Below are 288,358 nucleotides of genomic sequence, written 5' to 3'. Positions count from 1 at the left end.
ATGCCATCCAGTCTCCTTTCTCAGGGCCACTGCACTTGCTGTTACCCTTCCCTTTAGGTTTTTGTCACTTTGCCAGACCAGCCATCCCTGACGACCATATGGTGTAGCCACCGGATTCCCTACACTGCATTCTCCAGCCACTAGACTCCAACTTAGATTTTTTTATAACTCTTGACAAAATATGTATCTATATAGTTTGTGTCTCTCCCTCATATGGACTGTAAACTCAGCGTGGGTGTGATTAGTCTTTTTCTTTTCTTTCGTTACTGCATTTCCAACACCCAGAGCAACTTGGCATAGAGCAGATATTGAAATATTTATTGAATTAATGGAGTCTGTCAACAGAAGGCTGAATTCCACAAGTGCATACTAGATGTTCCCATTGGGTTTTTTTCTGTGTGTTTTTAAAAAATTATTTTATTGAAGTATAGTTGATTTACAATGTTGTGTTAATTTCTGGTGTACAGCAAAGTGATTCAGATATCTATATCCATATCTATATCTATTCTTTTTCATACTCTTTTCCATTATGGTTTATCATAGGATATTGGTTATAGTTCCCTGTGCTATACAGTAGGACCTTGTTGCTTATCAATTCTCTATATAATATTTTGCATCTGCTCATCCCACACTCCCAATCCATCCTCCCCCTCCCCTGCCCCCTTGGTGACCACAAGTCTGTGCTCTATGTCTGTGAGTCTGTTTCTGTTCTGTAGATATGTTCATTTGTGTCGTATTTTAGATTCCACCTATAAGTGATATCATATGGTATTTGTCTTTCTCTGTCTGACTTACTTCACTTAGTATGATCATCTCTAAGTCCATCCATGTTGCTGCAAATGGCATTATTTCATTCTTTTTTATGGCTGAGTAGTAGTTCATTGTATATATGTACCACATCTTCTTTATCCATTCGTCTGTCGATGGACACTTAGGTTGTTTCCACGTCTTGGCTATTGTGAATAGAGCTGCAGTGAACATAGGGGTTAGATACTCCCCTTGCTAACACTTACCTATAACATAGCATCTGATGTGTTAAGAGAAGCACCTCATTAGAAATTTCTGGTAAACTACTTCTGGTAAATTGTAATTGCAAAAAAAAAAAAAGCCTAGTCTTAACAAATCCAAAATCTACAACATCTTGGTAACCATGCTGCTTCACTGAGTTCTAGCAAATGAAAAAGCTCTGAGGTTTGGGCTTAGGTTAACGAGTGATCTGGGCATCATTTTTCAAAACAGCTCTAATCTTCAGAATTCACTCAAGCAATCATATAACAAAATTCCTTAAACAACTATCTATATACCAACACCGTGCTCTGGGCATGGAAAAATGGAAGGTTGTTCCTACCCTCAAGGGCCTTACAGGCTGTTAAATAAAAAGAAAAAGCAGGTCAGCCTGCAACTAAAAATGCGTGTGTCAAGTGCTTTGTGGGGTAGGGGGAGCACAAAAGAGGGGCAGCTAACCCAGGAAACAGTCTGCAGAGGAGGCCAGGCTGGGGCTGGATTAGGTGGATTTCATGTAAATGGAAAAGACGGGACGGGGTGTCCTAGGCAGAGACGACTGCGGCCTCAAGCATGCAGTGCTGGGGGAGTTTGGGAAACTCCAAGTACTTCTGTGTGGCTGGTACACAGGTATCTTCTGAGAGGTGATGAACATGAGGATGGAGGTGTAGGCAGAGCCTAGATTACGAAATAGAAGGAGACACAAGACACATGTACGATGGTCATTCTGATCGGGGCACATTGTGACAGAAAGGGGACCTGTAGGGAGGAGGGGGTCAGACAATGCATACATGTTGTCGTATTAAAGTTTATATTTAATTCCGGGTGTTGTTTAATAGTACTTTCTCTAAAAAAGCTCTCAAGTATTATACAGTAAGTGTAAGAATAAATAATACTTTGGTTCTGATCACACATCAGTTTTGATTAATTGAATTGATAAGTTCATTACAGACGGAAAGTTACACACTTCTGTTTTATTTGTATCAGGTAAAGTTAATGGTACAATTTGTGATTTTTAAGATTTCGAAAGTATTTCCTTTTCTCTTTGAGAGTTCCTATTTCTGAGTCTGTACTCCTGTTTCAAGGCACTTAAATCATTTTGTCAGCTCAAGAAGGCCCTCCCACTGTCTGAGGGCAAGCAGCCTTGAACTACAACTGCAAGATTTTTAGAGAAAATTCCCAGCCTTTGGAGCAGGCGCGGCAATCTCTCATGTTCTACCAACTAGTTGATGGTTAGTGGCTGCCCGGGTTCTGTGCCGGGCACTCAGAATCGTGCCAAGATCATGAGTGATGTCTGCACGGGCAGGAGACGGCCAGTGGTGGCATGTGTCTCTAAGTGTTACCACCCCTGCTGAGGAGAATATACTCTGACAATTCAATCTGGTGGCAGTGCTAAGAAATCAGACCACTATTTTTAGCCTTCTCTCTAAAGCCTTTGAACCCTCGAAATTTTCTGAACCACGTTGACTTTTAAACTCTTTGAACCATAAGAGACATAGGGACATGAAGTAACTTGCCCAAGGTCATCCAGCTGGTAGTTGGTAGATCCATGATATAAAAGCAATCTGTTTGACTCCAAAGATCATGTCCCTCTCTTCTTTTCTTTTTTTATATTATGGATCTACCAACTATGAGCTGGGTGACATTGGGCAAGTTACTTCATGTCTCTGAACCACAATTTCCACATCCATAAAATGGAGAAATTAATATCAGCCTGATAAGAATGTTGTACCTACCTCATCGGTTTCATCACATACCATCATTCTCTCAGTATGCTCTAGGTTGGCAAACTACTGCCTTTAGGCCAGATTGAGCCCTGTTTTTGTAAAATAAAGTTTTATGGGAATACAAAAAAAAAAAAAGGGAGACACAGGGACTGAGTTTTGACACATGAATGCAATTCATGGCCATAAGCTCTCGCTCTTGACCTTCTTTTGGCTGCTAGACAGGTTACCAATGTCTACCAAACACCCACCTGGTGTAACTGGCTGTGGAGTAGTCAACTAATAATGCTCCTGCTTCCATATGATATCGGGTAGGGTATTTTCAAATGCTTTTTTTTTTTTTTTGCAGTATGCGGGCCTCTCATCTCCCGTTGCGGAGCACAGGCTCTGGACGTGCAGGCTCAGCGGCCATGGCTTACAGGCCATGGCTCACAGGTCCAGCCGCTCCGCGGCATGTGGGATCTTCCCGGACCGGGGCACGAACCCGTGTCCCCTGCATCGGCAGGCGGACCCCCAACCACTGCGCTACCAGGGAAGTCCCTCAAATGCTTATTGATACGATAGTTGGACACCAAAACTATGAGTTTTGCTTAGATGAAAAGATAAAGTTTAAATAAGAAGGGGCATGGCAGATAAGAAATTAGAACAGTTAAAAAAAAAGAAATATAATTGACATATAACATTATTTTCAGGTGTATAACATAATGATTCAGCCTAAGTATAACTGCAAAATGATAATCACAATAAGTCTAATTAACATCCTTATGGAAATAGAAAGAATAAAATCAGGGTTATGTGCACGGGAGCTACAGAGTTCTAACTTGGAATTTTTGCCTGACAAAGGTCTAGCTTGCTTCCTACTAATTGCTTGCTAAAGTTAATTTGCAATCCTCAAACTGAAAGTCAGGGAGTAGTAGAGGAAAACTAGCTCTTTTAACTAGTGTATCCAAATATCTCAGCAACTTACCATGAAGTCAAAAACTGATTGGTGTGCAGCTCTCTCCAAACAGTGACTTGGGGACCTACCCTCCTTCTAGCCCTTGCCCGGGGCCAGGTTTTACATATGACTCCCAAGACCAACGTGCCTGTCTGTACCCAGCTAGCACAGCAGGAGAGACACACAGATTCTCGTGCGGCAAGTTTTATGGGCCAGACGTGGCCGTGGCATTCACAGATGTTCCACTGGCAAAGACTTGGTCATGAAGCCAAAGCAAACGAAGGATGATGGTGCCCTGGAGGTAAAGGAAACAAGCTGGTGAAGAACTTCCTTATTTCTCAAACAAAACGTCATACCACAGACCTGCTTTCACTGTAAGGTGCCTATGGGCTGGTGCCTATTTACCAAAGGGCCTTCGTTTTTATTTTTAAAAAATGTTTTTGGCGGCCCCGCCCCCAGCGTGGCGGGTGGAGCCCGGGTTCTCGCGGAGCCAGAACTCCGGGCTGGGCGTCCATTCCCGCCAGCGGCGCTCGAGGGGAGGGTGGAGCGACCTCACGCCGCCCTTGGCAGCCCCGCCCTGAGGACGGAGGCGGGAGAGCGACCCCGCCTGCGCCAAGTCCACGGCACCCATGGCGTCTTCTCTCAGGGTCTCTTAATAGCAAGTGGCCTCCTGCAGGGCCAGTTAGCATGACATCTGTGGTTGACCTGGATCTGGGATGGGCCAGCGCTTTGGCTTGGCTTTCTGGGATTGACCATGCCTGGCGGAGTGGACGCAGACAGGAGGTCGGTCTCCTGCGGACACGCTGGGGCTTCAGCTTCTGGGAACCGCTGGGCCCCGTCCAAGCAGACAGGACCCCAGTGTCTTCAGGACCTGCCGTGAGGTGCCGCCATGAGAGTGGAAGGTGAGGAAAAAATGGGGAGAAGCTTCCTGTATGTGGCTGACGGGTGAGGGGGGTCCGTTTTCAGAGGAGCCCACAGAGGAAGGGCTTGATGTGGAAAAGTGTGGATTTCAGGTAGTTCTGTGTGTGGTGTAGACAGTTTCCAGTGTCTCTCTTTGGTATGTGGTATCTAGTTTACTTGGTATCATTTTTTTTTTTTTTTTTTGCGGTACGCGGGCCTCTCACTGTTGTGGCCTTTCCCGTTGCGGAGCACAGGCTCCGGACGCGCAGGCTCAGCGGCCATGGCTCACGGGCCCAGCCGCTCCGCGGCACGTGGGATCTTCCCGGACCGGGGCACGAACCCGTGTCCCCTGCATCGGCAGGCGGACTCTCAACCACTGCGTCACCAGGGAAGCCCTGGTATCATTAAAAAAAAAAAAAATTTGTTTATTCGGCTGCACCCGGTCTTAGTTGTGGCAGGTGGGCTCCTTAGTTGCGGCATGCCAACTCTTAGTTGCGGCATGCACGTGGGATCTAGTTTCCTGACCAGGGATCGAACCCCGGCCCCCTGCATTGGGAGAGCGGAGTCTTACCCACTGCACCAGCAGGGAAGTCCCCGGCATCATTTTTTTTTTTTTTTTTTCTTTTTGCGGTATGCGGGCCTCTCACTGTTGTGGCCTCTCCCGTTGCGGAGCACAGGCTCCGGATGCGCAGGCCCAGCGGCCATGGCTCACGGGCCCAGCCGCTCCGCGGCATATGGGATCCTCCCAGACCGGGGCACGAACCCGTATCCCCTGCATCGGCAGGCGGACTCTTAACCACTGCGCCACCAGGGAGGCCCCGGCATCATTTTTTGAAGGGACTTTCCACAGTGAATGTCCTTGGCAGCTTTGTCATAAATTGACAACATCCACATCCATCTGGTTTTTTTCTGGGCTCTCTGTTCTGTTCCTCTGGTGCCTGTTTTTGTGCCCATTCCACACTGTTTTGGTTCCTGTAGCTTCCTAGTGTAGTTTGAAGTCTGGGACTGGGTTGACTCCAGCTGTGCTCTCTTTTCTTAGGATTGCTTTGCTATTTGGGGTCTGTTTTGGTTTCACACAAATGATAGGGTTGTTTGTTTTGTTTCTGTGAAAAATGCCATTTTAATTGTGTTAGAGATTGAATTGAATGTGTATACTGCTTTGGTTGCATGAACGTTTTAACAATATTCTTCCAATGCCTGATCACAGAATATTTCTTATTTCAGTTTCTTTATGAGTGTCTTACAGTTTGCATTGTGCAGGTGTTTCACATCATTGTTTAAATGTACACCTGGGTATTTTGTTCTTTTCAATGCAGTTGTGAATGGGACTGTTTTCTGAATTTTTCTGTTACTTCTGGTTCCTTCTTAGTATATAGAAACGCAACTGATTTTTGTGTATTGCTTTCGTATCATGCAACTTTACTCAATTCATGTATTCTACCTTTTGGTGATTTGATGTGGAAAATTGTAATTAAAAAATCCCATTGTTTCTACTGTATCCCAGTTCATCCACAACACCCAAGACATAGTGACTACTAGTATTATTAAGAGGTACCGTGGAAATATTATATGTGGATTCCTACAAGAGTAATTAGCTTAACCATTTGGGGTGAACTGAATCTGTGTAGGACTTGGTCCCTGTCATGAAGTTTGATGTCTTACCTACTTTTCTGGCCTGGTATTGACATGTTTGTTTTCAAAAGTTATTTAATTACTAATAATTTCAAACGTATAGAAAACTTGCTGTAGAAGTACAATGTACTCTTTATCTGTAAGTTCAGATTCCCTGGTCATCATTAATTTACCACCTATGCCAATTTAAATGACACCTTCCATTGTGTTTTACCCCCAAAAAGGGACACTCTCCCAGGGAACACCCACATAACCCCAAATGAGAAATCATTATGGTTTTCACCTTCTAATCCAAGCCACAGGCCCACTTCCATTTTTACCACCTGCCCCAGAGCATGAAAATGTCTTTTTCCATTCTGATCCAATTTTCTCTTCCTGGAAGTGTTCTTGAGACTTTCCCTCATTTTCACAACCTTGATGTGTTTAAAGCATACAAGATGAGTATGATCTGGGTGACCTTTTCTGTATGGCTTCTTTCCCTCAGGATGTTTTCCATGTTCATGCATGTTGTAACATGTATCAGTACTTCATTCACATTTTCCATGGTGATTAAATTTATCGAGCATAACATTTACCATGTAAACCATTTAATGTATATAGCTCTATGACATTTACTACTTAACATTGTTGTACAAATATCGTCACCATCCATCTCTTGTACTTTTTCATTTTTTCCCAGTGAAACTGCATCCATTAAACACTGACTCTCTTCAACCCTTGTCAACCACATTCTACCTTCTGTCTCTGAGTTTCACCTCTCTGGAGGATACCTCATAGAAGTGGAATCATTAATAGTCATCCTTTTGTGACCAGGTTATTTCACTTAGCATAATGACTTTAAGGCTCATACATGTTGTAGCATGTCTGACTTTCCATAGTTTTTAGGGCTGAATAATATCCCTTTGTGTATATATCACATTTTGTTTATTGATTCATCTGTCCATGGACACTTGGGTTGCTTCCACCTTTCAGCCAGTGTGAGAAATGCTGCTGTGAATATGGGTGTACAAACATCTATTTCACTCCCTACTTTCAAAACTTTTGGGTACATTCCCCTGAAGTGGAATTGATGATCATATGTTAATTTATGTTTAAGTTTTTGATGAACTGCCATACTGTTTTGCATAGCTGCTGCACCATTTTACTCTATTTCTGTGTATGTGGAGTAATATGGAAGTGTATAGATCTGCCCTCTTTTGCTTATTCCATTCACCCACTGATGGCTATTCAAATTGTGTCTACCATTGGGCCAATGTCAACCATGCTGCTATGAATATTTGTGTACGAGTTTTTGTTTGAACACCTGTTTTCAGTTCTTTGTGGCACATATCTAGGAATGGAGTTCTTGAGCAAACTGTAATTATATTTTTATCTTTTTGAGGAAATGCCAAACTACTGTACATATTGTCTGTACCATTTTACATTTCCACAAGCAATGTGCAAGGGATCCAATTTCTCTACATTGTTACCAGCATTTTTATTTTTATTTTATTTATTTATTTATTTATTTTTGTTTTTGCGGTACGCGGGCCTCTCACTGTTGTGGCCACTCCCGTTGCGGAGCACAGGCTCCGGACGCGCAGGCTCAGCGGCCATGGCTCACGGGCCCAGCCGCTCCGCGGCATGTGGGATCTTCCCAGACCGGGGCACGAACCCGTATCCCCTGCATCGGCAGGCGGACTCTCAACCACTGCGCCACCAGGGAAGCCCTATTTGTTTGTTTTTGATTATAACCATTTATCGTAGGTGAATACAATACACACTGTGGTTTTAATTTGCATTTCCCTCACAACATGAAAGAAATATACCTAAGACAGTTTTATTAGAATCTCAAACCCCAGGATACTGCTCAGTAGACATAGCTGTTGTATAACCAAAAACTATTAATGTTCCCCTTAAATAAATTTTAAAAACCATTAAGCACAAAAAAGTAGAAATAAAAAAATAAAAAATATTTTTAAATTCAAAGAAAATTTGAAGGGAAAAAAGCCCATAATTCCACTCTATATTTTAATATATTTGCAATATTTTACTTACATTTGTAATTTTAAAAAGAATATTTGTAATTTTTTACTTGTTTTATAAAAAATGTTTGTAATTTTTTACTTAGGTAATTTTCAGATTTATGTATAACAGTTATAATTATTTAAAACAGCTATATCATTTCATGGAACTGATATTATTTATGTAATTTCTTTTTTTGGATATTAATTTGATTTGATTCTAAGCCTTCTTCCTCCACCTTTATAAATAAGGCTGCAGTGAGCAAATTCTAACAGATAATATTTTCATCACTTAAATTGTTTTCTTATAATTATGCAGTTGCATTATTGTATAAATAATTCTGAAGTGAACACATTTCAGCAGATAGTTTTTTCTTCTATTGTATTATTTCCTTGGAATAAATATCAATCAGTTACATTACTGGATTCAATAGTATGAATATTTTAATAATTCTGGATGCATTTTTTTGTTGTGTTGCTTTTCCAGATGTTTATACTAATTTTTTAAAAAAATTTTATTGGAGTATAGTTGATTTACAATGTTGTATTAGTTTCAGGTGCACAGCAAACTGAATCTGTTATACGTATATATATATCCACTCTTTTTTTTGGATTCTTTTCCCATATCAGCCATTGCAGAGTATTGTGTAGAGTTTCCTGTGCTATACAGAAGGTTCTTATTAGTTATCTATTTTATATATAGTAGTGTCTATATGTCAATGCTAATCTCCCAATTTATCCCTCCCCGCCCTTATCTCCTGGTAACCATAAGTTTGTTTTCTACACCTGTGACTCTACTGTTTTGTAAATAAGTTCACTTGTACCCTCTTTTTTTTAGATTCATAAGCGATATCATATGATATTTGTCCTTGTGTGTCTGTCTTTCTGTGTCACTCAGAATGACAGTCTCTAGGTTGATCCATGTTGCTGCAAATGGCATTATTTTGTTCTTTTCTGTTGCTGAGTAATATTCCATTGTATATATGTACCACATCTTCTTTATCCATTACTCTGTCAGTGGGCATTTAGGTTGCTTCCATGTCCTGGCTATTGTAAATAGTGCTGCAGTGAACATTGGGGTGCATGTATCTTTTTGAATTATGGTTTTCTGCAGGTATATGCTCAGGAGTGGGATTGCTGGGTCATTTGGTAGTTTTATTTGTAGTTTTTTAAGGACCTCCATACTGTTCTGCACAGTGGCTGTATCAATTTACATTCCCACCAACAGTGCAAGAGGATTCCTTTTTCTCCACACCCTCTCCAGCATTTATTGTTTGTAGATTTTTTGATGATGCCCGTTCTGACCGGTGTGAGGTGATACCTTATTATAGTTTTGATGTGCATTTCTGTAATAATTAGTGATGTTGAGCATCTTTTCATGTGCTTTTTGGCCATCTGTATATACTAATTTTCAATGCTGTTAACTTTACCCTCTTATTCCAGTCTCACCAGCATTTGTAAAACGTTTCCTGAAACTAACTTACTAGCTGTAAAATGGTATTGGGTTGGCCAAAAATTTCGTTCAGTTTTAAGTGAAATTAAAAGAGACAGTTTTCATTTTCACCAAGAATTTTATTGAACAATGGCTTCACTAACTGAAGAAACTTTTTGGCCAACCCAATATTTTAGAGTTGTTTTCTAAGATGAACATTTTTTCACTGTTTGCATCTTTAAAATGCTTGATGTTTTCTTTATAAATCTGAAAGAGCTGTTTATCTGGTAGAGACATTTATCTTTGTTTATTGGTTTTGCTGCAATTTCTTTTCCTCTCTACTGTCTTGTGATTGTAGGTTGCCCATACCCCACTCCTTGTAGACACAAGTGCTTTTGTCTACACAAGCTGTTTCTATTTCCCTTTGTTTTTTGTTCTGTTTTTTGTTTTGGCTGTGCTGGGTCTTCATTGCTGTGCACGGGCTTTCTCTAGTTGCAGAGAGTGGTGGCTACTCTTCATTGCAGTGTGCGTGCTTATTGCGGTGGCTTCTCTTGTTGGGGAGCACGGGCTCTAGGCTCACAGTCTTCAGTAGTTGCGGTGCATGGGCTCAGTAGTTGTGGCACATGGGCTTAGTTGCTCTGCAGCCTGTGGGATCTTCCTGGACCAGGGATCGAACCCGTGTCCCCTGCATTGGCAGGTGGATTCTCAACCACTGCGCCACCAGTGAAGTCCCTGTATTTCCCTTTGTGATGTTTCACTCTAAAATTCGTAACCGCAGAAATCCATGTATAGTGGGATCTGTTTGAGACTTTGTGTTTTGTCCCATTGGTTTGTGTATTTATCTCTGTGTCAACTCTGCACAATAGGTAGTTGAAAGATATTCTAGAGATGGGGAGATGACGTGTGTGATGAAAGGAGAGATCAACCACTTAATTTTCTGCATATAATTTTGGTTTTAGGTTGACTTAAATCTCTCAAATAATGGCTGAGTATGGGTGTAAGTGCCTGTGTGTGGGTATGTCTGTGTCAGAAAGAGGGAGAGGTGAGGAAGGACAAACAAGGTGGTGATAAATTGCGGTGGTTGGGCTAGAACTAGCAAGCTGGTAAATTGTTTGGGGTTCATGCAATAATTAGCCCACGTTTCTCTATTGAGTTTGTGGATTCCAAGCAGCTTCTGAATTGTCAGACTTGATAGAGCATTAACTTTGCGTTTGATTATTAATATCTGATTTAAACAAGGCTTCCAAATGAGTCATTCATGGCAATGAACTAAATTCAGGTTCTCATATTTTCCCTGAAACCAATCAAGCAAACAACCTAGAAAGGTATGCAGATTAAGGACATGCAAAAATGCTATCAGGAAAGTAGCAGGGTGATGTTTAATACAATAATTTTGTTTTTCAGGAAGACATGGGATAAATGGCTGTTTGAATAAACACTGCAATAATTGTGTGCAGAATTCATATTTTCTTAGGCTGAAAGGCAAAAAAAGAATTACTTCAAGTGCAAAGAAATTGATGGTTCATTTATGAGAATGCATTGAGAAGTAGAATTATAACTGCCTGAGGCTTATTTAAATTTATAATGAAGGCAATTCAGAAGGAAAGCAGTGTAGACCTGATCTACCCAATGTTGTGATCTTAAGACTCTCCAGATTTCTTGATAATATAAAACATGATTGTAGCAGAATTAGTGAAAGTGTATGGAATCTGGACAGAATCCAGAATTTAGTGCAGTCCAGGGAAAAAGAATTCTTTTGTGTGGTGAATATATAGAGGCATGATATAAACTAACCTTCACCTATTTATTCTGGTTCATGGTCTGGTCATGTCCCCTGCCAAAGCTTTTCTGGGAAGCTGTAAGGAGAAAATGATTTGTTGGCCTAGCTTCTGACTTGACTACCTTCCTCTCTGCGGGGGATCACTTTACATTTCCTTAATTGCAGGGACAGCTTGTATGGCTGGTAGTTTGAATTGAGAAATGGATTTTAATGAACGACAGTTTCTTCTGCTCAGCTGGAATTGAAGTAGTCCTCGACTAAATTAACAGTCATGGTCAAAGCTAAGATGACAGCTGTATCACAGAAAGGGAAAGGTTAGGGTTTATTTTGTGTGCTAAATTAGGATCATGCTCTTAAAATAATGGGTTTTGCAACTTCACACTTTTGAGTTACTTTGCTATTCTTTTTAAGGTACCAAATGGCTCCTTCAAGGTAGTTTTGGAACCTTCAGATGTCAGGACAGGGATAGCAACCTGGCTGTGAATCATTCATTATTAATCAGATAGTAATTTATATTCATCATGTGATTTAGAGTACATAGTCTTAAGTTTTTCTTCATCATGACCAAATGCAATAGGTCATTAACATTATTCCTCTTGAACATCTAAGGATACGAAGGCAGTTAAAGGTTAAGCCGGGCTTCCCTGGTGGCGCGGTGGTTGAGAGTCCGCCTGCCGATGCAGGGGACATGGGTTCGTGCCCCGGTCCGGGAAGATCCCACATGCTGCGGAGCGGCTGGGCCCGTGAGCCATGGCCGCTGAGCCTGCACGTCCAGAGCCTGTGCTCCACAATGGGAGAGACCACAACAGTGAGAGTCCCACATACCGCAAAAAAAAAAAAAAAAAAAAAAATTAAGGCATGTGGACCAACAGAATAAAAATCATATTCCCTAGCATTTAACAAGTAGTGTAGTTTCTACTACTTCTATGTGCTTCACAAACCTTTCTTCAGGCATTTTGAAAGCACTTTTTATTAGGCATTATGCAAATTAAAATTATTAGTATTAAGTTTGTTTTCATTTTTAGTTCATTACTTCCTAGGGAACAATATTGCCCAATGCTTTTCCAGAAAACTCTTAACGATGTGTTTTAAATGCATTCCTACTCATTTATCATTTTGATAAATAGACTTAGATTTAATGTTTTATATGGTTTAGTCTCTTTAAAAGCCATGTAGCAGTTTTGCAATAGAAAGTGGAAATGTGACTTAAGTTTAAAATGTGTCACCTTTCTGAAGGCTTGGATGAAACAAAATGAAAGAAAAATCTAGTGAGAATAACATTTATGGTGTTCCATAAGACCCTTAAGCTACCTTCACGCCTTTTCATTCCCTTTCTTTTTGCTCCTCTGATCGATTTCCACTGACATACCTTCAGATATGGTGATCCTGTCTTCCATTTGATCGAGACTGCTGTTGAATCTCTCTCTTGAATTCTTCAGTTCAGTTATTGTGTTCTTCAGTGCTCTGATTTCTGTTTGGTACCTTTTTTTTTTGCGGCATGCGGGCCTCTCACTGCTGTGGCCTCTCCCGTTGCGGAGCACAGGCTCCGGACGCGCAGGCTCAGCGGCCATGACTCACGGGCCCAGCCGCTCCGCGGCATGTGGGATCTTCCCGGACCGGGGCACGAACCCATGTGCCCTGCATCGGCAGGCGGACTCTCAACCACTGTGCCACCAGGGAAGCCCTGTTTGGTCCCTTTTAATATCTTCTGTTTCTTTGTTAAAATTCTCACTTTGTTCATGCTCTCCTGACTTCAGTAGCAGCATCATGACTGTTACTTTGAATGCTCTGTCAGATACATCACTTATCTCCCTTTCATTAAGATCAGTTTCTGGAGGCTTATTCTTCTGTTGGGAACATATTCTCCTGTTTCTTCACTTTCCTTTTCTCTCTGTGTTGGTTTCTTCACATTAAACAAAACCGTCTGCTCTCGCAGTCTTGGTAGTCTGCCCTCATGTAGGTGTTGAACTTCTCCAATCAGCCCAGCCCAACCTCCTGGTTACATCTTACACCTTTGTATTTGTCCAAGCTGCTGTCTTTATTTTTAATGGCTCCCGGAAGAATAGGATGTAGCAAGACTCATCAGTGTCCCAGAGGCATGAGAGATGCCCACATACCCATTCAGGCCCTTGGAGGACTTCAAATTGCCTGCCTCTTAAGCTTCCCAATCAGGCTAATTGGAAGCTGGAGCTTCAAGCAGCAGCTGGATATTTCAGGAGGTTAAATATGTGGTTTAGACCATATCAGGGAGAAACTAGGAACTGGGTATTTTTGTCTACTCACTCTGTGCTAAGCTAGAGGGAGTAGCTGCTGGGAGTGCTTATTTATTGGGAAGGGAATAAAAAAGCATCTCATGTGCTGGAAATGTTTTTGTATCTTTATCTGGGTGATGATTAAGTAAATATAAAAAGATGTAACCTTTCATTGAGTTAAACATTTAACATTCTTTACTGAATGTATTCACACCTCAATGAAAAGGGGAAGTATTTGCTCTGGTTTATTCTATAATTCTAGAATAAAGTCAATAAGTCAAGTTGAGAACAGTGAAAAGAACAAAGGAAGGGAAGACCCATAAGTCATATTCCAGCTGTCTTCAAACAGTTGAAAGATGTTATTTGAAAAAAGGATTTGTCTTATTTTATGTGTTTTTAAATTTTTTATTTAATTATAGTTATTTACAGTGTTGTGTTAGTTTCAGGTGGACAGTAAAATGACTCAGTTATACATACGTATATATTTTTTCTGATTCTTTTTCCTCATACATTGTTACAAAATATTGAGTATAGTTCCCTGTGCTATACAGTAGGTCCTTGTTGTTTATCTATTTTATATACAATAGTGTATATATGTTAATCCCAAACTCCTGATTTATCCCCCCCTCCCCTTTCCCCTTTGGTAACCATAAGTTTGTTTTCTATATCTGTGGGTCTATTACTATTTTGTATATAAGTTCATTTGTATCATTTTTTTTAGATTCCACATATAAGCAGTATCTTATGGTATTTGTCTTTGTCTGACTTACTTCACTTAACATGATAATCTGTAGGTCCATCCATTTTGGACCTGAATAAATGACATTATTTCATTCTTTTTTATGGCTGAGTAATATTTCATTGTATATATATGTACATACCACATCTTTTTTTTTTTTTTTTCTTTTTGTGGTATGTGGGCCTCTCACTGTTGTGGCCTCTCCCGTTGCGGAGCACAGGCTCCGGATGCGCAGGCCCAGCGGCCATGGCTCACAGGCCCAGCCGCTCCGCGGCATATGGGATCCTCCCAGACCGGGGCACGAACCCGTATCCCCTGCATCGGCAGGCGGACTCTTAACCACTTGCGCCACCAGGGAGGCCCCATACCACATCTTTATCCATTCCTCTGTAGATGGACATTTAGGTTGCTTCCATGTCCCAGTTATTGTAAATAGTGTTGCAGTGAACATTGGGTTGCATGTATCTTTTTTAAATTATGTTTTTCCCTGGATATATGCCCAGGAGTGGGATTGCAGGATCATATGGTAGCTCTATTTTTAGCTTTTTAAGGAACCTTCATACTTCTCCATGATGGCTGCACCAATTTACATTTCCACCAACAGTGTAGGAGGGTTCCTTTCTCTCCACACCCTCTCCAGCATTTATTATTTGTAGACATTTTCATTATGGCTATTCTGACTGGTGTGAAGTGATACCTCATTGTAGTTTTGATTTGCATTTCTTTAGCAATTAGCCATGTTGAACAACATTTTATGTGCTGTTTTGGCCATCTGTATATCTTTGGAGAAACGTGTATTTAGATCTTCTGCCCATTTTTTGATTGGTTTTTTTTTTTTATTGAGTTGTATGAGATGTTTGTATAGTTTGGAGAATAATCCCTTGTTGGTTGCATCAGTTGCAAATATTTTCTCCCATTCTGTAGGTTGTCTTTTCATTTTGCTTATGGTTTCTTTTGCTGTGCAAAAGCTTTTAAGTTTAATTAGGTCCCATATGTTTATTTTTGTTTTTATTTCCATTAATCCAGGATCCAGAACCAAAAAGATATTGCTGTGATTTATGTGAAAGAGTGTTCTGCCTGTTTTCCTCTAAGGAGTTTTGTAGTATCCCTTCTTAAATTTAGGTCTTTAATCCATTTTGAGTTTATTTTTGTATATGGTGTTAAAGAATGTTCTCCTTTCATACTTTTACACGTAGCTGACCATTTTACCAGCACCACTTACTGAAGAGATTATCTTTTCTCTATTGTATATTCTTGCCTCCTTTGTTGTAGATTAACTGACCATAAGTAAGTACATGGTTTTATCTCTGGGCTTTCTATCCTGTTCCATTGATCTGTGTGTCTGTTTTTGTGGTAGTAGTGCACTGTTTTGATGACTGTAGCTTTGTAATATAGTCTGAAGTCAGGGAGCCTGATTCCTCCAGCTCTGTTTTTCTTTCTCAAGATTGCTTTTTCTATTAGGGGTCTTTTGTGTTTCCATACAAATTTTTAAATTATTTGTTCTAGTTCTGTTGAAAGTGCCATTGGTAATTTGATAATGATTGCATTGAATTTGTAGATTCCCTTGGGTAGTATAGTCATTTTGACAATGCAGGGAGAAAAAGCCTGCCTACAAATCTATTTGTGTCATCTTTGATTTCTTTCATCAGCATCTTATAGTTTTCAGAGTACAGGTCTTTTGCCTCCTTAGGTAAGTTTATTCCTAGGTATTTTATTCTCTTTGATGTGATGGTAAATAGGATTGTTTCCTTAATTTCTCTTTCTGATTTTTTTTTATTGTTAGTATATAGAAATGCAACAAATTTCTGTGTACAGTAAGTCCCCTACATACGAACGAGTTCCATTCCAAGAGCTCGTTCATAAGTCCAATTTGTTCCTAAGTCCAACAAAGTTAGCCTAGGTACCCAACTAAGACAATCGGCTACACGGTACTGTACTGTAATAGGTTTATAATACTTTTGACACAAATAATACATAAAATACAACAAACACAAAAAATAAAGAAAACATTTTTAATCTTACAGTACAGTACCTTGAAAAGTACAGTAGTCCAGTACAACAGCTGGCATACAGGGCCTGGCCTCAAGTCAACAGGAAAGAAGGGTTACTGACTGGAGGAGGGAGAGGAGGTGGGAGATATTAGAGCTGAAGGATTGTCAGCAATAGGAGATGGAGGGCAGGCTGCAATTTCGCTCATGCCTGATGTTAATGGCACAGGTTCTGGTTCCTTGCTGGATTCAAGTCTACCTATCCTCTTGGAAAAATGATCCAGTGATGTCTGGGCAGTAGCTCTTTTTTGCTCGTCATAGGTGACACGGTAGCACTGGATTGCATTCTGAGTGGCTGCTGCAACCTTTGTGTACCATTCTACGTTCAGGTCCTGTGCCTCAAAAACTAACAGTGTCTCCTCAAATAAAGAAAATCCCCGTGGCATTTCCTGCATTGTGAATCTCTTTGGTTCTTCAGTTACTTCTTCTTCCTCTTGTCTCTCTTCGTCCTTACTCTGGGCCTCCAATTCCATCAGGTCTTCATTAGTAAGCTCCTCGTGCTGCACAGCAAGGAGTTCAGTGTTATAAGAATGAGTGATGTCTACCATCTTTTCACCTTGCTCCACTGTCTCAATTATTTTCACTTTTGTTTCCATTGTTATTGCTTGGTGCTTCTTAGCAGTACTAGCTACATCACCGCTGCTTTTATGCTTGCTTCCAGACATCCTGAGCTTGAAATAAACATACTGTACTGCTTTACTCTATACAGTACTGTACAATAAAGTACACAAATGCACAACCACTTGTAGAGGATGCACGCACGTGACAGTGTACGCCAGACATGTGAACTAACTTATGTGATTGGATATGCGAATGCAGGTTTGCATCTTTGAAAGTTCGCAACTTGAAGGTTCGTATGTAGGGGACTTACTGTATTAATTTTGTATTCTCTAACTTTACTGAATTCATTGATGGGCTCTAGTAGTTTTCTGGTAGAGTCTTTAGAATTTTCCATGTATAGCATCATGTCATCTGCAAACAGTGACAGTTTTACTTCTTTTCCAATTTAGAGTCCTTTTGTTTCTTTTTTTTCTCTGATGCGGATAGGACTTCCAAAACTATGTTGAATAAAAGTGGCGAGAGTGGACATTCTTGTCTTTTTCCTGATCTTAAAGGAAATGCCTTCAGTTTTTCCCGTTGAGGATGATGTTAGCTGTGGGTTTGTTATATATGGCCTTTATTATGTTGAGGTAGGTTCCCTCTATGCCCACTTTCTGGAGAGTTTTTATCATATACAGATGTTGAATTTTGTCAAAAGCTTTTCCTGTGTCTGTTGAGATGATCATATGGTTTTTGTTCTTCAGTTTGTTTATGTGTTGTATCACACTGATTAATTTGCGGATATTGAAAAATCCTTGCATCCTTGGGATAGATCTCGTTTGATCATGGTGTGTGTTCCTTTAAATGTATTGTTGCATTCGGTTTGCTAGTATTTGTTGAGGATGTTTGTGTCTATGTTCATCAGTGGTATTGGCCCGTAATTTTCTTTTTCTGTGGTATCTTTGTCTGGTTTTGGTATCAATGTGATGGTGGCCTCATAGAATGAATTTGGGAGTGTTCCCTTCTCTGAAATTTTTTGGAGTAGTTTCAGGACAGGTGTTGTTAAATCTTCTCTAACTGGTAGAATTCACCTGTGAAGCCATCGGTCCTGGGCTTTTGTTGGTTGGGAGTTTTTAAGTCACAGATTCAATTTTCAGTACTTGTAATTGGTCTGTTCATATTTTCTATTTCCTCCTGATTCAGTATGGGGAGATTGTACCTTTCTAAGAATTTGTTCATTTCTTCTAGTTTGTCCACTTTATTGGTATATAGTTGCTTTTAGTAGTCTCTTATGTAATGTTTCATTATGTGGATGCCCAGTAATCCTCTTAGTTACCTCATTGAAAATTTAGCTAGCCAAATTCACAAGCTGCAATGAAACTTCCTGGTAATTTTATATGAGTAAGAGCCAAGTGAACAGAGATGGTAATGGAATCAACTATATAGGCTTTGAGGGTAAAAAAATGTCCTTACAATCTCTAATAACAATTGAGAAATTTAACTTAAGTTATGCACAGTAACTTTACAGCAGAGAAGACTCTTGCTTTGCCTTATCAAATATTAGTACCTTATGCTGCATGATCACCAAAGGATGCACGTAACTCCCCTTTCATAGTGAGGATGTATTTTTCTATGGGAACCATTTTATCAAAATGCCTCCTGAGAGTATTGAGAAAAGACCTTAAATGCTAACAGTTTAGGTTTTAAGAAAGGTCCAAAGAGTGAAAAAGTATTAAAAGCAGAATGAATATCTCAGGTCAGATTACAGTTATCTTGTCATAGAAAAAGCTGCTGAAAGAAATAAGTGACATGATTTGAAAGTATGTCAGTAGCTTTCTGAAGATAGAGTAAAGAATAATGGGCAGATCCCAAAAAAAGAAAAAGAAAGAAAGACCTGGAATCATTTTATTCCAGGACAGTTATTTTGGTTGATGATCCTTATAATAAAAAATTAAAATTTTGAGACACTGTAGACAGAGATGATCACCTGCACGATTAGGGATTATAGCTTCTAAAAAGATTTTCGTGTTTAAAAAGCACAGCAGCAACTACTGACAGCAGGAAAGAAAAAAGAAGACTTTAGCAGATAGAGCAGGAAGTTCATGCTCAGTTGTTCTGAATTTTGACAGAAGCAACCCATGGGGACTATGTAGAGCTACAAGATGGGATATTATCTTTGAATTTATGAGTAAGAGATAAGAGGTGAGAGCGTGTATTAGAAAAAAATATATATTTTTTGGGGTGGTTACAGGTACAAAGAAATGAAAACTGCAGTGCAGGATAAAAAGAACAAGTGTTTTATAGAGAGGAGTTCCACTACGTATTGAATGTCAAGGTAAGGTTTGTCTTTAACAATCACATATTAAATAATTTTAGAATGGTAATATTGAACTTTAAAGGGAAAAAAAGAAATGGAGAGAAAAATAAAGATGTGAAAGGAATAACATCCACAGTTAATTTTTCTGGCATTGTTACAATCTTTAGTAAGCATGCATAAAGTGTATTTGGTTTTGAAAAATGAACAACATATCCACAGAATGGCAAAAATATTGCAAATCATATATCTGATAAGGGACGTGTGTCCAGAATATATAAAGAATTCTTACAACTCAACAATAAAAAGATAAATAACTCAATTAACAAATAGGCACAGAATTTGAATAGATATTTCTCTGAAGAGGGTATGCAAATCATTAATGGTCACATGAAGAGATGTTTCAAGATCATTATGATTAGGGAAATGAAGATGAAAACCATAATGAGAAACCAGTTCAAACCCACCAGGATTGCTATAATTTTAAAAACAGACAATAACAAGTATTAATGAAAATATCTGGAAATTGAACTCCTCTTACATTGCTGGCGGGGTTGTAAAATGGTGCAGCCACTTTGGAAAACAGCTTGGCAGTTCCTCAAAATGTTAAATATAAAGTTGCCATGTGGGCTTCCCTGGTGGCGCAGTGGTTGAGAGTCCACTTGCCGATGCAGGGGACATGGGTTCGTGCCCCGGTCCGAGAAGATCCCACGTGCCGCAGAGCGGCTGGGCCCATGAGCCATGGCTGCTGAGCCTGTGTGTCCGGAGCCTATGCTCCGCAACGGGAGAGGCCACAACAGTGAGAGGCCCATATATGGCAAAAAAAAAAAAAAAAAGTTGCCATGTGACCCAGAAATTCCACTCCTAGGTATATACCCAAGAGAAATGAAAACAGTTTCTACACAAAAATTTGTACACAAATGTTCACAGCAGTATTATGCCTAATAGCAAGAAGTAGAATACCCTAAATGTCTGTCAGCTGATGAATGGATAAATAAAATGAGCTGTATCCATTCAATGGAGTATTCATGCGACATAAAAAGGAATGAATTACTGATGCGCGTTGTAATGTGGATGAACCTTGAAAACATTATGCTAAGTAATAGAAACCAGCCACAAAAGGCCACATATTGTATGATTTCATTTAAGTGAAATATCCAGAGTAGGTAAATTCATAGACAGAAAGTAGATTAGTGGTTGCCAGGGGCTGGAGAAATGGGAAATGGGGAAAGACTGCTAACGGGTATGGAGTTTCTTTTCGGGGTGATGAAAATGTTCTAAAATTAGATACTGGTGATGCTTGCACAACTTTATGAATATACTAAAAACCATGCATTTTATATTTACTTGAAAAGTGTGAATTTTATGGTACATAAAATATGTCAAGAAAGCTGTTATAAAAATTGATAACAATTAAATTCAGATTACAAACACAGTATTTCTAAAGAAATGGTGCTGTTAGGTTTCTAGATTCATAGATCACCTTTGCCTTCTCTTTTACTATTATGAATAACTATACTACCTTTGTCTAGTTGACTGAATCATGGAAGTGAAGTGATACTCTTCCATCTGACCAAGCTAACCTTGGTTTTGCTTTCATTCATTTATTTATGTCCCATTCATTAAAAATTAGGAAGGAAAATGTTCTACTTATTTGTTGAGATAAAGGAGACATATTTCCTATTTTTCTATTTTAATTACTGTCTTTCTTTGTGTGTTCCTATGAATCTCAAATCTTCCCTCCTCCCCCGCCTAGAACATACGATTAAAGAAAATGATTGGCTAGAGGTGGAATGGTGAAAGCATCTAGTATTATCCTGCTATTTTTACAAAACTTTTTTCACATTTAACCCTGGTTGTCTACTCCATGTGTACATTTTTATATGCCATATAATTTCAGTTGCTTCAATTAATGTTGTATTAGGAATGCTTTTCCTTGTTTGGGCATAAATTTCCCGATGATTGCAATAGGCAGAATAATCACTACCTTCTCCTCTACTATGTCCATATCCCAATCCTGGACCCTGTGAATGTGTCGCCTTATGTGGCAAAAGGGACTTTGCAAATGTGGTTAGGTTAGGCATCTTGAGATGGGGAGATTGTCCTGGAATATCCTGGATTATCCAGATGGGTCTGATATAATTACCATAGTCCTTTAAGGGAAAGAAGGAGGCGGGAGAATCTGAGGAGATATGACCTTGGAAGCAGAGATCAGAGTGAGCCAGGGGACTAAGAACAAGGAATTTGGGCTACCTCTAAAAGATGGAAAAGGCAAGGAAACAGATTCTCTTCTAGAACCTTCTACCAATCCATTTTGGATGTCTGACTTCAGAATTGAAGATAATAAATATATGTTGTTTTTAAGCCACTCAGTGTGTGGTCATTTGTCACAGTTACGATCCGGATCTAACACAATCATCATTTAAAATTGTTGCCTGCTGTTGTCACAGTGGACCATAGCTTCCCAAATCATTTCCTTGTTTTGAAAGAGCAAGCATTCGGAAACAGCAATGACGTCAGTCTAGCCAGATCTGCATGAGGAGGTTTGGTCTGTGCAGACAGAGTGGTCTGTCCACTGCCACCATTTCTTCTCTCTGAGGGATGCTTAATAGTGAAGAGGACCACAGAGCACCTGGCCCCATTGCCATGAGAAACACTTCACTGCAGTCTCGGGTAGCATAACTCAGGTAATGTGCAGCTGGACAGTCATGGGCCCTGAGTACAGAAACCATATTTTCTGAACCCAAAGTTGAAAGACAGACTATTGAAAGCTGGGCCTGTAGGAAACTTGGAACCTGTGGCTCTCAGACATATGGCTCAGTGAGTGATGGTGTATGGTCTCTTTAGTTGGTGGATAATAACGTAAGCATTGCAGAGGGCAGAGCTCCTTCTTTTGTGCCTTCTTAATTAATTACCATGAGACAACGCCAAACAATTTCTTGTTGAAACACTGGACGTTTCCATTTTGTCTTTTGAAGTTGGCCTGAGTTCCAACAGATGGAAGGGCAACAGGGCAGCAGCATTTGCAATGGATGACCATGGAGAGAGACATAAACAGAAGCAGAGGACAGTGATTAAGTTCCCAACCGTGGAAAGCACAAAGCTTCCTAGAATTCAACATTTATAGGGGTAAAAAAAATTCATGAGGCAAATGCTCCATTAAAGTCCATAAACTTATGGGCAGATAGGGTAGGTTAGGCCACATGAGCTATAAACTGTGATGGTGGTGTACACTGTCCAATTAAACTTAGTCCATCTGACATAGGTGGTGGTCTAGATCATTGTTAGTAGGCAGCACGGTGGAAGTGGCAATTAGGGAAAATGGCAATTCATTCACATGAATGACTTAATTAGTATTATTTGCACAAAGAGCCATTTTCAAACGCTTGTTTTCTTCTTTTCATTTTCTGAGTTCTTTTGCACCGGGAATCAGAATCACTATTTTCTGTCAGTTGAAGCTCCATTTTCCATCCAAATCATCATCCCTGCCATTGTGCATGGCAAAGTCCTGAGTTCCCCCAACATTTGCCCTGCATCATCACCCAAGGGCTGAGGTTCCTGACACTTTATTTTCGTGATTCCGTGCTCTGCCCAGCACTTCTTCCATTCCCTGCACTGAATGTTCTGCCCAGTGAAACTTGTGCTAAGAGGCTTTGACTTGCTTTCCACACGCCTGGGTGGATGGGGATATCAAGGGACATTGAGACTAAAGGACAGGAGAGGGCCCAGTAAACATGTTCTCTGAAGTTCAGGAGTTCGCCCAGGGCATGGCCGTGGGAGCAGCCAGCCCCAGAATAGGCAGTAAGAGGATGTGTGGTCTGTAGAGAAGTGGAAAACAAAACTGGCTCAAAGGTGTTTGGCTTTCTGTTATCACCATGGAAGAGCAATTGTAAACAACGCCATTGGCAAAATAGCCCTCTCCCCCGAAGTCTTTTATTGGTCTAAGTTCTAAACAATTGCTGTCGTTTACTGGTGAGTTTCAATGATATGTATGTATGCTTCAAATAAGAAAATATTAGCGTCTTCCTTTCCAATAAGCATTGGATTCTACATAGAAGTGAATTTGGAGAACACTCAGTTTTGTAATCGCCCCAGGCACACGTGGGCTCAACTACGCGTTTTTTTTTTTTTGGCTTTAACAATATATTTATTTATTTAACATTAAACCATAATTTTAACATAAAAACTCTGTGGGTTCAGAGGCTCAGTTGTGTCATCAGGGACACACTTTTTCTCTGTCTTTCTTTTTTTTTTTTTTTTTTATTATTATTATTTTTTAATTTTACAAATTTAATCAGTTATACATATACATATGTTCCCATATTCCCTCCCTTTTGCGTCTCCCTCCCACCCTCCCTATCCCACCCCTCCAGGCAGTCACAAAGCACCGAGCTGATCTCCCCGTGCTATGCGGCTGCTTCCCACTAGCTATCTACCCTACGTTTGGTAGTGTATACATGTCCATGCCGCTCTTTCATTTCGTCACAGCTTACCCTTCCCCCTCCCCATATCCTCGTCCATGCTCTAGTAGGTCTGTGTCTTTATTCCTGTCTTACTCCTATGTTCTTGATGACATTTTTTTTCTTAAATTCCATATATATGTGTCAGCATACAGTATTTGTCTTTCTCTTTCTGACTTACTTCACTCTGTATGACAGACGCGTTTGTTTTCAGAGTAAGTTTGTCGTCATTCAGAAGTTTGGGGGCTCATCTGTTGCGTAATTTATGTGTCCAAACCCTATGGTATAACATATTCCTGTGTTTAAACAATGAATTAAAATAAAGAATGATAGTACAGTGATTATAAAGACAAAGACAAAGAAGTTGAATGCTTCAATCTGTCATTCTGTGTGACCACTTGGGGATTTAATTTTGTTTAAAATTTCTTGACTGTGGGCACATTAGAAAGCTGTTAGGGGACTTCCCTGGTGGTGCAGTGGTTAAGAATCTGCCTGCCATTGCAGGGGACACGGGTTCGAGCTCTGGTCTGGGAAGATCCCCCATGCTGTGGAGCAACTAAGCCCATGCGCCACGACTGCTGAGCCCGCGTGCTACAACTACTGAAGCCCGTGCGCCTAGAGCCCGTGCTCTGCAACAAGAGAAGCGAATACAATGAGAAGCCCATGCACCGCAGCGAAGAGTAGCCCCTGCTCGCTGCATCTAGAGAAAGCCCGCACGCAGCATCAAAGACCCAATGCAGCCAAAAATAAATAAATAAATAAATTTACTTAAAAAAACAACAACAGAAAGCTGTTAGAATCTATCCCAAAGAAACAAATATATGGACAGTATTCCAATGTCTGGAATTTATTGTGAAAAATATTTTAATTTATTTTTGTTATTTTAATTTTTCTAGCTTTATTGATATGTAATTTATGTATATCACTGTATGAGTTTAAGGTGTACAATGTGTTGATTTGGTATATTTACATAGGCAAAATGATTAACCTTAGGGTTAGCTAACACGTCCATCACATCACACATTTATTTTTTGTGGTGAGAACACTTAAGATCTACTCTCTTAGCAATTTACAAGTATATATTGGGATGGCCAAAAAGTTCGTTCGGGTTTTTCAGTAAGCTGTAACGGAAAAACCTGAATGTACTTTTTGGCTAGCCCAATAATATAGTATTATTGACTATAACCACCATGCTGTACATTAGATCCTCAGAACTTATTCATTATAACTGGAAATTTGTACCCTTTGACTAACATCTCTCTATAAAAAGGATTTTTAAAGTCTCTGTCAAACTTACTGTCTTTAAGACTTTTTCTAACTATTTGTGTATCTGTTGATTTATGTGAAATAAAATTTTTGCAATTAAAATCAATAAAATGTACTTTGATCACCTATAAGCATAGATAGGTTGACAAACCTAGCTAGGCTATCTACTGCATGAATATGCAGAAAGATTAGTTTTTTAAATTGAAGTATAGTTGTTGTATAATATTATACAAGTTACAGGTGTACAATATAGTGATTCACAATTATTAGAGTTTATAATCCACTTATAGTTATTATAAAATATTGGCTATATCCCCTGTACTGTACAATATATCCTTATAGCTTGTTTTATACATAATAGTTTATACTTCTTAATCCCCTACCCCTATATTGCCCCTCCTCACTTACTTCTCCCCGCTGGGAACCACTAGTTTGTTATCTATACCTGTGAGTCTGCTTCTTTTTTGTTATATTCACTAGTTTGTTGTATTTTTTAGATTCCACGTATAGGTGATATACAGTATTTGTCTTTCTGTGTCTGACTTAATTCACTTAGCATAATACCCTCTAGGTCCATTCATGTTGCTGCAAATGGCAAAATCTTGTTCCTTTTTATGGCTGAGGTGTATACATATACCATATATGTATATACCACATTTTCTTTATCCATTCATCTGTTGGTGGACACTTAGGTTGCTTCCATATCTATGGCAAGTATAATGCTGCTATAAACATCGGGGTGCATGTATTAGTGTTTTTGATTAGAGTTTTTGTTCCTTTTGGATATATACCTTGGAGTGGAATTGCTGGGTCATATGTAGTTCTATTTTTGTTTTTTTTTGAGAAACCTCCATACTGTTTTCCATAGCTTCTGCACCAATTTACATTTCCACCAACAGTGTACAAGGGGTCCCTTTTCAACACATCCTGGCCAACATTTGTTATTTGTGTTCTTTTTGATGATAACCCTTCTGACAGGTGTGAGGTGATATCTCGTGGTTTTGATTTGCATTTCCCTGATGATTAGTGATGTTGAGCATATTTTCATGTGCCTGTTGGCCATCTGCATTTCCTCTTTGGGAAAATGTCTATTCAGTTCTGCCTATTTTTTAATTGGGTTGTTTGTTTTTCTGATGTTGAGTTGTATGAGCTGTTTATATATGTTGGATATTAACCCCTTATTGGTCATGTTATTTGCAAATATTTTCTCCCATTCAGTAGGTTGTCTTTTGGTTTTGTCGATGGTTTCCTTTGCTGTGCAAAAGTTTTTTAAGTTTAATTAGGTCCCATTTGTTTATTTTTGCTTTTATTTCCTTTGCTTTAGGAGACAGATCCAAAAATATAGTGCTATGATTTATGTCATGAATTTTATGGTTTCCAGTCTTACATTTAGGTCTTTAATCTCTTTTGAGTTTATTTTTCTATATGGTGTTAGAAAACATTCTAAATTCATTCTTTTACATGTAGCTGTCCAGTTTTCCCAGCACCACTTATTGAAGAGACTGTCTTTTTTGCATTTTATATTCTTGCCTCCTTTGTCATAGATTAATTGACCCTAAGTGCGAGGGTTTATTTCTGGGCTCTCTATTCTGTTCCATTGATCTATGTGTCTGTTTTTGTGCCAGTACCATACTGGTTTGATTACTGTAGCTTTGTAGTATAGTCTGAAGTTAGGGAGCTAATTCCTCCAGCTCTGTTCTTCTTTCTCAATATTGTTTTGACTATTAGAGGTCTTTTATGTTTTTATACAAATTAAAAAATTTTTATTCTAGTTCTGTGGGAAATGCCCTGGTATTTTGATAGGTATTGCATTGAATCTGTAGATTGCTTTGGAAATTATGGACACTTTAACAAAATTAGTTCTTTCAATCCAAGAGCATGGTATATCTTTCCATCTGTTCTTCAATTTCTTTCATCAATGTCTTATAGTTTTCAGAGTACAGGTCTTTTACCTCCTTAGGTAGGTTTATTCCCAAGTATTTTATTCTTTTTAATGTGATGGTAAAAGAGATTCTTTCTGTAATTTCTTTTTCTGATAGTTCATTGCTAGGGTATAGAAATGCAACATATTTATGTGTATTAATTTTATATCCTTCAACTTTATGGAATTCATTGATGAGCTCTAGTAGTTTTCTGGTGGTGTCTTTAGGATTTTCTATGTATAGTGTCATGTAATCTACAAACAGTGACAGCTTTATTTCTTCCTTTCCAATTTGGATTCCTTTTATTTCTTTTTCTTCTCTGATTGATGTGGCTAGGACTTTCAATACTATGTTGAATAAAAGTGGTGAGAGTGGACATCTTTGTCTTGTTCCTGACCTTGGAGGGAATGCTTTCAGCTTTTCACCATTGAGTATGATGTCAGCTGTGGTTTGTCGTACATGACCGTTATCTTGTTGAGATAGTTTCCCTCTATACCCACTTTCTGGAGAGTTTTTTTTTTTTTTATCATAAATGGATGTTGAATTTTGGCAAAAGCTTTTTCTGCATCTATTGAGAAGATCATGTGGTTTTTATTCTTCAATTTGTTAATATGGTGTCACTGATTGATTTGCGGATATTGAAAAATCCTTGCATCCCACTTGATCTTGATTGTGGTGTATGATCCTTTTAATGTATTGCTGGATTTGGTTTGCTGATATTTTGTTGAGGATTTTTGCATCTTATTCATCAGTGATAATTGGCCTGTAATTTTCTTTTTCTGTGGCATCTTTGTCTGGTTTTGGTATCAAGGTGATGGTGGCCTCATACAGTGAGTTTGGAACTGTTCCTTCCTCTGCAGTTTTTTGGAATAGTTTCAGAAGGATAGGTGATAACTCTTCTCTCAGTGTTTGGTAGAATTCACCTGTGAAACTATCTAGTCCTGGTGTTTTGTTTGTTGGGAGTTTTAAAATTACTGATTCAATTTCAGTACTTGTAATTGGTCTGTTCATATTTTCTATTTCTTCCTGGTTCAGTCTTGGCACATTATACCTTTCTAAGCATTTGTTCATTTCTTCTAGGTTGTCCATTTTATTGGCTTATAGCTGTTCATAGTAGTCTCTTACTATCCTTTGTATTTCTGTGGTGTTGGTTGTAACTTCTCTGTTTTCATTTCTGATTTTATTGATTCAGGGCCTCTCCCTTTTTACTTGATGAATCTGGATAAAGGTTTATCAATTTTATTTATCTTTTCAAAGAACCAGCTTTTAGTTTCATTGATCTTTTCTATTATTCTTTTAGTCTCTATTTCATTTATTTCTGCTGTGATTTAGAAAAAAATCAGTTTTGATGAAGTCATTTAGACTTTAAAATAGAAACCAAGGGCTTCCCTGGTGGTGCAGTGGTTAAGAATATGCCTACCAATGCAGGGGACACAGGTTCAAGCCCTGGTCCGGGAGGATTGCACATGCCGCCGAGCAACTAAGCTTGTGCACTGCAACTACTGAGCCCGCACATCTAGAGCCCATGCTCCACAACAAGAGAAGCCACTGCAGTGAGAAGCCTACTCACTGCAATTCACTGTAATGAAAAGTAGCCCCCGCTTGCTGCAACTCGAGAGAGCCCATGCGCAGCAACAAAGACCCAATGCAGCCCAAAATAAAATAAATAAATAAATTTATTTAAAAAATAAAATAGAAAACGTAATGTTATTTGTTATTTATTATGCAGGTTGAACAGTATGTGCATATCAGTTTTCCTGTGTTTTTCAAGATAAAAGTATAAATCCAATTTAAAAGTATTAATCCTTTACTTTTCCCTTTTTTTTTTTTTTTTTTTTTTTTTTTTGCTGTACGCGGGCCTCTCACTGCTGTGGCCTCTCCCGTTGCGGAGCACAGGCTCCGGACACACAGGCTCCGCGGCCATGGCTCGCGGGCCCAGCCGCTCCGCGGCATGTGGGATCCTCCGGGATCGGGGCACGAACCCGTGTCCCCTGCATCGGCAGGCGGACTCTCAACCACTGCGCCACCATGGAAGCCCTTCCCTTTTTTGTATTATTGTATTTACTTAAATTTGTATTAGCAATGTTTTTCTGGTTTGAGCATATATAGAGAGTTAAAGAAGTTTTTCACTGTTTTTTCCCCTCTGGCTATTATTATTATTTGTTTCTTTACAAGGATATTATTAAAAATAATTTCATCATGTTGGGGATGTATTGAAAAATTATGCTGTTAGTGTCAAATATGCTAGTTATGCTTCTGCTACAAGACGCAGCATCTGAAATTCTAGTGACAAAGGGATGAGAGGAAGAACAGTATTATAAGAAAGAGAAAAGTAGGAGAGGACAAATCATCACTCTATTATTTCCAGAGCCCCCATTTTGATGAGAGATTGCATGCCTATGTGAATATAAGAGGTTTACTTTTAGGACCAGTATGATTTGAAAAGCAAGGAGATGGTCCCCCTTTCTCCCACTTGTTGGTCACCACATGGCATTCCTCAGGTTGGAAAGAAAGCTTTTAATTCCACATTTAGAGATATAAGGCCTAAAAATACAGATACCATTTATTCCTTCAACAAATATTTTGACTACCTATTATGTGCTAATGTTCTCATCACTGAGATCCAATAATGAACCAAACAAAGCCCCGCCCTTCTAGAACTTATATTCTTGTAGGAGAGATAGACAATGTAAAAACTAAACAAGAAATAATGTAGTAAGTTAAAATGGGATAGGCTTCATAAAGAAAAATAGAGTAGGGAAGAGGATAGGAAGTGTGGGCAAGAATATATATTTTTTCAATACCTTTTAGTGAAGTATAATTTATATACAGTAAAATGCAAAAATTTTCAGTGAACAGCCTGAGAATTTTATATACATATATATATATGACCACTGTAAATATATATGTATACACATATATACGACATCCATCAAATCAAGCTATAGAACAGTTCCACTATCCTAGAAAATTCTCGTGTGCCCCTTTCTAGCCAGAGCGCACTTGCCCGGATGCTACTACTATTCTGATTTCTAAGAGTATGGATTAGTATTGATTAATCTTGAACTCCATGTAAATGAAATCTTACAGTATGTACTTTTTTAAATTCCTGGCTTATTTCAATCATAATAGATAATGCTTTGGGGATTTATTCATTTTCTAACATATGTGCATTGGTTGTTCTTTTTACTGCTGAGTAATATTCCATTGTGTGAATATACCATAATTGGTTTATACATTCTCTTGTTAATGGACAATTGAATTGTTTCCAGTTTTGATTTATTATGAACAAAACCTTAATGAGCAGTTTTTGACAAGTCCTTCAGTGACACATATAGTTGTTTCTCTTGAATATATACCAAAGTGTAAAATTCCTGGGTCATGGGGTAGCTCTATGTTTAACTTTCTAGAAATTGCAAAGTAAATTTTTTTGAAGAGATTGTGCCATTTTAAATTCTCATCAACCATATTATTCCACCCCTCCCTACCAAATCTGCTGGGATCACATTGACTTCCAAGGTTAATTAAGGGAGAACTGACATCTTAATGATACTGAGGCTTCCATTCCATGAAACTTGTATGTTTCTTCATTTATTAAGTCTTCTTTAATTTATTTAGGCAATATTTTGTAGTTTTGAGGTCTTACACATATTTTATTAAATTGATTCAAAAGTATTTAATGTAATTTGATGCTATTATAAATGGTAACTTTTAAAAGTTAAATTTTCTGATTGTTTGTTGCAGGTATATAGAGATATAACTGATTTTTGTGTGTTGACCCTGTATCCCACAATCATGTCAAACTCAATTGGTTCTAACAATTTGTTGATTTCTTTGAATTTCTCTGTACAAAACCATGTTATCTGTAAATAAAAGTTTTAATTCTTTATTTCCAATTGTTATGCCTTTTATCTCTGTTTTGTGCCTTAATGCAGTTGCTAGACCCATGAGTACAATACAGAATAACAGTGGTAAGAGTGGACATCATTGTTTTCACAGCCTTGGAGGAAAGCATTCATATAGTCCATTATTAAGAATAATAGTAGCAGAGAGGCTGCCTAAAATCATAATAAGGTCACAGAAACCCCAAAACACACCACCAGATGCGGTCCTGCCCACTAGAAAGACAAGATCCAGCCTCATCCACCAGAACAAAGGCACCAGTCCCCTCCACCAGGAAGCCTAAACAACCCACTGAACCAACCTTAGCCACTGGGGGCAGACACCAAAAACAACGGGAACTACGAACCTGCAGCCTGTGAAAAGGAGACCCCAAACACAGTAAGATAAGCAAAACAAAAAGACAGAAAAACACGCAGCAGATGAAGGAGCAAGGTAAAAACCCACCAGACCTAACAAATGAAGAGGAAATAGGCAGACTACCTGAAAAAGAGTTCAGAATAATGATAGCAAAGATGATCCAAAAACTTGGAAATAGAATGGAGAAAATACAAGAAACGTTTAACAAGGACCTAGAAGAACTAAAGAGCAAACAAACAATGATGAACCACACAATAAATGAAATTAAAAATACTCTAGAAGGAATCAATAGCAGAGTTACTGAGGCAGAAGAATGGAGAAAATACCTGGAAGATAAAACAGTGGAAATAACTAACACAGAGCAGAATAAAGAAAAAAGAATGAAAAGAATTGAGGACAGTCTCAGAGACCTCTGGGACAGCATTAAACACACCACCATTCGAATTATAGGGGTCCCAGAAAAGAAGAGAAAAAGAAAGGGACTGAGAAAATATTTGAAGAGATTATAGCTGAAAACTTTTCTAATATGGAAAAGGAAATAGTCAAGTCTAGGAAGTGCAGAGAGTCCCATACAGGATAAATCCAAGGAGAAACACATATTAATCAAACTACCAAAAATTAAATACAAAGAAAACATATTAAAAGCAGCAAGGGAAAAACAACAAATAACACACAAGGGAATCCCATTAGGTTAACAGCTGATCTTTCAGCAGAAACTCTGCAAGCCAGAACGGAGTGGCAGGACATACTTAAAGTGATGAAAGGGAAAAACCTACAACCAAGATTACTCTACCCAGCAAGGATCTCATTCAGATTCGACAGAGAAATTAAAACCTTTACAGACAAGCAAAAGCTAAGAGAATTCAGTACCACCAAACCAGCTCTACAACAAATGCCAAAGGAACTTCTCTAGGCAGGAAACACAAGAGAAGGAAATCACCTACAATAACAAACTCAAAACAATTCAGAAAATGGTAATAGGAACATACATATTGATAATTACCTTACATGTAAATGGATTAATGCTCCAACCAAAAGACATAGACTGGCTGAATGGATCCCAAAACAAGACCCATATATATGCTGTCTACAAGAGACCCACTTCAGACCTACGGACACATACAGACTGAAAGTGAGGGGATGGAAAAAGATATTCCATGCAAATGGAAATAAAAAGAAATCTGGAGTAGCAATTCTCATATCATACAAAATAGATTTTAAAATAAAGACTATTACAAGAGACAAAGAAGGACACTACATAATGATCAAGGGATCAATCCAAGAAGGAGATATAACAATTGTAAATATTTATGCACCCAACATAGGAGCACCTCAATACATGAGGCAAGTGCTGACAGCCATAAAAGGGGAAACTGACAGTAACACAATCATAGTAGGGGACTTTAACACCCCACTTTCACCAATGGACAGATGATCCAAAGTGAAAATAAATAAGGAAACACAAGCTTTAAATGATACATTAAACAAGATGGACTTAATTGATATTTTCAGGACATTCCATCCAAAAACAGCAGATTACAGTTTCTTCTCAAGTGCTGATGGAACATTCTCCAGGATAGATCATATCTTGGGTCACAAATCAAGCCTTGATAAATTTAAGAAAATTGAAATCATAGCAAGTATCTTTTTCGACCACAACACTATGAGACTAGATATCAACTGCAGGAAAAAATTGGTAAAAAATAGAAACACATGGCTAAACAATACACTACTAAATAACCAAGAGATCACTGAAGAAATCAAAGAGGAAATCAAAAAATACCTAGAAACAAATGATGATGAAAACACGATGACCCAAAACCTATGGGATGCAGCAAAAGTAGTTCTAAGAGTGAAGTTTATAGCAATACAATCCTACCTCAAGAAACAAGAAACATCTCAAATAAACAACCTAAGCTTACACCTAAAGAAATTAGAGAAAGAAGACCAAAAAACCCCCAAAGTTATCAGAAGGAAAGAAATCACAAAGATCAGATCAGAAATAAATGAAAAAGAAACAAAGCAAACAATAGCAAAGATCAATAAAACTAAAAGCTTGTTCTTTGATGAGATAAACAAAATTGATAAACCATTAGCCAGACTCATCAAGAAAAAAAGGGAGAAGACTCAAATCAATACAATTAGAAATGAAAAAGGAGAAGTAACAACTGACACTGCAGAAATAGAAAGGATCATGAGAGATTGCTACAAGCAACAATATGCCAATAAAATGGACAACCTGGAAGGAATGGACAAATTCTTTAAAAAGCACAACCTTCTGAGACTGAACCAGGAAGAAATAGAAAATATAAACAGACCAATCACAAGCACTGAAATTGAGACTGTGATTAAAAATCTTCCAGCAAACAAAAGCCCAGGACCAGATGGCTTCACAGGCAAATTCTATCAAACATTTAGAGAAGAGCTAACGCGTATCCTCAAACTCTTCCGAAATATAGCAAAGGGAGGAACACTCTGAAACTCATTCTGCGAGGCCACCATCACCCTGATACCAAAACCAGAGTAAGATGTCACAAAGAAAGAAAACTACAGTCCAATATCACTGATGAACAGAGATGCAAAAATCCTCAACACAATACTAGCAAACAGAATCCAACAGCACATTAAAAGGATAATACAGCGTGAACAAGTGGGGTTTATCCCAGCAATGCAAGGATTCTTCAATATATGCCAATCAATCAATGTGATAAGCCATATTAACAAATTGAAGGAGAAAAACCATATGATCACCTCAATAGATGCAGAAAAAGCTTTCAACAAAATTCAACACTCATTTATGATAAAAGCCCTCCAGAAAGTAGGCATAGAGGGAACTTACCTCAACATAGTAAAGGCCATATATGACAAACCCACAGTCAACATCGTTCCCAATGTTGAAAAACTGAAACCATTTCCACTAAGATCAGGAACAAGACAAGGTTGTCCACTCTCACTACTATTATTCAACATAGTTTTGGAAGTTTTAGCCACAGCATTCAGAGAAGAGAAAGAAATAAAAAGAATCCAAATTAGAAAAGAAGAAGTAAAACTGTCACTGTTTGCAGATGACATGGTACTATACATAGAGAATCCTAAAGATGCTACCAGAAAACTACTAATCAATGAATTTGGTAAAGTAGCAGGATACAAAATTAATGCACAGAAATGTCTTGCATTCCTATATACTAATGATGAAAAATCTGAAAGAGAAATTAAGGAAACACTCCCATTTACCACTGCAACAAAAAGAATAAACTACCTAGGAATAAACCTACCAAAGGAGACAAAAGACCTGTATGCAGAAAACTATAAGACACTGATGAAAGAAATTAAAGATGATACAAACAGATGGAGAGATATAGCATGTTCTTGGATTGGAAGAATCAACATTATGAAAATGACTATACTACCCAAAGCAATCTGCAGAATTGATGCAATCGCTGTCAAACTACCAATGGCATTTTCGCAGAACTAGAGCAAAAACTTTCACAATTTGTATGGAAACACAAAAGACTCCAAGTAGCCAAAACAATCTTGAGAAGGAAAAACGGAGCTGGAGGAATCAGGCTCCCGGACTTCAGACTATACTACAAAGCTACAGTAATCAAGACAGTATGTTACTGGCACAAAAACAGAAATATAGATCAATGGAACAGGATAGAAAGCCCAGAGATAAACCCACGCACATATGGTCACCTTATTTTTGATAAAGGAGGCAAAAATATACAATGGAGAAAAGACAGCCTCTTCAATAAGTAGTGCTGGGAAAACTGGACAGCTACATGTAAAAGAATGATATTAGAACACTCCCTAACACCATACACAAAAATGAACTCAAAATGGATTAAAGACCTAAATTTAAGGCCAGACATTCTAAAACTCTTAGAGGAAAACATAGGCAGAACACTCTATGACATAAATCACAGCAAGATCCTTTTTGACCCACCTCGTAGAGAAATGGAAATAAAAACAAAAATAAAGAAATGGGACCTAATGAAACTTAAAAGCTTGTGCACAGCAAAGGAAACCATAAATAAGACGAAAAGGCAACCCTCAGAATGGGAGAAAATATTTGCAAATGAAACAACTGACAAAGGATTAATCTCCAAATTATACAAGCAGCTCATGCAGCTCAATATCAAAAAAACAAACAACCCAATCCAAAAATGGTCAGAAGATCTAAACAGACATTTCTCCAAAGAAGATATACAGATTGCCAACAAACATATGAAAGGATGCTCTACATCACTAATCATTAGAGAAATGCAAATCAAAAGTACAATGAGGTATCACCTCACACCAATCAGAATGACCATCATCAAAAAGTCTACAAACAGTTAATGCTGGAGAGGGTGTGGAGAAAAGGGAACCCTCTTGTACTGTTGGTGGGAATGTAAATGGATACAGCCACTATGGAGAACAATATGTAGATTCCTTAAAAAAGTAAAAATAGAACTACCATACGACCCAGCAATCCCACTACTGGGCATATATGCTGAGAAAACCATAATTCAAAAAGAGTCATGTACCACAATGTTCATTGCAGCTGTATTTACAATAGCCAGGACATGGAAGCAACCTAAGTGTCCATCGACAGATGAATGGATAAAGAAGATGTGGCTCATATATACAATGGAATATTACTCAGCCTTAAGAAGAAATGAAATTGAGTATTTGTAGAGAGGTGGATGGACCTAGAGTCTGTCATACAGAGTGAAGTAAGTCAGAAAGAGAAAAAACAAATACTGTATGCTAACACATATGTATGGAATCTAAAAATAAAAAAAGGTTCTGAAGAACCTAGGGGCAGGAGAGGAATAAAGACGCAGAGGTAGAGAATGGACTTGAGGCCATGGGGAGGGGGAAGGGTAAGCTGCGACAAAGTGAGAGAGTGGAGTGGACATATATACACTACCAAATGTAAAATAGATAGCTAATGGGAAGCAGCCGCATAGCACAGGGAGATCAGCTTGATGCTTTGTGACCACCTAGAGGGGTGGGATAGGGAGGGTGGGAGGGAGATGCAAGAGGGAGGAGATATGGGTACATATGTATATGTATAGCTGATTCACTTTGTTGTAAAGCAGAAACTAACACAATGTTGAAAAGCAATTATACTCCAATAAAGATATTAAAAGAAATAAAATAATAATAGTAGCTACGAGTTTTTAATAAGACACGTTTTTATCAAATTGAGAAAATTCCCTTCTCTTACGGGGTTGCTGGTGGTTTTTATCTATGACCTTGCTATTTTTTTTTTTTTTTTTTTTTTGTGGTATGCAGGCCTCTCACTGTTGTGGCCTCTCCCGTTGAGGAGCACAGGCTCCGGATGCGCAGGCTCAGCGGCCATAGCTCACGGGCCTAGCCGCTCCGCGGCATGTGGTATCTTCCCAGATCGGGGCACGAACCCGTGTCCCCTGCATCAGCAGGCGGACTCTCAACCACTGCACCACCAGGGAAGCCTGACCTTGCTATTTTTATCTATGATCCAGTATTGACTTTTATCAAGGCCTTTTTCTTTATATACTGAATTAATTGCATATTTTTGCTCCATAAATCTGTTAATGTAGTGAATTACACATTTATTTGCTTTTTGAATGTTAAGCCAATTTTGAATCCTGGAATAAACCTCACTTGTTATTGTAGTACTATCGTTTTTATGTATTGCTAAATTTGATATGCTTATATTTTATTAAGGATTTTCGTGTTTACATTTACAAGGAATATTAGTCTGTAGTTTTCTTGTGATGTCATTTTTAGGTTTTGGTATCAGTGTTATAGTGAGTATATAATATGAATTGGGAAATATTCTTTCTTCCTTGTGAACTGAAAGAAATTTTGTATTATTGTAATTACCTCTTCCTAAGTTCAGTAGCATTCACCAGTGAATTCTGGGCCTGGTATTTTCTTTCCAGGAAGGTTTTTTAATTAGGCATTCATTTTCTTTAACAGATGTATTACTCTTTAATTTCTATTTCTTCTTGTGCTACTTTTACAAAGTTGTATTTTTGAAGGAATTTGTTCATTTCTAGGGAATTTCTCAAATTTATAGAGAAAAAGTTTTTCATAATGTCCTTTTATGTCAGAGATCCAGAGTGATGTCCTTGTGTTCATTCCTGATATTTTTCTTTCTAGGGTTTATAAATTTTGCTAATCTTTCAAAGGGCCAACTTTTGCTTCATTGATTTTCTCTAAAAATTTTTTTTTGTATTTTAGGAGTTTCTTCTTTTATCTACTGTTTCCTCCTGCAGTGTTTTTGGTTTTATTTTCCTGGTCTGTTTTCTAGCTTTTTCAGGTGGAAGCTTCCTAGATCATTGACTTTGAATATTTCATTTCTAATAAACACATTTAAGTTATGTAACTTTTTTCCACACACTAATTTTGTTCCATCCTATGGATTTTGATATGTCATATTTTTATTATTATCTAGTCTGAAACATTTTCTAATTTCCACTGTGATTTCTTCTTTGATCCACGGCTTATTAAAAAGTATGCTGCACCATTTAAAAATATTCAGGGGATTTTCTAGTTACTTTATTATTATTATTATTGAGTTCTGGTTTAATTTATTGGAATCAGAGAACATAGTCTTATAATTTCAGTCTTTTGAAACTTATCAGGAAACTCCTTTGAAAAAGCATATTATCTATTTTGTTAACTGTTCTCATGCACTTGCAAAGAATGCGTATTCTCCAGTTTTTGGATGCAGTATTCTGTTGACTAGCTTGAGTTAGTTAATAGTGTTGTTCAAACCTTCTACATCCTTGCTTGTTTTTTCATCTGTTTATTCTATCAATTACTAGGATGTGTGTTAAAATACTCAACTATGTTTATAAATGTTTGTGTTTCTTCTTTTACTTCTATCATTTTTCACCATGTTATTATGTACATGTAGACTTAGGATAGTTTTGTCTTTCTGATGAATCAATCTATTTATCCTAATGAAATATCCTCTTGATCTGTGTCTTGAAGTTTACTTTTTCTGATATTAATATAGGCACAATAGCTTTCTTATGATTGGTGTATACAAGGAATTTTTTCCCATCCTTTTACTATGGACCTATCTTATGTTTAAATTGTATCTGTTGTAGTCAGCAATGACTGGACTTTGTTATTTATCTAGTTTAACTATTTCTTACTTTAATTAGAACATTTAGTCCATTTACATTTAACTACTGATATAGTTATGCCATCTTCTTACTTGTTTTCTATTTATCCCACTTGCCCTTTGTTCCTTTTTTCCCGTCTTCTTTTAGATTAATCTAGTAGTTTCTAGTATTACATTTTATATCTTCTATTGGCTTTCAGCGATACCTCTTTGAATTATTTTAGGGGTTACACAGACGTTATAAAATGCAAGCTTTACAAACTGAACATATCAAAATCCATCTGGAATACCACTTACTAGACAACGTAAGAAACCTTTGCAAACTATAATTTAACTTACTCCCCTTTGTGACTTTTATGGAATTATTGTCGTATATTTGATTTTGCACATGTTAAAAATCCCACACTACCTTATAGTTATGGTTGTTTTAAAGACGTTAAAGAAAAAATTTTGAAGCATTAAAAATAATTTTACATCTTTACTTACATATTTACCTTTTCTGATGCTCTTCATTCCTTCTAGGCTTTTATTCAGGATCATTTCTCTTCAACCCAAAGGACTTCTTTTGTATTTCTTATAGTGCAGGTGATGAATTCTCTCAGACTTTGTTTGCTTGAAAATTTGCTTATTTTGGCTACAGTCTTGAAGGACCTTTTCACTGAGTCTAACAATCTAAGTTGACAGTTTTCTTTTTCTTTTGGCATGTTAAAATGTCATTCCTTTGTCTTCTAGTTTACATTGTTTTTGAATAGAAGTTGTTTTCTGAAATATAAAGTATCCTTTTAATCTGGATATTATTAAAGTTTTCTCTCTAAGTTTGGTTTTCTCTCTAGTATGGTTTTCAGCAGTTTGGCAATTATATGCATAGGTGTAATGTTCTTTCTTTGTCAAACAATTTTTGTTTGGGGATCTGAGATTCTTGAATCTATAGGTTGATGTCTTCCTTCACTTTTGAAAAACTCTCTGCTATTATCTCTTCACATGTAGCTCTGCCTTGTAATTTTCTCTGTTCTCTTCCTGGGACTCAAGTTACATATCATTCCATAATTCTCTAAAGATCTGTTCGTGTTTTCACTTTTTTTCCCCGTTGTGCTTTAGATTAGATAATTTCCATTGACCTGTTCAAGAACATTTATTCTTTCTTTTGCTGTATCAAGTTTGTTATTAAGCCTTCCCAGTGAATTTTTCATTTTAGATACTATATTTTTTGTTATAGGATTTCTATCTGACTCCTTTTTAAGGCTTTTCATCTTATAATGGAAATTTCCTCTCATTTTGTGCACCACTTCTTTAAAGTTCTTTAGCATATTCGTGATAGTTCTCTTAAAATCCTTGTCTCTAATTCTAACATCTGGGTCATCTGGGGACCTGCTTCTAGTGATCATTTTTTTTCTGTTGATTTAAAGTCACGTTTTCCAGCTTCCCTTCATATCTGTAACTTTCAATTGCATATCATTATGTGACAAAAGAGCATTAGAGATTGAAGTAGAGAATAATTTTTTTCCAGAAAAGCCTTACCCTTTAGGGTTAGAGGTTGATTTCTTTTCTCAGCAGTAAGTGAGCAGGGTCAGGATTGCATTGCTGCTTTACTTACTTTCAGTTTATTTCTGGTGCCAGTTGTTTTGAGAATGAGATCAGAACTTTAGAATCTATTAACAGACTGCTCTCTGCCTTCCAGCCGCATTTTCATCTTCCCCAAGGTGCTGTTTACTCAGCATTATTGCTGAGGCGGGCAGGGACAGCTAGTTCTGTATCTGGAGATCCTCTAAATTCTGTTCCACTAGACCAGCCAATGTAATCCTAGCTTCACTCACCTCTCGACTACCCCTGTATCTCTACTACGAGTCTGAGGATGAGTGTTTCTTCAGTTCTTTTTTCATACTATATTGTTTACAAATTTATAAAGTCTGATATTTGCATTTCATGTTTTGTTCTGACTTAAAACCAGCTAGAAAACAAACTTACAGTTACCAGGGAATAAGGGGGGGAGGGATAAATTGGGAGGTTGGGATTGACATACACACAGCTATATATATAAAATAGATAACTTATAAGAACCTACTGTATAGCACAGGGAACTCTACTCAGTACTCTATAATGGCCTATATGGGAAAAGAATCTAAAAAACGAGTGGATATATATATGTGTATGTATAACTGATTCACTTTGCTGTACACCTGAAACTAACACAACATTGCAAATCAACTATACTGCAATAAAAAATTTTAAAAAAAGAGTACTTGCATAGTGAGGATGTTTAGAAAATGCTCACACCACCACCTGTGTTATTGGATGCATAATTGTATTAACAAAAGAAGCTTACCTGGCTACTTTCTAATCATATTTTGAAGTGATATTAAAGAGATGTCTACACATTTTTGGGGTGTGTGTGTATGAGGGTGTCTCTGTATGAGATTAGCATTTGAGTCATTGGACACAGTGAAGCAGATTGCCCTCCCCGATGCAGGTGACCAGCGCAGGTGAGCATCTGCCAATCCACTGAGGGCCTAAACAGAGCAAGAGGCAGAGGAAGGTTGGAATCACCATCCCTCTGCCTGACTGCTTAAGCTGAGAGTGGAGGGTCTTCTCCTCCCTTGGACGGGGAATTACATCTTCAGCTCTTCTGGTTCTCAGGTCTTTGGGCTTGGACTGACCTATAGCACGAGCTTTCCTGAGTTTCCAGCTGGCAGATGGCCGACTGTGGGACTTGCCATCTTCCATAATCACGTGAGCCATTTCCTCATAAGGAAATCTATCTATATACGTACATATCTTTATCTATCTATCTACCTACCTATATCTATCTATCTATCTATCTACCTACCTACCTCTATCTATCTATCTATCTATGTATCTACCTACATCTATCTATCTATCTATCTATGTCTTATTGGTTCTCTTTCTCTGGATAACCCTGACTAATGCATGGTAATTACATGTATTAGTACTAATACATGGTAACCAATAACTGGTAATGAGAAGGTCCTAGAGTTACCATAGTGGAAGTGACCGAGGTAAGATGCCTGAAAAAATCAATAGAGAAGAGGTGTTCAAGGCAAATGAGAGGGAAGAGAATGGTCCAGGTGCAGCAGCGAGGGGCAAAGAGGACAGTTAGCCCATCTGTACGTCCAGTGGGTCAAGAGTGAGAGGTTGAGTCACAGTGGCCACCACCTGGAAGAGCTGGAGAAGATGCAACGTCCTCAGGGGGAAGGCAGGTTTGGGGTTCGGAGCAAGAATGGACTAGAGTCAGTTCTCCTCTATCACTTGTTCTGAAATGGGAATTTGTTCAGCACAGTTGACATATTCGGGAACCATTTGAGTCTAAGGTGAATGTTGCATTTGCTTAGATGCAATTTCATCTGTGAGCAATTCTAAGTGAAACTCAGAATTGCTCGCCAGGCTGACTGGAGCACCTCAGGCAGACACGAAGTACACACTCTCCAGCCTCCACCAGGGCCTCGGTTTCCCACATGTGTTAGGATCCGCCCTCACGTTAGGTGTTACAAATTCCCTCTGGTTTCAGAGGGCCCTTCTCCCACTGCCTCATGAGCACCGACGAGCTGCAGCCCGTCGACATCCACTTCCACAGGCACCTGGAAGTTTTGTTCAAGGTAAAATGCCACGTTCATTGGAACGTAGATGTCTTTCTTCACCATTTCACAGGTGTCAAGTTGTGCTACTGTTTTTATTTGATTCCTGTGTTTTTCTAATATGTCACTGACAAAGTTCTTGAATGTTTTGCCCCCATGCTGTTTTCCCCATAAGCTGTGTGGTTTTTATAGGGCAGTTGTTTTGGTTTGTTTGTTTGTTTTTTATTTATTTTTGGCTGCGTCGGGTCTTCGTTGTGGTATGCAGGCTTCTCACTGCGGTGGCCTCTTCCCGTTGTGGAGCACGGTCTCTAGGCGCATGGGCTTCAGTAGTTGTGGCACGTGGGCTCAGTAGTTGTGGCTCGCGGGCTCTAGAGCACAGGCTCAGTAGTTGTGGTGCACGGGCTCAGTTGCTCCGCGGCATGTGGGATCTTCCCAGACCAGGGCTCGAACCTGTGTCCCCTTCATTGGCAGGTGGGTTCCCAGCTACTGCCCTGCCAGGGAAGCCCTATAGGGTGGTTTTAAATAGCACAGTGATTTTTGTTGCATTACTGCAGTCCTGTGTTTAGAGATAGGCTGCCGTTGAGTGGATTTTGCTGATGAATGGACCGTACGCTCCAAAGAACATCATGGAAGGGTTTTGAGGAGACAAGGACGTGCAGAAGGAGAGAACAGTAAAGGGATTATGAGAATGCAGGGTGTAAAGTGTGACCTGGGAGTCTGGAGCTGCTTGGGGATTAAACAAGAGACAAAGAGTACAGTGGGATTAGCGCTCCAGCCTGTGAGCCAGGCTGTGAGTGCTGAAGTTGGCAGGGGGGTGGGGGAGGTCGGGGGCGGGGGTGACTTTCTGGGCCCCTGTTCTTTCTGCCAAAGGAAGTAAGGAAGTGAGGAGGTGAGGGGGTCAGGGCGGGTGGGACCTCTCTGGGCACAAGGGGCTCCCTGAGAGAATCAGTACTTGAGTTTGAGAAAGTTCAAGATACAAATGAGATAATACTCATTATTATATCTGTTCGAATAGTAGGAGGGGATTTAAAAGTAGGAAAAGTCAAGGCCTGAAAAATTGGGTGGAGTGGAGAAACTTATTCCGGTGCAAGAGGGAGAACGTAACAAAAAGAGGAGGTTGGAGACACACATAAAGAAAAATGATTTCACAGCCTTCCCGGTTTTGCCTCAGTTTATTTTCAGTGTCTGAGCAGGAATTGTGATGAGGACTTGGTATCATTTCTGTCAAAACTGTCAGGTACTTTATGAAATGGCTTGAGAAGGGAGAATAACTTTTTGAATAGAAAACATTCTTATTTTATTTAAAAAATAAAGTTAATGTTCTTCCAATAGAAAAGGGGGTGAAGTGCTGAAAGTAAAAGAAGAAAAAAAAATCTCATTCTCCACCAAGGAGTAGAAGCATGTCTAATATTTTAGCGTATTTTCCTTTGAATATTTTCAATATTCCCTCTTTAATGTGAGGGGACCCCAAACTAAAAGCATGTACTAAAAGCAATAGTGCATATTCTAATTCTAATTATTTTTAATACGCTGCTTTCTGATTTTAAAAACATTCATCTCAACATAAAAGTCATGACATATAGAAAAGTATGACAGAAAATTGAGTGCTAAGAACTCCATCACTCAGAGGTTTATGTATTTTCTGGAAGGTTATTTTACTTACAGTTTAATTTCACAATATCCCGTGCATGGCATGGTTATCCCAGGTCTATTTATAAGTTCTACATCCGTGATTTTCAAACTGTAGTCAGTGGGCCACCTGCATGCACAACTCCTGTGAGCTTGCTGAAATGCTGATTCTTGGGCCAGGATCCAGGACCACTTAGTTGGGATCTCCAGGGGGTGGGCCCAGGAGTTAGCATTTTACAACCTCTTCAGCTGTTTCTTACAGTAAAGTTTGGAAATATGATCTAGGTGGGGGACAATATAAAGAGAAACTTGGGTATAAATATCTGGTTGTTAGCCTCTTCCAGTTAAAACTGAACCACTGGAGTTATATTCAAGGGTGATAACACCAAAGTTTGTTAAGCTATGATGTGCCAGGTATTTGACATATGAAACCCCAATTTTCCCAGGACTCTGAGTACAAATTGAATCCCATTAAAGATCTTATTTCATGAATTTGTGCCCTTACCAGCATAACAGAGTTCAGCCCTTCTCCGACCTTCCCAGTCAGGTCTGGAAGCCTGTGTTGTGTGTCCTCCGTGCCCTGGAAGCACTCACTCATTGATGGTGCTTTAGTAATTCCACTGCTATTTCTCTAATTTACTATTTCTCTTGCCTGGCCAGTTTCACTGGTACCTGCATGCCTTAGGATTCTGCGGAGAAACAGAACAGGATAGGATGTATGCACGTGTGTATCAAAAGAGATTTATTATTATAAGGCCTTGGCTCTCCCGATTAGGGAGCTGGCAAGTCCCAAGATCTATACGGTGAGTCAGCGAGCTGGATGCCCAGGGGAGCTAATGGCGTAGCTCCAGTCTGAGACCGAAGGTCTGAGAACCAGGAGAACCGATGGTGTATTTCTAGTCTAAAGGCTGGCAGACCCGAGACCCAGCAAGAGCTGATGTTTCAGTTTGACCCAAAGGCAGAAAAAAGCTGATGTCTTTGTTTTAGTAAGGAGGAATTCTCTCTTCCTTGGGAGAGGGTCAACCTTTTTGTTCTATTTCAGGCCTTCGACTGATTGGAGGAGGCCCACCCACACTAGAGAGAACAATCTGCTTTACTCAGCCTACTAATTAATTTTATTATTTAAAAAAAATTTATTTTATATTGAAGTATAGTTGATTAACAATGTTGTGTCCGTTTCAGGTGTACAACACAGTGATTCAGTTTTACATATACAAGTATCTATTTTTCAGATTCTTTTCCTATTTAGGTTATTACAGAATATCAAGCAGAGTTTCCTTTGCTATACAGTAGGTCCTTGTTGGTTGTCTACATATCAATCCCAAACTCCCAATGTATCCCTCCCCCACCCCCTTCCCCCAGTAACCATAAGTTCATTCTCTATGTCTGTGAGTCTGTTTCTGTTTTGTAAATAAGTTCATTTGTATCTTTTTTTTTTGATTCCACATATAAGCAGTATCATATGGTGTTTTCTTTGTCTGACTTACTTCACTTAGTATGATAATCTCCAGGTCCATCCATGTTGCTGCAAATGGCATTACTTCATTCTTTTTAATGTGAACCTACCAATTTAAATGTTCATCTCATCAAAAACATCCTCACAGAAACATCCAGAATGATGTTTGACCAAATATGTGGGCACCACGTGGCCCAGTCAAGTTGACACATAATTAACCATCAGGCTGTGTCTTTCTTATTCAATCCAGATGGTGCATGTGGTATTATATGAATAAGTTAAATAGTTTTTGTATTACAGCCTAATTATTAGAGATCACATATTGTTATGTACTAAAATGCTAATTCAGGGTTTTAAAATAAAACTACACTTTCACAAGCTAAATTTAAATATCAATACAATAATTCAGTCTAATATGAAAGGAGAGGCATTGCAGTTGGGAATATATTCTGATCCTTAAATTATTTTACTTTTTTTAATGGAAAACATTATCTTTGCCTATTCTTTTATTATTTGCTTGTGTTATTTCATTTATATGGGTTTCTTGAAAATAGCATATTCATTCATTTTTGTTAACAAATATTTACTGAGGTCTTTCCTATATGTAGTCACTGTAAGCACTAGAGAAACTCCTGTGACAGGCATGGAATTGCAGACCAATTGGGAAACACATATTAAACAAATCATTACATAAGTAACTTCTAGTAACGCTTGTGGTCTGAAAGAAAAATGCAGGATGTGACATATAATGGGGCCTCTGTCCTAGAAATGAGGGTTTATGAAGTTGTGGAAATTTCCTCAAGCTGAGGCCATAAAGGATGATCTAGAGTTAGCTTCATATTGGATGGAAATAAAGCTATTTCAGCAGAGGAAACAGAACGTGCAAAGCTTCTGAGGTAAGAAAGAGCTCAGAGCATTTGGACTAAGAGAAATCTAAGGTGGTGAAAGCCAAGAGGAGTCCATGTAGACTCATGCAGGCTTTGTTGAGGGTTTGGGATGTTTTCTTTCTTTCTTTTTTTTTAAAATTAATTTTTATTGGAGTACAGTTGCTTTACAATGTTGTGTTAGTTTCTGCTGTAAAGCAAAGTGAATCAGTTATATATATACATATATCCAATCTTTTTTAGATTTCCTTCCCATTTAGGTCACCACAGATCGTTGATCAGGGTTCCCTGGGCTAAACAGCAGGTTCTCCTTAGTTATCTATGTTATATATGGTAATGTGTATATGTCAATCCTAATCTCCCAATTTATCCCCCCACCTTTCCCCCCTTGTTAACCATAAGTTTGTTCTCTATATCTGTGACTCTATTGCTGCTTTGCCAATAAGTTCATCTGTAACATTGTCCTAGATTCCACATATAAGTGATATTATATATTTGCTTTTCTCTTGCTGACCTACTTTATTCTGTATGACAATCTCTAGGTCCATCCACGTCTCTGCAAATGGCACTATTTCATTCCTTTTTATGGCTGAGTAATATTCCATCGTATATATGTACCACCTCTTTTTTATCCATTCCTCCGTCGATGGACACTTAGGTTGCTTCCATGTCCTGGCTACTATAAATAGTGCTGCTTGGGATGTTTTCTTAAAACACATGGGAAGCCTCTAAAGGGTTTTAGGCAGATGCTGTGATTGGATGTGCAGTTGAGAAGATCACTCTGGATGCTCCCTGGAGGTTGGACTAGGGAGAGGGGGGAGTGGCAGGAAGGAGATGCTTTGGGAGCCATGGAAGAAGGGAAGGTAGGATGATGGCTGGACGCAGGGCGGTGGTGCTGACGGGCAGCAGTGGATACTTTCAAGGGAGTCTGAAGACACAGACTTGACAGACTTGGATGTGGATGAAGGAGAAGGAGGAATCAAAAATGGCTGCCCATTTTCTAGGATCACTATCGGAGTGGATGATTGTGCCCTTTATTGGGAGAGGGCCCACTGGAGGGATAGCAACTTAAGGGGGAAGATTTTGAGCTCGCTCTGGACTTCGGATGTCAGTGGGATCGCCAAGTGTAGTAACATCAAGTAGACAGTTTGGAGGGAGGGAGGAGGGTCTAGGCTACTGGTGTAGAAATGCTTTGGTTTTGACCCGATCTGCGCAGATGAATTTTCCAGAATGAAAAATACTGCTTGCAGACCTCCACTTACTTTTCTGCCCAGCTGGGTCTATGGTGATTCCAGTCTCCAAATGGATTTTGGAAGAGAGGAACCGCTGGCACTGGAGTAGGGGTTGCAGCAGAGGTGAAGAAAGGCCAAGAGTATTCTGAGTATATCAAAAGGGCACTCAGGCAGAAGAGTAGCAGCTGCCCACTGCCCTCCGCAGAGCAGAGCTTCTGTCATCAAACCTGGCAAATGATCCTAAGGCAGAAATAAAGAATCTTTCCTTATTCCATTCAGTAGGTCAGGCTCCTTTGGTTGCAATTCCATTGGACTTATATTAAGTAGAAATGATCTCCAGTACTAGATTTCTCTGGTGGTTTTGGTTTTTATTTTCTTCTGTTTTTGTGTGGCAAATTTTAAGGGGAGTTTGGAAAGCTAGGTCAGAGGTGGCTAGATAGATATCATTTTTAACCAGTAGTCAAAGTTCTTCTTTTCTTTTTTTTTAATTTTGATTTTTTAAAAATTTTATTCATGTATAGTTGATGTACAGTGTTATATTAATTTCTGCTGTACAGCAAAGTGACTCAGTTATACATACATATTTTTTCATATTCTTTTCCATTATGGTTTATCACAGGATACTGAATATAGTTCCCTGTGCTATACAGTAGGACTTTGTTGTTTATCTATCTTATTTTCTGATTAAACAAAATAATTTCATATTTAGTTGATTCTGTATAACGGTATCACCACTGTCTTGTTTGGGGCATATTCTTTTTTTTTAATTGAATAAAAGATTCAATTAAATTTTATAGTGCTTTGCAATTTTCAAAAGTTTCACACACATGATTTCATATAATCCCATAATAACTCTTTTTTCCCCCTACACCTATATTGCCACTCCCAGTTTCCCTCTCCCCACTGGCAACCACTGGTTTGTTCTCTGTATCTATGAGTCTGCCTCTTACTTGTTTTATTCACTAGTTTGTTGTATTTTTTTAGATTCCACATATAAGCAATATCATACAGTATTTTTCTTTCTCTGCCTGACTTATTTCATTTAGCATAATGCCCTCCAAGCCCATCCACGTTGCTGCAAATGGCAAAATTTCATTCCTTTTTATGACTGAGTAGTATTCCATTGTGTATGTGTATATGTACGTGTATATATATATATACCACAACTTCTTTATCCATTCATCTGTTGATGGACACTTAGGTTTCTTCCACACCTTGGCAATTGTAAATTATGCCACTATGAAAACTGGAGTGCATGTACTTTTTCAAATTAGGGCATATTCTTTTGAATCTAATCAGAAATATATGAAAATGATACTATGTTTTAAGTAATTTCCCCAAATTTTTAAAGACAGAAAATGAAAGGTAATACTTAGAACTCAACAAACTGTTCAGTTTTTTAAATTTCTAGTTTAATGGATCAATGTTTAGCATGAATAAGATGTTCCGTTTTATCCCATTGGATAATTTAGAACCCAGAATAAAAAGTATAATAGTAAAATAATGGACTATTGTGTTTTCTTCAAATCAGGGAATTTGGTGTTATGTTTAGGTCTTGGTATTTATAGAGCAGCAAAAGAATTCTATCCCTACCTAAGGAATAATTATTATTGTTATTATTACTATCATTATTATTATTTTATTTTTTAAAAATAATTCGTTTTATTTACATTTGGCTGCATCGGGTCTTAGTTGTGGCACACAGGATCTTCGTTGAAGCATGCGAGCTCTCTGTTGTGGTGCGTGGGATTCTCTCTAGTTGTGGTGTGCAGATTTTCTCTTCTCTGGTTGTGGCGAGTGGGCTTCAGGGCACGTGGGCTCTGTAGTCTGTGGCACGCAGACTCTAGTTGACGTGCGCGAGCTCAGTAGTTGTGGCGCACAGGCTTAGTTGCCTTGCGTCACGTGGGACCTTAGTTCCCTGACCAGGGATGGAACCTGCGTCCCCTGCATTGTAAGGAGGATTCTTTACCACTGGACCACCAGGGAAGTCCCTATTACTATTATTATTATTTAGGCACTTTTTCTTTCCTACATATCAAGAGTACTGAGCGTAGCTTTCAACCTAATTCATAATTAGTGTCTAATTCAGTTGGTTGGGAGATTGCAAAAGATGGCATAGGCTGAAATGAATCAGGGTTTCCTGAACAAAAACATAGCAGACATAGTACTTGATTCATTTTTCTTATTTCCCTGTACTCTTTGTTTTAAAACTCTTGAAAAATATATGTAATTATACCATGTAAAGTATTTTGGGGCATCAACAGAACATAAGCACTATTTGGTGAAACATCAAGTTAAGTCTTTTCGTACAAACATAAAGCCATCTTTTATAGTTTTAATCTTTCTCTCTCTCTTCCTTTCTTTCTTTCTTCCTTTTTTCCTCCCTTCCTCCCTTCTTTCCTTCCTTTCTTCCTTCTTTCCTTTCTCTTCCCTCCCTTCCTATTAACTGCTAGGCACAGAGCATTTTGTCTAAATGTATGGAGAGTATGTAGCTGTCTACAGCATGATGTTGGCCTTAAAGGACTTAACTTCTTGTCTTCAAGAACAGATGTATGTGCACCTAATAAAACAGGGTGAACTAAGAGGTGGAGTGAGCTGGATGTGCATTAAATGGGGAAGGAGCCACGCCCTGCATTCTAAATGGAAAAACTGGGTTCATGGTTTTGTCAGGGCCGGGAGCAGGAAAACTGGCAAGATGGAAAGAGCTCTTTAAAATCACCTGAGTGACTGGATCAAGGGATTTGCTAACAAAATTCACAATTTGGCACTAAAAATGAGGATTTAAAAAAAAATAAATTTATTTATTTTTTAAAATTTATTTTTGGCTGCATTGGGTCTTTGTTGCTGCGCGCGGGCTTTCTCTAGCTGCGGAGAGCGGGGTCTGCTCTTCGTTGAGTAGCACGGGCTCTAGGCGCACGGGCTTCAGTAGTTGGGGTGCGTGGGCTCAGTAGTTGTGGTGCATGGGATTAGTTGCTCCGCGGCATGTGGGATCTTCCCGGACCAGGGATTGAACTGTGTCCCCTGCTTTGGCAGGCGGATTCTTAACCACTGTGCCACTGGGGAAGTCCCCAAAATGAGGATTTTTATGACTGAAAAATTTTATGAGTAAAATCAGAAGCCATTAAAAGCAACATTTAGACCCAAATGACTTAACTCAGGGCCAGAATGCCTTTGTGGATCACAGTTGCTAATGTGAATTGTACTCAGAGGTGAATCTGGAGCCAGCACAGACGGAGGCCCAGTTGTTTCTTCTATAAAACCAGTTCCTCTAAGTGAACCAGCTGCTGTGCTCTGAGCCTCCTAACATTTTGAGCTGTTTTCAAGTGTAGCTGCGAATAGGGAGAATTCAGTCTTGGCAATGGTTCACTCAGCACTGTTAGGGATTCAAGGTAAAAATGTTGTCTGGGCAAACGAGCTTGGGAAACATTGAGTAAAACAAAGTTAAGCAAGGTTTTCTACGGCAGAGCCTCTCTAAGATTTTAACACCCTTATTTGGATTGTGAACTTGCAACAATATTTCCCAAGTTTATTTGTCCAGCGAACCCTTTTTCCTAGAGCATCTTCTAAGAGTTGTGTTCCACAAAATATGCTTTGGGAAACATTTCATTGGACTAATCTTTGACTATAGACTATAGCTGGGGTAACCATATAATTTACAATATTCTCCAAAGTGGGAGTCTTTGAGAGTAGGCAGGGAATTATTGGTAATTATGTTTGACAGCAAGCATAAACTGGGACTGCCTTGGGCAAACCAGGATGTATGATCCTCCTGGATCATAGCTAATAGGGCATGTTGCAGTGGCAAATATTACCCTCTGGACATTGCATCATAAAAGCAACAGAACATAAATAGGTTGGGTCAGTTCACATCCTCTGAGAAGCAGGTCTCAGGGTGAGCTTAGATATGCCAGAGATTTATTGGGTGACCCTCCAGGAAAGGATGAAGAGGGAGGGAGGGAGGAGGAGGGAAGAGTTTCAGGCTGTGATTCAGGTCTGATCCCTGTGAAAGGACAGAGGAAGAAAGGGAAGGAGGGAGGGGGAAGGATTGGGTAGGAGGAGCCTCAGATCGTAACACAGTACTGAAAAAGACTTGATCACACGGATGGCTCCCAAAGCAAAAGGTGCGTGTTGAAGAATCCCCACCTCGGGCAGGAATGGGCCAGCTCTGGTGCCCTCGCTGTGGGAACCAGACAGGGGAAGCTTAGCTTCAGCAAAGATACCATGCCAGGTCCCAAGGGTGGCAGCTAGATGCTCCCTTCAGTAGGTTCTCTTGAAGGGGATATGAAAGGCTCATCTCTGTGGCCACCACCTAGGTTAACTTTCCAAACATCGAATACTGAATTACCATTATAACCATTTCAGTTCTATCATTTTGTCCAAGGACGATATCCAAGGACCTTGGCCCTTGGCCCAGGTCCCCACAGCCCTGTAGAAGAGGGTGACATTTCTTCATAATTGGGAAATCCCTTAGCTATTGAAAGACCCCTATCCCAAATGGGCCTTCATTGGAGAAGCTTCTAGATGATGCCAGAAGATGCAATTCATCAGGAGAAATACGTTTATGAGTAGGTGGGGGGATTCCACCCTGGGCTTACTTGCAGTCTTGTTTCCAATGAAATGCCATCACAGTAGATGTGCTGCATTGCAAGGGCAGCAGCACTGTCATCGCGCCGTGGTTTATGGGTACGCGGATGGCTCCTGTTCTTGGTAAATTCCAGCAGACAGAGGAGAGAACCTCAGCAACTTTGAATTGAAGCCTCAAACCTTTTCTGGCCCTGACTTGGCTGTTGAAACATGGCTCTTGGAGAGTTCTGTGCGCTCTCTGAGACAACATGAGTGTATTATCAGAAGTGATGGCCTGCACTATAGATTACTCTGTTCTCCTCTGTGGCTGCTTCTAGGTGGAGATGGATTTTGACCCAGCAGACCAAAACGGAGCATTTGTCTATGACTGTATTTCAAAAACCCAAATGATCAATTGTGATTATGCCTCTGTGATGGTTAATTCTATGTATCCACTTAGCTGGGCCACAGTACCCAGATGTTCGGTCAAACTCCAGTCAGTTTGTTCTGGGAAGGTGTTTTTAGCCATGAGTAACACTTAACTCAGTAGTCTTCAAGTAAAGCAGATGACCCTCCAGAATGTGGGTGGGCCTCATCTAATCAGCTGAAGGCCTTAAGAGAAAAAGGACAGAGGTTTCTTGGGGAAGAGGAAATTCTGCCTCCGGACTGCCTTTGGACTAAAGCTGCAATGTCACCTTTTCCCTGGGTTTTCAGCCTGCTGGTCTACCTACCCTATGAGATTTGGCATTACCAGCCCCATGAGCCAATCCCTTAGAATAAATCTCTGTCCTTGTGTCTCTCTCACTTCCTCTTTCCCTCTCCCTCTCTCTCTCCCTCCCTCTCTCTCTCTCTCTCTCTCTCACACACACACACACACACAGACTATTGGTCCTGTTTCTCTGAAGAACCCTGCTCATTACAGCCTCTTAATGGAGAAGAGCTATGATATGCTTCATCCGAAATGGTGACTCATTCAAGTAGTTGGTATTTTACTTTGAAAAGCACTCTCTGCTCTCCCACCTGGTGTGTCATCCTGATGATGAGGGAAACAGTAAATAATAACATTGGCGGTGGGAGAGATCCTACTCAGAGTACCCTCGTGGAGTCCTTACTACGTGCCCGGTGTTGTTCTAGGCACTGCCCATGCATTAACCCTTCAAGTTCACATTTAACAACCCTGTGAAGCGAGCGTGACTGTTCCCATTGTACACATGAGAAAACCGAGGCACAGAGAGGTGATGCGGCTTGTTCAAGGGCCACAGCTGGGAGGTGGCAGAGCCAGAGTGCCGATCGGGGGTCCTGCTCACGAGCCCGTGCAGGCTGTGCTTCTCAGGAGGCGCTGCACACGACACGGAAACCCTGCTACTGCGGCCGCCAGTCTCCTCCACTCAGCTTGGTCTCTTGGTCTCTTGGTCCGCACCCGTCGGGGAGCCCCAGGCCTATTCGCTCCTCCCCGCTTCCCCAGGGGCCCAGGACAGAAGCAGCACCACACACCTGCCCTGTCCGGCTCTATCTCTCCCCGCCCCTCCCAGAAAGCGGTGCTTCTGTAGTGATGAATAGATGTCACTGCGCTTCTTCCAAACCCATAGAACGTGAAACACCACCAGTGACCCTTAATGTAAACTGTAGACCTCGGGCGAGGGGTCAGTGTGGGTTCGTCGATTGTAACCAGCGCACCACTCCGGTGGGGTCTGTTGATGAAGCGGGAGGGACTGGGTGTAACATGGGAGCTCTCTGTGGCTTCTCACTTTCGCTGTGAACCTAAAACTGCTCTAAAAATCAAGTCTTTAAAAACAAGACATATTGAAGCCCTAACCTCAGAACATGGCCTTATTTGGAAATGGACTTATTGCAAATCAGTTAAGATGAGTTCATACTCAGGTAAGATGGGCCCCTAAACCAATATGACTGGTCTCCTTGTAAGAGAGGAGAACACCTGTAAATAGAAGCATGTACAGAGGGAGGGTGGCGTGAAGACACACAGAAGTCGGCCATGTGCCTGGAGGGATGCAGCTACCCGCCAAGGAACACAAAGGACTGCCAGCAAACACCGGAAGCTGGAAGAGGCAAGGAAGAATGCTCCCTTAGAGCTGTCAGAGAACATGGCCCAACCCATGCCTTGATTTCAGACTTCTAGCCTCCAGACTATGAGACGATAAACTTTCTTTTAAGCCAAGAAAAAAGAAAAAAATAAAAATAAAGAGAGAGAGAAGAAAGGAATGCTATACTTTGATTTCTAAACCTCAGGTTCTGGAACTTTCTGGGGGGACCTCCAAATTTGTTCAGCTCTTTCTGGACCCTCTGAATGGACCTTAAAGATGGACGATAGCAACTGCTTCTTCACGGAATTAATGAGGCCAACTCCCAAGGGATGGGATGCTCAGAGATTGTTTGAAAGGGATCCAGGCTCTGCAACATGAGAGAGAAATGCATTTTATTTTATTTTACTTTATTTTATTTTTGGTTCATACATAAATACTGTTTTATTTTGTATGTTTTTTATTTTTATTTTATATGTGAATATAGTTGATTAACAATGTTGTCTTAGTTTCAGGTGTACAGCAAAGTGATTGTCATACTGAGTGAAGTGAGTCAGAGAAAGACAAATAACATATGCTATCACTTATATGGGGAATCTAAAAAAAAAGATACAAATGAACTTATTTACAAAACAGAAACAGACTCACAGATTTAAAGAACGAACTTTTGGTTACCAGGCCTGCAGGGGGTGGGGGGGAAGGGATGGGGGAGGGATAGATCGGGAGTTTAGGACTGACATATATACATGGCTATATTTACAATAGATAACCAACAAGGACCTACTGTAGAGCACAGGGAACTCCACTCAATATTCTGTAATAACCTAAATTGGGAAAAGGACTTCAAAAGGAATAGTTGCATGAGAAATGAGAAATATCATCTCTTCAGGTATCTGAATCTTCCTGTGCCTATGAATGTCTCAGAATGTTTTAAAATGAATTAAATACATAGGATTACAAAGGACACCAATAATATTTTTACCAAACTATTAAATATGGTTACCAAACTGTTGAACAATAAATTGCAATTTAATAATATAGGTGCTTTGTTATTAACATCATACCTCACATGATTTAGCAGTGAATCTCATAGTAGAATTTCAAGGTAGTAACGAGGTTAAGTGATCTTTTGGAATCTCTGAGAACTGTTGTGATATGAAAATAGATGATATTGCAACTGGTCACAGAGTCCCCAGTATGCTAATACTATTGTCGATTGTTGCCCACATTTATACTTGATGAAAATATTATATTTTGGTTAAAAGATAGTGAAAATAAAGATGCAAGGTTTTTTTTTTGTTTGTTTGTTTGTTTTTTCGGTACGCGGGCCTCTCACTGTTGTGGCCTCTCCCGTTGCGGAGCACAGGCTCCGGACGCGCAGGCTCAGCAGCCATGGCTCACGGGCCCAGCCACTCCACGGCATGTGGGATCTTCCCGGACCGGGGCACGAACCCGCGTCCCCTGCATCGGCAGGCGGACTCTCAGCCACTGCGCCACCAGGGAAGCCCAAGATGCAGTTTTTTTCCATGCAAGTTTCCATGTTCAGAACTATTGTTTTAAAAGTTTCCAGATACTTCTTATCTAGGTAGAGACCAAAAATTCACCTTTGCTGGTGACTTTTATTCTTTATTCTTGGAAGGGCTGGTTGGGTGAACTCTGCCTACTCAGACGGACAGGGGCTTAGTTGCTCCGCAGAAAGGATCATCCAGTACATTTTTTTGCTTGACAAAGTCTCTGCTCTAGAACTGGTTAGGTATTGGGGGGCAAAGGGGTGGAGAGAGAGGGACAGCCTTACCCAGGACTCAGGGAACTTCCAGGAAGCAAAGAAACTCCAAACTCTTCCGTTCTGGTTTTAAATGTGATGTGGTGAAGAGTACAGAATCTGAGCCAGACTTTTAGGTTCAAACCCCGCTTCTTCTAGTTCCTAGCTGTGCTACCTTACTTCTCTGTGTCTCCATGCTTTCATCGGAAAAATGGGGCAAAAATTAATATTTACTTCACAGCATCTCTGTGAGGGTTAAATGAACAAAGTGTTCAAACCCTCAAGAGAACAGACCCCAACTATTCATTATTATTATTGCTTCTATTAAAGGTCAATATATCAGAACCTCTTTGAGGATTGACGGGGTGCTGACTGATGTCTGCTTGGCTTGCAAGGGTACCAAAGATTTCCAAGATGGAGCTCACATCAGGGAGGGGATGTCTGGAGTCACGGATTCCCCATGGCTCCTTGGGTACGGTGGGCTGGTTCCAGCACGACCTCTGGATGAGGCTACAAATCTCTTGCTTCTTCTGCTTGCCCGGGTGGGCTTGGGCCACAGTGGCAGAGAACATGAATGGAAATAAAATCACCACATTCATAAGAGCCCCATGTTGAAGTACCATCAAGGGAAAGGGGTCTCTCTCATTGAAAGAAAACTTATGGATCTGGATCACCCGTGGAACCATTTAGACAGTGATCATGGCACGTGACCTTTGAAAAACTCTGGTAGCAACAAAAGCAATGGTGAGGAAGTAAGGACTGATCAGATGGATAATTCCCTCTGCCTGCTATTCGAAAGCCAGACTGGACATTTTATTGTAGTAAGATTTTACGGAAAAAAGCCCGAATGAACTTTTTGGCCAACCCAACAGAATGAAGAAACTTCCAGAATTCTTCCACAATTCCGGGCAAGTGGGTATTTGAGTGATGAATTTGAAAATTACAGAGGTATAACCTTATCTGTGTCTGAAGGTAGCAAGATAGTCATGCTACCAAAAATATTCTTTTGATGGATATTATAATTAATTCCAATTCTATGAGTGTATATAGGCTCGGAAGTGATACCCAGATTGGGAAATAAAGGAGGGATCAAATCTAAGGTTTAAAATATGCTTGAACTTGTTTTACAAATAATTTTCTATTAGCCACTGTTTTGAAATACTGCAAACCATTTTCTAGTCCTTTGCAGCAGTACCAATAATCCAAAATTAATTCCATTTCTCCCCTGCAACTTCCAGAAACAGATGCAGAAATTCAAACCATAATAGATGCTTTCCAAAGTGTCAGTGAGTCATATCAGAAGGGCAAGAATCAGGACAGGTAGGCTGAACAAATGCGTAGTCACTCATCTGATGGACTATGCATCTGATCACGTTGAAGTTTGTCCTCCAAAGGGCATTCTTGTTTTCAAATTTATTTTAAGGCACATGGAAAAAAGCTATCCCTCTTTGACTAGTCTGTAAATTGCCAGCATCTTTTATGGAGCTTGTATGTCTGTGCTGGTTAGCTGGTGATCAATGACTTCACCTGTGCATTTCCCCCAACAGGCTGTGTCCTCTTGCCCCACCAAGATTAAGAGGATGACGTCACATTGTAGAAAGGATGGGTATGTGGAGAAGAAAGAGACAGGTCTTGTTTACTCTGCAGCACTTCGTGGCCATATGATCTGGGAAAGTTACTTACCCTCACTGGGTAAAAAATGCTGTAGCTACTCAAAGCAGGAACTAGATCAGATAATCTTAGGGTCCTTCCAAAAAAAGCTATTTCTGTACAGCTGTTAAAATTTTATACTGTATATCTGGGTATAATTATTGTCTTTTAAATTTTCTTCTGGTTTTTGCATATTATGCAGTGAGCATTTATTGCTAATTAAAACTATTAAAAAGAATTTGCAGTTAGTATTTTCGTTTTCCCAGTTAAAAAATCGTTGAAATGTTATCATTAAACACTTAAGAAATTTTGCTGACATAACTCTGGTCTCTGTATGTTATTTTTAAATTGTACTGGAAGCGTGATCTTCATCTTAAATCTTTAGCAACACTGTCAACCTGACGCTCTGGGATAGAAAAGAGGAAATTGTCTCTGGTGTTGCAAAGGCGGCCAAAATTCTCGTTTTGAGTTAACACTGTGAGAATAAGCTGAGGGTTCCCACATTGCTTGTTGGTTGTGAGACCACGGGCCGTCCTCTTATTCTCTCTTTATTGCCATCTGTAAAATAAAAGTTGCTGTACAGATTAAATAATGACCGTAATACATTATAGATAGCATCACTCTGTAAAAAGTAGATGTTTACTAGCATTTTGTAAGTTAACTGTGCTAACAGAAGGAAATTCTGCTCTTCAGTATTTTTTGTTTGTTTAAAAATATTTTTGTCATTTTTCACTTACAGTGTCTGACAATGAATCGCCAAACATAAGCTATTATTTAATATGTAAAAAGTTTTAAGTTGTCTTCAACTCATATCTCAATAGCACCATGTGTTTGTTTTGTTTTTATATAATTATAAATAATTTTTATTTATCTTATAATAGCAGGACATAAACGTTTTCTAAGATAACTGAAAACACTTAATGAACATATGATTGACTGTCATATTCCATTGGATAGATAGGCCATTATTTACTTAACCAGCTCCATTGTTGAATATTCTGTTTCCCAGTTGTTACTACTATAACTATTATTTTGATGAATATCTTTTTTTATTGAGGCATAGTTGACATTATAACATTATATTAATTTCAGATATACAACCTAATGATTCAACGTTCATATTGATATATACTGTGAAATGATTACCACAGCAAGTCTAGTTAACATCTACCACCATACGTAGTTACAAATTGTTTTTTCTTGTGATGAGAACTTTTAATATCCTCTCTTAGCAACTTTAAAATATGCAATACAGTATCATTAACTATAGTCACCATGCTGTACATTACATCCCCATCACTTACTTATTTTATAACTGGAGGTTTATACCTTTTAACTGTAAGCTCAGTTTTTTTGTTTGTTTATTTTTTTAGATTCTACATATAAGTAGGATTTTATGGTATTTGTCTTTTTCTGTCTGACTTATTTCACTTAGCATAATGCCCTCAAGATCCATCCATGTTGCCCACAAATGGCAAGATTTCCTTCTTTTTTATGGCTGAATAATATTCCACTACATACATATATATGTAGTGGAATACATACATACACATACATACATATACATGGCACATTTTCTTTTGTTTGTTTTTTTGTTTTTTTGGGTTTTTTCTGATGTGTTAATTTTAAAAAAATCTTTATTGAAGTATAATTTCTTTACATTGTTGTGTTAGTTGCTGCTGTATGACAAAGTGAATCAGCTATACGTCTGCATATGTCCCCATATCCCCTCCCTCTTGTGTCTCCCTCCCACCATCCCTATCCCACCCCTCTAGGTGGTCACAAAGCACCGAGCTGATCTCCCTGTGCTATGCTTCTGCTTCCCACTAGCTAGCTATTTTACATTTGGTAGTGTATATATGTCCATGCCGCTCTCTCACTTCATCTCAGCTTACCCTTCCCCCTCCCCATGTCCTCAAGTCCATTCTCTACATCTGTGTCTTTATTCCTGTCCTGCCCCTAGGTTCTTCAGGACCTTTTATTTTTTTTTCCATATATATGTGTTAGCATACGGTATTTGTTTTTCTCTTTCTGACTTACTTTACTCTGTATGACAGACTCTAGGTCTATGCACCTCATTACAAATAACTCAATTTCGTTTCTTTTTATGGCTGAGTAATATTCCATTGTATATATGTGCCACATCTTCTTTATCCATTCATCTGTCAATGGACACTTAGGTTGCTTCCATCTCTTGGCTATTGTAAATAATGCTGCAATGAACATGGGGATGCATATATGTCTTCATGAGTTAGTGTTTTTTGTTTTCTTTGGATAAATACCCAGAAGTGGAATTGCTGGATCATATGGTAGTTCTCTTTTTAATTTTTCGAGGAACCTCCATATTGTTTTCCATAGTGACTGCCCCCAATTTACATTCCCACCAAGAGTGCACAAAGGTTTCCTTTTCTCCACATCATCTCTGACACTTGGTATTTCTAGTCTTTTTTTTTTATAATAACCATTCTAACAAGTGTGAGGTGATAGTTTAATGTGGTTTTGATTTGTATTTCCCTGATGATTTGTGATGTTGAGCATCTTTTCATGTATCTGTTGGCCATTTGTCTTCTTTGGGAAAATGTCTATTCAGATCCTCTACCCATTTTTAATTGATTGTGGGGTTTTTTTGCTATTAAGTTGTATGAGTTCCTTGTATATTTTGGATATTAGCCCCTTATCAGCTATATGATTTACAAATATTTTCTCCCATTCAGCTATATGATTTACAAATATTTTCTCCCATTTTTCATTTTGCTGGTCGTTTCCTTTGCTGTGCAGAAGCTTCTTGTTTTGATGTAGTCCCAGTTGTTTACTTTTGCTTTGATGCTTTTGCTTTTTGCGTCTGATTCAAAGAAGTCATTGCCAAGACTATCTATCTATCTATGTATCTGTCATCTATCTTCTATCTGTCAATAGATGAGCATATTCATCTAACTCTCTCACAGCTGGGCCTGCACCTGAGGTAATGTATTTGGTACCATTTCCCAGAGATCCCCAGTCTCCAGCTCTCGTGACTCACTTACTAACTTTGGCTGCCTTCATCCTCTGTATCAGTTTTCTCCCTCACCTGTCTGTGTTCCTTATACCACCTAGCAAACTGCTTTCACTCCAATCCTTGGCTCAGGGTCTTCTGTGGAAACCTAAACTAAGATGTCCTATACCTGCTTCCTTTTATTTTTCAGGCTGGCATGAGAAACCTTGGGAAGCAACTGTTTCTGTTTAGTATCACTTAGATGTCTGGGATTCCACCACACGGCCGGAGTTTAACGGTGTCCAGGAAAATCTTTCAGCTCAATTCTAGTGTGTCCACCCCTACTTCATCCTGTCAGAGCTGGTATCAGCCTTGTTGTTGCTTAGATTGTTAGCTTTTTATTTCCTCCCTCCAGCAAGCCACTTGCTTCCACAGAAGTTGTTCACATAAGTAGTTTTCTCACCAGTCCAGGCATGTATCTCTTCGTTGTCACTGGGGACAGAGAGTCTGTCTCGGTCACCCACGTATTACTCAAAACTAACTTGAAACAATAGCCACTTATAATTTCTCACGATGTTGGGATGCTCTTCTCTCTACTTGGTCTTGGCTGCATTCAGCTGGGAGCTCTGCTGGCTTCTTTCACATCTGGTGCCTCAGCTGGCCTGGAATGTCTGGGGCTGGCTGGCCTCTCTCTCTCTCTCCATCTGGTCCCTCATCATGGTTATAGTCTAGCCCAAGCTTCTTTATATGGTAGCTGGCTTCCAAGAAGGTGAAAGTAGAAGCTACAGGATCTCTTAAAGCCGTGACTCAGAAGTCCCCGTGAAGTGAAGTCCCATCACTTCCATTGTTTTCTCTTGGTCAAAGGAAGCCATTAGGCCAGCCCAGACTCAAGGGGGAGGGAAATAAGAGTCCACCTCTCGATGGAAGGAATGGCATGCAGGTGCACAGATGGGAGGAGTTGTTGGCGCCCGTCTTAGGACATGATGTACACGGCACTTTTTTCACTTTCAGGGTGATACCATGAAACTGTGGTCAACATCATGTTTCACCTCCTGTACCAGTGATTTAGCCTCACTTGGCCAGAGATTTTCTTCCCATTTTCATTGGTTCTCCCATCTACCAATGCCAGTCCTTTCTAAATAATATGCCTCTTTACACATATTCCACAAGGCACAGCAGAACCAACAGCAGAGGTATCTCTCATGTGACAGTGTTGGGAGTACCCTTAGTAACACTTGCAATAGTACCTTTTGTCCCGAAGAGTCAAATTAATTATTTGAAAACAAAACTTTGCCAACATCTCTTCCAAATCTCTCCAAGTACCTGAAAAAACTGGTATGGCTCTTCAAGTGTTCTTGTCATATACTCCTCTTCTTGTTATTTTATAAGAGGCACGTGTAACAGGAAGTCTGAGTTGGCTATTTGCAAAATTAGCCTCCTTTTCCTAGAATTGTAGTGGGCGAGAAATCTAAGAAACTTACAGTTGTACTTTTGGAGCTGCCACTTGAAGGTTGTTGACCTCGTCCCTGGGGAGCCCTGTCAAGCAATTCTGTCTCATTATCTTCCGGAGTTTCTCCCAATGGAAAAGGACCACAGATCGTAACAGTTTGCCTTTCCTCCCCAGCCCCGCCCCTCAGAGAGTACTCGAATTAAAAACAAGCATGAGACTAGTCTTTGGGTGAAAAGCTTTTCTTCCTCTTATTATCCTCCTTCTTTTTGTTATTTTTTTCTGGTTCTATTAAAACATTGCCCTAGAGCCAAGAGAAATTTTGGACAGTGTTGTAGAAATTAAAAAGTCACAGTTTCTGTATCTTTAGTATTAAATGAAATGAAAGTATTTACGGTTTGCCCTCTTCTCCGCAGGGAAATCATTACTCAGATGACTGAAAGCTATGTCCTTTCACCTCATTTTACAGATATTTTGAAGCCTCTTTCTGCTTCTCTAAGGAAGAGTTCAAAGAGCAAAGGAATTTGCATATTTAATTTGTCATGTTATAACTGTAAAATAGAACCATCTGAGGAGGTTTTCACCCTCACATTGCTATTATTTCATCCCACATGACTTGTGCAGCTAGAACAAAACAAGTCTTATCTGCTGGATGGGGCAGATGCTGGGAAAATTCCAATTAGGGGCAGAATACAGTATTCTGAGGGGATAGCAGCCCAGTGGCAGGCAAACTCTTAGTTAGGGGGTCTGGCAGAAGTGTCTGAGTGATCCAAAAGGCTCGCTGGCTCAGTGAGGGAGAGCCCTGACACAATAAATTTTGGAGCCCTAATTGTGGACCCTTATAGAGTTAGGGAAGTCTATCACAGCTAGTAAGGCCTCCAGCCACTTCTCAGGGGTTTAAGAGGGAGATTAGAATTTTCTAAGCAGTTGATTAGGAACAGCAAGGCAGGACCTTAGTCCAAAAAGAGCTAAGATTTTAGGCAGGTTTTCTAACTGGGAAATGATGTGAAGACCATTGATCAGACATGGAACACAGACATTCTTTTTTTTTTTTTTTTACTTTTTATTTTATACTGGAGTATAGCCGATGAACAATGTTGTGATAATTTCAGGTGCACAGCAAAGGGACTCAGCCATCCATATACATGTATCCATTCTCCCCCGAACTCCCTTCCCATCCGGGGCTGTATGACATCCCTTATATGCGGAATCTAAAAAGAAATGATACAAATGAACTTATTTACAAAACAGACTCACAGACTGAGAGAAGGAGCTTAAGGTTACCGGGGGGAAGGATGTGTGGGAAAGGGATAGTTAGGGGGTGTGGGATCGACGTGTACACGCTGCCATACTTAAAATGGATAACGAACAAGGTCCTACTGTAGAGCACAGGGGACTCTGCTCAGTGTTATGTGGAACACAGACATTAGAATGCTGTCACTGGTTGGGCTACAGCGCTTCAGATTCCGTCTACGTAAAATGCCTGCCGTGGTCACTGTGCTTCAGCCACGGGAAGATTAAGACTTCACAGGTTAGAAGCTAAGCAAGCCTCACCCTCTCACGTTGTATTATCTCTTGCACCAACTGTGACAAGGTAGATGGGAAATTAGGGATTGTTTTAATCCAATGTGATTTTACAAATCAAAGCCTTTCTTGTGATCCATATATCCCAAAATTCTAGGTGGGGCTTTGTCTCCAGAGAAAAATTTTTTTAATGGTTTCGGTACAGAAATTCCTTTGGAGAGTTTTGACAATGAGAGGTAGTAAATGACAGTAACGGAGAGAGGAGGACAGTGGTGAGGTTGGATTGTGGAGAGGGTTGGAGGGTATGGAAGAGCAGATGAGGAGGGAAAAGACTTCACAGACTTCAGAGTGGCAGTGAAGGCTGCGATAGATGTGGACCGCTGCATTATCCATGTCCCGTATTTGCTAGGCGGTATCCATCATTTCCCAACTTAACTATTTATTTATTTAATTCAAGTATAGTTGATTTACAACGTTGTGTTAATTACTGTTGTACAGCAAAGTGATTCAGTTTTATATATATATATATTTTATATATATATATATTCTTTTTTTAAATATCCTTTTCCATTGTGGTTTATCATAGGATATTGAGTATAGTTCCCTGTGCCATACAGTAGGGCCTTGTTGTTTATCCATTCTCTGTATACTAGTTTGTATCTGCTAAGCCCAACCTCCTACTCCGTCCCTCCCCCACCCCTCCCCCATGGCAACCACCAGTCTGTGCTCTATGTCCGTGATTCTGTTTCTGTTTCATAGATACGTTCATTTGTGTCATATTTTAGATTCCACATACGAGTGATATCATGTGGTACCAAATTAAGTATTATTCACTGAATGCAGGTACTTAGAGTTTTGTTGCCTTAGACTTAGTGGAGAAGACAAGAATTAAATGAGTTGTACAATCTGATTTTTCACTGAGATAAATTTCAGAATTTGATAGACTGCTACAGGGAAAATTGTTTCTTTTGATATCATTTTTAAAAATTTCCTCTCAGGGGCTTCCCTGGTGGCGCAGTGGTTGAGAGTCCGCCTGCCGATGCAGGGGATGTGGGTTCGTGCCCCGGTCCGGGAAGATCCCACGCGCCGCGGAGCAGCTGGGCCCGTGAGCCATGGTCGCTGAGCCTGCATGTCCGGAGCCTGTGCCCCGCAACGGGAGAGGCCACAACAGTGAGAGGCCCATGTACTGCAAAAAAAAAAAAAAAAAATTTCCTCTCAGGTGAGGAAAATGAGGTTGTGATTTCTCTGCAGCTTCATCTTTTCTGTCCTCAACTCTGTAATCACTTCAAGTCAACGAGTGTATATTAGGCATCTCTTATATGGTAATTTTTTTTTTTTTTTGCGGTACACGGGCCTCTCACTGCTGTGGCCTCTCCCGTTGCAGAGCGCAGGCTCTGGACGCCCAGGCTCAGTGGCCACAGCTCACGGGCCCAGCTGCTTCGCGGCATGTGGGATCCTCCCGGACCGGGGCACGAACCCATGTCCCCTGCATTGGCAGGCGGACTCTCAACCACTGCGCCACCGGGGAAGCCCTATGCTAAATATTTTTAGCAACGCCCAGTAAATTAATGAGTTAGCCCTTGATAAGTCCCATCCACTGAGGGTTTACTTTGTCATACACCAAGCTTGTTGCTTTATGAACACGTCTCATTTAATCCTCATAATAATCCTTTGACGTATTGCTGTGCAACAAATAATCTGAGAACTTGGCAGCTTGAAACGACCATTTTATTATGCCAACAGATTCTGGGTCAAGAATTTAGACAGAGCACGGAGGGAATGGCTTGTCTGTGATTCATGAAGTCTCAGGTCTCAGCAGTGACAACATGAAATCTGGGGCTGGAATCACCTGGAAGTGTCCTTGCTCACATATCTGGTAGTTGATGCTAGCTGTTGACTGGGGCACCTACACTTGGCCTTGCTGTGTGGCCTGGGTTTCCTCAGAGCATGGTTGTCTCAGGACCTCCAAAAGTGAGTGCCCTGGCTAACGAGGAGGAAATTGCATTCACTTTCATGAATAGCCTCCAGTGCCATTCATCACTATTTGAAATGCATCCTGTTGATTGCCAGTGAACTGCAGGTCTGCCCTGTATTCACAGAGAGGGTGCGTAGACCCCACCTCTTGAAGAGAGGGGGTCAAAGAATTTTCAAACATGTTTGTGAACAGCTACAGGCACAGTTTTTACTCATGCACAATAGTGTCATCAGGCTTAGGCTTGAGGTATAGGGTCTCTTTATAAAAATCAAGTCCATACAAGGATGAGACTCCTCAAGTACAATTTCTCAGGTATGGCTCTTCAAGACTGGTTCCTCTTTATCTTAAGACCTGAGGACTAAAGAAACAAACTACCCAGGCCTTCCCTGGCGGTCCAGTGGTTAGGACTCTGCGCTTCCACTTCAGGGGGCACAGGCTCCATCCCTGGTGGGGGAACTGAGATCCTGCAAGCTGTGTGGCACGGCCAGAAAGAAGGAACAGACTACCCTACACACCCCCCACTTTCCATCACTCAGTGGTGGGACAGCATAGGGTAACTGCTCTATACAGAGAGAATGGGAAGCACACAGCAGTCACTGGCCCACAGCAATTCTGAAATCCAGTTAGGCCTGGGCCGCCATGCCCCTGATTAGAGCTCAGTTCTACTCGAGGGATTTTTCTCTGTGCTTCTTGACTTTTTCCTCTGAGCTCTTGGCTCCATCTTTTGAGTCATTCTTCCTTTTCTGTAATAATTGCCCCATGTTTATAACTAAGTAAACTCCTCATCCTACTTCCTGTTCACAGGGGTTTGGGGTTTTGGTTTCAAGGCCTGTCTTCATTTTGTACTATTTCCGTCTCCCTCACAAGCTGACTTTTTTTTGTGGGGGGTGGTTTGCGGTACGCGGGCCTCTCACTGTTGCGGCCTCTTCCGTTGCAGAGCACAGGCTCCGGACGCGCAGGCTCAGTGGCCATGGCTCATGGGCCCAGCCGCTCCGCGGCATGCGGGATCCTCCCGAACTGGGGCACAAACCCGCATCCCTTGCATCGGCAGGCAGACTCTCAACCACTGCACCACCGGGGAAGCCCACGTGTTTTTATCAATATAATTTCCTTAAAACTTTGTGGGTTTTCTCTGAATCTTATTAGGCTTCACTACATTTGACAAAAGCTACAACCACAGGTATCTTTAAAGCAAGCCCTTCTTTACCTTAAGGAACCTGAGAGGCTGCTGAGTGACAAGGTTCTTAAGATTACTGAAAGTCCTTTAGGAGTGAGGGTCTATGATATGTTCCTTTCAGGTCCTTAGGAGTCCTTTTGTATGTCTGAAAGATTCCATGTGGCACAGCCTTAAATCTCCTGAAGGCCTGAACAAATGATCTTATACACTTCCCCCTTTAGGTTTGATCTTTGCCCTAGAAATACTCTTAACTTGGCCATCATTTGCCATTTGGAGATGCCAGCAACGTGAGACATTTACTTTTGAGTCCAGCAACTTTCAGCGCCTCAAATTTTGCTTGATGCTAAGCAGTTTGCCTTTTAGCTCATCTCTCTCCTCTTGCATTTTCTCACAGGCAGCAAGAAGAAGCCAGGTAGCCTTGTTAATATTCTGCAAAAAAAATATGCTTAGCTGAATCATCAGATTCCTTAGGTATAGTTCCAATTTTTCACATTACCACATATGACAGTTTGGCCAAACTTTGTACCACTAGGTAACAAGATTCTGCTTTTCTCTAGCTTCTTACACCATTCTCTTTGCTTTTTTTCAAATCCTCACCAATGGTCTCCTCTAGCCTTGTCAGGCTTCCACTAACAGTCTCCTTGAGATCCATTCAGCTACTTCCAAAGAGTGGTCTCAAAGCCAGTGTCTCATGCTTTAGGGTTATGGTATAGTAGCATTCTACTTCTAGGAACCAAACGTCTCTTCTAGTTATTATTGCTGCATTGTAAATTGCTCTCCAAATGAGCAGCTTAAAGCAACTGTTTTATTATGCTCATGTGTTCTGTGGCTTAGGAAGTTGGGTAAGGCCAACAGAAATGGCTTGTCTCTGCTCCATGATGGCTGGATCAGTGAGCAGGCAGTGACTTGACAGTTGAGGGCAGGAATCATTTGATCATCTGGAGGTATCTTCACTCACAGTCCAGCAATTGATACTGACTGTTGGCTGGGACCTCCTACTGAAACATGTAAAATATGGCCTCTTTATGTCTCTTGGACTTCATCATAGCACGGTGGCCTCAGAGTAGCTGACTTCTTGAATGATAGCTCAAGGCTCCAAAAGTGAGTATCTCAGTGAACAAAACAGAAACTGCATAACTTCGTTGGCCTAATCTTAACAATTACCCAGTATCTTTTTCTCCTGTATTCTGTTGGTTACAAACAAGTCACAAATGTACCCAGTTTCAAGAGGAGAGTACGTTGACTGTGCCTCTGAATTGGAGGGCTGTCAAAGAATTTATGGACACACTTAAAAACTGTAATGAATATTATCACCTTATTTTACAAATGACATTAAGTCGCTGAACCCCAATTCAGTTGACTCTGAAGGTAAACCTTTTGATCATTAAGGTAGATTGCTTCTAAATATTCTACTGTGTAAACACTAATCACAGAAGGGAGATAATTTGGGGCTAAAAGATGCAGTTCTGGAGCTGAACTTGGGAAGAAGTGTGAAACAAGAATTTTCTGTATTAATAAAAAATAAGAAAACCAGTTGTTGTTGTTATAAAATGAAGTGCTCATAGCAGTAGTCATTAACAAGTTGATTTTCTCAATATTAACCCAGGCTGGGAAGTATGTTAGACCAGAAAGAAAGGGCAACAAGAGTTATATTCTGTGTGCTTTGGAAAGAGGAGGGGGGAAAGGCTTGAAGGTGGGGAGGAAAGGGTAGGGCTTGCCCAGAAATACATTGTACAGATTCGCACAAGTGCAGGATACACTGAAGGCAGGATGGGAGATAGGGCTGGACAGATAAGATGGTGGCATGGCATGAAGGACTTTGAATACCATGCTTAGGAACTTGAACTTTAATCTGTAGGTAGCACCATCTAAGGTGTCCGAGCAGGAAAGTAATATGATGTGATCTGTGTTTAAGAGAGGCAATTTCAAGGTGCTGGTGAGATTGCAAGCAAATAACCAGAGGATATTACGGATGATGCTACTGTACTTCAGATATATTTTTCTAAAGAGACATGAATCTTTTGTCCTAGGTATCCCCTCCTAAAAAAAAGACTCGAACTCTCCGAACTGCATTCTATAACTGAAGTAGTTATTTATAAGTTTATATCCTTATTTACTCTATGAAGATTTTGATATGGTTTAAAGGCAATATAGGATGTGAGAGTAATAAAAAAAAGATCAAGGTCAGAGAAAATACAGGCACCTTAGTAAGATAAGACAAGCTGGAGACTGTTTCGGAGCAGTGCAAGACATTTGGTTTCCCACATCTTGAGTAATAATCAGAGCTTTGCTAATTAGCTTCCATAATGTCAGAAATGTTGACTAGATTGGGGCACCAGGTGGGCTCTGAGCATCCAGGAAGCCAAAGCAAAAAGGAAAACACACAGTACTACAAAACTTATATCATCCATGAGATACAATCCAGATCACCCGTGTCATTTCCTAAGGAGAAACAGAGCAACTGGTATCATGTGAATTTGAAGGCAGTCATCACACACATAGAAGTCAAAGGAGATTAGTCATTTGATTCTCATTTTAGTAGTAGAAGGAGGACAATTGTGTAGATTTTCATGAGAAGTCCTCCACTGAGAATAGCAGAAACAGCACCATGATTCAAGCAGCATGAAGACAAGGAGGCAAATGAAGTCCAAAGTCAGGGATTAGAGAGCTAGTAAACCTGTCGGTCATGGCTGGTCCTTCTCAGGGTCCAGTGAGAGGTCAGCAGAGACAAGGAGAGGTCTCATTCTCATTCTGCACAGCAAGACTGTATGCAAACTGGTGAACCACTCATTTTAAAACATTTTAGTGGGTATTTCATGGGAGTTTGTAAGTCTTTTGTTATGCAACATATTTAATTTATAACAAGTAAGAAATTAAAGGACCTGCTGATTTATTGATTGACTAGTAGCATAGAACCCTATCAGTGATGGTACCCTAGTTGCAAATTTGACTTTATAGTAGAAATCATTCCGAGATCCATGGAAAGAGGCAGTATGCTTACAAAACCAAGGGCGTTTCTGTGCCTTTTCTGTGAATCTTTGCCAGCAGGATAGCTTTCATTAGTATTCATGCCTTATTGCTTTTGTCTTTACTTTTTTCAATAAACATCTTATTTTTGAAAAATAGTTATTCAAGGCAAATGTCCAGGGGTAATTTTCAGGGAAACATGTTTAAAACAAGACCTTTGATGGCCCTGAGCTGAGTGGTAATGATTATGCAGCAGGTGGCACTTTGAGTCTCTTGGTAGACAGATTTCTCTCATCAAAAAAACAGCCTATATCATCAGCATCCAACCCAAACTTCTTCCACTCTTTCCATTTGTAGCAAGGGCAATTTGGTGCCTAAATTTATGGCTTGCATTAAAAGCTTAGGAATCTGAGATCCATAATTTGAAGTATACTACATCACTGTTAATATCTTTTTTTTCAAAGACTTCAAAGGAATGCTTTTTTTTCCCCCTGTAATTTTTCCGGTACATAAAGTGCTTTGGGTTTGAGGTAGGAGAATTCAATTCTATAGTATATTTCCTAGATTCCTACCTGCCATGTGCAGGAAGCCACAGACAACAAAGCTGAGATAACAAAGGCTTAGTTCAGGAAATGGATAGTCCAGTAAGAGCTGTGACAAGGACACGAAGAATCACAAATCAAGGAGGGTACCAATGACAGTGGACCGTGGAGGCGTGGAGGTGGTTGCTTGCGTTCTAGGAAGATCCCACCCGATTGGCATGGGGAGAATCAGGAAAAGCTTTCTAAAGGTGGTGAGACGTTTGGTATATAGAAACTTGAGGAAAATTAGCTTATCACACTTGTCAACACACAAAAAATGGGTATCTAATACTTAGGAAACATCTTCAGCTCTACTACAAACCTAACACCCAACCAAATTTTAGGTGAATAGCAGAAGAAATATTTCCTTGGTAGAGTTATGGGAGCCCATAAATGGAATGTCCCTTCGAAGTGTTGTCAGGAAGAAAATGTCTGATTCCTCTTTCTGGATCAACTCACGACTTTGCCTGGAAGAGAGTTCAGTTGGAGTCATTGTATTTGCACCTCCAGCTGTGTAGCAGCTCAGGAGAGGCACTGCCAGGTAGTCATCTTTAAATAGCAGGTCAGCGCTGCAGTGTTTAAAAGTCGGGAAGACTGTTGCAATGCATCTCTCGGCATCCACCTTTCTATTCCCCCCTCACTTCCCAGTACTTCCAGTCATGGTAGCTTTCAGGTGTTTCTTGATCATCTGCAATTCAAGTAACGATTATGCTAGGAATGACCCTACTTTGATTGAATTTTCAGGGGAAGATGAACTCACAGTCCAAGATAGTGTGACCTTTTATTTCAAATATGTCATCCAGTTGAGGCAATTGCTAAGGGAAGCTTTACCGATTTCTTGAGAAACAGCTTGTAAAGAAAGCTTTAGCTCATAGATCCAAAGTAATGGAAAGATGACAGAAAAGAGAGTATGGTGCACATAAAAATGATTAAGAACACTTGCTGGTCTTCATTTTAACAAGTCATTGACAGGATATTCATAACCTTAACACTTTAAAAAGAAGGCTTAGCATGAGAGGAATAGCTTCTGTATAAGATCCATCTGTTGGAATAATAGGAAAAACCCAAAGGAAAACCTGAAATCTTAAGCTGTAAGATAAACAAATCTGGACAAGTCCCTAGTCTGTGTTAAGATTCCTTATTGGTTCGAAGGGAAGCTAAAATGGTCAGAAAAGTATCATGTGATGGGAAAAGGAAGGTTGAACAGGAAGCCAGGAGACTCTTTTTTCCATTCATTTCCTTTGCCACTCTTTGAGTTCAAGTTTTCTCATTTGTAAAACTGAAATCATCTAGTGCCATAAATCTCACAAATCTCTCCCAAGGCTTTTGTTGGAATAAAATGAGATAAAAAATGCAGGAGCTTCTTGGAGAAGGGTGAAGAATAAGCTAATAATAATCATTACCATTTATATGCAGAATGCTTCACATATACCAGACATAGGCTTTCAATGTATTATCTTAGCCCCAGAACAATCTTGAGGCAGGTCACTATTCTATCGACTAGGACACTGAGGTTAAGAAATACTAAGAATTTGCATATGATCATGGCAATAGTAAATGGTCAAGCCAAAAGTCTCTGACCCAATTGCTAACCAATTATATATCTGGTTTAGAACTGGAAGCATGTAATAATGGGCTACTTTGTTCAATTCTATTTACAAGGTGTGCCAATTTTCTTATCTTTCTTTTTCATTCTAAATCATATTTCTTCATTTTATACCAGTTCCTTTCCTCAGCACCACTGAACTTTATCTTGGTCCAAACACTCCCCCACTCTCCACTCTGATAATTCTTAAACATCTTTCCAGTCTCAATTCAAACACATCACCATGAGGATGTTATACTGCACTTACCACTGTATTCCTAGCGTTAGCACAAAGCTGGTCCCCTAGTAGGTACATAAATATCCATTCAATAAAAGATTGAATGAAGGAAACAGACACAGAGAAATGAATTGAGTGGATCAGTGCCATGTGGCACAGCAGACATCCAGACACCCAAATCTACTGTTCTTCCTTCTTTCCCACTGGGTAAGTTTATTTCCTGTCCAAAATAATGGATTTTGAAGCTGAATACTTTAATTATCATCCATTAATTAAAACCTCAGGGATTCCCTAAATTAGCCATGCACTGTAAAAATAGAATGATAGGGCTTCCCTGGTGGCGCAGTGGTTGAGAGTCCGCCTGCCGATGCAGGGGACATGGGTTCGTGCCCCGGTACGGGAAGATCCCACATGCCGTGACTGGGCCCATGAGCCATGGCCACTGAGCCTGCGTGTCCGGAGCCTGTGCTCCGCAACGGGAGAGGCCACAACAGTGAGAGCCCCGCGTACCGCAAAAAAAAAAAAAAAAAAAAAAAAAGAATGATAATATTATTTTGGTTAAGAAAAAAATCAGTGTACAGGAACATGGAGAGAGCTAAAACAAGATTTGGGACCAATTAATGAGATGAGAATGAGAAGCTAGAAGCAATATGCACATATTAGAGAGAAGGCTCAAGGCTACTTCATATTAATTTTTGCAGCCTATGGGATACTTTGTGTCAACCCAGTTTGAAGAATATAAAATTCTTCCTCCTACTTAATTGTGCAATGTTCAATTTCAGCTTCTCCCTGGCAGGACACAGCGCTGTGAAAATAAACTGAAAGGTGAAAAAAAATGCAAGAGTGAAAATTACCATGTAAAGAGAAATTTTAATAAATTACGTTTAGGTGAGCTTGTAATGCAGAGGCAGAATAAACAATTTAAGTGAAAAGAGATATTTTTGTCTGTTAAGAAATGGGATAATTTCAAAAAGTGATGTCACCATGCCATAGCGTTGATAGATGGTATTCTCCATAGCAGTGGGACAATCCATTTCCTCCTTTGCCTCTTTAGTATAAAGCAATCACTGTGCCACCTAGTGTTTATTGAAATCATTGACAAATGATATATACCAGCATGAAAAGAAGTGTGTCACAACACTTACTGTATGATTTATTCTTTCAACTTAGAGCCCATTTTCAAGTGGCTTGGTAACCTGGAAAGTTAATCTAACATGCTCATTGTAGGTGGACTGGTTCAGATGAACTCGGAATGAAAAAAAAAATGATGATGTGTGTTTTTTTAATTCTTCATCGTGGAAAATTTCAAACATACACAAAAATACAGAGAATTATACAGAAAACCCCAAGTTTCATCACTCACTTTGAACAGTTATCAACTCAAGGCCAGTCATGGCCCATTTATACTTTTCTCCCTCAGTAGATGATTTTGAGGCAAGTTCATTTAAAAAAAAATTTATTGGAGTATAGTTGATTTATAGTGTTGTGTCAGTTTTAGGTGTACAGCAAAGTGATTCAGTTATACATATACATGTATCTATTTTTTTCATATTCTTTTCCATTATAGGTTATTACAAGATATTGAGGAGAGTTCCCTGTGCTATACAGTAGGTCCTTGTTGGTTATCTATTTTATATATAGTAGTGTGTGTACATTAATCCCAAGCTCCTAATTTATCCCTCCCACCCATGTTTCCCCTTTGGTAACCATAAGTTTGTTTTCAAAATCTCTGAGTCTGTTTCTGTTTTGTAAATCAGTTCATTTATATCATTTTAAAAATTAGATTTCACATATGAGTGATATCATATGACATTTGTCTTTCTCTGTCTGACTTACTTCACTTAGTATGATAATCTCTAGGTCCATCCATATTGCTACAAATGGCATTATTTCCTTCTTTTTTATGGCTGAGTAATATTCCATTGTATATATGTACCACATCTTCTTTATCCATTCCTCTGTTGATGGATATTTAGGTTGCTTCCATGTCTTGGCTATTGTAAATAGTGCTGCAATGAACATTGGGGTGCAGGTATCTTTTTTAAAAAAATTAAAAAAAATTTTTTTGGGCTGCATTGGGTCTTCGTTCCTACACACGGTCTTTTCTCTAGTTGCAGACAGTGGGGGCTACTCTTCGTTGCGGTGCGCAGACTTCTCATTGCAGTGGCTTCTCTTGTTGTGGAGCACGGGCTCTAGGCACTTCAGTAGTTGTGGCATGCGGGCTCAGTAGTTGTGGCGCACGGACTTAGTTGCACCGCAGCATGTGGAATCTTCCTGGACCAAGGATCAAACCCATGTCCCCTGCATTGGCAGGCAGATTCCTTTTTTTTTTTTAAATTTTTATTTATTTATTTATTTATTTTTACAAAATTGTGATAGTTTTATCTACATTGACCTAAATGCCTTCAATAGACCAATATTCTTTAATACACACATTATCTTAAAATTATCTTGCATATAATACAATCTAGTAGAGTTATGTTACTTGCAGCATAACTGTAAGAGTATTATTAATTAAAGCCATTATAGGTGTTGTGATCCAATACTGAGACACAGTTTAAAATTGTATAACGAATGTCTTCTTTCAATACTGTCAGTGGCTGTATCATTAAGGATCTGGCAGGCCGATTCTTAACCACTGCACCACCATGGAAGTCCCTCATGTATCTTTTTTTTTTTTTTTTTTTTTTTTTGCGGTATGCGGGCCTCTCACTGTTGTGGCCTCCCCCGTTGCGGAGCACAGGCTCCGGACGCGCAGGCTCAGCGGCCATGGCTCACGGGCCCAGCCGCTCCACAGCATATGGGATCCTCCCAGACCGGGGCACAAACCCGCATCCCCTGCATCGGCAGGCGGACTCTCAACCACTTGCGCCACCAGGGAGGCCCCCCTCATGTATCTTTTTGAATTGTGGTTTTCTCCAGATATATGCCCAGGAGTGGGATCGCTGGATCATATGGCAACTCTATTTTTAGTTTTTTAAGGAACCTCCATATTGTCCTCTATAGTGGTTGAACCAATTTACATTCCCACCAACAGTGTAGGAGGGTTCCCTCTTCTCCACCCTCTTCAGCATTTATTGTTTGTAGACTGTTTTGATGACGGCCATTCTGACTGCTGTGAGGTGATACCAAACAACCCAATTAAGAAATGGACAGAACATCTAAATAGACATTTCTCCAAAGAAGTGATACAGGTGGCCAAAAAGCACACGAAATGATGCTCAGCGTCACTAATTATCGGAGAAATGTAAATCAAAACTACAACGAGCAAGTTCATGTTTTACTGAAGCAAATCTTACGATATTCTTGATATTCTTTGATCCAAAAATATGTTAATATGCATCCCTAAAGCATAAGGAGCCTTTTAAAATACAAGCAGAACATGATTAGTAAGCCTAAAAATATTAACAGTAATTTCTTAATAGTATCAACTATTCAATTAATGTTCAAATTTGTCTGAGTCATAATTTTTGTACAGTGAGTTTGTATGAATCAAGACCCAATTAAGGTCCATACATTGCAACTTGTTGATATATTTTTAAAGTATTTTTTATCCATAGATTCCTGCTCTCTCCTCCTCTCTCTTTAATTGATTATAATTGATTTCTTAAGGAAACTTGTGTATTTGTCTGCTAAACTTCCCATATTCTGAAATTTTCTAATTGCATCCCAGTAGTATATGGTTTAACATCTTTCTCTTTCTTGCATTTCCTGTAAACTGAGTAGTGAGATTTAGAGCTTTGATCCTTCAGGTTCAAGGTTTTGATGGTAATACTTCATGAGTGGCTTTGTGTGCTTCCATCAAAAGGCAGCTTGTCTGGTTGGCCCTCTATGATATCAATAATCATTGATCATTACCTAGAACAATGATCAGTAATTGGTGATCACTGCCTAGATCTAGATTCCTTAACTCATTAAGGTTTGCAAATGTGGGGGTATTCTAATTTTATCACTCTCTTCATTTCTTATCTAAAATACTTTCAAATTTCCCCTCTTTGATGATTGTCCTGAGACAACTACTTGGCTTCATTTTACCCTCATCAGTTTTCAAAATAACTAATTGATTCTTCCCAAATGTGACTGCCTTCCAAATGTGACCAGTGAGATTTTTTTTTAGTCTCACTACTGACGAATAGATTGAAACATGTTTGACGTGTTTCAGTTCATTGCAGTTAATATTTCTTTGATGCTCAAATTGTTCCCTTTTTGGCCAGTTAAAGACTCTTCAGTGTTGTTGACATGATGTTTTAGGCTCATCTTGTACATTTTTTGCCCTAGACCTGCAATCAGCCATTTATCCAAGGAGCCCTGGTTTCTTTTAGTACAAAGTAGTATTTATAGGCTCTAACCTGGACTCTAGGGATGCTCTCTGCTACCTTATTGCTCTTAAGCCCTTTTAATGGACAGAACTATGACAAATATGTGCATATGTTTATATTTTAGAATCTTACTAATTGTATACAGTAGTGCATTTCCAATCAAAATTTTAGATTATAGAGTTTTAACTTAATTCCTTGATTTTATATTTTTTTCTCATGCTGAAAATCTTACATCCTAACAACATACATAGAATTACTTATTAGATTTCTCCTATAGAATATAAAATAGCTGCAGAATATCAATACCAGTATTATTACTAACAATAGTCTAAAATTTATTTTGTTTGTTTTTAGGGTATATACCACGAGGGGTGTAGCACCAGATTGCCATATTTTAAAGTCACTTGAAATACTTCTTCTTTCTATGCTTTTGCCATCAACTGGATGAACAGTTAGGTTTCATTTCATTTTGCTTGGATTTACAGGGATTGCTTTTTAAAGAAAGTTTTGAATTGTAAGTATTTACAGTTGTTCTGTATCATATGACAGTTATCATCTACACAGTCTTCCTTGGCTGTCACTTAGTGTTAGTTTTTTTTTTTTTTTTTGCGTGTGCCTCTCACTGTTGTGGCCTCTCCCGATGCGGAGCACAGGCTCCTGACGCGCAGGCTCAGCGGCCATGGCTCATGGACCCAGCTGCTCCACGGCATGTGGGATCTTCCCGGACCGGGGCACGAACCCGCGTCCCCTGCATCGGCAGGCGGACTCTCAACCACTGCGCCACCAGGGAAGCCCTGTTAGTTTTACATATAAATATATATTCAGTGCTCACAGCCAGTCATTATGCCAATTCTTCTTCAGTCATTTGGTCGTCAGAGTCATTTTCTAGTGGATTCTTCAGGAAGGGCCCATGAGAACCACATTCTTGAGTTCTTGCATGTTCATAATAGTTTGTATATGACTTTAAACTTGAATGTCTGTCTTACTGGATATAAAATCCTTGGCCACATTTTCTTAGCTTTTGTAATATAAATGTTACTCCATCATCCTGTGGCATAAAATGTTGCTATTGAGAAGTCTAATGTCACTTTATAAACTTTCCCTAATGAGGGGCTTGGTCATTTTGCTTTGATGTCCAAAGGGTCTCTTTTCCCTTTTATTTAAGTTTGATAGATATACTAAAATATGTCTCATTTTGGCCACTCTGGATTGATTTTCCAGGGTCCTCACATGCCCTTTAAATATATAGATTCAGATCTTCTTTATATCAGAAACATTTTCCTGAATAATCTATTACTTTCTCTCCAGTCCTTTTTATCTTTTCCTTTATTTCATTTCTATTTTTAATTTTCTTCCTATTCTAGCTTCTCTTTTCTTATGATGTTGATTTGTCCTTGTGCTCTTCTTACTTTTGTTCATTTCTGAGATTATTTTTTTGTTTTCCTTCTAATTCTTAACCTCCCTCAGCCCACTTTTCAAACTTTTCTTTTGTCCAATCATCTCATTTTCTAATCCTGACTTATGGCATTCTTCCATAGCGTCTATCATTTTCTCAAATTCTCTTGGCTCATTTGGAAATATTAGGTTCAGGTATTTATTGTTTTATGGTCATGTCTTTATGGCATGATTTCATCATCTATAGGAATAGTTCTCTGTCCATTATTAACTTTTTTTCTTCTTAAAATAATATCACGTGGATTCAACCCCAATCACTGCTGTAGATCACGTTTGTTCTGTGCTCTTCCAGGGGAGGGTGTCTGGAATATCTTTCCTAGATCGAACGCTCTAGGGCTCCATTTTCTCTTGTCATTTGGTGTGTTTGGCTCTTTCTGAGCCATGCTGCCTCCTACCTTAGTCCGGCTCTTTTCTTCCCTTTTCCCTTAGCGTCCCTGATGTGTTCCATTTACATGCAACGCCCAGCAGTTTCTCTTCCATCTGGGGATTTATCCTGTAGTCGCTTTAGGAAAGTGATGCTGAGTATTTGAGGGCAGAAATATCCATACCTGTCGTATCTTTACTGTGAATGTTAGCTTTTAGAATTACAAAGCCTTCTTTATCTTTTTAAACGCCTTGTGATCTGAGCTATTTGAGAGTTGACAGGGCATCTGGAGCCTGCCTGCAAAGCCCCTTCATCGTTTTGGCTGCCCTTATCCAATGGACCTGAAGAGCTTCCCATGCTGAGAGGAGCCTCTTCCTTTTGGGAGGGGGTACCTGATGGCAATCCGGTTTCTGGGCTGTTGGTTGGAAGCCCCTTGTCTCTCTGCTTCCTTCTGTAGTTGTCAGCACCCATCTTGTTGCTGCTACAGTTTTGACCCCTCCTGCTTTTGGCAATACCTTGTCACTTTGGTGCAGACGTTGTCTGTGGGTTTTCGTTTTGCTCTCTCAATTGTTCTGCCTGTTTTTGTTGGGGGTGATTCAGGGAAATTGAAAAACTGTGATTGCCGCCACTGCTGTCTTTCTGCCTCTGGGTAATTTGGGAGCAAATGTGCTGCTGTAGATATTTTAAAACGTGTAAAACCCGAGGTGAGATCTTACTTGTCTTTCTTTGTAATGGCTTTGTTCCTTTTTCCCCCTTAAACATATTAGATAATAGACATCATACTGTTTGAAAATACTATGAAAATCATTGATTGGGATTTGGAAAATATCAAGGATCTCAGGAGAAAATGCTGTTTTGTCTGTTTGTAATATTATGGAATAAATTATTCCAATCCCCTTCAAAATAAATACTGAGAATTACGACCTTTCTTCCTAAGCTAAGCCTCTCAGAAATTCAAGCTCACCAAATGTATGAATAATAAGCCAAGAAACACAGACTGGAGGAATGAAAAGGAAGTGAACTTCCACATTTTAAAGATCTGCCTGTTGTTATTCTGTCGCTGTGTAGTGTGGGACTACCAACATCTTCTATCACTTATTTTTTATTCAAAGTGATTAATGGCAACTTCTAATTTCTTATCACATAGTATAACAATCAACTTATGTAATTGATTTCTTTTTTAAAAAAATTTCTTCATCTGAAAAGGATCTGATTCATTTCAGGAAGTAAGTACAATATGCAACACACAGAGTATTTCAGACAGAAACAGACTCACAGACTTAGAGAATGAATTTAAGATTACCAGGGAGGATGGATGGGGGGAGGGATAGTTAGGGAGTTTGGGATTGACACGTACACACCGCTATATTTAAAGTAGATAACCAACAGGGGACTTCCTGGGCGGTCCAGTGGTTAATACTTTGCCTCCCAATGCAGGGGGTGTGGGTTAGATCCCTGGTCGGGGAGCTAAGATCCCATATGCCTCGTGGCCAAAAAACCAAAAACATAAAACAGAAGCAATATTGTAACAAACTCAATAAAGATTTATAAAAAAAAAATGGTCCATATTAAAATAGATAACCAACAGGGACCTACTGTATAACACAGGGAACTCTGCTCAATATTCTGTAACAAACTAATTGTGAAAAGAATTTGAAAAAGAATAGAAACATATATATGTATACCTGAATCACTTTGCTGTACACCTGAAACTAACACAGCACTGTTAATCAACTATACTCCAATATAAAATAAAAAGTTAAAAAAAAAAGAATCATTTCAGTTAACAACCTCTCTTGTGTATACAGCTAGTGCCAAAGTCTCTTTGACTTGTCAAAGGTTCCTTAATTTCTAAACCAAGAAGACTCCTTAAGGGATTTTTTTCCAATTAAAATTCCATTTCTCGCTAAAATACATGAGCAAATGGTCCCCCTCCCTCAGAACACTTCGCCAGCATTCTTTCCTGAAAAAAAAACTACTGATTTTTTTTCCTTTTTATATATCAATCTTATATTTATTAGTGGTTTACTCCTTGCAAGGCACTATACCAGATACATTTCAGATATTTTTATACATTTCCTATTCTCTCAACTATGCATTATAAGTATTACTATCTCCATTTTACAGATGAGACACGTGGGGTTCAAAGACTTGCAGTGTTTTGTTTGAGGTCATAGAACTAGTAAGTTGGTGAAAAAATTTGAATTCAGTTCTGACTTCCAAATCAGGGCGCTTGACATTGCAGCAAGTTGCCCCACTTAATTTAGCCTTTCTTTACTTCCTTATTCCTTCCCCTCCTCCCCCCTCTCTCTGTCTGTCTCTCTTTTCCCCTCCCCCTTCCTCCCTCCAATCCTCCCCTCTTTCCTTCTTGCCACATTTACTCTAAGTCTGGCGCTGTTCCAGGTGCTGCGAAAACAGCAGGGAATACCCCATCCCTGCCCTTGTGAAGCTTACATTTGAGTTTGGATTGTGTTTAGAGACAAATAAGCAAATTTGTATATGTATATGTGTTCAGTGTTTCACATGATGACCAGTTGAGCACTCTCCTTTAGCACTCGCCTGCCATGCCCCATCCTCAAAAAAAGACAGCAGGATGTGAGAAGTAGAGAGTGCTTTGCAGTAGAAGGTGGCTGCTTTGTGTGAAGTTCACGGAACTCCATGTAGCATGAGACCCCACACATATACTATTTACAGCAATTTAAAAGCCTCTCCCCCAGCTTCTCTTGCAGACGTATCTTTACACAAGTGAAAACTCATTTGTCATTCATATCATTCTTTTCTCTGAAAGTTCTAAGTGCTTTTAATGAACGCATAGCAATATTATTTATGTTATCTTCTGTTCAATGCTCCCTAAATATTGCCTAGGCAACCTGTTGATAAGACAGAGTTGACTGCTTACCACAGTTAGGGGCAACAGCATCTCAATAGAGTTTTTATAGGGTCTCAAGGGAGGGAGGGAAGACGGATTTTATTAAGAATTTGGTTTAAGGTGGGGCTCTCAAAGCAGAGGCTTGATAAGGATCTTGATGTAACAGTTTAGGATTGGTGGGAACAGTGAAGCAAGAAATCTGAGGCAAGGAATTTAAAGAGTCTCTGGGAAGCAGAAGTAAATGGTGATGCTTCCTAGGGAAGCCTTGATGGGTCTTTCCAGAGTTTCCTGTAATGATCAATCAAGTCACATCTGGGCAAAAGTGTCCTGGCATAGTAACATTATGCAAATAAAGTTATAAAGACCAGTGGGTAGTGAAGTCATGTTAAGGCAGACCCTCTGATTATATATGTTAAATACATAAAATCCGGGTTAAAAATCTTTATGTGATTCCCACACATCATCATATGGATAGTTTTTTTAATTGTTGAAAAGATGGATTTGAAAATTATATGAAATGTCCCTATTAGAAATGGTAGTCAGTTTCAAATTTGTTTCCTCTATTTTCTGTTCTGAAATTTCAGTGGTGTGTTGACATCCATTCTTTTCATCATCTCGCCCCACTGTCTAAAATAGGGCAAGAATTTTGTTTCTGACCCAGCTTAAATCTGTACGGATAAATTCCAGGGCAGTCCAGTGGTTAGGACTCGGTGCTTTCACTGCCGAGGGCCCAGGTTCAATCCCTGGTCAAGGGGGGGTACTAAAATCCCACAAGCTGTGCGGGGCAGCCAAACAAACAGAAGAATCTGTACAGATAGGTTACGTGGAAATATATCATTTGATTTGGCAACGTTGGCTCTGGTTCCAACAGGGGAGATTCTAGGCCAAATGATTTTTCTTTGCAACTCTGTCATTTGGTACTTGTTCATGAGGTCTTTACTTCTCATCCCTCCCCCTTTTTAAACATGGCCACAGTTTTATACACTGTTTCCTATAGATGTGGTCCTTTTATGCTGGCAGCAGTGGTTAGGCTGGGGGTGAGGAGGAGGGATGGAAAAGACTTGGTTGGCAAGTTCCCCAAAATACTTTTAAGACGCTCTGGCCAATTTGAAGAAGTGGGTCAGAATTCACGTGGTAGACTGGCTCATTCATCTTCTTTGATACATTTCAGCTACAGCACAGCTGTCAGGACAAGGAAGTTATACATCTACATGTTAGCATTCACATTTTAATTAATACTAATGGGCAAAGCTGTCTCTAGGGGCAGATGGTGAGTTGTATAATTATTTCATTTTATGTTACAGTGTAATAATAATAGAAATAAAGTGCACAATAAAAGTAAAAAAAAAAAAGAATGAAGTCTGAGAAGCAGATAATAAAGGTAGGGTGTGAAAGTATTATTTCTGAATCAATCCAGGTTGACTGCCAACAGTATTACCCTGTGTTGATATTGTCCAGATTTTGCTCTTCAGAATGGCCTTACCGTGGTTTGGGTTTGGGATTTTCTAATGTCTAAACGACCAGACGTCTCTACCTTTCCGTTAGAAAAGACAAGAGAACAAACTCAGACCCATCAAATTGCTCAGGCAAGATTTTAGAACTTTTACTCTCATCCCTGACATCCATCAGTTTAATTGTAGCCCAAGACAGTTTCTTTTGTGCATTGAGCTAAGACAGTGCCCAGAAGCTGTGATTTCTAAATGGTCCTTGGGTTCAAAGTCATGTTGACTCAGCAGCAGTGAGCTATGCAGGCATTAATTCATCCTGCACTTTTACATGTAAAAAGGCAGCCTAAATGCTGACCTCCCTAAAATCCCCAAGACAAGTCCCTATTTAGATAATGAACAATCCCTGCAGATTTCAGGAGAAGCAAAAACAGAGCACACCCAGGACTGTCCTATTTCAGTTGTGTTTAATGTGCAATATTATACACTGCTGGGCAGTGGAGAAGAAAGCTTTATTTAACTTCTCTTTTTGGCTGTTCACCACCAGAACAAGTCAAAGTGAAGCCTGATGAGGTGACTCTCCAGGGAATTTCAAAATGTTCATCTACTCTAGGTCCCATCTTTCCCCAGAGGCAGCCTCACTGATGAGTTGAGTAACTTGTAGCTACCTATAGGGTGTGAACAGACTGTCCCAGCCAGGTCCCATTTGGTTTAATTTATCTTTCTTTCCAGGATCCACTTACAGTCTCTTGCCTTCCTTCCAGGTCTAAAAGTTTACTGTTAATAAGCCACTGTCTCCCTAAGGCCATTAACAAATTCCCGTGTCTGATTTTGGCTTCCTGTTAGATGGTGAGCTAGGATGGGTTGTTGGCTTTCTCTCTTCAAATCAACCTTAGGGAAACTAGAAGTGAGAAGAAATCATGGATTTGAGAAGCTAACAAAAATGGCATGAACCTTCTGGGGAGAGTGAATGAATGGTGTGGCGACTCCTGCACGTGGATGGGGTCAAGGTGGAGGGTGAGTTGGAGGGAACAGGGTTAGTTTGAGGAGGACACCAGAAGCAGTAAGAGGACAGGCTGGAGAAGAGCTCTTATGTTCTGTTCTTGCTTCTTCCTCACATGACCCTGGGTCAATAGTTGATGGATCCTTCATCAGAGAAATCAACTGTGAGCACCCAGGTCTCTAGTGCCAGGGCCTTTGGAGTGATATCAGGGCAGAGCGAAATCCTTACAGAAGTGAGGAATTTATAAAAATAGACAAGGAGTGCCAGACGCAATGTGCAACTGTCTTCACTTCTGTGCTTCTAAACCCCCAGGGCTAGTAGATTACAGCTGAGGGAGATGAATTATCACACTGCCTATTTTTTTTTTTTTTTTTTTTTTTCGCGGTATGCGGGCCTCTCACTGTTGTGGCCTCCCCCGTTGCGGAGCACAGGCTCCGGACGCGCAGGCCCAGCGGCCATGGCTCACGGGCCCAGCCGCTCCGCGGCATATGGGATCCTCCCAGACCGGGGCACGAACCCGTATCCCCTGCATTGGCAGGCGGACTCTCAACCACTGCGCCACCAGGGAAGCCCCACACTGCCTATTTTTATTTTTTTATTTTTATTTATTTATTTTTTTTCTTTTTGCGGTATGCGGGCCTCTCACTGTTGTGGCCTCTCCCGTTGCGGAGCACAGGCTCCGGACGCGCAGGCCCAGCGGCCATGGCTCACGGGCCCAGCCGCTCCGCGGCATATGGGATCCTCCCAGACTGGGGCACGAACCCGTATCCCCTGCATCGGCAGGCGGACTCTCAACCACTTGCGCCACCAGGGAGGCCCTGCCTATTTTTAAAAGGAGTTTAAAGACGAATCCCTGACCAGCACAGGTGCCTCATAAAGTGCCAAGTAGGATGTATACAATAAAAAGCAAACAAAAACAAAGCCCCTCACACCTAGATGCTAGAGTCAACTTAAGACCACCAAAGACAAAGCAAATTATAACAGTTTCTAGAGATAAACAGAAGATCGCCTCCCAAGAAACAAAAAGCACACTCCTCAATAACAGCCCTGGGTACAAGAAAACGATGGCTTAATATTTCAAGGTATTGAAGAGAAATGAACGTTGAACCAAGAATTTTATATTCAGCTGTTTTGGCATTTAAACTTGAGGGTATAAATAAAATTTAAGTACTTCTCCCAAGGAGGTTGTTTGTGTAACAGCAGTTCAGGTCTAGTAGGGCAATTTCATGGCTTCTGGGGGCCCAGGCTCCTTCCATCATGTTGGTGAGAGACCCCTAAGGTGCTGGCCTCAACTGTTTGATCCTTGATGGCTACTCCAGCCATCACCATTATATCCATATTTCAGCTGTCAGAAATGAAGAAGGGAAAGCCATGCCATTTCCTTTCCTTTTTAAAGTTACAGCTAAAAGATGAACACATCACTTCCACTCATATTCCATTGACTGGAACTTAGTCACGAGGTCATATCTAGTGGCCAGAGAGGCTGGGAAAGGCAGTCTTAATTCTGGCTGTATGTGAGTCCAGCCCAAAATTCAGAGGTTTTGGAACAAAATGGAAAAGGGGAAAAAGGAAAATAATTTTTTTTGCCACCATTATATATCCCAAACCAAAAATACTCCTTTTAAGGTGGGGAGAAGACAAGAATGTCTACTAGCACCACTACTGTTTGACATAGTTCTAGCGAATGCTATTAAAAAAGAAAAAGAAGTGGTAAAGAAAGAGATGAAACTTTCATTACTATAGGTGATATAATTTACCTAGAAAAAAACAACAGAGTCAATATATAAGCTACTAGAACAGTTAAGGGATTTTAGGATGGTTGCTGGATATGTCAATTTACAAAAATCAGTGATTTTTAAATCCTTGTGTTAACGGTCTAGAAAAATACAATAAAAAATAAGATGTGATTCTTAATTCCAATATAATTTAAAGATACTTAGGTTTTAATAAAGAATACACAAAACCTTTTTGAGAAAAATTTTTAACTGAATAAAAGGCAGAAATCTAAATAAACTTTTAATGTCAATGGATATTAATATTATAAAGATGTCCTCCCAAATTAATTCTATAATTCTTCCCCAATTAATCTATATTTTCAAGGAACCTCAAATCAAATTCTTGGTTGAATTTATTATAAAATTTATGTGAAAGATTAAGGATCCATGAATGGCTAAATTAGTCTTTAGAAAAGAGAGAAAAGAGGGGCTTCTCATCTGACCAGATATTGACATACTGTGAAACCACAGTAATTTTTTAAAATTCAAAGTTTTAGAAGGCGATATTGGCATAAGAACAAGCAAATAGATTGTTGGAATAGAATAGACAATTCAGTGACTTAATATACGATAAAGATGTTGCTAGAAATTAGTGAAAGGCTGCATCTTAGATGACATTGGGAAAACAGACTCCCCATATAAAGAAAAATGAAAATGAAACCTTCTAATACCACATGCAAGGGTGGGACTCCAGCTGGATTAAAGACCTGAATGTGAAAAGTATGCATTAAAATGTAATAGAAGATAATGTAGGAGAATATCTTCTTTTTTTTTTTCTTTTTTGCGGTACGCGGGCCTCTCACTGTCGTGGCCTCTCCCGTTGCGGGGCACAGGCTCCAGACGCGCAGGCTCAGCGGCCATGGCTCATGGGCCCAGCCGCTCCGTGGCATGTGGGATCCTCCGGGACCAGGGCACGAACCCGTGTCCCCTGCATCGGCAGGCGGACTCTCAACCACTGCGCCACCAGGGAAGCCCAGAATATCTTCTTTTTTAAAAAATTTTATTTTATTGAAGTATAGTTGCTTTACAATGTTGTGTTAATTTCTACTGTACAGCAAAGTGATTCAGTTATACATATATATATATATACATTCTTTCTCATATTCTTTTCCATTATGGTTTATCACAGGATACTGAATATAGTTCCCTGTGCTGTACAGTAGGACCTTGTTGTTAATCCATTCTATGTATCGTAGTTTGCATCTGCATCTGGGAGGGATGTTGGATGAGGGTGGGAAGGATAAACAAAGGGAATCGATAGATGAAAGGAAAGAGGGGCCCGGCAGAGACCCCTACTGAAGCGTTTCTTTTGTTTTCTTCATAAAAACATTAGAATGGATCGGTCCCTCAAGGGTCCTGGCCCTGAAGGAACAGGGCACAGAACGTTTCAGCGAGGATGGGCGGGAGAGACGTTGTTTTGACACAGGTGGAAGGGGGAAGGGACCACCTGAAGAGGAACCTGCTACTGATGAGAATCTCAAAGGTGAGAGAGTTGGATGCCAAGGAGAGCACCATCTGTCTTCCTAGTTCTGTCTGCTCTTCCATAAGGAAAGTGCATAACGTTTGGATTAAAAAAAGAAAATCCAAGGCCATGTACCAAGCCACATGGGGACATTTTTCTCTTTGAGAAAAAGAAGCTCAAGTGGGGTACACTGTGCGGACACCCAGGCTCACTTCACCGGGGAGTTTCTGACTCCACAATTAATTGGCTCCACCTGGACTGATTTCCTCAGGTGTAATTTGTCTCCATGAGAGGCCAACCTTTAAAATCTCACAGTGCATCAAATACAGCAGAAAAAATGAAGGGGAAAAAAAGTCATCCAAATTTTAAAATCATCTGTTAAATAGTGGTAAATGGTACAATACTTGTGTAATGTTTTATCTGCTTCTTCAGATTCCTCAGAAATGCTTTGTGTTTATACTTCAAAACTATTTTAAATCTTGTCTCTTAAAAACCTCCCTAAATCCTAAGATATTATGTTTTTAGAAAGCTCTAATTTATTTCTTCCTAAAGCTGTGTTTTTCTTTCTGGTTTTGCTATTGAGAATGATTGCAAATTCTAAGTCACAAACAAATGGGATAAAGTCACATGATAAAAACATTTGGAGTATGGCTGCAATAGAAAGTAAATTTAAAAACACAATAGTTGGGCTTCCCTGGTGGCGCAGTGGTTGAGAGTCCACCTTCCGATGCGGGGGACACAGGTTCGTGCCCCGGCCCGGGAGGATCCCACATGCCGCAGAGCGGCTGGGCCCGTGAGCCATGGCCGCTGAGCCTGCGCGTCCAGAGCCTGTGCTCCACAACAGGAGAGGCCACAGCAGTGAGAGGCCCGCGTACCGCAAAAAAAAACAAACAAACAAAAACAAAACAAAAAAACCCCACAATGGTTCTATAGGATGCATCTTATATAGAGACTTAGAAATACTAAAATCGATATTATTCCATTTACTATGAATAAAGATAGGATGGATGCTCTGTCTTGAATTCAGCAAAAGATACATCTTTTAAGTGAAAGTTTCAAGGGAAGAGTTGGTATTCAAGGTAGAATTTGAAAAATGGGTAGATTTTAGGTGGAGAAAAGGACACAAGGCAGAGGGAACCATTTGAACAAAAGAGGAGGAATGATAAAAGAGGAGACATGTTTGGGAAATGGTGAGCAGTCCCGTTTTTAGGTTATAACGTGGGTTGTAACAAGAAACACCAATAAAAATACATACTAAGTGCTTGGCACTGTTCTAAATGCTTAATGTATATTAACTCATTTCATCTGTACACAACCCTAAGAGGAGACTTTTCAGGTGAAGACACTGAAGCTTGGAGAGAGGTGATCTGAGATCACCCAGGTAGTAAGTGACAAGCCCAGGATGCTGAACCCTGGTGTCCAGGTCCTGATAGTAACGGTGGAGTGTAGTTTGGGTGTTGACAGTAGAGTTTCATCTCAATTGGGAGGCACTTGAGAAATACTGAAGATTCGATTTTGGAACAGAAGTATGGGATGACCTATGTACAACAGGTTTAAAGAAAAATATTTGAGTAGTGGCATATAGGATAGACCAGAAGTGGAGCTAAGTTAAGTCAAGGAGCCTCGTCTTCTTTTTTTATTTTTAATTGAAGTATAGCTGATTTACAATGTGTTAATTATGGCTATACAGCAAAGTGATTCAGTTTGAATCACATACATATATATATATTCTTTTTTTAAAATATTCTTTTCCATTATGGTTTATCATAGGATATTGAATAGAGTTCCCTGTGCTATCCAGTAGGACCTTGTTGTTTATCCATTCTGTATATAATAGTTTGCATCTGCTTATCCCATACTCCCACTCCATCCCTCCCTCTCCCCCTCCCCCTTAGCAATCACCAGTCTGTTCTCTATGTCTGTGATTTTGTTTCTGTTTCATTTGTGTCATTTTAGATTCCACATATAAGTGATACCGTATGATATTCGTCTTTTACTTCACTTAGGATGATAATCTCTAGGTCCATCCATGTTGCTGCAAATGGCATCATTTCATTCTTTTTTATGGCTTAGTAGTATTCCATCGCATATATGTACCACATCTTCTTTATCCATTCCTCTGTCAATAGACATTTTTGTTGTTTCCATGTCTTGGCTATTGTAAACAGTGCTGCATTGAACATATTTGGGGTGCATGTATCCTTTCAAACCATGGTTTTCTCCAGATATATGCCCAGGAGTGGGATTGCTGGATCATATGATAACTCTATTTTTAGTTTTCTGAGGAACCTCCATACTGTTTTCTACAGTGACTGCACCAACTTATATTCCCACCAACAGTGTAGCAGTCATGGAACCTCTTCTGATGTTGTACTGGGGGAAGAGGGTGACAGTGGAATGGGGTTGAAGAGGTGGGAATGGAGGGGAAGACATTGAAGATGAATCTGGGAAATCAAGGCTGAGTGGCTTGCCAGTGGCTTGACCTTGTCCTCACAGGGAAGAAGGAGGCCACGAGGAAGATGTGGTCTGAGGGGAGGAGAAGCAGATAAACTTGCAAGAAATCAAAGTGGAGCTATCCAGCAGGCCTACAGAAAGAGGACTTTTCTCCTATTTAATAATGGGAGAGGACAACGCCCATCAAATTTAGGAGTTCGTTAAGGAGGAATGGAGCTAATCCATGTGTGCGCAAGTTCCCTGAGGACCACAGTCCAGGGGAAAGGACCGAGGACTGAACATTAGGAGAAAAATGCCTGCCTTCTGCAATGTTATTGACCTTTCTTCCGCCCCCAAAACCTGAGACACAAAACATACTCATGTCACTTAACAGAGCCTTTAACTGATTGTCCTGAGACTCACGTTGGGTTTAGGATAAGGTAGCATAACCAGGGCTATCGTGAAGGCCACTCTTGGATGTTGATAATGAAACCTTCTTGTTTCTGTATGAGAATCATTCCTTTTCTGCTTCGTTCTGCGCAGTCCTCAGGTGTGGTTGGGTGTGGATTCAACGGTGCGTTCGTTTCTTCCAGTGGTGGTTCTTTCTCGTTTCTTCCAGTGGTGGTTCTTTCTCGTTTCTTCCAGTGGTGGTTCTTTCTCGTTTCTTCCAGTGGTGGTTCTTTCTCGTTTCTTCCAGTGGTGGGAGCCTTTATTTCCTACTTTCTGGCTTTCCTGTTCCTGAAGGAATGCTGCTGATACTGGTGCCACCACTTCTAAAACAGATCTTGTCTCATTTCCTCAGTAAAAATGACATTTTTGTCTAGCTTGCCAGTGGCCTCAGAAGAAAATACTTTGCTCTGTGTGTTTGCTGCTCTAGTGAATTCCACAGATCTGCTCTTTTCATATTCAAGAAGTCACTTCATTTTGTAAAAACTCAAGATAGTGTGAAATTTATTTATACTTGGAAGACATCATAAGAATGCATATTTTGCAGGTGAACTCTTAATCTGTGTTTTATATATGTCCTCTCATGTCATTCATTCTGCAAACATTTGCTGTCACCTACTTAAGTCACAGTGTGGTTCTCAGTGCCGGGGACAGAGGGTGAACAAGGCAGGTAACACTCGTGCCCTCAGGGAGCTTGGCCTTCCAAACAGAAAAACTATGGGCTTTATATATTTCCTTAAATGAAAAGCACTATTAAAAAGGATATAAGAAAAATCAGAAATTTTAAATTTCTTAAATATCTAGAAACATAAAAATCAGTGAAATAAGGTTAATTGGTCATTCCTGGAAAAAAAAGTGTGTGAGAACTATCATTTACTATTGTGTTTGGTTTAAATTAATTCATGTCAGTCCAATATCTGTATTGAAACATTATAAATTCTGAAAGTGTGTTTTATTAAAAATTAGCTGATCTGGGAATTCCCTGGTGGTCCAACGGTTAGGACTTGGTGCTCTCACTGCCCGGGCCCAGGTTCAAACCCTGGTAGGGGAACTAAGATCCCACAAGCCACATGGCCAAAAAAAAAAAAAAAAAATTAGCTGATGAAGCATTTCCCTTCCCTCAGGGGTGTATTGTATGGTCTCATTTCATAGCAGAGGAATCTTTCCTACCTGTGTTGGATGGTATTCATCTGTTCAGCTCTGCTTAAACTTGATGACTGACTATAAAAAGGTGTATTCTTAAAATGGCAACTCATCCTTCATCTGTCATTTTAGATTTTGCAGTCTCTTGTATTAAATTTTACTTCTCTAGCCATCCTTGCTTTCAATTAAATACCTAGACATATTTTGGAGGCACTGGCCTATATCTCTATCCCTGTATCACTGACAAGTTCTTCTGTTAGACCGACTTAAAAAAAAAAAAACCTCAGAGTAAAAATCTTTTAATTTTTAAGGTATTTTCACTGAAAATATAAGCTCCAGTCATGCCCTAATGTTTTTGTATGCATTTAACCTCTTTTCTGGAACAGATTTAAAATAATTAGGGCAAAATCAGTACTTCCAAGGTGGAATGTAATCAGTAACTGCAGCAGCATGCAGCTGATTTCAGGAAGGAGCATGGAAAAATAAGTCCTTCCAACTTCATGGCACATGGGGTAATATCTAATGAGCACCCACAGAGACAGCAGAGATTCCTGGGTCCACAGCTGCTAATAACTTGCTTTGGGACTAGGGAAAAATCATTTCACTTCCCACTGGCTGGGCTTCTGTAGCTGGAAGAGAAAGGATAATTAGGCTGCTATTTGGATAAAGCAGAAAAGAGAATCCCGGCTCTGCTGGCGGGGTTCCAGTAACCCAGACACAAAGCATGGTATTGGCTCCAATGACCTGAGTAACTCCTTCAAACTTTTATTTTATGTGCACGTTGGAAATTTAACTGAGCAGACCAAAGTGGTCAAAGGAAACTGTTAAAGGGAAACAAAAGTGCCTGAGGAAGAAAAACAGTGAAGTTAATTGACTGAGAGGGTCAGAGTTAGTACCGCAAGCTCCTGGGAGAAACCACAAAAAGAAGACCAAGTCGTCTCGGCCCCATAATTTTAGTTATAATATAAATTTGATTAAATTTATATTTTAATTACGTATCCATAAATGTTATTGAAAAGTCTTCATAGAGTTAATAAAGTGATAAAATAGCTTGTAAAACGTCAGTGATGTGGAACATGTAAGGTCCATGATCAAAGTTAGTGAAATATAAGTGTATCCTTTCTCTAACCCAGATAATCAACCTCTCAGCATCAGGTGCCTTTGAACACAGGTGGAAAATGGGACTCATTCAAATATGCAAAACATCATTAAAGGAACATTTTCCAAGGGAAAATTAATTAAGGTGGGTAAACGTATGGCTATCTCCTAATTTAAAGGTGAAATGACCATTGGCACATCATGTAGACTCTAAAAGAATAAGAATTCTACTTTACAACGTCCGTGACTTGGAACAGTACAGTGGTCCATGTATTTGCTCTGGAGCCATGCTAAGTCATTCCCTGAATGTAAGAGAATAAGAAAATGTTCTCTTAAACGATGGTGACTTAGAGGTGAAATATGAATATTAAGCAGGGGCCTTCCCTACCAGTGAATACTATTTCCATGTCCATATATAACAGAATGGAAAAGACAATGACTAAAAAAAGAAAGAGTCTGTAATGAAGCGTTTTATTCATCAAGGATTTTCTTTGTTATCAGAAGTTATCAGAATGGTTTTGACTTAGAAAGTCCAGTGCTGTTCTTGTGACTAGATCACACGACCAAAAATGCTTCCAAATGGTAATTTTTCATCGCCTACTCTAGTAGAGTACAGAAGAATAAATACTTAATTTCTGTGCTATTTTCTAATCATACCAATGCTATTTGCTAATCCCTAAATGACTACCTTTGATTTTTCCGTAGAGACGTCCAGTTTTTCATACATAGCTTTTGGAACAATTAGGTCTCCTGTGTGAGTGTTGACTTTTACTGAATTGTGCTTTCCTAGGACCTCAGGATTGCTTTTTTAAAACGTTGCTAGTGATCCAAGAAACCTATTTTCCCTGCAGAAAGAAATGGTGAAATGTACTGGACTGTGAATAATTTACAGTATGTTTTTAGAAAAAAAAAGTAAATATTTTATATATTTTACGGTAAATAAAACATGTATTTAGAAGAACAACATAAATACTTGATAGGTTCCTGGGTTTCTTACTTTGGAAGACCTTTGCACAGGATGAGTTATATATTTAGATCCACAATAGTTCATGTATTTGCTTCTAATGAATATCTAACCTGGAGCGGTTTGTAAGTTACTGTGGCTTCTGTGTTTCACTAGTTCCTCTAGGTGAATAGATTTTTCTTTTCCAAGGAGCTTTGCTTTCCACGCCACATTCAGTTTTTCCTTTCCCCTTTTGGTACTGGAGAAAGGAGCAAGAAGATATTTGATGTGGAGATTGGGTTAGTGAAAGGGCTGGTGGGAGCAAAGCATGGAGAACAACGAGCAGATATTAAGCAGGTGATGGTTAACGAGATAAAGAAGCTCTTACAGGTCATTGTTCCCTAGTATGTAAAACTGAGGGCTATTCTCGAAGTACTAAAGAATTGCTTTCAATTTTCAGAATGATTAGCTCAGACTGGACCACCTGCACCTTGTCTATCAATGTTCAGAAATGGAAAGGGTCCAGGTCTCTTGTTTAATGTTTAATATTTATTTTGTACTTATTAAAAGTTAAATTGTGGGCTTCCCTGGTGGCGCAGTGGTTGAGAGTCTGCCTGCTGATACAGGGACACGGGTTCGTGCCCTGGTCTGGGAAGATCCCACATGCCGCGGAGCGGCTGGGCCCGTGAGCCATGGCCGCTGGGCCTGCGCGTCTGTAGCCTGTGCTCCACAACGGGAGAGGCCACAACAGTGAGAGGCCCACGTACCGAAAAAAAAAAAAAGGGTCTCTTCGTGAGGCTGTACTAAAAATGCAGCTATGGAGCTGCCTCTGACCGTGTTCCCTGTTCCCTGGAACAGAGTCCTCTGGCAATAAAAGAGAAGGAAGTTTGCATGCAAATGGGGAGGATTTTAGGCAGAGACAATAAAGCATGTCCAGAAGCAAGAGAAAACAATCCGTGTTAGCCCAATGGCAGGAGGCTAAGTGTGGCAGGAGGATAAGAAGGTAAGAGGAAGCTGGGCTGGTGAGCGTGTTCCATCCCAAAGCAATAAGGGTGGGTGTTAACGCGAGGACACCTGAAGTGAGAGGAGGGCTTGTAGGAGTTGGGGGGGGGGCACGTGTTTCGTGATGTGCCAGGCGGTGCTTTCGATTGCCGGCATGCGTCATTGACGTGGGCAGGAGCGGAAGCATCTTTATCGGCTTGTTCTGGAAATATCAGGAGGACTAGAGAACAGAGCTTGGAAAATGGGTATGAACCAACGGAGACCAGGAAGCAGGGACAGTCTTGCCAGGGCTTTGCAATCGATACCACTCCTCATGGATGCCGCTGCCACCATGCTGAGTAATTTCCTAGCTGTCCCTGCAGCTTGGTATGACTTCCTCAATATGTCTTGAAGGTGAGTGTGTGATGGGCCAGACCTGGATCACAGGCCCATAAGAAGCTCCTGCAATAATCTAGTTAAAGAGAGGTGGTGGTGACCAGGGTCACAGAAGTGGCAGGTGGTGGCCTGGATGGAGAGAGAAGACTGGATTCAAGAGATGTTCATAATGTAGAACTGAAATGGTCTATTGATCAGGGACGTGTGTGGTGGTGGTGGTGAGAAAGAAGAAGCGTGAAGGATGACACTCGGTTTCTGGCTTGGGCAACTTGCTGGCTGATGGTCCCCTCCACTTAGAGAACCCAGGAGGAGCAATAGAGTCCATATTAGCTTCGTTTACCCTACTTTCCGATGAAGAAAGTCAGAGAGGTTAAGTAGCCTGCTGAGAATCACCCCCAGTGAGTGGCAGAACCAGGATACACACCAGGTTGGTTTGAATTAAAACCTCCTGCTGCTGTTCACAATAGCCAGGACATGGAAGCAACCTAAATGTCCATCGACAGAGGAATGGATAAAGAAGATGTGGTGCACACACACACACACACACACACACACACACACACACACACACACTGGAATATTACTCAGCCATAAAAAAGAATGAAATAATGCCATTTGCAGCAACATGGATGGACCTACAGATTGTCATACTGAGTGAAGGAAGTCAGACAAAGAAAGACAAATATCATAAGATACTGCTTCTATGTGGAATCTAAAAAAAGGGTACAGGGCTTCCCTGGTGGCGCAGTGGTTGAGAGTCCGCCTGCCGATGCAGGGGATACGGGTTCGTGCCCTGGTCCGGGAAGATCCCACATGCCGTGGAGCGGCTGGGCCCGTGAGCCATGGCCGCTGAGCCTGTGCGTCCGGAGCCTGTGCTCCGCAACAGGAGAGGCCACAACAGTGAGAGGCCCATGTACTGCAAAAAATAAAAATAAAAAAAAAATAAAAAAATAAAAAAATAAAAAATAAATAAAAAAAGGGTACAAGCAAACGTATCTACAAAACAAAAATAGAATTACAGATGTAGAAAACAAACTTATGGTTACCAGCAGGGAAAGGAGGGGGAGGGATAAATTGGAGATTGGGATTGACATAGACACACTGCTATATATAGAATAGATAACTAATAAGGACCTGCTGTATAGCACAGGGAGCTCTACTCAATACTCTGTAATGGCCTATATGAGAAAAGAATCTAAAAAAGAGTGGGTATAACTATATGTATAACGTAGTCATTTTGTTGTGCACCTGAAACTAACACAGCATTGTAAATCACCTATAATCCAATAAAAATGTTAAAAAAAACCCTCATGCTCTTTCTCTTATAGCAGAGTGCTCTGAGTATCAGAATAGGAGGATCAGGGAGTGATCTATTAAAATGTTAGTTCTTTATTTACATATTGTCATCTTCTCCAAAGAAGTATTTCCAATTGAAATTTTTAACGGGAAGAAGTGTTTTCATAGGAAAATAACTTGTTGAAAATTTCAGTCTGTGGCCAGTACATTTCTCTAGGCTTTCATTATACTTTATTCTGCATTGTTTAGTACCTAAATCTTCTCCTTATATTTTGTACTCGTATTACTACTGTTATTGTGCCCAGCATTTCTAAAGACCACTGGAATTTTTAGCAGTAGTTGGGTTAGCTACAGAAAAATGTCTAGATACTCTAGAATTACATGCATTTATTATTTTATTTTATTATTTCTTTTTTTGCGGTATGCGGGCCTCTCACTGTTGTGACCTCTCCCGTTGAGGAGCACAGGCTCTGGACGCACAGGCTCAGCGGCCATGGCTCACGGGCCCAACTGCTCCGCGGCATGTGGGATCTTCCCGGACCAGGGCACGAACCCGTGTCCCCTGCATCGGCAGGCGGACTCTCAACCACTGCGCCACCAGGGAAGTCCTACATGCATTTATTTAACAAATATTTATTTTGTACCTTCTGTGTGTTCTAGGCACCTGGAATGCAGGAATAGGGCAAAATAGGCAACGTCTGTGCCTTTATGAAGCTTCTCTTGTAATTAGGAGAGATTGACAATATACAAATAAATATATTATGTATTTGGTGGTGATGAGTACTGTGGAAAATATAAAGCAAACGAAGGAGGTAAGAAGTGCTGGTCATCTGGACCTGAGGGGTAGTTCTTATTTTATTAAGGTAATGTTTGATCAGACTAAAGGAAGAGGGAGTCAGCCATGGGCATATCTGAAGGAACAGTTTTTCTGGCAGAGGGAATAGAATTACCAGTGCAAAGGCTCTGTGGCCAAATCATTTCATCTCGTGTTTCACAAGTGTATCGTGTGTACAGATGGTCCCAGGCTTACAATGGTTTGGTTAAGATTTTTTGACTATACAGTGGTGCAAAACCTTCAAATTCTGAACTTTGGTCTTTTTCCCAGGCTAGTGACACATGGTAGATATTCTCTCATGACGCTGGGCAGTGCGCCCAGTCAGCCACACGATCACGACAACCATTCTGGACCCAGACAACCATTCTGTTTTTCACTTTCAGTACAGTATTCAATAAATTACCTGAGATAGTCTACACTTTATTGTAAAAGAGGCTGTGGGCTAGATGATGCTGCCCAACTGTAGGCTGACCCACGTGTTCTGAGCATGTGTAAGGTGGGTGAGGCTAAGCTATGGTGTTTGGTAGGTTAGGGGTATTGGATGCATTTTTGACAGGATGTTTTCAACTTAGGATGCGTTTATCTGGGATGTGACCCTCATGTAAGTGGGGGAAGACCTGTGTCCCCTTCATCACGCTGCAGCAGAAGAAGGCTACAAAGGAGACAGGAAGGAAGTTAGTTGCAGTTTATGCCTGATTCCAAAATATTTCTAAATATTTTCCCTCAATTTTGAGTTATAAGACCATGTTCTAGAAACACATCTGGGAGAAAGATGCCCTTAGGATTCTGATGTGCCAGTGAAAATGAAAGTTGACTCACTTGTGCCAGTACAGCTAGAAACTTTCTACTACATCTAAAATCTACGTGAATGTAGACGGGGATCAAACTGGTGATATAAATGAGTAGTAAGGAATAGCATTCTGCTTAATTGCTACTGACTGTAAAATCAGACTTATTTAAAAATTTTCTCTTCTCTAGTTTTAGAGATAGCTATAAAATCAATCCTAATGTTGAGTGCTAATTATCAAAATAGAACAATAGATAACTTGCAATAGATACTGGTTTTTAAACTATCGATGAAAGTGTTCAGTATTTTTACATGGTTCCATTTGGGTTCAAAGTTTTTAACTTTTTTTTTTAGTGTGTTGAGCAGTCAGTTGACATGTCAAGAACCTGCACAGGATCACAGATGCACTTCACTCAGCAAATATTTATTGAGACCTTGTCTCATTCCTGATTAGAGAGAAATTGTTTTTATTAAACAATTAATAAACCATGAGGTTGCCTTTTGATACATTTATTTTTTCTATCATTCTCCTAGAAGCTGCTGTCAAATCCTGTTTTACTAAGGATTTTTTAAAAATCTCAGAAATGTTGCTAAATTTTATTAAATGCCTCATTTTCCTTGGCCAAGATGATTGTGGCTTTCCTGCAATAATCACATAATATGATAAATAAAATAAGATTTTCCTCGTGGTGAACTATCTTTCCATCATGAGAATAAATGCCAGTACTTTAAAAAAAAAAACAAACTTCATATATGTATTTGTTTTTAAAAGACTTATTTTTTAAAGCTCTTTTAGGTTGAGAGCAAAGTTGAGAAGAAGGTACGGAGATTTCCCACATACCCCCTGCCTCTCCCATTATCAAAATCCCCCACCAGATGGTATATTTGTTACAATGGATAAACCTATATTGACACCATTATCACTCAAAGTCCAGAGTTTACATTAGGGTTCACGCTTGGTGTTGTACATTCTATGGGTTTAGACACATGTGTAATGACATGTATCCATCATTATAGTATCACACAGTATTTTCACTGCCCTAAAGGTCCTCTGTTCTCTGCCTATTCATCCTCCCCTCCCCACTAACTCCTGGCAGCCAGTGATCTTTTTAATGTCTTTATAGCTTTGCCTTTTCCAGAATGTCATAGAGTTGGAATCATACAGGGCTAATGGTTCTTTTCATGGAGTTCTTGAGATTTATGGTATGTTGCCTTGTTCATTCATTTTAATTGCTGAATGAGTAACTGACAAAATATTTATCATTCTCCTCCTGAAGGGCAATTAGGCAGTTTCTCCTTTCTTACTTGGTATAAAATTCTAGGTTGGAAATAATTTCGGCTCAGAATTTTGAAGCTGTTAGTCCGTTGCCTTCTAGCTTCCTTGGCGGCTGCTGAAAGTGTAATACCAAACACATAGCATGTGTATGATATGCCTGGCATTCTCCTAACGTCTTTGCATAATATAGCTCATTTAAGCATTATAAAAATAGGCTGACGTAGATACTATTATTATTATTATTACTATTTAAATTAATTTATTTTTATTTTTGGCTGTGTTGGGTCTTTATTGCTGCATGCTGGTTTTCTCTAATTGCGGCAAACGGGGGCTACTCTTCATTGCAGTGCGCGGGCTTCTCACTGCGGTGGCTTCTATTGTTGCAGAGCACGGGCTCTAGGTGCACGGGCTCAGTAGTTGCGGCTCACAGGCTCAGTAGTTGTGGCTCGCGGGCTCTAGAGCGCAGGCTTAGTAGTTGTGGTGCGCGGGCTTCTCACTGCGGTGGCTTCTATTGTTGCAGAGCACGGGCTCTAGGTGCACGGGCTCAGTAGTTGCGGCTTACAGGCTCAGTAGTTGTGGCTCGTGGGCTCTAGAGCGCAGGCTTAGTAGTTGTGGTGCACGGGCTTAGTTGCTCTGCGGCATATGGAATCTTCCCGGACCAGGGCTCAAACCCATGTCCCCTGCATTGGCAGGGGGATTCTTAACCACTGCACCACCAGGGAAGTCCTGATACTATTATCCCCGTTTGAAATAAGGGGAAATTCAGGCACAGAAAGACTAAGTGTCTTGCCCCAAATTCTGTAGCTGATAGTCACCTTGAAAGTTGTTTCTTAACCACTGGATTTCATCACTTCGCATCATGGGTTAATTCCTGATCCTTGGATATGACATGGTTTGTTATCTGGCACCCACTGCTGAGATTTCCATATTTGTGCAGGTGTGAACTTAGTTGCTCTGTATGTTTCCTGTTTCCTTCCTGGGTCGTCTGACGCCAGGGTATGTGGTCCTATTCCTGCCGGAACCCACCTACTGCTCACTTCCATGCAACCCGAGAGGGAGCTTACAGCTCAGGAGACGACACTTGACAGACGGACGCAAGCTGATGAATAAATGCCTCCCCTGCCTGGCCTTCAGATGGACCATTCTCAGGTGCATCTCAGATGGTTCCTTAGAGAGTGCCTGCCGGGATTAAGCGCCAGATTCCCGTAGAATGGACCAACCAAATCATGGTTTCTCTTTCCACATCCCTTAGTACTGCTTCTGGGGTCACTTCTCAAATAAGCTTCTTACTTGTGAGCCTTTGCCTCGGTCTTTCCTTCAGGTGGGCAAGGTGGTGGGCAGGTCAAGAGTTGGCATCAAAAGTGGCCCTAGAAAACATGAACCACTTACCAGTCAGACAGTAGCAGGGACCCATTGCTGGTGGTAGGTGGAGTGGGGAGCACCCTTGACATCACAGTTACCCAGACACTCACTGCAATGACTTGGAGCAAAGCGCAGGTGAAGATGAAACTTTCACTTGAGAGATAGGTAAGGCCTTTGAATAGTATGTGGCATGAATCACAGTTAGGCTGGTTTGGGTTAATGCTTTAAGAGCTAACTATCAACTCAGTGCAGGCTTTGAAAACTGGAGCACTTCATGGCAGGATTGAAAGAAGATATCAACACATGCACCCCTATGTGCATAGCAGCAATAGCCAAGACATGGAAACAGCCTAAACGTCCATCAACAGATGAATGGATAAAGAAGATGTGATACATATATACAATGGAATACTACTCAGCCATAAAAAAGAATGAAATAACGCCATTTGCAGCAACATGTATGCAACTGGAGATTATCCTACTAAGTGAAGTAAGTCAGAAAGAGAAAGACAAATACCCTATGATATCACTTATAGGTGGAAACTCAAATATGACACAAATGAATCTATCTATGAAACAGAAACAGACTCACAGACATAGAGAACAGACTTGTGGTTGCCAAGGGGTGAGGGGTGGGGGAGGGATGGACTGGGAGTGTGGGATCAGCAGATGCAAACTAGTGTCTATAGGATGAACAACAAGGTCCTACTGTAGAGTACAGGGGACTATATTCCATAGCCTGGGATAAACCATGATGGAAAAGAATATTTTTAAAATGTATATATATGTATAACTGAGTCACTCTCTGAACAGCAAAATTGACACAACATTGTAAATCAACTCTACTTTAATAAAACATAAAATAAAAGAAGGTGTCATCACTTGTGGCTGCTGAACATGTTGGCCCAGGATTGCAGTGTGTGGGTGCCAGAGCTACAAAGAGACTTGGATCCACAGCCTTGACAGGCTTCCTGTGCAAATGCCAAGATCATGGCAGGAAAGGAGTAGGACGTGGAGACCTGAGGATCTGGAACCCCCAGGTTCCCTGAGCTCTCTGGGCTGGGAGAAGCAGCCCTCCACCCCTGCCCTGCCACCCCAGTAAGAGAGAGGAGCTTCACCTTGCCTAGATGCAGGCGAAGACCTCGAGAGAGGCAGATACCTCTCATTCTGAGGTTCTTCCTCCTTAAGCTCTGCCCTTGCCCCCATCATTGCCTCCAGACTACTAGCCAGGGTCGAGGCACAGCATGGCTTAGGCAAGAAACTACAACAGGAGGAAAGAGCATACCTATCAAACAAATTGCAGTACCTACTGGCAGAAGCCAAGGGAGCACATTTGGGAGTGGATCTTGAAAATGCTGGAGCAGACAAGGCAGAATATACAATGGAAGAAGGGAGAATTTATTAATAAGGGAGCACTCTCCTGTGATGTGAAGTCTGGTGGGGTCTGGGTACCACTGCAGGGCACCTGTCACTCATTCTGTGCAATCTGAAAGTGCAGTGTGCAACAGGGGCTGATGGAGAAACGCCAGCCCTCCTCCAGGTGGACAATTCAGTTGGTCCACAGCTGTGGGTTCGTGTATTGAAAATTGATCTGTATGAGGGACTTGAACATCCGCAGATTTTGGTATCTGTGGGAGTCCTGGAACCAATCCTTCTTGGATACTGAGGGACGACTATACTGAGACATGCTATGCGGTTCAGCAGAAAATCCCTGGCATGATCCCTACATCCACAAGGGTTCCCAGTTCAGTGATGTACTTTTTTTTTTTTTTTTTACAGAAAGTTTTTTTTTTTTGTGGTAAAAGTCACATAATATAAAGCATACTATATTAACCATATTTAACTGTCCAGTTTGGTGGCACTAAGTACATTCACATTGTTGTGCAGCTCTCACCATCATCCATCTCCCCAATTTTTCACCTTCCTAAACTGCAACTCTGTCCCCATTAAACACTAACTCCCCATTCCCCCTCCCCACCCCACGGAGTAAGTCAGAAAGAGAAAAACAAATCTCATGTATTCATGCATATATGTGGAATCTAGAAAAATGGTACAGATGAACTTATTTGCAAAGCAGAAATAGAGATACAGATGTAGAGAAAAAACATATGGACACCAAGGGGGGAAAGGGTGGGTGGGATAAATTGGGAGACTGGGACTGACATATATACACTACTATGTATAAAATAGGTAACTAATGAGAACCTACTGTATAGCACAGGGAAAAAAACAGAAGGTACGGTCTGTTTGTAGGACATATATTAAGTTAACCTTAAAAATGCATTCCAATATACATTAAGTACAGGTGAATGCTATTTGATTCCACTTATACGAGGCACCTAGAATAGTCAAATTCATGGAGTCAGTGATGTACTTTTACACTGGCTCTCTCACCTCTGCTTTACTTTCCCCAGATTCTCCCTCCTGATCCCAGGGATTTATTTATTTATTTATTTAATGAATACTTATTTTTTTTGAAATTTATTTAATTTTTTTTTTATACAGCAGGTTCTTATTAGTTATCCATTTTATACATATTAGTGTATATATGTCAATCCCAATCTCCCAATTCATCCCACCACCACCACCACCCCCCGCCACTTTCCCCCCTTGGTGTCCATACGTTTGTTCTCTACATCTGGAATACAGATTGGAAAAGAAGAAGTAAAACTGTCACTGTTTGCAGATGACATGATGATACTATACATAGAGAATCCTAAAGATGCCTCCAGAAAATTACTAGAGCTATGAATTTGGCAAAGTTGTAGGATACAAAATTAATGCACAGAAATCTCTTGCATTCCTATACACTAACAATGAAAGATCAGAAAGAGAAATTAAGGAAACAATCCCATTCACCACTGCAACAAAAAGAATAAAATACCTAGGAATAAACCTACCTAAGGAGGTAAAAGACCTGGACTCAGAAAACTATAAGATACTGATGAAAGAAATCAAAGATGACACAAACAGATGGAGAGATATACCATGTTCTTGGATTGGAAGAATCAATATTGTGAAAATGACTATACTACCCAAAGCAATCTACAGATTCAATGCAATCCCTATCAAATTACCTGTGGCATTTTTACAGAAATAGAACAAAAAATCTTAAAATTTGTATGGAGACACAAAAGACCCTGAATAGCCAAAGCAGTCTTGAGGGAAAAAAATAGAGCTGGAGGAATCAGACTCCCTGACTTCAGACTATACTACAAAGCTACAGTAATTAAGACAATATGGTACTGGCACAAAAACAGAAATATAGATCGATGGAACAGGATAGAAAGCCCAGAGATAAACCCACGCACCTGTGGTCAACTAATCTATGACAAAGGAGGCAAGGATATACAATGGAGAAAAGACAGCCTCTTCAATAAGTGGTGCTGGGAAAACTGGACAGCTACGTGTAAAAGAATGAAATTAGAACACTCCCTAACACCATACACAAAAATAAACTCAAAATGGATTAGAGGCCTAAATGTAAGACTGGACACTATCAAACTCTTAGAGGAAAACATAGGCAGAACACTCTTTGACATAAATCACAGCAAGATCTTTTTTGATCCACCTCCTAGAGTAATGGAAATAAAAACAAAAATAAACAAATGGGATCTAATGAAACTTAAAAGCTTTTGCAAAGCAAAGGAAACTACAAATAAAACAGAAAGACAACCCTCAGAATGGGAGAAAATATTTGCAAACGCATCAACGGACAAAGGATTAATCTCCAAAATATATAAACAGCTCATGCAGCTCAATATTAAAAAAGCAAACAACCCAATCAAAAAATGGGCAGAAGACCTAAATAGACATTTCTCCAAAGAAGACATCCAGATGGCTGAGAAGCACATGAAAAACTGCTCAACATTACTAATTATTAGAGAAATTCAAATCAAAACTACCATGAGGTATCACCTCACAGTGGTCGGAATGGGCATCATCAGAAAATCTACAAACAACAAATGCTGGAGAGGGTGTAGAGAAAAGGGAATCCTCTTGCACTGTTGGTGGGAATGTGGATTGATACAGCCACTATGGAAAACAGTATGGAGGTTTCTTAAAAAACTAAAAATAGAACTACCATACAACCCAGCAATCCCACTACTGGGCATATACCCAGAGAAAATCATAATTCAAAAAGACACATGCACCCCAATGTTCATTGCAGCACTATTTACAGTAGCCAGGTCATGGAAGCAACCTAAATGCCCATTGACAGACAAATGGATAAAGAAGATGTGGTACATATATACAATGGAATATTACTCATCCATAAAAAGGGACAAAATTGGGTCTTTTGTAGAGATGTGGATGGATCTAGAGACTGTCATACAGAATGAAGTAAGTCAGAAAGAGAAAAACAAATACCGTATATTAACGCATATATGTGGAACCTAGAAGAATGGTACAGATGAACCGGTTTGCAGGGCAGGGATAGAGACACAGACGTGGAGAACAAACGTGTGGATTTATTGTTAAACAAACGAGCTGCACAAAAGCTGCTGTGTCGCCTTTGCGTTTGGAGATTAAGAAGAAAGACCTGGGTTAAGATAACCTATTATTTGGAGAATAGGTTCCTTTGCTTGATCTACCAATTTTCTCCATTTTGGGTTATATTTCACATTCTTTGGGTTTACTCTGCTTTGTTTCCCCAGCATCTCGACTTGGATGCTTAACTCATTGGTTTTCCTTTTTTTTTTTAAAAAAAAACTTTTTAATATGTGCATTTAAGGCTGTACATTTTCCTGCTTTCACTACAGCCCACAATCTGGTATGTTGTCTTTCATTATTGGTTTTGTCTAAATATTTTGAAATTTTATTTAAGATGATTCTTTGACCTATGAATTATTTGAAAGCATTTTTAAGTGTGAGGATAGTTTTATTTGTCTTTCTGTTATTGGTTTCTGATTTTCCTGATTTGCGATCAAAGAGAGAATAAGATCTCTGTAATACCCATTCTTCAGGATTTGTCTCGACGTGTTTGGTGGAGTAGAATATGGCCCGTTTTCAGAGGTATTCTGGATTAGCTTGAGAAGACTGTTTTTTCAAATTGTGTTGTTCAATCCATTTTTTTTCTAATTTTTTGTCTCCTTTAGAGAAAGGTGTGTTGAATGTATCAAATTTGTTTTGCATAGTTTGAGGTTATGTTGCTGTTTGTTCTTTATAAATTCAGGATTTTTATTTTTACCTAGAGAGTTATGCCTTTTATTCTAAAATGATTTTCTTTTTTTCTAATAGTACTTTCTGTCTCCGTGTCTGTTTTGTCTGATATTTTTAAGCTTTCTTTTGGTTAGTATTTCTTTTGTATATCATTTTACATACTGTTATTTTCATCTTTTCTGTGCCATTTTGTTTATTTTTACCTAATCTGTGAGTTTCTTTTAACTGGTAAGTTTTGTTTATTATATTTATTTTAATAACTGATATGTTTGAATTTATTTATACCATCTTATTTTGTGCTTTATTTTTGACTTCTAGTTACTTCTTCTTCCACTCCTTTTCTGTCCTCTGTTGAATGGGATGATTTTTCTCTATTCTCTGTTCTCCCCAACTAGTTAAGAATTAACATATTTTTACTTTATAATGGATGTCTTTTTTTTCCAGCTTTATTGAGGTATAATTGACAAATAGAGTTGTAATATATTTCAAGTGTACAACATGATGATTTTTAATATATTTTACATTGTGAAAGGATTCCCACAACTGAATTAATTAACACCTCATGTACTACAGTGGATGTCTTAACATTTAAAAAATGCATATTTGACTTAACAATGTATAACAGTAGTTACTAATTCTACTGACCTTCTAAATGGTTTAATTCTGGTAGCTCCTGTTCTTTCTTGTTATTACTGTCTATTGTTTTCATTCAATCTCATTTTGTAGTTCCTTTCACAGATGAGTCATCATTATTTTGTTTTATATAGTCACTGTTGGTTTGCCATTTTGCTTCTTCACCATTATTCTTCATCGCACTCCTTTCTTCTGGGGTCAATTTCTTCTTTTCTGGAATATACCATTTACAGTGTTTTGTTTTGTTTTTTTCCCAACAAAGGTCTGTGGGTGGTAAATTTTTTCAGTCTTTTAAAACACTTTTAAGTTTATCCTCATCTTTGCATGATAATTTAGGCAGATATAGAATCTACGAATGACAGTATTTCCCCTGGCACTTTGAAGATTCAGTTAACTTTAGGTATTTATTTTTGCTGATAGGAATATGCTGTAATCTAATTACCATTTCTTTGTAAGTTACATGTCTTTTCTCTTTGATTGCTTCTAAGACTTTTTCTTTGGGGTTCTGAAGTTTTATTACAGTGTATCTAGATTTGGTTGTATTTTTAGTCATCCTGGATGGGGGCTGGTTGCCAGGGGAACCAACCATGTGATTGGAGGTCTGGAACTTTCAGTCCTACCTCCGACCTTGGAAGGGGAGAGGTGATAGAGGTTGAATCAATCACCAATGGCCAATCATTTGATCAGTATCACCTATGTAATAAAGCCTCCATAAAACCCCAAAAGGATGGGGTTTGAAGGGATTCCGAGTTGGTGAATGTGTCGAGGTTTGCGGCAGAGGGATGCACTCAGATTGCAGGGAAGCTCTGTGCCCCTTCCCACATACCTTACCTTATGCATCTCTTCCATCTGGCTGTTCCTGAGTTATATCCTTTTATAATAAACTGGCAATCTAGTAAGTAAAATGTTCCTCTGAGTTCTGTGATCTGCTCTGGCAAATTAATCAAACCTCAGGAGAGGGTTGTTGGAGCCTCTGATCCATAGCCAGTTGGTTAGAAGCACAAGGGACAACCTGGACTTGCTATTGGTGTCTAAGGTGGGCAGTTTTGTAGGCAGTCTTAACCTGTGGGATCTGATGCTGTCTACTGGTAGACAGTGTCAGAACTGAGTTAACTGCTTGGCGGTGTGGGAAAAAGAACCACTCACACACATTGGAGTTGGTGTCAGAATTGGATAGAGTCTAATTCCTCTCCTATTGAATATATGCTAGGCTTAGGAACTTGTATGACCAATAGAATCCAGCAGAAGTAATGTTCTGACACTTCTGAGACTAGATCCTAAGAAACTTGCAGCTTCTGCCAGGCCTCTTAGAACATCTTTGATGAGAACTGTTGGCCACTAAGTAAGAAATCTGGCTGCCCTGAGATCACTGTGCTAGAGAGACTAAGTATGTGGGTACTCCAGGTGACAGCCTCAGCTGAACTCATCCTTTGAATTATCCCCATCAAAGGGCAGGACAAGTGAGTGAAGCCACATTGAACCCTTCAGACCACATTTGACACCATGTGAAATATTAGTATCACCCAGCTGAGAACTGTCTGAATTCCTGAGCCACAAAATCTTTAGGTATAATAAAATGTTATTGTTGTAAACCACTAGGTGTTGGGATGGTTTGCAGTGCAGAAGTAGGTAACAGCAATGTGGGTCTTCTTAAGCTTTTCTAAGGTCTTTTAATTTCTGTTTCAAGGTTTCCAACTCTTCATCTTTCAGTGGATAATTATATCAGAATGGTATTCTGGATCATCGTTTCTCTCTTTAGCCATGTATAATCTTGTCACTTGACCCATCCGCTGATTATTTTGATATCACTGACTATACCATTGACGCTTGAACAACTTAGGGGTTAATCTAAGTATAACTTATGGTCGGCCCTCTGTATTGGAGGTCTCTCCAGATCCTTGGATTCAACCAACCATGGATTGTGTAGGACTGTAGTATTTACAATTGACAAATATCCATGTTTAAGTTGATCTGTGCAGTTCAAACCTCTGTTGTTCAAAGGTCAACTGCATTTTTCCCCTCATAGTTGTACTGGTTCTTTAGATAAAAGTTTACTTCATTTATCATCACTCTTTTCTCAGTGTCTTGATTCACCCTTTCATGTCCTTCATGATGTTAAACTTGCTTATTTTATGTTCTCTTTCTGATTATTGTTTAATAATCCTTCCATTAGTTGTATCTACTGAGACATATTCATGGTGAATTTCTCAAGTGTTTTGCAATTTTTAATTTTATGCTCATTCTTAGTGAGATTCCTTTTCTTTCAGATTTTTATGGAACTAGAATAGTTAGCACTTTCCTGCCATGTTAGCATCATTAGCCAGGGACCAAGCTTTATCTTAATTTTAGGACCACTTAGGATGGGTAACATTTGGGTAAACCCACATGAAGCAATGGTTTTAGATTGAAATTCTTTGACCCAGATCTCAGGCAGAGACAAACAGTTGCATTGTGCAGGTGTGTGGGTCTTTGTTTTTCTAGTTCACATATTTAGTTTTTAACAACAAAAAAAGCTTTATGCAGGAATTCTAATTCCAACTCTGTCTCTCTGGGAACCCAGTCTGCCTCTTTCATTCCCTGCTTAGAAGTCAAAAGCAAACTTCTAGGTTACCAGGATGATAATGTATTACAGGTGAGCTGCTTTCAGTCAGAGCACACACTTCCTGCTCTTTTTTTTCAGTATGTTCCTCATTTCTGGTAACTGGGGCTTTCTCTTTCTTTATTGAGAACTTAGCTGTGCATTCCTTTTTTATCATTAGATTTTATAAAACATTTCTAAGGGTTTGTAACAGATTCACGTATTGCTTGAATAGGTATTCTTTCTATCTTTAGCTAAAAGGTCTGAGTTTCTTTTTCCCTCCTTCTTTGGAAAATATTTACATATATATTCTCTTTTTAATCTTTTTTTTTGTGTGCGAAACAATGATTATCTCACCCTGAAAGGCAATGAAAGTAATGTGCTTTTACTACATCCTTTACTCTTCTTGTTTTATATTTTCCACAATCTGCCATGAACTGGAATTTTCCTTCCCAGATTTATAATATATTTATTATATTTCTGTAGCAATTTTTAAAGAAAATGTAACAGTTTTATTGTGGAATTCTATTATTTAAGCTCAATTCTATTTTTAAAATGACCTGTTGCTTATCTGAGTTCTTTCTGATTACAACTTCTTCATTGTGAACTTCTTATTTTGATTCATTTTATGATTTGATTATAGCTCAAGTTGATTTCTTTCCAGGATACATATAGAAATATTATATATTCTGAGTTCTTAAATATTTGAAAATTGCATGTGCTTTTATATATAAAACTATCTTAGTTGGGTATGGAATTTTGGCGTCACATCTTTTCTGTTCAAAAACACAGTAAATATTGTTTGTTCTTTTGAGTCTAATGTTGTTGAGGGGAAGTCAGAAACAAGATTAATTTTTACCTGTTTCTTCTATCGGGATGGTTTTAGAATTTTTTCTTTGTTTTTAAATAATCTCTGCAAGAGGATACATCATAAACTTAATTGTTCTCTATTAAATTTCTCTGGATCCTCATGAGTTCACCTAATGAGTTCAGACAATGAGAACACAAAACATCTGCGTATTTAGATATTTCCTTATTTGGGTAAAGTTTTCTTCTATTATATCCTTAAATGTTTTAATACTTCATTTTTATGCTTTTAAAAAACAACCCCTAATCTCTACATGATATATATCTAATATCTGTCTTTAATACATATGTTTTCCTAATCAGTATATTTTCCTTGCCCCTTTCCTTTGTGTTTTCTGCAGTTTTCATCAGCCTGATCTCTGTGACACTAATTCAGATTTTTGCCACCTAAATTCTCTTGGTCTTCTAAAGGTAGTTCTAAATTCTGCAATGGTTTTTTGTGTTTTGTTTTTCACTGTCATCAGCTCACTTTCCTTCCTATTGCCTTGCTATCTTGTCTTTCAGTTTTTCTTCTTTGGGTTCTTCTTTCATAGTGTTTATATTATATTTTGTTTCCTGGGGAGTACAAAGTGATCCTTGCTTAAATTTTCTGCTGTTTCCTTCAGTAAGTCTTTTCCAACATATATTCCTCATTTGCTTTTCTATTGGTTACATTTCTTTCCGTTCGTCAAATATTTTGCAGAACTTCTGCATAATTTTTTTTTCTGCTTACTCATCTTTGAAATAAGTTAAGACGGTTTCTTTCTGCTACTTGCCAGAAATATTATGAATGGAAAATCTTTGGCAGTTCTTCCTTTTTATTTGCCTACTTGTTGAAATTTAGTTTTGCATTAAGGACTTGCTATTGGATATTTTTGTTTCATTATTTATCTGCTTATAGTTTAGGTTGTATGGAATGAAGAGGTGGGGAAGAGAAGTTGAGGAGAGAAATATGGCAGGCTTGGCTATATTATCTAAGCACACACAGCACCCACCCTCCAATTTTGTTGAAACAACTGGAGTTCTACCCAGTCTTGCAAACTCTGGAATTAGGCAGGATAGTCTGGGACAGGCTAATTTGGTATAAAAACCAATGTATCAAGGGCCATTTGTTTATTGAATAGGTGCTCATTTTTCTTTAGTAAATTGACTTTAATCGTTAGCTGGAAAATTCTTTAGCAGCACCTCTCTTCAAGATTAGCAGTATCTCTAGGTCATCATTCCTAAATGGAATGGCTAGAAAGCTGTATTCAGTGAAAAGCAGAAATATTGGTCACCATGTTTCTTTTAACATGGTAGCCCTGGCCGTTCCCACTGATGGCTACTCATCTTTGTTGGGTCCTACTCCCAGCCTTTGCTCTTCCAAATTGAGTGTTAGTTGGACCTTCAAAAACTTTTCCATTTCTTTTCCACAAATCTGTCATAAATAGGGGAGATGAGTCTTGAACTTGGTATTCTCGTCCAATTAGTTCATCTTTAGTAGGCATTCTGGGGGCTTGTGGAATGGGATTGTAGCCATTTTATAGTTTCAGGATAAATGCGGAGTTTCTATCTCTCTTTTTTGGTCCTTTATGATCTTTTTTTTTTTTTTTGCGGTATGCGGGCCTCTCACTGTTGTGGCCTCCCCCGTTGCGGAGCACAGGCTCCGGACGCGCAGGCTCCGGACGCGCAGGCCCAGCGGCCATGGCTCACGGGCCCAGCCGCTCCGCGGCATATGGGATCCTCCCAGACCGGGGCATGAACCCGTATCCCCTGCATCGGCAGGCGGACTCTCAACCACTTGCGCCACCAGGGAGGCCCCCCTTTATGATCTTTTAAGTGGACTTCAGGGAAAGGAGATTTAGACATTAAGATGTTTTATATATTAACGTCTATTTTATACTGTGAATAATAACTTTATTTTTTTGTTTTGTAATTTTAGTTATACTACCAATTGTTCCATATATATATATATATCCCAAATGGAATTTGTGTATCATCCTAGGTGTTCTTATCTTTAAAGTGACTTTATACATGGAATTTCTTCAATTTTTAAAATATTCAATTAGTAACGGGAAAAATCTGTAACAAAACATATTTGAAAACGTAGCTCCCCCCCACAAGGTTGTTGATTTCTTGAAGTTATTTCTACTTTTATTTATATCCTCTGATTTACTGAAAATATGTAGCCTTGGTTACACTATCCTTATGAATTTCCTCCCCCCCAAGGGGTAGTTTAATATTTATGAGTGTGCCATTGTCCTGCAGTCCTCACAAATCTCTAATATTACTAAAACCAATCAAGCAGCCTGAAGACATCAGAAACCATTCTTTCTAAACAGGGAGATGAAAATGTCACCCAAATGAATGAAAAATTCTTTGGTGCATCAGTTTTCTCTGTTTCTCACAGTACTCCTTCCTTTCCCTGTATTGAAAGTTTCCACTTGTGTATTCTAGTAGATATAGTAGACACTTGATATTTGGGATTTTTCATGAATCCTCCAATCCATGCATTTGAAAATATTTCAAACCTTATACCCCAAAATGAGAAACCCCAACTTCCAGGAAGATTTTCAATGACTTGGACATTTTTTATATATCAAAACTTCCCAATATTTTTTTTTGTAAGTTATTTGATGAAAGTAAAGGCACTCCTGATGACAAATAAAAAAATAACAAAGGCAAAATGAGAGGCAGATGCTGGGAAAGCTGGGAGAGGTAGGTTCACACAACAGATGGGGCTTCTGCACACCAGCCTGAGTTTCTGAGGGTTCAGATATTTGGGGCTGCTGGTCAAACCTATGAATGTTAAGTGACCAAATGCACATTTTCCCAGTATTGGTTCTGTGGCTGATAATATTTAAAGAATCCTGTTTTTGTCAGGTTCTTTGATCTCTCAAGGATAAGCAAGATAATTCATATTTTACCAACCCACGTCTTCAATTACAAACCTTGTGGTAAAGATCCCTACTGTCAAATTTTAACACTGGGTTCAGAATTCCCATTGCAAATTTACACTTGGTTTTCCAATTAAAATGGGCTTTTGCGAGTCTCCTGCTGATAGCCATTGGCTTGATAAAAAGTAACTTCATTTGCAGAAAGGGTGTTTAGGGAGCCCAGTGCAAGGTTGACTCTTCTGCTGTTGCCTTGAGCCCAGTTGTGCTGAAATATTAAACTTTAGTAAATTAGGTGAAATTGCAGCTTCCTGGCTGATACAATAATGCCCTTTACTTTTTTTCTGGAAACCATCTTCAGCGTGAGTTGTCTGCACAATTCTTCAGCTCTAAGAGAAAGAAAATTCAGACTATCTTCCAAATCCAGACACCTTTTCCATTTTCAAGATAATTGTACCCTATCCTACTTATCTAATAGTGCTTAAACTTTCAAACACATAGAATTGGATTACTTTATTATTTTAGCACCAGCTGAAGATAGCACTACTTTATCATACCCATCCTCAGATAAGCAGCTGGATCCCTAAAAATGTCAGTCTTAAGTAAAAGTAGCAACTTTTCCTTTATCGATTAATACATATTTTAATAGGAATAGTGAGCTATGGAAGGAAATCCTACTTCTAGTCACATTTATTTTCAGGGTTTTTTTCTTTTTCTCTTTAAGAAGAGCATTAATTCTGAGGCGTTTTATTCATTGACCAAACATTTATTGATCAACTGCTATGTGCAAAGTTCTGGTGCGTTTTCACCCAAGTATTTTAAACTGGAGTAAATGCAGAATTAGTAGAAAGGAGCTAGGCAGCCTCGCATTTCTCTTCTTGATATATGCTGTGATTTCTTCTGAGATGAAATCACTGGCGACAGCTTTATTGAGCTGTCTGGGTTGCTGGCTTCTCAAAGGCTCTCACATTGGTTTTTCAGGTTAAGACCTTATGCTTCTAGGAGAGTTCAGTTGAAATATATTTGTTACTGAGGACACTAAAACCTTTGAAAGCACCTTTATCAAGGTCTTGGCAAGGTGGTAGAGTCCAAGGGTTGCTTTTGGAAAAATATATACAAAAGCAGATGGAATAGTCCAGTGAGCCCCCATATAACCACCGGGGAGTTTAGGGTTTATGGATGTTCCTCCAGGGTTCAGAGTCAGGGGCAAAACCCAGGGAGGTTGCACAGTGGGCCCTGGGGCCACGCGCAGACAGAATAGCTTAGGGCCGAAAGAGGAGAGGCCCACGCCCGGATAAATAACTGGGAAGCCAGACTATATCACGCTGTCATGGGATCACTCTCCTCTAGTATAATACATGAGATACTAACTAATCAATGAGATGCTAACCAATATGATCCAGCCCAATATGAATTAGAGCAGGGGTCTGACAACTTGTTCTGGAAAGGGCCAGAGAGTCAACATTTCCGGCTCTCTGGGCCGTCTGATCTTTGGGACCACGACTCAATTCTGTCCTTGCAGCGCAAAAGCGGCCCTAGATCAATAAATACAGCCACACGCGGCCATTGATAACGGAGGAATGGGGCAGGCAGTTGGTCCAAGGAAGCTCTTCACAGAAACGGGCAGGGGACGCGGTAGTTTGCCCGACCCTTAGGGACGGCCTGGCCCCCCGGAAATCCATTCGCCGTCCCTCTGAATCTGCCTTCAAGCAAGGGGAGGTGCTTGGAAGTCCCTAGCAGTCTCTGCGCGTGGGACGATCCAGCAGAGCGACTACTCCGTTTTCAAAGTTTTGGAAGTGGGCCCTTCCCTTCTTCTTCTTACGCCTCTCCGAGCCCTCGCTCTCCTCCGCAGGGGCGCAGAGCCAGGTGTGGTCCGCCTGGGCGGGCTGCGTGGGCTTTAGGGAAGAGCGCGCGGCCGCCCAGGGGCAGGTGAGGGCGCAGGAAAGTTGGAGCCCAAGCAGCACGGCGTCCAGCTCCCGAGCCCCAACCTTCAGGTGACCCCGCGCGGTGGCGGCGGCGGCGGCGGCGGCGGCGACCAGAGCCCGCAGCAGCGCCGAGCGCCTCCGGGAGGAGAGCTGGGCCCCTCGCCACCGCCAGCCGGGCTGCCACAGCGATCCGGGGCTGGGCGGGAGCCGGGGGAGAGAGCCGGGCCGCGGCGGCTACCTCCGCCCGCCGAGATCGGGCGAGCCGGGCCGGGGGCGCGCGCCGCCGCCACCCCTCCCCGCCGCCGCCCCTCCCCGCCGCCTTGAACGCTGGAGGTGTGCGTGGCTGCGGCTGCGGCGGCGGCGGCGGCGGGAGCCGCGAGTCGGGGCCGCCCGGGCTGCGCTTCGCCGGGGCAGCGGCGGCGGCGGCGGCGGCGGCGGCGGCTGCGCCCGTGGCTCAGGATGCGGCCGGGAGGCGCGCTGCTCGCCCTGCTCGCCAGCCTCCTCCTGCTGCTGCTGCTGCGCCTGCTCTGGTGCTCGACCGACGCGCCCGCCCGCCCCAGGTAACCCACCGCCGCGCGCCTCGTGGGGGCCCCGACCGACCCCTCCCCCCGTTCTTCTCGGGCGCGCGGACTTTCGGCCGCTGTGAGGACGAGCCGACGGGCAGCGGCGGCCTGAGGGTGGGGTGGGATGGGGGCGTCCGCGAGGCGGGCTGGGTGAGTGGCGGGTATCGGAGGGGCGACGCTAGCCGCGGCCGGGCACCGGCTGGGGCGCCGGGGGACCGGTCAGGGCGGCGAGGGAGCTGCGGCGCCGGACCTGCCGTCGGGTTCCCCGTCGGTCACCCGGGCTCTCCTCGCGGGTCCGCGCTTTCCCTTTCTTCCCGCCCCGAGCCTCTTCGCAAACTCCGGGGTTTGGGAGCTGCGCCGGGAGCCAGGGCGCGCGCGAGGATGTCCCGGCCGCTGGGCTGCGAGCGCGAGGCCGAGCCTGCCAGCCAACTGCTCCCCAACTTAGTTTGCTTCCCGGCTGTGCAGGTTCTTGGTGGAGGAAAGCAGGGAGGCCATCCACGGCACCCGCGCCGCGCCGAGGACGCCCGGGAGCCCGCCGACCCGGCCCCCGCGCACCAGGAACAGGTACCCGCGGCGCCGGGCGGCCGGAGGGAGGGAGCTCCGCGGCCGCGGCTCGGGGATGGGGCGCGGCTGCACCGCGGGGCTCGCTTCGAGGTGTCTGGTTGGGACCACACGATTGAGTGGATTTGAGAGAGAGAGAGAGGATATGTGTGCCTACTCGCGCGTGTAACTCTCACACTCCCTCAGCCTTCCCCTGTAAAGCCTGTCCCTCGATGTGGATGTTCTTCGAACCAACGGAGAACGAAAGCAGCTGCACTTTGAAAAAAATAGGTGCTGAGTTCCCCTCGCGATAATGGTGTGCTGAAAACCTCGAGGAGCAGCTCAGCCTGTCTCTCGAGAGGTTTGGTTGGTTTGCTTTGTGTCTTTATGCTTTCAAGTGCACCGGTGTAAGATTCACGTTTGGGAGCGTGGAATTCTGTGCTCAGTGTTGAGAATGTTTTTGTCCTTGCTGAATGGAGACAATTTTTTTCTTTGTTACTCCTAGGAGTATTTATCTATGTGCAACAATTATTTGGGTTTTATCTTTTCTTTTTAACCTGTCGTAAAAAAATCCATTCTTAGTGCAGAAAGTTAGATGACATGAGAAATGGATTTAAAAATATTCATTCGGAGTCCCACCACCCAGAGATCATATTAAGGTTTTGGTTTATATTCTTCCAGGAGTTTTTCCCATGTACATGTATTTATGAAATATACTTATGATTGTACATTGTATTTTGTTCTGCCTTTTTTCCCTAAAAATCAGACATAAGTGTTATTACAATGTTTTTTTGCAAAACATTGCTTTTAATTGTTGCATAATTCATCGTATGAATGCACCATAATCTATATAACTTTTATTTTTGGACACTTAGATTGTTTCCTGTTTTGTTTTGTTTGCTATTAATAATTCTATGAAGTACATCCTTGTATGTAAATCTTTATCTGCATTTTCAGTTCTCCGAGGTGGATTGATAGAAGTTGAATGATTAGATCAAAGAGTATGTACATTTTAGGTACTCAATACATTTGGCCAGTTGCTTCCTGGATGGGTTGAACCATTTTACATTTTCACCAGCAGGATCTACTGCTTTGAGCCTCAGCCTTGCTACTATTTTGCTTCCTTTAATAAATTATTTTATTTTATTTATTTATTTATTGCTGCATTGGGTCTTCGTTGCTGCACGCGGGCTTTCTCTAGTTGCGGTGAGCAGGGGCTACTCTTCGTTGCAGTGCGCAGGCTTCTCATTGCGTGGCTTCTCCCGTTGCAGAGCACGGGCTCTAGGTGCACGGGCTTCAGTAGTTGTGGCTCACGGGCTCTAGAGCGCAGGCTCAGTAGTTGTGGCGCACGGGCTTAGTTGCTCTGCGGCATGTGGGATCTTCCCGGACCAGGGCACGAACCCGTGTCCCCTGCATTGACAGGTGGATTCTTAACCACTGCACCACCAGGGAAGTCCCTGTTTTCCCCATTTTGTATACTGTCTCTTTTCCTCTATGTCTTGTAAATCCCTTTTCCCCTGTGTATCTTTCTGTGTATTCTTGGATCTTGGACCATCTTAATTTTCTGACTGCATGACTTAAGGCTCTGGTGTAGTTCCTGCATGAGCATCAGAAGGGTTTGGGGGATCCCAGAAGGAATCTTGAAGTGCAGCACGACATTGCCTTCTGCAGCCTCCTACTGGAATCTCACAGCGTATCAGGGGCACTGAGAGATCCTTGGGTAACAAAGCTTTAGAGAAAAATATTAGCCTGTACTTTTACTTTATGCAGGGTTGTGTATTATAGGTAGTAGTTTTCCAGTGAATTGGGGAGCATTGCATCTTTTTCCAAGTCCTGGTACTGTTATACATTCTGGTGTTGTCCCTAGGGAAGACTTAGAAAGAATATACTAATTAAATTATCTGGTCATAGGCCTTTTTGGAGGTAATTTTTGGATGAATTTTTCAGCTTCTTTTGGCGTACTTCTTTCTGCTTGGCATACTTCTTGAGCTAATACAGGTAATTCATATTTTTTTCGGAATGTGGTCCATTTTATTAAGGTTTTTAATTTTGTACCATTCTGTTGTATTTTTCAAAACTTGTCTTTTGATCTACTTTATATCCCCTTTATCATTTATGATGGATGATTTATGTGGCAGGGGTGCAAATTTTAATCCCTACTACTCGGTTGTGTAGAGAAATTATAATTTTGATTTTTCTGTAGCTGGTCTGATCTTCTTCCAAGAGCCCCAGCTGTAGGTAGAAGGTATAAGTAATAGTATAATCATAATACTAAAAACAATAAGGATAGACAGCATTTACTGAATGCTTATTGTGGACACTGATCTAAGTCCTTTACATTTATTAGCTCGCTTAATCTTCAAAAAATACTAAGAGAAACTCTTAAGATCCTCACTTTATAGGTGAGGAAACAGGCACAGGCCGATGGAGTCAACTGCCCAAAGTCACAGAGTTGACAAACTGTGGACCCAGGAGTCAGACCCAGGCCATGTGGATCCAGAATCCCACACTCTTAATCTCCCTGCTGTGTAGTCTTTCACAGGTGCTGGGCAAGATGGAGCGTGTGTGTGTGTGTGTGTGTGTGTCCAGGTTAAAGCTTAGTCAGATGTGCCAACTTAAGCAACTCTTTCTGGTATGTTTACTCTCTCTGGGAGCAAATGCTCACTCTTTCAGATTGTTTCCACCATCTTTTCTGACTTTCAGATGATACCCAGATCTAAGGGGGAGAGGGGCTGAGGTGTGGTGGTAGAGTTAAGAGGTGGCGTTCATGATCCTGGTGTCCTTTGACCCTCTACCCTCCAAGGGGATGTCGTCCATTTCCCATCTGCTGGATGGGTGCCCTGATGATAGCCAGCGATGAAAGCTGCAGTCTGTGCCTCAGTCTTCTCCCTCAGGCCTTCCACCTGCTGGTGCTCTCCACTGTCTTGGTCTCACCTGAGCTCCCATTAATGCTACATTTCAGGGATCCGGTGAAGATTCTCTTTTAGTTCCATCCTGAGTTGTCCTCTGCAACATTTGCTACAATGCTACCTCACCCAGCTCTAGCTGGCGCTGGCTAGTTCTAGCCCGTCTGCCCACTATTTTGGGGCCCTATCTAAACATACACGAACCAAGGCTGGTTCAGGAAACTTAAGTATCAGGACCTCCCTCTGTTTGCCCCACAAAGTGGATGTGACCCTGTGTTAAGTTAGTTTCGCAGTGGAAGACTGCCCAAGAAGTGATCTTTTTCCAGAGTCCTAACTGGAGGAGACAAAGCCCCATCTACCCTTGTTGTTACCCTCACCTTTCTCCAAGCCAAAGCTCTCTCTTTCCTTTCTTTTTTTTTTTTTTTTTTTTTTTTTTTTGCGGTATGTGGGCCTCTCATTGTTGTGGCCTCTCCCGTGGCGAAGCACAGGCTCCGGACGCGCAGGCTCAGCAGCCATGGCTCACGGGCCCAGCCGCTCCGCGGCATGTGGGATCTTCCCAGACCGGGGCACGAACCCGTGTCCCCTGCATCGGCAGGCGGACTCTCAACCACTGCGCCACCAGGGAAGCCCTCTCTCTTTCCTTTCTTTCTTCTCTTTCCATCTTTGCTCTAGGCTGGAAATGTGCAGGCTTCCCCTGCATCATAAGTTTCTTTTTTATTGTCCTGACTCAAACCTGAGCCTTAAGGGTACATTGTGGGGACTGGGAGTAAAAAAAAAAAAAATTGGGAAAGCTCCAGGAGCTGAGTCTTGCAGGTAAGGTAGTTAATGTGCTAAAGAGGCATAATGGGAGGAATTTAGAGAATCTTTTCTTGGGGCTGTAGCACATCCTATTTCGCTTGTCCAAAGCTGAATATTACCTTATTCTTTCTCTTTGCATTCTTTTAGGAAAAAGTCTTTATCTCTTTATACTCCTCCAAAGAATGCTTCAAAATAACTAGGGAAAAGTCATGTCAAAGTCAGAAAGACAAAAGAGAAAAATATACTAACAATTCTCAAAATATGACCCCATCACAATGGATTGTTTCTCTTTCTAGTAAACTTTGTCAATCTGCATCATTGGTTTGTTTGTTTTTCAAACAAACAGCCCTTGGATTTATTTCTCACTTCTGATGTATTTCCGTGTTCTATTTCCTTTATGTGTTGCTTTTGTTTTTTTTGGGGGGGTTGTTTGGTTTTTTTTTTTCCTTTGTGTTTTTTTAATCTTAAAATATCATTCCTTTTTTTCCAACTTAATGTTTTGAAGTGAATGCTTCATTTATCGATTTTTCCCTTTTTCTTTGTAACAACAATATTTACTACTATGCATTTTCCTTTGAATGCAGCTTTGCACCTGTTCTGTAAATTTGGATACATAGTGTTTTGGTTTTTAAAAATATATTCTAAATTATTTATAATTACATTAGAACATTTTAATTTTTTTTTTTTTTTTTTTTTTTTTTGCGGTATGCGGGCCTCTCACTGTTGTGGCCTCCCCCGTTGCGGAGCACAGGCTCCGGACGCGCAGGCTCCGGATGCGCAGGCTCAGCGGCCATGGCTCACGGGCCCAGCCGCTCCGCGGCATATGGGATCCTCCCAGACCGGGGCACGAACCCGTATCCCCTGCATCGGCAGGCGGACTCTCAACCACTTGCGCCACCAGGGAGGCCCGAACATTTTAATTTTACGTCCATAGTTCTTTAGGAAAGTAGTCTCCCCCACCCCCAGAGTAGCAGTTTTAACTTCCTTCACGAACTTTTCCTTTGCATTCACAGCTTGTCTGTTTGGTGCAAGAGGCCTAGCTTTCAGCCTGTCTTTTAGGAGAGTACTTTTAAATTTCCAAGTGGTTGGAATTTTTTTTTCTTAAGTATTAATTTAACATGTGTTCTTAAATAATATTAATTTCATTTTTGATTATAAAAGACACCAAATAAAATCCTGCCATAATGTTATAAGTGAGCTCCCAAATATTCAGTCATTAGACACGAGAGATTGAATTATTGTGACATTAATGACATGGCCAGAGCAAGTGCATGTAACTATCTGGCTTGGAATTCCAGGGTCCCTCCATGGGAATTATCTAGGTCTAGGTTATGGTTTGCCATCTTTTAGTGGCAGTGTCCATTTTGGCTTTAATATCCACGGTGATGATTCAGGATCCTGTGGCTGGCTGGGACTTTCTGGATAGAAGCTACTGTTCTTTGAATGTCCTGCTGAGTTGGTGCCTCTTTCACTGGCCCGTCTGGGAGGACTGGACTACAAGTCCACCAGAGTTGTGGGAACCCTACTTCCACTTCTCTGCTTTCCTAGAGAGGTTCGCCTGCTATTTCCATTAATGACCTTTCTTTCCATTCCCTGTGACCCTTTCTCCCTGCAGTAGAACTTGATTTGTCCCTCTTGAGAACTGGGGTTCAGTAAAGGGCAGACATCAAAAGTCAGTCATGTTATATCCCAACTCATATTATTGTAGGGAGTATTACTGCAGAGATTTTATTGTATGTTTTTAGATGAACACACTGAGAAGGAAAACCACTTGTCATTTCAATGTCGAAAAAAATGCTAGTATTCATATTTTCAGTAGTTTTATATGCACATATCTAGTAATTTTGCTATGCATATTTTGGAATGGATTAGTAACGTTTTTTTTTAACAACATCTGAGCTTTTCTTCATGTCATTAGTATTCTTCTGCAACATAATTTTTAGAGCATGGTGTTTGAACGTATGCACGTACTGTAATTTATTCTTCCCTTTGGTCACTTCAGTTGTTTATTATTTTTGATTTTGATGTGTACTCTAATATGAACAAATTTATAGCCTTACACACAATCTTAATTATTCAGATAAATTCCTAGAAGTGGAGGGGCTTGATCAAAGAATATGTGAAAATGTGAAAATGTTGCTATGACTTGTCCAACAACAATAGCTGTTCCAATTTATTCTTTTGTAAGCAGTATATGAGAGTGACCATTGTCTCAAATTCTTGCTAGTTCTGTGCATTAGAGTTTCTTTTCACTTTTTAAAATTTCATACTCAAGAATAGTATTTCACTGTTGTCTTAATATGTATTTATTTGTTTACCATTGTGTTTAGTTTTTAAGATGTTTGTTGACCATTTACATCTTCTTTTAAATATTTTATTACTTAAAAATTTTTAAAATTGAAGTATAGTTGATTTATAAAGTTGTGCCAATCTCTGCTGTTCAGCAAAGTGACTCAGTTTTACACATACAGATATTCTTTTTTAAATATCTTTTCCATTATGGTTTATCCCACTAGATTGGATATATTGATAGTTCCCTGTGCTATACAGTAGGACCCTGTTGTTTATCCATTCTAAATGTAATAGTTTGCATCTAGCAACCCCAAATTCCCAGCTCATCCCTCTCCCCACCCCCACCCATGGCAACCACAAGTCTGTTCTTTATGTCTATGATTCTGTTTCTGTTTCGTAGATAGGTTCATTTGTGCCATATTTTAGATTCCACATATAAGTGATATCATATGGTATTTATCTTTCTCTTTCTGATTTACTTCATTTAGTATGAGAATCTCTAGCTGCATCCATATTGCTGCAAATGGCATTATTTTGTTCTTTTTTATGGCTGAGTAGTATTCCATTGTATATATGTACTGCATCTTCTTTATCCATTCATCTGTTGATGGACATTTAGGTTGCTTCTGTGTCTTAGCTATTATGAATAGTGCTGTCATGAACATAGGGGTGCATGTATCTTTTTGAATTATAATTTTGTCTGGGTATATGCCCAGGAGTGGGATTGCTGGATCATATGGTAAATCTATTTTTAGTTTTCTGAAGAACATATTGTTCTCCATAGTGGCTGCACCAACTTACTTACATTCCCACCAACAGTGTAGGAGGGTTCCCTTTTCTCCACACCCTCTTCATCTTCTTCTTTTTTTAAATTGGCTCTTCATAGCCTTGTCTATTTTACTATAAAGATATTCTAGTTACTTGTTGATTTACAAGAGGTTTATAAGCGTCAAAAGTATCAAACTTTTATTTATCATGCATTTAAATTGGCTTTCTAATATAGTTAACATTTAATTATGCCTGTGGTTATTTAATCTGTAGAAGTTTTCAACTTTTCTATATTCAAGTCACTTATATCTACTTTTTATTGTCAATTCTGCTTTTGAATTGATTAATTTATTGATAATTTATTGATATATTTAGTACCCTGAGATAAGTGGACATCTCTCATTTTAAAATATTTAAATCTTTCCTCCTTCTAGAACTTCTTTTAGCACATTGCAAAAGGGGTGGGTTTTTTATTAAGTTACTATTATTCTATTATATACTTTCTCCTTTGAAAATTACTGTTTTTTAAATTTGAATTAAACGATTGCTTACAAATCTAAAAATACCATTTAGATTCTCTTTTCAGTGTTTGACATTTGTCTCTAAATGATCCTCTCCTCATTTCTTTAGTTCTTTGTTTCCATTCCTTTCTTGGTCAGTTGGCATGTCTTCTTTCTTCTAATAGTTTTAGCTTTGGAATGTGGATAGTAGTGTTTCCATGAGTAGTGAATTATTGCATCACAACGCCACTTTTTAAAATTTTTCATCTTAAAACTTTTGTAAGATATTCCTCTATTTTCTGGCTGTTAGGACTCTGAGAGAGGAAATAAAGGTGATATTATTTCTTCAAAAGTAACCTATTTGATTGTTTTACTGGATCTTGTCAGGATTTTTTCTTAAACTGAAAATTTAAAAAATCCACAGTGCTGTGTCTTTACAGCTACCTCTTTTGATTAATTTTGTCTATAAGCATTTTTAACTGACCAGGTTATTTTTAAATGTAAAAAATTATGTAGTATACCTTTGATTATTCGATGTGTTCCACAGAGTCTGCTTTTATTTTGAGAAGACAGTCTTCACTTTCTATATTCCGTCACTATACCTCTTACCCACCATCCCGGTCCTGTGTAAACAACTTCACTTCTCTTTCTGAGTCTGCTTTTCTCTTTGTCCTTTTCCTCTGCTCTCTGGTATGGCTTCTCAAATGTGTCCTCTACTTTCCTGAATTATTTTTCTCTTCGTGTCAATTCTGTTTTGCCCTGTCTAAAACAGTATATCTATTACATTTTTAGATGTTACAACTTTTTCCTTCTTTCAGCCTGCTTCTTATCAGCTCAGTTTATATCTTAGAAAGCATATAAATCACATTTTAAACCCCACCTTCCATTTCTTCATATTTTCTTGTATATTCTTGAGAACGTGAAGCAAATGCTTTCTAAAGGTTTCTTCTGTTTCTTACAGTAAATGCTTTTCTGAAGTATGATTTTTCTCTGCATCTTAAGAATAATGTTCTATCCCTAAGTTAGAGAATCTTTTAATACGTTTTATAACTTGGGAGGCTTTTTTAACTTATGTTAATTTATTTATTGCATGCATTAGAACTGATGAGGTAGGTATTATTCTTATTCCTATTTTTTTTTTTACTGAACTATAGTTGATTTATAATATTGTGTTAGTTTCAGGTATATAGTAAAGTGATTCAGATATATATATATATATATATATAATATATATATATAATATATATATCTTTTAAGATTCTCTTCCATTATAGGTTATTACAAGGTATTGAATATAGTTCCCTGTGTTATACATTAAATCCTTGTTGCTTATCTATTTTATATATAGCGGTGTGTATCTGTTAATGCCATACTCCTAATTTATCCTTCCTGGGGGGCCTGTTTTTTAATTTATATATCCCCAAATGAGGAGTCCTTTCTCTGGCCTTGTGCTCATCAGAAAGAATGCCTTTGAACCCTTAGTGGCTCCCACCAAGGGCTGAAAGATCCCCCTCCTCAGAGCGTCCACCAGACGAGAGGCTGAGCCATTTAGCCCTTAAACAAATGTCTGATTTTTAAAAAATTTGAATTGAAAAACAAATCTGGCAAAATACAGGTAACATAAATTTTACTTATTTGACTTTTTACATACTGGACCTTAAAGCTATCTCTTGCTACCCTGTCTTGACCTCATGACTGTCAGAAAGTGTGTATATTCCTGAGTGATCCTAATCAGCCTGGATTTCTGCGGCTGCCAGGGATGGTGGGGGACATATGTCACCGGAAATCCAGAAAGGGCTGGGCTTCTGGGGCTCTCCCCATATCTACCACCCCCTTCACATCCCAGGGTGTGTGAGATGGCTGATTCCCTTTCTTTCGCCTTCCATTCCCTCAGTGCTGCTTTATAAATGATATGATATGATGTGGTATGGAAATGACATGATATGGTAATGATACACTATAGTATGATATGATATAGTGTGGAATGATGTGATATGGTATGGTATGATATGGTATGGTATAATATGGTAATGATATGATATGATATGGTAATGATATAATATATGGTATAGGATGCTGTGCTGTGCTATGCTATGATGGTGGTATCATCTCAAGAGGCTGTAGAAGGACAGCAGTGCGTAAGCACTGGTACAGCAGCACCCAGACCAGCTCCTGCTGCTTCCGGAAGCAGGTCCTTCCTGTGTGGGAGCAGCCACCTGATTTTCTGGTTGGGGCAGGCTCTCCACGCTCAGGTAAATAAAGATAGGCAGTGGGAGGAAGATCAAAACCTCTCTAATTTTTTTTCTCCCTAGACCTGCTCTGTTTCAGGGGTGAAGATTTACATCAGCTGCTGGTAATTTCTCCATGTGTTGCCCTCTTGCTAATAACGTTTCCTCTCCCAACCTGACACATTTCTAAAGCAGCTATCTGTTGCCATCAGAATGTGTGGTTGTCATTTTGTGTCGATGTGTGGACTTCCATAACAATGCAAATAGTCTGAAGAGGGAGAATCAGGCCTCGTTGCCTCTCTCCTGTCACACTGGGATCCTAACTGTGAGCTTCAGAAAATTCAAGATGAGCGTGAACTAGAGGTTGTAAAAAAAAAAAGGCTGTAGAGCTACACATAACTCTGGAACAGCTGCTATTCACCCTTTTACCCCTTTCCTCTGCACCCCGCCCTCCAAGTAGATGAAGGCTATTAAATGTAACTTTTGAGAATTGGTATCTTTACTTCTTTGCTTTTAGAAGTAATGGTACTCTGTGTGTCCTGATTTTGAAAATTCAGTATGTTTTAAAGGTGCTTGGAGTCTGGTTGCTGGGTTCATTTGAAATGAGGCTTTACGTCTTGCATTCTGCCTCCTTCCCTACTTCCAATCCTATGTGTTAATTGCAGCTCTTCTTTTAAAGGTATACAGGGGGTTCTCCTCCATTTCTGCACTTCTGGTGTTCCCCGTTTGAAAATGGATGTATGGTGCTTCCCAGATTGACGTTTTTTCAGTCCCTCCGTTCCCTGGTGCCTGTGTCATGTCTTTGGCTGCTCTGGTCTGGTGTAAGCTGCAGGGCACAATTGTCCAGGGGGAGGCAACCCAGAGAGAGGGCTTCAGAACACAGCCTTTAGTCCCTGCCAGGCTTCTGTGGGCACATCGACATGTGGACAGCAAAGCCAGGATGAACCTGCAAGACATGAAGAAATGTTCTGCTCTTTCCTTTGCTTTGTAGGGTAAGTGGACAGGGGATCAGGAGTTCAGGAAGAAATGGTGTGTGATTGGCCCAACTCTCACTTCAGAGGTGGTTGGAGATGGAATTTAATTTTCTGTTTCATATCACTCCATTGCCTGCTTGACAGGGCCTCTCTTCACCAAGAGCCGGGGTGTTTCTTTTTATGACTTCAGAGCTGACATTAAGCAGTCAGCAGACAATACTGTTTGCACCCAGCGCAGTTCCATTGCAATGTAAATCAAGGTGGCCTTAGCGCTGTCTGGACTTGTGTATTAATTCACTGTTCCCTTCATAGACATATTCCTTGAACCAGCAGGCATTAGGATGAAACAACAGAAACAAAGCCTGACTGCCTGGGGAAGGAATAAAGTTTTTTTTTTTTTTTTCAGGAGTTATAGAGAAGCACAAACATTTTGAAGGATTAGGTACTAACAGAGGAAATATTGAGAGGTGAGGCTAGGACACAGCAGAAGGGATGTGACGAGAAGAAAAGGAAATAAATATATCTCCTCATCTGCCAGGAGAAGTTACTCTTTTTAGAGCCACTAATAGAAGCTGCTCTGTGGTTTCAGGGGGCAAAGGTTCTACGACCTCTCATTTGGGGGCCGAAAAAGAGGCTCTATAAAGAGCAATTGATGCTTTGAGTAAACTTTAGGGAAGTGTTCTTGCATCCTGGTGTCTTGTTTCATGTCTCCTTTTGCCATTAAGAAGATGGTTATGGCTTTAGTATACTTATCTGTACTCAGTAAGAGAGTTAGCTTATCCAGGGCAGTTAAATCTATCTTGTCTGTACTTTCAGATTTAAAAAGCTTTATTTTGTTCCACGAAGTACTATGAATACATGCTGTAGATAATCAGTAATTTCTTGGGAACAGTCATATCCATGGGCATATTATTTCTAAAGATAATTTTATAGGTTATAACCTGAGCTTTTGAAATTATTGAAAAATAATTCCCATTATCTTGTTAGTTACAGTTGTTAGTTCTAAAAACACTAGAATTCTCTAACACATAATTTTTAAACGGTGGTATTCCAGAAAACTAACGTTGTAGGTTGTAAAGACCATTAATTTTGAAATTGATTAAAATCTCTCACTGGTTCCTGGAATCTTGGTTGGATTCACGTGGTACCCTCACGTGCTGTCTCGGAAGGATATACTCAATATTCCATATATTCTTTTTGAGATTATACCTCATTATTTCCTTACTCTGTGGGATAAAATGTGTGATCCAAAATTTTGTGTCTGGAGTGTATTTTTTTATAGCATATGTGCTACTTTGTTATTTCAGGGGAACATCCGTATTTTACATGTTTATATCTGTCACCATAGCTTCACTATTTGCACATTAAGCTTGTGGGCACATTTTTGTGTTTCTGATTTGGGAGTTTATCCAATACTCCTTGTTTATTTTGGGGCTGCAAAATACTCATGTTTTCCATGTCTGGGGAATTTTATTCATGAGATAGATTGAAGTTCGGTGTCTTGTCTGTTTCTTTCACCAGAGTTATCTGGAACCCCCAGTGTGTTAGGATTTGAGTCCTCTTGCCTTGTGTCAGTAGCGGTACTAGGTTTTTGAAGGTACACGTTACCATGTTGCATTGCAAGAGAGCCATTTAACGAGCTTCCCTTGGTAAAATACCAATGTTAGCAAAACCCGATTTATAATTGTGTGGTTGTGTGTGATTATATCAAATAAAATTTTGTAATTGGAGGGTGGATTAAAACTGGAGGGTTGGAAACTCATATCTGCAATCATTTCTTAAAGGGAGAACATATTGATACATTAACAAAGAATTTGAATAAGTAGACGGGAACTTTTATGATACTTGTACTCTTAGGAGAAATTTTTTCTAATAAAAAATTTAGAGATTAGTGAGCATTTACCTCTGCAGTCCATCATAGAACTGCTGCTTCTGTGGGGTTTTGAGAACTTTGAAAGTTCACAGAGCATTGGAAACTTTTCATAGAAATGTAACTTTAGGTAAATAATGATTTAAAAAAATGCATGGCCAAAGCAGAGATTTAGTGTTCCTCATATTTATGCTGGACTTCTGATGGAAGATCCTTTTAAACCAAGATGCATATTCTAAGCTAGAAGGTTGCCACATAAAAATTGATTGTATAGTGTATTAAATACTCATGTATGTGAACTATGGGCTGGTTTCTTAGTAAAGCTCTAGCAATCTGAAAAAAGTGTAGATTTTACAGAATTTTGAACACTATAGGATTTCCTCCATTTTTCTCAAGAGTGGTGAGAATAAGACATGTATCACGTTTAAAAGATTGTTTTATATCATCTTTACTATAAAGACAATAAAAATCAGTAGAGGGCTGGTGTTTGGGGGTAGTTTCAAGTGTGGAACTTGCAGGGTTTTTCTTATAAATGTAATTAATTTTGTAAGTTAATTTAGAAATCTATGAATTTTATTCAGTGTAACAAATCCTTTAAAATGAAACTTATTTAAATTAATTAACAAGTTTAGAGGCAGGACTTCCAGATGGTGGAGTGAGGGTAGTGTCTACATGCCCCTGGAGCTCTACATGCAGAAAAATGAGTTTAAACTCTTACCTGACACACAAAATTAACTCGGCATGGCTCATAGCCTTAAGAACGAAAACCATAAAGCTTCTAGAAGAAAACACAGAAAATTTTTGTGGCCTCGAATTTGGTAGAGTTCTTAGATACAACACCAGAGGTGTAATCAATAGAGGAAAAAATTGATAAATTATATTTTATCAAATTAAAAGCTTTTGTGCTTCCACATACACCGCTAAGAATATTAAAAAGATAACCCACAGATTGGGAGAAAATATTTGTAAATTGTATATCCAATAAAAGATTTGTATGCAGACTATATCAAGAGCTCTCACAAGAAGACAGCTCAATTTAAAAATGGGCAGAAGGGGCTTCCCTGGTGGCGCAGTGGTTGAGAGTCCGCCTGCCGATACAGGGGACACGGGTTCGTCCCCCGGTCCGGGAAGATCCCACATGCCGCGCGGAGCGGCTGGGCCCGTGAGCCTGCGCGTCCGGAGCCTGTGCTCCGCGGCGGGAGAGGCCACAGCAGTGAGAGGCCCGTGTACCACAAAAAAAAAAAAAAAAAAAAAAAAAGGGCAGAAGACTTGAATAGATATTTCACCAAAGAAGATATACAGATGATAGAAATGGCCAATAAGCATATTAAAAAATGTTGAACATCATTAGTCATTAGGGAAATACAGATCAAAACCACAGTGAGGTCTCCACGTCACACCTTTTGTGATGGCTCTTCCAGTAGTTCCACCATGAGTGGGGCAGCTCCCTCCTGAAGCTCATGACAGTAGTCCTTGTTATGACCCAAGAAAGGTTTATTACACAAAGTGGGATGTCCCGAGGTGGGGGAGGGGAGGATGGCTCTCCAGGAAAAATTCAGGAACCGAGAGAGAGAGGGAGAGAATAGGGAGTCCACAGGAGTTGTGTAGACGCCTTGTGAGTCCACAGATAATCCTAAGACCTTGAAGCAATTTACATTTGAGGAATTATTACAAGAGTGACTAAAAATCAGTATCCCTTTGGCTCCGGGAGTTGTAATTCCTCATTTTTTCTTATTATGAAAACCATGAGCTTTGCCATCCTGAGTCCTGTAACAACCCCTCATTCAACTTGCCATAGTCACTGGAGCCAGTGCTGACCTCCTATTGCAGAATGTTGGCGCTGGGAACAAAGTTAAGGTCTTTCCTTCCTCATAGAAAGATGCACACAGTGACAGGGAACGTTGAGCCTGTGTTTTACAGTTGAAAATACGTAAACGTGTGTCTGTTATACCACAGGGTATGATGAGACCCACTGTTAGAGTTTAAAAGAAGGCACCAAGACATCTGTTTCCTACAAAGGGGGACCTGTAGTTAGCTAACCTTTAAAATGGTCATATCGGGGACAGGGGAGGGCAGTGGTCTTTGGCAGACAGCTTTCTTAAGGCGTATAGAATAGCCTGTTCAGGGGGGAAGGTCCCTCACTTTCAGTAGATCCCATTTTTTTATTTGCCTTCATCGGGGCTCCAGGTTTGAGAAAGGATGGCAGAATGGGCAGGTGTTATTATGTGGGAGAGGGAATTCTCCTTGGGTTTAATAGATCTGTAGGTGAGTAGTGTTCTCTCTTATGGCTAGAATGAGGAGAAGAGGGACCCTTGTTATATTTTGGTAGGATGTCATAAGACTTAAAAGTCAAGAGTTCCAGGTAACTGTGGCAGAGGGCAAAAGAGATTTATTTGGGAGACCACTGTCCATTTTGTAATATCATGAGGGTGTCTTTGAATAGGTCATATGTCTCTTTATTAGGACTCTTTATTAGGACTGCTGCCTGTAGACAGTAAGAAGAATGGAATTCCCAGTGATGCCTGCTTTAAGACTCATGACTACACTGAGTGAGTAGCGTGTACCCCAATCAGAGTGGATACTATCGGGGGACCCAAAGGGGACTAACAGAGTTTTGGTGAGACTTACAGTAGTGGTGTCAGCAGCAGCATACTGGGAAGGATAAACCCAAAGTAGGCCCACATAAGTACTAATCACTGTGAGGCCGTAGTGACTTATGCCCACAAACTGGGGCAACAGCTCAATACAGTCAATTTGCTAATGAATGAAGGGACATTTGCTCCTTGGTATAATCCTCATTGGCCACGATGCCAGGACAGAACAGGCCACAGAAATCGCATTGGGAAGGTAAAGTTTTGGTTACAGCCAGTGGCATTGGGATACCATGGTGTTTGATTCCATGTTTAAGAATCCAAGGTTCACAATGACTGGGCCCTTAGAGCCAAGGAAATGGGAGTGCTATATGAGTTTACTTAATAAATGTGAGCAAGTTGGTCAGCTATGGCATTAAAGTGAGCCTTTTCCATGGGACCTTTAGAATGAGCTGAGTCATGGGAGCCTTTAATATAGTGTATAAAAGCAATAGTATATTCCCAGTGTGGAAGGCCCCATAGGGAACAATCCTGAATATGAAATCTAGTTTGTGCTTGTTGGTTAGACCAAACAGTGGACCCATTAGCTATCACCAAGGAGTCTGTAAAAATATGGACAATGAAGATACGTTTATTGAGGCACTCCTCCAGTGCCCACGTGACTGACCTTATGGTACATCCTTTATCTACCATGTCTTGGCAGTGGGATGGGAAGAAGTAACTCCCCTGTGGATTCACATGGGATGGTGGTGCTCTTGTCCATAAAATAAATGGATTCCCTTTCTCCTGGACTCAGGCGACCTTGCACGTGGCCTATGGGGCCAGGTGAGGGGCCATCTTTCTCGGGCAAGGAGACTCCAGAAAGCATGAGAATTAGTGTGTAGAGTTTCCACAGTAAAGAAACCACCAGATGCCACTGGTGGCATTGTTAGCTGGGTGGCTTTTGGGGTGGCCTCCAGGGCCTGTCATTGGGGTGACCTCCATTCAGATTGACCTGATTTTCTTGTGATTGCCTAAATAGATCTTAATGAAATGAGTAGATGGGATGTTTGTTGCTTCCAGAAGCCAAATAGGCAAGTAGATGTTGGGCTTGAGAGGCCAGGAAGTAAGGTTATTGACTGGAGATGGTTTGGAGCAGCCTTCTGGGGACCAAATGATGCCCCCAAATTAAACTGAGGTGGTAGAGTCTTGGATCTTTTGGGGTGCGGTGACCCAACTGTGGTTAGTCAAAATCTGGACCACAGTTTGAATGTCTTGTGCAATAACTTCATGAGTTTCTGGCCTCGGTAGAATATTGGCAGTCAAAGGCCATAGCTGGTGTTTGAGAACAGAGCAAACCCATGAAGGTCCTGTCTGCATACATGGTGGGGAGATATTATTTTTAAAATTTTATTATTATTATTATTTTTTGGCTATGCCCTGCAGCATGTAGGATCTTACTTCCCTGACTAGGGATCGAACCTGTGCCCCTTGCAGTGGAAGCGTGGAGTCTTAACCACTGGACCACCAGGCAGGTCCCCCATGGTGGGGATATTGATGTAGCCCACAGGTAACTGAGTGAGGGTATATCGGGGCACCTCATAGATAGATGCAAATTGCGACTGTGAAGCTGGAGAAATGGGGACAGAATAAACTATATTGGTGAGATCAGTAACTCCGGGGATCTACCTCACGGAGGGTATCCTACCACCCCCGCCGATGATGTTTATAAGCTCTCTTGTCTAAGGAGTCTTACCCTCAATTGTCAGGATTTGAGTTTTCACCCTGGGGCTTCTGTTTAGTGGCAGAATTAATTTGTGAATTTTCCTTTTTAGGGTTTAATAAGGTTGTGACATGTTGAAATGCTACAGCATTAAGAAAGATTCATAATCTTTGTCGATGACCTTTAAGAATGCATTAGGTTTTTGTTTTTTGTTTTTTGGGTCTTTAGGAGGTGAGAAGATAAAGCTGGTTAACATTTGAGTTTTAGCTTCTGGATGCCAAGGGCGAGTCCCTCTGTGCCCCTGAAGATCAGGACCTTTATGGCAAAATCAGGGGCAGGAACAGCTGCAGATGTACTTGGTGTTCTGAGTGTTCTAATTAACCATTTCCCGTCGGGGAATGAGCCTCAGAGGGCCACAGGGGGATAGCTCTGCATCCCAGCTCACCTGGGGACCCCCCACTGGCTCACTGGGACAATGGTGGTGGTGGAATCAGCGAGCACCATCACACTTGTGCTGGAGGCGACAGACGCAGGTGGGAGATGTGACTTGGAGACTGCTGGCACTAGCCAGTGAACAGTGGAAGTGCAAGTGCTACGACTTGGAAAAAGAGTTTGAGGGGGACCTTTGAGATGGCAGAGGAGTAAGACGTGGAGATCACCTTTCTCCCCACAAATACATCAGAAATACATCTACATATGGAACAACTCCTACAGAACACCTACTGAACACTGGCAGAAGACCTCAGACCTCCCAAAAGGCAAGACACTCCCCACGTACCTGGCTGTGTGGCTGAGAGGGTCTTGGTGCTCTGGCTGGGTGCCAGGCCTGAGCCTCCAAGGTGGGAGAGCCGAGTTTGGGACATTGGCCCACCAGCGACCTCCCGGCCCCATGTAATATCAATTGGCGAGAGCTCTCCCACAGATCTCCGTCTCAACGCTAAGACCCAGTTCCACCCAATGGCCAGCAAGCTCCAGTGCTGGACACCCCATGCCAAACAACTAGCAAGACAGGAATACAACCCCACCCACTGGCAGAGAGGATGCCTAAAATCATAATAAGTTCACAGGCATGCCAAAACACACCACCGGACACAGTCCTGCCCACCAGAAGGACAAGATCCAGCCTCATCCACGAGAACACAGACACCAGTCCCCTCCACCAGGAAAGTGGACCAATCTTACCCACTGGGGGCAGACACCAAAAACAACAGGAACTATGAACCTGCAGCCTGCGAAAAGGGGACCCCAAACACAGTAAGTTAAGCAAAATGAGAAGACAGAGAAATACACAGCGGATGAAGGAGCAAGGTAAAAACCCACCAGAGCAAACAAATGAAGAGGAAACAGGCAGTCTACCTGAAAAAGAATTCAGGGTAATGATAGTAAAGATGATCCAAAATCTTGGAAATAGAATGGAGAAAATACAAGAAACATTTAACAAGGACCTAGAAGAACTAAACAACAAACAAACAATGATGAACCACACAATGAATGAAATTAAAAATTCTCTAGAAGGAATCAATAGCAGAATAACTGAGGCAGAAGAATGGATAAGTGACCTGGAAGGTAAAATAGTGGAAATGACTACCACAGATCAGAAAAAAGAAAAATGAATGAAAAGAATTGAGGACAGTCTCAGAGACCTCTGGGACAACATTAAACACACCACCATTCGAATTGTAGGGGTCCCAGAAGAAGAGAAAAAGAAAGGGACTGAGAAAATATTTGAAGAGATTATAGTTGAGAACTTCCCTAATATGGGAAAGGAAATAGTTAATCAAGTCCAGGAAGTGCAGAGAGACCCATACAGGATAAATCCAAGGAGAAACATGCCAAGACACATATTAATCAAACTATCAAAAATTAAATACAAAGAAAAAATATTAAAAGCAGCAAGGGAAAAACAACAACATACGAGGGAATCCCCATAAGGTTAACAGCTGATCTTTCAGTAGAAACTCTGCAAGCCAGAAGGGACTGGCAGGATATATTGAAAGTGATGAAAGGGAAAAACCTACAACCAAGATGACTCTACCCAGTAAGGATCTCATTCAGATTCGACAGAGAAATTAAAACCTTTACAGACAAGCAAAAGCTGAGAGAATTCAGCACTACCAAACCAGCTCTACAACAAATGCCAAAGGAACTTCTCTAGGCAGGAAACCCAAGAGAAGGAAAAGACCTGCAATAAGAAACCTAAAACAATTAAGAAAGTGGTAATAGGAACATATATATCAATAATTACCTTAAATGTAAGTGGATTAAATGCTCCAACCAAAAGACATAGACTGGCTGAATGGATCCCAAAACAAGACCCATATATATGCTGTCTACAAGAGACCCACTTCAGACCTAGGGACATATACAGACTGAAAGTGAGGGGATGGAAAAAGATATTCCATGCAAATGGAAATCAAAAGAAAGCTGGAGTAGCAATTCTCCTATCAGACAGAGTAGACTTTAAAATAAAGACTATTACAAGAGACAAAGAAGGACACTACATAATGATCAAGGGATCAATCTAAGGAGAAGTTATAACAATTGTAAATATTTATGCACCCAACATAGGAGCACCTCAATACATGAGGCAAATGCTAACAGCCATAAAAGGGGAAATCGACAGTAACACAATCATAGTAGGGGACTTTAACACCCCACTTTCACCAATGGACAGACCATCCAAAGTGAAAATAAATAAGGAAACACAAGCTTTAAATGATACATTAAACAAGATGGACTTAATTGATATTTTTAGGACATTCCATCCAAAAACAGCAGATTACACTTTCTTCTCAAGTGCTGATGGAACATTCTCCAGGATAGATCATATATTGGGTCACAAATCAAGCCTTGGTAAATTTAAGAAAATTGAAATCGTATCAAGAATATTTTCCGACCACAATGCTATGAGACTAGATATCAATTACAGGAAGTAATCTGTTAAAAATACAAACACATGGAGGCTAAACAATACACTACTAAATAACTAAGAGATCACTAAAGAAATCAAAGAGGAAATCAAAATATACCTAGAAACAAATGACAATGAAAACACGACGACCCAAAACCTATGGGATGCAGCAAAAGCATTTCAAAGAGGGAAGTTTATAGCAATACAATCCTACCTCAACAAACAAGAAACACGTCAAATAAACAACCTACCCTTATACCTAAAGCAATTCGAGAAAGAAGAACAAAAAACCCGCAAAGTTAGCAGAATGAAAGAAATAAAGATCAGATCAGAAATAAAGGAAGGAAACTACCAAAGATCAATAAAACTAAAAGCTGGTTCTTTGAGAAGATAAACAAAATTGGTAAACTGTTAGCCAGACTCATCAAGAAAAAAAGGGAGAAGACTCAAAACAGAATTAGAAATGAAAAAGGAGAAGTAACAACTGACACTGCAGAAATACAAAGGATCATGAGTGCTACATTTAGCTTTTTAATTAATTAATTTATTTATTGGCTGTGTTGGGTCTTCATTGCTGCATGTGGGCTTTCTCTAGTTGTAGCGAGTGGGGGCTACTCTTCGAGCAGGAACTACTCTTCATTGTGATGCGTGGCTTCTCTTGTTGCGGAGCATGGGCTCTAGATGTGCGGGCTTCAGTAGTTGTGGCTCACAGGTTCTAGAGTGCAGGCTCAGTAGTTGTGGCACATGGGCTTAGTCGCTCCGAGGCATGTGGGATCTTCCTGGACCAGGGCTCGAACCCATGTCCCCTGCATTGGCAGGCGGATTCTTAACCAGGGAAGTCCCAAGCTTTCTTGAGGCACCAGGAGGCCTTTTGGGGCCCGGAGTTAGGTCAGGTTGGTTGGGTGCTCTCTCCCTTAGAGGCTGAGCCTGGCTTGGCGTCCCGGAAGTAGTTCATTGCTCTCCATATTTGCTACCACTGAGGGAAGACTGATCTCTAGAGGGCTGAAGGAGAGAGTTGGTGGATTCAGTATACGGTTGCCAAACTGATTTTCCGAAAAGAGTGAGGCATAGAGATCTTTTCATCTTGAGCCAATTTTTAAAGCTATATTAAAGTATAATTTACATGTACTAAACTGCATACGTTTGAAGTATTACAAGTTAGTACGTTTTCACCTAGGTATGAACCTTGAAACCATCCTCAGAGTTCTGATAATGCCCATGTTTACCTCATGGCCTGTTATTATCTCTCCTTGCCCTTCCCACCTCTTCCCTTAGAATAGATACGTTTGCATTTTCTTGAATTTATCTGATTGGAATCATAAACCGTTTACTGGGTTTTTCTTCTGGTTTCCTTTGTTTCATAATTATTTGAGATTCATCAGTGATATAAACGAATAGCTCATCTCTTTATTTTTTGATGAGTAGCATTCTTATCTGGATGTACCACTGTTTACCCGTTCATCTTTTTATGGACGTTTAGGTTATTTCTAGGTTTTCACTCTTGAAAATAAAGCTGCTACAATATATATATATATATACATATATATATATATGTATATATATATACATATATATATATGTATATATATACATATATATATATATATATATCAACAATATTTAAACCTCTCTCACCTCCTCGCTTCCAAGATGATCAAGAAAAGAAGGAATAATGGTCATGCCGAAAAGGGCCGTGGCCACGTGCAGCCTGTTCGCTGCACCAGCTGTGCTGGATGCATGCCCAGGGATAAGGCCATTAAGAAGTACGTCATTCGGAACATCGTAGAGGCCGCAGCGGTCAGAGACATTTCCGAAGCGAGCGTTTTCGACGCCTATGTGCTTCCCAAGCTGTACGTGAAACTGCATTACTGCGTGAGTTGTTCCATTCACAGCAACGTAGTCAGGAGTCATTCTCAGGAAGCCCGGAAGGACCGAACACCTCCACCCTGATTTAGACCTGCGGGTACTGCCCCATGACCTCCGCCAAAGCCCATGTAAGGAGCTAAGTCCTTGAAGACTGAAGAAATACTGTCCCTGGGAAGACAATAAAGTGGAAATTATACTTAAAAAAAAAAAAAAGGTACTGTCTACCTTTTTTTTTAAATTTTTCAGATCTTTTATTTGTTATGTAAAATTCACATTTTAAAACTGTGGATAGAGGAATTACAGTCACAATTCCTTGGCACCATGGTAGCATTACTGTGGTAGTACTCCTAGATGAGGGAATGGCATGTGAAGTTCACAAAGTACAAATTGACAGTTCTGTAATATAAACTCCAAAATTAGTAAAATGATTTTTAGATGAAAGTCAAAACAAAATGGAGCAACTTGTATTACTCTCATAAAAGCCTGCCTACAAAAAGCTCAAATCAATGGTGATGACGAGTTTTGAGTGGCAAAGAATTTAAAGGGGGACTAAAAATCATGGTTTATTTGTTGAATGAAACCAGCCTTGGAATTTAAGAAAATCACATTTTAAAGTTTAAGCACAGTTATAAAAAACAGTATTTGAAAAATTTCATGTTTGCTTATTCTCATTTTCAGCAATCATAAAAATGTGAATCCAATCCCATCAGTATAAAATAGTTCCAAGAATATAATTCATGTCTCCAGTGTTCCTATCAGAGCATTAAGGACCACCTATAAATCAGTATGTCAGTTCTAACCGAAAACTGGATTAGGGAGAAGATAAATCTGAAAGTAAAATAATGGTTTCATACTTTGGCAGTTGAGAAAATTAAATAATTTTAAACCTCAATGGAAGAATGTACTGTGAGGAAACAATCCTAACCACAGCAACAAAAAATCAATATTTTTTTTCACTTTTGCAGTTCAATTTATTTGCTGTTTTACAACTTCTATTTCCAAAGGCTTTACAATGTCATATTTTCTTATTTTTTGATACAGTGCTTTAATAGCTCAATCAAGAGAGGTATCCTATGATGCAATATTTAGCTCTTCCTTGAAGCTGGAACTCAGCAATTTGTTTCCTCTAGAGCTGCTGGGTATTGCCTAAACTTTATAACATCTGCCTCGAATCTCTGTTACTTTGCAGCGGAACTTGGTTTTTGATCTCTCACAGTTACATTCCAATCATTTGTGAGAGGCTCTCCTGGACTCCAGTCCCTCTGGCTTGGGCATAGCATGTTTTCTTTGGAGGCTGACACCAGTGCTTTCACAGCCATCCTGTCGTTTCAGCTGGTAAACCACAGGGATGACGCGCTCATACTCACCACCAGCTTGTAATAACTTGTACTTATTTCTGGTGGGCCAGACCGTCAGCTGGGGAGGGAGAGAGCAGTCAGGTGGCATCCTGATGATCCTTCCAGCCTTCCGATAAGACCTTCCTTTGGAAGGTGTCAGAGGGCCCTGTGGACTCACTTCCTCAAGGAGGCATTCTCCCTCATCCATTTCATCTTCAACTTCCAGCTCAAGAGTCTTCTGAATCCTCAGCCACCCCATCAAGAACATCAGCGACACCAACTCCTGCCAGGTCAGTATTCCACAGAACCAAGTCATTCGGAAGTCAGAGCTGAAAACGGATGCCGGGGAAGAGTGCTGAAGACCCCAGTGGATGGTGGAGCGCCGCCATCTGGCTTCACTTTTTGGACAAATTCTCCCCGCCTCCAAGGGCAAAAGGATATGATGAGTTTTCTGAAAAGTTCTCACTGTTCGAGACTGGCCTGCTTTGAAGAGCAGATTCCAGCGCCAACAGTGACGTAAGTGTCTCTGTTTACCCACAGTCCTACAAATGCTGAACTAATTTACACTGACCCATCTTTTTTTTTTTTTTTTTTTTTTTGCGGTACGCGGGCCTCTCACTGCTGTGGCCTCTCCCGTTGCGGAGCACAGGCTCCGGACGCGCAGGCTCAGCGGCCATGGCTCACGGGCCCAGCCGCTCCGCAGCATGTGGGATCCTCCCGGACCAGGGCACGAACCTGTGTCCCCTGCATCGGCAGGCGGACTCTCAACCACTGCGCCACCAGGGAAGCCCTACACTGACCGATCTTAACAGGTGTGCTGTGCCACCTCAGCTTTCATCTGCTTCTCTCCTTTCTCCTGACGGTGAACCTTGAAGCTTCCCTCTGAAGTGCTGTTAACTAAGCCCCGTGAGGGCCCCTTGGAGCCCCTTCCTCCCTGACAGTGTCAGCTCTCAGTTCCGCTCCCTCTTTTCCTCCTGTATGAGTTCCTCTCCTAAGTGCAAGCCTTTCCCCAACTTCTGTTCTCGGCCATCTTTCCTCTTGAGATCCCGTGCACATCCGCGATTTCAGCTGTCTTCCTCTGGAGAAAGCAGTGCGGTCAAACAGAAAGTAACTATCAGGTCGGAGACGAACGTTCCGGGTTGAACCCCAGCTTCCCGACTTCCTCCTTGTCTGCCTGGGTCAGGTCTGGCATCCTCTGTGCCTCAACTTCCACATCATTAAAGTGGGTTTGTACTGTCTTAAAAAAAAACAAATTAAGTACTTTTTAAAAAAAATTTTTATCTTTGGCTGTGTTGGGTCTTCGTTGCTGCGCGCCGGCTTTCTCTAATTGCAGTGAGCGGGGGCTGCTCTTCGTTGCGGTGCGCGGGCTACTCATTGCGGTGGCTTCTCTTGTTGCGGAGCATGGGCTCTAGGCATGGGGGGTCAGTAGTTGTGGCACGTGGGCTCTAGAGCACAGGCTCAGTAGTTGTGGCGCACGGGCTTAGTTGCTCCACAGCACGTGGGATCTTCCCAGACCAGGGTTCGAACCCGTGTCCCCTGCCTTGGCAGGTGGATTCTTAACCACTGCGCTACCAGGGAAGCCCCCCCACCTTTTTTTGCAGAAGGACTCACATTTATTGGTTCAAATACGGTACCTAACATTTGCTAAACATGCACTTCACACTAATTGGTCACATTTCCACAGGTAGTCTATCCACAGAAAAGGGCCCATCCCTTGCCAGATGGCAGGGTGGGAGGTGGCAGAGGGCCTGGGTAGCAGAGCCCACCAGTCATCACTTGGTCATGCAGGATTGATGGAGCCTGGTTGGCGGGCAGCCCTTGGCCGGCCCTTTGGGGACAAGGGCTCAGAGACATCCTGTTTACTCGACTCCTGTACAGGACTGTGGGTAGAGGTGGGCCTCGGGTAGGTAGCCAGGGCTAGGCTGATGGATGCACGTGCCACCAGAGCTCCTGAAGGTGGGGTCATGGGAGGTGGTGTTCCCTGTGCCTTGGGTCATAGGAAGGAAATGGAGGCCTCTTCAGGGGGGTGGCTGGTCCCTGGCTGGGCAGGTGGGAAGGACTCCCCAGACATGGCCCAGACATTACAACACAGCCGCAAGCCCCTGTCGCAGGCCTGGGATGGCAACACAGACAAAAACACCAACACCCCAGGGCAGGCAGGGTTCCTTTCCCGACGGAAACATGGAAACAGAGCAGGAGTTACAGTATTCTTTCCCCACATGATTCCTCAGAGAGGAATAGACCAGAATGTCACTCAAGAGGTAGTTTTTTTTTTCTTTTTCATGGAAATTTGAGTCAACAACATTATCACCTATTATAAGACATTTCAGAGAAACAAAAAGTTTAACTTTTTTTTTGAGATTAAATAGGCAAGTTTTATTGTCAAATGTAACAATTCTTCAACAACTCAGTAGTATTGTAGTATTACTGCCTATCTTAAAGTCTTTCAGAGCTTTGGGCAGACAGCATCTTAAGGCAGCCAAGTATAAAGAACTATTTTTCTGATCTTAAGCACCAGTTATCACCAATTTTCACACAAAATGGTTTTCTTTTTTAATTTTTTATTTCTCCTCCTGCATTTAAAGGGCCATTGCTGGTCAGTGAAGAGGGAATGTTTGGCTCTCCATTCAAAGTGTTAATCAAAGTGATGTAAAGTCGGGCTTCCCTGGTGGCGCAGTGGTTGAGCGTCCACCTGCCCATGCAGGGGACACGGGTTCGTGCCCCTGTCCGGGAGGATCCCACATGCTGCGGAGCGGCTGGGCCCGTGAGCCATGGCCACTGAGCCTGTGCATCCGGAGCCTGTGCTCCACAACGGGAGAGGCCACAACAGTGAGAGGCCCGCGTACCGCCAAAAAACGAAACAAAAAAAGTGATGTAAAGTAAATAAAAATAGCAGCCACATAACTCTGCATGGCGTTGCATCCAAGCTAAGGACAAGATGAGTAAATTAAAGAAACTTGTGCACTCAGGTACTCAAATCCTGTTTCCTCTTTGGAGTTACACGAAGCAGCAGTGCTATCCAGCTAGTGTCTCATGTTGCACGTCTGGAGCATAAACACAGCTAAACACACAGTGCGAAACACCGACAGCATCAGTACCTGTTCTCACCCATCACTGTCCACCTCTCAGTCCAGCATGCTGACTATAACCCTGTGCTTTTATTTTTATTTTTTTATTTTTATTTTTTTTGCTGTACGCGGGCCTCTCACTGCTGTGGCCTCTCCCGTTGCGGAGCACAGGCTCCGGACACACAGGCTCCGCGGCCATGGCTCGCGGGCCCAGCCGCTCCGCAGCATGTGGGATCTTCCGGGATCGGGGCACGAACCCGTGTCCCCTGCATCGGTAGGCGGACTCTCAACCACTGCGCCACCATGGAAGCCCAACCCTGTGCTTTTAAAAGTTTTCATTATTTGACAGTTAAGGCATTAGAGAAAAAGTTTTAAGGCTATCTTAATATATACAAGCATTCACTTTCGTTAGTATATTGCTTTCTCGAATACACTGTTCAAATATCTCATTTTTGTGACATTAAAAACTATGGAATTCCTTATTAAAGTCCAAACCATCAATAATGGGAATAGTACAATATAAAACAATACATATAAAGCTACAGTATTCAGTTACAATTCAAACTAGAAATTACTAACTACACATAGCTGCTTCATGTTTGGTTTTACATTTTGGCCCCTCGTTCATTCCTATTTACAAGTGATGCCTACTGAGAAAAAACCCAACTTCTTAACTATGTACGTTTTGTGGTGGATGTGCCATTTCTTCTCACTTTTTTTTCTATTAAAAGAAAACAGAAACTAACAGCTGTTTTTGAGGATGGGGAAAAATTCAAACCCTTGTGCACCCTTGCTAGGATTATAAAATGCAGCAACCACTCAGGGAAACATGTGGCAGATCCTCAAAAAATGGAAACTAGAACTACCATATGGCCCAGTCATCCAAATTCTAGGTACATACCCAATGGAAAGCAAAGACTTGCTGAGATATTTGCAGACTCTGTTCACAGCAGCACTATTTCCAACAGTGGAGATGTGGAAGCAGCACCGATGTTGATCTTCAGGTGAATGGGTAAACGAAACACGGTGGAAACCCACAATGGAATGTGATTTACCCTTTAAAGGGAACGCCTGTCACATGGAACAACATGGATGAAACTTGAGGACAGTATGCCAGTGAGATAAACCATCCGCATACAAAAAGTGCTTTAGAATTCCACACACGTGGTATGTAAAGTGGTAAAAACATATATAGAATATCAGAGTAAAATGGTGAATACGAGTGGCTAGAGAGAGAGAAATAATAAAGACTTGTTTTTTAAAGGATGTGGAGATCAGTTTTGTAAGATGGAAAAAGTTCTGCAGATCTATAGCATAACAACAAGAATATATTGGACACTACTGACCAGTACAGCAAAAACTGGTTATATAGTACATTTTATGACTTTTCAACTACAAAATTTTTGTAAAATGTAGTTTTTAAAATAATTTATTTGTTTATTTATTTTTGGCTGCATTGGGTCTTCGTTGCTGGGTGTGGGCTTTCTCTAGTTGTGGCGAGCGGGGACTATTCGTTGCGGTGCGTGGTCTTCTTACTGCAGTGGCTTCTCTTGTTGCGGAACGTGGGCTCTAGGCACACGGGCTTCAGTAGTTGTGGCACGTGGGCTCAGTAGTTGTGGCGAGAAGGCTCCTCATTGTGGTGGCTTCTCTTGTTGTGGAGTGGGTGCCAAGATAGAAAGGGCTTTTCCAGAAAGTCTCAAAAGACAGTGGGAGGATGAACCTCTAAATGTGCATATTATTGGAAATCTGCCTTTTAGTGTATCAACTCCACTGATTATCAAATTGGCTTGAAAATGTTTCTCATAGAAATGGACCTTTTGCTTATGGCAGAACTCAGATGACTTTGACTTTGCAAAAGGAAGTGGCAGAGAAACTTACAGCCAGTATAGGAAGCAAGCAGCATAGTTGCCTTTCCATCATGGCCCAGTACCTCTGCGAAGTTCAGCACATCTTCACAGTTGCAGGTCAGGCTTTCGTCCCCAAAGCAGAGGTGGACTCGGGGTGGTGCATTTCACCCCCCTGACCCGGCCCAGGATAGAGTAACCATTCAGGCTGGTGGAGAAAGTCATTCAGAATGCCTTTCAGTTCTGAAGGAAATACGGCCATCGAGGGCTTGGAATGTTACTCCCTGAAGCTCGGCGATTAGAAAGCACTGGGAAACTGTTACAGTTGGCAGATGTGGACCCTACTGTTCGACCCACCCAGCTCTCTGTCTTACATTTTAAGAGCCTCTGTGACGTATACTGAAAAATGTGTAATGAAGACCCACAGCTCTTTGCTTACAATTTCAGAGAAGAACTCAAGCAAAAATCAGAAAAAAGGGTATGACAAGGAGAGTTACAGACTGTAGCTGCTACTTCAGGGGCTGGCACCCTACTGGATGTTGATTTTCACAATGTTGAACTTCTCATACGTGTGCTTACCAGGTGTGACTTATTCCCCTTTTACAGCTTTGTAAAGGGAATAAATATCATGAAATTAAAAAAAAAAAAAAGAAAGAAAGGACTTCCCTGGTGATGCAGTGGTTAAGAATCTGCCTGCCAATGCAGGGGACACAGGTTCAAGCCCTGGTCTGGGAAGATCCCACACGTCGCGGAGCAACTAAGCCCGTGCGCCACAACTACTGAGCCTGCGCTCTAGAGCCTGTGAGCCAGAACTACTGAGCCCGCATGCCACAACTACTGAAGCCTGTGCACCTAGAGCCCGTGCTCCGCAACAAGAGAAGCCACCGCAGTGAGAAGCCCGTGCACCGCATCGAAGAGTAGCCCCTGCTTGCTGCAACTAGAGTAAGCCCGTGCGCAGCAACAAAGACCCAATGCAGCCAAAAAAAATTAATAAATTAAAAAAAAACAGCAAAAACCAGTGGCTCTCCATTTTCCTCAAAGGCGAGGCCAAAGCCCTGACATTGCCCATGAAGCCCTTCCAGCCCCGCCCCCACTGCCCCCTGATCTGTTTACTTCCTCAAAAAAAAAACCTTTTAAGTTTATTTATTTATTTTTGGCTGCATTGGGTCTTCATTGCTGCGTGTGGGCTTTCTCTAGTTGAGGCGAGCAGAGGCTACTCTTTGTTGCGGTGCGCAGGCTTCTCATTGCGGTGGCTTCTCTTGTTGTGGAGCACAGGGTCTAGGCGTGCGGGCTTCAATAGTTGTGGCTCGCGGGCTCTAGAGCACAGGCTCAGTAGTTGTGGCATGCAGGCTTAGTTGCTCCGCAGCATGTGGGATCTTCCCGGACCAGGGATCGAACCTGTGTTCCCTGCATTGGCAGGCAGATTCTTGACCACTGCGCCACCAGGGAAGTCCCATAAATTAGTTTTTAAAAGTTGATTTTTCTGAACTTCACTGACCTTCATGGCTGTGGATTATCCTGAAATCCATAAAAGTCCTGGCAGCATTTCCTCTAAGCTCAGAACACAGTGGTGAGGTAATAACAACCGCACTTTTGCTACTTTTGCAACAGTACTCTGGAATTGAGCATAATAGGGGGAGGAGGTGGTAGGGGAATCACCTCTTCTGCCTTCTTAGTTTGCAGAGTAAAGTGGAAAATCCCGGGCTCAAATCCAGGACAGTCTGACTAGATCCCACTTCAACCACTGAACTCCAATAATTTGTTTACACATCTTATTTAAGTCCATGTAAGTCAGTTGAGAATCATGTAGTACCTTTGTCCTACTGGCGCAGCCCAGCGCAGCATAACGCCAGGTGAGGAGTTGTACCCACACAGCCCAGCACCTTCCAGCATTCTCAGGACCAGGCGCTCGCTGCTGCCCTTGCTCTGGATGCCAACAAAACACAGGCACCCCTGCCTCCTACACACTTCTCATCTTTCCCATTGGAGGAAGTCGCCTGTAGATCCAGGCTGGGCCTTACAGGCTGCCCGGTTGGAGAGTCAGTTGTGGGTTGAGCCCCACCTCACCTCTTTCCTGCTGTCAGCTGGAGTAGGTAAACAGCAGATGGTCATCAGAGCAGCTAAAGCCTCAGTTTCAGAAATTTTTTTTGTGTGTGTGGTACACGGGCCTCTCACTGTTGTGGCCTCTCCCATTGTGGAGCACAGGCTCCGGATGCACAGGCTCAGCGGCCATGGCTCACGGGCCCAGCCGCTCCGCGGCACGTGGGATCCTCCCAGACTGGGGCACAAACCTGTGTCCCCTGCATCAGCAGGTGGACTCTCAACCCCTGCGCCACCAGGGAAGCCCAAAGAGAAAATTTTTGATGGAGCTCATCCTCCAGTAGCTTCCTGAAAAAGGATGCATAAAGTGTTCCAGTGAAGGACCTTTTCCAGGACACTCAATGATGACAGTTGCCAAGTCCTGTAGTAGGTCCTGGGTGAGGAATCCTTGACTCATGGGACATAACAGCATTGCCGGATGCCTGGTACATTTAAGAAACCTGACTGCATAAGAAGCACTCTACATGGGCACAGGATGTTACCTGGAATCAGAGAACTAAATGATACTGACTTTTCTTGATTTTAAATGGTAAAAAGTCTAACTACTTTTTGTAACAGTACTCTGTACTAATGATGGTTAGCTATTTATTTTTATTTGTATTATTAATATTCACAACCTATTTCCTAATTAAATATTTAAAAGTTCTAGTGCCAATTCTGGTGTTAAAAACTTTTAAAATCTCTATAAGTCTGGTTTTGAGACAATTGATAGTAATTGACTTTCTTTGTTAGAACCAATTGCCGAGTAATAAAATTCACTTTTCAAAACAAAACAAAAAAAAATCAAGGTTTAAATCTTGGTGATAACACAGTTGTCTGTAGAAGCAACTATATGCCAATAAAATGGACAACCTGGAAGAAATGGACAAATTCTTAGAAAAGCCCAACCTTCCTAGACTGAACCAGGAAGAAATAGAAAATATAAACAGACCAACCACAAGCACTTAAATTGAGACTGTGATTAACAATCTGCCAGCAAACAAAAGCCCAGGACCAGATGGCTTCACAGGCGAATTCTATCAAACATTTAGAGAAGAGCTAACACCTATCCTTCTCAAACTCTTCCAAAATATAGCAGAGGGAGGAAGAGTCCCAAACTCATTCTACGAGGCCACCATCACCTTGATACCAAAACCAGACAAGGATGTCACAAAGAAAGAAAACTACAGGCCAATATCACTGATGAACATAGATGCAAAACTCCTCAACAAAATACTAGCAAACAGAATCCAACAGCACATTAAAAGGATCATACACCATGATCAAGTGGGGTTTATCCCAGGAATGCAAGGATTCTTCAATATACGCAAATCAATAAATGTGATAAGCCATATTAACAAATTGAAGGAGAAAAACCATATGATCATCTCAATAGAATGCAGAAAAAGCTTTTGACAAAATTCAACATCCATTTATGATAAAAGCCCTCCAGAAAGTAGGCATAGAGGGAACTTACCTCAACATAATAAAGCCCATATATGACAAACCCACAGCCAACATCGTTCTCAATGGTGAAAAACTGAAACCATTTCCTCTAAGATCAGGAACAAGACAAGGTTGCCCACTCTCACCACTATTATTCAACACAGTTTTGGAAGTTTTAGTCACAGCAGTCAGAGATGAAAAAGAAACAAAAGAAATCCAGATCGGAAAGAAGAAGTAAAGCTGTCACTGTTTGCAGATGACATGATACTATACATAGAGAATCCTAAAGATGCTACCAGAAAACTACTAGAGCTAATGAATGAATCTGGTAGAGTAGCAGGATACAAAATTAATGCACAGAAATCTCTGGCATTCCTGTACACTAATGATGAAAAATCTGAAAGAGAAATTAAGGAAACACTCCCATTTACCATTGCAACAAAAAGAATAAAATACCTAGGAATAGACCTACCTAAGGAGACAAAAGACCTGTATGCAGAAAACTATAAGACACTGATGAAAGAAATTAAAGATGATACAAACAGATGGAGAAATATACCATGTTCTTGGATTGGAAGAATCAACATTGTGAAAATGACTATACTACCCAAAGCAATCTACAGATTCAGTGCAATCCCTATCAAACTACCACTGGCATTTTTCACAGAACTAGAGCAAAAAATTTCACAATTTGTATGGAAATACAAATGACCCCAAATAGCCAAAGCAATCTTGAGAAAGAAAAATAGAGCTGGAGGAATCAGGTTTTCAGACTATCCTACAAAGCTACAGTAAGCAAGACAGTATGCTACTGGCACAAAAACAGAAATATAGATCAATGGAACAGGATAGAAAGCCCAGAGATAAAACAAATACTGTACAGTAACATATATATAGAATCTAAAAAAAAAAAAAAAAAGATTCTGAAGAACCTAGGGGCAGGACAGGAATAAAGATGCAGATGTAGAGAATGGACTTGAGGACACAAGGAAGGGGAAGGGTAAGCTGGGGCAAAGTGAGAGAGTGGCATGGACATATATACACTACCAAATGTAAAATAGTTATTGGGAAGCAGCCGCATAGCACAGGGAGAGCAGCTTGGTGCTTTGTGACCACCTAGAGGCGTGGGATAGGGAGGGTGGGAGGGAGACGCAAGAGGGAGGAGATATGGGGACATATGTATATGTATAGCTGATTCACTTTGTTATAAAGCAGAAGCTAACATACCATTGTAAAGCAATTATAGTCCAATAAAGATGTTAAAAAAAAAAAGAAAAAGAGTTTGACAGTTTCTTAGAAAGTTAAACATAAACTTGTCATATGACCCAGGAGTTCGACTCCTATGTATTTACCCAAGATCAATAAAAACATAGGTTCACACAAATGACTTGTATGCCATCGTTTATAGCAACATTATTTATAATATTCAAACAATGGAAACAATCCACATGTCCATCAACTGGTGAAAAGATAAACAAAACAGTGTATCTGTACATGAAATACTATTCAGCAATAAGAAGGAATGAAATACGAATATAATATAATATGCTACAACACAGATGAACCTCAAAAACATTATGCTAAGTGGAAGAAGCCATACACAAAATAACATATGAAACAGACACAAGTAGATCAGTGTTTACCTGGGGTGGGAAGTGGGGTAGAAATTAGCTACAAGGAATCTTTTGGGGGTGATGGATACATTCTAAAACCAGGATGTGGTGATGGTTGTGTAAATCTATACAGTTACTAAATATCATTAAATTGTGCACTTGAGCTTTTTATGTTCAGGAAACTTTGTGAGAACATACATGTTTTCATCCACGGTGGTTTGCGCTATGTGTAAGCTTTATGTAGTGTGTGTGTCTACCTGGGTGGAAGCTGACGCATGTAAATAATGCTGTACTGTACTGGCATGTGCAGATGATTTAAGTATTTCTGAAGAGCACCAAGTTTAAAAAGTCTTCTTAGGTAATCTACGTAGTTACCCACAACATTGAGAAACAGACAGATGTGCAAAGTTCCCCCTTAGTGGTGGGGGTGTGTGTGGGAGGTACAAACTATTGGGTATAAAATAGGCTACAAGGTTGTGTTGTACAGCACAGGGAATAGAGCCAATATTTTGTAATAACTGTAAATGGAGTGTAACCTTTAAAAATTGAATAAAAAGTAAATTAATTAACAACAAAAAACTCCAAAGTTCCCCCATTAGCATTCAGATTTCCTACACTTTTTTCATGTTTTCTAAATAGTTCGTTAGGTTTGAAATGCTGTTTATTTAAGAAAGAGAATAATCACCCAGATGTGAGTATGTATGATGCGTAGGTTGTTGTATTAAGCGCCACAAAATCAAGGAGGATTTTTTTAAAATTATAGAACAGCAATTATCGGGCTGCTCCCAGGTGCTGGTCTTAGCAGCTTTATCTGTACGACTTCACTGAGTTCTCACAGGGACACTCTTCTGTAGGACTCTTGCTATTCTTGTACAGAAGGAGACACTGAGACCAGAGGGCTTAGTCACTTGTCCCAGGCCACATAGCCAAGAGGGGCAGCTGATGGACCTCGGAGTCTGTGCTCCAGATGGAGAAACAGGGGCTGGTCACACTGCGTCCCATATTGAATGCAGGGTGATCTTTCCAGACATTTAGGGGACCGTGGGAAGAAATCTCAGGGAGTGGTCATGAACTACTGAGACATGTGGGGACGAAGGGCCTTGGGGACATGTGGGGATGAGAGCCTGGGAGGCAGGGGACCAGCCCAGAGGGGACCATTGAATCCCTCCAGACCACAAAGGCAGAGTAATAAACAAGGATGCAGAGTAGACCAGGCATGGAGAGTGCGGCTTTAACAGCTAGCCGGAGGCCCATGTCCCTGTGCTCCAGGATGCTAATCCAGGGCCCAGGATGCTAATCCAGACCCCACGATGCTAATCCAGGCCCCACAATAGTAATCCAGGCGTCACGATGCTAATTCAGACCCCAGGATGCTAATCCAGGCCCCAGGATGCTAATCCAGGCCCCACAATGGTAATCCAGGGCCCACGATGCTAATCCAGGGCCCACGATGCTAATCCAGGGCCCACGATGCTAATCTAGGGCCCACGATGCTAGTTCAGACCCCACGATGCTAATCCAGGTCCCAGGGTGCTAATCCAGGCCCCAGTGTGCTAATCCAGACCACTCTTGAAAGGAACCCGCCCTCCCCCAAGAGCTTGTTCAGCGTGGAGTCCTCACCTTCTCTGTGGATGGGAGATTAGAGTCAGCTCAGTCTGTGTGGGTGAGCAAAGAGTCTGTGCCGACCTCAGGGACTGAGGCTGTCTGCCAGTGGCCACCTCCAGAAAGTAGCCCTCTCAGCTTACAAGGAAAACCACAACCAGGTTATAGAAAGTACACTGAGACTCCATGATTTACTTTACCCAAGTGGGAACTAACCAACGCAGATAGCTTACTTCTCCTCAGGTTTATTTAATACGAGTGTGTGTGTGTGTGTGTGTGTGTCTGTGTCTGTGTCTGCCCTGCAGTCAAAGGCACAGATCTTCCCTTTGTTCCTACCCAGTACTTCATGTTTATGAGATTGTACTGTACATTGAGGAAGATCCAAGGAACATGCACACCCACCACCCTCACCACAAATTTCATTAATAGCAAGTCTCCTAAGAATGAGTTTGTATCCAAACGATTCTCTCCTGACTCAGTCACAAAAATATTTCAAAGAATATTTTGAATATTTGAAAATATTCTTCCTAGCAGTACTGCTTCTGGCACCCTGTTGAAGGTTCTTAATGGCTTCATTCATCCATCCAGCAGATATTCACGCTGTAGGAAACTTCTGCTCTTATCTCAGAGCTGGATGGATATGCAGGTGGTACCTAATTTGATTTGGATGAAAACAGCCTGCTTTCCTTAGGGAACAGTTGCTAAGTCCAGCTCAGCGTTTGTGGCAAAGCACATCAATCCTCTAATTCCAGGTGTTTTCTGAGGCTCCACTTTGGTCAACCAGGGGTCCCGGATCTGTGACAGCCCTGAATAAGCATCAGTCACTGCTCTCAAGTAGTCCTCAGCCAAGGGGGAGCGGCAGCCCCCTGTGATGCCCATCCAGTGTACGTGTTGTCATGGAAACATGTTCAGGGCAGTGTGGCAGCCCAGGGACGGTTGGATAGGTGAGGGTGCCAGCGTGGAGTCTTGAAGCCTAAGTAGAAATCTCACGAGCAGGCCAAAGGGGAAGAAGACATTCATGACATGTGTGAAGGCTTGAGGGTGTACGCACAAGATGTCTTTGTGAAGCTGAAGCTCTTTTAGGGAGGCTGGACCCGGGGGTATGAGCGGAGGAGTGGTGGGCAGATGGTAGAAGGCTGGTGTCTGCTTGCCTGTGGGCAGCAAACTGCCCGTCCTTAACCGTTAGCTTCTCCCTCCTGGTGGGGCTTTCAGTCTCTGCAGAACAGCTCGGTGATATCGTTAAGTGTATCCCTTGACGGGGAACCAGGACCCTGCCCCAAGGCTGCACTGTTGTTTCTTGGCTGCTCCTGCCTTGTCCCTGCATCCCCTCCCTTGCCTGATGAGCAACTGTTTGAACCTGCTCCTTGGAGCTCAGGGAAGGTCATGAAGACTGAATGAAGCCTATTTTCTGTAATCAAAGAAATGGGGGACACAGAAAGGCTTTCGTGCCCAGGAACCCCACAGGGTCCTGCTCGGTATCAGGAGGACCACAGCCCCGGCCCCCTGCCCTGTCTGCCAGGGACACCAGAGGCGGTTCCCTGGTTGAGCAGGTGCCTGCACTGTGGGGACCTTGCCTGGCACCAGGGGCCCAGCATCTGTGTGGTTGGGGTCTATTGTGAACATCCCCCCAGCCCCGCGCACGCGATGGAGTGAAAGGGGAAGGAACTGAGAAACAGGCAGGAGACCGTCAGGGCCTGACCTGAAACCCACGTGATGGGAGTGGATGGGAATTTAAGGCGAAACATGAGAAGTCTGGATCCTCAGGTGTTGGTGATTGACTAGAATTTGGGGGGCGAAAGGAACCTGGGCAAGGTCACGGGTGTGTGCGGTTATGGACCGTATTAGTCTGCTGTGGCTGACGTAACAAAGTACCACAGACTGAGTGGCTTAAACAACGGACATTGATTTTCTCATTCTGTTTTTAATTGAATTTAGTTCTGGAGGCTAGAAACCCGAGATCAGACTTGGCAGAGTTGTTTGGCTCTGAGGGTTGTGAGGGAAGGGTCTGTTCCAGGTCTCTCTCCTTGGCTTTAGGTGCCCATCTTCCCTGTGTGCCAGTTTCCTCTTCTTGGAGAGACCCTGGCCCTGCTGGATTAGGGTCCACCTGACTGGCCTCAGTTTCACTTAAGAACCGCTTCAAAGGCTGATCTCCAAGTAAGGTAACATTCTGAGGTGCTAGTCAGGTCTTCAGCCTATGAATTCGGGGGTGTGGGGACACCGTTCAGCCCATAACACGCAGACGTAGACAAAGCTGTGAGCAGTGTACAGTGTAAAGTTGTTCATTCTGAGGAATCATATAACAGGGTTTGCCTGTACTTCCAGTGACCTGAACGGGTGCGTGTTATTTGTGAGGTGGGGGGGCCTCTTCCAGGGAAAGAATCCCCTGACCTGAATGAAGGCAGCAGGTCTTTTTTTTTTTTTTCCAATATTTTTTTAAATTGGAGTACAGTTGATTTACAATGTTGTTAATTACTGCTGTACAGTAACATGATTCCGTTATACATATATATATATATGTTCTTTTTAAATATTCTTTTCTATTATGATTTATCACAGGATACTGAATATAGTTCCCTGTGCTGTACAGTAGGACCTTGTTGTTTATCCATTCTCTATATAATAGCTCACATCTGCTAATCCCAACCTCCCACTCCATCCCTCCTCCAACCCCTTCCCCCTTGGCAACCACCAGTCTGTTCTCTATGTCTGTGAGTCTTATTTCTGTTTCATAGATAGGTTCATTTGGGTCATATTTTAGATTCCACAGGTAAGTGATGTCATATGGTATTTGTCTTTCTCTTTCTGACGTATTTCACTTAGTATGATAATCTCTAGTTACATCCATGTTGCTGCAAATGGCGTTATTTCACTCTTTTTTATGTCTGAGTACTATTCCATTGTATGTATATATGTACCACATCTTCTTTATCCGTTCATCTGTTGATGGACATTTAGGTTGCTTCCATGTCTTGGCTATTGTGAACAGTACTGCTGTGAACACAGGGGTGCGTGTATCTTTTTGAATTACAGTTTGTCTGGATGTATGCCCAGGAGTGGGATTGCTGGGTCATACAGGCAGCAGGCCTTAACATAGTTCTGGAAATTTAGATTTTCTCAAGGTGAGTGCAATTCCTCTGGCTTCTCATAGCTGATGTCTGGGAGAGACTAGCTGAGGGTCAGTGGGTTTCAGCAGGATATTTCAGGAGTGGTCATGGTCTGGTGGTTGGAGCTCTGGATGGGGTGTGTGTGTGATAGATTATTTTGAACCAAAAGGAATAAAACTGCTTAAGAGGCAGGGTGGAGTCAGACGAACCCAAATTCTCATCTCTCCTCAGCCCATCTCTCTTAGTCAGCTCAGGCTTCCATAACAAAGTACCATGGACTAGATGGCGTAAACGACAGAAATTTCTTTCTCAAGAGTTCAGGAGGCTGAAGTCCAAGATCAGGGGTCATGTTCCCAAGGGCTCCACCTTCATGACTTCATCGCCTCCCAAAGGCCCCACCTCCAAAGAACATCGCGCTGGGGGTTTGGGCTTCAGCATATGAATTGGGGGAGGGAACACAAACATTCAGTAGTAACACAATCCTAAATGTGTGACTTTAGACTTTTACCTGCCTTGTCACTGACACCCTACATCTGTCTCTCAAGGTGGTTGGAAGGTTAAATGAGATAACGTGATGCACTCAGATAATGTATTTATTCTTCCACATTTCATCAGAGCCTGGCATAGAGGAAATAAATATTCAATCAGTGAGTCTCAGTTTGTATCACGGTAGAATCACAAAGCCAATTCTTCCCCATTATTGTTTGTCTGTGGTGTTCCAGATTATTAATGCCATGTGCTCTAATAAGAATTGAACTTTACCTTAGAATTTAGAAACACCTAAATCCTGGGTGTAATTAAATTATATAGTTTGAGAGCCTCTGTGCCCTATTTTTAAGTCAATTTTTATTGTTTTCTAAGTTGCGTATTAAATAGTTAGAAAACCAAAGGGATACTATTAAATAATTTTTTCTAGAAAAAAGTATATATGTGGTTTAGACTATTGTTAGTGCCTGGCACCTATTAAGTGCTATTTATGTAAGTATTATCTATCAACACTAAAAGACACGATGAAAATTAGCAATTCTCTGCCCCATTTTCCCCACACCCCGTGGCAATAACTTCCAATCCATTAGCTATTTTTCTTATATTTACCTCCATATTTCTTCATAAGGTGCTTCAACTTCTGCTTCTTGATTTTTAAAATTTAATGAATTTTTAAAGTTTTTAAAGTGTCATTTCATAATTGAACTTTTACACTTAATTATTTCTTTGAAGTCTATATATGGCAGAAATAGATTTAATCCTCTTATTCTCCATGTGCCTCGCCAAAAGACAGACAGATGGACACACACACCTCTTTTTTTAAAGATTTATTTATTATTTTATTTTTTGGCTGTGTCGGATCTTAGTTGCAGCACGTGGGATCTTCATTGAGGCTTGCGGGATCTTGCATTGCGACGTGTGGGTTTCTCTCTAGTTGTGGCGCGTGGGCTCTGTAGTTCATGTTAGGCAAGCTCTCTAGTTGAGGTGCGCAAGCTCAGGAGTTGTGGCACGTGGGCTTAGTTGCCCCGCAGCATGTGGGATCTTAGTTCCCCGACCAAGGATGGAACTCGTGTCCCCTGCGTTGTAAGGTGGATTCTTTTTTTTTTTTTTTTTTTTTGCTGTACGCGGGCCTCTCACTGCTGTGGCCTCTCCCGTTGTGGAGCACAGGCTCCGGACACACAGGCTCCGCGGCCATGGCTCGCGAGCCCAGCCGCTCCGCGGCATGTGGGATCTTCCGGGATCGGGGCACGAACCCGTGTCCCCTGCATCGGCAGGCGGACTCTCAACCACTGCGCCACCAGGGAAGCCCTGTAAGGTGGATTCTTTACTGCTGGACCACCAGGCTAGTCCCCACACACACCTCTTCACACCTCATTCCCCCACTTCCATAGTAGAGTTGAATCCGTTTTTAAGTTAATTCTGTATTCAGTTTACATTATCATGAGTTTGTAAACATAAAGCTGAGCTTTATTCTGGACTGTGATTCCATTTCCTTTTTGTTCCCCCTGTGCGTGTTTTAAGTCTTTATTTATTTATTTATTTTTTGCGGTACGCGGGCCTCTCACTGTTGTGGCCTCTCCCGTTGCAGAGCACAGGCTCCGGACACGCAGGCTCAGCGGCCATGGCTCACGGGCCCAGCCGCTCCACGGCATGTGGGATCCTCCCGGACCAGGGCACGAACCCGTGTCCCCTGCATCGGCAAGCGGACTCTCAACCACTGTGCCACCAGGGAAGCCCCTGGATAATTTTTTAATAATTGGCACATAGCAGGTACTCAGTTAATACCTGTGATTTTGACATCACTTTACTTAACTGAAGAGGCCTAGTAGAATCTATATGGTGTTGCTCTGAAGATAATTTCAAGCTAAGATGTAGTAAGATTATTGCTTATGGAAATCAGGACCCATCATGGGTGCCTGAATGTGCGTGGAACAGTGGTCTATTTTCGGGGTGCAAAGAGATGGGAGAAGTGAGCCCCATTCCTGGACATGTCATCTTGTTTTCAGGATGCTGTCTGCTGTTGTATTCTTATCACAGTGGTAGCAGAAGAGAACTTGAGAGCGTTGACAAAGCTAACAACAACCAAAAAGAGACAAGAAAATAAACCACTGATGTGTCGAGAAGATTATACACTCATTTAAAAAGTGTATTTGGGGGGCTTCCCTGGTGACACAGTGGTTAAGAATCCGCCTGCCAATGCAGGGGACTTGGGTTCGAGCCTTGGTCTGGGAAGATCCCACATGCCGCGGTGCAACTGAGCCTGCAAGCCACAACTACTGAGCCCGCGTGCCACAACTACTGAAGCCCGCGCGCCTAGAGCCTGTACTCCGCATCAAGAGAAGCCACCGCAATGAGAAGCCCACGCACCACAATGAAGAGTAGCCCACCAATCACCACAACTAGAGAAAGCCCGCACACAGCAACAAAGACCCAATGCAGCCAAAAATAAATAAATAATTTATTTAAGAAGAAAAAAGTGTATTTGGAGAGGTACAAACTACCAGTTACTAAATAAATAAATCACAGTGTTGTAATGTACAGCACAGGGAATATATTCAAGATTTAATAATAAACAAAGGTTCTTTTGGTGGTGAGCACAGCATAGTGTACAGAAGTAGAAGTATAGTGTGGTACAAGTGAAACATACCATGTTATGAGCCAGTCGTACTTCAGGTAAGAAAAAGGAGGAAATTAAGGTACAATGAGGTCAGGTGGGTGGATCCTAACCTAGTAAGACCCTTATAAGAGGAGAGATTAGGGCACACACATTTGGGTACTCAGAGAAGGGACCATGTGAAGAGAGAGAGAGAAGATGGCCTTCTGCAAGCCAAGGAGAGAGGCCCCCGAATGAAACCAGCCCTGCCCACACCTTGGTCTTGGACTTCTAGCCTCCAGAACCACGAAGAAATAAACTTTTGTTGTTTAATTAAGCCAAAAAAATTCTATTTACACTATACTGTAGTTTATTACATGTGCAATAGCATTGTCTAAAAAGCAATGTACCTGCCTTAATTTAAAAATACTTTATTGCTAAAAAATAAAAATACATGAAAAGTGCTTTTGGAGCACCCGTACTGTATCACACACCCCACTAGGCATGCAGGGAACCAAACAGTGATGGGTCTCTGGCCTCATGGAGCTGACAGTCTGCTTGGGGGAGGGAAACATTAATCACAGAATCCCAGCAATATTAAGTTATACGAAGGAGAAGAAAATAGGAGGCTGTGAAGACGTAACAAGGGGACCCACTCTGGAGGATTCCAGAAGGTTTCACTGAGGAGGTGATTGGGATTTTGAGAACAGGAAGGAGCAGTTGTAAATACAGTAAATTTCACAAGCTTCCACTTACCTGTTTTACATGGTTGGACGTTGTGGGATGGCTTCTGCTTCTGGTGTGGTCTCAGTATTTTTAATTACCTGCTAATTTGCCTGCATAATATGTCAGGCACATATTTTTTGTTATCAAACACCCTCTGAGTGTCTGGTTGGCTCTGATGCTGCCAAATGAATGGCAACAATATTCTGTTAACAATTGCTCCCATGCACATTTATTTTCTGTTGGGTCGGAAGAGATTTTCATCACTTTCCAGTTGGCTCTACTCAATGTGAAATTACAATTGTCTATCATCCTGTCTGGTCCATATTGTTAAACAATTTCTGTGTTTTCTCTCGTTCCCTTCTCTGTCTCTTAGCATGATTAATCTTGTCCCATATTTGTTTTATTTTTGGGGGGGAAACTTATAGCCAAATTTAGTGGATTTAAGTGGTGTCGAATCCCTGAAACCCAGGCATTTCTGATCATTTTCAAGCCCCCTTGGCTGTAAAGACATAGATATAGCACTGCCGTTAAAGTAGGAGAAGATAGGGCTTCCCTGGTGGTGCAGTGGTTGAGAGTCCGCCTGCTAATGCAGGGGACACGGGTTCGTGCCCCGGTCCGGGAGGATCCCACATGCCGCGGGGCGGCTGGGCCCGTGAGCCATGGCCGCTGAGCCTGCGCGTCCGGAGCCTGTGCTCCGCAACGGGAGAGGCCACAACAGTGAGAGGCCCGTGTACCGCAAAAACAAACAAACAAACAAAAAAGTAGAAGATAAACTGTTGTCCCTGAGAGTCAGTAAAATAGTTTTTTTTACAGTCCTGAATCTAAGTGTTTAGAATGTGTATTACCTGATTAATCAATGTGTTGCAAGATGTGAGGACCTCGATGTATTTCCCTGTTCCGCCTCAGTTAAGAAATTAAGAAAAAGGAGGAAATTAAGGTACAATGAGGTCAGATGGGTGGATTCTAACCTAATAAGACCCTTATAAGAGGAGAGATTGGGGGGGGCGGCAGGAAGGAGGAACAGCATTATTTAAGGCTCTGTTTGCCATGGAGCAGTAAGTTATCCTCTGTTAATCCTGAGAGTAGCTGTTGGCTACCCTTTGGTAATGAGAAGATCAGTATCGTGGGAAGACAGAAGGCGATATGTACATTTTGTCTTTGTGATTCACAGTAATTGCCTCTGACTGGCTAAATTCTGTCCCATAAAACTTAATTGCTACTTGTGGGGAGTTTCTTTAGGGAAAATTATAACCCAGAGCATACTTGCAATATTTTGGAGATTAAAAATGATATTTCCTAAAAGTTTAGAGTGGTTGACCCTTTCAAATACGAACTTTCTCCCAAAGTTTTTTTTTTCCCCCCATTTATTTTATTTTTAATACCAAGTTTCTTCTCTTGTGGCATGATTTGAGACTGTTTCTGTTGGCTTAAAGACTGTTGTTCTCTTGATTAATATCATTGTTAGGTGCTCTTACTTTCTGTAAATAGATTTAAGGTGGAAATGATCGATGTGCATGAAATTATAAATTCTGAAATATTAAAATTAATAAAATATCTAATAGATTCTGAAAAAGAATGTATAAACCAAACATTTGCCGAGTCTTTATATTTCTCCACTTGTTTCCTTTTTACTTTAGGGGCTGGATACCCAAAAAAGGAAATAAAATTCAACTTAAGACTTGTTCTAACTTTGTATGCATCCTTTAAATTCTTGGATCTTGCTTATTCAGGTCTAGTTAATTGGACAGTTTATATACATGATTTTTTGTGCATACCAGTTAGAAGCACAGATGAATTAAACTACATACTATATAATTTTTATCCTATTAGGGATTGTTGGAAGTTGGGTTCCCTGGCAAATAGACTCTGGGATGGAGCTTTGTGTATAGGAAATTTATTAGGAAGTGCTCCCAGGAACGATGCCAGTGAGGGTGTGAGGGAAGCAGGATTGGCAGCGGCAGAGCTTAACCCTTTAATGCTCCTGCAACAAAGGTCTTGGCCACAGGGAGTGGGAAGCTGGAGTGTCTTCTCTGAGTTGGGCTGAACTGAGGTGAGGTAAGGGGCCAGGCATTGATCAGTCATTGGATGCAGCCCACACCTTTGAGAAGGCAGCTTCTTCACCCGAGGATGGTTCCTAGGGAAGGATCCATATGGGCATCAGCAGAGTCCCAGCAGCTGGAGGGATGCATGTCCCAGTTCTGAAGGAGGGGTCTGGATGCTACAGCATCCTCTAGGCATGTGAGCACTAATTTCATAGCATTTGAATATTTAAGCATTTATTTTTTTAACATCTTTATTGGAGTATAATTGCTTTACAATGGTGTGTTAGTTTCTGCTTTATAACAAAGTGAATCAGCTACATGTATACACATATCCCCGTATCTCCTCCACCTTGCGTCTCCCTCCCACCCTCCCTTTCCCTGAATATTTAAGCATTTAAATTGGTTCCAAGAAGTATTCATCAGTCTCTGTTCCTGGGGTGACCTTCAGTAGAGGGTTTTGGGGGATGATCCCAAGTGATTCAGGTAGTCACATGACTTCATTCAAGTAGTCACATGCTACCTCTTTACAAAGCATTTCAGAGTCCTTGGTCTTTGAGATGATAATTCTTAAAGAATGATCTATCTCATGGTTATCACTTTATAACCTCATCTTTATCTGTTTGGAAAACATATGTGTCTATTTAAGGCTTGCCAGGTGGAAAAACTCTTTAAAAATAAAATGCTGATGATATAGATGCAAATGAGAAAAATTGGGAGGCGTCTTGTCAAGTAGTGTGACTGCTGATCTCAGGTTCAGAGAAGGCGCATGGAAAGTTAATGTTAGGGTGTGTAACAAAGATGTGTGCAAAAGAGTGGCGCGTAAGAATGTTGTGGAAGAGGCTGAAAAATAGAATGAACCTCTGATGTTTTTAAGCAAAAAACAACCAAAAACCGGATATGCTTGTTGCTTGGGGCAAATTTGGGTATTGTTCCTTGAAGTTGGGGAAATCGAACTGCTCCATTTCTACTTTGTTTCCAACTTCCCTTTCAAGGACAGTGATCTCCGAAAAGGAAACTTCTGGCACAGTAAAGAGATTGGAAACCCAAGACAGGTGAAGAGCGACTCAGAGATCACCTTGTCACTTCAAGTAAATTCTGTTGTCCAGATGGAGACAATTTATCCGGCAGGAACTAAGTGTTCCTTGTCCATGTAATTGTGTACCCACTGCTGGTCATCTTCAAGGGATTTCAGAGAAGAGGTGATAGAAAACTAAGAATGGAACAAATGTTATTTTGATATTTGAAGAGAGCATAAAGATATATTTTGGAAACCATAAATTGGTGAACTTGACTCACATTACCCCAAGCAATTAGAAGGGAAATGGTAGGAAATCCCCTGGCGGTCCAGTGGTTAGGACGCAGTGTTCTCACTGCAAGGGGCCCAGATTCAATCCCTGTTCCAGGAACTAAGATCCCACAGGCCATGAGGTATGGCAAAAAAAAAAAAAAAAAAAAGGAAACAGTAATAGAAGGCTGCATCGTTTACTGGAAACAAGACATGTCCAGTTAACCTCCTTTATTTTATTTTATTATTATTTTTTTTTTTGTGGTACGCAGGCCTCTCACTGTTGTGGCCTCTCCCGTTGTGGAGCACAGGCTCCGGACACGCAGGCTCAGCGGCCATGGCTCACGGGCCCAGCCGCTCCGCAGCATGTGGGATCCTCCCGGACCAGGGCACGAACCCGTGTCCCCTGCATCGGCAGGCGGACTCTCAACCACTGCGCCACCAGGGAGGCCCCAACCTCCTTTCTTGTTTTGGAGGAAAGCAGATGTGTAGGAATATAAGCCCAGGCACTGTAGGCAGAAGTCCTGGCTCTGAATCATCATTTTGTCCCAATTAACTGAATGAGTGTGGTTATGGGTTATGTCACATAATCTCTCAGAACTTCAGTTTCTTCCTATGTACATTATAACTCTCTTGGAATCGTTTGGGCGCACAGAGGTCAACCTTAGGCTGGTCCGCAAGGAAGCACAGCTCAGCATGCAAAAAAGAAATTAAAATTGCCTTCTTATTTTCCTTTTTTCTTAAAATACATAAAAAGGGATCCAATTCAGAACCCTCAGCCATGCTGTTCATGTCCCGTTTACTCTGCTCAGCTTTTTGTCCCTCAGCCGCTCGAGACTCAGACTTGACAGGTGCTGGGAGAGCTCTCTCGCTCACACGTAGACCACGTGGGTTTTCTCCCCCTTTTCAGTGCTCCCTCTCCTCGCCTACTCACTCAGACCTCTATTCTTTATTATTTCTGGCTGACAACCAATTTCTCCAAGTCTTTCCCTTCCGAAGCCTTTCAGATCTATCTCCCTCTGTTAATTCTCTGTCACTCTCTGACTCTGATGTATGAAGAGCCCAGGACCGGTCTGGCTGGGACAGCCCCTCCTTAGGAGACGGATGGGGTAGGGGACACATGGGGCATTGGGGAAAGCCATTAGGGCAGCCTGGCGGAGGGAGGGGGTCAGTGATCAATTTCACTCTTTCAGTGAGTTTTTAGTATATGCCAGGCAGGTGCTTGGTGCTGGAGATATAGCAGGGGGGCGACAGACGAAAGCTCTGCCCTCTTGGGCAGATGCGTAGTGCTAAGTAGTTTGCAAAAACAGAAAGTCTGTGCTAGAGATGAGAGTAGGAAAAGTCACTTGGAGGGGCTGACATTTGAGTTAAGACCTGAAGGACAAGAAATAATGTTCCAGGCAGAGGGGACAGCGAGTGACCAGACCCTGAGCTTGGCGTGTTTGAGAAGCAGAAAGAATGGAGCATGGGGAGGGAGGGGGGGATTTATCAGAGCGAGCTGGTAAGTCAGGTCACGTTGTAGGAAACAGGGTGTGGTGACAGTTTTGAGTTTTTTTCTAATAAGTGAAATCACTGAAGGGCTTGAGCGAGAGAATGACACAATATGAGTTACATCTTTGAAAGCTTCCCCTGGCGGCTGCATAGGGCGTGGATGGCAGTGGGGCAAGGTGGAAGCCCAGGGGCCATTCGGGGAGGCCCTGGCTCCAGTCCGGACAAGAGAAGGTGTGCCTGGAACCTGAGTGATGGGAGTCGAGATAAAGAGAAGTTGATAGATTTGAGGCAGAACTGCTAAAAGGCTGGATGGGGGAAATGAGCAAAGGGGAGAAATCAAGGATGATCCATTTGGGGCTTGAGAAGTTCATTGCCATCCCCTGAGATGGGGAAGCCTGGAAAGGGAAAAAAGGAAGTCAAGGGTTATGTTTTGGATGTGCTACATTAGACAAGACTATTAGACGTCCAGGAGGAACTGTCAGCCGGGCATTTGGAGCGTATAAATGAGTCTGGAGCTCAAGGGGGAGGTCAGAGCTGCACGTATAAATTTGGGTGTCATCACCAGAGAGACGGGATTCGAAGCCAAGAAACGGGATGAGCTCACTTAGCATTAGAAATAGCTGGAGACGAGGAGATGAACTGGCAGCAGCCAGTTCTAGGGCACGCGGGTCTTTGGAGGTTTGCAAGAGAGTCGAAGCAAGCGTAAGGAAACCGGGAGAGTATGATGTCATGAGTCCGATAAGAGGGGGGTTTTCAGGACAGAGGGTGTTCAGTTGGGTCACGTGTTGCTGAAAAGTCAAGTAAGATGGAAAGAGATGTGTCCATTGAGTTTGGAGCATGGAAGATGTTTAAAAGCTTGAGGCAAGCAGTTTTAGCCAGATTTGAGTGGTCTGATGAGTGAATAAATTGTTGAGGCAGGGGAAGCAGTAATCTTAGAGAATTCTTTTGAGAATTCTTGTCTCCAAGGGAGGTAGAAAAATGAGTTGGGAGGTGGAGAAAGACCATGCAGTCAAGGGAGGAGGACCTCTGAATTCTTGGAAGAAGGATCCACAGGAGGCCCTGGTTACACAAAAGAAAGAGATGGGTGGGTCAGTGATTTTCTTAAGAAGGTGCTAAGGGCTGGGCACCCAGAGCCGGTGGGGGGCTACCGGCTTTTGATGGGAGCAGGGACTTTGTTTCTGTTGTGACTCATGGTAACCTGAAGAGGATGGGCAGTGTTAAGGACTGATCTGTGTCTTCACCAAAATTCATATGCTGGAGCCCTAACCCCTCAATTTGACTGTGTTTGGAGACAGGGTCTCTAGGGGGGGTAGTTAAGATTAAATGAGGTCATAAGCTTGGGGCCCTCATCCAATAGGACAAACGCCCTTATAAAAGGTGGAAGAGATGCCAGAGAGCTCTCTCTCCACGTGTGCCCACAGGAAGAAGTCCACGTGAGGGCACAGTGAGAAGGTGACCAACTGCAAGCCAGGAAGAGAGGTCTCATCAGAGACCAATCCCAGTGGCCCCTTGATTTTTAGCCTCCCGGACTGTGGGAAAAGAAATGTCTGTTGTTTAAGCCACCCAGTCTGTGGTGCTGAGTAGGCTAATGGAAGCCCAGAAGGCGAGAAGTTTTAGGTATAGTGGAAGATGTACGAAGGTGTTGCCCTTTGTGCGTTTCTGTTTCTGCAGTGGAGTAGGAGGTAAGGCTATGAGGTGGGAGGGTAGGGGTTAGGGAGTGTGGGAGGTTGGTACAGAGGGAAAAAAGGAAGTAATGACTTTGAGAGAGGAGAGTGAAGTTTATTAGGGAAACATAGTAGGCTTGCCAAACTTCAGTGCCAACTTGAAGTTTGCAGAGCTGAATTTATTTTATTTTCACTTTATCATTTTTTTATGGAAATGAAATTCACATGCCGTAAAATAATCACGTAAAACACTTAAAAATGTACAACTGAGGGCCTTCTGGTACATTCAAAGCGTTGTGCAACCATCGGCGCTATATAATTTCAGGACATTTCCATTTGCCTCAGAAGAAAACTCTGTAGCCATTAATCAGTCCCTGTCCCTCCAGTCCTTGCCAGCAGCTAATTTGCATTTTGGTTCAGTGGATTACCTATTCTGGAGAGTCCCTGTCCTTGAAATCATATAACATGTAGCCTTTTGTGCCTGACTTTTTAAAATTTAGCATAGTTTTCCTCTTTCTTTAAAAAAATTTATTTTTATTTATTTTTTATTTTTTTGCGGTACGCGGGCCTCTCACTGATGTGGCCTCTCCCGTTGCGGAGCACAGGCTCTGGACGCGCAGGCTCAGCTGCCATGGCTCACGGGCCCAGCCACTCGCGGCATGTGGGATCCTCCCGGACCGGGGCACGAACCCGTGTCCCCTGCATCGGCAGGCGGACTCTCAACCACTGCGCCACCAGGGAAGCCCCTATTTTTAAAATTTTGTATTTTATATTGGAGTATAGTTGATTAACATTGTTGTGTTAGTTTCAGGTGTACAGCAGAGTATCCATGTACAGTTCGTATACATATATGTATTCTCTTTCAAATTCTTTTTCCCATTTAGGTTATTGCAGAGTAATGAGCAGAGTTCCAAGTGAACTCATTCAGCAGAGTTCGGTGATTTTTCTCCAGCAGTATTTGGCTGGTCCAGGGATGGCCCAGATGGCAGAGTTGGGTGCATCCAGGGCTCCACGTTTTCCGGGCAAGGGCGACAGAGAGAGAGAGTGTTTTTGAGGGTGTGAGCTGGGGAAGGAGGGAAATGAAGACAGGAGTTTGTGTTGGAGGGAGATCTCAATGAGATGAATCACTGCAGAGAGAAATACTGGAGGAGGTGAGCTGGACAAGTAGAATGTATTAAGTTAACAGCAGTCAATTTGATTTGTTATGCAAAACTGGTGGTTAAGACCATTCACAGCGTTACAGTAGCCAGGTCTTGGGAGCAACCTAAATGCCCATCAACAGAGGAATGGTTAAAGAAGATGTGGCACATATATACAATGGAATATTACTCAGCCATAAAAAGGAATGAAATTGAGTCATTTGTAGAGACATAGATGAATCTAGAGACTGTCATACAGAGTGAAGTAAGTCAGAAAGAGAAAAACAAATACCGTATATTAACGCATATATGTGGAACCTAGAAAATGATACAGATGAACCGGTTTGCAGGGCAGAAATAGAGACAGAGACGTAGAGAACAAACATATGGACACCAAGGGGGGGAAGCGGCGGGGGTGGTGGTGGTGTGATGAACTGGAAGGTTGGGATTGACATGTATACACTGATGTGTATTAAATGGATGACTAGTAAGAACCTGCTGTATAAAAAAATAAAATTCAAAAATTCAAAAAAAATGGATCCTTCACAGCATTATTCCAAGGATTAAATGCAAATACTTGGTAAGCTGTAAAGTGAATTATTAGGCTGATAAAGTAATATCGTAGATATATCTTGATTTCCTTAAGGTACTCCACTATAGCTGTCACTCACAAGCTGGATTGATGAGTGACTAATTGCACTGTTGCAAAAACATTTTTGATTCTGCTTGTTTTTCACTCTGGGCCAACTCCCTTGGCAAAATGGTCAGTACTTCCGTCTCAGACAACCCTTAAGTAAAAAGTTTCAGGTGGGCCATTGGATACGTAAGGCTTTTTGGTGTTCTCCAGAAGCCAGAAATGACTAGATGGAAAAGATATCAAAGAGTCATACTATTAATTTCAGGAATCTTAAGCGAAAAGTTGCAGGAACTCCGAAGAAATACCTGCAGACGGTACCTTTTATACTTAGAATTGCTCAGGCGGAATGAGCATGTGATAAGACTTGTAAATTCCAAATTACATTCAGTTGTATGTAATAAAGAGATTTAAGACGTTGAGAAAATATGTATTAGTACTGGGAAAGAAATAGAAGAGTTGAAAAAAAATGATCATAAGTAGTTGAATCAGATGGAAGTGTTCATTGCCTAAGGAAAACCCCACAGCTATAAGAAAAATAATCATTCTGAATATTATATTTCTTGAATTAACAAATGCACTCATGTTTTGATAGAATTGAAAAAAGAATGTTAGGTAATAAAATGCTAGCACTGTGTGTGCATATATCTCAGCTTTTTCTGGATTCTCTTAATCAGGCAGACCTCATTTTATTGAGCTTCACAGATACTGCATTTATTACAAGTTAAAGGTTTGTGGCAACTCTGCGTCCAGCAAGTCTGTTAGTGCCATTTTTCCAACAGCATCCACTGATCACTTCATGCCTCTGTGTCCATTTTGGTAATTCTCGCAATATTTCAAACTTTTTTCACTAATATTGTATCTGTTATGGTGATCTGTGATCAGTGATCTTTGCTGTTACTACTGTGACTCGCTAAAGGCTCAGATGATGGTTAGCATTTTTTCGCGATAAAGTATTCTTTAGTTAAGGTGTGTACATTGCCTTTTTAGACATAATGCTATTGCACACTTAATGGACTACAGTATAGTGTCAACATAACTTTTATATGCACTGGGAAGCCAAAAAATTCGTGTGACTTGCTTTATTGTGATATTCATTTTATTCGGTGGTCTTAAACCAAACTCACAATGTCTCTGACGTGTGCCTGTATTCATATGCACTTAATTCCTGTAAAATTCTTGTAGATAATGTTCCCAAAAGGTCTGTATATCAGAAAAAATGCAGGTTCGGACCAAAGGAGGATACCTCGACGCAGCCGTTTTGATGTCACACTGCTTGGATTTCCTAGGCTCAAATTAAGGATTCATAGCAAATTGGTCTTCACTCAGGGTCATCCCTGTGCATGAACTTCTTAGGTCACACCTTAGCCCCCCACGTGGCCTGACACTTACGCAGGAACGGGGGGTTGCATGGTGTGGCTTGAAGAGCCCATTTCTCTCCAAAACTTGGGGCCTGCTTCAGATGCCGAATCCCTATCTTAGGGCCTCTGCTTGGATGATTCACCCCCTCTGAATCCCAGTTTTGAGTTCCTGGGGCTGGCTTGGCCAGTGGTCAGTCCGCGGGGTGTGGGTGAGGCTCTGAGCAGCCAGAGCGGGGGCTGGGAGAGGGCAAGTGTTGTCCAGGGCAATAGAAGCCAAATCTCGGTGATGTGAGGGCGGTCACAGTGACTGCCCACCATGTCCAGGCGAGATCCCCAAGGTGAAAACAGGGAAAGGCAAATCTGTCCAGTGGGAATTGGGTGGGAAGTTGAGAACTGGGTAGCTGTAGGTACCCCCGGGGGAGTAAGAGGGTCCACAGCACCTCCAGAGGCTCAGTGGTTCAGTCCTCAGTCTAGACCAGAAGGGGGCTGTCTTTGCCACCAGGGTTGGGGATGAGGGCAGAAGGACATTCCTTAAAGACTTCTTAGAAATTTTTTTTAAATTGAAGTTGATTTACAATGTTGTGTTAATTACTGCCGTACAGCGAAGTGGTTCAATTATACACGTATATATATTCTTTTTTTTAAAATACTCTTTTGCCTTATGGTGTATCACAGGATACTGAACATAGTTTTCTGTGCTCTACAGTAGGACCTTGTTGTTGATCCATCTTCTATATACTCGCTTACATATGCTGACCCCATCCTCCCACTCCATCCCTCCCCGATTAAAGATTTTTTTTTTAACACAGGTATGTTCATTGTGAAGTGTGGTCCATTAAAAACTCATGAGAACTCATTACCATGTATGATCCTACTCACAAACTCTAGTTTTCCAGATGAGTAGCAGATGGGACTAGGAATTAGCCGAGCGAGAAGGACTATTCTGCAGGGGGAAGGTGTGTAAGGGGGGACATGAGATGTTGCAGGAGAGCAGCCCCGTGACAAAAAGAGACACACAGCGTGAGCCCTGCTAAGTTGCAGAAGATCCAGAACCAGACCCCGTAGCTCTGACTTAACAGGATTCGGATTATTCCAAATCTCCAGTAAAATAACAGCAGGACATTTTATCAGCTGGGAAATTGTGAATATGCTGATATGAGATTAATACACTGTAATGTAATCAAGAGTTCAATTTTGTTGAGTATTGCTCCTGAGTTTCGTGAAATGAGACTTGATCGACTGCACTGCTCAGAACCCAACACCTCATTTGAGTAATTGTATTTCCTCTTTTCAAGGATTATTACGTTGTGCTGTTTCCTTGTTGAATTTCATCTGTTATATTGCTCCATTTTGAGATGGATCGGTCTCCTAGGACACTCTCATAACCCTTCCTAAGTATGATTTACCTAAACACAGTAAATTTGGTGAGCCAGTTCTCTTGACACTTTTATCCATTATTAATGAGAGCATTTTGACATCATTTTAACTGCAGTAAAATCTCAGTTAAAGAGAATGAACAGAGACTGGGTTCTTCTGGTTAATTACATCTTATAATTATCTGGGGGTTAACCTGAAGATCCTTTTGGTTCTCATTCTTCCCGTTGACTTTTATTTTCCTAGAATTTTATTTTACTTTTCAGTCTGATCAGCTCTGGAATCTCTTTTTCCCTGGATAAATTATAATCTTCAAGTATCTCAGGTTCATTGATCATTTATTCATTCATCCATTTGCTCAGATTTATTAGGGAGCTACTAATAGGTAAGGAAGACACAGTCACGTCAAAGGCAGACATAGAAATGTGTTGTGTCACAGGGAATCAAGGGAAAATTCTGGAGGTTGCTTTTTGAACAAATTCTAGTTTATAGTTTTTTTTATGAGAACAAAGGGAGCTTTAGAAGATCAAATAAAAAGTATAAATAGTGAGTCAGCACATGAAGTGGAGATTCCAACATTCTTTTTTTGCTTATGTTGCTTTTAATGGCATTTTAGATTAAAGGTCAAATAGAATTCAACACAGTAACCCTTGTAAAGCTTGATAATCTATATTTGAAGATTCTAACTATTCATCTCTTCAGCCAGAACTTCACTTCTCAACAAGATGTCTGTCTTTTTTTTTGTTTGTTTGTTTTTTTTTGCGGTATGCGGGCCTCTCACTGTTGTGGCCTCCCCCGTTGCGGAGCACAGGCTCCGGACGCGCAGGCTCCGGACGCGCAGGCTCAGCGGCCATGGCTCACGGGCCCAGCCGCTCCGCGGCATATGGGATCCTCCCAGACCGGGGCACGAACCCGTATCCCCTGCATCGGCAGGCGGACTCTCAACCACTTGCGCCACCAGGGAGGCCCAAGATGTCTGTCTTTATTGCACTTTTCATGTCTGTTTACCTCAAATCCTAACCAGCAAAATGGGTACCTTAATTTTTTAATTAATTTTTATTGGAGTATTGTTGCTTTACAGTGTTGTGTTAGTTTCTGCTGTACAGCAAAGTGAATCAGCTAAATGTATACATATATCCCGTCTTTTTTGGATTTCCTTCCCATTTAGGTCACAGAGCATTGAGTAGAGTTCTCTGTGCTATACAGTAGGTTCTCATTAGTTATCTATTTTATACATAGTAGTGTATAAATGTCAATCCCAATCTCCCAATTCATCTCACCCCCTCCTTCCCCTCTTGGTATCCATAAGTTTGTTCTCTACAGCTGTGTCTCTATTTCTGCTTTGCAAATAAGTTCATCTGTACTGTGTTTCTATATTCCACATAGAAGCATTAATGTACAGTATTTTTCTCCTTCTGACTTACTTCACTCTGTATGACAGTCTCTAGGTCCATCCATGTCTTTACAAATGACCCAATTTCATTCCTTTTTATGGCTGAGTAATATTCCATTGTATATATGTGCCACATCTTCTTTATCCATTCCTCTGTTGATGGACACTTCGGTTGCTTCCATGTCCTGGCTATTGTAAATAGTGTTGCAGTGAACATTGGGGTGCATGTATCTTTCTGAATTACAGTTTTCTCTGGGTATATGCTCAGTAGTGGGATTGCTGGGTCATATGGTAGTTCTATTTTTAGTTTTCTAAGGAACCTCCATACTGTTCTCCATAGTGACTGCACCAATGTACATTCCCACCAACAGTGCAGGAGACTCCCTTAGTATATAGTTTTTTCGTCATTGCCTTACACAACGTGGGTCACAGAAAAAAATCTTTATTGACAGCAAGATTCCGGTGAGCTTTGTGTTGACTGAATGAAGCCGTTCCCCTCCTTACATTTCAGAATTTCAAAAAGCATCATTATTCTGTGATAAGGCCTGCCTCGTTTCACATTTATAAAATTGCCACAGTGAGATGACATTCCACTTGCTATTTTTGTTTTATTATGACATACTCTTCTCATAATTTTATTTCATATTTCAGGTGCCGCCAAATGTTTGGACATGATTTCTGAAAGATTTTTTGCACTGATTTTCATTCTGATGACACTAACCTGAATTCCACAAGTAAGCCCAAACAGCCTTTGTAAGATCCACCAGTTTTGATTAGATCAGTCAATTAAGATTTTGCTCGCTGATCAGATGTGTTCAGCAACTAGCCTTTGGAGTATTTCTGTTTTGGTAGCATATATTTCCCTGGAGTCTCCACACTGACTGGGCAGCTTCTCCATACTGGAGTCCAGTCTTGGCATCAGTTTTCATTGCTTCAAATTTTCCTTGCTCTGCTGATCAGAAACCATTGTACCACCCTATTAAACTTTGTTCATTTTGTTATTTTAAAGAAGATTCCATTCAGTTTTCTACATGAGGTCCCCAGCGTTTGACCCTAATGTTACCAAACCAAACTTGGGTCTCCTCACCAGCCATGCAGCAAAGCCAATCCACTGAGACTGGGTTGTGGTGAAGGAAAATACAGCGTTTATTGCAGGGCCCAGCAAGGAGAACGGGCAGATAATGCTTAAAAGGCCTGAGCTCTCTGATGGCTTTCAGGGAATAGTTTTTAAAGGCAACGTTTGGGGGAGGGCTGCAGGGTGCATGACTCTCTTCTGATTGGTTGGTGGTGAGGTAACAGGGTGATGTTTCCAAAATCTCAGTCATCGACCTTCTGGCTCTAGCCAGTCTGGGGTCTAGTGCTTGTGGTCAGCATGTAGTCACCATCCTCCACCTGGGTGGGGGAGAGTTTCCTGAAGAAGCCCACAAAGATATGCATCAGATTATTATGCATATCCCTTGAGGAGGAATTAGGACTCTGTTTTATCACTGAACTTTTGTCATGACTTTTCTTTTTTTTTTTTTTTTTTTTTTTTGGTACACGGGCCTCCCACTGCTGTGGCCTCTCCCGTTGTGGAGCACAGGCTCCGGACGCGCAGGCCCAGTGGCCATGGCTCACGGACCCAGCCGCTCCGCAGCACGTGGGATCCTCCCGGACAGGGGCACGAACCCGTGTCCCCTGCATCGGCAGGCGGACTCTCAACCACTGCGCCACCAGGGAAGCCCTGTCATGACTTTTCTTGTTCAACTGCTCTTCCTTTGTTTCTGTGTTCGCTCACTTTCCTAATTAGTCACTGCCTGTGCCTGCTTTTTGGAACTCAGGGAAGACCTAGGAGACTAAAGCCTTTTTCTACAAACTAATAATGGGGAGGAGGGGCAAGGAAGGGCTTTTGTACCCAGGAGGGCCCTGCAGGGTCCTGCTTGGTTTCACTAATGCTTTCCTGAAACTGAGTATGAAGTATGAATATATTAAAATGAGCTATGAACTTACAGGTTATAAGAGGGTTTTTGCTCTTTGATGGCTAAACTTGTAACAGTGGTTATGGTTCTAATATTTAAGTATTTTTAAATTATCAAGTGCCGTCTCACACAGCACCAGAGAGTCAGTATGGAATGTAAATAAAAGTTATTTTCTCATTAAAGGTCTTATCTCAGAATTCACTTCTCCAGTTTTATTGAAGAGATATTTAGTTGCCAGAGGAATTTCCTCATTTGTTTTTTGGTTGGGACAAGGAACTTCGTGACCGGGGTTGCATAGCTGATATGGACACTTAAATGTGGATTTTACGGGCATTTTAGAGATGTTTCCAACACATGTCCGTTGGCCTTTTTTTCAGAAGACATTGCATCCTCCAACTACATCCAGTTGGCTTGAATAATGCCCATTGGAGCGGTGTGTTTGACGGGCTGGTTAAGCCTGAGTGAAGGTGTTAGGGATGGTGGGTGTGTGTTCTCTGTAGCAGAGCTCCCAGGAGGATGAACGCTGGGTCCGACTCAGGAAAGCAATTATGTTAAATATTCTCAGTACCGTACGTCTCCTCTTACAATATTTCCTTGGTTGAGCTCTTCCTCTGAAAAAGAAAAAAACCCCTCTTCCTTAGTGACATGGTAACTTAGCTCATTTTACTCTTGTGGTTCTTTTTTTGTCAAGTGTTTCATTGCTTCTCCCCACTCATGCTTCGGGCCATAGGACAGGCCCACATTTCTTGGAAGTCTTACTCTAGACTATTACGAAAAATCTATCAGAGCAGATGAACTTGGTCCAGGAGGCTTATCATGCTTTGTTAAAGTGTGATCCTCAGTCCGGCAGGGTGGGCGTCACCTGGGAGCTGGTTAGAAATGCAGACTATCAGGCCCCATCCCAGAGCGGCATTTTAGTAAATTTCCTGGGTGACTCATGGGCACGTTGCAGTTTGAGAAGCACTGCTTCAAGAGGCGTTCCGTGATCTTGATGGCTACCTTGAGGACTCCTGCTGAGCACTGCCTAAGTGGGCTCTCTGTTCCAGTCACCGTGCTGAGCGTTCTTCATGCATTATCAGTTACAAACTTTGCATCAGATCTGTCAAAGAGATAGTATCACCCCCATTGTGCACACAAAGCTGAAAGCATAGAGGGGCTAAATAATTTTTAAGGGGCCAAGCATCGAGTGTGTAGCAGAGTAGGCATCTGAGCTGTGATGTTTGCCACCAAAGTTTGTCCTCTTTATCAGGTAGTGTAGTGTTTATTCAATTTGCAAATGCTTCCAGCACGCTCATTCAGAGTGTTAAAAGATAATTTTAATAAACAGGTAAAATCATGGCTCTCATACAGATATGAAAATGAACACATTTTAAAATTTTATTTAACTCCTCAGTGAGGAAGCCGGTAAGGGGTGACAGCCCGTTCAAAGGAACAGACGCATTTATAGGTCAGGAATATTGAGATGAACATGGCAAGGGAGACAAAAATTTTCCCACTGTGGGGAAGGGTTGTCTCTCCACTGGACGTAACCCCTTTGCATGCCCATAGACAAGAATCGTCTTATGTTGCTATCACTTAACTTCAATACATAGAACTGCAAAATAGCTCTGTTAAAGGACAGGCAGGCGAGGCAGATTTTATGCAGTACTACTGCAATGGGTGTAGGGACTCCTGCAGTGGAGTTTTGCTGTAGGGGAGAGAGATGGGACTCAACTCTGAATCCAACAAGGAAATGTGGGAATTTATAGCCAAGGAGCAGGTGGGGGTCAGTGGAGGGAATGTCAAGGGGTAAGGGATGATTCTCGCCAAACCAGCCTGCTGGGAATCTTGCCAAAGGCAGACCAGGGTGATTGGATATGGCCTGGGGGATGGTGGAGGATGAGGAATTGGGTCAGATAGCAAGGGTGATCCCACCTGGAGGATGGGGGATTCTGGATGAGCTGACTTAGCAGGGTTCTTGTTAAAACTGGTCTCTTAAGGACATGCCCACAAATGGGTCCTAGTTGAAGAAGACCTCAGAGGAGCTTGACTAGAGTTTGGTCAAGGAGAGACCATTTGTCAGTTCCTGTAGACTCAGAATCAGGTAACCTGGAGTGGCGAGTGCTGTAGACAATGAACAGCTCTGCACTGAAGAACAAATGTTTCCCTATAAGGGGAGGTGGACTAGCACAGTGCCTAAGAACACAGACACGTCGTGTCTGGGTTCAAAACTCCACTCCAGTTCTAGCAGAGTGACCTTACGTGTGTTCTTTAATCTTCCAGTGTCTTATTTCTCTCAGCTATAAAATGGGCACAGTCCCTACCTTGTATATTCGTTGTGAGGAGTATATGACACATGAATCAAGTTGACGGCAATACATAGCGCCTGATGACCGTCCAATGGATGTTGCTATTATCATCTTCATGCTTAACCAGGAAAGCATGTCAGAATTTTTGCATCAAATAATCTGGTTATTAGTATCAAAAATATACTCAGTATATCCAAAGTTTGCAAATGCAAAGCACATTAAAGAAAGGTCAGAATAATCTTGGCTGTATCAAGTAAGAAAATGTTGTTGGAGGTGCATTTTAAAAGACTTGGAAACACTGTACTGAGAGCAGTTCCATCCTATCTACACTTTTGAGTTGATCTCAAGGCCCCAAGGATCTCACACTTAAGGACCAGTGAAAAGAAGCACGAATGGTCCAGGGCTAGTCACTTGTTTTCTTTCATTTGTTCTCAGTCTGCTCCTATTTTATTTTACCTCTACTGTGAGCCTCCTCTTGCCCATCTGGACTTGAAGTTTAAATCAGTCTCCATGGGCTTCCCTGGTGGCACAGTGGTTGGGAGTCCACCTGCCGATGCAGGGGACACGGGTTCATGCCCCGGTCCGGGAAGATCCCACATGCCACAGAGCGGCTAGGCCCGTGAGCCATGGCCGCTGAGCCTGCGCGTCCGCAGCCTGTGCTCCGCAACGGGAGAGGCCACAACAGTGAGAGGCCCGTGTACCGGAAAAAAAAAAAAATCAGTTTCCATATCAGACTTGTCCTTCTGGTAACCCTTACTTCAACCTGCTTAGGTAAGGTGGTGCTCCCTGTGTGCCTCGGAGGACTTATACCTAAACCAGGACCACCTTTTCCCCTTGGGCAAGCTGTGGAGTGGAGGAGACTGCAAGTTAGATGGAGTGAAAGTCTTTTAGGTTCCCTACTCTTGATCCTTCCTTTAACTTAATCGTGATAAGCAGTGGTACTGTTAATGGGAAGTTGTGTGCTTCAGTGGATGCATTGGCATTGTTCAGATCACACACCTCTGAGTTAGCTGATACTGATCCTCCTGGGAACAGTTTTACAGCTCTGCAAGATGTAGTTAGCTCAGAGCAACACAAAATAATTCTTATCTCTCAATATGCAAATTACATCCTATCTGGTAGCAGTCCAATGGACTTCCTTCTATTTGCACATTCATTTCAGTACTGATCTATAAGTCTGTGTGTTCTGTGGCCTCTGCTTTGAACTGGTTCCCTTATGGGGAATAAAAGAAAATCTTTAATGCATGTTTGTTTCATATCTGTATGATATTTATGATTGTCCTTTTTTTTTTTTTTTTTTTTTTTTTTTTTTTTTTTTGCGGTACGCGGGCCTCTCACTGTTGTGGCCTCTCCCGTTGCAGAGCACAGGCTCTGGACGCGCAGGCCCAGCGGCCATGGCTCACGGGCCCAGCCGCTCCGCGGCATGTGAGATCCTCCCGGACCGGGGCACGAACCCGTGTCCCCTGCATCGGCAGGCGGACTCTCAACCACTTCACCACCAGGGAAGCCGGATGACTGTCCATTTTTGAAAACTATCAACAGTGGTGGAGGGACCAGAATACCGTAGGGTAACTGATTTAGTAAGAGAGTTAGTTAATTAATCGTTGTCAAGGTAACCAAAGACAGGTAAAAGTCAAGGTGAAAAACCAAGTTAGCAGAGATTATTTGTAGAAATTTCTGCAAGTTAAGGTGGCTGCAGTGTTCATGTATAAGGAAGTGAAATTCTAATGTAGCCATTTTCAAAGCAGTTCTTAATATTTTGAATTAAATGATATCCACCAAAACACAGATTCATGGTTTCTTGAAAGTAACGTGATGGTGGGAAATAGCCAGCATCCATTCTGCAGACTCAGCATGGTAAGCGTGTGCTTCCTTGTCTGTCCTCTGCACCAGACTCTTTGCTCCAAGGTGACAGGGACACGGTTTTGTCCCCGTCCTTTCTCCAGTAGCCATAGTTCTCTGTGGCACAGATGCCTGGTGAGTGACTGAACAAAGAGGTTGGCCAGGGTCTTCCCCTCATCTCTGTAGACACCAAGACTTGATTTAGTCAGTTCTTGGGTCTGATTTCAAAGGCAGACTTGTGTTCACCACACTCATAAACCAGAATATTAATTTGTCAGTTAAAAAGAGTAATCAACTCTCCCGGTAGACTGGGATGCTTGCCTTTCTCCCTCGGGGAACTTGCATGGCATGGGGTGCACATGATAATTAGGTGTTTGCTTGATGAGCTTGAAGTGAGCACAGTTGGCCCCTGTCCCCTCTGTCCTAGAGCTGGCAGGCCAGTTGTCACACCAGTGGACAGGGGGATTTCTGCTGATGGTCAGGACGCACTCCTGGCTTATCAGCATCTCTTCCCAGGAACGGGGAAGGAGTGTGCAAGGTATGTAGATAGAACAATTCTTATTCTTTGGACTTTCCATTTTTAGGCTGTGTTCCCCATCTGTTAAAAATTGTTTCTTCAGAGAGAATAAAGTTGATTCTGTTTTAAGCTTTTGATTTAGATTCACAACTCAGTTTTTGCCCCCTTTCTGGCCACTGTAAATAGAATTTGGATGTCCCAAGAACTTGGGACTTCCCTGGTGGTCCAGTGGTTAAGAATCCACCTTCCAATGCAGTGGACATGGGTTCAATCCCTGGTCAGGGAACTGAGATCCCACATGCCACAGGGCTACTGAGCCCCTGAGCCACAACTAGAGAGGAGCCCATGCGCCGCAACAAAGAGCCCGCGTGCCACAACTAAGACCCAACACAGTCAAGAATAAATAATTTAAAAAAAAAAGAATTTGGATGTTCTTGACACTCCTCAGTCACTTACACGCAAATTATTCTTTGGGATGTTTTATTTGTCCAGGGACTGAATGCATATTGCATTAATTAAAAGTCATTAACTCTGTATTTTAGTGGACCTTGTGGCTACCAACTAAATAATGATGACATTACTTTGTAGGGACTGAATCACTTGTTCTGGTTAAGAGATATTCTTTGCATTTTCAGAGCCTTATTAGTTTTCAGTACCCATTGTAGTCTCTAAGCTTCTTGCTATATTGTGAAATCTTGCCAGTTGGTTTTCAACTCAAGTCTGACTTATGAAGATAGAATTTCAGATCAGCCACATAGATAACAATGATAGCAGAAATGCTTATTTTTTGTGTATCTTTCCCCTAATCTTATTAAAGATTTTTTTCCCCCGTGACATACTGAAGTGATGAAAACGTGCTTGAAGGCTTGGTTGCCGGTACCAAAAAAATAAATCCTATAATTAAATAATAAAAGCAATCAAAATCCATAATCTAAGACTCGCAAGGAATGGAAAAAGGAATTTGTACCATTTAATGGTTAGCAAACTGTCAGTAAAAGATGAGACTGGAATTACGGTCAAGGGCCAGGTCCTGGATGGCTCTGTGTGTCCCTCTGAGGCTGAGGGGGGGACACGGAAGGGAAATGACATGATCAAATGTGTATGCAGGACCACCCACCTCAGGGACCATGAGGATGGAGCAGAAGGGAAAGGGCCTAGCGTACTGGACACCATGAATTTATCAAGGCACCAACCCACCTACCTGGGTGATTTTGTTCCCAGCAGTCCTCAGGGGGCAGGTATAGGAATGCATTAGGCCAGAGGCTGTATTGCTCCATTATGGCAGATTTGCAAGGTGGATGTGAGAGAATGTTGAAGGAGCAGGAACTTGGGCATGCTGGTGAGATGCTTCCCATGCTACAAATGAGCAGACAAGCAATCTTGTCTAGTGACGTGCAAGCAGAGATTGTGATCTTGTAATGGAGCAATTAAAGAGACATTGGCAGGGCAGTTAGAGCCATCTCAGCTCTCTGGTCTGGGATGCCTCAAGCACTAACTTGGTTCATCAGGTTCTAGCAGATCTCCAGGAGGATGGCCACCGTCCCTCCATGACTTGTCCTGAGGGGCTCTCTCCACTATATATTTGGCAGATTGTAGGTAGGCTGATTCTTTTCTCTTCTTTGGCTAATTCTGGTAAGAAGTTCTTTAAAATGGCTTTCACCAGCAAATTGAAATTTAAAAAAAAAACTATCAGTTGATGGAAAGATAATTATTATCTTTATAATAGATAATTATCTATTATCTTATTTTGAACCCATGAGAGTCTGGCCCCAGAGATTTTGGTTCTTAGAGGGTTTTTTTGTCTCCCAGACCCAACTGCTCAGACCGCCAAATTGAGTTAGTTTGTGGGGGGCAGGGGTCCCTCTCCGTTCATGTCCTAGACTTCTACCTACATGTGAGATCCCTGGCAGCAGCAGGCTCTGATGTGCTTTCTCTGCTGCTTCCTTTACCATTTCAAGTTCTCCCTGAATATCCAGTCCTTTTGGATGGGCCATTCCAACCTGGTCCCCAGTCATCCGTCCTCGGGTTATAAATCAGCCCACATGACTTGTAGCCATCTCATCTTCTGCCAGGGTACTTGTGACCCCAGGTCTTTGGATTTCCTACTTTCATCTCTTTGTATTTCCCTCTGTCCCCTTTGCCTTGTCTGAGAGATGTCCCCAAATCAGAAGTTAAGGAGGATTTATTCTAATGTCTTCATCTGTGGTGGATGCCATCTTCTCAAATAGGATCATGACCTCTGTCAACTCAGACCTGGGATGGTTTCCTCTTTTCCTGTCTCAAGAGCAAGTAACTCCCTTGTGGTTCTCCTCATGAGCTCAGATCCAAGGAACGTCTAATTCTCACTTATTCCCACAATGGACTGATGGTCTAGCCCTCTCCCTGGAAGGTCTAATGCCTTCCACTTCTCCACGGGTCCTGGCATCTCTTACAGTGTCAGGTCTTCAAGCATCTTAAAACATGGCAGTTATATTGTTAATTTGTATTTGTGTCACTTTGAATAACAAACATTGTTGAAAACAGCGTGAGCTAGGAGTCTTGTCTAAGAGGCAATGAAAGGGGCTCTATTGGCCAGATGCCTAATGTAGACAAACAGTTGAAGTTTATGGGTTCCACAGGTCAGTATTTTAGCGTTTTCCTAGGAAGATTTTAATGACATTAGATGAAAAGGAAGAAAACTAGGAAGATCCTTTGAATGAAAAGGGGGCAGGAGAGAGAGAACTCAAGGGGCTCCCCTTTCTGTTCCTTTTACTGTGAAATGACTTCTGTGGGTGGGAGAAGTATTACCATACCGTCCCCTATTGTAATAACAACAACTGAGGAAATAACACACAATGCATTTAGGAGAACAAGAACACAACATTTATTTAGTAACTTTCGTGTATCAGCTGTTTTTATACCCATCCCATGTAATCCCTTGTCTTGGTCCATTCAGGCTACTAGACCTGGACCGGGTGGCTTATAAATACCAGAAATTAATTTCTCACAGTTCTGGAGGCTAGAGGTCCAAGATCATAGCATGTACAGGTCTGGTGTCTGGAGAGCCCACTTTCCCATAGACAGCCATCCTCTCATTGTAACCTCACAAGGCGGAAGGGGACCAGGAAGCCCTCTTGGGCCAATTTTATAAGGGCACTCATCCCATTCATGATCACCCCCTCCTCATGACTTCATCACCTCCCCAAGCCCCACCTCCTAATACCATCACCTTGGGGGCGAGGGTTTCAACATATGAATTTTGGGGGGACACAAACATTTAATCTGCAGCATCCCTATAAACTACCTTATTGAGTAAAGATTTAAAAAGTAAACTCTTGGATGTAAAGGCCAAGGTCAGAGAGTGGAGCCCAGATTCAAGGCTGGCCCTGCTGGCTGACACCTAAGGCCCCTTTTGTCCCTCTGGCTTCATTCTTCATTCTCTCACCTCCACTTCCCCGCAGGTACCCCCATGTGCTTTCCATGGGCCTTCTGTGATTCCAGTTGGGCAAAGCTGTTTGGACTTTTCATTAACAAGGATACTCTCCGATTTAAGGAAAGTGCTCTGACACAGAACCCTGGGTGCCTGTTTGTCACAGGTTCACAAATTCAGTCTTGCGAAGCCATCAGAGTTCAAAGCACTTCTGGCTCAGTAAGTCACTTCATCAACGGCGCTGCCTGAATAAAATACACAGCAAATTAGAAAGAAACGAATCCTTGGAAAGTACGGTAATACATTCCGAAAGCACAGAAGGTGAGGCACGTAGATGGAAGGAGGAAGGAAGTGGGGAGGGGGAGAAAATCGTATCAAGATAAAGAGGGAGGGACTTCCCTGGTGGCGCAGAGGTTAAGAATCCGCCTGCCAATGCAGGGAACACGGGTTTGAGCCCTGGTCTGGGAAGATCCCACATGCCGCGGAGCAACTAAGCCCGTGCGCCACAACTACTGAGCCTGCGCTCTAGAGCCCGCGAGCCACAACTACTGAGCCTACGTGCCACAGCTACTGAAGCCTGCGTGCCTAGAGCCCACGCTCCGCAACAAGAGAAGCCACGGCCGTGAGAAGCCCACTCACTGCAACGAAGAGTAGCCCCCGTTCGCCGCAACTAGAGAAAACCTGTGCACAGTAACAAAGACTCCATGCAGCCAACAAAACAAGATAAAGAGGGATTTTGTGAGCCCATGTGTATTTTGTGCCGTCTTCTTGGGCAGCACTTCTGCAGGATTAATTAGGAATCTCTTTCGTTTGTATCTTTCTCTTGATACCTCCTGCTACCTCACCTCCCATATCCAACTTATTACGAAGTCCTGTCAGTTTTACCTCCAGAATAGATCTCAAGTCTGTCAGCCTCTCTTGTGCCAGTGGGCAAGTGGATGTGGGCTCTGGTCCACTCTCGGATCCTGATCGCCTCTTTCTCTGGGCACAGCGGATGATTGCCTTTTTCTGACAACCACTGTGCAGTCAGGTCGGGTATGCAGCTAGTTCTGGCCAGGCTGAAGCATCCGGATACAGAGTAAAACCTTCCAGCACTTTCTTCTCCTGCCACAGCAATCATGGAAGTGGGTCGTTGAAAGGAAGGTGCCCCAAGCGTGCAGTACGCAGTATTCCTAGGTCGCGGGGAGCACGGCCGCCCTAGAGAGCTACCCAGTGTCTAGTGGGCATTTCATGAGTAAGAAACAGACCTGTGTGATGCAGAGCAACTGCCGTTGGGTGATGTCTCTGAGCACGTCATCGTCTGTTCCATCCTGGCTGGCAAAGCACGTTGCCGTCCTCTCTCTCCTGGAGCCCTGCAGAAGCCTCCTAACTTTCCCACCTTTTCTGTAGTCCTGCTTCCTCTCGCTTCATTTCTCAGTCAACCACTTAAAACACAGATGAGGCCAGGCCCATCCATCACTCCTCACCCCTAACCTATTGCTCCCTGTGTCCTTAGGGTCCATTCTAAACCTGGTTCACCAGGCCTGTGTGCTCTGGCCCCTACTTTCTGCTCCAGACACCCTTGAGCCCCACCAGCCTCCTTTCAGCTCCTCAAACATTCTGGGGCCTTTGCACCTGCTTTCCCCTCTATCTGGAATGTTCCCCCCTCTTCCCAAAGTAACGCCCTTGGATCACCCTGGGGATCTCCACCCAAATGACACTTTCTCAGAGGCCCCCCCGCCCACAGGATACAGGCATCTCCCCACTGCACTCCTCCATGGCACCCACTGCTGTCTTCACGATCCTAATAACCACAGATCAGAATTCGGTATTCATTCCTGTGGTGGTTTGTTTGATATACATCGTTCTCTTTAACCAGACTGCAAGCTCCACTAGGGAAAGGGACTGTGTGCTGTGTTATCCAGCTCCGCATCCTAAGTCTCCTGTGCCCGGCTCCCAGCACATATTAGATCCTCAGCAAATACCTTCAGGGTGATTAAATAGATGCTCTACCAGGAAGTTGGAGTTGTGTGCATGTTTCTGAAGTGTAGGGAAAGTGGTGGTTGATATTTTTTTGAGCATTTACTGCGGTAGGCGTGGTACCGGGTGCTTTTCATTGTTTCCTCTATCGTGTGTATATCATGATAATAGCACTATGGGGTAAGGACTAGAGATGCAGAAACAGGCCTCCATCAGTCCAATTGCACACATGTGTCCGCAGGGCTCGCTAGGCAGCCCGACTCCATGACCCATCTCCTTAACTCGCTTTGTGATTTGGTTTTGTTCCAACTCCAGTTTTTCCAAGTTCATAAAACAATAGCAACAGACCCTTATATCACAGCTACTGTCATAAGCAAAGGCCAGATTTATCTTGCCTTCTTTTGGGAGAGAATTACTGATCTTCTGTGTCTGCATGCTTCCTAGCCAGAGACATCTTTTAAAAATAAAGCCTGCTTACACACACAATGATTAAAACTATTCAATAACTTGTTCATTGTACATACTAACCTCAAAATATGAGAACCTGAAAATACAGTCCCCCATGGAGTGTTCTTTTCTGTTTGACTTTATCATGTCAACTTTTTTCTTTTTTAATTTAGACCCTTTGTTGTAGGTGAAAATATCAATTTCCTTTTCCACAGAGAAATCCGATAAAGGGATGAAAATCAGACCTCAGTTGGGCCCACTTTATCAATTAAATCTGCTTTCTGTTAACCGTATCTCATAAGCTCTCCTTTTAAATCAATCTATTTTTTAATCTCTTTCACAAAACAGCACATATCTGAACGAGAAGTTCCTCCTGCCGACAGAGAGATGCCAGAATCTGCAAGCCGGCTTGGAGACTTTATCTAACAAAATGAGAAAGTAAGTTCTACTCTTTGCATTTAATGTAATTTTTTTAATGGAACTTTATTTATTTATTTATGGCTGCACTGGGTCTTCCTTGCTGTGTGGGCTTTCTTTAGCTGTGGTGAGTGGGGGCTACTCTTCATTTTGGTGCGAGGGCTTCTCATTGCGGTGACTTCTCTTGTTGCGGAGCACGGGCGCTAGGCGTGCGGGCTTCAGTAGTTGTGGCTCGCGGGCTCTAGAGCGTAGGCTCAGTAGTTGTGGCACACGGGCTTAGTTGCTCTGCGGCATGTGGGATCTTCCTGGACCAGGGCTCGAACCTATGTCCCCTGCATTGGCAGGCGGATTCTTTTTTTTTTTTTTTTTTTGCGGTATGCGGGCCCCTCACTGCTGTGGCCTCTCCCGCCGCGGAGCACAGGCTCCGGACACGCAGGCCCAGCGGCCACGGCTCACGGGCCCAGCCGCTCCGCGGCACATGGGATCCCCCCAGACCGGGGCACGAACCCGTATCCCCTGCATCGGCAGGCGGACTCCCAACCACTGCGCCACCAGGGAGGCCCGGCAGGCGGATTCTTAATCACTGCGCCACCAGGGAAGCCCTCATTTAACTTTAAAATAGGTGTTTTGTAAGTGTCAAAAAATGTTTCACGGCGTCTTTGAAATCATTTGGAAAATAAGACTGTTCGCGAGAAACCACGTATCAGACAATAACGCATATATGTGGAATCTAGAAAAATGGTATAGATGATCTTATTTGCAAAGCAGAAATAGAGACACAGATGTAGAGAAGAAATGTATGGATACCAAGGGGGAAAGGGGGTGGTGGTGGGAGGAATTGGGAGACTGGGATTGACACATATACACTATTGATACTGTGTATCAAGTAGACAACTGATGGGAACATACTGTAGAGTACAGGGAACTCTACCTAATGCACTGTGGTGACCTAAATGGGAGGGAAATCCAAATAGGGGAGGGATATCTGTGTGTGTCTGGCTGATTCATTTTGTTGTTCAGTGGAGGCCAACACAACAGTGTAAAGCAACCACACTCCAATAAAAATTTTTAAAAAAAGACTTCACATGGAGGAATGACCTTGGGCTTGGAGAAGCTCCGTCGGGTGAGGGGGATGGTGAGGGGCTGAACAGTGCAGACCAGGGTCCGACCCTGGCACTGGGGACTCTATGTATCTGTCCCCGAATCCACATTCACTAGACACTCTGTGTAGTTTTACCAGCTCAGCTTTTCTAGGCCCTGACTCTTTTTGAGAACCCCATGGCATTCCAGACCCTAATCTAGAGAAACGCACACCTGTATCGAGCTGCTTACATACAGTCCCATGAAGGTTAACAGGTTGACCCCCCTACCCCCACCCCCGGCCCCAGTCCCAGCTGTGGTTCCCTCCCAGCTTCCCACACCTGCTGACAAGCCTGTACTTCAGAGAGTCTCCAGCACCATCTTCTCTGAACTGGGGAAAAAGAGTTCGAAAAGCTCCAAGCTGCGTGCGAGGAAGAGCTACTCGTGGCCTGAGGGTCCGATGGTCGAGGCGCTGCCTTGGCTGTCCCTGGAAGGGGGGATGGCGGGGCCTGGGCTGGCACCTGTAAATCTCCCTGGAAGGGACCCCTCAGAGTTGCAGGTCGCTGCGCGCTTGCCTGACCGAGTTGGAAAGTTGTGCGGGGTGAGAAGGAGAGCAGGTGCCTCATGGCAGTCGAGACCCAGCGGCCTTTCCTTCTCTTTTTCTTCCTAATAATCAGTTTGGCGATCAGTCTCCTGTCTTCCTCTCCTCTCTTCTCTCTCTCTCTCCCCCCCCCCCCTCTCTCTCTCTCTCACACACACACACACACACACACACACACACACACACATGCACACACACGTCTCTTCCTCTTTTAATGTTAAAAACAGTTTATGGGAGGAAGCAGTTAAAGCTGCCTATAATCCATGTACTTCCATCCCTGGAGGGTGACCCGGGGGCGGGGGGAGGAAACTGCAGTAGGCAGCCTGGTCTAATCCCCTTTCAACTAGACCTCGGGTAATAGACTAAGAATACTTGCCTAGAGGAAGGGACCATTGTCCACTGAAATGTCCCAGCATCTGCTCCCTGCCTGAGGAATTACTTATATTGAAGGGAACCCAGGATCCGTGAGTCCGGTCTCCCTGCAGAGCAGCCCATGGGCTGTCCAGCTCTCTAGGTGTACAGGGAAAAGTTTCCGAGTTTAATCGTTCCTGCTGTGTAAGGAACCCAGGGACCTCACTTAGAGACCTCACCTACTCTTCTGGGCCGGAGGTGCACGTCCTGTGCAGGAAGCCAGGACCGAGGAGGCCACCTTGGGCGTCCCAGGTGCCTCTGCTTTGTCTGAGCCTCCCGACAGCCTGGATCCTTGAAGTTAGTGGGAAAGCCTGCTACCCAGTAAGATTTCTGATTTGAGTGAATCTGGTTTGACAGTCCAACCCTGTATGTTCCTGTATGTTAGCTCAGTTTATTACAATGGATAGTCCTCTGGAAATGTTTGTTTTCTTTTCCTTAAATTCCAACTGACGGGCCTAAGCGTCCTAGGGCAATCCACTGTGCTGCGTACTTGCATTTGCTGAACGTGACCCACTCATCTCCCTTCACCATGGTTTGGTCTGTGTCCCGCTTTGCCCTGGGAGGCCGACCTACAGAGACTTCATCCATAGGCTCCTGGCTCCTTTGTCAACTGGTTTTCTTTGCATTTGACTCAGAGGACAGCACTAGAAATGGATCAGGAACGGGGAAGAATGAAAAGAAGCTTTTCTCTTGTGATGTTGCTGCAGGCGAATTACATCCTTGACCGAAGGAAGGTGTTACATCCTTAATGAAGGTCATGACTTTTGTTAAGTGTCTCTCTGTCTCCTTTTTCACTTCATTCCCTCCACTGGACTCTTCAGCCTAGGGGTGAGCTCTTAATGGTCCCCTGATACTGTATTTGGATTTTCCTACATCCAGCCCAGGACTTTGGGTGGGAAAAGTGCTTTCTTTAAGCTTTTCTTAAATGACAGTTTGAGCAGGCCACTGTTTTTGCCAGGACCCTGGCTTGTGGTAGATGGGCCAGAACTAACAGGTGCAAACGCTTCTTTTCTTGCACAATAAATACATTGAATTTTGAGGTGGATGTAAAGCAGCTCATGCATTATAGATGGCACCGCACGTCTGTTTTGATCATATCGGAGCCATTGTTTTGCTTGTTGTTTGCTGGGCTCTTTCTGAAACTTTTCCTGAGGGACTCAAATTCCAAATGTCTCGCGGCACCACACCTCATGAGAGTAGAACTTGGAAAAATTGGTCCTTGCTCCGCATTCCCTGCGACAAGCCTGTTGTATCCCTTGCCCGACATGTGAGTCAGTGTGTGAAAGTTTCAACTGACTCTCTTCACCTCTCTCTCTCTGATACGAACTGTCTTTGTTCCGCAAAATGACAAAAGTGCTTAACGTAACCATGACCCATAGCTGTACTTTGGAGCAAAGCACTTGAGTCATCGTGGTGGAAGGTTCTTTAATCATGGAAGGTAATGTTGTTTTTCAAGGCAGAGAATTTTACAACTCTTTTATGGGCATCCACAAACATGGTTAACTGCAGCATGCTAATGAGATTGCCTGGGCATATGTTCTCATGTTTGCTCTCTCACTTTTTTCCTATTGTTTTGGATTTGGCGCTAAGACCTTTTCTCGGCTGTTCTTTAGAGGGATGCCTTTTCATGACCTGCACAGTTTTCAGCCAGCTCGTGTAATTAGCCTGCACTGTTATTCTGTTCGGCAAAGGTCTAGAGAACGTAGGCATGAATTACCCATTGTTATGAAAGTGTTATTTTGCACTCAGGAGACTAATTTGTTCAGTTGTATTGTCTATTGTCCGGAACCGTGCGTTCTGCGACCCTGCTGTTACAGACGTACAGGGGACAATCAGGAAAGCTATTCGGTGCGTGGTGATAAAAGGCAATTTCATTTTCTTAGAAATAATGATTTAGCTCTGTTTTTTTTTTTTTTTTTTTTGCCTCGGTGCGGCATGTGGGATCTTAATTCCCCGACCAGGGAGCAAACTGGCGCCCCCTGCAGTGGAAGCGTGGCGTCTTAACCACTGGACTGCCAGGGAAGTCCCTAGCTCTGTTTTTTTCATGGTCTGTTGAAGAGTTAGAATCTTCTCTTTCCTCAGCCAATTTGTCCATTTCAGATGCTAAACTAGAATTTAGGAGGAGGGCACTAGAGTGGGAGGGAAACAGGGTTCTGTCTCCCACTGGTCTTGACCACAGTTTTCAATAAAAGGAAGTTAAACAGTTGCCATTGGGAAGACCATCGGGATGGGTACCATGTATCACAATTCTTTATTTTCTGTTTAAGACCGTGAGCTTGTGGTTCTGTCCATGGTGCCTGTCACAGGGCTCAGCACACAGTCGTTGCTCAGTAAGTATTTGTGGGATTAAACTAATGAATGAATAAATATACCTCTTAGATCCTCAGAGCATTTCCTCTACCATCTCTAATTTGTAGCTCTTAAAAAATTATCCATAAACTTCAACTCCTTTTTGAAGCCTATCTTTCACTTCTCTGGCTCTGGCTCTTACTTTGAATCTGAAGTTTTCTGTTTTTTCCTATCTCATTCTTTCTCCCTGAATGCTTCTCTGGGTTTCTACATCCCAAACCTTTTTTTACCAGGTGTCTCCCAGCTAAAATATTATCATGAACTAAAATGCTACCTAGCCGGGGCTTCCCTGGTAGCGCAGTGGTTAAGAATCCACCTGCCAGTGCAGGGGACACAGATTCTTGGTCCAGGAAGATCCCACATGCCGCGGAGCAACTAAGCCCTTGTGGCGCAACTACTGAGCTCACGTGCCACAACTACTGAAGCCCGCGAGCCACAAGTACTGAGCCCACATGCCACAACTACTGAAGCCCGCACGCCTAGAGCCCATGCTCTGCAACAAGAGAAGCCACCACAATGAGAAGCCCGTGCACTGCAATGTACAGTAGCCCCTACTCATCGCAACTATAGAAAGCCCGTGCGCAGCAACGAACAGTAGCTCACCGCCACTAGAGAAAGCCTGTGTGCAGTAATGAAGACCCAACGCTGACATAAATAAATAAATAAATTTATTTTAAAAACATCTTTAACATACTACCTAGCCATCTTATCACGGCTAGTTTGCATTTTTCAGTATAGCAAAGATTATTTGTAATCTTTTGTGCTATGTGTATATCATTTTAAAATGTTGACCGTATGAATATCCAAGTTGTCCATCTTAGTTCACATTGTTTCAGACCAATGAGCTGGTTTTTCAAGAGCAGATACTTCAGAGGGGCTGATCCAGGAAATGAACTCATCCCTCCCCATCTTAGGTTTTGCTGCCTCTGTTCTTGTGCCTTGTTCTTCCTGTGTTCCTCTTGCATTTTCCCAGATGATCCTGGACCCCAAGAAAATGTACATCTATATTTCTTCAGTTTCCACCACCTGGTCAGGGTGGATGAACTACTCCAGCAAAATCTCTGCAAACGCACTGTCATAACACAGTCTTGTATTCTCTCTCATGCAGCATTCAGTCTAGATATTCCTTCCTGGTCAGGCAACTGTCCTCTGAGTACTGACTCAGGGATTCTGGCTCTTTCCATCCTATGATGCAGGCATCTTCAACAGGTGATCCCAGGGTTGCTGCTGAAGGAGAGGGTGCTATGGAGAAAGCACACCCAGCTTGGAGGGGACACACATCACTTCCGTTCACGTTCCACTGGCTGGAACTAGCCTACCTAGATGTTTCGGGTCATGTGACTGGGCTTGGTCAATAGAATGTGAGTGGAGCTGGTGTGTGTTTGGCGTGGGGGAAGTAGTGCCTGGCTGGGATGCTGCTTACAGCAACAGCTATGCTATGGAAACAGAGCGCCAATCAGTGACGTCAACCAGATATTTCTGCGCCATATGTATTAAATAGCTCTGCCATTCTCATCATTCTGTTGACCCTAGGCCCTTCAGGTCTTCCTTAAAGGTGGAAGGAAACATTTTTCTTAAACAACAGCAATCTCTTATATCTTCTGAACACCTGAGTAGTTTAAATAGTACTTCTAGTGAAAGGAGATATTTAGAGCTCTTCTTAGGCACAGAGTGTAAGCCACTACCCTGTAACTTCCTGCACAATCACCAGGGCATGAAAAAGTTGCTTGTGTTCTGATAGCTTTTCTTGGTAAGATTCAGATTCTCAGAATTAAGGTTTGGAACACAGGCTTGCACAGGCTAGGTGTGGCTTGAACCATACACTGCTTGGTGAGTGCGTATGTTTGATGGGCTACTTCATGCCGTACCATTTAAAATTACTGAGAACAAGAGAACTTTCTGAAAGGATCATCTTAATGGGGCATCCTAAAGATGTCTGTTCGAAGGCTCTGTTTTGCAGGATGAAAGGCAACGTGAATTGAAGGCTGGCCCCAAGCGTTCTTCCTGTTTATTATCTCAGAGAGCACAGCATGACCTGAATTGCAGCTTGAAAAGAAGAAGTATAAATTATGGCAGATCAGGCTTCAAAAAACCTGATTCTGAACATATCACTTGACAGCCTGTTAACAAAGCAAGTATTCCTAAGTTTTCACTTGTCTGTCAGGAAAAACGGTTTGTGGTCATATACAAGATTTTCTTGGCATACAGTGATATATGACTTGTTCACCTAGCTTTAAATCTATGGTGCTTTCTTTGCTTCTTAAAGAGATACCCACAGTTTTGTCTGTCTTTTCATCTCTGACCCTTTAACTTGCCTTTTGTGGTCAGCTTTTAAGGACTAGCCCTTAAAATCTAGCCCTACTTCCTTCCCTTGGTATTGAGGTCAGAAAGAAGAAGTTAACACAAAACAGCCATTCATACCAACTTGGTATGTTCTTAATATCTTGTGATGTATCTCGTGGTAACCAAAGGAGTGGCTGTGTTTGCTCGTATAAACTTTTAAGTTGGGGCAGGTGAGCTAACTTCGAGGCTATGATAGAAATCTCTGAAAAGTTTTTTTTTTGAAGTTGTGTCAAGTCTATCCAAAGGTGGTTTAGCCATCATTCTGTGCCTCAAAGAATACGTAAGAAATAAACCATCATACAATTTAAGAGCTGAAAGGAAGAGTCTCTTAAATTCTTCTAATCTGTATACTTTTTTATGTGTAAGTTTTGTTTTTCTAAAAAATCTAATTTCCTCAGTTTAACAATAAAAGTGGGATTATGCCTTGTTCAGAGTCAGGCAACCCGTTAAAGAAAAGGTGGGAAATAAAATATTTTGTGTGTGGTTGTTGATGCTAGAAGGTAACTAGAGGAATTCTAGTCTGAATTCCTTAGTTAATACGTGGCAAGAGTTGCTTAGTATCATTTGTTACCGTGCTGAAGATTGGAATTGTGAATTATTTGATTGTAAGTGTTTGTCAGTGGAAACAAAACCGAATTTTCCCTCAGAGGAAAACTGAAACACTGACTTTCTCGTTATACTGCAATCTTGATTATGTATTCACATTAGGCATTATTTCCAATTTTAGAAGTGGGATGGAGAAAGAAAGCAAATCTGTCATTGATACTTCTGCTCACCGCTTTCAAATACATTAAAGGTATCGTCTCTTTACTATCTGTGGTAGCCAGACTTCCAAGATGGCACCCAATGATCATTTCCTCCTGGTATTTACTTGCTTTTCCCCTGCCTCACTGAATAGGGCTGCCCTGTGTAACCAACACGATATCGTAGAAATAACGATGTTGTATTTCAAGGCCAGGTCATAAAGGGATATGATAGCTCTGCTGTGCCTGCTCTTGGATTGCTCGCTCTGGGGGAAGCCAGTTACCATGTCATGGGCACACTGAGAGGTCCACATGGCAAGGAACTAAGATCTCCCACCAACAGCAGCACCGCCTTTTCAGCCATGTCAGTGAAGCTCCTTGGAAGTAGATACTTCAGCCCCGACCAACATCTTGACTTTACATCCTAATGAGCTGCTGGGCCAGAACTCTCCTGCTAAGCTACTCATGAATTCCTGACCTACAGAAACTGTGCAGTAATAGTTTATTGTTGTAAAACAACTAAGCCACTAATTTTTTTCATAATTTTTCACATAACCACGGATAACTAATTGACTACTCAATTCACAGTCTTTACGTTATTATATTTTTATCATAATGACAATTATTATGATTACCAAAATTATCAATAGTGGTAATAACAACTACCGTTTTTGTGGACCTACTGTATGCAAGATAATTTAAGTATATCTACAGTCTTTGCAGTATTTCTTCAGGATAGCTTTTGTTATTCTAATTCCACAAGTGAAAGAGATGAAGTCGGAGGGTTAAATGGCTTGCAGAACATCAGACAGTTAGAAAAGGCAGAGCCGGGGCTTGGATGAAATTCTGACTGTTTTATTCTCACTACTGTATGGTTCCAACCTTAATGAGAACAGAATTACAAGTCACAAATACAGGAAGAGAAAGGCATTTGACTTTAAAATGCGAAGCTACTGAAAAGCAATCTTCCTCCAACATACCATATACTTTCCTCACTTTTTGATACTTATTTTACTTAAGCATCCATAATGTAAATATACACAGGTAGCTTTATCTTGTACAGCAACCACTGTACCCTGATTGTAGCTCAGGGACCAGTATGGCTTTTCTTGGTAAGATCATGGCGGATGGCTAATTATGGTCATAGTTCAAAACTAATATCTGAAACCTTTGGGTGTTTTTATGTTCTAATCATATATTAATTTTCAATTTCAGAAACACACAGCAACTTCTCTGTGTCCAGAACTATGAAGGGCACAGAGACAGTTATTCTCAACCTGGAGGTGTGTATCATACTCCCTGGGAGCTTTTTCAAAGGATGCGCGGTTGAGAACAGTTTGAGAACTCTTGCTTAAGGAACACAACGATAAAGAAATTATTTCTACTCTTTAGCAGCTTGCAGTATATTAAGAAAGTCAGGGACTTCCCTGGCGGTCCAGTGGTTAAGACGCGGCACTTCCACTGCAGGGGCTGCGGGTTTGATCCCCGATGAGGGAGCTAAGATCCTGCATGCCACGCAGTGCGGCCGAAAAATAGAAAAAAAAAACAAAACCAAAGCAACAAAAAAACCCAAAACACCAACAACAAAAAAGTCAGATAGTTACAATACTTCAGTTTCTCCTTCTCGATCTTTGTAGATTCCTCCTCATCTCCCCTTACTTTTGACACTGGAGCGTTCCAGCACTCAGTCTTCAGACCTCATTTCTTTTCATCCTCAGACCTCAGGGACCTCATTTAGTCTCATGGATTTAAATACCATCTACATACTGATGATTCCCAAGTTTGTATTTCCTCCCTAGACCTCTTTCCAGGTTTGTATTACCTCTGCCCAGTGATCACCTCCCTGGGGTACTCATAAGGAATCTCAAACCTTATAAATCTCACAGGATCTCCTGGATCCACCCACTGGAACTTTGTACTTCAGCACTGTTCTCCATTTCAGTTAATGGCAAGTCTATTCTTCCAGTGCTCAGATCTAAATGCTTGGCGTTATCCTTGACGCCTTTCTTTTTATCCATCCCATTGTCTGTCATTAAATCTCACTGGCCACCTTGAAGTCATACCCAGAAGCTGATAATTTCTTACTCTATCACTTCCACCCTGGACCACGCCATCTTTATTCCACTCCTGGATTGTGGCCAACATCTCCAAATTGCTCTTCTGGTTTTCACCCCTGCTCTCCTAGAGACCGTTCTTAATGAAGTAGACAGTGGGAACCTTTCTAAATGTAAGTCAGATCAGGTCACTTTTCTGTTCTAATGTTTTCGCATTTCACTCAAAATAAAAGACAAAATTCTGAAAGCAGCCTACAAGGTCCTTAGAGCACTTCTCAAATATACATGTAATATATTTGCCAGTAACAGCACAAAGGAGCTGTTACGGGTGGGAGCCGAGTTGCATCAGGCTAAGGAAATGACTACAAATGGCAAAGTAATAATTATAACAATGTGTAGTTGGGCTTATAACATTAATGGATGTAATATTGTATAACAAAGATTCCATAAAAAGAAGAAAAAGGGGAGACAGCGATACAAGAGTAATATTTTTATATATTAGAGCAATTAAGCTAGTATAAACTGAAAGCTGATTCTGATAAGATGTGTATGGTAAACCCTAGAGCAACCACTAAAAATATAGTTTAAGTTATTAAAGATGTCAAAATGCTACATTAGAAACATTCACTTAAGGCATAGGAAAGCTGTAAAGGAGGAATAGGGGAACAAAAAATACATGAGACATAAAAAAACAAAAGTAAAATGGCAGAGGTAAATCTAACTGTATCAGTAATAACATTAAATATGAGTGGATTAAACCATGCAATCAAATGGCAGAGATTGTCAGACTGGATTAAAAAGCACGATCGGGCTTCCCTGGTGGCGCAGTGGTTGAGAGTCCGCCTGCTGATGCAGGGGACATGGGTTCCTGCCCCAGTCCAGGCAGATCCCACATGCCACGGAGCGGCTGGGCCCGTGAACCATGGCCACTGAGCCTGTGCGTCTGGAGCCTGTGCTCCGCAACGGGAGAGGCCACAACAGTGAGAGGCCCGCATACCGCAAAAAAAAAAAAAAAAAAAAAAAAAAGCATGATCAAGCTATGCTATCTACAGAAGACACATTTTTGGATTCAAATACACACATAGATTGCAAGTAAAAGGATGGAAAAATGTATATCTTGCAAACAGCAACCACAAGAAAGCTTGAGTGGATATATTGATATTAAAAAAAATAAACTTTTAAAACAAAAAGTGTTAGTAGAAATAAAGCAGATCTTATCATCATAAAAGGGTCAATCCAGCAGGAAGATATAACAGTTATAAACACATATACATCTAATAACACAGCACCAAAGTACACAAAGGAAAAACTGACAAAGGGAATAAATAATTCAGCAATAATTGGAGATTTTAAATACTCTATTTTCAGTAGTGGATACAACACCGGAAAGAAGATCAACAAGGAAATAGTTGAATTGAACAACACTATAAACCAGCTAGACTTAACAGGCATCTATAGAGTACACCACCCATCAACAGAATATACATTATTCTCAAGTGCACACAAAACATTGTCCAGGGTAAATCATATGCTAGATTATAAAACAAACCTCAATAAATTTAAAGAATAGAACTAATACAAAGTATGTTGTGTGACCACATTTTAATGAAATTTAAGATGAATATTCAGGAAAAATAATTGAGAAACTCACAAATCTGTAGAAATCAAACAACATACTCTTAACTGTGCAGTGGGTTCAAGAAGCAATAGAAAGGGAAACCAGAAAATACTTGGAGATGGATGAAAATGAAGACACAATAGGCCAACGTTTTGGGGATATGCAGGAGGTGATAGCTAAAGTGTACAAGACGTCTTTCTGAGGTGGTAAAAATGTTCCAAAATTGACTGTAGTGATGGTTGCACATATCTGCGAATACTCTAAAACCCACTGACTTCTCTGCTTTAAACGGGTGAGCTGTATGGCATACTAATTATACCTCCGTGAAGCTGTTAAAAACTTTAACAGGTCTGCAGATCTTTTGAGGATGTTATTTTAAGACAGTCTGATTCTGTAGGGGTGAGTCAGGGCCCGAGAATCTGCATTTCTAATAATCTTTCTATAGGATGCCAATACTGCCAGTCCGAGATCCACACTTTGAATAGCAAGGCCGCTACCGTCAGATTTCCTGTGGCCTTTCTGACCTCATCTCCTGCCACCTTCATGAGTGGATTCCTGAGTGACTCGTGTGTGACTTCCAACCAACCTGACCATCTTGCTGCTGCTCAGACATACCGTGCCTGCCTCTACCTCTGGCCTTCACACTTGTCCTTCCCTTTGCATAGAATGTTCTTCTCATTCCCAAACTCCCATATGTGTATCACTTGCTTAATCCCTTTCTTCAAGTCTCTGCCCAACTCGTACCCCCAGGGAGGTCTTCCCTGAGCACCCCACTTAGATGGCAGCCCTATTTCACATACTTTCTTTCCCTCTTTTCCTGCTTTATTTTTCTTCACAGTACTAAGTACATTATACTTCAACATGATTTTAATGTATGTATTATTTGATGTACAGTTTCTTAGGGCTGCCATAACAAATTACCATAGACTAGGTAGCTTAAACAACAAACATTTATTTACTCACAGTTCTAGAAGTCTAAGACCGAGGTGTCAGCAGGTTTGGTTTCTCTGAAACCAAAACCAAGTCTCTCTCCTTGCCTTCTTGCTGTATGTATGAAGCATACATACGTGGTCTTTTCCGTATGTATGGTCTTTTCTGTATGTAGGCCAGCCTCCTGGTATCTCTCTGTAAATAAAAACTTCCTTTTCTTATAAGAATGCCAGTAGATTGGACTCAGGCCACCCTAATGGTCTCATTTCAATTTAATCTCCTATTTAAAGGCCTTATTTCCAAATATAGTCATATTCTGAGGTACTGGGGATTAGGGTTTCAACATATGAGTCTGGGGGAACACGGTTCAGCCCATACATTGGGTTTATTGTCCATAATCCCCTATTACAATATAAATTTCATGAGAATGTGGATTTTTTTAAAATTTATTTTGTTCACTATTTTTATTATTGGTCTCTAGAACAATATCTTGCACATAACAGATGCCCAGTAAGTATTTATTGAGTAAATACATGAAAACAAAAGGTAAGTGCTATAGAGATATTTAGTGGACTTTTTTTTTTTTTTTTTTTTTTTTTTTTTTTTGGGTACGCGGGCCTCTCACTGTTGTGGCCTCTCCCGTTGCAGAGCACAGGCTCCAGACGTGCAGGCTCAGCAGCCATGGCTCACGGGCCCAGCCGCTCTGCGGCATGTGGGATCTTCCCAGACCAGGGCACGAACCCACGTCCCCTGCATTGGCAGGTGGACTCTCAACCATTGCGCCACCAGGGAAGCCCTTAGTGGATTTAGGGTGTTGCAAAGGACATGGGAGAAAGAGATCAACTCTGCTTATGTGAGTCAGAAGAATTTAAAAGGCACAAGGTTCATAGCCATTCATATGTGGTTTAAAAATCTTACCAGGTGTAATATCCATGCTAGCTTTTTCACTCTTGTAACTCACTCTAACTATATAATGTTATTCTTTAAGAGATGGAGAAACACTCAATTTATTGGTTCTTTCTGATTCCTTGCAATATATAGGATCCTAGTTCTAAAAATTGATAGTATAAGATCACTAAACTGTTACTTTCAACTCTGGATATCCTCTTATATGTAAAGATTTCTTTCCATAAACTTGAAAAGTGGGTCATCTTTCTTTCATCTTCAGAAATCATACAGCAGTAGTGTTGTGAGGGAAAATGCAAGAATCTTAAATAGCAGCCTCAGTCCTTGTTTATTCATTCTTTCCTTCCTGGTGATGTATTTGCATGTTGTAGATATTTGTGAAGGGGATACTTAAAAAAAAATATCTTTATTGGAGTATAATTGCTTTACAATGTTGTGTTAGTTTCTGCTGTACAACAGTGTGAATCAGCTATATGTATACATATATCCCCATATCCCCTCCCTCTTGCGTCTCCCTCCCACCCTCCCTATCCCACCCCTCTAGATGGACACAAAGCACTGAGCTGATCTCCCTGTGCTATGCAGCTGCTTCCCACTAGCTATCTATTTTACATTTGGTAGTGTATATATGTCCATGCCACTCTCTCACTTCATCCCATCTTCCCCTTACCCCCTGTGCCCTCAAGTCCGTTCACTACATCTGCATCTTTATTCCTGCCCTGCCACTAGGTTCATCAGTACTGCTTTTTTTTTTTTTTTTTTTAGATTCCATATATGTGCATTAGCATACAGTATTTGTTTTTCTCTTTCTGACTTACTTCACTCTGTATGACAGACTCTAGGTCCATCCACCTCACTACAAATAACTCAATTTCGTTTCTTTTTATGGCTGAGTAATATTCCATTGTATATATGTACCACATTTTCTTTATCCATTCATCTGTTGATGGATATTTAGGTTGCTTCTTAAAATGATATTTTTTGTTGGACTGTGAGGTACTGCTTGACTTTGGCATTATATCAAATTAGTCCAGTGAAGTAAATTGTTACCCCAAAATAATTCTGATAAATAGCACCATGAATAGCTTTCCACTTATGTTATGTATTCCTATTTCATCTTCCAGATCTACTCTCTCTAACTTTTTCATTCTTGCTGTGCGCTCCAGGAGGCTGATTTCCTTGTGCTACCTTAGTTGGATTCTCATAACTTTTGGCTTCTGGTTAGGGTCACTTTCTAGAAGTCATTGGTATGAGAGTAAAAAATGGGAAGACAGAAAGTTTGGGGTATTTATTCCCCTGGATCCCTCTCTGTGGGAGTGGTTTACGGATGACTTCATCCTCTACCAGAGGCCACCTCTCCAGTCCTGTGACCTTCTTCTACACCTCTAGCTATAGCTCTTTCTTTTTTTTCCTTTTTTTTTTTTTTTTTTTGCGGTATGCAGGCCTCTCACTGTTGTGGCCTCTCCCGTTGCGGAGCACAGGCTCCGGACGCGCAGGCTCAGTGGCCATGGCTCACGGGCCCAGCCGCTCTGCGGCATGCGGGATCCTCCCGGACCGGGTCATGAACCCGCGTCCCCTGCATCAGCAGGCGGACTCTCAACCACTGCGCCACCAGGGAAGCCCCTATAGCTCTTTCTGACTAGTGTATGGACTTAGGGTGGTAACAGCTTTCCTACTCTACCCCTATTGTAGCCTTAGTGTGCTTCACCAATCCGTGTAGCCTTTCCTTTACCATGTCGCACCCCTTTGTAAATGGATACCCCTTTCCCTCTTGGTTGGCTAAAGTTAGTCACTGCTTGCCTATTTCCTAGCAAGTGTCTTAAACATACAATTACTGTCCAAACCCCAAAAGTTAATGATCCAGGACAGAGAAAGTGTTCTTTAAAAAAAAAAAAAAATCTGACTTTTTCAAATGTGGCAATTTGGAGATTTCAGTGGCGCTGTGAAGAAGAACATTGGCATCTTTAAGAATTCATTCCTAAAGCTGTTTTGGAATACTTAACTTGTCTGAGGGACACTAAAAGGTATGCAGAGAATAAAAAGTTTGAATCCCTTTCTCCTATGCCAAGTGACAATAATCACAGCATTCTAATTAGAAGTTACCATCACACAGAGTTAAAAACGATGTAAATTGAATTATCCTGCTTTTAGTGGTTGAAATGTCGGTATGTCAGTACCATGTGTAGCTCAATTCAGTCTGCTTGCTACATATTTCTCTTTTTTAGCTGTCACACATTCATCAGCCATTCCTTTAGCATTTGCCTTACCTATTGAGGTGCTCCTATGTTGGGTGCATAAATATTTACAATTGTTATATCTTCTTCTTGGATTGATCCCTTGATCATTGTGTAGTGTCCTTCTTTGTCTCTTGTAATAGTCTTTATTTTAAAGTCTATTTTGTCTGATATGAGAATTGCTACTCCACCTTTCTTTTGATTTCCATTTGCATGGAATAGCTTTTTCCAATCCCTCACTTTGAGTCTGTATGTGTCCCTGGGTCTGAAGTGGGTCTCTTGTAGACAGCATATATAAGGGTCTTGTTTTGGGATCCATTCAGCCAGTCTATGTCATTTGGTTGAAGCATTTAATCCATTTACATTTAAGGTAATTGTCAATATGTATGTTCCTATTACCATTTTCTTAATTGTTTTGGGTTTGTTTTTGTAGGTCTTTTCCTTCTCTTGTGTTTCCTGCCTAGAAAAATTCCTTTAGCATTTGTTGTAAAGCTGGTTTGGTGGTGCTGAACTCTCTCAGGTTTTGCTTGTCTGTAAAGGTTTTAATTTCTCCATCGAATCTGAATGAGATCTTTGCTGGGTAGAGTAATCTTGGTTGTAGGTTTTTCTCCTTCATCACTTTAAATATGTCCTGCCACTGTCTTCTGGCTTGCAGAGTTTCTACTGAAAGATCATCTGTTAACCTTATGGGGATTCCCTCGTATGTTATTTGTTGCTTTTCCCTTGCTGTTTTTAATATTTTTTCTTTGTATTTAATTTTTGATAGTTTGATGAATATGTGTCTTGGCGTGTTTCTCCTTGGATTTATCCTGTATGGGATTCTCTGCACTTTGTGACCTGAGTGACTATTTCCTTTCCCATATTAGGGAAGTTTTCAACTCTAATCTCTTCAAATATTTTCTCAGATCAGCCATTCCTTTAAAAAGTATTGCCCAGTGGAAATAATTGGCTGTACTGACTGAAAATCTTATACTGCTGTATTGACGTGCAGAATTTATTTTCATGTAGACCTGAGCTCTTCAGGGTTTTTATAGAAACTAATTACAGAAGACTGTTTGATCTACACAGGATACCACTTAGAAGCCTACTGACTTAATATTATTGGGGTGTCTCCACCCATTTCAGTAGACAAAAGGGTTGGCTTTCACCATGAAGAGATGTTATAATAGGAAACTAAATCAGTACCTCAGCTGTTTACATAGGACTGATAAATGAATATCTTCAAGATAAGGTCTAGGCATCTAATAAGTACCCAATAAATATTTAATGGTTAAGTTAACTAACCATAAATTGTGCCTCTTGAAAAGTCCTATTTATATCTTATTTGAAATAAAACTAGTCACAGCATGTGGGTCTTCATCTCCAAAGAGACATCTCTACAAAAACATTTTATTATTATTCTTTATTGAGGTATAGTTGATTTAAAATATTATGTTCATTTCAGGTGTACAATATAGTGGTTCACAATTTTTAAAGGTTATGCTCCATTTATAGTTATTATAAAAGAGTGGCTATATTCCCTGTGCTGTACAATATATTTTCATAGCTTATTTATATTATACACAGTAGTTTGTGCCTCTTAATTCTCTCCCCCGTCTTGTTTTCCCCCTTCCCTCTCCTCACTGGTAGCTACTAGTGTGTTCTCTATAGCTGTGAGTCTGTTTCTTTTTTGTTTCTTTTATTTATTTTTATTTTTTTTAGATTCCACCTGTAAGTGATATCATACAGTATTTGTCTTAGAAAAATATTTAAAATTTTAATATTATATTTACCTAGTATCATTTTTGTGTTATTTATAAGCTGTATCTCATTTTGAGTATTATTAATAATGACTGAAATAGACATTATTTATTCTTTTGAAAATAACTTGCTTCATTATTTAGTATGATTTATTGTATGTCTTGGTACCAGATAATACTTCTGATGGGATTGATTTTCAGTTTCATTCCGAAAATAGATGAGATGCAGCATGATATATTGGAAAGAGAGCCAGAGTGTGAATGAAAAGATGTGAGTTTAATTCTTAGTTCATCTGCTTACAGTACAACATTGAGCAAGCTTTTTATCTTCTCAGAACTTTTAGTTTTGTCATCCATAAAAATGGGGGTGATATCATACGGGTAGCTGCCTCTCACAATTTTGGGGTGAAGACCATACTTTGCAATTGAAAAACAACTGTAACTGTAATTTTCAGAAAGTATGATGTGATTTAGAGCATTTTACTCAGTAGGAAAATTCTATAGAGGCACATTTGTTTCACAAATTGGCCCACACTCGTAGCATCCATGTGATTTTTCCTTCTCTAGCCATGCTTCCACCTTACAAATCATGATGGTGCTGTGGTAGTGTTAATTATCTCAAAAAGCTGGTTGGTGATTTATTGTTCAGTAGAAAAGGACCAGCATATAGAGAAAAAAACGTCTCTTTAACGTTCCTTATTCTTTAGTCTTCCCCTTTATAATACCAGAGGATAATGCTTCATTTCTAGACATAAAAAAGATTCTTTGAACACAGCAACTCCAGGAGGTAAGTAGCTTGAGTATTGTCTTCTGATTATAAAATGGCCAGGAGTATTTCTCCTTTTAAAATATTGATACATATGTCTGCTGTAATGTGTTTGAGTTGGTTTTAAGTATCAGGGACTATAAAGTCAAAAGCCCTTCTCTGCAGCTAACTTCCTAGTAAAATCAGATACATTATGATTGGCATCTTTCAATATTAAGTTACATTGGAGCCAGCTACAATTTATTGGGAGACATATGTCATGAACACAAAACGTTTTTAAGACTATACATACTTTACAATGAACTTTTTTTCTAACTGGCAGTGGATGATCATTTTAATGTTCTAGACAGCTTGATATAATGGGAAAGATGATTGTCAAAATGACACAAACTCTGCTTTTCAAGTAAGCCAAAGTTAAAGTATAATATACAGAATAGTGCTTAAAACCTTTGGAGAAATAAAGTCATCTGTAATTTCCCAAGCCTGTAGTTGCTCCTTGGATCTAGTATGATAGTTTTGTTTCACAGAGGCTTAGGACCCCTCTGAATCAGTTTTCTTGATGAGTCAGGTGTGGCAGCAAAGTCTTATTACCTAGCCTTCTCGGCCAGCCTCCATAAGGCTCAAACTGGGGGAAGACTGGAAAGTTCTGAGCCAGTCTCACAGGTTGTGGAACAGGGGTGGAGAAGGATAGGGGTAGTGGTGCGCTCACATTTAACAACTAGCTTGGGGAGAAAGCCCTAACTTATCACATTTGCTGCTTCCAGTGATGTAAATACTCCCACCTTGGCTAATTTCAAGCTACCAGTGGTTTAACAACCTGCTCACAATGTTGCTGGACATTTACCAGGCAGTTCTTCCAAGCTTGTATGAACCAGCTCTAGCACAATAATGAGAAAGCAAGTATGGAGCTGGGAAGAGAGGTTCCCCACACCCATCCTGCGGCAGCAAAGAGAGTTGAGAAAAGAGCTTACTCTCAAGTCCAAGAGTTGGCCAAAATGAGATAGGGATTTACTGTGTTTTTTGCTTTTAAAAGTTGCACAGGTTAGATCTCTCACAACATAACCGCTTTCCTCTATTTCCTGTGTGAAATCTCAGCAAATTCTGCATTGATCACGATTGAGGGAGTTCAAAGTCGAAGATGGAGGCAGTCATGGGTTAATCATTGCAAAAAGGGTAAAAGTGTAACCAGGTACGCACACGTGCACACTCATTTTATTTCATGCTAAGAAACTGGGGGGCTTCCCTGGTGGCTCAGTGGTTAAGAATCCGCCTGCCGGGCCTCCCTGGTGGCGCAGTGGTTGAGAGTCCGCCTGCCGATGCAGGGGATACGGGTTCGTGCCCCGGTCTGGGAGGATCCCATATGCCGCGGAGCGGCTGGGCCCGTGAGCCATGGCCGCTGAGCCTGCGCATCCGGAGCCTGTGCTCTGCAACGGGAGAGGCCACAACAGTGAGAGGCCCGCATACCGCAAAAAGAAAAAAAAAAAAAAAAAAAAGAATCCGCCTGCCAATGCAGAGGACACAGCTTTGAGCCCTGGTTCAGGAAGATCCCACATGCTGCGGAGCAACTAAGACCGTGTGCCACAACTACTGAGCCTGCGCTCTAGAGCCCATGAGCCACAACTACTGAGCCTGTGTGCCACAACTGCTGAGCCCATGTGCCACAACTACTGAAGCCTGCACGCCACAACTACTGAGCCTGCGCTCTAGAGCCCGCGAGCTACAGCTACTGAGCACGTGTGCCACAGCTACTGAAGCCCGCGCGCCTAAAGCCCATGCTCCGCAACAAGAGGAGCCACCGCAATGAGAAGCCCACGCACCACAACGAAGAGTAGCCCCCGCTCGCCGCAACTAGAGAAAGCCCGCACACAGCAACAGAGACCCAGAGCAGCCAAAAATAAATAAATAAATAAATTTATTAAAAAAAGAAAAGAAACTGGGCAAGTAGGAAGGATGGGTTGCGGTAATGGACTGGCTGAAGTGACTGACTAGCTACTGAGCTCTCACCTGAGGCTCTTCAGGCAACATGCTGAAGAAGGCGTAGGCTTTAATATAGGAGTGGGTGGTTTGTGAACAGGTCAAGGGAGTGCAGGTCAGCACTGGGGAATGTTACTGAGTAGAAGCCATAATCCGTGGAGTAAGGAAATACTGCTTTGAACTTACAGTAGTTTATGACCTCATTGCATTTTGTATTTATAATTAAATGACTCACGTATTTCCTGGGTTAACAAGAATAATCAGCTTGACCTGGGATTGTGTTCGTCTAGAAATGCTCAGCCATCGAGGTCCTGTGGGGGAAGGCATAGTCTAGAAGGGCAGCCAGTGTGTGAACATGGGATGAAATTCAATGTGAGGAAGGCTGGTATAGGAGTACTGCTCTAAGGACTCGGAGAACACACAGGAAGTAGCAACTTCTCAGTTCTTTAAAAAGCACATTCATTTAAATATACGGTAGGTTCAGCGTGACTAGAATTTTGAATTTTAGATATTTGGTCCTCAGCAATGGCCAATGGATAACGCTCATTATCGTATTTATATCCCCATGGAAAATACAATTTTTTAGCCCAATATGAACATTTTAAAAGTGTTTTTTTTTGTTTTGTTTTGTTTTTGCGGTATGCAGGCCTCTCACTGCTGTGGCCTCTCCCGTTGCAGAGCACAGGCTCCGGACGCGCAGGCTCAGTGGCCATGGCTCACGGGCCCAGCCGCTCCGCGGCATGTGGGATCTTCCCAGACCGGGGCACAAACCCGTGTCCCCTGCATTGGCAGGCAGACTCTCAACCACTGCGCCACCAGGGAAACCCTTTAAAAGTTTTTTAAGGGGTAAATGATGTACAATATACTGCAACTTAAGTGTGCAATGTGAGGAGTCTTGGCATATGCGTGTACCATTACTCCAGTCAGGATTAGGAAGACATCCGTCACCCACCAAAGGTCTCTCATGCTTTTCTGTCATCCGTTCCTCTCTACCACTGCTGCCCGTCTTGTGCCAGCCCCCATTTCCAGGCAACTCCTCACGGGCGCTCTGTCCCTGTAGGCTAGTTTTCATTTTCTGGAATGGAATCTACGTTGTGTACTCTCTTTTTGTCTATACTTTTTCATCCAGTGTACTTACTTTGAGATTGATCTATGTTTTTGTAGGTATCAATGGTTCATTTCTTTTCATCACCAAATAAAAGCAACACTATTCCTCTGTAAGTAGATACCACCATCTGTTCATCCATTCACCTCTTACGGATGTTCACATGATAGTTATTTGGGGCTGTTACAAATAAAGCTGCCATACAAGTCTTTTTGCAGATTTAAGTTTGCATTTCTCTTGGAATACCTGGCAATGGAACAGCTGGGTTGCATGGGGTATATGTAGGTTTACCCTTTGAAGAAATTACCCAGTGGTTTTCAGAAGTAGTTGTAGATTTGACATTCTCACCAGTAGTGTATGAGAGTTCCACTTACTCTGCTTCTTGCCAAACTGAGTGTGGTCTGGCTTTTCAGTTTGAGCCATTCTAGTGGATGCATAGTAGTATATAATTGTGATTTTAGTTTGCAGTTCCCTAGTAGCTAATGTTGTTGAGCATCTTTTCATGGGTTGATTTGTGACCTGTTTATCATCTGTGGTGAAGTGTCTTTTCAAATCTTTGGCCCAGCTTTTAACTGGGCTGTTTGCCTTATTGAACTTTGTGAGTTCTTTACATATTCTGGACAGCATTCCTGGTACTGCAGATTTGCTGGTATGAATTCCTTTAGCCTTTTCATACCTGAAAAAGTCCTTCTTTTACCTTCATTTTTTGAAAGCTTTTCTCCCTCTCGAATCCTAGACCGACAGTCCTGTCAAATCCTGTACTGTATTTTAATGACATTGTTCCACTGCCTCTGGCTTGCATTGTTTCTGACAAGTGTGCTGTAATTCTTATCTTTTGTGTGTGTGTGTGTGGTATGCGGGCCTCTTACTGTTGTGGCCTCGCCCGTTGCGGAGCACAGCCTCCGGATGCGCAGGCTCAACGGCCATGGCTCATGGGCCCAGCCGCTCCGCGGCATGTGGGATCTTCCCGGACCGGGGCACGAACCCGTGTCCCCTGCATCGGCAGGTGGGCTCTCAACCACTGCACCACCAGGGAAGCCCTGTAATTCTTATCTTTATCTCTGTGTACATAATGTGTCTTTTTCCTCTTTTACTTTTAAGATTTTCTCTTTATCACTGGTTTAAAGAATTTTTTTTTTATTATGTGCCTTGGTGTAGTTTTCTTCATGTTTCCTGTGCTTTGGGTTTGTTGAGACTCTTGGATCTGTCGGTTTATAGTTTTCCTTGAATTTGGAAAATTTGCCACCATAATTTTTTCAAAATTTTTTTGGTCTCTTCTCTCTTTCTAGGACCATAATTTCTCATTTAGGCCCCTTGAGGTTGTCTCACAGCTGAATGATTCTCTACAGCTTTTTCATTCAACCTTTTTTCCCCTTTATGTTTCATTTTTAAGTTTCTGTTGCTGTGTCTTCAAATTCACTAGTCTTATTTTCTTAGCTATACATCATGAGAAATTTAATTTCTTTTTAATTTAATAAATGAAATTTAAACAAAACTTTAGACTCTGACACATTTGGTTTTTATGATAGGATAATAATTTCTCATTTACTGTACTTTTCATGATACATTTTATTTTGATGACTTAAGATACAGTTGCAGTTCTCATTGGTTTAATTAGATATTTGTATTTGGCCCTTCCCTTTCCATTTCTCTTTAGTTGAGCTTTGTGAGATGACTCTTTTATAACTTAAAAAATTTTTTAATTGAAATGTAGTTGATTTAAAATGTTGTGTTAGGTTCAAGTTTACAGCAGAGTGATTCAGGTATATACATATATGCATATACAATATACATATACTTTTTCAGATTCTTTTATATTATAGGTATTACAAGATGTTGAATATAGTTCCCTGTGTTTTATCTATTTTATATAAAGTAGTGTGTATCTATTCATCACAAACTCCTAATTTATCTCTCCCCCCCCCACCCTTTGGTAACCATAAATTTGTTTTCTATGTCTGTGAGTCTGTTTCTGTGTTGTAAGTTGATTTGTATCATTCTTTTAGATTTCACATATAAGTGATAGCATATGATATTCATCTTTATCTGACTTCACTTAGTCTGATAATCTCTAGGTCCATCCATGTTGCTGCAAATGGCATTATTTCATTCTCTTTTGTGGCTGAGTAATATTCCATTGTGTGTGTGTGTGTGTGTGTGTGTGTGTGTGTGTGTGTGTGTATACACACATATATATATCTCACATCTTTTTTATCCATTCATCTGTTGATGGACACTTAGGTTGCTTCCATGTCTTGGCTATTGTGAATAGTGCTGCAGTGAACATTGGGGTGCATGTATGTTTTCAGATTAGCATTTTTGTCTTTTCTGGATATATGCCCAGGAGTGGGATTGCTGGATCATAGGGTAACTCTATTTTTAGTTTTTTGAGGAACCTCCGTACTGTTTTCCATAGTGGCTGCACCAACTTACATCCCCACTAACAGTGTAGGAGGGCTCCCTTTCCTCCACACCCTCTCCAGCATTTGTTATTTATAGACTTTTTAATCATGGCCATTTTGACTGGTGTGAGGGGATACCTCATTGTAGTCTTGATTTGCATTTCTCTAATAGTTAGTGATGTTGAGTATCTTTTCATGCGCCTATTGGCCATCTGTATATCTTCTTGGGAGAAATGTCTATTTAGTTCTGCCCATTTTTCGATTGGGATATTTGGTTTTTTGTTGTTGAGTTGTATGAGCTGTTTGTATATTTGGGAAATTAAGCCCTTGTCAGTTGCATCATTTGCAAATATTTTTTACCATTCCATAGGTTGTCTTAGGTTCGTTTTGTTTATGGTTTCCTTTGCTGTGCAAAAGCTTGTAAGTTTGATTAGGTCCCGTTTGTTTATTTTTGCTTTTATTTCTCTTGCCTTGGGAGACTGACCTAAGAAAACCTTGGTATGATTTATGTCAGAGAATGTTTTCCCTGTGTTCTCTTCTAGGGGTTTTACGGTGTCGAGTACTATGTTTAAGTCTTTAAGTCATTTTAAGTTTACTTTTGTGTATGGCAAAAGAGTGTGTTCTAACTTCATTGATTTACATGAGGCTGTCCAACTTTCCCAACACCCCTTGCTGAAGAGACTGTCTTTTTCCCATTGTATATTCTTGCCTCCTTTGTCGAAGGTTAATTGACTGTAGGTGTGTGGGTTTATTTCTCGGCTCTCTATTCTATTCCATTGAGCCATATGTCTGTTTTTGTGCCAGTACCATGTTGTTTTGAGTAGCTTTGTAGTATTGTCTGAAGTCTGGGAGGGTTATGCCTCTTGCTTTGTTCTTTTTCCTCAGGATTGCTTTGGTAATTCTGGATCTTTTATGATTCCATATAAATTTTAGGATTATTTGTTCTAGTTCTGTGAAAAATGTGAGATGACAATTCTTTTGTTACTTTGCATGATGGACCCTGGTACACACATTGCTCTGATGGTTGTCCTGTTTCCAATGTGATCAAGTGACTAAAAACCACGCCTTGGTGGTAGATAAGACTTCTCCAGGCAGGAGAGGATAGTCACAATGTCACGTCTCTCTCTTGAAGAGCCAGAAATTGAGAGGTCTTGAGTAGGCTACTGAATGTGCATGTCTTCTTTTTTTTCCTTTTTTTTAGCTTAATGCTGTTTTGCGGAAGGTCTTTAGATTAACTCTCACCCTGTGGAGGCAGGTGATCCTCACTCCAGCTGGGAAGTGCCACATCTAGACAAAGCTTTGGGGCTAGAGTATAGATCTCTCGAGTCCCTTGGTGACAAGACTTGGGGCCCGTGAGAGTGAGGTAAAATGGTTGAGGTTGGAAACCTGTATGCAAGTCAAACTATTTTTAATCTCTCCTGTGGTAGCTCTTTGCTTTGTTCTCCTTTAGTATTTTGCAAAGTCTTTCAAGATTTTCAGCTTTTCTTAGCTGGTCCAATGGGAACCAAGAGAAAATATTTTCGATTAATCTTGGTGGCAACATTGACAGGCGAGATACCCAAAAGGTAGGTAAATTTCGAGGGCAAAGGAGTTGATTGGTTGACTACCTTCCCCACCTATAATAAATACCTCCTTTTAGAGACAGACTTTGGAGCATCTGCATTATACTGCATGGGGGTGGAGAAGATCCTTTTCTGACAAGATTCTTTACTGCCTTTCCCAGACACTCATCAACATATACTCTATCTTTTTATTGCAAAGCCTTGATCTCAAATAGCTGGCAACTAATGACTATGCTATTAACTGAAAGGAAATTTAAGGGTTTTTTCACTCAAAAGGATATATGCATTTTAATTGATAACCATTAAAGACTAGAGGCTATTTTGTGATTTAAGGGAGTTATTACTTAATGATGAAATTTCAGGTAGAGGGAGATCTACCAGGGACTGGGATCCGGCCAAACTGTACCACTATGCCTGTAGATTTTTATGCCAATATACATCTCTTTTAACCTGGCCCAATCTGGTTTTCTCATGTACTGTTCAGAATTAAAATTTAAGATGATTATTTTGTGGAAATGTTATCCATATATCCCAAGGTAAATCTATCAACTTAGAGTCTGAAAAAGATGGTAAACTATATATTTATGTTAAGTGTCTATAAAAATATATTTATTTGTTAATGAGAAGCTAAGGTGAACTAGCCATAAGATATGCATGTGAATTAGTGTGCTGTCGTGGTTGGTTAGTAATACTAAACTTGACTTATGAATGTGAAAATTACATATTCCTAAATCAACATAGTAATAATTTGTGAATTGCATGCTCCTAGAAGTTTTGAAATGGGTGTGATGTTTACTTATTTCTACATCACCTTATTTCAGAAAAGATTTAGAGGGCTAAAATGAGTAGATTATAAGTGTCCTTTAGAAGACTTATATAATCATTTAGCAATAAGTGAGATCTTTATTTTCTAATTTCATTGACATTTGACTTTTAGGTATTCAGAGGATGACTATCTTCAGATTATCACAAATATCCAGAGCTGTCCATGGAAGCGACAAGCGGAAGAACATGAGAAGTTTAGGTAAAAAGTTTCTTCATAAATAATATGAGATTAAAAAATGTTTTGTACATCTGCTTTGTCGCTGAAATAAGCAATGCGTTGTTAAAAAGAAACGTAGAAGGGGCCAAGCGACCATCAGGAACTTTTCGTTCTGAGATCCTCTCATGAGACGCAAGGCCCCGTATCCCCAGCTCTTAGATAGAAATTTGTAATTATGTTGCTGAAATTAATTACAGAAATCCCAACTTCAAAAAGAAAGTTTTTGTTGTACTCTTTATCATATTTTAGAGGATGTTGCTGCTGCTTTGTACCATTTGTATTTGACATTTATTTGTAAATAACATGTAGCAGTGTAAAGGAATTTTGGAAAACATAGAAAAAAAATCACCTATAGTCCCAACACTCTAGAACAAAAACTATGTTCCTTTCTGCATATTCCCTTCCCGTTTTTCTCATTAGCTTTTTAATCTCAGCACCATTCAGGAGCATGAGATGCTCCAGGTAATAACCCAGGGGGGCGCCGTCAACCTGACAAGACCAGGTTATCAGTGGATGATTACAGAGCTGTCTTGTGCTTGAATACCTCGGAGCCCACCCAGACAGAAATAAATTGTGTCAAAACAGTACCCTGCGGGGGATGCCTGGATAGTTCTCTGGCACTGCTTCCTCCCATTATCTGCTCGTAGGGTGCAGCCAGGCCAGGTATCTCTTTGCCTACCTGGGCTACCTTGCTCTGCTTTTCTTTGCCACATTCTGATTCTTTGCATCAACACAGGTTTTGTCTTGTGCCAGGTTATTACAATTCGGTAATATGTTTTTATCTTTACTGGTTCCTGTTTTCAAAATTTACATTAAGCATCGACTCTTCTAAAAACCTTATTAAAGAGACTTGGCCTTCCCCTGAGATTCTCTAACCCTGCTCAGTTCTGTTTGCTGTGGGAAGCCAGCTCTTCTGCATGCAGGGTCCTTCAGTCAGTACAGGCTGGAGTCATTGGACCAGCTGTCTTTGATTCTGGTGCCACTGGAGCTGGGTTGTGGGCAACTCCCATTGGGTAAGAGAGAAACTTCCTGATTGGATTAAAGCTGAAAATGAACATCTTTCCTCCACTGGGTAGACACATGGCTGTCACGGCCTCCTGTAGGATTCCATTGTCTTTCCTAACTGGCAGTTTAGAGTGTGGGATTCCTGTGTAACTATTTCATCTGCAGGACATTTTATGCAAGATCGTCCACTATAGACTGAACTTGTCCCCTCAAAAGTCATAAGTTAAAAATCTAATCACCAACAGGATGGTATTCGATGGTGGGGCCTTTGGGAGGTAGGCGGTAATTGGGTTATGAGGGTGGAGCCCTCATGAATGGGATTCACGACCTTATAAAAGAGACCACGTACTGCTGTCTTGCCTCTTCCGTCATGTGAGGACACAGCAAGAAGACAGCTGTCGAAGAACCCAGAAGTGGATTCTCACCAGACACCGAATCTGCCAGCACCTTGGTCTTAGACTCCCAGCCTCCAGAACTGTGAAAATAAATTGTTGTCTATAAGCCACCTGGTTTATAGCATTCTGTGATAGCAGCTCAGATGGACTTAGACACAATCCTACCAAAGACTAGATGTGAGAGATTCTCGTGACAGGAAGACCTGATAGAAAGTCGCAAGGGCAGTTGTAACCTAAGCAGTCACCGGGTCAATGAGTAGCAGAAGAGTCTGGTTTTGAGAGACCTTTCTACAAGTGAAGAGTAGGCAAAAAAAGAAAGAGAGAGCTATGGAGGTATTGAACTATTGAGGATCAATCCCAGATAATTAGCTGGAGAAGGACTAGATGAGTAGTGACACCGACAATTGAACTCAGGATAAAGGAGCTTCCACTTCTGGAGGTAAAGTTGATTCAGGGCAAACCTCCTGAGAATAATACAAACAAAACGAAGTATGTGAAACACTTCTTTTGAGGGCAATGGAGAGCTACCAAGGCAGGGGGGATTTCCAGGACTAAGATCCAGAAGAAGAGAGGAGCTGAAGGAGAAGAGACGCCTTTAGAGCAGCTGCTTTCCCTCACAAGGAACTTGCTGGATGCAAAAGCAGAAGCATAGAGGAGAGGTAGAGACATAGAGCAGGGCTTCCAGCATACCCTAGAAGAGACCCGTTCTCTAAAAGACTGAGGCCCAATTGAAGTCATTTCCATCCTCCCTTGGATTTAGGTCTGCCCTTAGCCTAGATGCCTGATAAAAACAAAATAATCCTGGGGCATCATTTAATCCATGAGGGTCCCGAATAGAACAAAAAGGTAGACGAAGGGCAAACGTGCTTCCTCTGCTTGAGCTGGCACATTCATCTTCTCCTTGGCCATCAGCCTTTGGACTCCTACTGGGACTTACACCATTGGCTCCCTTGGTTCCCAGACTTCGGGTTTGGACTAGAACTACACCACTGGTTTCCTGAGCCTCCAGCTTGCAGACTGTCTGTTGTGGGACTTCCCAGCCTCCGTAATCATGTGAGCCAATCCCTCATAACAAACGTTCTTTCTGCATATCTAAATTAAAAAAAATAATCCTCTCTGGAAGAAGGTAACTCCTTCTGAGCCTTGAATGATCTCTGCAAGTTTTTACGCACAACGTCTAGCTCAGTTAAAAAGAGAATTCTTTTTAAAGGTTTTTTTCCTTCTTTCCCTCTTGTGTGTGTGTGTGTGTATGTGTGCACGTGCACACACTAAAAATCAGGAGTCTCTTTGAATCCAAAGCCGTCTGAAAGTCACTGGTGCAAATGATAATGGATAGATGCTGTATAGATGGCTGGTATGCGGATTGGCCATTTTTCCCTTAGAACCATCTCAGTATAAACAGTGCATCCATAACTGTGATGATTACCCCAAGGTAATCATTGGTCCCTTCAGGGCCAATTTAAGTAAACATCTGGGACCGTAACACTTATTGTTTGTTGTCTTTCAAGAGAACAGTCATGGTGACACTTACTTATTTACTTGAATATGTATTATATTGGTACATTCTTTTTATGGGCATATTTGTGAACTAAAGTATATAAACCCTCATCAGAAATCTGTGCAATTAAATCATAATAAACCATTCACTTTCCTCAGTTTTTACAGATATAGCTGGCCAAATCTGGGGAGTTTCTGGCTTATTTATAAAGCTGGAATTATAGAAATGTCCCCTATTATTATAGATGTCAAGTAACTAAATAGTGTTCTATTTCATTTTATTTATTTATAGCAATTTATACCAAATTGAAGAAAAGTGAAAGGTGGTAATATTCTTTTAGCAGGAATAACAAAAGTGACATTAAATTCTGAAAAATATGAGCAAGTGAATATATTCTAAATCCAGCTGTAGCCTCATTGTTGAAACTCCCAAAAGTTGACACCTAGGGGCTATTTGAAGATTATGGGACTTTGTGGTCACAGGATCTCAAAATCAGAGAGCTTTTAAAAGCTTTCCTTAGATAAATATGCTACTTGCTAGCATAGGGCATACATTTTATTTATCAATAAATATTTGTTTCGGGATTACTCTGTCAAAGCACAGTAGGCTTAACCTGTTACGCAGGCTTAGAGTAGAACCTCAAACACAAAGTAGAACCACAAACACAAACCTCAGGCACAAAATAGAACCTCAGTAAATATGTATTAAATAAATGGATGCATGAAAACCAACAAGGGAATGTAGGGTTTTCTTACTGATTTCAAAGAAATTTAAACAGTTTGGAGAGGCAAGAAATAAAAGTGTGAATATTTATGATTTAGTGTAAAAATGAGTGACGTGTACAAATACCATAGTACATCAATGCTCGGTCTCTGTGGGGTGTAATTTCTTGAAACGTTTTGTGGAAAGAGTCAGGGCTTGAGCTGTAGCTCTGGGGACACGTGGAAAGAGAGGGAGAGACCAGGAGCGATGGGACCAGGAATAAACATGAGTAAGTTTCAAGACCAGCTTCACTGTTGCAGTGAACTTGTACTAGAGGGTGCTTGGGATGCAGGGGTTACTTACAGGTAGATGGGGTCGGCCTGATGATGCACAGGACTCTGATTATCAGAGTAAAATCCTTCCACAGGCTTTCTGTAGATACCAGGAACCCAATAGGGATATTGCCAGCAAGGGAATTACATGATGAATCTATTATTTTAAGGAATGCATTCAGTCAGCAGAGTCTTAGGAGGCAGTGAATAAACTGAAGGAAACCAGAGCCATCAGGGGCTGGTGGTAGAAAGATGACTCCAATATGATGAAGATCTTAAACATCACTGGTAGGTATAGAAATAACAAGGAAAGGACACTTGGCTGTGAGCTCCTTGAGGACATGGTTTATTTTTTTTAATCTTTGTATCTCCTGTGACCATCACATAGATGGTACCCAATAAACAGCTGTAGTAAACATGACTGAAAAAGGGGCAGAACTTGGTTGCTTATTGATTCCTAGTTTTCTAATTGAAGGAGAAAGAAAAATAGAGTCAAAGACCCATGAGAAAATGTGGGTCTGGTCGATTGGGGTAATAGTGGTGCTATTGACAAGTAGAAAGATTTCAAGGGGAAATTGCTTTTGAGAAGATAAGCCTATTTGGGGCAGGCTGTGTTTGAGATGACTTTGGGACAACCAGATGCAGAAGATGTTTCCTTGGTCTGGGATAAACATGTAAGTGTTGAGAGAAAATGGGCTCTCCCAGAAAAGAAAGTTTAAAAGCTAGGTTATGTAAGAAATATGGCCCGGGAAAAGCCTATCTTCTCAGCAGTCTTAATTTTTTTTCCATTTAACAATGTTTGTCCTATTTTCATAGATTCTTAACCTTTTAGTCATTCAGTAATTTAATTGTGAGTCTGAGAACTTGTACCTGGGGTCTGAGTCCCTAACTTCCCTCAACCTTTACCTGGAAACATCTGAGATCTATATTGGTGGTTCCATGAAGCCCTTGAAATTGTATGTGACACTTTGCACATGTTTCTGGGAAAAAGATCCCTAACTTTCATCAGACTCTCAAGGAGCCTGGGAGCCCCAGAGTGGATAAAATATTTCTAAGAACTCTTCCAGACCTGAGGCTCTGTTTGCTTTGGGGTTTGATTGTTTGTTTCACCTTCCATGTTAAGCATGATTATCGTTAGGTTTAGGTGTGGCTATAGCTCAGATTTATCCGTACTTGTAATTCTAAATTAATTAATTAAATAATTCTAGACTTCAGTTATGAATTGTTATTTCTGTGAGATCCTAAAGAGGGATTTGAGTAAGAGCTGAAAATTTTCTACCACCTTTTTTCTCCCTTGGTGTATAATTTCATTTACGTATAACTGTACAAAGTTAAGAATGTCAAGCTGTCTGCCTTCTGCTTTTAAAATCATTAATTAATTTTCCTATTACAATTATTTTCCCCAAGCACGAGTTGATACACGTATACTAATTTGTGGAAAATCTAACCTGGATTTCAGTTTAAGAAATTATAGATGGTCCCCCATTTGCAATAGTTCGACTTAACAATTTTTTAATTTTATAATGGTGAAGAAATAATATGCATTCATTAGAGACTGTACTTCACATTTTGAATTTTGATCTTTTCTGTAGTGTCTGAGGACAGAGGGAACAAAAAGTGTCCACCGAACTGAGAAGGTACCTTGAGATTGAAGAATGAGGCAGGCAGCACCATATAATCGGTGGATCCGTTTATTATATGGTAACTTACATACAGGGTAGGATCAGGCAGATGTTGATCCAGAGCATATGCAGCTGTACTCTGCATCTCCGAGGGGCAGTTGGGACAATTAGTTAACCTAGGGTATGGGGATATGTGTTTGCAGACGGCAAGTGCATTCCTAGGTCAAGATTGATGATGGGGAGCTAGTCTCATGGGTGCCAGGAATATGTCCGCGAAGGTCTATCACTGTTTGGAGACTAACACAGCACAGAAACCACCTGGACCTAATGATGATTAAACAACATCTGTGAACTACAAAGCCCTTGACAACAAAGAAGAGATTTACCCCCAGTACAGTCCTAGGTAAGGTCATTGGAAGGACAGGAGGAACCGAACAGGCCTGGATGGCATCATATGCTAACAGCCCTGCACCAGGATAGCGATACATACCTGATATTATTTCGTGATGCTGGGCAGCTCCCAGGCAGCCTGGTGGTCACGAGTGTGAATAACCCATGCACTGACAACCATTCTGGACCCAGACAACCATTCTGCTTTTCATCTTCAGTACAGCATTCAATAAATTACAGGAGATATTCAACCCTTTATTATAAAAGAGGCTTTGTGATAGATGATTTTGCCCAGCTGTAGGCTGATCTAAGTCTTCTGAGCACGTGTCAGGTAGGCAAGGCTAAGCTGTGATGTTCAGTAGTTTAGGTGTATTAAATGCATTTTTGACGTAGGATATTTTACACTTCTGTTGGGTTTACTGGTGTAATCTCCTTGTAAGTGGAGGAAGGTCTGTATTGGTTTCCACACTGTCTCCCTGTCATGTTTAGAGATGGGTAGGTAATCATTTGCTTGAGCAGGACACTTGGATATTTGAGAATAATGGTACCGAGTCCAAGCTTGTACTTCTCGCCATACAACAGGCCAGTAAATTGAGAGATGAGTTGTTGGAGCAAGGATGATCGCCTTTATCTGGAAAGCCAGCAGACTGAGAGGATGCTGGACTAGTGTCCCAAAGAACCATCTTGCCCAGGTTTGGACGCTAGTTCCTGTTATTGCTGCAAATATTTTCTGGTTCCTGCCAGACTCGGGAGGGGATGCGTTAATTCCTTTTTTCCTGCAGCCACTCACAGGTGGGCCTGGTCAGGATGTTTCCTGTGAGGGAAACAAAGGTATTTTAGCTTAAGCTGCAGGCATGCGAGGCAGGGTTCCTAGAGATGGACCATACTTTTACACCCCTTGAGTGATGCTCTAGCAAAAGCAATAGAGCAATAGAATACAAAGGTTGAAGTAAAAGAAACAGATCCAGTAGGGAATCAAATGTGCTTTTCCCGGGCCTCCCTGGTGGCGCAAGTGGTTGAGAGTCCGCCTGCCGATGCAGGGGATACGGGTTCGTGCCCCGGTCTGGGAGGATCCCATATGCCGCGGAGCGGCTGGGCCCATGAGCCATGGCCGCTGAGCCTGCGCGTCCGGAGCCTGTGCTCCGCAACGGGGGAGGCCACAACAGTGAGAGGCCCGCATACCGCAAAAAAAAAAAAAAAAAAAAAAAAATGTGCTTTTCCCTATTACAATAACATCGAAATACTTAAATTAAACGTGTTATGAAAAGCTCCCGACTCCTCTTCCTCATCTTCCTCTACTTTGCCCTTGAAAACTCTTTTGTGAAGCTCTGGAAACTTTTGGTAAGCAGGTTTTATCCCAGCAGAAGATCTTTTTTTTTTTTTTTTTTTTTGCAGTACGCGGGCCTCTCACTGTTGTGGCCTCTCCCGTTGCAGAGCACAGGCTCCGGACGCGCAGGCCCAGCGGCCATGGCTCAAGGGCCCAGTCGCTCCACGGCATGTGGGATCTTCCCAGACCGGGGCATGAACCCGTGTCCCCTGCATTGGCAGGTGGACTGTCAACCAGTGTGCCACCAGGGAAGCCCCTAGCAGAAGATCTTTGAGCTTCAATAATCAGTCTTAGATTCCCTCGGTAACTTGCGTAGTTATTACTGCATTAGCTTTCATGAATTGTTTTCTAACTTAAAAGAACTGTGTTCATTTGTGTAACCAATTATAGAAAACTAACCAGGTATACAAGCAACAGAGCTTAATTTTTATTTTACTTTCACTTTTTTTTTTTCCAGAAATAGTCACACGATTATTTTGTTTTGGGTTTCTTTTGGAACCTCTAATACCATTGGATTTCTTGAGACATCCCTATGTTTCACAGACGTGAGTTTGAATACAAAAATGACGGAGCATTATCAGTATTTACTGAAAACATAGTGGCAGAAAATGGTGCTATTGTATAAAGGCACATGTTTATTTTAAGGCTCATGCAAATGAGCTGCATTTCAAACTACTTGTAAAACAGGTATTTTTGTACCTGATTCCTTTGTTACAGATAACTATTACATGGTAGCAGTTTTAATAAATCTCAAATTATCCCCTCAGGTTTGGTTCGATTAAAATTTCTTGAAAGTAACTTTGTCTTTCTTTGTGCTGCATATAAAAGAAAAGATTCCATTGCTGTCTTAGTAGATTCCTTGATATTTCTAAAATAACAGCCAGTGTGTTGCTTTCATTTTTATTTGAGCTCCTTGGACAAAATACAGTGTTAAACAAAAGAAACTGACAGACTACATATCACATACGTTAATTTTTTTACTGTGTGACACTTACATGTTTGATGATTTAGCTATGTGAAAGGATATAAATTCTGCAAATAAATAGATGGATAAGTTACTCAGTATTTTTCAAGAAATCATAAAACTGAGCAACCAAACTTAGTTTGACCAACGAAGTTTTCAATTATTTTCTAAAATATGTCTCCAAAAGCAATAGCTATGGTTTGATTTTGGATAGCATGTGGTGAGCTTACTCCCTTTTTTTTTTTTTTTCATTCAGTCAACACTTAACATTTTTAAGTCCAGACCTTTTGTCTTATAGCCTCGATTTCTTGGAGAAAAGCACAAGTCATCTCTATCAGGGGCTTCTTTTGATTATACAAAACCATGTTCATTTTTCTGAACCTCTGTTCTCTTCCTCCTCATACCCTTTCAGTTGCTGCTTATGATTCATGCAGGGAGACTCTGATGACAGCTCAAAGCAATACATATTTTTAAAAAATTGAAGAATATGTTTGCACTTTGTGATAGGCGTTTTGGGTCAGTTGTCAGATTGAAAAAAGCTTCTTTCCCTCGTTTCCTGTGCCTCGAGACCATTTTTCAGTGTTAATATTCTGTCATATCATTTTCTACTTGTCATGCCGTACGGCCTGCCTGTGCATGTAGAAAAGCAACGAAAACCACACCATGTCATTACACCTGCTGTACTTAATCATAGAAACTGGCTCTGTACATTTAGGGACTAGTTCCTGTCTTAGTCTTCAGAATATAAACTTCGCCATAAAAATGCATCAAACCACATGGGATTCACTGATCTTCTAAATGTTATTTCAAAAACGTATCTCCCAAGGTGTACTCGGTATTAACCATATTGCTTTATGCTCCTAGGTCGGAGAAGTCTTCTTCTAGACCACCCTGCCTTTCGAGCCCCCTGCTCCTTGTTAACGTTGCTTGGGGTATCTTCACTGGTACATTACATTGTTTAAACACTGGTGCGATGTCCCTGTATACGTAGAGATCTCTCTCCAGGGTTTCAACATTATCTCCTTCACTTCTGAGTTAACATTTCAGTGGAGTTCCTGTCCTTTGCTTTGACAGTCATAGTCTTTCATATTTTATTTACCTTGGTTTACTTATATTCTACTCAAATAGATGAGCTGATCTTTCATAAACATCAAAATATCAGTGTACACATATAAGGGAAAAACTCAGTCATCTGAGATGCGGATGGAATTTGGTCTTTTTTTTTTTTTTTCCTTTTTGCGGTATGCGGGCCTCTCACTGTTGTGGCCTCTCCCGTTGCGGAGCACAGGCTCCGGACGCGCAGGCCCAGCGGCCATGGCTCACGGGCCCAGCCGCTCCGCGGCATATGGGATCCCCCCAGACCGGGGCACGAACACGTATCCCCTGCATCGGCAGGCGGACTCTCAACCACTGCGCCACCAGGGAGGCCCGGAATTTGGTCTTTATTCGTTCTCTTCCGTAACCTGAAACTTGTGTGAATCCCATATTGAACAGGGGATCACATACCCTCTTGGATTTTCCTACGGCTGCCGGGTTATGAAGCAGAATTTTGAGTGGGTTGAGATAAAGCTAAAACTGTGAAGTGAGTGAAACTGTCCATTTATTGTACATTTCAAAACGTATTGAACATCCAGCTCTGGGTCAGGTGCCTGGGCTTCCTTCCACCCCGCCTGTTTGATCTTCTGTAAATTATCCCAGTTCCTTCCTCATTTCTCTCTTGCTTCTCAGTGCGATGCCTCAGGGTCCAGAGACACAATGGGATGTCAAGTTTCCATGTTCCCAAATGTTTTCTCCCTCATCCTTCCTCAAAACTCCACTTTCTCTGTGCCAGACCACCCCTGCCATGGGACGTACTAATTCATGTTACTACGTGAATGATGAATGGGTGGCGTTTTTGAATGCCATGCCTCCCATTCTGTATCTAGCTGGATTCGTTAAGGACAGTCACCAATGTCTGACTTTCTAATTCCAAATGTCTAGGCCATTCTACCTTCCTAATTTTGTGAGAGAGCCAAGAATTGGAAAGTAAGACTCTGTGTGATTAGTGTCATGAATTAACCTGAATCAGGGATGACTGTCAATTCTCCCATCCTGTCTTTCAGTGTGATGCCAACCTGATAATCCCACAAACTAATAACAGATCCACTCTGGGTTGCTGGAATTTCTCCCAGTGGTCTGGGAGGCTAGTTCAATCTCACGGGTGGTTCTGTTTTAATTTAGGTATAGGCATATTGCTAAAAGAGGTAGTGTCTATTTGAAGCCCTTAATTCCTCTGATCTGTTGGGGCTGAAACAGAATGTTTTTGTGCCTTTTGAACCCTTTGAACCACTGGAATTCTTAGATCATTGTATTCTTTTTTTTTTTGCAGTACGCGGGCCTCTCACTGTTGTGGCCTCTCCCGTTGCGGAGCACAGGCTCCGGACGCGCAGGCTCAGTGACCATGGCTCACAGGCCCAGCCGCTCCGCGGCATGTGGGATCTTCCCGGACCGGGGCACGAACCCGTGTCCCCTGCATCAGCAGGCGGACTGTCAACCACTGCGCCACCAGGGAAGCCCTAGATCGTTGTATTCTTAAAGGCAGTCTATTTTTTGGACTTCCCTGGCGGTCCAGTGGTTTACTCCATGCTTCCAGTGCTGGGGGCATTAGTTGGATCCCTGGTCGGGGAAGTAAGATCCCACATGCCGCATGCAGCCAAGAAATAAAAAAGGAAAAAACAACAACAACAAAACCAATCTATGTTTTTAGTGTGAAACATATATTCATTGTGAGCCAGTTGATTCTAAAATCACGGTATTTTGACGTGCCATCTTGATTTGAGTTTTCATTTCACTTCTTACCCAAAGACCCTTCTCCCTGGAAAGAGTTGTCTATACTCACATTGTCTTCCACCCACATCCTTAACGACAACATTTCACGTATGTCAGCAGTGACCCCGCATGCTAAATCCAAAAGGCATTTTCCCTTCCCGTTTTGTTTGAGCTCTCACCTCTTACCAGGATCTGGAAATGATAAACCATTCCTCGCTCCTTGAAAGATTCTCACCCTGGGTTTCTGTGTTGCTCCATTTGTTCTTTTAGCTCCTGCCTCCTCATCCCCATATCAATCCATCCTCGAGTCCTGTTTGTATTTTAGAAACGTCTCTCTAGAATATGGGAATCTTTGCTGGTGCATAGGAGACACTCCATGACGGACTATGGTCGGGGGGACTCTGTTTGCTTCATCGCTGTTTCTCCTTTGGATTACTGCAGTGACCTTCACGATGGTCATCATCCATCATGCTGGTACCCTTCTCCTCCGTTCTCTATACAATAGCTGGATGGCTTTTTCACAGAATTTTATTGGAGTATGGTTGATATACAATGTTGTGTTAGTTTTGGATGTACAGCAGAATGATTCAGTTATACATATATTCATTCTTTTTCAGATTCTTTACCCACATAGGTTATTACAGAATATTGAGGAGAGTTCCCTGTGCTATACAGTAGGTCCTTGTTGGTTATCTATTTTATATATAGTAGTATGTGTATGTCAATCCCAAACTCCTAATTTATCGCTCCCCACCACCTTTCCCCTTTGGTAACTGTATGTTTGTTTTTGAAATCTGTGAGTCTGTTTTGTAAATAAGTTCATTTGTATCATTTTTTACAAATTAGATTCCACATGTGAATGATATCATATGGTATTTGTCTTTCTGACTTACTTCACTTAGTATGATAATCTCTCGGTCCATCCATGTGGCTGCAAATGGCATGATTTTGTTCTTTTTTATGGCCGAGTAGTAGTCCATTGTACATATGTACCACGTCTTCTTTGGATGGGTTTTTTTTAATGGAAATTGGGTGATGATGGGTGGTCACAACTCACTTCCACCAAGCCTATCCCTGCCCCAACCTGTTTGGAATCCGCTGGGTGTTGTTGTTTTATTGAGGGGCCGCGGGGGGGGGTGCATTCAAAACTGAGACTTAAACTCCCTTAAGGCCCTATATTTCCTGGCCACTACCTACTTTTCCGGCCCCACCTCACACCACACTCCGCCTGGCTCTTTCTGCTCCATTGCGTTGGTCTTCTTTCTCTTCAAATGTCTGATACTTGTTTCAGCCCCGGAGGCCTGACAGCTCTGTCCTTTCTGCCCCCCATGCCCCTGTTCATGGGCACCAGCCTTGCAGATCCCATGTCCATCATCTCTTGTTCAGGAAGGCCTTCCCCGAACACCCTGATGAAGTCATTGCTGCTGTCCTGTGATGAGATTCTCCTTCAGAACACTGATCACAAGTATGGATTGGAATTTTGTGTGTGGGATTAATTTATAGCCCTGGTTACCTGTGATCCATGTATTCTATAGAGTGCAAAATATTGATGGGAAAACATTTTCATCAGGAAGAACCAAGAATCTTTCTAGGTGGTTCTAAAATGAGTCAGGGCTCAGTATAGGAACCAGGAGTTGGAAAGGATACTCAGGTTTCTGGGCTCAGAGCATAGGCTCAGCTTCACATTGGCTTCATGTGTCTTATTTGATTGACCTTTTGTTTGTTTTCCATAGTCATTGATTTTATGTTATATTTCATCTCCCTGTGAATGCTGAGTTCCCACTAGGGACCATTTTACCTTGGACAAGAGGCACCTGGGCAGTTGGTTATTTATAGCATCATTATCATTCTTATTAGGTGAAGTCACTTCTCCCGGCCAGTCTCTTTATCAGGTTGATAAAGATGAGTAATACCTTCTTTCATGAGTTTTTATGAATTTTCAATACATAGAATGTTCAGTACAGAGTCTGTTATATGTTGAAGTCTCAATACTTGATCACTATTATTATTCTCAGTTTAATATCATTTTCCTAGCTTACAATGAGTATTTTACTAAAACTAGTAGGTTGCGGTCTTCCTGTGCATCATCTGCAGTAGAAAAGGACTTACCTTCATAGGAACTGTCTGTGGCTTGTCCCTCCCTTTCAAGATGGCCGGTCAAATCGTGCTTGGCAACACGCTTCAGAGGTCCAACAAGGAATGACTTTGAGTTGCCTGAAAATTAACCAGCCTAATTCTAGGCAGTGCACAGAGTTCTGCATCCCGTTCTTTCCCCAGATTACGTAGCCCCTCAATGGGGACAAAACCCTAACCGTAACCCTAACCCTAATCCTACCCTGGCAAGTTCAGGGTAGGATGCCTTATCTATTGGGCAAAGCCTGAGGGCAGAGATGAAAAGTCAGGATGTGGAGGGAAACCAGAGGCCAAAAGCAAGAAAATAAGTGCCCAGGTCCTGGAGGCCAGGCAGAAACAGAAGCCGAGCTTGGGGCTGTAGCCAAAAAAGCAGAAGATGGTGAATTCCTCAGTGAGCCATGGGGGCTGACCTGGAAGAGTGCCTGAGAGGTGAGCAGCTGTGGTGGCTGCTGGGAGCACTTGCGGCCCATTTGTCCACGTGAGTCAGGCTCAGAAATGGTCATGATCAGAACCGGCCTCTTACCTGCCCCTCCATCTGTGCAGGACGGCGACTCCCATCCTTAGCACAGAAGGAGCCCTTTGCCAGACACATGCATCGCTTGTCACTGAAGCACACGATTAGGACTTGGTTTGGTCAGTTTAAAGGTCATGAAATAATGGGACCTTTTATAAAAGAAAGTAGTGTCAACACAAAATATACGGGGAACAGTTTCCTGAGGAAATGCTTCACAGACCAGCACGCTGGTGCAATTACGCGTGAGATCGATTCAACCTTGTAATGATAAAACTCTGTCTTCGTAGGGTTCAGACTGTTACTTCAGGATCTTAAATACACTGCCAGACGGTGTCTGCAAAAAAAAAAAGAAAAGTTTCTTACTCCTTTTTTTCCCCCCTCCAAAATATCTAACTAAATAGAAGTAGAAACGAGTGACTTCTTTGCATTTTCTTCACACATTGAGTAATAATGACTCTGACCTGGAGGGTTTTTTTTGTTTTTTCTTTTTTGGTCTGCAAAGTAAAATATATTCCAAAATCTTAACATTCATCTTAACAGCTGATTCTGTATTTTTAGAACTTGTGTTTTCCACACTTATATAATTGGCTGTTGACTTTAATGGAACAATTTTTGAAAGTCAGGAGCCAGTCCCGCGATGGGGCCCTGGGAGAGACTTGGGCAAGTTCATTTCGTCATAGCTTTGTGCTCATTCAGAGCGGCCTCTGGACCAGCCAGACTACTGAGTCTCTCTCCTGTTTTCCGAGGCTTCGCAACCCTCCTTCTTCACAATCTAACTTCTCATTCCACTGCTGCCTGCCGTGTGGTCTCATTTTCTCCTTATGAGACCTGGGATGAGTGAAAACGACGACAGGTTACTACAGTACCGCAGGGTGCAAAGGGCATGCCCCCATCTTGCTTTTGTTGAAGCTGCTGCCTGTGTCGGGGAAGGCATCGCCCCCTCCCAGTGGCCCCAACCGGAAACCTGTGTTTTACCCTTGACATCCCTTCAGTGCCCATTTGCCGTTCATCACCAAACGTTCATGGTTTCACATCCTAAGCATGTTGCGAAGCCATCTCCTTCTCTCTCTCCTCCACCAAAACTTGGGGCTGCATTACCGGGATGGTTAATTTTCTGTGTCCCCTTGACTAGGCTGTAGTGCCCAGTTATGTAATCACATGTGAGTCTAGGCATTGCCGTGAGGGTGTGGCTTACATCTACCCTCAGTTGACTTGAAGTAAAGGCGATGACCCTTGACAATGTGTGTGGGCCTCCTCCAATCAGCTGAGGTCCTTCAGGGCAAAAAGTATGGTTTCCCAGAAAAGAAGAGATTCTGCTTCAAGACTGCAGCATCACCTCCTGCCGAGTTGCCAGCCTGCCCGCCTGCCCTGCGGATTTTAGACCTGCCAGCTCCCCTGACTGTGTGGGCCAATTCGCTAAAGTAAATCTAGATAGATAGATAGATAGATAGATAGATAGATAGATAGATAGACAGACATCAGTATTGATAGACTGTTGGTTCTGTTTCTCTGGAGAGCCCTAACTGCTAGAGCTGCTCTAATTATCTCTTAACTGTTACCTAGTTATTAACTGGTGTTCTTGTTACCTGTTGCTGCTTAATAAACTGCCCCAAAACCTGATGATTTGGGACTTCCCTGGCAGTCCAGTGGGTAAGACTCTGTGCTACCACTGCAGGGGGGCACGGGTTCGATCCCTGGTCAGGGAACTAAGATCCCACATGCACGGCCAAAAAAAAAAAAAAACAACTTGATGACATAGGCAATGATTTCATATTCTCTCACAGTTCCACTGGCTGACTGGGCTTAACTGGGGGACTCTTCATCAGGGGCTTTCATATGGTTTGTAGTCCGGTGGGCGGCTGGACTGGACCTCCACGATGGCTCCTTCTCACGGCTGGCAGTTGACATTGGCTTTTGTAGGAGCTCAGGTCGGGCGGCCAGCTACAACACCTGCAAGGGAATCTCTGCGTGTGACTTGTGCTTCTTACAGCATGGTGGCTGGATTCCCTATCCAGAGATGGACTGTTCCAGGAGACTCAAGCAGAAGCCCCAAGACTTTTATGACCCAGAATGCCACTTGTGCTGTGTTGTCTCGGTCACAAGGGTCACAAAGTTTAGCGCAGATTCAAGGGAAGGAGCTTTCGAGTTTACTTCTTGATGTGAGGAACACCTCGCATGCATGGGGAGAGAAGGAAGAGGTAGCGGTCATCTTTGGAGACCATCTCCAACACTGGGTCACTGCTGTATCCTCCCAACTGATGGCACCAGCTTATTCAACGCCCCCCATCTGTCCTCCCCACTGAAGCCAGGGGACACACCCTAAGATCTCATTGTAACGCTGCCGTAACTAGACCTTCCCTGACTCGTCCTTTCCCACAGGAGGAAGCTGAGTTGTTCCCCCTGTCTTGCTTCTAAGACTTGTCATGGTGCAGTTCTGCAGTGTTGCCCACCTAGGACACCACCCACTGGGCCAGACAGAGTTCCTTTCAACATTTTGCACGTTCTACATTCTTTCTCCTCCCAGCCTTCACACTCCCTGTTTTCTGTTTCTCAGTGTCTTCCTCCCTCTCTTTCTTTTGCCTTACCTGGCTCCCTTTATTCACCTTTTGGTTTTCAGCTCAAACTTTGCTTCTTCTAGGGGCGCTGAGTCCTGACGCCCCAGGTTCAAATGGAACAGCTTCCCCTGGGCTCCTGTCCGCAGGGTCGGCCCAGATCTTGGTTTTGCATGAATATGGGCTTGGACTCAGTTAGACTTGCTTTCACTTTGCTTTATTACTGAATCAGCAAAATGTAAACACCAGGTTAGGGATTCCAGTGAGCGGGTTGTCCCACTCAGAGCAGCACCTCAAGTTCTTGTAGTTTATCCAACCCTTGGGCAGTGAGTAGGCTCACACCACAAACTGGGCTCCCTACCTTACACTGACAGCGTGCCAACCTCAAAGGTTCACACAACTGTCACAAATGGAGGTTCCACTGGGCTACAGTCTCACCCTTCCAGGTTCCTTTTCTTACGCATCACTGGTACGCGGTAGGCCTGGCTTGGCCTATCCCAGCTCCTGACCCTCCTGACTCTTTTCTCTGTTATATCCCTGGTCCTGAGAACAGTACTAAGAGCTTGATTTGCTGAATAAATATCCATGCGAATGAATGAAGTCTTCAGTTTACCCTAAACACTGTTCCATGTCACTAAACTTGATTCCTGACTCTACCCTCTTGGTGTTGGCTGTTCATATCTGTCCTCTTTAGTGTCAGACCCTGCCATTGTCTTAGCAGGTCTGTTTTGGTTCCCAGCCCTAAGCAGCCTGTTGCCTGGGCAGAAATTTTGACCTTGGCCTTGACTCCATGGACCCCAGTTCCCAACCCTCAGTGCTTTAACCTGTATCCAACTGGGTTTGCCCCTGAGGAAGGAATTTGGATGCTGTTTCACTCTTTTTTTGCGTCGTTGTGGAAATTCAGCAAGTTTAAAAATATTTAATCACAGTTTACAAAACATATTGAGTTGTATATTCCCATGAAGGTCATGGAATTTACCTACATGTCTTGTGACAGTGGCTGTGTGGGCTGTGTCGGTGGCTTTATTCCCTCTGTGTGTCTCTGTTATGGTGTATTTGTGTATCATAAGGTGACATTTAGAGAGAGAATAAGGCACACAGACATTAAGACTTAGGTTCAGGGCTTCCCTGGTGGCGCAGTGGTTGAGAGTCTGCCTGCCGATGCAGGGGACACGGGTTCGTGCCCCGGTCCGGGAGGATCCCACATGCCGCGGAGCGGCTGGGCCCGTGAGCCATGGCCGCTGAGCCTGCGCGTCCGGAGCCTGTGCTCCGCAACGGGAGAGGCCACAACAGTGAGAGGCCCACATACCGCAAAAAAAAAAAAAAAAGACTTAGGTTCAAATCTCAGTCACCAGTTACCAGCTGTGTGACTTCAGGCAAGTAGCTTAGCCTCTCTGTGTCTCAGCTTCCACATCTGAAAAATAAGAATAAAAAGTCGTGATGAAAATAGTGTTCGCCTCCTGGCACCTTGATGAAGATTTTATAAGTTACTATGTCAAGCGCTTCAAAGAATGTCTGGGACAGAAATAGAGTCACAGATGTAGGAAACAATTTTATGGTTACCGGGGGGATGGGGGAAGGGATAAACTGGGAGACTGGGATTGACATATACACACTACTATACATAAAATAGATAAGCAACAAGGACCTACTGTATAGCACAGGGAAATCTACTCAGTAGTCTGTAATGGCCTATATGGGAAGAGATCTAAAAAAGAGGGGATACAGGTATATGTGTAACTGATTCACTTTGCTGTACACCTGAAACTAACACAACACTGTAAATCACCTAAACTCCAATAAAAATTTAAAAAATAGAAGCCCCCCCCCCCAAAAAAAAGAATGTCTGGGACATAGTGGGCACCATGCACATATTTACCATCATTTACGCATGAATATTCTTGAGCCACAAACTTACGTTTTGCTTTTTATGTTCCTGTCTGGGCCGCTATCTTGGGGCTCATTCTGACCCCTTTTCTGTCGAATGTGCTGTCTGTGTGAACGCAGGTTTCTGCGTGATCGTGTGAGTGTTCACATTGCTCTCTGGATCCTTTCGGGTCTTGGTGTTCTGGTTGTGGGCACGTGACTGCCTCTCGCTTTCTGTCTCCTCTCCTCTGCTTTCCCCGATTTCACGTGTATGTTTCTGTCTCTTTTCTTTTTTTCCTTCTTGGTCTCATGCTCTGTCCACGTCTTTCTCTTTTTCCCTTGGTTTTTTGTGGCCTTAGCTTCCTCTTTCTCATTAACCTGGCTCCCTCTCTTCTGCAATTACCTGTCATAGGAAAACTGAAAATTGAAAACTATTGTCTGCATTGATTAAATAGCTTTCCATTCTTTTTCAGGAATTTAGAAGCTTAGGAATACGATAGTTTCCTTGCTCTCCAGAGGGGGCATTACACTGTCCTTTGCTTATACAACCTTCTGAGGACAGACTTTCCTTGCAATTCAGTGACACTTAATACACAAAAGATCCCCCTGTTGAACAGAGGTAAGCCACTGTTCATCACCTTTATTGCTTTGCCCAGAAGGCTTCTTCCAGTTTCTACTTCTGTGCTGCTCCAAGTTCCAGATGACGGCAGGGACAGTCTCTTGTATTCCTTGAGCCGTTCCCAGGGTCTAGCACGGCGCCTGAAACACAGGATGCTCTCGGTTGTGAAATGAGTGAATTCCACTGGGGAGTGTTGAGGGTTGGGGGAGACCGACACGAGCATCATGTGACAGAGTCATGGTTCTATCTCCCAGCAGCCTTACTTTAATCTCTTCGCTTTGTTCTTTCACCTACTCAGTAGATCTCGGTAGGTCTCACATCTCCCCCACCCCAGCCTTTGCACCCTCACATCGCTTGCTTTCTGTGGGCCCTTTCAGTCTTTAACTAGGTGAACTCTAACAGCAGTGGGCCTTCCTCCCTCTGGTCTCCTTCCCTTACTGTCCAGTGACTTGCCCCAAACGTGGGTTCCTTCATTCACTGAACACATACTTATCCTGTGAGCCCTATGTGCTGGGCATGTACTAACACCTTCTTGGAACCTTCCCCTTGCCCCTCAGGCTAGTTCAAGTGCCCTTCCTCTGTGCGCTTAGCACAGCCTCTTCTGATGTCTACCTGTAGCACGTTGAAATTATACTGAAGTACCAGTCACATTTGGTGTCTGTCTCTCCTGACGTAAGTAAACTCCCAGAGGGCAGGGTCCATCCATGCTTTCCTCATATTTGCGTTGAAGAATTTATAAGTTGTAGTCCTCATGACCTTGAACTATGGCCATTACTCAGTGGGTGTTGGGTAACTACGGGCTGAATCATTCTATGCGTTGGTCCTGGTTTGGTGTCTCGAAGTTACACAAATCCAATTCCTCCCAAGTCCGTACAGTGTTTGAAGACAGCTGTTGAATGCCTTTGAATCTCTTCTTCTCCCATCTGGACAGTATGAGTTCCAGACAGGCCCTGGTTTCTCAAGGTGCCTCTGGAAGCAGAGTTTCTACACCAGACCCAAGCACAGTGAGTGTGGCTTGAGCATCAAAGAGGAGAAGGCATCTCTCCCCTCTCCTCCCAGGTCACTATTCTGTTACTTACATTGTTCAGTTCACAGTGGGATTTTTTAGTGAGCCAGTGCTCACTGCTGAGTTATACCAAGTCCATTTAAAACCTGGGAATCTTACTCCTTAAATGGCTCATGACTTATTCTCAACTTCCACCACCAAATTATTCTTCCTCTCCTCCCTTCCCCCGGCCCCTACACCACAGAGCTGCACACACAGGCCCACATGCAAACACACGGACTCACCCAGAGTCCAGTATGGTCGCTAGGGCGTGATGACTGTGTGTACGGAGGCTGGGCTGGGGTCTTGTACGGGACGCGACATCAACACCTACACGACAGAAAAGGCCCTTTGAGTCCATTGCACCCTCTTGCGTTTTGTAAGTGCGCTTTCAATTTTGAACTTGTAGATTCTATAAAGATCTTTTGCACAGTGAGATAGGGTGGCTCAAACAAGGACATGTTACTGGTTAAGATCATAAACAGCACAAAGGCAGAGACAGTGCTTATTTCATTCACCAGCGTGTAGACGGCACAGTGCTCAGTGCCTGCCTACATGCTAAATAAATATGTATGAATGAATGAATGGGTGAGCGAAGGCATGTGTAATATGTGACCGGCTTACCTTTGACAAGCCTGAGTTGTCCTCAGTTGGAAGGTGAGTATCAGTGGAACCTACTTTGTAGGGTTATGTTATCCCCTAACTGAGACAATATATGTAAAATATTTAGCACATAGCGAGAAGGCACTAAATATTTGAGATTGTTATGATTGGTCCATCAGTAAATTATATAATGTGGGGGAGGGGCAGAAAAGGGCAGAAAAGGGAGCATCCACAGAAGAGAGGCGACTGGTGCATTGCTTGGCCCAGGTATGCTGTGATCTTGGTGACAGAAGAGAAATGTGGCCACGTTAGAAAACACAGGAGGGTAAAGTAAGTCCTTTGAATGTGTGCGGGTGCTTATGTTTTAAAACCCCTTTTCCTAGGAGCCTCATTAGAATCTTAGGGAATAGACGCCAGAAGAAAGGCAGCTCTTTATTAATACTTGGAAAGTGCCTTTAGCCTTTGCCTCACCCTGGCTGCCCCAGACTCATTAGGGAGTCTCAGGTGTTTGATAAACAGAAGAGAGGCCTGTGAGCCCTGGGCTGGGACACTTGGGTGGTTAGTATTCAGAGTGTCCTGTAGGGTCTTGTGCACTGCAAGCCTTAAGCCGTCCTTAACATTTCATGGAAATCCAGGAAGCGTCCCGCTTAGAACTGAAGAAGAATTTTGACCTGGGACTTGAAATGAATCAGAAAGAAAAGAAACAAAACAAAAACAAAAAAGCAAAGATAAAAACCAAGGAAGCACTCAGCACCTAGGGTGGCAAAGAAAAACGAATTTCTACAGTCTGAACAAAAATCTCTCTCACAAGTATTTCATTAGACCAACTGTGATGCAGAGATGACCCTGGACATTTTCAGATTCTGTCTTTATAGATCAAGGCGAAAAGTATTAAGCCAGATTCTCCCAGGACCAACCTACTTTTTTTTTTTTAATAGATCTTTATTGGAGTAGAATTGCTTCACAATACTGTGTTAGTTTCTGTTGCACAACAAAACGAATCAGCCATATGCACACACACGTCCCCATATCGCCTCCCTCTTGAGCCTCCCTCCCACCCTCCCTATCCCACCCCTCTAGGTGGTCACAAAGCACCGAGCCGATCTCCTTGTGCTATGCGGCTGCTTCCCACCAGCCAGGTATTTTACGTTCGGTAGTGTATATATGTCCATGCCACTCTCACTTGATTCCCACTTACTTCTTGAGAGTTTAAGCACTTTTGAAAGAATGTGAACTCTTTGCAGTTCTGGAAATCAATGCAGTACAGAGAGTCCCTATTCTTTTCTGGGGGCGGGGGGTAGAAGGGACTAGATTTCCTTTTGGAACTGGATTGCGTAGAGGAAGTTGCTGAAGGTGTGACACAGCAAGGGTTAGAGCATCATTAAACCAGGGGTTTCTTTTCCATTAAATCCGAGGACACATTGTCTGGACCACTTGACAACCTTGATCCCATCCATCAGGAATCGTGTAACCCTCCATGTAAAATAAGAGCCTTGAATGTCTCAGTTATATAGAGGGTTTGGAATATTCACATGTAAAATTTTTTGCAGCCTTTGAGGTATGTCTGGACAAGCTGTCAATGGGGTGCTACCAGCATTATTTTGGGAACTGCTATGTTGTTTGGTGCCACTATGGAAAGCATCCCAAAGGAAGAAGCTCAAATGACAGCATTACCCACCCAAGATACTCTAGTGTAAACTGCAAAGAAGTGAATGTCAAAAGACATAAGCTGGAGTCACGAGCAACCTGGGCGCCTTGGTTCTAACCCATAAACTCTTTCAACTCCAGTTTTCTCATCTCTAAAACGGGAATGGGGGCTTCCCTGGTGGCGCAGTGACTAAGAATCCACCTGCCAATGCAGGGGAAAATGGGTTTGAGCCCTGGTCCGGGAAGATCCCACATGCCATGGAGCAACTGAGCCCGTGCGCCACAACTGCTGAGCCTGCACCCTAGAGCACGTGAGCCACAACTGCTGAGCCCATGAGCCACAACTACTGAAGCCTGTGTGACGAGAAGCCTGAGCACTGCAATGTAGAGTAGCCCCCCACTCACCACAACTAGAGAAAGCCCTCGCACAGCAACAAAGACCCAACGCAGCCAAAAATAAATGAATAAGACTACTTACTACTTTAAAAAATAAATAAATAAAATGGGAATAATTATATTTTCTATCTCCCCGGTTGTTGTGGGCATCAGGTGTCATAATAGGTGTGAAAATGCTCTGGAGAGTACAGTGCTTTACCAGGGTGAGGTTTGTGAATGCTGATCTGGTTGGATATTTACTATGCATTGGAAAGGGTGAGCTTTTTGTCTCCATCGATTCAAATGCTAATCCTTCCTGAAACATCCTCACAGACACCCCCAAAAATAGTTTCACCAGCTCTCTGGGCATTGACTTGGCTCAGTTGACAGGTGAAATTCACTATCACATCTAGTGAATACCAAGTGTCCTTCATTTCTTAATATCTCTTGCTCTTTTTACACAAGAAGGGGGAAATTGCCATGCCCATTATTGTGAGCACATCTAGTTGACTTTGGAGTCACCAAGGATTAGAATTGACTCTGTTTTTAGGGATGATGGGAAATGGAATAATAGAAATAAAATTACATTTTGTTTTGTTCTAAGCATCTCAGCTCTATACTAACACTGGCTATTTATGGGGATCTTTACCATGCAGATGAACTGGGAAATGACAGAGAGCATAAATTTATAATTCTGCCACTAACTATAAAGGCTTAAAAATGTCCCATTAGTCAGTGACCCAACATAGGCTGCAGAAATGACATTTTGGATAATTATTCCAATTTTTTCCTGGGATGTTATTAGGAATGATTAGGTATTTAACATTGATTTTTGATAGTGATTTCTTTAAAAGTGCAGGGGGGGTGGCTAAATCAATTCTGGTACATTCAGACAGTGCAACACTACTCTAGCAATAAAAAGGGATAAATTACTGACGTACATGGCAACATATGTGAATTGCAAAAACATTTATGCCAAGTGCAAGAAGCCTTACACAAAAGCGTGTATACAATATGATTATTTTTTAAAAAATGAATTAAATTTTTAAAAACATTTTTATTGGAGTATAGCTGATTTACAATGTTGCGTTAATATGATTTATATAGATTTATATTTATATAGATTTATGTATATGTTTATATAGATTCTGGAACAGGCAGTACTGATGTTTGGTAAAAAATAATCACAAAAGTGGTTGCCTTGGGCTTCCCTGGTGGCGCAGTGGTTGAGAGTCCGCCTGCCGATGCAGGGGACACGGGTTCGTGCCCCGGTCCGGGAGGATCCACATGCCGCGGAGCGGCTGGGCCCGTGAGCCATGGCCGCTGAGCCTGTGCGTCCGGAGCCTGTGCTCACCAAAGGGAGAGGCCACAGCAGCGAGAGGCCCGCGTACCGCAAAAAAAAAAAAAAAAAAAAAAAGTGGTTGCCTTGAGGTGGGGGAGGGCTGGAGGTGGACTGGGAAAGAATTTGAGGGAATTATCTAGTGGGGTTGGTAATATTCTGTATCTTGACAGAGCATTGGGTTACAGGGGTATATGCACTTCTCAAAACTCATTGAATGCACTTGGGATTTTATTGTATGTAAATTCTACCCCAAAATGCAAAATAATGATAAACATGCTGAAGTATTTAGGAGTGAGGTGTACTGGTACCTGTAATTTATGTTGAATTGCAATAACTATAACAACAAAAATGGATTGATGGATTAATACACAGCAAGGCAAATATAGTAAAAAATTACTTGTAGAGTTAGCTGGTCATTATTCAAATGCTCAGTGTCCAGTTCTTTCAACTTTCCTGAGGGTTTGAAAATTTTATAATATAATAATTGAAAATAATTTCAGAAAAAAACAATTTTTATAAAACATTTTGGCCACACTGCACAGCTTGCAGGATCTCAGTTCCCCGCCCAGGGACTGGACCTGGGGCCACAGCAGTGAAAGCGCCGAATCCGACCCACTAGACCACCAGGGAACTCCCAGAAAAAAAAAGATTTAAAAACCCACAAAGGGTACTTTGCTTAGTGTTTTATTTTTTTTAATAATTGCATTTTTAAATTTTTATTTATTTATTTTGGCTGTGTTGGGTCTTAGTTGCTCGCACGGGCTTTCTCTAGTTGCGGCGAGCGGGGGCTGCTCTTCGTTGCAGTGTGCGGGCTTCTCATTGCGGTGGCTTCTCTTGTTGCGGAGCGTGGGCTCTAGGTGCATGGGCTTCAGTAGTTGTGGCACGCGGGCTCAGTAGCTGTGGCTTGCGGCCTCTAGAGTGCAGGCTCATTAGTTGTGGCGCACAGGCTCAGTTGCTCCGTGGCATGTGGCATCTTCCCGGACCAGGGCTTGAACCCGTGTCCCCTGCATTGGCAGCCAGATTCTAAACCCCTGCACCACCAGGGAAGCCCTGCTTAGTGGGGTTTTTTTGTGATGCAATATTCTTTCAAGCACCAAATATCCTTAGAGAAATTAAGTTACTTGTAAAAGGTAAATGAGAATCTATTCCATTGCCTTTCTCAACATGCTGCATAGAAGAGACATTTAAAATTATAAACACATAAGGATTTCTGAGTTTGCAGTATGTCACATGAATGGTTATAAAATTAAATTTATAATTACAAATACTTAGTATCATATTTTTGACTACACATCATTTCATTTTCAATATTTTTTTGGTGTGGTCTCCATGAGCTATTAGAAATGGTAGGTTCTGAAATACAAAGAGAAATAATAAGCAGGTGATAGAATTCAAGTCAGAATGTACTATTTTAATAATATCAGCTAACTGATATGAACTAATTTGAAAATCTTGATTTTTAGGGTACAAATAATATCACAGCACTGACTTTTCATACCCTGAGAATTACTGGCATTCACGAAGACTGGAATATAATTCAAAATGACTGTGACGGATTAAAGCATTGTATTCTTTCAAAAGAACCAAATTCAGTAGGAACATATATGAAAGTATACCCTTCAGGACCAAAAACCAGTAAAAAAAAATATATGCGATGGGAAAGGGCCAGTTAGGAATTCAGGGTATCAGTACTGACCACAGTCAGCTCTGTCTGCTGAATAGTCACTGTTCCTTGTGCTGTGGTGGGATCCAACTTTAATATATATTTTTAAGTAAAATGGAGAAATTAGTAAAGGTTTAAAGATGAACAAGGTGACATTAATGAAAAAACTGGTCTTATGGAGAAAATCTGAGAGAAGAGGAAATTCTCTAAATGCTTCAAAATTGAAAAGGTTCAAGTTGTGCTTGATGATTACCATTTTCAATTACATGAAGTGTTTTTTATGGAGAGATTCTATGAAAAACTAACCAGGTAGGTGGATTTAAGTGAAGAGAGTTCAAGTGTGCAAATCAAAGAGTCTCTTGACTTCAAGGTTGATTAAACTGTGGAATAATTATCAAGAGACGCTATGGAGTCTACATCCCCAGAGAATTACATAAGAAAAATATAAATTCTGAGTGGTTCTGGATTCACCTGCCAGAGGTTGGGGGCAAATTCCAACAACCCCTGGAAGGACCTTTCTGGGTCTGCATTCTGACAATAAGGTTTCACTCCATAGGAATAGTTTCGAAATATAGCTCAGTACTAAATTACATTTTTCTGGGCTTTCTGTAAAGAATTGCAACTTTAAATTCACGTCACTTAAAAATTCAGTCTATTAAAGTACAGCAGTGTAGTTGTCGTTAGCAGTACTGTATTGCATACTTGAAATTTGCTAAGAGGGTAAATCTCAAGTATTCTTACTATAAAAAAAAGAAGAGGGCTTCCCTGGTGGCGCAGTGCTTGAGAGTCCTCCTGCCGATGCAGGGGACACAGGTTCGTTCCCCGGTCCGGGAGGATCCCACATGCCGCAGAGCGGCTGAGCCCGTGAGCCATGGCCGCTGAGCCTGCGCGTCCGGAGCCTGTGCTCCGCAACGGGAGAGGCCACAACAGTGAGAGGCCCGCATGCCACAAAAAAATAAATAAATAAATAATAAAAGAAGAAAAAAAGATAACTGTGACATGATGGACATGTTGATTAGCTTGTTTATGGTGATGATTGCACAGTATGTATGCATATTAAAGCATGAACATAAACAATTTGTATTTGTGAATATTTTTTTTTTTTGCCCGCACCACGAGGCTTGTGGGATCTTAGTTCCCCGACCAGGGATCGAGCCCCAGACCCCCTGTTAGGAAGTGCAGAGTCCTAACCACTGGACAGCCAGGAAAGTCCCCGTACGTATGTGTGAATTATACCTCAGTGAAGCTCAAAAAAAATCACTGTATTGAATGATGCTTCTTTTCTTTGAACTTGTCTCATAATAAATGATTACATATTGCTTTGGTGATGATTTGTGACACTGGTCTTAATTTAGTTTCTGTACTGTTTAATAAAATAATTAGAAGGTAGTCCGTCATTTTCTCTTTGTTGTTACAACAGTATCATGAGAAAGAAGTCTTTATATTTAAACAGTTATATAATCAGTATTTCCTATGGGGGACTCGGTCCCTACCTGCGTGTAAGTACGTTGATGTTCTTTGCTATTTAATCCTACCACAGCACTCTTGCACCATCCAGGGACAGTTAGAATGGAATGAGATAAAAATGTCACCTTTGCGAATGAGGTATCTTCTCTCTGAAAGTCAGTATGGCAAAATCCTCTTCTGCGTTTTCCGTCGTCATCTCTATTTTGGGTTTCTTAATCTTATTCCTTGATTCACTTTTATCCTTTTCCTTCACAGAGTGGAACTTGCTTCGTGTTGTGATGCCGTTCAAAACTTCGTTGTTTCTCAAAATAACACTCCCGTCGGGACGAACATGAGTTACGAGGTGGAAAGTAAAAGCGAAATCCAAATCAGAGGGAACATGTTTGATATGTTGCCAGTGGTGAGTGAGAATTTCTTGTGGTTTGTGTCACCATTTAAGGTGAATGTTGGCTCAGATTAAGATATAAGAATGGAGCAGTTAATTCATTAAAATGCCACACTGTTGTGTAAGATACGCATGGCAGTCCATTTTCAGAAGGCAGTTTTGCATACTTGTGGCTCTGCAGGGAATGGTATTTATATCTTAAGTGATAAGCTCTTCCAGCCCTTGAGTCTTCATGACTCATCCTTGAACGAGATGAGGTACTTGGGCTTTCTGCATAGTAATTACCAGGGCTTGGGAAAATGACCATTTTTCACCTCCAGTAAGACTCCTCCAGTTGTCAGTTTCAGTGACTAAATCAGTTCCTTCACAATGAACTGTAGGTTTATGTGGCTAATCTTTGGGAAGTAAATACATAAGAATTTGTGGTCTGTAAAGGTAACCTCCACAAGACAGGGATTTTTATCTACTGTGTTCTTATGTATCCCAAGCTCCTAGGACATTCCCCAGTGCACAGATGCATTCATTACATATTCGTTATTTAAACTAATGAGTAATGATACTGTATCATTACACTATAAATCCAAATTTGGGGGAATTTTTCTACTGAAAATATCCCACTGCTGATGAACTACACTCTCAGGCATCTTTTTTTTTGGCGGTACGCGGGCCTCTCACTGTTGTGGCCTCTCCCGCTGCGGAGCACAGGCTCCAGATGCGCAAGCTCAGCGACCATGGCTCACGGGCCCAGCCGCTCCGTGGCATGTGGGATCTTCCTGGACCGGGGCACGAACCCGTGTCCCCTGCATCGGCAGGCGGACTCTCAACCACTGCGCCACCAGGGAAGCCCTCAGGCATCTTTTTATGATTTGATGAAAAGCAATTAGGCCAAGTCAGTGGTCAAAATGAGATCGCTTTATATATGCAGTTTACCAACTGTAGAATTTTCAGTTCTTACAATTAATTCCATTTTGCTGGACCTTTGACTTGTTTCAACTATTTTACTGTCATGTAAGTTGTTCCAATTTTTTTTTAATATTACAATTTAAAGGAAGTATAATTTTCTGGGAATGAATGAAAAATCAATACACAATGTTAGAGAAAAAAAATATTGCACATTTTCCGGAAGGGAACGGGGACCAAAATAATAACTCATACGGCATTCTGAAAGTCCCCTCGTGATGCACTGAAATTACCAATAGCTGAAAAGATAACAACTAAAGAATATTTATATCCCTTATCAGGGAAGACCTTGGGGAGTTCCACAGAGGGCAACTGTTTCACCCTTGCCATTTTTGCTAGTGTTTTCCTTGCTTTAGGCTGGTCAGAACAGAGGATCTGCAGGTACTTTTTTGCTTCTGATTGGCACCTTGTAAAGAATAACTTAGCATAGGCTTGATAATTCTGGATGCAGTTAACAACGGCATCCATTTTCCAAATTAATACTGACTTTTTAAAACTAGGGGGAGGGAATTCTGAAGTTAATACAGTAACAGCTGCAAAGCGAGGTCACTTTTCTGTGTTTCTTCAACATCCCCTTCCACAGACACAGCATCCGAGGTTGCTTCCCACACCCCAACCCTGCTTTGTTCTGTGAGGCACACAGCCAGCAGATCGCAGTAGATGCTTTGGATGAAATGTTGTGAAGTCACTTACTCCAAAGCTTTGCTAAGTTATTGAAAGGAAAACAACGAAGCTGGTTTTCAACCAGAGTTAGCAACAAGCAGGCAGTTGAGTCGCCCAGATTTGCGTTTTCTTAGGAGCCTTATTGTAAGGAACGTTGAAATTGTCATTTATTTGAACTCTTACTGAACGTAAGATACCAAAGCATGTGGATGTTTTCCTCCCGGTTCACCAAGAAACCAGAGAAAAACGTTCATTACTTTGAGTGCTTAATTGGAGATATGTTCCCCTCAGTAATCTTTTCTATTGTACCATAAAGAGCCTATTTGCATTCTGCCCTGTCTGTAAAATTCAGAATTTACTGTGGTATCGGTTAGTAAACACGGTCTGAAAACATCTTGCGCTAGAAGTTCAGTGATTTGAAGTAGCCCAGGGCCTGTGGGAACCATTCATGAAAGAGCCAGGCACTCTGCTGGGCGTCACATCTGTGCAGGGAAATAAGGCACATCCTTCAGTTAACCTTTCACCCCTTGAATGACAGACAGCACCTGTATAATGTGTCGTGGTTAAGACCATGGACTCTGAACTAGACTGCCTGGGTTTGAATCCCAGCTCTGCTGCTTTCTAGCCCTTCCTTCAACTCATGTCTCCTTTTTCCATCTGTAAAATGCTCACAAGGTTGTTGGATGGATTCCATGTGTTAACAAGTTACGACTCGGGAAAGTGCTTCTCACACCAGAAGCACAACATGATTTTTCATTTTTATGGACAAACGCAGACATGCTGAAAGAGAGTTCTCATCACTCGTTTGGCATCTCCCAGTGCAGATTCAGGAGCACACGGGAGTCAGGGTGATTCAGGATCTGTTGGGCAGCTCAGAACCACACTGGTCCTGGGGCGTTGCCAGTGGGGCTGGTACACTGGGCAGGAGGGTGCCCTGATTCCTAGCAGTGTAAATATCCCCATCGTGGCGATTGTAATTTACCAGTGGTTTCACAATCGGCTGACAAAATTCCTGAATATTTACCGGTTGGTGCCCGTAAGCTGGTACAGCTGGGTTCCAACATGGCGCTGGGGGTTGCACCCAGGTGGCCATTGGGCCAGTCGTCACCCATCGAAAAGCAGTGGTCCTCTAGGCGAGGTCTGCAGTAGAAGACGGGGGAAAATGAAAAGTAATAAACATGCTCTCTGCCCCTGAGGACCTACACTCACATGCTGGAGACAAAGCAGGTGAATCAGGACCTCATCATCGAGGAACTCGGAGCGGACACCCTTGCTGCTGGTTAAGGTCACATCCTTACCTCCGGAAAAGTGACCAGCAAAGGCAAAGTACACTGTCAAATTGAAAAGTTACGTTTCAGACTGCGGAGGATTTGGTAAAAGTGGGAAGTCTTTTGGGGTCTGCCAGTTGGGTCCTTGGAGGAAACAAAAATGATTCCAGCCTTAGAAATGAATTTGAAACAAATCCGCACAGAGTTACTGGGCGTCCCTGAAGCACCCTGGCTGATCATTTACAGAGATCGCAGGCATAAATCTCCTGTCATCACTGAGCCGGAAGGTCTAACTATTTAAGAAGCACAGAGAACTTTCACTAAATTATCTATTAATTTTCTGGCCAAGAATAGAGAGTTTAATGCTACTTTGGAATTGCTTTCTTTTCTATTTTTCGCTGGAAATGGTCCTGTTGGTCGGAAAGGCCCATGTGGGATTTTGCCATCCTCAATTTATTTACTTAATTATGTGATGTAAAATACGTTAAAGTACATTTTAAGAACAAGTGTATTATATTTTATATTATTACATTATGTTTGTCTGTGATATGCTATATATTCCTCTCAAGAGAAATGAAACAGGTTTACAGGATTTTTTAATGATGTCATAAGTTGATTAACACGCTGTGGTATTGCTTCTTCTTCTTTTTCTTTCCTTAGCATGTGTAAAGATTAAGCTACTTGAATTAAGCTGATGATGTTTATGGCTCTAAAACTAAAGCTATTTTATGGCGGTTTTTCCCTTTCTCCTGATAGACTCAGCCTTTTGTGGGGTACCCTTACAATCAGTGTGCCGTGGTTGGAAATGGGGGGGTTCTGAATCAGTCTCTCTGCGGAGCCGAAATCGATAAATCCGACTTTGTTTTTAGGTAAGCTCTGTCAGGTTGGTTTCTTTGACATCCAAGATCAGCTGGATATTTTAAATGAATAGGCCAAATATACTCTGTGTAAATTTTGACCTTTGAACTCTGTTGCTTAAGCCTGCAATTTATCTAGTGTGTTTCCAAAAGTGTTAAATGGATCATGAGTTCCTCTGAATGTTGCTATGGTCACTTAACTTTCCAGAAACCCTGCATGAGATCATAGTCAACAAGGGTCTTCACTGCAGGACTTGTCAGAGCCTTCAGTATATTAAGGATACTTTTTTTTTTTTTTTTTTTAAACAGAGCATTTCAAGAACACTTTGTTCTCAGGTAATACTTGTGAAAATGCTGACTTAGATGTTGTATAGCCACACAACATTGATGTTTATTTAGGTTTCTGGCCTGAAATTTTTTAAAAATGTGCAGCTTCTAAATTCTGATCTTTTAAAATGTTTATATCTCAATACAAGCTAGCTTGCCAAAACAGAAACAAAAGTGGTTCCTCTGTGTGTCTGAACTAATAAGACAAGCCACAGAGCATCTCCACTTTCAGAATATGATGGAAAGAGGATTCATCCCTGTGAGGGTGGATTTCAATTGAAATGCACCTTTTTATAAAGTCAGTTGAAATCCGTTTCTTCCCATTTCAGGTGCACCGATTGCGTACATCAGAGGAGATCCTTTGATCTTTATTGATTTAATGCTGCCCATTTTAGCACATGAAAAAGAAACAGGACTCTGAATCAGTAGCTCCCCCTCACTTTAATTTTATGCTGAAGATAATAACAGAACAACAGACCTGGCAGCCCAACAATTATTGAATGTGTTCGTCATGATGAATGTGAAAATGACCAATACCTGCATGATTTAGCCATTTTGTTAAAGTACTCAGTACGGAAAAACCATAAGGAAGAGAAATAATTCTTCTTGTAATAGACTTTTTTATAGACTGAAAATTCCCAAAACATCTGGGGTGAATATTATGCCTAAACATCCATTTTACTTTATAGAAGATATAAGAAATACAAGTTTAGGTTTAACAAGCAGGGAAAAAAACCCCAAAATCAAAAAACCCAACAGCTACTTAATTTATAACTCTAAAATAAATGCGTATATTTCTAGATTCTGCATTTGTTGATGCCAGCTATTTTTCTGAATATAGAGTTCCTTTTGAAGTTAGCCTTCCAAACTGAAAGGTCAAATTGGGGCTGTACATGGTTGGTGTCATTAAAATTTATTTAGTTTTTAAGCCTATCTCTATTTTGGTTGTACATGTTTCATAGTTTATAAAACCATCTGGAAGCTGATTATCATTTTTTTTCTCATTTCAGAAGATTGGGAGCTGTCAGTTAAGTGTGTAAGGAGCAAAAATAGGCGATGAGTGGCTTTACTGTACTGTGTATATACAATACCCAATATTTCCCCTAGGGGTCTCCAATGATACCATATTGGAAATCATCTTTGAGTCTTCAAAAAAAATATGAGACTGGGCTTCCCTGGTGGCGCAGTGGTTGGAAGTCCGCCTGCCGATGCAGGGGACGTGGGTTCGTGCCCCGGTCCGGGAGGATCCCGCATGCCACAGAGCGGCTGGGCCCGTGAGCCATGGCCGCTGAGCCTGCGCGTCCAGAGCCTGTGCTCTGCAATGGGAGAGGCCACAACAGTGAGAGGCCCGCATATGGCAAAAAAATAAAAATAAAAGAGAATATGAGACTGTTCTAGAAAGTAGATTTGTTACAGGAAGCCCACTAATGAAGACATTTCTGTGGCCTATTATCTAAATTAATATTTATTTTTCCCAAGGTGCCATATTTGTTTTCTGATATATCTTTTTTTATCATTGAGAGAAGTACGTGTTTCATTTATTCATATATTTCATAGAGCATGGAATAGAATATTTCAACCTCATCTTACAGAACACATCAAGTTTAAACAGCCTTCCTCAGAGATGCTCCCTTTGTATGTATAGCTTTAAAGAAATGGTCTACTTGAAATTCTGTAAATGATACTTTCTCTTTTCTGTGTGACAAGAATATACTTACTCAAAATTAAAATTCTTAATTTGTTTTCCAATTTAAAAGCAAAATAGTACTCAAAAGAGGATGAGAACATCAATATGAAAACATCATTATAAGAACATTAAGGTTTTATTTATTAAACAGCTTAATTTGGTGGAAAAACAGTCCATATGGGAATCAGGAAATTTTGAATTTTTTTTATATAGCCTTTGCTTCTGGCAGACACTATAACCTTAGTCGCAGTGCCTCAATTTTTTAAAATCTGTAAATTGGTGATCATACCTCTGTGGGAATCTAATTAATATAAATAATAATTTTTTTTTTTTTTGCGGTACGCGGGCCTCTCACCGCCGTGGCCTCTCCCGTTGCGGAGCACAGGCTCCGGACGCTCAGGCTCAGCGGCCATAGCTCACGGGCCCAGCCGCTCCGCGGCATGAGGGATCCTCCCGGATCGGGGCACGAACCCACGTCCCCTGCATCGGCAGGCAGACTCCCAACCACTGCGCCACCAGGGAAGCCCCAATAAATAATCATTTTAATAAAAGGATCATGATCTCTTCAAAAGCTAGGCAAGGTGTAATTGTCATTTCTAGTTTTGTTACTTATAAAGGTCTTACATAATACTGAAAGCATTTATCAAATACATTTATTTTATCCAATATTGAAATGCCAGCTAAGAGTTCAGTATTTATTAAATGTTTTTCGATGGAAATCAGATGAATTCTGAGAATCCTCTTAACAATAATTTTCTCCAATAAAATGAGAATGATCACATGTATATGTGTGGATGTATGTGGATGTACTTTTTTTTTTTCACAAGTTATATTTTGAGAATAGTTTTCCTTCCACATTTCAGGTGTAACCTCCCCCCAACCACAGGAAATTTTACCAATGATGTTGGCACTAAAACCAACCTGGTGACTCTAAATCCCAGTATCATAAGACTAAGGTAAGTACCTCAAATTACATAACTGTTCAAGAACATTTTTCTCATTATTTAACCTGTTTCTTAGTCTGAGCACTAATCTTGTTGCTGAGGCTGACTTCTAATACAGCTGGAATGGCTTTTTAGGAAAATATATAAGAATATATTGGTAATTTAGGTTGTGGCTCATAAGAGGTATGTCCAGTTGTACTTCTAATGTCATAAGCTGAATGTTGCTAATCCAATGAGATCTTTTTAAACAATACTGAAGTTCCTTTTTTAGATTTCCTTTAAGAATTTTAGTGTTACTCCTGTCTTGATAGCACTTTCTTGAAAAAACTTAGTCTATTTAGAAGCTTCAAAGAGTAACCCTTAGGAGAACCTGGCAAAATCAAGTTTTCACTTCGGGCAGTTTATTACTAAAAAATAATTCCTGTATTTTATTTTCCACAATGTAACTACTACAAAATGTTGGCTGTTTAATGAAAATCCCATATATAGTTTTATTCAACTATTTTCATCCGAAGTGACTAATAATTGTTACTAGTAGAATACACCCCTCAAATAGTTCTAGTATGGCTTAAGAGAATAAAATATTGTACCTGTCTCCCCAATGCTTATTTTCTAAACACACGCAGTCATGCACACCAGTATATTTACTGAGGTATTATTTAAATTAAACACGCAGAGCTATCACAATCCATGGAGGAAATTTAAGATGTGTGTGTGTGTGTGTGTGTGTGTATGCATATAGATATTTTAGGCTTTCTAAAGGAAACTGTTATTTTATAATAACATATACACAAATGTACAGCTCAATGAATTTTTTTAATGTACAGCTATTTTAAGAGTGTGTTATGTTCGAGAAAACATTTCAGCATTATACATTTGGAAGGTAATTCATCATTAAAACACAACCTTCGGAAAAAATTACTGAGTTGGAAGATAAAATAATATAAAAAATGTATGTCCAGTAAGGGTATTGCCCCCTAAGAAGGTAGAAATGAAAGCCTAGATATGCCAAGAAAGAGAAATGAAGACCTCACCCCTGATATTTACAAGATGCTTACTTAACATGAGTTTTCTCTGAGTCTGCAGTTTGTCTCTTTTATATACAGTGATATAAATGGTTCTGTTTCTTGGCCAATGGTGAATTCAGCCTCATGTTACCAAAACTGCTCCTTTGATGATTACTGTTAAAATCATGATGTTTTAAAACTTTGGCAGATATGGGAACTTAAAGGAAAAGAAAGCAGTATTTCTGGAGGACGTTGCAGCCTATGGAGATGCATTCCTCCTTCTGCCGGCCTTTTCCTTCAGGGCCAACACTGCGCCCTCTTTTAAGGTGTACTACACACTGAAGGAGTCTAAAGCAAGACAAAGGGTTTTATTTTTCCATCCCAAGTACCTGAAAAACCTTGCCCTCTTCTGGAGGACTAAAGGTGTGACCGAGTATCGCCTGTCCTCCGGCTTGATGATCACAAGTGTGGCAGTTGAACTGTGCGAGAACGTGAAACTCTATGGATTCTGGCCCTTCTCTAAAACTGGAGAGAACACACCTGTCAGCCATCACTACTACGACAACAAGTTACCTAAGCGCGGTTTCCATGAGATGCCCAAGGAGTATAGACAAATTCTCCAGCTTCACGTGAAAGGCATCCTCAGATTACAATTTAGCAGATGTGAAATAGCCTAAACCAGATGTCTTTAAACGGGAATCGTGTTCACACAATGCAGTAGGTGAGTGTCAGTGTTCCAAACACCGAAAGAGGGGGTTGTACGGTGTCGAAGGAAGAGTCCCTAAATTTGGTTGGATCAAAGCTCTGGCACTAGGTTTGCAATCTCAGCAACTCATTTCATTGTTCTGATCTTCAGTCCTCTTCCTGTAAAATGGGGACCATGATCTCTAACTCATATTAGGAGAATCTGCTAATCTGTGAAAACTTTCCGCAAGTATTTAGCATGAGGTAGGGACTCCATAAATATCCCCTCGTTGATACTTTTAACAGCCGTTTTCACCTTCACCAGACATAATAAAAAGGCAGGCTGTCTTGAAGACTCTTTCTGAAGAGAACAGCTGAACTGCCAGTATCCACTGGAATTCTTTCTCTGGCAGGAGCCTCTATTATCCGTAATATCGTTCCCACCTTTCTTCCTGTCTTAAAGAGGGCATATAAGGAAGCTGTGTAATTAAACAAGAAACCCGTGGTTATGTGGGAATGAACACCTTACGCCTCTAATTACATTCACTTGTGTCTTGAGCTGTGCTGGTGTCGTGGTTGGATTTAGGCCAATCCTTTTCCTCCTTTATCTACATTTAAAAATCACTCTATTAACTTCCTATCTCACTCTTAAGCCTTTTCCTCTCCCACTGACAGGATTTACTTCAAGGGCAGGAAATAGTTACAATTCTACTTACCTGTTGTCTTGTCTGTGGCGGTCACTCATACAATTTACTTTGCTAAGGTTGTTGAACAGCTGCTTCATGCTAGACCCTTTCCCAGGCTCTGCGAGAGGGATATAAAAATGACTAAGTCCTGGGGACTTCCCTGGCGGTCCAGTGGTTAAGACTCCACGCTGCCACTGCAGTGGGCCATGGGTTCGATCCCTGCTCGGGGACCTAAGATCCCACAAACCGTGTGGCGCAGACAAAAAAAAAAAAAAAAAAAGACTAACTTGTGCAGGAAGAAACAGATGTGCGTGTTGTGAACAACGAAAGGGTGTGCTCAGTGTTCTCACAAAAGCTATGGGGAACAGAAGCAGGAATCATTCAGTCGATTTCAGTGGAGTCTGTTTCAGAGAAGAGCTGGTTTCTGAATTAAGCCTAGAAAGGGAGTAAGGCTTTACCAAATGAAGATTCTAGGTAGGGGGAATATGATGGGGAGAAGGCTGTCCCCTTGATTCTTTTTTGTTGTTGTTGGCTGCGTTGGGTCTTCGTTGCTGTGCGCACGCTTTCTCCAGTTGCGGCGAGTGGGGGGCAGTTCTTTGTTGTGGTGCGCGGGCTTCTCATTGTGGTGCTTCTCTTGTTGCGGAGCACGGGCTCCAGGCATGAGGGCTTCAGTCGTTGTGGCACGTGGACTCAGTAGTTGTGGCTCGCGGGCTTTAGAGTGCAGGCTCAGTAGTTGTGGCGCACGCGCTGAGTTGCTCCGTGGCGTGCGGGATCTTCTCGGACCGGGGATGGAACCCGTGTCTCCTGCATTGGCAGGCGGATTCTTAACCACTGCGCTGCCAGGGAAGCCCTGTCCACTTGATTCTGATTCATGAAAACAAAGCTGTTTGAAGGTAAATCATGGTCTTTGCCCCAAAATCTGCCCTGTGAGGGTAGGATATAGCACATGGCGGTGGTGGCTTAGGCCCACATCTGTGAAATGGGAATAATACCAAGCTGATTGATTTCATAGGAAAGTTGTAAGAACTAAAGCACAGAGAAACTTAATTCTCATAAGGAAAAGTGTACATTTACATGAGAAATAAGACATCAATATAAAATAAAGCTTAAGGAGACATTGAATATTAGCATTTCGCAAAACTCCCTTACATCCTGATGGTACATGTTAATAGAGGTCATAAGTGCATCCATTGCATAAGTTATCTGACTTAAACAAGTAATTACGTGCACACTTTTGTGCTCGTCTTTGTACCAGCACGAGAAGAGCAGAAATAGGAGCAGACTGAGCAGCATGACAAATTAATGACAAATGTAATTCTGAATTCTTACCTTAGCCAGATTATTGTTTTAGTCAGGGTTCACTTGTAAGAACACTCTGCTGTAAATTGCTTATTTTGATAAAGTACATCTTTAATTCGATTGTAGTTGCCATTTGTGATGCCATTCTTAATTCACATTTTCATTTGTTCTTCTTTAGCAAATGAAACCTATTACCGCCATAAATTGATTTCAAAATTCATATGTAGATATTTTCTAAAAGGAACGTGCTTTTAGTTACATAAAGTCTAATTCATTTTTCTTTCTTTTTGTAGTGACGAATAAATGACTGTTTTCTACTGCTTCTAATGGGTTTAATTAATTTCTGAAAATCTGCTCTCAGGCTTGGTAATGTTTCTATCATGTTACTAGCCATGATTATGAAAAATAGATCGGAACACTCTAATATTTTATAGTTTAGTAAAACGTTTCCCTCAAAATGTTTTCTGCTGGGTAGAGACGTAAACTTTGCTTTTTAATGACATGGGAAATACATGATTGATGAGTAAAAATAATAGAATATAGTGAAATAAATCATTAGATATACAATATGGAGACTTAATAAGTTATTTAATAAAAATTACATATGATTAGGACATTTAGAGCCTACTTAAGTTTTTCCCATATAACTTCCCATTTTAACCTTGGATATTTTGTCTAGAGTATCAAAACATCAGTAAAATTTTCAGTGTCACTGATAAGGATTTCGGAAATATTCAAAATGGTGTGAGAGCAAGGAACATTGTCCTAATGATACCCGTGTTCCAGTTAAATGTCAATAGAAAAACTTTTAAGTTGTGGAGAACATTTGTAGATCTTTTCCCATGGACACAACCAAAGTTGGTTTCCTGTTTAACATTTGTATTAATGTTTGTGTTGCCAGCCTCAAAGCATGTTGATGTTTTTACAGCCGTCCCAGCTAGGTTCACATTAGCCAAAAGCCTAGGTCACAAAGAACATGTGCGCTCTTTATCTCTTTCCTGAGTTGAAATCACAAGAGCTTGCAGTTACCTGCCATTGCGTGAAACTCTCCTTCACCATCTCTAGTGTCCTCAGCGTTTCTTTATTGTGGAGAAATAAAGGGAGTGGGAGGATGGAGTTCCTGCGACAGTATCAAAGTTCATGTTCTATTATATTTTAGAAAGTAAAAAAAAACTTCTGTTTTGGAACAGGAGAGCATTATTGGTGCATCACAATGGAACACGTGGAAGGTCATCCTCCACCAGAGAGGAAATGTTATCATGTAACCTATCAGCTCTGAATTGGAAATAGTAAGTCACAGTTCTATAGATCCAAACAAAAAGAGAAACTCTGAAGTCCATCCTGTAGATTTAGAGATTAACCATGTCTGACCATGACACTCAAGAAATCCCTGGGTGTAATGAGCACTGGTTAAATCTTGTTACGTGGATGGATTTGATCTGCTCTTCAGCTTCAAGTACATGTATAGGCATGGAAAACAGGAAGCTTGAAGACTGGTGCTAGCCAGTACTAAACTCTTAGTTAGGACTCCAGCTCGTAATACCACCCGCCACCAGTTTCTAAGGGAAATACTGGCTTGCTTGATTCCATTTTCTACTTGTTGTTTAGAATCAATGGGGCAATGTAAGTGAATAACAAGAGTCCAAAATAGTTTCTATTGAAATCCAAGGGTAAGGCAGAAATATTTATTTAAGCATATAATGCTGTATGGCCCTGGGAAGGGCTCCATGAATAATTGCGTGGAGTTAAGTTTTATACACCATAATAGTCCTTGAAGTCTCTGGTGCTTTTTCCTCCTAACGAAAGGCAAATGCAAATAGATCATGACTTTCACAAAGGAAGATTTCCTTCTGCATGTAAATTCCAACCCGGTGAATATGTGGGCACTCAGCCAGGTAATCAGCCAAGGACATTTTTTTGAGGACTTACTATGTATAGAATACTGAAGTAAGCCATAAATCAGATCTGTTTGGGACAAGATTTTTCCTTGCTTACAAAAAATTTACCAGTTAAATACTATATCATGTCAAGCACCCTAAATCATTCCATGAATTTCCAAAAGCTTTGGGAAAATTGGAAAGCTTTGTGGATAACAGGTCTGCTCACATTCTAAACAGCTAATTATGATGCAATATGTAGTATAGTTATGACATTAAAAGCATTTTATGTATGTAACATGACACGGAAACACATTGTTTTGCTAATAAACATTGAAGGAATTGCAGGAATTCACAGGAAATATCTGAAGCACTTGACCTAATAAGACTATTTCTTTCTTTATTCTTGGTTTTTAAAAATCCCTTTAGAGCTCCTGGGTGAGTTCAAGGTTTCCTACTTGCTTCAGAAGGCTGAATCCATAGTGAACAGTCACCATTACCCTCATGAAGATGGATGGCCAGGGATATTTTTCTTGCCCATCTCATCTGGGTTACCACCCTTCCAAGAGCATTCTTCCTTTTACCAAAAAAAGTGTGGTATATGATAGAGATGCATCACTTCATTTTATATAATGGAGAAAAGATCAACTCTTTAGCAGATAGTATTGCAACACTGGCTCATAATAGAGAAAAAAACAAATTCCTACATTGCACCATAGAACAAGTTGGACTCCAGGTAGATTAAAGAGGGATTAAAAGATGACTGCAAAGCTAATAGAACAAAATGTAGGTAAGGGGCTGTACCCCTTAAACATAACCCCCAAATAATGTGTTAATCAGGTTGAGAAATGATGGCTATGGCTACATTAAAATGAAGAATTTTCTAATCAGTGAACAACACCTTAAAGCTAATAGAGAGTGACAGACTAGAATAGCTTTTAGCAACGGGTAAAATTAATGACATTACTATAGAAACATTCCCGGGAGCTGCAAATCAACAAATGAAAGACAGGAAACTCAATATAAAAATGAGCAAAGAATAAGAATGTGATCTACAAAGAGAAAAGCTGAGTAGCTAATAAGAATAGAAAGTGATGCTCAAACTTGCTAATAGCTGAGAAATGATAATTAAAATGAGATATATTATATTGCCAAGAATTCATAAAATTGTTAATTCCAAATGCCAATAGAAGTATAAACTGATTCAACCATTTTGGAAAGCAGTCTCGAAGTACTGAGTTAGTAAAATTAATTATTTGGCCTATGGCCCAGCAATCCCACCTTCAAGACCTATGTCCCAGAGAACTTCCTTTGTAGGTCCACAAGGAGACAAGATTTAAGATATTTATTTCATTATTATTCATGGTAGCAGGAAGTTGGTTACACAGGTACCCATCTCTAAGGGAGTCAATGAGGTACCTTTGATAAACACATAGTATGGAATATATCAGTTAGAAGCAACTTACTGGATGTGTATAGAGCTAGGATAAGTCCTTAAAATACAGCAGAAAGGGGAAAATAAGAGCTATAGCACAATGCCATTGAAATATACGTTAAAGCATATATATATATATACTTACATATATGCATGCATACATGTGTACATACATATTAAAGGGCATATATTAAATACTAGAAGAGTGCCAATTTAGGAGGGCGTAATGGGAGTGGGTTTAGAGATAAAGGAATAAGTAAAGGGATAAAGTGAATAAATAATTCAAGAAAAGGATCTTGCAGGGACCATAGCTACTAAGTATGCCATAAATGAAGAGCCTGGTTAACAACTCACAATCTGAAGCAAAATTAAAGTCAGGAGAGAATGAATAACATATGTTAATTTAAAAAGAGTAAAAGTTCTAAACTAACATCAAAATGGATTTCCTGTTTTGTTCCAAGAAAGAGAGGACAGACATCCTTTGGTAGAAAAATAATAGTGCTAAGGAGGTAGGTTTTACAGAAGGGGAGACACGGTACAAAGGAATAAGAGAAGAAAATACAAACATGGAAGTGAACGTTTGTATGGTGCCAAGTATGAGGCACCATACTTTATGCTGAGTACTTTACATATGATATCATGTTTTAACAAGGCAAGCCTTTGACACAAATATTCTTATCCTCACATAACAAATAAATATACAAGATGAGACTCAAATAGGTAAGTAACTTTTGTACAGTTACATTCTAAGAGTAGCGCCACATTCAGTCTCATATGTCTGACTCTAAAGCCCTGTGTTTACTCATAAAGCCATCTTCACAATCAAGATGATATACACAACCATAATCCCAAAATGTTTTCTTACGCTTTTTTTTTTACTCAGCATAGTAATGCTAAGACTCACTCATGTTGTTTGTGCGTCAATAGTTTATTCCCCTATTTACTGATTTCTATCTATTATATGGATGTACCACAATTGGTTTATCCATTCACCCATTGAGATACATTTTAGTTGTCTCCAGTTTTTGGCTGTTACAAATACAGCTATCATGGACATTCATGCACAAGTCTTTGTGTGGACGTATATTTTCATTTCTTTGGGGCCAATATCTAGGGTTGGAACTGCTGGGTCACATGGTCTGTGCATGTCTAATACTTTTTAAAACTACCAAACTATTTTCCAAAGTTGTTGTAACATTTCATGTTTCTATCAGCGGTCTATACCAGTTGTAGTTACCTCACATCTTTGGTAAAATTTTGTATGGTCAATCTTTATTAATTTTAGACATTATGTTGGGTGTATAGTTGCTTCTGATGATTTTAATTTGAATTCCCCTTATGATTATCTTCTCAGATGTTTATTTGCCTTCTATGTGTCTTCTTTGGCGAAGTGTCTATTCAAATATTTTGACTATTTTTGATTGGATTGCTTTATTATGGAGTTATAAGAGAATTTTTATAAATTACCGATACAGATCTTTTGTTAGATATATGTTTTGCAACTATTTTCTCTCAGTTTGAGATTTGCCTTTTCATTTTCTTAATAGTGTCTTTTGAACAACAAAAGTTTTTAATTTCACTGAAGTCTAATTTATGGATCTTTTAATTTTATAGTTTGTACCTTTTGTTTCAAATTTAAGAAATCTTTGACAAACCCAAGGTCACTAAGATCCTCTCCTGTGCTTTCTTAGAAGGTTTTACATTTAGTCTTATGAGCCACTTTGAGTTAATTTTTTTTTTTTTTTCTGTACGTGGGCCTCTCACTGCTGTGGCCTCTCCCGTTGCGGAGCACAGGCTCCGGACACACAGGCTCCGCGGACATGGCTCGCGGGCCCAGCCGCTCCGCGGCATGTGGGATCCTCCGGGATCGGGGCACGAACCCGTGTCCCCTGCATCGGCAGGTGGACTCCCAACCACTGCGCCACCAGGGAAGCCCTTGAGTTAATTTTGTGTATGTGTTTATGGTGTGAAGTAAGGGTCATTGGATTTCATTTTTATACTTGGCTTAAGGTAATTAATATGAGACTTATTTTTGTTTTTAACATGGGAGTTTAATGCTGTAAATTTTCCTCCAAAAGCTGCTTTCCACAAATTTTGATATGTTATATTTTGTTCTTCATGCAGTTCAGAATACTTGGACTTTTGTTTCTTGTTTGTACCAAAAGTTATTTAGAAGTATATTATGTAGTTTCAAATATTTCTGAATTGTTCCAGATATATTACTGTAGATTATTTTAAATTAATTTCAGTGTGGCCAGTGAACATACTTTGTATGATTTTAATCCATTTAACTTTATTGAGACTGTTATTTTTATGGACTAAAACATGGTCTTTCTTGGTAAATTTGCTGTGTGCACTTGAAAAGCATGTGTATTCTGATGTCTTCTTGAACATGTCAGATATACTTAAAACTGTTTGTGTCTTTTTGTACTAATTCTGTCATCTGTGTAATTCTTGAATCTGTTTCTACTGATAGATTTTTCTCCTCAGTATGAGTTGTATTTTTCTGCTTCTTCAAACATCTGGTGGTTTTTTTTTAATTGAATGCCAGATATTGTAAATTTTTCTTTGGTGTGTGTTAAATATTTTGTGGTCCTGTAAATATCTTAAGATTTGTTCTGGGAAGAAATTGAGTTACCTGTAAACAGTTTGTCCCTTTTAGAGGCTTACTTTTAGTCTTTGTTAGTTGGAATCAATAGCAGCGCTATCCTAGAGCAAATTTTTTCTCACTCTGAGGCAATACCCTTATGAACACCCTACTCAGTGTCCTATGAATTACAAGGTTTTCCTTTATGTTTGGTGGGGACATGAATTATTCCTGGCCTTTTTAACTTTCAGGAATTTTCCCTTCTCTTTTCTGGTGATTCTTTTCCCAGGTTCAGGTAGTTTCCTCACTTAAATGTGCTTGTCATTCCTCAGCTGAAGACCAGAGAACACCCTGCAGAGATTTCTCTCCATGAAGCCTTCTCCACTCTGTATCTACCTTGGCATCCCCAGACTCCTAGATCTATAACCTCTATTCTCAGAGACCACTGGACTCTGCCTGAGTTTCCCTCCCTGTGCTGTAGCCTGGAAACCATTTGGCAGTAAGTTAGGGCAATTGTAGGACTCAACTCATTTGCATCTGCTTTTCTCAGGGATCACCATCCTGAGTTGCCTAATGTCCAAGTGTCTGAAAACCATTGTTTCACTCATGTTGTCTGCTTTTTTTTTTTTTTTTTAAGTTGTTTCAGGTAGGAAGCTAAATCCAGTACCTGTTACTCCATCTTATCTAGGAGGAGTAATTCGATATGATTTTATTTCTATAATGTTTGCCACCTGTCTTTTCTTGGAGTTGCTGGAAATATCTTTGAGGATTTCCCTTTGCCCATCTGAAATTTGGGCCTGCTTTTTAAAACCCAGTATTCTATAATAGACTACCAGATGTCATCAGTGAGACCTCTTAGAACTAATTTTATTATGTGAATGTAATTAACATATTTAATTTAGGGCTTACTATACACTTGGCACCTATACAAGAACTTGGCTTACGTTATCTTATTAAAACCTAAGTCTGTGAGGTAGATTATATTATCTCCATTTGATATATAAGAAAACGGGCTAAGAGTGGCTAAGAAACTTGCCCAATGTTATATAGTATACAGGTGTCAGAGCCAATTTTCAAATTTAGGTTGTATACCCAAAGCTTGTATGTTTAATCAATATTTTAACCTCTCTTTAGCTTTATTATCATTGATGTTGTTTTGTTTGGGGAAATAAGATTATCTAAAATTTTTAGATTTTAGAATTTTACCTTCATTACATTGGGTCATTTTTAATTGTCTTATTCTTCTCAATAAATTCTAAATTTTAACTTTTCTAAATTAAGGAATTATGATTCAAGCTTACACTATAAATTTTTATATATTCTACTATATTCATTTTAAAGTTTATTGAGAAGTATCCAGTATGTTAAATTCCCCTGAGTTCTTTTTGAAATGAGCATTTAATGTGATAAATTAATTTCTTTTATCAGCCTGATTCTCTTTTATTTGTTTTGAGATATGTGTATGTACCTGTGTTGTGAAATCCAATAAAGTACCAACGGCATTATTATTCTATTCCTTGTCTTTTGGGACCTCAAGGAGATTCAGAATCCTTACCTCAGCTATGAAAATGTGTTCGTTGGAGGCTAAGATCACAGTTTTATGTGATATGGAAATGTGGGCAATCAGAAATTGAGGCTGTCAAAGATTTGCCGAAGTTAATTATTAGCAAAGTTAATAGCAGGTATTCAGTGTGCAAGGCAAGCAGCACCTCAAACCTGATACCATTTATTGAAAGCTAGTTTTGCACCAAGCACCATGCATAAAACTTTACCTATATTTTGAATTCTTGCAAGATTGCAATGGAGCTATCAGTCTGATTTCCACAGATGAGAAAATGACTCAGGAAGATCAGAGTGCTTTCAGCTGAAAATATCAAAAGCCTCATCAAACTGGCTTAAACTTTATAGAATTCTTGGCCACAGATGTAGAAGTCCAGAGACAGGGCAACCTAAGAACTTTAGTTTTGGCTTCATTTCTCTGCTAGAGCTTTAGTCCAGCTTACCTCTGTGCATTGACATCATCTTAAGACTAGTTGTTGAACAAAAGCAGCACATGTGGGCCTCATACATGTGCATCTGTACATCTGTACATATCCAGAGAAGAGGGGAGAGTTACTTCTGGGCACTGTCCCAGAAGATAGAGGAAGATCTTTCCCCAAAACCTCAGCAATCTCATTGGTTCAGATTGGTCACGTGTACATTCTTGAACAAATCATTGGCAGAGGGAATAAATGGGATTTGGGGTTAACCTTTATAATTAGTCCTATCCCTGGGAAGCATGGGCTTCAAGGGGGACAGGTGTGTACCTGAGCACATTCAGGGTTTTGTTGGGAAGGAGGAAGAAAAGATTTTGGATGGGCATCTAACTGTATTTGCTACAAGCAGTTTTCTCTGTGTCACTCATCTACTAAGTGATTGAACTACAGTATGAGCCCAAGTAGTTGTGACTCCAAATTCTATGATCTTTCTCTCAAGCCCTAGAGACTTTTAGTATGTCATTCTGCTGATCATAGAGAAAATACACTGTGTGACATTAAAAAAATTTTTTTTTTGTATAATCAGTTACTAGGGATTGAATGCATTCACTTCAGAAGCAATTCTTACGTTAATGACTCCTTTTCCATTTTCGTTTTGGGCACTGAACCCTCTTCTCTATTCATCAAAATGTAATATGGAGGCTCCCGTTCTCTTATTTGTTTTACTTGTAGGACAATGACTTGATTAATTTTCATCAAATATGTGAAATGAAATGTTTCATGTGTGAAGTCTTAGAAATAGCTATTAAGACTTTTTACCTTAGAGTAGACTTTCTGTGCTTACTGATCTTTGGGTAAATAGAGTGATATTTTAACAACTTTGTCTAAAGAGCCCAAACCTGATGGTTTCCCAGAACAATATTTACCCATGAATTATTTATGCAAGTTGCTCTTCTAAGAATCATGAAATTCCCTATATGGTAGTTATGGTCATAGAGTCTAGTTATAAACATCTCTGAAGAGAAAGCTTTCTTCCACTTAGCATCTGAGGCAATGAACTAAGGCAATAGTTCATGGAAAGTTTATTCTTAATAATGGTATGTCCTGGTTTGCCCAGATAGTCCCAGTTTATCCCCCTTTATTCTCAGAAGTGTCCAGTTTGAATGGTAACATAGTACCAGGTTCTTGGAAATTAGAATTTCTTACACAGGATTCAGTGGGGCTGTAAACCATATACGTTAGTCCAGAGTTTAAAGTTCGGGTTTTAAAATCTTAGAGATGGAATGTTTCCACCTCTCTGGAATATTATTCCAGTGACAGAAAGGGTGATGCACATGTTCTGGAACAGACATTAGAGGGGGTTATGTAACATGGTGAATGTACTTAGTGCCACTTACATGTACAATTTAAAATAATCAAAGAGTTAAATTTTAAATGAACATTCTATCATAAGCAATTTAGTATATGTCAGAAAAAACACATATTAAAAATGGCCTTGGAGAGGAGGGAAGGAATGCTCCAGGGCTGCTGCTGACACTGGGTCAGCTCATCACCTGAGATTCAAGAGAGCCGTGGTACCTGGTCCCACTGGAGTGTAAAGTTCACGAGAATTGCTTGGCTTTTGAATGCTTCTTGTCTCCACGGGGAGTGGATTTTGTTTCCTGAATGTGTAGCTCGCTCTCTAGACAAGGACATAATTAGAAGGTCATTTGCAATATACTCCCTGAGTCCATTCTAGTACCAGCTTTCTTTTGGGGCTGTGAGTATATTTAATCTCCTTTTCCTGTGCTAAGAAATGTGGATAGAGGTACCTGTCCCATCATAGATTAATGGAATACCATTAATGGAATACCTTCTAGATTAATTTGCTCAGTGTCTTAAAGGCAGAGAACCTATCCTTTTCACTTTTTAACATACTTAACTCTCGTCAGTTTGTCAAAATATTTCTAGGTGAAATGAAAGGTAGACATTGAAGTTGCTCTCATGACGGTAAGGAAAATGATCCATTGTAAAAAAAAAAAAGCACCGGTCTTCAATATAATGCTGGTATCAGCTTACTCAAGAGGAGGTGCTGATACTTATTTTCCCCACTACCTTTTGACACAGTGATAGCAGTAAGTGGCTTCATTGACAGTAAATGCCAGAAACAATTATGAACATTTCGACTGTATCTAGGAAAACTTAAGGAAACATTTCTTTGCTTCCCGTGTTTGTCTGTCTCTTCTGTTTTTGTTTTTGAGAAACTGCTCAAAATTCCACAGTTTCGAAGTAAATTTTAATGTCGGATACATTTCCAATCCATTCAGTCTCGTTTCATAAGGATCTTTGGATGTATGTAGTTGTTGTATAATGAAACAGAGCGCTTCAATGATAGCCTGCTTTTTAACGTTTGCCGTTACAAAAGTTGGGTGTCGTTGAGCACTGATGATGTTTTTAATAAGGATAGCATCAGCGTATTTTATTATCCTAGTGGATGTCATGGAGGTAGGTCCTCAGCTCCTTCCAGCTGGCGTAAACCAAAATGCGTGATCAAGCACGAGCAGAAAATACCTTTTAAGCTTTGTGTCATTACTACCTTTATTGAGTTATTATTCCACTGAGTTCTTTGACATTGTTACCAGTATTATTCTCATTTTACAGATGAGAACACTGAGGCTTCAAAACAGCAAGTAACTTGAACTAGATTATACAGCTGAGAAGCAGAAGACTAGAGAATTTGTAAAAACTTTGTATTTGAAATATTTCAATTTACAGAAAGTTAGCAGATATAGTATAATGAGTACCCCAGTGACCCTTCACATGGAATCAACTATTGATCTAAGGGTAAAGTGTAGATCTCATGATCCTTTGCCCTAAGTCAGCCTGTATTTTCTAAGAACAAGCACAATTTAATTAGTAATGGACTTCAGGAAACAAATTTCCTTCTTAACTAATATGCTAGATGGTCTCCCCAATCTAGATGAAGAACAAGACTGTTATTTACATATACAACCACTGAGTCTGTGCACGGATTTTGTTCCTGAGTATAACGTTTTCTAGTTTTGTTTTCTAGTTTTTGCTGTCCTTGGGCATATTTATAGTCAAACAGCGAGTGCTGTTGTGAGTTGTCAGTAAACGCAGTCTAAAAACCGTTCACAAAGTTCTTATTATTATCATTCATTTTGAGTGGCTTTTTAACAGCCTTTATGGCCTTTGGATGCAAGTGAGGAGACAGAGTAAGAGATGGGAGTCCTCAGCTTTCCTCTCCCACAGTTTTATGCAGTAAAGTTACTGCTGTGAATCCAAACAGAATCCTTGAGTCTTCAAACATCTCCAGCTCCTATATGCCTTCAGAAAACGTTATCGTGGTTCATTCTGTCACAGGCTTTCTGAGGATGATGACGAAAGACTGGAAGGTTTTATGTTTCCCCCATCGGCACTCCCTTTCCAGAAAGGTGCGCCTGCTTTAAATATTTCCTTGAGCAGGGAACTCTGACGACTCTTAAGGCATGTATTCTGGGATGTTTTCCTTCTGCTCCATAGCATATGTTGGAACTAGTGAATTGTGACCCTTGTGACTTCATACAATGTCCTGAGTCAGCCACACGCTTACTGCATTTTGTGATCTCTTGACATTGGCACCACTGCAAAGGCGACTCCCCACAGAATTCATCACAAGTGACCAATTTGGCTTTTATTTCAAGATCCTCAGTTGATACACAATAAAAGTGCCTGTATGATATCAGATGCTTGGAAGTGTGACCTGTCAATCTCTGAGATACATGGGATTGCAAAGCACCTTTTGTTTAATAGTGCAGAGTGTGAAACGGCATTTCTTTTTTTAATATTTTACTGAAGTATAGTTGATTTACAGTGTTGTGTTCATTTCTGCTGTACAGCAAAGTGACCCCATTATACATATATATATTATTTTTCGTATTCTTTTCCATGACGGTTTAGCACAGGATATTGAATGTAGTTCCCTGTGCTCTACAGTAGGACCTTGTTGTTTATCCATCCTGTATACACTAGTTTGCATCTACTAACCCCAAACTCCCACTCCATCCCTCCCCCACCCCCCTCCCCCTTGGAAACCTCAAGTCTGTTCTCTGTGTCTGTGAGTCTGTTTCCATTTCATAGATAGGTTCATCTGTGTCATATGTTAGCTTCCACATACAGGTGACATCACGTGACATTTGTCTTTGTGACTTACTTTGCTGAGTGTGATCATCTTTGCCGCATGAAATGGCATTTCTGACACCAAACATACCGTCACTCTTTCCTCAGACACTTCACACAAGGTAGATTCCTGAGGAGACAGTGATCTGACAGAGTTTTCATATCAGTAAGATCTCAGAGCTTAAACCTGTCGCATTCTTTGAGTTTCCAGTGTTTCTACTCTGTATCAGATCCACTGAAGTTATGAACATGACTCCCTCCCCCTAACTGGCAGTCTGCCAGGTCTCAGCAGAGGTCTCAGGGATGCATGCTTTTAGGGGTTTGCTGTCCTCAGTCTGAAGTTCTTCACTTTATTCCCCCCCAAATCAGCAAACCAGGGAAGAGTATGTTGTCCAAGACAAGAAGAAACAAACAAACCAAAAGAAAAGGGACATTTTAGAAGCAAGATAGCACTTGGAATAATTTTAGATACAGCTAATTATTTCTTCAAGTTGCCTTTGAAACTTTTGGAAGTAATTGACTCTAAGCTGTAAATATATATATATTTTTTTCTTCAATATTAAATGATCTAAGAGCTAAAATTAGTCCAAACTTGAGGAAATGAAGAATTCGAACTAAAATAAGAGAGCATATAGTTTTTTTACTGTTAACTTTGTCTTAAGGTGAGACATGTGATACTGTTTCGTGCCAAATAACCATGCGTAGTTCAACTCCTGGGACTTCATGTTAAGGACACTCTTTTAGAAAGCTGTCTTTGATGGTCCAATGCCATTTTGCTCCATTTCCTATCAGCTGACTTCTGAAATGTGTTGAGGTTTTGGTTCTCAAATGTGATTGATAGAAAACAAGTTTTTTAAATGTAGCATTGTTTTATATGAGAATTAGTGTCCCTTTCATTAATTTGCCAGAAACTAGTAGAATGTCTGTTATGGGCTGCTTATAGGGATAGAAATATAGGACAGCTTGCTCTTTAAAAATTCAGATTCTAGGAGAAGGACTAGGTTGTTAAAGAATTACAACATAATGCAGTGAAACACTCAGAGAGCTCTAGAAACACAGGAGAGGTGCCCTAACTATGCCTGGTTGCTGGCTGGTAGATGAAGGTCTAAAACCCATGTAAAGGCACATGCCCAGGTATAGGCAGAGGTTATAGACTCTTGCCAACCTTAATTTTATTGCTTTAATACTTATTAGCGGCACAGGAGTTGTCTTTACCCCTTAAAGAGAGTCTCTGGTATAGGTTTCACTTTCTTAAATTATTTTTTCTCCTCTCCCTTTATGACCCTCAGTTTCCTCATCAAAATAAAAGTCAGGACCACCACGTATGGCTTTGGAGGCTGTTTGCACAACTCCAAGAGGTACCATTTACATGGACCAACGTGTGAGTGGCGCCCCCTGGAGTTTGCAGCTGTTATTAATAGTACTTACCCACAGCGCTGTGGGGAGGATTTTTTTTTTTTTTTTTTTTTTTACCAAGGTGGAATCCAACTTTTTAAAATTGAAGTATTGTTGATTTACAATATTAGTTTCAGGTGTATAACAGTGATTCAGTATTTTTACAAATTATACTCCATTAAGTTATCACAAGATAATGGCTATAATTCTCTGTGCTGTACAATATATCCTTATTGCTTATCTATTTTATACATAGTAGTTTGTATAAATCTTTTTTTTAATAGCTTGCTTAATCCCCTACCCCTATCTTTTTTTTTCCAGAGACCAGACACCATCTTTATTATACTCTAGGATGTATGTCCAAATTTATCAAACTGCAAACCTTCAGTATGTACAGTATTCTGTATGCTAAGCACACCTCAATAAACTGGAACAAAATACTGTTGCCCTCCAGGAAAACATTCACAGAGTTCTACATGGACAAAACTGTGGCTTCAGAATCACTATTACTGAGACATTAAGTATTCGTTTAATAATAAATCTCCACTCTGAGTTGGCCTTTACGTTCCCCTCATTTTGGTTGATCAAATACAAGAAAAGAATCTCTAACTGTATTTATTTGACTTATGAGAAGTGGGAGGCTTGAGAACCTGGGGGTATTCTGAAAAGTTGTACGACCAGCAAATAGGGAACCAGGCCCTGTAGATTAACCCTTCAGTTCCAAATCCTGTGGCCTTTCTCTGGTGCCTCTGCTTCTCGGGACAGACTCTAAACTTCTCCTATGAGTTTGGCATGTCAATTATGACTTTAATCCTTGTTCTCAATCCTTGTGTGGGATGCTCAGCAGGCCTGAGATTGCAGTAATCCCAGCCCTTGCTCCTTCAGAGACTTTAACATTAAAGGGGGACTTTCTCAAGGATGCCTCCTTCCTGTCCCTCTCCACATTCCCAAAGCTTCTTTTTGTTATTACAGGAGGCTTCAGAATTAATCCTCCCCCATCTCAGCTGGGCGCGGGGGCAGCATTCCTTCCTTTTGCAGGAGCCCCAGGTGAACCCACATGTCGCACCCAGTTCTGGAGGAATCTGAGAAAGGAGGATCCTCCAGGGATAAATGAAGGAGCTTCACTCCAACTTTCACCAACTAAGGTCTAGTATTTTGCTTCAGAAAATGTTGCCAAGAATAGGAAATGCCATTCTGATGTGGAAAATCAGTCTCCCATCACTTATGCCAGCCCTGGTTTCTGTGTGCTGGGCACGAAACACTGTACAGAGATCTCCTTCAGGGACTGAGCGTCAGGGTAGGCACTGGGCTCCCTTCCTGGGAGGATGAAGGGGAGGTTATGCATTGCAAGGTGGGGAGAGGGGAACTCAGCAGTGGGACAGGAGCATCGCCACTCATGTCCCTGTCAAACCTGCCAGAGGAAATAGGGTCTGGGTTTCTTCTGAAGCCTTAGCAAGTAACAAGTCAAGGGAGTTGTTTGAAGTCAAAGCAAGTATAAAATAAGGCAGAGTCTGACTTGAGGATCCTTTTGTTTCATGGCTCCTGTGTGAAATGAATGGCATTTTAATAGAATTTGATTGTCCTACAGGGGTAGGACAGTCTATCTATTATCTATTTTATACGTAGTAGTTTGTATAAATCTTTTTTTTAATAGCTTGCTTAATCCCCTACCCCTATCTTTTCCCTCTCCTCTTCCCTCTCCCCGCTGGTAACCACTAGTTTGTTTTCTATATCTGTGGGTCTGTTTCTGTTTTACTGTATATATTCATTTGTTTTATTTTTTAGATTTCAGGTATAAGTGGTATCATACAGTATTTGTCTTTCTCTGTCTGACTTAGTTCACTAGGTATAATATTCTCTAGGTCCATCCATGTTGCTGCAAATGGCAGAATTTCATTCTTTTTATGGCTGAGTAATATTCTATTGTATCTATACAACACATCTTCCTTATCCATTCATCTGCTGATGGACACTTGGGTTGCTTCCGTATCTTGAATCTTGTAAATAGTGATGCTGTAAACGTTGGGGTGCATGTATCTTTTTGAAGATTAGTGTTTTGATTTTTTCCTGATACCTACCCAGAAGTGGAATTGGATCATATGTTAGCTCTGTTTTCAGTTTTCTGAGGAGCCTCTACACTGTTTCATGGTGGCTGCACCAATTTACATTCCCACCAACAGTGCACAGAGGATCCCTTTTCTCCACACCCTCTCCAGCATTTGTTGTTTGTGGTCTTTTTGATGGTAGCCATGCTGACAGGTATGAGGTGGTATCTCATTGTGGTTTTGATTTGCATTTCTCTAGTGACATTGAGTATCTTCTCATGTGCCTGTTGGCCATCTCTGTATGTCTTCTTTGGAAAAATGTCTATTCAGGTCTTCTGCCCATTTTTTGTTTGGGTTATTTGTGGGGTTTTTTTGATACTGAGTTGTATGAGCTCTTTATATATTTTGGATATTAACCCCTTGTCGGTCATATCATTTGCAAATATTTTCTCCCATTCCAGAGGTTGTCTGTTTGTTTTGTTGATGGCCTCCTTTGCTGTGCAAAAGCTTTTAAGTTAAATTGGATCCCATTTGTTTATTTTTGCTTTTACTTATTTTGCCTTAGGAGATGTATCCAAAAATATCACTGTGATTTATGTCAAAGATTAAATGATCTATGTAAAGTGGTAAGCAAAGTGGAGAGCACATAAGGATTCAATATGTGTAGCCATTGCTGTTATCATTGTTATATTATTATTATTATTTCACATACATTCTTTTTATATCCTTTAAAAATGTGAAACGGAGATGTGTCAGTGAAGAAATCCTGAAAGCTGATGATATGCAAACATAATTTCTAATGAGATAAAGCCAATATTATATATTTAAAGAGATGTCACTGCAATTATATTTTCATTGCAATTAATCATGACAACATTGTAAAGTGTCTTATACCTTTTTTGTGGTATATAAATGATTGTCTTCTATTTTTTATTTCCAAGTGGAGGAATTTTAGTAGGTACCCTGAGCTTCTCCTACACTATTTTTGTTACAGTATAATCGACCCTATAATAGCTGCTTCTCATAGGTTTTAGAAATCTATACTTGAATTAAGTTATTTTTCAAAATAAATGAATAGAAAACTGGCCTCAAAGACATATTAGGATGACTGGGTTTTTAAAATATTAATGTTTTATAGGAGACAAAATGCATTGGTACTTGCTTTTAAAATATAAATCTGATGTTAAAATATTTCAGTAACTATGCTTTGTGCTTAAATCCTTGCAGAGCTATGAAAATGCATTTGCTTCATTATTGATCATTTCCTTACAACTCTGTACCTATTATTGATATTTTAGTATCTGTGTTTCATAATAATAAAGATATGCTGGACACGTTTTTGTGCTTTCGTTGATGTAAATTCTAAAACAACATATTTGTCTAATGAATTTCTCCAGGTATTTAATTTCAGGGACTATTGCTAGGTGGAATATACTTACTCTCTTGCCATTTACATTTCAGGAAATTTCTGACATGAAGCACATTTGCTTTTATCAGAAAATTATAAGAAAAAGTTAAATGAATTGGGAATATTAAATACTGATTTAGGGTAAGGATAAGCAAGTACAATCAACAAACCTCAAGATGTGTAATGGTTTAAAAAATACTGAAGTTTTTTTTCTAATTTTTTGTAAAGTCAATAGTAGGTGTTCCTTCCTACACTGTTGGTAGGAATATAAATTGGTATCGTCCCTACGGAAAACAGTATGGAGGTTCTTCAAAAAGCTATGACTAGAGTTGCCATAAGATCCTTCAATCCCATTCCTGGGCATATACCCTGAGAAAACCGTAATTCAGAAAGACGTGCACCCTATGTTCATTGCAGCACTATTCACAATAGCCAAGACATGGAAACAACCTAAATGTCCATCAACAGATGACTGGGTAAATATGGATAAAGAAGATTTGGGGGCTTCCCTGGTGGCGCAGTGGTTGAGAGTCCGCCTTCTGATGCAGGGAACATGGGTTCATGCCCTGGTCCGGGAAGATCCCACATGCTGCGGAGCAGCTGGGCCCGTGAGCCATGGCCACTGAGCCTGCGCGTCCGGAGCCTGTGCTCCGCAACGGGAGAGGCTACAACAGTGAAAGGCCTGCGTACCGCAAAAAAAAAAAAAAAAAAAAAAAAAAAAAGAAGCTGTGGTACATATATACAATGGAATACTACTCAGCCATAAAAAAAGAATGAAATAATGCCATTTGCAGCAACATGGATGGACCTAGAGATTATCATACTAAGTGAAGTAAGTCAGAAAGAGAAAGACAAATGTCATATGATGTCACTTACAGGTGGAATCTAAAATATGACACAAATGAACTTATCTATGAAACAGAAGCAGACTCGCGGACGTAGAGATCAGACTTGTGGTTGCCAAGGGGGAGGTGGGGTTGAGGGAGGGACTGGGAGTTTGGGATGAGCAGATGCCAACTAGTATATATAGGATGGATAAACAACAAGGTCCTACTATACAGCACAGGGAACTATATTCAATATCCTGTGATAAACCACAATGGAAAAGAATATGAAAGTGAATGTATATATGTGTATAACCGAATCACTTTGCTGTACAGCAGAAATTAACACAACCTTGTAAATCATCTATACTTCAATAAAATAAATTCTACAAAAATAGCAGGTGTTCCTGATTGGTAGGAAACTCACCTCCAAGTGGTAATTCTAAGACTCTGACTCACTGCATTTTGTGTTTTGCCGTCTTCAACACATGATATCTAAATTTGTCCATCTACATACATTCAGCAAAAAAGAAACAAACATGGAGAAGTACAGTTTTGAGTACTTTTTATGGGCCAAATATAAATATGGTGCCCAGCACTTCTGCTCACGTATCATCTGATGGTGACCTGGTCATACCTAACTGCACAGAAGGATAAGAAATGTCATCCTTGTTTTTAGGAAGGAGAGAGGTTGAGGTGAGCAGCAGAAAGTCCCTAAAAATCAGACATCTTTTGGGCACACTTTTTTCCACACATGGAACACCCTCTCTCCCCAAAGAGGACAACCCAAAGTATCATATGTACTGGGTACTGTGGAACCTCTTTGGTGGATGTATTGCTTTTTTTTTTTTTAATTTATACGGTTGCACCAGGTCTTAGTTACGGCAAGCGGGCTCCTTAGTTGCAGCTCGCCAGCTCGTGATTGTGGCACCTGGTCTCCCTAGTTATGGCATGCAAACTCTTAGTTGCGGCATGCATGTGGGATCTAGAGTCCTCACCAGGGATCGAACCCAAGCCCCCTGCATTGGGAGCATGGAGTCTTATCCACCAGGGAAGTCCCAGATGTATTGCTTTTGTAGTCCACTTCCTACTTGTGTAAATTGAGGAGATGAAGGACAATTTTAAGGAATGAGCAATCAAGGGCATTCTTTTATTCTGGGCTCATACTATTTCTCGGGCACTGTGATTCCTTCAACAACTTAAGAAGCCTCTGATTTTTTTTTACTTCCAGCCCGTGTCTTGTGTTAGGAACCAAACCCACGTTCTTTCCTTGATGTAATCATCAAGACTAATTTTTTCGCTTCCTCTGTTGCCTCTGTCTCTCAACTTTTTGGGGTTGCCTGATGGCCATGAGAAGCAGATGTAGCAGGCTGGAAAGACTTGTTAGGCTGAACCAAATATTTGGCAAAGCTGATACTGCATCAGCTGGGAAAGCAGACCACATACCTGCTGAAGCCCTAGCGCCAAGGCAAGAATTAGGAAAACAATATTAGGAGTGTTGGTTGTTGTCACTTATGTTTAGCAAAGGATTACAAGAAAGAGAGAAGCTCCCGTGAGAACTGGCTGGTTTGAGACACAGATGGAAGGGAATAGAGTGAGATCATAAAATCTGGTGACTCGAAAGATGGGAAAGCCCCTGCTTTTGGACCCTATGCAAGCAGTGATAAGGCCCAAACATTTTTTCTACAATTGCCACTGGCCAAACATCATGATTTTCAAGTATTGAATGCTGCTGCTAACTTCTCAGTTTTAGGTGAAACTTGTCACATTCATAAATATAACTTGTAATCCCCAGTTTATTTAGTGATTGTATAAATAGCATAAGCGTATAATGAAATCTAATGTAATCTTCACTAGATGATATTCAACGGCCCTTATTATAATAGTAACCTAAATTCGATAAGTGATGAAAATGTATTATCTTCATCTACGCACACACACGCGTGCGCGTGCACGCGCGCACACACACACACACACACACACACACACACAAGATCCCAATGGCCCATTAGCCGTACCACTGAGAAAGAATATTCTGGGTTACTAGGAAAGTATGTTACCATAAATTAAACTGTGTTTTCTACCAATTTACTACTGTTTTCCTCTAGTAACATACTTTAAAACCTCTCTCCAGTATTTGTCTTTACTGCAAGTGTATTCCCATTTCACTCATAGGGAAAGTGACAGTAACAATGGCCATCATTTATTGAATGTCATTGAGCTGACGTTTTACTTGAATCACTGAATGCTCACAATTCCCTCATATATAGCTACTATTATTTCTATAGTGGACGTGGTTATTTGGATTTTATTGGCAGGAAATTCACATTAAGTCTAAAACAAAAGAGGGAAAATGACTGCAATGCACGGTCTCCCTCGAGCGATTTGGACGCGCGTGAGAGTTAAAGCAAGCAGTGGAAAGCCGTTGGATACCCGGACAGCCATTTCTTCAGTCTTTGCTCCCTGGTTCTGAGTGACACTGACTTTATATTCCTCTCCCTGGCTCCTAGTTTCCTTTCCCTTTGCTGTCTTTCTCCGCTTCCCCTTGCACACGCAACCCCACCGTTCTCTGGGTCCAGCCTCAAGCAGAGACTTGGTGACTGGTGCACCATCTGAATGATAACTTCTAGAGTGGAAATCCGATGGTCCGTGTTTCGGTCAAGTATCCACTCCAGGCATTAGCCCCAAACATGACCACTGATGCCCCAGTTTCAGGAGGGGCCTAGAAGCGGGGAGGGATGTGCTCTGGAGAAGAGTGCTGTCCGGGGCTAAGCAGACACCGTAAAATATGTGCACTACAGGGCTTCCCTGGTGGCGCAGTGGTTGAGAGTCCGCCTGCCGATGCAGGGGACACGGGTTCGTGCCCCGGTCCGGGAAGATCCCACATGCTGCGGAGCGGCTGGGCCTGTGAGCCATGGCCGCTGAGCCTGCGTGTCTGGAGCCTGTGCTCCGCAACAGGAGGGGCCCCAACAGTGAGAGGCCCGCGTACCACAAAAAAAAAAAAAAAAAAGATGTGCACTGCAACAACATTCTTAAAGTAAGGAAACTGAGTCACCGAGAAGGTAATGATGTAGCCAGAGCTGCTAATAAGAGGAGAAGCCAGCAGGATTTCAACTCAGGTCCTTGTACCTCCAAAGCTCATATTGTTAAGTTTTGCTACTCAGCTTACTGTGTAGAGTATGAATCAGCAGTTCTTTGAATCACTGTCTTCTGCTTTCACTGTCTTTGTTCAGGTGTATATAAATTCTTACTGAATAGATGGTCCATTATGGTCATAATAATTATTATTAAAGATCTTAATCATTTTTCAAGGACCTGGTCTTCTCCTTTAGGATTTCTCCAACACTAATACATGCTGAAGATATAAAGTAACACTTTCAAGTCTTTCTAGTCATTTATTTTCCCATTAAGTTCAGTTTATTTCCCAGAAATTCAGTGCCAGAAATGTTTAATTCATCAGTAGGCAGAAATCTGAGACCCCTCGAGTAGATGATGTGGTGCCACATGAGATGACACTTTTATTCTGGGGGCTGGTTGTTGATTATTGTTGGAGGCTTGTCATTCTCTTTTACCACCAACATGAAGGAATGCACTTTGAACCATCTGGCTTCCTAGTTAGGATACTTCTGTTCTGCAAGGGAAAGTCAAGGTGAACAGAGGGTGACATGTTTGCTGTCATCAGCAAACAAAGATTTTATGATTCTGGGAACACAAAAGTAAGAAGGGGAATACCAGGTAAAGGATTGGGTTCAAAAACGTTTCCACTTTTAATCTAACGAGGAGAGAAGTGATTCTGCTCCGTGGTGCTTAAACCTGTCTAAATGGAAACAGGCTGTCGTATAAAATCAGCATGAATTCATATATACAGTGGCTTTTTGGTATGGATTTACTAGCCTGTAGGGCTCTCTAGGGACTGCACTGTCATCTCCAACACTGGATTCAATCAGACCCACGAAGGAGAGGTGAAACAATGTTTCAGGCCACGCGGGTCTTCACCTCAATCTTACCATCAAGAGATTTTCTTCAATATGTTACTTGACTTCATTCACTAAGTGCATAACAAATATTTGAGGGGTGAAGGAAGGGAGCACAGTCATATCTTCTTCAAGGATGATTATTTTTTAACTGAGAATAGCTATCGGGACAGACGTTTCATAATCACCACCATCTCCTCATGCACTGTGGCTAAATCAGATTGGCGCTTCTCCTGAAATAAAGTATTAGCAGAACTGCAGGTGCTGAAATGGCAATTTGATGTCAGCTTCAATTTTCTGCAGTTTAAAAGAGGTGAGAGTAGGGCTTCCCTGGTGGCACAGTGGTTAAGAATCCGCCTGCTAGTGCAGAGGACACGGGTTCGAGCCCTGGTCCGGGAAGATCCCACATGCCGCGGAGCAACTAAGCCTGTGCGCCACAACTACTGAGCCCGAGAACCACAACTACTGAGCCCACGTGCCACAACTACTGAAGCCCGTGCGCCTAGAGCCTGTGCTCCGCAACAAGAGAAGCCACTGCAGTGAGAAACCCGCGCACCGCAACGAAGAGTAGCCCCTGCTCGTCGCAACTAGAGAAAGCCTGCGTGCAGCAACGAAGACCCAATGTAGCCAAAAATAAATGAATAAAATAAAATAAATTTGAAAAAAATTAAGAGCAATATACTTTAAAAAAAAGGGGGGGTGAGAGTAGTTGGCAGTCTACAGAACGCAGGGTGTCCAGTCTAATGCAGAATGCTGACAGCTGTTTGGAAATGGATCTGCTCTAATAGATTCTTTCTTGTACACAGAATGCTACTAACAAGCTCCAAACTCAGATTGTCTAACAATTGGCACAGCTACTTCTTAGATTTTTGCCATATTGGGACTCATTAAGAATTAAACCATACTCTCCAGATTGCAAACTGGTGATTTGGGGTAGTAGAAATTTGCAGCTTCTGATTTTCAATTTCATCTTCTGATCCGAAGATGTTTTGCTTTGCTCTGGGCTCAGTACTCCTTTGTGATTCACAGGAAAATGACATTCTCACCTCCAAGAAGTGGGGACAATTTTACACTCTCAAATAAATGTGCAGTAGTGGAGATTTCTTCCATTCACTTGCTTTGGCTTTTGCTTATAAAGCCTCCAGGATTCATAAATTGCAGCTCATGTGATTTTTACTGTAGACAATTAAGAAAATTCTAGCCTGGATCTCTCTTATGAAACGGGTATTCTGTGTTACAAATGATTTACTGGGAACTAAAAAATATTTATTGATTCATAATTTCATGATGTGATGCAAGTGATGGGGGAACATGAAAGAATACGTGTTTCTTTTTAAATAAAATAGCCCTCAATAAAAAGTTAGTTTTCTTTCCCTCCTTTCTCAGGCTGGACATTAATTCTAGGATGCTCCTGTCATTCTGAAATACAGTCGTTCAAAATAAATCTTTCTTTCCGTGCATATATGTGTGTTTGAATGTATGTAAGCCACCTTCTTTGTTTTTAACTGATTCTGAATGTTACTGGCAAATCGGTAATAGTACATGCTGCAAAGCACCCTTTGACCAGAGTAAGTGATATTGCCACCAGATTATAAAAACGAATAATCACTTCTTACCCTTTAATTCTTTCTAGGAAGCCTTCAGGGTGGCAGCTCTTAATAGTTAAAAGAACAACGTTTATATTTTGGATTAAAAAGGAAAAACTAACTCTACACCACCACAATACTGACCCAATATTTTTTGAAAGGACTGTTGAGAGGGCAGATCATTTAGACTTGCCCAGTGTGTGCAGCAGCAATCTGTTCTTGCAGACTGTATTTTGCGCCTACCGCGGAAGTATGGGCATGCCTCGTTTAATTGCGCTTCACTTTATTATGCTTCGCATAATGGATTTGCATTTTCTACAAATTGAAGGTTTGTGGCAACCCTCCATGAGAAAGTCTGTCGGCGCCATTTTCCCAACAGCACTTGCTCGCTTTGAGTCTCTGTGTCACATTTCGGTAATTCTCAAAATATTTCAGACTTTTCCATTATTATTCTATTTGTGGTGGTGATCTGTGACCAGTAATCTTTGATGTCGCTGTTGCAAAAAGATTACAACTCACTGAAGGCTCAGGGGGTGGTTAGCATTTTTTAGCAATACTGTGTTTTTAAATTAAGGTATGTCCTTTTTTTTTAAAGACATAATGCTGTTACACACTTAATAGACTACAGGAGAATATAAACGTAACTTTTCTGTGCGCTGGGAAAGCAAACAATTCCTGTTACTCACTTTCTTGTGATATTTGCTTTATTGAGTGGTCTGGAACAGAACCCTCGATGTCTCTGAGGTCCGCCTGTACAAGAAAAAGTTGAATTAGGTTTATTCAAACTAGAAATATTTATCAAGTACCTTCTATAGTCTGCATCAACTATATATACATCTAACTTGAACTCAACACAGTTTATTGTGTTGAGGTACATATCTTCTCCTCCTAGTTTGCTGAGAGTTTTTTTGGTGAAAGGATGTTGAATTTTGTCAGTTTTTTTCTGCAGCTAATTAGATGATCATATGATTTTTATCTTTCAGTCTGTTAATAAGGTGTATCACATGAATGGATTTGCATATATTGAACTATCCTTGCATCTGAGGGATAAAACCCACTTAATCATAGTATGTGATCCTTTTAACGTACTACTGAATTCAGTTTGCTAGCATTTTGTTGAGGATTTTTGCATCTATGTTCATCATCAGGGGTTTTGGCCTATAGTCTTCTTTTCTTGGAGTGTCTTTGTCTGGCTCTGGTTTCAGAGTAATAATGGCCTTATAAAATGGATTGGGAAGTGTTCCCTCTTCTTCAGTTTTTGGAAGCGCTTGAGAAGGGTTGGTGTTAATTATTCTTTAACTGTTTGGTGGAATACACCAGTGAAGCCATCTGGTTGTGGGCTTTGTTGGGAAGTTTTTGATTACCTTTATCAGTTATTGGTCTATTCAAGGTTTCTGTTTCTTCATGATTCAGCCTCGGAAGGTTGTATGTTTCTAGAAATTTATTTCTTCTATGTTATTCAATTTATTGGTGTATAATTGTAATAATCTCTTAGAATCCTTTTTATTTCTGTGACATCAGTTATAATGTCTGTTCTCTTTCTTGATTAAGCTCATGAGACTTTATTTTATTGGTCTTTTGGAAGAACTGGCTTTGGGATACAGTCAACCTATTATCATGTATTTTTTTTTTCTATATCATTTTGCTATCTTAATTCCTTTTTATGCTCTTTTGTCTTTGATTTTGTTTCCAGTTTCTTAAAACTAGCATTACATTTCCTTAATTTAATTTTTTCTATAATTGTGGAGGTATTTGTGTAGGAAAGTGGTAACTCAGCAGGTCTGGCCGCTTAAACTCTGCACATTCCCAAGAAAGATCTGCCTTCAGGACTGGCCCTTGGCTGGCTGCTGGGAGATGAACTCTGAGCCTTTAGAATATTCTACCTAATCAGAATGTTTTTGCATATCTGGAGCCTTAGGCCATGCAATACAGTTCAATCAGTTTATTCTAACAGTGTGATTTTTTTTGTGAATGCCTGTCTTTGCTCTGGGAGGTTGGAGTCTGAATAGCAGAGGTCAGTCATGCAGCCACTGTGTGCCTGTGTTTCTGACCTTGAATAAAGCCCTGGACACCAAAGTTCAAGTGAGCGTCCCTGGTTGACAGCACTTTGCACGTGTTGTCACACATCAGTGCTGGGAGAATGAAGCGCATCTGTGTTACTCTACAGGGACAGGACACCTGAAAGCTTACACCTGGTTTCTCCTGGACATCAACCCATGCACCTTTTCCCTTTGCTGATATATATTTTTTAAATAAATAAATAAATAAATTTATTTATTTTTGCCTGCGTTGGGTCTTTGTTGCTGCACACAGGTTCCTCTAGTTGTGGCGAGTGGGGGCTACTCTTCATGGCGGTGCACAGGCTTCTCTTTGTTGCTGAGCATGGGCTCTAGGCACGAGGGCTTCAGTAGTTGTGGCACATAGGCTCAGTAGTTGTGGCTCGCGGGCTCTAGAGCGCAGGCTCCATAGTTGTAGTGCACGGGCTTAGTAGCTCCACGGCATGTGGGATCTTCCTGGACCAGGGCTCGAACCTGTGTCCCCTGCATTGGCAGGCTGGTTCTTAACCACTGTGCCACCAGGGATGTCCCCCCTTTGCTGATATTAATCCCTATTTTTTCCTGCAATAACTGTGATATGATAGTTTTTTTGAGTCCTTCTAGTGAACCATCAAGCCTGAGAGTGGTCTTCTGGTTCCACTGAATACAGTTTTCACTGTGTTCTGGAGGTTTTAGAATGCAGTGACCTTCCTTTCATTGCTTTCCCTATCATTCATGATTTTGTTTTGATTGTTTTCTTCTGTCGAAGATGTATTTAGAAGTAAATCTCCTATTTTCTGAGTCACAGAGGCATATTTCAATTTTTTATCTCATTTTACTGGATGATGACCAGAAAACGTGGTCTTTAAAATTTCAGCTTTTGAAAATGTTAGGTTTTTTCTCTTTGTAAAAAGTATATTCATAATCAAACATCACTTCTTTACTGTTATATGAAAATAGGATATTATTCCTTTATACTTTGGATACTCTATTTTGCCACTGTTTTGCCCCATGCACCAGAAAGATGATAATTTTTGAATACTTTTAACTTTACTTAACCCTCTCCTGTCCTCAACTCCTAGGTTTTGTTGAATTTCTAACTTTTTAGTATCAGGCTGTCATTAGCATGTTGCTCACAGTTTGTGGAAGAAAGAAACTCTCTGCTATATATGGATCAGCTCTATCAGAGGCAGCTTGAATTATCTCTATAACTGTTGAGAAAAGAACTGGTTGCAGGGTGGGTGAGGCTAGCTTTCTGAAAAACAGGAGAACATGCAGTGTGATGGATTCATTATCACAAGGCCAGAAAGTTCACATCCTGAGTGGTAGGTTGTTTTTCCCAAGTCTGACGAGTTAAGTTACAGCTGAAGAGAACGAAATCAATTTCCTATAACAATGTTTTCAGGCTTTGTGGTTAAACCATTATATTTACAAGCCTGCTTGTCAAATACTTATATTTCTCAAGGAGTCTTGTTTTTTCTCTTAATTATCAGTAAATTTCAGGACAGCATCTCTTCCTGAGTTAGTTTAATCTCAAAGACCATAAACCCTTCTAGGTAGTTTCCAGCACTGTTGGTTTGTTTATTTGTTCGTTTAGAGTCTCTGGTAGTCACCAGGATGTAAATATTTTTCATCATTCTCCTTCTTGTCTTCCTAAGAAAAGCAATATCAACACAGCCCATGAAGACTTATGTCATCAAAGACCACTTTCCTCTCAAGGCTTCTTAGCAATTAAAATTATAACTTAGATTTCTATAATTAAGGTCAGTCAAATAAATGAAGCCTCTAATTTCTAATCTTCATATTCTACCACTCTTCATTTAGATTTAATGATTTATAAATGTCAAGGTTCATTACTGATCACCGTTTTCTCTTTTTATCTTTCTGATCTCTATTCTGAACATTTGGTTGTGTGGCTAAAAGTTGTTTCTTGAATATTGTCCTTGGATGAGGTTCATGGAATATATTTTTAGAATCCTTGCATATTCATAAATAATTTATTTTCCTTGATAGGTGAATGGTATCTTAAATGGACATGCTTCTTGGATTTCAGGGGTGTTCTTTCTCCCAAAAGTCTGTGGTCATCTCCCATGTTCATTCTACAGACAAACTAATGCAAGTCTGGGGTGTGTGTGTGTGTGTGTGTGTGTGTGTGTGTGTGTGTCTGTCTGAGAGAGAGAATTACTATATTTCCTGTCTAAAATCTTGTAAAAATTTGTTTTTAGTTTTAGACTGCAGGGATTTTGACAAGATACGCATAGGGATGCCTCCAGAATGCTCAGCTGTTGAATTCTAGACTCAGATAATGTGGTAGGTAGAAAAAAGGCCTCTCAAAGATGTCTTAATCCCCAGAACCTGTGACGATGTTATCACATCAGAATTAAAGTGGTAGATGGAATTAAGGTTGCTAATCAGTTGACCTTGAGTTGGGTAGATTATCCTGGATTGTCTGGGTGGTCCCAATGTAACTGCAGCAGCTCTCCTAAGTGAATGAGGGCAGCAAGAGGGTCAGAGTCAGACAAAGACTGAAGACATTAGTACGCTGCTTTGAAGATGGAGGAAGGGGGCCGTGAGCCAAGGAACGTAGGCAGCCCCTAGATGCTGGAAAAGGCAAGGGCACAGCGGATTTTCCCCAAATGCCCCCCAAAGGTTTTCGGGCCTGCGACTCCTTGATTTTAGCCCAGTGGGACACATTTTGGACTTCTGATTTCCAGAACTGTAACCTATTCATGTTGCATTTAGCCACTGAACTTGTGATCATTTGTTTCAGCAGCAACAGGAAACTAATACAGTTGATCTCTCATCAAGAGGAAAAAAATCCTGCCTAAGCTTTTTCCTGTTGGGCTGGTCATAGGTTTTGTTTATATCCTCCAGGTCTGCTCCAGGCTAACAGGCTCTGGAGAAACAGCTGGAAACTGCAATTAGGAGGGGAGGACACCAGGAAAGCACTTAAGTGCCAGCTTGCTAAACTTACCATTTACCTTTTCAACCTTGTGTCCTGCCATCTCAAGCACAATACCTTTGCCTTAGGCTTCATTTCTCTAGTAAAGCTGGGCTACTTACTGTTCTTTTGTGTCCTTTGTTTGAATTTGAATGTTCTATTAGGTTATAAATGTAGAGGTTGCAGACAAAAGAGAAAGAGAGAGAGAGAAAAGACCTAGATCTGAGAAACAAACAAAGCCATGGTCAGGTATAGTTTTCGTTGTCTGGGGTGTAACACTGGTAGAACTATGGGTCAGAGAGCGCGACATTCCCTGAACTCTACAGACGAAGGGGTCCTCTACCTGCAATAAATGCATAAGTTAGTGAGAATAATTAACATGACCCATAGTACAACGGAGATGAGGCTCAAGAAAAGAACTGACTGGTTAGGGAGAAAGCCAAGCCTGAGACTTCCAGTCGGGGAATTAAAAGGCAACAGGTCAAATTAAGTAATCCGTCACACCATTTAGAATTTAGACTTTGCTTGCTAATTAGAAGCCTTGCTCTATTTGGCAATAATTACTCATGACTGGAAAATTTACAGGTGCAGTATTACTCATGTAATGGAGGAAATGGGCTCTCACTTAGGAAATGCAGTTCTCTAGCCAAAGTGTGTATCACCACGGGGAGAAATAAGATAGAAGACAGAGGAGTATGTTCCATGATATCAGACTGAAGGAAAACAGCCATTTAAGGCATGTAAGTAATGTAACATCAGATGTTCAGGAAAGAATGCAATATGTATTGGGGGCGTTTTGTTTGGAGGAGAGAGGATGGTGTATTGCATAAAAAGAGAGAAGGCCACCAGAGATGGGCCAGGACTGGCTGAGCTGGGGAGGGGTCCTGTCTGAGTCTGAGAAAGGGTTAAGGGCTAGTTAGAGCCCCTGGGCCTGATCCAGCCTGCTTGTGGTTATAAATAAAGTTTTATTGGAACACAGCACGTTCATCCATTTAGGTATCGTCTACGGGTGCTTTTGTGCTCCAGTGACAGTTGAATAGTGGCTACAAAGACTGTACGGCCCAGAAAGGTGAAAATATAATTTGGCCCTTTACAGAAGAAGTTTGCTGATCCCTTGGTTAGAGGAAGCTCTCAATGGAAATAATGGACATGGCCGTGAGGTCCATCCTGAGTTGTAACTTGTAACAGTTAAATTGCCCAACTTGGCAAAGGATGTACTTTTAAAAAAATAAAATGGAGTGTATTCAACGTTATCCCATGAACAGCTCTGGTGTGCTGTCTGTGGGAAAGGAAGAGATAGTTCTGGTCACCAAGCAGATTTCGTGTTTCCCGGGTAACCCTGAGAGTGAGTGGCATGAGAGACAAGACCCACGTCTATCACAAACATCAGTTGGAAAAGATGAAATTGAAACCTGCTGGCCTAGAGAAACCTGTGTTAAGAGATTAGGGGTTTTAAAAAATGTTTTAAAGATGTCAGTGATGAAGAGACCCTGCATCTTTCTCCTTCAGCAGCGCAGCCTGGAATAAGACTCTACCAGCGCCCAGCCCCATCCCCATCCAGCCTCTTTCAGCTCTTACGGCGGGGTGGCGGTGGGGGGATGAGGGGGAGTACGTCCTGAAATTGCCTTTTTGACAGTCTCCTTCCCTAGCAGTCCATCCAAAGTTCAGCATCAGGTTTTCCTTTAAGCCAGTAGAAAATGCCTCATGTGATTTCAGCAGTCCCTTGGATCCTGAAAATGTTTTACCCTTTTTTTTTTTTTTTGCGGTACGCGGGCCTCTCACTGTCGTGACCTCTCCCGTTGCGGAGCACAGGCTCCGGACGCGCAGGCTCAGCGGCCATGGCTCACGGGCCCAGGCACTCCGCGGCATGTGGGATCTTCCCGGACCGGGGCACGAACCCGTGTCCCCTGCATCGGCAGGTGGACTCTCAACCACTGCGCCACCAGGGAAGCCCTATTCTGCCCTTTCTGTTGGAAGTTTTGGGTGGGGAGGATGGTAGGGAGGTTAGGGGTAGGGGGAAGTATAGGATAAGAGATTTAAAGAAAACGTAGTGTTGAGTGGAGCAAACATTTTCGAGTGGATTACTTTCAGCCAGAGTCTCTGTGTGACTTCATGGTGGAACCTTCCCAGTTTGGGTGGTAGGGAGAAAAAGATAAGAAAAACAGTACATGAGACGCCTGAAAAGTAGAATATCACGACGTTTCCCAAGGCACAGTGGGTAGGTGCTGAAGGCAGAGACCAGGGAGAGAGATTTGGAGTGCTTTATACAATTAATATTATTGTATAATATTATATATTATACAATATATAATAATTGTATAGAGTGCTGGCCTATTGCTCAGGGCAAAGAGAAACTTTATGTCAAAATATGTCATGTATCTACAATGCAGACCCTCTGCTTTACATGACTTAGAAAGATACTTGGGTATGTATCTTCATCTACTTCATCACTGTTTGTTTTTCATGAAAGTATATTCTAAGTGCCTTGAAGGCTAGGGGTGCCACCTTGTCTCACATTAAGTGCGTCTCTTCTGGTGTTTGCATGGCACTCAGTGAATTAGTTAATTGCCGTTAATCACAGGAGCCTCACAAAAAATGATCATTTAACCAGAGCGAGTAATGCTTGTCCAGGTGGTTAATATAGAGAAAACTTTTTATTCCTTGAGCGAGGGGGAGATTAGTATTTCATTTGTAAGAACTGGAGTATTTTTTGGTGTCTACCTCCGTAAAGGTATTGTTCCAAATTTTCCGTTAAATTTATAGCCTAAGAAAGCGAAAAGTAAGAATTCAGTCTATATATATATTCTGAGTTCATGTTAACAGTATTTTAAGTGACCTTGGAGGGCAGGGTCTTTGTTTTGTTCACTGGGTATCCCCCCTGCACTTAAAATATTGCCTAGCACACAGTAGGGACTAAGTATTTTTTGAATTTTACTCATGGATTTTTTTCTTGTGATCATCTTTCTATAGCTTTAAATTTTTGAGTCAAATATTTTGATTTTCGAACATCTTCCTATAAACATCTTCCTACAACCACAGAGAACTGTTTACTGGATATTAATATGCATATCAAATTTCAGATACTACTAAAACAAGATTGGAGTAGACTATATTTTTTGGGGGGGGTTGCTAAATAGAGCATTTATTCTTTTTTTCCCTTTTTTTACATCTTTATTGGAATATAATTGCTTCACAATGTTGTGTTAGAAAAGACAACTGAAGGAACTGGCAAAGGATTAATCTCCAAAATATACAAGCAGCTCGTGCAGCTCAATATCAAAAACACAAACAACCCGATCCAAAAATGGGCAGAAGACCTAAATAGACATTTCTCCAAAGAAGATATACAGATTGCCAACAAACACATGAAAGGATGCTCAACATCACTAATCATTAGAGAAATGCAAATCAAAACTACAATGAGGTATCACCTCACACTGGTCAGAATGGCCATCATCAAAAAAAAAAAAAAAATCTACAAACAGTAAATGCTGGAGAGGGTGTGGAGAAAAGGGAACACTTGCACTGTTGGTGGGAATGTAAATTGGGGTTGACTTTTCTTGTTTATGGTTTCCTTTACTGTGCAAAAGCTTTTAAGTTTCATTAGGTCCCATTTGTTTAGTTTTGTTTTTATTTTCATTACTCTAGGAGGTGGGTCAAAAGGGACTCTATATATTTGATGTCTCAATGAAGCTTTCATTTGCTCGCTTTATGTTTCATCTTATTTTTATTTGTTTTCTTGTATCAATTCTAATATATCTTTTCTAGTGTTTATTTTCATAGGAGAGCCCATGGGGTTTGGGTAGTTATTGCTTATTTAGGGAACAACAATCAACAACAACTACAACATACAACATATTCCTTAATTTACACAAAAATCTGGTGTAAAGAGAAAGTAAGTAACATATCTGAGGGCATTTATATAACTCTTGGAGATGAGGTCCTAAAAAATAATTTCCTCAGGCTTCCAAGGAATCATCACTATACCTCATGTTTTTCTCTTTAACAGGAAAAAGTATATAAAAGTGGGATCTATCACAAGGTTAGTATTTTAGAAGTATTGTGATCCCATCTGTTTGGTTAGAGAGAAATAGGACCACCTTTAACATTTTAAAAGTCCTTTTGAAAGGACTTGAAGTAAGTGCAAGAACGTTAGTGGACTTCCTAACTTTGATCTACTACACGTAATAGACATTTTAGGGTTCTGTAAGAGGAATGACGTGTTCCAAGGCCAGGCATGCGGAAGCAAAAAAATTATTTCACAGTCATATATAGTGCCAGTTTACCTCCAAATCTGAGATACCCATCAACCTGAGATTTTCATATTTACCGTTCAAGATAGCTGGAAGGAACAAGAATCAACAAAAAGATGGAGATAAATATGGAATGACTGTCTTACATTTAGACCAATGAATGGTTAAGACCTCAGATTTGAAAGTAACCAAACCTAATGTAACCGAAAGTGGGGTCTGGCTGTTCCCGCTCAAAAGCCAATAAAGAGGCAAGGTTGGTGGAGAGGAAAGGTTGCTTTATTTTGGATGCCGGCCAGCCGACCCCCCACCCTGATCCCCCCACCCCGACAATTAGGGGGCAAGAGCTTCTCTAGGCGGAGGGAGGGGGCTGCGTGCAGAAACAGCACGGTCAGCTCTGCCAGTCTTCTTGACATTGGACATCGGTGGTCTGACCAGCGTCATCTTGATTGTTTTAGGTACAGTTAATCTTCAGTTCCAGGGTCGGTTTGTTTCCATTTCTTTGCAACCAGTTCTCAGAATTGTGGCAGCTTAGGTCATGGCTACAGTCTGGTCATCATGGAGTTCACTTCTTCCACCTGGTGGGGGTTTCGGTATCTGTAAGACAGCTCACAGGGTATGGCTCAGATTAGTATCTATAGCCCTTGAGAAGGAACTAAAAGGCCTTGACTATGCTTGATGACTAAACTGTTACTATTTGGTCTCCTTTGACTGTTTTCCTTTGTTTCTGCATTTTCTCACTCTCCGATTAAACTTATTCTTTGGCTAAAGATTTTCCACAGACAAAAGGCAGGCAGAGGACATAGGGGGCAAGCACCATAGGGTCCTGCTCTGTTTCACTAAGGCTAATAGGATTTATTTATTTCTTCTTTTCCATGATGGTTTATTACAGGATATTGAATATAGTTCCCTGTGCTCTACAATAGGACTTTGTTGTTTATCCATTCTATGTATAATAATTTGCATCTTCTAAGACTAGTAAGATTTAAACGCTAAATTGGAGAACATAGGATGAATTTTAAAGAACAGAATAAAACTTCTCATTTCCTTTAATAAGTTGTATAATGCTTACATTTCTAAATAAAAGTTTACATTGTTATTTTACTTGGAGTTTTTCTGATTGATCATCCCCAACTGAACTCTTTTTGGGGTATCAAAATAAAGTGGGAATTTGAGTCCTAGATAAGCCCAAGATACTGGGCTTTCTCTATTTGCAAAATAAAGAGTTCAAAAGAATTGTAAAGATCATCTCATTCAACCTTTGAAATTCATTTCATTTGTAAATCAAATGGAGCTCAAGTTTAAGGGAGCAATTAGAGGGTCTGGAGGAGAGGCAGGAAATAGCTGTTCTGACTGAGCCAGTTTCTTTCTGAATAATGCTCTCCGCTGGATTTAATCTTCTGGCAATGTAGTTTATTATGCAGTAGGCTTTAAGGCTTTCTCAAAATATTGAATATTTTTATGGAGTTCTTCATATGCTAACTATAGATTGTATATCATGGTAACATCGTTTTATTTCTTAGGTTAAAATGAAACTCTTCTTGAAGAAAGAAAAATTCATCCTATTGATTATTTTTTACTCCTGCCTTAAGCCCTGCACCATCATAGTAAAACATGCCTGCTTCATTTTTTAATATCAGGAGTGTTTTGCTATAACATGCCTTTAATTATCCAAGTAATAGAGCAGCAGTGGGTTCTGACTGGAAATGAGGCTGCCCAGCTTTCTCACGTGCGTTTGATAGGAAAGAATTGCCCACCCTCCCCATCACCTCAGCTAAATGGATTTTATCTCATTTCTGGGATGTGTTATATACCACAATCACATGGAACTTGAAAGGGACATAAAAGTTTGCCTGCACTGGCAAATCTCTCTGTCCTTGGTTATTTAAGTCTCTCTTCCTCATTAACTTCCTTCTGTGAGTTTTCACTCTTCAGGGGATCGTAAATCAGAGTCTTTTCTTTCTGATTTATTAATCATCAATAGTAACAAGATATTACGGGGTGTGGAACCTTGTCATGTTGGGGATTTTCTGTATATCGTCACCTCAGTGAGCCCGCTGGGGTCCTCTTCTCTATTTTGCAGAAGAGGAAGCTGCCCCTTGGTGAGGTTCAGTGACCTCCACGTCAGTGCCAGCGGTGATGGATGGCAGAGCCAGGACCGGTGTTGAGTTTTTAAGATGTCAAATGCCTGCAACGATCATTGATGTTAAACACTATAGACGCTGGTCTGAATCTTTTTTTTTTTTTTTGCGGTACGTGGGCCTCTCACTATTGTGGCCTCTCCCGCTCCGTGGCATGTGGGATCTTCCCAGACCGGGGCACGAACCCACATCTCCTGCATCGGCAGGCGGACCCTCAACCACTGCGCTACCAGGGAAGCCCAGGAAGGGGAACTACTTTTTAATTCTTTAGCCTGCCCTTTCTTTGTGCCTCTTGTATATTGCACAGTTGTGAACGATGATATGAATTGTGTTTGCTCAGCTCAACACAAGAATCCTGGCAGTAGCTTTAGCAAAGAAGAAAATGTAAAATGGATGTTAATTGCTCCTGTAGTTTGTCTGGGTGTTAGTGGCAAGCAGCAGAATTTAATTCTGGCTTTCTTCGACATAAAGGGAACTTATTGGGATAACAGCGGGGCTGGAGGACCAAGCTTGGAAAAAAAGACAAGAAGCGCAGAAGCATGAGGAAAATAGACAGCAGGAGCCATACAAAAGGTCACACTGGAGTCTCGTCCACCATCAGCAGTAATGAGGCTGTGCCTATGAACTCCAGCCATCCCTCTGCTTTCCTAACCCTCACCGAGACCCTGAAGACCAAGGAGAGTCTTGGTTCCCTGACTGCTTTGCGGTAGAAAGAGGAAAGACCTGCTCCTGTAGACTTCAGGAGAAAGATTTCCATACTATGGGAGATTTCCTAAAAGGGAGGATAGGGACTTCCCTGGCGGTCCAATGGTTAAGACTCCATGCTTTCCCTGCAGGGGGCGAGGGTTCAATCCCTTGTCAGGGAACTAAGATCCCGCATGCCAAGTGGCACGGCCAAAAAATAAAATGAAAAATTTTGAAAAAAGGGAGGATCAGGTGGTAGAAGAAGGGTCCTGTGAACGTTGGACAACCGTTTGGATGGCGTGAGTCCCCGACATTCAAGGACAAGCTGACCTAAAATGGAGACTATAGGGCTTCCCTGGTGGCGCAGTGGTTAAGAATCTGCCTGCCAATGCGGGGGACACGCGTTCGAGCCCTGGTCCGGGAAGATCCCACATGCCGCAGAGCAACTAAGCCCGTGCGCCACAACTACTGAGCCTGCACTCTAGAGCCCGCAGACCAAAACTACTGAGCCCTCGTGCCACAACTACTGAAGCCCACGTGCCTAGAGCCTGTGCTCCGCAACAAGAGAAGCCACCACAGTAAGAAGCCTGCGCACCACAACAAAGAGTAGACCCCACACGCCACAACTAGAGAAAGCCCGCATGCAGCAACGAAGACCCAAAGCAGCCAAAAATAAATAAATAAATATATTTACAAAAAATAAAAAATAAAATGGAGACTATAATGTATACTTACATTCCATCTTATCTCTTTTCCTCTGCCAATGGCTACCACCCTTATGACCAATTAGAAAGAAAGAAAAAAAAAAGAATCAGCTATTATCCAGCTCAAAGTCTCCCTTTTACAGCTCACGCGAGGCTCTGAGAGAGGGTGACTTGCCCAGCGTCACCCCCAGAAAGTAGCAGTGCCGGGATTTAAACCCATGTCCTTCGAGGCCACCAACAGTGCCTTCATCAGTTGGTCATGGTGATCAAAAGTCACAACCATCCAATGTTACGTTGCAATTTTAGTGGCGAAAACATGAAACATTTTCATGAGCTCACTTAAATAGTACTTTTTGCTTCCCAAAATCTCTAGTATCATTTCGGAGAGAGTAAGGACACCTGAGTTTATTTATTTATTTGTTTATTTGCCAACTCCACGGTCTCAAACAAGCTACTTTATCTTTCTGAACCGCTGTTCTTCTATCTGTAGAAAATGCAAATATACCCATCCTTATGACATTGTTGTACAAAATAATTGTGATAATACATAAGGAAGGCATTCTGTGTACTTTAAAAAACGGCACAGGACTAAAAATATTTTAAAATACAATTTAATGGGTTACACTAATTAACGTTAAAATAAAAATAATTTTAAAAAACCTGACTCACACAGTTACCTTGTAACCAACAGGTAGGGCCACAATTCCTGTCTCCATCTGCAGTTTACTAGCCCAGGGATATTCATTGCTTTGACTAAAATGCTGTGTATTGAGGTAGGAAAGTCAGAAAAATGAGGAATTCTAGAACCCAAGTGTTCTGATTCAGAATACAGTGTTTTTCTCCTTGATATTAGTAACAGTTGGTTTTAAGGGCTTTTTATTATGTATAATAAACTAACTCAACTAACATCTCTAATTCTCAGACCACCCAAGTAAACTATAATTGCCTATTGTGCAGTTGGACGCTGAGGCCCAGAGATGTTATATTACGTTGCTGGAAGTTATCCCAGCTGGTGGTGGAACTGGGATTTAAACCAGCGTCTTGCTTTCTCCAAAACCTCATTCTGTGATGTCCCACTGCCTTTTCTAACATCCACTTCCCCACGCTGGCAGCACTATATTTAAAAGACAAGAGGAAATGTCAGCTGTGCGATTTTGTCATGAAAACAATAACACCATCATTTATTGAGTGGTGTATGTGCTAAAGTCGTATCCGTATTATCTCGTTTAACTTTCACAGTATACTCTGAGAAAACTACAGCTTAGACAAGTTTAAGAACTTGACGGAGACCTTGCAGATGGCAAAGCCAGGCTGCAAACTCCTTTGTGACTCCAAGGCCCATGATCTGAATGACTCACTGAGGCCAGATTCTGCAGAAAGCCCAGAATTGCAACAGAACAAATTAACTGCTGGGCTTTAATTTGCCAAACCCCTCTTACGGGGGTAATTTGATCAGAAGCAAAGGCCTTGTCTCTCTTAAGAGAAGTGAAATCCATAAACTGGAGAGGCGTGAGAATGAAGTTTTCAGTTTTTCTACATCAGCCAAATTCATCTTCATCCAGAGCATTTTAATGCACTCTTTGTCCATGTATTGGAATGACTGAAGTTTTCAGAGATACTTACCCCCATCTTAAAAATTCCCTCACACCATATATGAAAATAAACTCAAAATGGTTTAAAGACCTAAATGTAAAACCTGAAACCATAAAACTCCTAGAAGAGAATATAGGCAGAACACCCTTTGACATAAATCATAGTAATATTTTCTTGGATCAGTCTCCTAAGGCAAAAGAAATAAAAGCAAAAATAAACAAACAGGACCTAATTAAACTAAAGAGCTTTTGCACAGCAAAGGAAACCATCAACAAAACAAAAAGACAACCTACAAAATGGGAGAAAATATTTGCAAATGATGCAATTGACAAGGGGATAGTATCCAAAATATACAAACAGCTCATACAACTCAGTATCAAAAAAAACGAAACAACCCAATCAAAAAAATGGGCAGAAGACTTGAATAGACATTTTTCCAAAGAAGACATACAGATGGCTAACAGGCACATGAAAAGATGCTCCACATTGCTAATTGTTAGAGAAATGCAAATCAAAACTACAATGATGTATCACCTCACACTGGTCGGAGTGGCCATCATCAAGAAGAACACAGATAAATGCTGGAGAGGGTGTGGAGAAAAGGGAACCCTCCTACACTGTTGGTGGGAATGTAAATTAGTGCAGCCACTATGGAGAACAGTATGGAGGTGCCTCAAAAAACTGAAAACAGAGCTACCATAAGACCCAGCAATTTCACTCCTGAGTATACCTCCAGAAAAAATGAAAACACTAATTCAAAAAGATACATGCACCCCAGTGTTCAGAGCATTATTTACAATAGCCAAGACATGGAAGCAATGCAAGTGCCCATCAACAGACAATTGGATTAAGAAGATGCGGTATATTTACACAGTGGAATATTACTCTGCCATAAAAAATGAAATAATGCCATTTGCAGCAGTGTGGATGGACTCAGGGAACATTATGCTTAGTGTAATAAGTCAGAGATAGACAAATATATGATATCACATATGTGGAACCTAAAAATAATACAACTGAATGTATATGCAAAACAGGCTCACAGACATAGAAGACAAACCTAGGTTTACCAAAGGGAAGAGGGAAGGGTGGAGGGACAAATTCGGGGCATGGGATTAACAGATATGAGCTACTAGGACAGATAAAGTAGATAAGCAACAAGGATATAATGTATAGCACAGAGAATTATACCCATTATTTTGTAATTACATGTAATGGAGTATAATCTTCAAAAATACTGAATCACTTTGCTGTACACCTAAAACTAACACAATATTGTAAATCAACGATGCTTCAATAAAAAAAAAAAAAAAGAAATTCCCTCAGAGAAGAAGGCAATCAATAGAGGCGGTCTCAAAACTCCTGACCACCAGAGGGCGGTAGACCCCATAGATCCTTCCTACTCTGTAGAGTCCTGGACCAGCTGCACCATCACCTGGGAGTGGGCTAGAAATTCGGTATCTCAGGCCCTGCTCCTGATGGATTGAATCAGAACCTTTATTTCAGCAAGATTTCCTGATGATTCGTGTGCAAGTTAAAGTATGAGAAGCGCTCTCCCAAATTGCAGCTTGGTCAGTCAGGAACCAAATGGCCCCAGAAAGTTTCCTGTTCTTAAAATATAACATCTCCATTATTGAGTATTTAATGCGAGCAAGGCACTTTGTGTTAATTGCGTCTAGTTGTCATTCCAGGTGGGTGTTCTTAATCCTCTTTTTCAGCTGGGAAGATTGATATTCGGAGAGATTAAGTAAACTGGTAGAAATTACAAAGCCAAATGGAGGTGCCTGGATTTGAACGCAGGTGTATCTTCAAACTGAGCAATATTCCCGCTGTTCTTGCTGCTTTTTGAAGCACTGTTTTTGAAGAGGTATGTTTTGGGATCCTAAAAAGATAGAAAGGGGTTTGGTTCATTTGACTCTTGCCTTGACTGTGCTTCTCTTTAGCTTAATGTTTCAAGTATAGGGGTTTCTATCTAGCTGATAGATAAAAGGACTTTAATAAATAATAGAAAAATTCAGAAATAGTCTTGATGGTCATAATAAATTCATCTTTTACTTAGAATAGTTCTGAGTTGTGTCCAATAGGTATTAATCCATCCAATTCCATACAGCTCAGTGTGGCCCTTGGAAAAAGCCCTGTGATTTCTAGACCTACCAGTAGATGTCAGTATGTCTTTGGGCACCACAATGGCCATTTAGGTATTTGCCCTGCTGTTCTCTGTCAGCAATCAATTGTCTTGAAGAATAGATGGGTTTTGTTGCTGTTGTTGCTTGCTTGGTTTTACATTTTCACGTAGTTGGAGCAGTCTTCTTAGCCTAGTGTCTTCAAAGGCATTAATGACCCAGAAGCAATTTTCTCTATTCCTCTCTCTCTCTCTCTCACACACACCACACACCTTTTTTATGGAAAAAGATTCAAATAAAGGGTTTTCTCCCAAGGAGATCTTTCTGTGAAGAAGTTGGGAAAAGACGTTTGAGGATACCAAAGCCAGATTTCATCAAGCCTCTGGCTTGTGAACCAAACACACCCCACTCTCCAGGAGTTAAGCAACTACTGCCATGTTCACTGCCAAGCCAAAAAGAACTGCCCTTTGAAGAAAACAACTCAGAAATCAGCAGGACAGGGGGCTCACTTTGTGTACTTCCATCAGAGTTACCTCGGGTAAGAGCATAGCCTCTTACCAAGGCTTTATTTATTTCTCAAATTATATTTTATTTGCAAATGTTTTCTGGGATCTGTTTTCAGAGCTTTGTTAAATGTGTAAGAAGGCTGAATAATTTATCAGGTTAACAGAAGGCTGAAATTTTAAGTTGACGTGCATTTGATTTTAGAAGCTGGTGTTTGATTTGTGTGGCTTTTTCATGGTCCTGCCAGCAGGGGGTGTGCTAAGAACAATTAGACTCTTCCCAGCTGAGTGCTTTTTCTTGTTTGCTTTCCAGAATGATATGGATCCTTTTTTTTGAACCTTTGCTTTAGATTAACCACAAAAAAATCATTTGACAGGTATCTGAAGAGACTAACTTCACTGCCAATGGAGGTTATTTGTGGCTTCTTGGTAAGGAAAAAATCCTGAGAGAGATTAAATAAGAGTAACGCTTTCTGAGTCATTAGGTGCTAGACAGGTTAGCATACCAGGAAAACACACTGTAGCATTCAGTCTGGCACCAGGTAATAAGTCAGTGATTCTCTGGATTTTCGATATTCTGTGTGGAACATTTAAGCCCTTCTGAGGCCTGATAAGTAAACAGTTTTAGTTCACTTTGCAAAAAGGATGTAATCAGCTGTTCGTTGGCAAATTTTGAAGTGCTTTAGGGTTATTTCGTGACTCCTCTTTTGTGATTTAGCTATTATGTATCAAATTGATGGTGAGAGTCATTCTCTTCGAGAAGTTTGGAAGTGGAGCTAGTCTAGTGTTTCTCAGAACTCATCTATTTACAAGCTAGGTTTTGGGCTTTTGTTGTTGTTCTTAGTATTCTATAGCGGCTGAGAGCGCACACTTTGGATTTGGATTCAAATCCCACCTTCATAATTTACTGGCTGGATGACTTTGTATTACTTAACTTCTGTATAACCTCAGTTTACTCATCTGCAAAATGGGTATGCTAATCCTTGATTTATTGTGAGATCTCCATCATACAACTAGAAAAAAAACATCTTTTCTCTGTCCCCATCCCCTACTGCAGGGACTAGTTTTAGATGTGTCTGGGGAGGTTGGTCTGCCTAAGATTTGATGTACTCATTTAATCATCATATATTAAGCATGTACTGTGTGTCAGGCATGTGTGTGCTGAGTACTAAAGATATGACGGTGAACAAGACAAAGGGGCTCCCATCTGTCATGGAGTTTACATTCAAACAGGGGACACAGAAAACGGAACAACAAACACACAAATACAGAATAACATTATAGACAATAATAAGTGTTGTGGAGAAAAATAAGGTAAAGGAATGGAAAGTGAAGAAGAAAGTTAAGTCTCTTTGAGGAGGTGATCTTAAAGGAAAATGTCATTTAAAAACTTGAGCAGGGCCTTCATGTAGCTAAAGAGAGGCCATCAGGAGATGCATGAGTAAGTAATGGGTTTCTTTTCTCAAATGCACACAGAGCCAGGACACCGTCTGAAAAACAAGAGAATGAATGAGGGGCAGACACTGCTCTGTCTAATAATGTAATCATTTCTCCTCATTGGAGGGTGAGAGGAATCTTTGCAGGTTATGTTGCATCTAAGGAAATATTCTTTAACAAGAATTGCTGTGTGGTCCTGGGTGGAGTGACCGCAGTGGTTCAAGACTCCCTTCGAGAGAACCCACTGTGGAATGTAGCTCATTGACTGTCTCCAACTGGCACTTTTTGGGGGTCTACCTCTCCATTCATTCTCAATCAATGCTGCCCAGAGACCATTCCCAGCCAACGACTGAGCATAGCATGTGTGCTAGAATAGGACCATTTGTTGGATGCAAGATTTCTCTAAAGGATGCCTTTTGCTCAAGACTCCCCATTGGCCTGGCCAAGACTTTTCTTAGAGCAGCACTGTAATCTGCGCCTCTTCCTATCCAATTCTTCCTTCCCTCTCTCCTTTCACAGACGTCAGACCTGCCCTGTGGTCTGAAGCTTCTCCCTCCCTACTTCTCTAGCTCCCTTTGTCCGTCATAGGTATTTCATCCAACAAATCTTTTTTTTACAATGTCTTATTTTATTTATTTATGTATTTATTTAATAACATTGTGTTCCATGCCGTGTGGCATGTGGGATCTTAATTTCCTGACCAGGGGTTGAACCCATGCCCCCTGCGATGGAAGTGCCGAGTCTTAACCACTGGAACACCAGGGAAGTCCCTCATCCAACAGATCTTTTGTATAGCGATTCCTTTTTGGCTTCCACTTCTTAGAAGACCTGAACAGATACATTTGGGACCAGGAGTGGTCAGAGAAAACAGGTGGTAAGATGAATCTGCCGGCCAGGGCTCTGTGAGACAGACACAGAGCTGGTTTTGTTAACAGACGTAAGGACGGAGCCAATGTTCAGATCTAGAACACTTTGACTCTAGAGGTGGCCAAGCCCCTAGAGCAAGAACCCTGAGATGCTTCAGCAGTAATTCGTGCAATTGTCCCCAAGTCCTGCCTCTAAAAGGACCTGCAGTCATTTACTTGAGTGACTGTACTCCGGGGGAAGAGGAATAACCAGACTTTTTGAGGGCTTTTGGACACAGGGCGTGCACTGACAATTCCATGGCCTCCTTGCTGGAATGGAGGATTATGGGGTCCAGGAGATGAATATAGTCCTGGATAAAGTCCAGCTCACAGAGGGTCCACTGTGTCTACAAGAATCACCCACTGGTCGTTCTCCCAGCCCCTGAGTGTGTAATGGAAATGGACATACATGACAGTTAGAGTAGTCACATTGCGACTGTGGTGTACGAGGTGACAGCTGTCATGGTTAGGAAAGGCCAGATGGAAGCTACCCCTCTCCACCCTCCCAGTCAAGATTAAATCACAAACGATGTCGTATCCCAGGGGGCTGGCGAACATAAATGCAACCATTTAAAACCAAAAGAATACAATGGTGGTGGTTTCTATCATATCTCCATTTAATTTACCAGTATGAGCCCTGCAGGAACTCGCTGGATCCAGGAAAATGACTAAAGACTACAGCTTACTCAGCTAAGTAGCATCCCCAGTTTCATCTACTGTACTGGATGCTGTATTATTGCTGGAGCAGGTTAATAAATGCCTCAGGGAAATGGCATGCAGCCTTTGATTTGACCCAAGTGTGGTGGGGCTATTTTCTCTTCTTATCAGAAACAATTTGCATTCATATGGAATGGACAGGAGCAGTCATTTACAGTTTTGCTCCAGGCTTCTATGCAGTCTCCCACCCTCAGTCATGATGTAACCCAAAGAGATCTGGAGATCCCTAGGACCATCACATGGATCCACTACATGCTGATCGGGCCCGGAAAGGAAGATGTGGCTGGTACACTGGAGACCTTGGTAAGAAATGTGTGCTCCGGAGGGCGGGGGATAAACCCTGTCAGAGTCAGGGACCTGCCATTTCAGTAAAGCAGTGGGGTCCAGTGGTCAGGGGCAAGCCTGGATATTCCCTCCAAAGTGAAAAGCTGTTACTGCATCTTGCATCTTTTTTCCGGAAGAAGAGGGCACATTACCTGTTAGATTTCCTTGGATCACTGAGACATATTCCACATGGGAATGCTGCTGTGGTCCAAACACCAGGTAACACACAAGGCTGTCAGCTTTGTGGAGCCCACAGTAGGAAGAGACTCTGCAGCAGGTACCACCAGACTGTGGTACAAGAGCCTTGACGCTTTGGC

The 288,358-nt window shown here is 41.2% G+C and overlaps 2 protein-coding genes and 1 pseudogene across 2 annotated transcripts; all 3 read left to right on the top strand.

Moving 5' to 3' along the window:
- Nucleotides 1-113,755: 113,755 nt before the first annotated feature.
- ST8SIA6 (ST8 alpha-N-acetyl-neuraminide alpha-2,8-sialyltransferase 6) lies at nucleotides 113,756-242,426 on the top strand. The gene is made up of 8 exons (XM_060095492.1): nucleotides 113,756-113,856; nucleotides 114,325-114,423; nucleotides 180,855-180,944; nucleotides 206,678-206,764; nucleotides 233,907-234,051; nucleotides 237,684-237,796; nucleotides 240,662-240,754; nucleotides 241,958-242,426. The coding sequence occupies exons 1-8, from the start codon at nucleotides 113,756-113,758 to the stop codon at nucleotides 242,424-242,426; spliced, it is 1,197 nt and encodes a 398-aa protein (XP_059951475.1).
- Nucleotides 135,590-135,889, top strand: LOC132487740 (small ribosomal subunit protein eS26-like). The gene has a single exon (XM_060095491.1). It carries the CDS (start codon nucleotides 135,590-135,592, stop codon nucleotides 135,887-135,889), a length of 300 nt encoding a protein of 99 aa, XP_059951474.1.
- On the top strand, nucleotides 139,212-142,568 carry LOC132489268 (mitochondrial dimethyladenosine transferase 1-like; annotated as a pseudogene).
- Nucleotides 242,427-288,358: the final 45,932 nt, after the last annotated feature.

This window comes from Mesoplodon densirostris, chromosome 4 (assembly GCF_025265405.1).
Source record: "Mesoplodon densirostris isolate mMesDen1 chromosome 4, mMesDen1 primary haplotype, whole genome shotgun sequence".
In the NCBI taxonomy this organism is placed as follows: Eukaryota; Metazoa; Chordata; class Mammalia; order Artiodactyla; family Ziphiidae; genus Mesoplodon; species Mesoplodon densirostris.
The sequence above is the reverse complement of the archived record's forward strand: the minus strand, read 5'-3'. Positions and strand labels throughout refer to the sequence as shown.

Excerpts from the sequence above, each read along its gene's own strand:
- ST8SIA6 (XM_060095492.1), top strand. The coding sequence starts at position 113,756 with ATGCGGCCGGGAGGCGCGCTGCTCGCCCTGCTCGCCAGCCTCCTCCTG. Across the intron at positions 180,945-206,677 it reads TTATCTAACAAAATGAGAAA|GTATTCAGAGGATGACTATC; the intron begins GTAAGTTCTACT and ends TTTGACTTTTAG. Across the intron at positions 206,765-233,906 it reads GAAGAACATGAGAAGTTTAG|AGTGGAACTTGCTTCGTGTT; the intron begins GTAAAAAGTTTC and ends TTTCCTTCACAG.
- LOC132487740 (XM_060095491.1), top strand. The coding sequence starts at position 135,590 with ATGATCAAGAAAAGAAGGAATAATGGTCATGCCGAAAAGGGCCGTGGC.